Source organism: Myripristis murdjan, chromosome 6 (genome assembly GCF_902150065.1).
Source record: "Myripristis murdjan chromosome 6, fMyrMur1.1, whole genome shotgun sequence".
NCBI classification, from domain to species: Eukaryota; Metazoa; Chordata; class Actinopteri; order Holocentriformes; family Holocentridae; genus Myripristis; species Myripristis murdjan.
Window position 1 is genome coordinate 16,167,293 of NC_043985.1, and position 253,059 is coordinate 16,420,351.

The 253,059-nt window shown below is 41.7% G+C and overlaps 3 protein-coding genes and 1 long non-coding RNA gene across 9 annotated transcripts; all 4 read right to left on the bottom strand.

Annotated features, from left to right (window-relative positions):
• Nucleotides 1–6,699: 6,699 nt before the first annotated feature.
• Nucleotides 6,700–74,213, bottom strand: LOC115361327 (cGMP-inhibited 3',5'-cyclic phosphodiesterase A-like). 2 transcript variants are annotated; one of them, XM_030054747.1, is made up of 14 exons: nucleotides 72,766–74,213; nucleotides 37,624–37,674; nucleotides 28,515–28,775; nucleotides 26,034–26,191; nucleotides 18,643–18,716; nucleotides 17,148–17,296; nucleotides 16,756–16,893; nucleotides 16,208–16,319; nucleotides 15,867–15,980; nucleotides 14,923–15,122; nucleotides 13,993–14,196; nucleotides 11,868–12,029; nucleotides 7,952–8,207; nucleotides 6,700–7,822 (listed from the first exon to the last, which is right to left on the bottom strand). In XM_030054747.1, exons 1-14 carry the CDS (start codon nucleotides 73,678–73,680, stop codon nucleotides 7,500–7,502), a joined length of 3,117 nt encoding a protein of 1,038 aa, XP_029910607.1. In that variant the 5' UTR covers nucleotides 73,681–74,213; the 3' UTR covers nucleotides 6,700–7,499. The 2 variants fall into 2 exon arrangements, with proteins under 2 accessions (XP_029910607.1, XP_029910606.1); XM_030054746.1 differs by having other exon boundaries at nucleotides 17,148–17,299.
• Nucleotides 74,214–85,160: 10,947 nt separating this feature from the next.
• Nucleotides 85,161–86,620, bottom strand: LOC115360976 (uncharacterized). The gene is made up of 2 exons (XR_003928372.1): nucleotides 86,511–86,620; nucleotides 85,161–85,501 (listed from the first exon to the last, which is right to left on the bottom strand). It is a non-coding gene; the product is annotated as an uncharacterized LOC115360976 (long non-coding RNA).
• Nucleotides 86,621–114,458: 27,838 nt separating this feature from the next.
• LOC115360930 (zinc finger protein AEBP2) lies at nucleotides 114,459–146,567 on the bottom strand. Its single transcript, XM_030054115.1, has 9 exons — nucleotides 145,859–146,567; nucleotides 144,850–145,060; nucleotides 144,017–144,124; nucleotides 143,401–143,587; nucleotides 140,363–140,487; nucleotides 127,909–127,976; nucleotides 119,146–119,259; nucleotides 117,312–117,341; nucleotides 114,459–115,632 (listed from the first exon to the last, which is right to left on the bottom strand). The coding sequence occupies exons 1-9, from the start codon at nucleotides 146,392–146,394 to the stop codon at nucleotides 115,626–115,628; spliced, it is 1,386 nt and encodes a 461-aa protein (XP_029909975.1). The 5' UTR covers nucleotides 146,395–146,567; the 3' UTR covers nucleotides 114,459–115,625.
• Nucleotides 146,568–148,178: 1,611 nt separating this feature from the next.
• Nucleotides 148,179–238,365, bottom strand: LOC115360856 (pleckstrin homology domain-containing family A member 5-like). Of its 5 annotated transcripts, XM_030054017.1 has the most exons (30): nucleotides 238,252–238,365; nucleotides 238,084–238,160; nucleotides 237,111–237,168; nucleotides 192,697–192,780; nucleotides 189,225–189,263; nucleotides 180,242–180,362; nucleotides 179,683–179,787; nucleotides 177,470–177,542; nucleotides 174,267–174,367; nucleotides 172,421–172,536; nucleotides 169,178–169,684; nucleotides 165,680–166,160; nucleotides 165,491–165,574; nucleotides 164,645–164,764; nucleotides 163,220–163,273; nucleotides 162,678–162,758; nucleotides 159,803–159,865; nucleotides 159,572–159,652; nucleotides 158,779–158,928; nucleotides 158,591–158,692; nucleotides 157,310–157,468; nucleotides 156,809–156,964; nucleotides 154,817–154,937; nucleotides 154,391–154,506; nucleotides 153,096–153,311; nucleotides 152,735–152,896; nucleotides 151,804–151,937; nucleotides 151,185–151,327; nucleotides 150,781–150,880; nucleotides 148,179–149,556 (listed from the first exon to the last, which is right to left on the bottom strand). In XM_030054017.1, exons 1-29 carry the CDS (start codon nucleotides 238,341–238,343, stop codon nucleotides 150,789–150,791), a joined length of 3,888 nt encoding a protein of 1,295 aa, XP_029909877.1. In that variant the 5' UTR covers nucleotides 238,344–238,365; the 3' UTR covers nucleotides 148,179–149,556; nucleotides 150,781–150,788. The 5 variants fall into 5 exon arrangements, with proteins under 5 accessions (XP_029909877.1, XP_029909874.1, XP_029909873.1 ...); XM_030054014.1 differs by lacking the exons at nucleotides 162,678–162,758; nucleotides 163,220–163,273; nucleotides 164,645–164,764; nucleotides 189,225–189,263 and having other exon boundaries at nucleotides 153,096–153,314; XM_030054013.1 differs by lacking the exons at nucleotides 162,678–162,758; nucleotides 163,220–163,273; nucleotides 164,645–164,764; nucleotides 189,225–189,263 and having other exon boundaries at nucleotides 153,096–153,314; nucleotides 180,218–180,362.
• Between the last annotated feature and the right edge of the window lie 14,694 nt (nucleotides 238,366–253,059).

Below are 253,059 nucleotides of genomic sequence, written 5' to 3' on the forward strand. Positions count from 1 at the left end.
AAAATAGTTCACCAACATTCACCTCTTTCTACAGGATATCGCAAGCAGAAGCTGTAAATGTCTGCAGCTGGAGACATGAAGCTTTTTTTCACCCCAGTCTGAACTTCTGACAGTCAGTAGAGCAAAATCTTGGGACTGTAAACTACTGCCCTCCACATATACATGAGAGCAGCTGTTATTAAATGGACTTATAAATGAAGGCATGCCACACTGACTGAGGCTGTGTATAGATAGAAATTACCATCCAGCCCTGGAATACCATTTATTAATCATGTGGAAGACTTTTACAGGACATTTCTTCGACAGTTTTCAGAGGGCCATGATAAACTTTATCTGACCCTGAGCCAAGTATTCATGCAACAGGTACAAAGAAAAAGAAGAAGCAATCAAAGGTTGAAAAAGATTATGCAAACTCTAAGCAAAGTTATTCTAACCTATTCTAACTATGATAACCTTAGGCTAATCAACTGAAATAATCAAAAAAGTAGAGCTCCCTTGTGCGCCAAGTGCAAAGAGGACAGGTGAGTAAGTCATGGCATGTTGTCAAAATGATTTTAAAAACATATGGCTGATGTTATCATGGTAGAATTCTGTCCATAGGGATTTGCGCACATTGGTCAAATACAAAAAAAAAAAAAAAAAAAAAAAAAAAAAAGGTGTGTGTGTGTGTGGGGGGGGGGGGGGGGGGGGGGGGGGGGTGAATGAGGTGTTGGGGGCAAAAATCATTATAATAATAATAACATAAAGTAATTAAAATAAAATCAAAGTATAAAGGGAGGCTTTGGCACACGCTCTCCATTCCATTTAATCTTCATTTAATTTATTTACAAGTACTCTAGTGAATAAATTATGTGAAACTTGTAACAGAAATGTTACTCTATTGTCAGTCCAGTCTGTCTCCTGGCTTGGCTGTTGGTGCTAAAACTTGCTGTGAAACATCGGATACCTTGTTGCATCTCTGTGGGACAACATTATAGGCCAGCTCAGGAGTAGTGTGTTGAATATAGATGCCAGAAAGTCCAGCTGCAAATACACAAATCCCAAACTTTAACACTCCCACTGGGTATTTTCCACCCAATGTTATATGGAGGATAAAAAATCCATCTATGTGAGCGCCATCTCATTATAAGTTGTTGGGATGATTCACTTTTCTTGTTAAGTTACATGGACAGGACTTTTGATATTAATCCACAAAGTGCTTGACTGCCACTAGGCCAAATGCCCCTTCTGCAGGAAGATGGGTTTATGGCACCTTAAAAATATATTTTTGAAGGGAACAAACGTACTGAAAAATCCCTGACATAGAACAATGAATACTTTCAAATAGTTAATGATGTGAAATAGATGATGTTTGCATTGAAAAAAAAAGGTTAATAACTATATGCACATAAGCTTTTCAATCTTCTGAATTCAAGCAGAAGCCGTGTCTTTGGCCATCAGGATTTTATTCTACTGACCTCCAAGGAGAAAAAAAAAAAAAAAAAAAAACATAGCAACGATCATGTGATCCCTGCTGAAATATTTGTGCTCCCTGACCACATACACTCAGCTTAATTAATCAATGCATATTGAGCCACTAGATGCACATTCACGGGACTGTGCACATGCCCGCAGGCACTGCAGTGTATACAACCTTACACAGTGGTTAAGTGTGTCGTTACAGCAGAGTTAATGCCTGATCGTCACTGGGATATTCTGAATGTATTACTTTAATAAGAGTCAGGTGACTGTGTAATTAAAAACCACGTCGCTGCCAAATCAGTAGGCTATGCTATAGAACAATGAGTCCTTAGAAATGGCATGTCGAGAAAGCAGCATCCAGCTTAATCTTCTTGGATGTAGGTAAATGTACCGCCGATAAACTTCAGCTAGAATAATATCCAGCCGATGATACAGCATATAGGTTACTTACCAGACTCACTGCTAAGCAGATGCAGCCAGCGTCCCCCCTTTGCCTTGACGACGCAAGAAACTTGTAATTTAAATACGGCTAATCACGTTCTAAATTATACTATAAGGCTTTTTGCTGCATATAAATAACCTCTCTTCCTCCCAAGGCACCAACTCCTGTGATCGCCCAGTCGCAGAGAAGAATGAAGAGAGCGTGTATTTGTGGATGTAGGGTACCGAGCACCGTTTGCACAGTGAAAAACACGTGATGCGCCAAAGAGAGCAATGAAAACTACTTGCAATAACATCCCACCTTTCACTCCAACTCCAATAACCCGGATCCAGTATGATCCACAGAGTGAAAATTTTGTAGCAAACCTCTGCAGTGTATCCGTACGGGTGCAGGTTGCCAATAAAAGAGAAGGAACAGCTCCGCAATGAAGAGAAGTGAGCGATTGCGCGCAGACTTGGAGTTGAATGGAACATGGATTTCTCTCACGAGACAAGTCATTTCTTTTTTAGTTTTATCATAGCAAGGACATTGTCAACATGGCGATATTAAAGCAAATCCTACTTTCTGTTTCCTTGCTGAGAATGCAATGCTAGACTTAGACTCCCATGATAATGATAATGATATTAATGATGATAATAATAATAATAATAATAATAATAATAGAAAAAAGAGAAGGCACTAATTCATGTGTTGAGGCTACGGACACAGCGGGTGGTCAAACCTCATTTCTCAAGTTCCTCTGTTGCCATGGGGATAACTGGTACATGTGTACAAGTGAGGGCTCACTTGTTATGAACAGCACTGTATCAACAGCTCTTTCTATATGGCTCCAAGGCCAAGCTTAATCCATTATGTGGCCAAACAAAAGTTGTTGGCTTGACATTGGGAGAGGTGCTTAACTGGTCAGCAGCATTAATCCCTGCTTCTGATTCAAATTGCTGTTTTGTCAGGGGCTATACAACGGCAGGCAGGGGAAGATGGCAGTTCTGTGGTTTGGGTTTGATACAGAAGAGATGGATTATTTCTAGTCCCAGCTGAGAAATTGACAGAGGATGCTACACAATAAAACCTGGAGCACCAAAACAAAGGATCTGTTTGAGATATATTGGAGGTAAATGAGCCCCCCTCCCACCCAACACCCTCATCGCTTGATAGCAGCGTTGCACTGCCATTGCACAGTATAGTTGTATGTAGGAGCATGCCATTAAAAAAAATTTACCCTCCAAAAGCCATCAAATGGAAGCTACATACTGTTACTTCAATTAAGCAGATTCATAATGTATTTTAGACTAGTAATCAAATAAAAAAATACACAGAGACAGGTACTATATACCACAGAAATTAAAGTTTTGTAATTGTATTCACATTACAACATCCACATTGTTCAGCTTGTGACAACTTCTAATGATCTTCAAATATATTCACTGTATGATACATAATACCAATAGGCACTTCCAGTAAGTCTGGCAATATAGTAGCTACAGTATAGTGTCTAAATTACAAAATGGTAAAAATAAATAATGTATATCTAAAAGAGTTTTTGTAGTTTTAATATTTCTTTACTGTACAGCATATATATTGTACAAAATGGAGCATCAACCTGCAAGGAAATGAATCATTTTACTTTCACAAATACTGTGTATTTGGACAATATTCTTTCTTGTGTAAGTATTGCTACATGTGGTAAGTGCAAGGTACTAGTGAGAGGAAAACAATTAATTATTTAATCATGTGTCAACTATATAAAAATACACATCTCATTGTTGTTTACAGAATTGTAAAGCTTGTTTGGTTCTCATGGTTAAAATTATAGTACACGTGTGAATAAGTATGGCAGTCAAATAAAACCAATTAAGACATAAAGGAATTCAATATCAAAACTGACACATTAGCTCAAATGCAAGTACTGACTTGAAACAAATTTGATTGGGGGCAAAATACGTACCTCCATAAAAGAAATAACTGTTGAGCTGTCTTGTGAGTGAAGTTTATCTGTGAATAAAGCAGTCCAATCATCCGAGGCACTCTGATTGTGACAAAAAGTATAGGATTTTTAGTTTTTGTCACAATTGGAGTGTCTCAGATTATCGGACTGTTTTTCACTGAGGAACTTCATTTATAAGAGAGTTTGGCAGTCGTTTTTTTTAATTGTCTTGTATTCTTTACCCTCATCATGGAAGAGCACCTGATTGTGTTTCACATTTCCTTTCATTGCTGTTTGACCCAATGTAGCATTCTCAATCCCTTACTCTCCATACACCTCCTCCTCTCTAAAATAATGTGATCACCAACAAATTACCACAATGGACACAATTCCATTACCTTTACAGATTTATGAGAGGTGTTATATGGCAAATGCTCCACCAATGTCGCCAGTGAGGATCTGAAATTCACCAGCTAAGCAGTATGCAGATCAAAAAGGAAGTCCCATGGCAGAAAAACGCCATGGGACCTTCTGTGAATAACAATTAGGTCATATAATCTGAGAGGCTGTATGACAAGAGTTGAATAATTGCTATGATCACCACCCTTCAATCTACTTGGTAACACCCTTCTCTGAACAGTGAAACCAAACCAAAACATGAGCCAAAAATACTGGAACTCTCCAAAGGGAACTTTTAACAGCATTGGGAAGAAGGGGGGAAAAAAATCCACTTTCACACACACAAACAAACACGTTCACACAAAACCATACATGCATGCATAATCAAGAGCTGGATGGAGTTTTGTGCACAGGGAGATGCAATTATGTAATCTCATAACCTGGAAGCTATAAACAAAAGTTATGTCATCCCAATGAAAAGTCAAAATGAAAAAAAAAAAAAAAGTGTCTCATCTAGTTCTGTTGTCTAAAATGTCTGTGACATGTTGAATGGCTCGCCAACATCACATTATCGTCATTGGTGATTGCGCATCATGTTTTCCAAAAGCTGAATAATCATTTTCCATTGTGTCAGTAATGATGATTACAGCTCATTAGGGACTAACTGGATATAACATGCAGTGCATGGCAGCCATGCTGCGTGTAAGACACAATGGCCGATGCAACACATGAGCACTGATGTCCCAAAGAAAACCAAAGATGGCTGAGCAGTTGTTCTGCTTCAATGGGCTGCAACGATTCTAGTCTGATATAGGGGTTTGGGGTAAATAGTAGACTGTGTCTTATGTTGTTCTAATCACTAGGTCGTCCAATTATCTTCAATTACTCATGTATGCCAGGCTGAGTTCCCTCCACCCCCTCAAGCACACACAGTAGCAGAGTTGAGGCAGCATTAAACAGGCCATTACTGATGTAGTACGCTATTCACCACAGCCAGGAACATTGTGTGGTAACATGTTAATACTGTATCTGCAGGGATAAAGGGACTCAGTGTTCCTTGTCTGTGTCTTACAGGGGAAATGGCATGCTCAGGAGGAAGAAATGTGCTTCTTTCTTTTCCATATCCCATCTACAATTTATTGTTTATACAAGTGAGCTGCTTTGAAATTGGGTTATATGTTCATAGAATAGCAGTTATCATCAAATGTTACAGCATGAAGTGAGATATGAGAGCATAAAGATTCAGATGTGCATGTAGGCTGTGAGAACTGGGCAAGATTACTGATGGATCACTCATTACAGGTTGCCTCAGTGCAATGTATTGTGACAGTACTTGATTCAAGTTAAGACCTAGTAATGGTCTTTTTCTCTCCACTTCTTCGTGTGTGTCTTATCTGGGACATGTCACCAAACACTTTTCCATGGACGGGGAAATGTGAATTGTGGAAAGTGAATGGAATATCAGTGGGAATCAATGGAAGTCATTTAGAGTTACTGTTCCGATGGCTGTGTAATCTGGTTGTGTGATGGCTATCTTTGCGTGCAGAGAAAGAGGTTTATCACGTGCCTTCAAGTCATGCACCAGAACCTTCTTTTCTACCTTCAAGTTGCCTCTAGCCCACTTATCTTTCTCTCTTTTTTTGTAACTTTCTTTTTATGTCCACATGCATTCCCTGCCCCTCTGAGTGTTACGGTGTTACGTAATTTTACTATGTTAAGTGCCATCACATGAACAAGCTACGCTTTAGAAATAAATAGCCTTTTTTCTTCAATTAGAAATTCTGAGAAAATGGTTCTCTCTCAAAGACATGCTAAAATTTAATTTTGTTTTGTTGATTGCATCACTGCTTTTGACATTTAAAGGCTCTAGGCTGCTGAGTGCCCTTACTTAGATATTAAGCCGAAGTCCCTGGAGAGGATTTCAGTGGGATGCTATATGTGTGAATCCACAAAGACATTATCAGAATCAAAGCAGAAAAGCCACAAGCTGTCTTATAAACTGCAGTTTTGCTTTAAGACTTGAATGCACATGGGCTGAGCTGTCATTAATGCACGATTCATATATGACATGTTTGCTCCTTAGGGGTGATGCATCAGCATCATTTGCAGGTAACACCGTATAACACCGCTGTTTCAGCTACAGCCAATCTGACTGTAGCTGTGTATTTTCCGCTCCTTGCCTTGTATTCAACACTGTATCAAACTGCAAATTTGAAACACATCCCCACTATTGGTTGGTCAATGCAGACCTCTGAGAGACAGCGTTTGGGGATAGCAATGACTTTACTGATCACTTCAGTCACCTGAGGAACGGAGAACAGAGATGGCACAGATAACAGCTGATCACTTGACCTTACTTACAGATGAATTATGCATAAGCATATATGCATGTGCACTCTTTCACACACACACACACACACACACACACACACACACACACACACACAAAACCGAATGGTAGGAGTCTCTCTTGGTCCACAAGCCTCCTTCCCTAAACTAAAATCACTACTCTAGGAAATGGTATAAAGTACTTCATTTGGCAACAAAGTTAAATTAGACAAATTGGGAATTGTAGCATCAGATGACAAAACTAAACTGAATCATTTTTATTTGTAAATGTCATGTCTTGCTAGTCTGTAAAGACGGAAGAGTGCAGTGCTTGCCTTTGTACGCTAAAGATCATGGATGGATGATCAATTTTGGCAGAAAAGAAGGGGTAGTAAGATTATCATTTGATCGATTCCCTTTATAATCCATACATAAAAAAGGAAATGATATTGTGGTCCATATCAGACCTCAAAAACCCCACTCTAAAATTTAAACACAAATACAGGTAATTGTGGTCTTTTTATATAATTGCATTTAGAAAATATTTATGTATAAATTGGCAGCAAATTTCTGCAGTCCTGTGTTAACACATTATGTAGAGGTCTCTGTGACCAGTCTTGCTCTTCTCTTGACAGTAGCAAAAGAGTCTGTATCCCAAAGTTAATCAGTAATCCCGTATTGCAATATGGAAAGCTCCTCAAAAGTTTGGTTAAACCGGATATTCAGATAAAACGTGTAAAGCACAATTTTGCCCACCCTGTTTTTTTTTTGTTTTTTTTTCTTTATAGGCACACATTTCCCAAACTTCTACAGTGTTGTGTCTAAGTGATGTGCTGGCAAAAAACAGGAGTCAGTTGGTTGGATTTAAAAAAAAAAAAAAAAAAAAAAAAAAATCACTTCTTCATGTTCTAGCCCTGACAGACACCATATTTCCCATGGGCCATTTCACTGAGGACCCCCCTCTTCTAGTTCCTCTGTGGGTTCAGAGTCTTCCTCCGGAGGGACTGGCCACTCTGTTTCCACTTCGTCCTCTGGTTCCTCCTCTGGATCCTCCCCTTCTATAAGCTCCTCTTTGCTGCCTGACTCCTCTTCCTCCTCATGAATAGCCAGGATTGGCTCAGCTACATTGTTGATACGAACAGACTCCGCCCCTTGACCCTGTTTCTGGGCCTCCTCTGTGATCACCTTCTTCCACATCTCGTGGTTCTCCAGCAGGTGCTGGGTGATTTGGCAGAAGACTTTCCTCCTCTTCTTGGGAGTTGCTTTTTCTGGAAAAAAAAATGAGCAGATACAGTGAGACAGAAATCTTTTTTAATAGAGCAAAGTTTACAAAGGCTTGCTTTGTAAACTAAAATAACACACTATCATAAACACCCGAGTTATATGCCAGTGCTTACGTATTCCCTCTGAGCTGGTGGACGTGTCTTCCTCTGCTGTGTCCTCTTCCTCCTCCTCATTCTCCACTATATCTGGCTCCTCCGCCTCTGGGTTAGGTTCCACCCAGCGACCTGGCATGAGGGCGGCCGAGTCGTACGAGTTGCAGAGTGGTCCCACAATGTGTGTGATGAAAGACTCCTGGAGCTTGGCCAACTGTGGTGCTGAACGGTCCATGAAGGGGCTGATGGGAAGGCCCAAGCTGGACTCCTCGTCACCCTACAGAAGGCATGACCCATGTTAGTGCCCATTCATTACCAGCCCCGCATGGCAGCCAAGAGGTGGCATAATTCACACATCGGCAGTATATTTGAATGGAGTGAATCATTCAGGCCAGTCTGAATTGTTGTGGTTCGGCATATGTTGTACTGTACTGCGTCATGACAAGGGAAATGTTCAAGATATTTGCATTCACTTGAGATGGACACCGTTTACTGCAGCATGGCAACAACTGCAAAAATGTATTGTGGTTTCCTTGGTTTCTGGCAAATCAGTAAGGCATAATGCAAAGTATTTGGTAGGTGGGGAACACCTACAGGGAGGGCAGCACTTTCCACCTGTTAGGGCTTATGTACTGGTAAATGACTAATAGGACTTCTATGACCACAGGTTGCTTAACATATTTAATAAAGAAGAAATAGCAGACTAGCAGAACTAGTCCAAATAATGAATTAAGGTATGCTTCAGGTGGAAAAGGAAGCCTAATGATAATAATATGTAATTGACTTATGGACGAGGGGTGGGACTAGATAAGTTTTACTTCTTCCCACTCCCTTCCGGATAAGTAAAATTAAATCATTATGTGTTGTTTTCATTTCATTTTTATGCTTATTTATTTTATGTCTGTCCATTACTGTGTGATTACTTTTCTTTTCTTTTTTTGTTTGTTTATTTGTTTTACTTACTCGGAATAAAGAACTACTACTACTACTACTACTAAATAAGGACACAGTTCCAGCAGTGCTAGGGAGGCATGTCAAAAACATTTCAAGGTGGTATGTTGTGGCTTGAAAAGAACGCAACAAGATGCAGCAGCAAAGGAAAGACACAGTCGGATGTCCTCAGGAGAGAGAGGTCAAGACTATCAGATGAGTTAAAGCTCTGCAGTGAGAGATGCAATGAGATGCCCGTATCAAAGGCAGGGATGTAAGAGGGTGTTTTAGTAGCAGTAGTAGCTGTAGCACTGTGGCTTTGTATGGAAAACAGACTCTAGAGCTACCCTTATCTGCTAGAACACAAGAACCTAAATTTACAAAGGTAAGACTGAAGATGATGCTGCCGGAATTAGACCGTTGGCACCTACGTAGTGTACTATAGTGTGGCACCAATTGATTCAGTGGGGAAAAAATGGAACCCAAGTACAGTAGTTTAATATGCATGGTCAGTTCTCAGACACTGGGATATTGTCAGGCAAGTGTAACAGGAGAAGTGAGGCTTGGAGCTAGCCACACACCTTCTTCTTTAATCTCCCCATAACCTAATCAGGGCCATGCTCACAAAGAACTATTTGAGGATAAATGTTTAAAAACGATAGAAAGTGCAGGTTTGCCAGATGATATAAAATATTTGAGGCTCTATACCTCAGAAATGCACTCCATCCACACACAGACATATAGTACCTTAACATAATTCAAAGTTCACAGTTTATACATCATTCCCTTGAAATATTACTTTGGTTTCTGTGTAGATACTCAACATGGATTGGATGGCACACAGAACTGTTACACCACATCTGGTATATTGATCAATCACAAACCAACTCATACACAGCAGCATACATGTCATATAACACAATAGCCAGAGGATGATCAGGGACATCTTACATTTAATATCTGGCCTGAGTGAACACCTTCCGTGAAAGTTAATCATACAAAGGCCTACAGAGTATACAGTCATATGGTGGAGGCTGAGAGGCAGCAGCATGTGTGCTGTCTATGACGTCTGGATGGGACATAAATGGATATCAACCACGGTGAGCTTTTCTGGCTGCCATGGCAACTGACCCCAAGTGTCATTCTGTAGACTATATCAGGCCTGTGTTCCTGCAGAGCAGCGAGTTGCTAATGTAAAACAGGCCGAATGAGTGAATGAAGGGATATGGATCCACAATTTGATGGAATTTCTTGCCAGGTGAGGTGATTAAAAAGTTGGAGGGAAAAAACAGAAACAGGAGGAGAGACTCTGAGGTCCAGCTGTCACCATGACTACCTCTATAATACACAGAGCAAGGTTCAGCTTTAGCTTTCCCCAAGAGATGCGTTTGATGTTTGACACCTTTTTAGAAAGACGTTCATGTAATCCTTTCTGCACTAGATTTGCATTTTTACATTTAGTGTGTTTTTATGTGTATTTTACACAATGTTCTTCAAACATATTATTCTTTTTGTATTTGTGTTATTCTCAATGTAATTGCATGCTGCTGCTGTAAAGCCTTTTGTGATCTATGTCTGTGAAAAGTGCTATACAAATAAATTTTATTATTATGATTATGTCTTAGTGATGTGTTTGAGAGTTGTGAGTACAGCATCTGCCCTATAGAACTTCATTCAATAATAATTGGTTTTGAGTTAACCAAACTGCACATGCTTCAGAGTATTATTTAGCCTTATTTAGTGGGTGTCAGAGCCTGTATGCCTCTGTGATTTTGTAAACAGTGCTGATTAATAGCTGCTATCTGTAATGCTAAATCCATTGCACTCTGCTTCTCCCCTATACCCTTGAGAATAGCCTGTAACTTGCTGGTTCTGCCTTCGAGCTCAAGTAGCAGGATACATGAATGGACATGCCACGCTTGTCCCAGAAACAATCAGAAGACAACAGCAGTCATTCAGAGTCATGAGGAGATACTGTAACAAAGGTCACTGAGTCTAACAGTACTTTGAATTCATGATGACATTTTCAAAAGCATCCTGTGTGTAATAGCACTAAATGATAATATGTCTGTTACACTATTACACTGACAGAATACCTCTTTCAAGATGACAAAACATGAATTCAGCATGAAATGTGGGTCACATATCTGATTCTTATCTGAAAACAAAACAAAAAGTTGCAATGACCTTCTCTGCTGTTCCAGCTGTTTACATGTAAATGACATGTAAATTTATAATGTAAATGCCGGTTTGACTACACAATACAATCTTTAGGGAGCTATGGTAAAGATAAATATCTGCAAACTGATTGGTCTCGGTCGAACGGATACATGTGTCTTATCAGTGATCTTATCATATGTCACATGGCTCATCACACACTCGCTCCTGCACAGCTGCAATGACATTCAGTGCCTTATCTCGTGAGCGTAAGCAATCAGAGGGGCCACTGCCATTGCTATCTCAATATGTCAGGGAGATTGAATGAAAAATGAATTAAGGGGAGGATAATTCCACTGCTTGAGACCAGAAATATCTATGGAGGAAAATACGGGTGAGGGAGGGTTGTACTTCAGTTTCTGCATTTGCTTCCCCTGCATTTTTTTTTTAACCGAACAGAGCAGCTTTGTCTGACTCATGCAGCAGGCTACCAGGTGTCATTCTCTCCTATTCCCCAGTTGATTTTCTTTGCTTTAGAGAAACTGTGAGAAAAATGAAAAGGAGCTAAAAGACATTTACCTCTGAAATGCATTTATCTGTTTGCACTTGTGTGCATGTATGCATGTGTGCTTGTGCATGGATGAATACTTATATTCTTGTGCGTGCATTTACACCTGTGTATGTGTATATGTCAAAAAGAGGGGTTAGGCTACACATACCATCCATTTGCATGTATAAGTGCAAACATGACAGCTCACTGATTGTCTCTGCAGGCATGAAAGGGCCCTTATATTTAGTGATACATTTATCTTAAACATTTATCAAGCTTAAACAAAGACAGATCACACACCTGTTCGTAGAATTCATTGACAATGCCCTCCGTCCACTGGAGATGCAGCTCTTTGCACTTTAGAGGCCCGTTGATGTCAGCCAGTTTGATGCACATCTGGCACACCAGCAGCCTGTCATTCTCATTGGACCAATCAATACCCGTGGATGGATCGTCGCCCACCTAGGAGATCAACAAATGAACATGCTGATGTTTACCATATCGAGCAAACATGTTACAGCGTGTGATATGTAAATATCATGTAAATGTGATTACTGTGTACTGACCTGCTGCTGAGAGACTATATTGCTATTCACTAACTCCATCTAAAGTGTTTACTTATCAGAGAAAATACACACAGCGGGACTAAAACCACACTATTTACTAAGAGTAAATGGAACTAAGACTGTAAAACTGTATTAGTTGCTTTGTTTCTGTGATTTAACATAGTTTATATAAAAATGGAAAAAAAAAAAAAAAAACAGCTAATCAGTGAGATATAGAATAACCAATTATGCACTCTTTTGATTTTTTTTCTACTTTATTATGTTGGCTTTAAATGGCAGAATAATGCTGATGCATTCATTAATCTGCTGAAGCTTCTCCTGGCTTGGCCTAATGAGATCAGATAGATAACAAGGCAAACCCAAGACTCCTGGAGTCTTAGGTCATTCTAACCTAATAACCCTGGGAGATGAGTGGACCAAGTGCAAAATTTGTCGGGTTCTGCACAGAAAGCCAATTTGCTTCCAGGAAGAGCAGAGCAGGGTGTACCACAGTGAGAAGCAGTGCTGTTAGTTTTGGTGCCAAGCCAGTAAGCTATATGCTAGCTGACAGGCCTCGGATGCCTAGAACCACCAGTGTACTCCAGCTCACAGTGGAAAAACTCAAGACCGCCCGATCCCAAAGCCAACATTCTGTCCAGACTGAAATGAGTTCCTGAAAAGCTGCGGGAAGCTTTGTATTGTTTTGACTTGAACTGAATATATTTCAGGTCATGCAATGTTCTGGACAAACAAAGCTGTTCTTCGAAAGCCACTGGACATTTCCCTTTCAGCGAGCCTTCCTTGTCAGTATTAAGAGAGTTGTGGTAGGAAAGTATGAGAAAGCATTTCTAAAGCACTCACCTCGGACTGAAAAAGTGAAATAGGATATTATCATTTCAAAAAGGACCAGACAATCTGTTATTCAGCCCATCGAGTTTCCAAAGACAACAGAATGAATGAACTCTGTGCAGACATAAACTTTACACCTCCAACCTGAGGACTCCCATTCACAGCCCAGTGTTGACACTGAGTAAAAACATCCAGCACCTGATTCAAAAGCCCAACAACTGCTGAAACTGCAAAAATGAAATATCAATAAATAATCCACGAAATCTGTAATCATTTAAGATTTAATACTGTCAGAATAATATTTTCAATGCTACGTTTGGGATCTAACTCACTTAGGCACCTCATCCCTAAACTCTTCAAATCTAAAGTAATTTTTTTTTTTTTTTTTTTTTCAAGATTAACCTCTTCAGTCTGGCCATTCCCATCAGCTGTTTCATCGTTGAAATGCATTCTGTGTGGCCAAGCTTTGTTCAAACCCACAAAACTTTATTTCAAATTCCAGTGAAAATCCCAAGATTTCCAAAGATACCAGATATGTTCTGGTGAACAGAAGACATCTAGACATTTTCTATTTGATGTAATGGTGCAGCTATGAAACAATGCGCTTTATAGCATTGCAACCAGCAGATACAGAATATATAGGTGCTATTGTAGTACAATAGAGAAACTAACTCAGGCTACTTAAGGGGAAAATTAAGGGAAAATAGGATTCAGGGGTTAATGATAGTCATCTTGGGGCTCTAGGACATGAAAAAGTTTGAAAAAACCCTGCTTTAGGCCAATGAAAAACAACAAAGATGAAGAGGGTGCAGCTATTGGGTGCGAATATTTCACTATAATATCCTAACTAAATTAAATGTTTCACTACAATTAAGTGTAATGTGGATTCAATGAAGCATTGCAACCTGGCAGATACAGAATCTATACGTGCCATTGTTGTACAAAATGTCTTTTCCAACTTTGAAGCATCTTACAAGGAAATTTAAGGCAAAAGCAAGCTTCAAGTAAAACTGTTATGTTCTGTAAAGTACCTTGGCATTGAACTCAGCAAGGAAATCAAAGTGCTTCTTGAGATCAGTGGCCAGGATGGCCTCGATGACCAGGAAGCGGAAACGCTTGAACTCAACATGGTCCAGGTTGACAAGGAAGTTGTACTCTGGCCGGGACATGAAGAGGTTCCAGGCTGAGGCAGCGTGGTGGTTTTCCAAAACTGAGCGGTCGTTATATAGCACTGCCTGCATACACACATACACACACACACACACAACACAGAGAGAGAGGGAGAGAGAGAGAGAATGAAAACACAAAGACAAAGAATGAGACAGAGGCAGATATATTAGTTATCCAACAAATACAGATGCTATACAGTGCTTAGCTACATTTAGGTGTTTAGTATCAACTGCATAGTAACTGTATTGTGTAAATTATTACACATCATTTACCCAACATACTGTCAGACACAGGCCCAATTTTCTATGCTGCTATGCTCTGACTGTCTTTCAATATCAGAACATAGCACCTTGTTTGCCAAAATGTTTCTTTGGCAATGTTAATGGGTTATTAGTTAATAAATTCAACGCCTAACATGCAAAAGTGCTTTTTAATGCCAATTTTTTAAACAGCGAGATTAGACACTGCATTTGCAAAGCTTGCACACATTAGCGAGACTGTAACACTGGGCGAGAGAGCATCACTCAATACAATTTCAGAGAGCTCTGTTTGATGTTATCAAGTCATCAGATGCCACACACTGACCAGCAATGAGGAGATTCTGTGATTGTGAAACTCATGACTATATTTTCTGTTTAAATGATTTGAACTACTCAAAAAAGAACAACAACAAAAATGTCTTAAATACAGCAAACTGATATTATGGGATATAGTGAGGTTAAGTTTCAGGCTACATATACATATGCATACATATACAGAGGGAGCGACTATAGGCTGGACATTATGGGTACCTGTGGGGCGCTGGTAGCCACCAAGAAAGCGTTGGTCCTCCCTGGGTGGTCATAGTCGTGCATTGCAGCTGCCACATAAAGCGCCATGAGCTCCAGAGCAGGTATGAGGCCTGACAGGCAGCCATAACCGTCCTCTGACACAGTGTAGGTCTTTGAAACCAGGAAGCCCATGTGACTGTGTGTTATGCCACTGTCTGAGTCTGGCCGAGAGGGAACATACAGAGGGTTAGGGGTGAACAGCAGGGCACCATGAATACACATGTATCATGCACACACGTCTGCACATGTATGCTCATACACATGTAGTTTGCATGCACAGACACAGACACAGACATGTATGCACACACACGAGCACACACAAATTCGAATATCCAAATCCACTTACATGTGGATCAAAGGAATGGCCCTAGTAAGGAATACAAATGAGGTTATGGAAATATGGGTGAGGAGGAACTCTAATCTGCCTGCAATTTCATGCTGTTCTAGACTTCAAATGGTGTTTGGTACGAAAATGCAAGCGCCAGAAGCCTCGGTATGATAAGACAAACTGAGAGTAGGATCAGAACACACACTCACGCAGGTTTGAAGGTCTAACATTAATGTGGTGGCTTACATTGAGGCATAAGGCCTGAGGGCAGATAGACAATCTAAAAAAAAATAAATGAAAATTTGACCTACATATACATTTTTTTTTTTTTACAGATAACTTGGTTTAACACAAGTTTAAAAAAATGAATTTGATAGTAGAAAATGATGAGAGTGGGCTGTTATAGTATGGTCCATATGCACACCATGAGCAATGGAAAAATTGCAACTCTTGTGTTCTTGACATGACTGGACTGTAACACCATGAAGCCACACATGCACAGAAATGGGGATGCATGCACACGCAATCACACATAAACACACCGCATGCCTACATACACATGCAGACACAGACACACCTGAGTCACTGGCAGAGCCGTGGTCAGTAATGAGGCTGGGCAGGCCGGGGACAGGCTGTGTGGTGAGGTACCAGACTGCATGTAGAACATCTGTGGCATGGATCCTGTTGTGATCTGGGCCAAGAGAGAGAGAGAGAGGAGTCTTGAGTAGCTGTAACTCTCTCCACCGGGGTGCACTGTTGCATTGCTTAAGTCTTTTAGTGGCCAGTCATATGAGGGTAACAGGAAAAAACTGTACAACATCTCCCTCTACCTGCTGTCTGTTACTATTACATCAATATCTGAGGTAAATAGAACAAATGAAAGAGAAAGAGGGGCTAAGTTGCAAGCTTGATCCTTACATGGTATGTCTCTGTAACCGTTCTCAAGGGAATGGAAGTAGTTCATGAATTCTTTCACGGGGATCTTGAAGGTCTCAAACAGGCCTGTGTCTTCAAAGAGCCTGTAAGCGACCTGACATACAGAAATCAAATTGTCACAGAGCAGGCTAACATCACCCGGGCTGGGAATTAACAGATTACATGTGAGGGGGTTACAGTAATCTGATTATATAAAACCAGTAACTGTAATCCATTATAGATGAGATTAAAGTATTTTAGAAAAATGAGATTATTTGTTGAATGAACAGAATTGTGTTTGAAAGAAAAATGCAACAGTTTGAGGTAGTTTGAGTCTGCAAGTTAGGCAGAGACAAAATAATTTAACATTAAGAGACACTAATAATCTGATGTTACTGGGTCTGAGTGTTCCAGCAGTTTGCATGACTATGTCAATAGCAACTTGTGATGGACTACATTGCAAATGACTGCAATTATTGTCTGTATCATGAATATCATTCATCAAACACTGTGCAGTTTGAGTGACACTGAGCTGAATCAATGGCCCTCACCTGACTGAGGATGCGTCCACATTTCCCGTTGGTCTTCTCCATCAAGCAGAAGATGGGGAAGTTCCAGTTGTTTAGTTGACTCATCAGGGGCTCTAAGTCCTCCATTATCAATGGCTCAGGGGCCAGAATTGGTTTATCCTGCATACGTGGCATGTGAGGAAGTGCGTCATGGATGAGAATGCCAGTAATGGGAAAATATGAATGTGTATGTCTAAACATGACTGTGTGATCGTTGTGTATTTTTGAATGCAGTGTTGTATCCATGTTATTTGTTGATGTATGCTTGTGCTGTCATTATGTTGTAAGTGTGTTTAAATTTGTATTTTTATTACCAAGATACTGTACATTGGAGGCCACTTCTCAAGGCAGTTGGAGTTTGTGCCCCTCCTTACCTCAGGAGGTATTAGTGGGTGGAGGATGACACTCTGGGAGGGGTTTTTGCCTTCTTCTGTGTCTTCCTCTGTATGTGCTACATCGCTGCTGTCACTGTGGTTGGCTTCATGGGTGCTATCATAGTCTGATGACGCTACCACTTGGTCCTCTGCTGTTAGAAGAAGGAACAAAGACATGCCATACTGGGGTTCAGCCCAAAAGCATGTGAACAGCTTATAAAATACTAATAATCGCACCGATTTGTGATATTAAGTCTATTCCAGGACTTATTTTGAAATGAGGTGTTGTAATTTAACTATTTGTTGGTGCATCCACTTTACTTATCCTGCTTGTCTATTTCTACTTCAGATTTATATTTGTTATGTTTGCAAGGATCACTTTTGACACCACAGTGTAGGGCTGGGCAATATTGACAAAATCAGCTATCAAATATTAACAACATACCTTGACAGTTATTGTGATGATAGCGTAGAGATGAGTATTGTTGCTTTCATAATATATTTACACACAACATTTCTGATGAATAATCCTCAGTAATGTTGTGACCAATCACAATCACAATATCACAATATTACAATATCAAAAATTCCATACAACATCTAGTCCCATATTACAATATTCACATAATATCAATACATCACCCAGTCCGACACCAGCTAAGAGACGTGCATGAGTTCATAACCAGTATTCCCTTGCTCAAAATGCAACATGCCTTGTTGGCTACACTGCACTCTGGTCCACTGAGGCTGAAGTCCTGTCCTGTCCTGAGATGAATTGCTACCTCTTCCTCTTCTACAATGGATTTCTCCCTGTTTGAATGCTGAAAACAGCCTTTTGCTCCTTTTACATTCTGAAAGGCTAATGCCAAAACTACTGACGTTAGAGATCACTGAAAAAAAAATGCTTTCAAATCCTACTGTAGCTCCACTGTAAATATCTAGATGTGATATCAGTTCATCTACATTTGGCCAGTTATCTATGGGAGTAAGAAAAATACACTGGCAAACAACAAAATAGGCCGAGGAATGCAAGGTATCCTGCCAATTGCTGTTTTAGCTGTGTTAATGTGTTCAGAGGGGATTTTTCCTTTAGGGCTTATGAAACAGCATGCAGAGTTGTTTTGTGATTCTGAAACTGTCCATTGACACCAAAAGAAAAGCCGTTTGTTTTAGAGAGGACGTAACCATTAGGGTACATGCAGGGGTAAGCACGTTTAATTCTCTGGGTATTTAGAGTTTTGCTACCAATCAGCCTGGTTGCCGTGGAGGATTATAGGATTGTAGGATCATAGTGTACCCACAACTCCTCAGCAGGCTTCTCACCTAAACTTCTGTCACAGCACCGCTGGACACAGTCCTGCTTTGTCATTTTTTTGAGGGAGGGAGAAACACTGTGCTATACACGCCCTCAGATAACCTACACGTGATGCTCGGTGGTAGTCAAATAAGTGTCAGTGATGGAGTAAAAACTGAAACTAGAGATATGAGACCGTACCTGACCGTGGTATCCTGTCCCCTTTGTCTAAAGATCCCTCTCCATGGCTCAGCCTGATGTATGGCCTCCCACAGCTGTGGACAAGAGAGGGATTACAAGGTAAAGACAAGGTATAAAATCATTCTTTCTTCTCTTTTGTGATGCTGCAATGTTTGCACTAAAGTAGTGCTGCACATGAAATTCAGCAGCCTCTTATTCAATCCTTAATACTCAAACGCAACACCATCTTTGTTTTGCAGATTAGAAAATGCAAAAGCTATGTCTTAGACGCTATACACATACAGAAATGGGGTTTAAAAAAAAAATGTTATCCAAAGTGTTCATTTATTCCCTACTCAGGGATTTACATCCAAACCCTTCACTGTACCTCTTATGTAGTTTTTCCTACATCTGAGACAATTTTAATTATTCCTGTGCAAAAACTGGGTTCCTGTCATGATGTTAACAATGTCAAATTCTACATAGTTGGGTATGTTTGGCAGAGCCGATTGTTGAAACCACTGAAACCCCAAATCATCGGAAAAAGATGAAATAAAATGCCCAGTACTAGGGAACAAATACAAATTTTTGCATGTGTGTGCATGAAAAAGCACAATGATGTGCAAGCGTTTGTTGTCTGTAGCTGTGCCAAAGAAATGGGAATAATGCCATTCACTACATCTGTCTTTGATGTTTGACTAGTTGGCAGAAGTTGTCTAAAGCACTTTAATGGGTTTCCTACTGTGCTGTCCACACATTAAACAGACGCTGCATTGATGCCATAAGAAAAATTCTCATTAATGAACTTTATGGATGCACACATTAACACAAAATGCAGTGAGAATAAACAACAACACAACAAATCAGAACCAGTCGCTCGTATTGGTGCTGTAAATGAGTCACTGGAAGCGAGATACTGAGCCCACCCACTTTTAGATTTATGACAGATCAGTGTGAGCAGCAGTAACAGCTTATAGCCATCCACAAACTCCTACACTGTCTACTGAATTGTTTGGAAATTGTTTTGAATATGAGCTGGAGACGGATGAGGACATTTTCATTGACTGGATGATACATCAAACGCCCACCTTCACTTTCCTTTTTTTTTTTTTTCTTTTTTCTTTTCAGCGATAAACAAACATCATCAGCAAATATCATGTTTTGTGGAAAGAAGCTTTTCGCGCGCCCTGTGATGGAAGTTACCTTCAGGACACCTTCGAGAGCCTCCCAGCTTTCCCAGGTTCTCCACTGAGGCCACTGTCAGGCCGTAGGTGGTTCCAATTAAAATACCTCTCCCCAAATGTTGTAGAACCTGCCGTCTCGATGCAGGAAATGCCTGCCGTCAGAGCATGGTGTCACAGGGAGCACAAAGGCCTGTAGTGTGTCTATCTCCTTCTGATAAATTGTTTCTTGTGCACTTTTGAGCCGTAACCACCCTGCTTAATGATCCCGAGGCCCCAACAAAGAGCGTTCTGTTGTGTTTGCGTGGCCAGGTCAGACCACTGTGTGTAATGCCTAGCAGGTGTGGAATATAAAATAGTTTGATAGTTTGGCGGGCAAACAGTTAGTACATTATTGTCAAGGGGGTCCAGGCAGGCAGTGGTGTTTGGCTTAAAATGGTTTACTTTTAATGAAAGTTGAAGAACTGGCAGAAGCTCTTTGTGTTCTGCAAATACAGCAGAATAACCTTAGCTACTGATGCTGAGCCTTCATTACAGGATGTAAATAAGAAGGCCGACCGTTTTCTCTTGACGAATATGTCAGACAGGTACCAAGTGACTGTTATCACAAACTAAAAGGCATCTATAATGTAGCGACAGTATGTCACTGCCCACAGTATCGGTAACTTGCAGTGCACACTTTTATGCACCTCTTACAAGACTAATCTGGATTCAAATAAGCTATAGGTCAAATGCAGTTTCTTGCTCTACACAGCAATTTTAAAGCACAGCCGAGGTGTTGTGCACCTCCGGCTCCAAAGTGGAAAATGACTCTTTTCCTCTTTTAATCTCCCTCTCTCACACACTCTCACGCAAAAGCATCTTGGCATTCTGAAGTATGAACCTTAATCAAGTTAATTACGCTCCAATAGGAAATATAAATTGCTATGTTGTCTGTATTTTCTGAGAACACCCTTGCCCGCCCCCCTCCCCCAATTCTGCTTATCTTAATGTTCTGCTGCATGCAATAAGCTCTGATTGGCCTCTGCCTGCTTGCCTCTCTGCTGCAGTTTACTCCCAGATTTTATACTCAGCCACTCACAGCAGGTTGACAGATTACCATTGGTTCAGAGCCCAAACGAACAGTATCCACGCCACAATAAACACAGCAGCCATTATTCTCCGCTTCCAGTAATCTAACTACTCTTGAGCCAGATGTGAGGAAGATAAGAGTACAGTGGCTGGAGTCGAGGGAAAGAGAAGGGATTCAATCGTCCCCTGACCAGATCTGCCAGATAAAAAGCCTATACTGTAGCTTTGAAGTTGGCACTATTCCTGCTCAACACTCCACTGTACGTCACTGAAAGCTGACATGATGGAAAAAGCAGCGAGAAAAAAAGAAGGCCTAATATCCTAATTAAGATTGTACAGATTGTACAGATTTGATGATGGAGCAGGGAGAAGGCAATGAAAGCCATGTGTTTCTTTTCTTTCCTCTCTCTCCCCCATGCATCCTCCATCTTTCTCTCTCTCGCTCTCTCTCCATCTCTTCCTCTCACTTTTCTGAGATGATGCATTATTTATTAGGAAATGTTTTTGGTGTTTTGTTTGGACTCGGTGTAAATATGCCGCTGCCGTCTTGGCCCGGCCTCAAGAGGAGTAAGACAGACAAATAGGGGTCACGTAAATTTAACGAAAAAAAAAAAACCTCTTCTACTCCCTTTAAAGATGTTGATGAACAAGTTTGGGAGTGTTGTGTTGAAAGCCCAGAAACGACGCTCTTTACACACATTGTGTTGACGGACGGCTTCGTAAGCGCCAACAGAGACTATCACAGCCTTGATCGCCATGTCACAAGACCTGCTGAAGTGCCCTTGAGCTAGAAGATGAACTTCTATCCACTTTCTTATCCGATGTCTCTCTGCATGAGAGCTTAAGGCCTAAAAGGGAAAGTAAATATTTTGGGTGTAAATCTTTGGCTGAAGATAGATTAAATTTGATTCATGATACACTTAGTTGCGACTCAATTTACAGCAACAATGTTTTTTTCTTTTCTGGAAAATTTTAATGCAATTTGAGCTTAAACTGCAATTGCGTTTCTGCAATTCTGTTCTTTTAGCTAAAACTTTATATCCATTAAAAGACGCACAATAATGTAAGACTTCCCTTGTTATTATAAAATTGGGGGGGGGGGGGGGGGGGGGGGGGGGGATACTAACTCAATACACTAGAAATCAAGTTTATAATCAGTACACCAATGCTGTGAATGAAGAGACTGCAGAGCTGCAGTAAATACAACTCAGAGATTCTCTGCTCTGTGTGCGTATGTGTGTGCATGTGTGTGTGTACGCGCGTGCGAGTGCTTCTTGCAGGCTTGTGGCGACTATCGGGAGAGGCCCAGGTGTTTGTTTACCCTCACACCACCACACGTGGCCATGGTGGGTATCTGCTGCTGTGCTGGGCAGGACTGCAGGGATTTGTGTACAGAAGCTGTCCAGTGCGCTTACACTGATGGAACGTGTTGAAGTATCGTACTGTCATCTCACAAACAGAGCCAAACAAACCGGCACCAGACCCGGCCCTCGCCGCTCTCTGAAGGGTGCAAGACTCCAAACAAATCAGTGGGCAGGAAATCCCTCAGAGTGCCGTTCAGTCAGCACAGAGAGCACCAACGTTTGGAACAGAAGTGTGGATGTGTTCGCTGGAGTTAGACTCACGTAACATTTTAAGGTATATCACGTGGATTATTAAATATCAGACAGTCACATCATAAAACCTGAATAGCTGCGTGGGTCACACTGCCTTAAGAAACTGTAACTACAACTAAAACAGTTTTATTAGTATTAGTATCAGTGCAGGTTTAATGTCACTTGATGCTCTAAATGCTATTTCTGAGGCTTTTCAACCAAAGCCAAGAATTAAGTTGTGTGGGAAATGCTGAATACTTGCATGAAATATTGAATATTTGAATGTAGGCTTAAAATATCAGCAAACAGCATCTTCAGAACAAAGATACTGGTATCAGCCCTCATAAACTCATTTTCACCAAACCCTTCCAATCATATCCAATTCACAGTCACATATGAAAAATATGTTTTCCTGCACACCAGTTGGTGTGTGTTGGTGGGCGTTTTGACAGCACCACCTGACTGGCAGACCTTCTCACCTGTACTGCCAAATTGTGCAAGTGCTATACTTGACAAGGGGTCAGGAAAAATTGCTGCACAAAATGTGCTGAGACAAACACACACACGCATTAACACAGAAACATCAAATTTATGTGTCTGCACAAATTCTGCCCAGAAACACAAGAGGTAACTTCCGTTTCAAACTATACATGTACCAACAAACACACGCACAAACACACACAGACACACGCGCACACACACACACACACACACACACACACACACACACACACACACACACACACACACACGTTTAAAAAACACACTTGTACTAGAGACAAGTACAGCATGTCATTCTGTGACCAGTTAATTTTTACAATGTAGATATATGACATCAATACCAATATTTAAGCCAATGGGCTACAAAATGCTTTAAGTCTAAAATGTAACAATACATTAGTCAAAAGTCCCACATAAAATGGTATATGTTATATTTGTGAATTGTTATTGTCCAATGAATTTACATTTTCTACACCGTACTTTTATTTTAACTGTAACTTGGATTCATCTGAATTAAATATGTCATTACATTAGTTAATTAATTAATTAAGTTATCTTTATAGATTAGATGAAGAACTATTCGCAGTTTCTCACAAGACACATTTTGGCGTATTTCTGTCAATCTCTGCACACACACAAACATATGCACCCAAATTGAGCTGAACAACACAAAGGGTAACGTATGTTCAAGCCAGCATTGTCTGAATCCATGCAGGCCATTTTCAGTGCTCTGCATCTCTGAGTCAGACATCAGACATGGCAATCTGAAGCTCTCCTAAGCATCAATAATTAAGCTCCCAGCCTCGATTCAGACATCAGACGCAACATTTAAAAATAAAACTCTGAATAACCACACACACACACACACACACACACACACACACACACACACATCTACTGTGTCTACTAACTTTCCCCGTAGTTTGACACACCACAGGCTTCTCTGCCTGTGACGCTCCTTTGCACCACAGAGTCGGCTTGCCAGGAAGCATCTGTATTTACAGACAAACGCTAGCCTCCATCAGAGAGGGCTTTCGTGTCCATGTCACAAACTCAACCGGGGAAAAAAATGAATAGAGTGGATAAAACATGAAGGGACTCTTTCCTGGCAAGGCGCAGTTAATATTTTAAAGAAAAGGAGCACGTGCTCTCCTGTATGGCGCAAACATCTTAAAAACAACATATGCGCCATAACTCATGTTGTAGAACACACGCAAAAGCGGATGAAATTCGTCAAACTAAAGCTCAACGGCCTGCCCCTTTGAAATTCATTTAAAAAACAACTTTTGCCCCGGAGCTATTCTAACGTACGTCACATTAATCACAAAGTAATTGCAAGGTTAATTCAGCCTCTGCACTGATCACTGTAAATTATGCTGAAATAGTTCACAAAGCTAATTATAACTACTATAACAAATTATGCCATGTGTTTATTCTTGGTTAAATACATCAATTTGATTTACTATGAAAACATATAATAGTTATTTGTTGTGTTTTCTGCAATATGGGACTTGTCTTGACATTTCAACTGATTCACCACAGCCCTATTAGTCCTGTTTTGATACAATGCAAGTCTGGCGAAGTTTCTCAAGACGTCTTGGAAAACAAACTGCATCCGACCACATACACACACATCCATGGATGCAAACATGGAAGAAAAATGTACACACTCCGGCACACACATTCATCAACACTCATGCAAAACCTTTCCCCGTTGCGCTACCCTCTTTCCCCCAAGAAAGCACGAAAGCCCTCAATATGTCGACACGCAAACACACGCTCTCATTGTCCATTGTATCACATGCACACACGGTTTACCTTTGAACCATGATACTTTTATGAAGCCTGACTCTCATGCTATCTTCACCACTAATGTGCTTAGGGTTGATGCATGTCTTAGTTATTCAGGTTAATGCCTTTGCCTGTGGGGCACATTTCCATTCTGGCTCACATTGCACACATGGTCCATTTCCGAACTGCTGGGCCATACTGTTCACTCATGCTGATGTCTTCAAATGTAAGTGCAGCCACAGCACTGGGAATGAACCCCATAACCTTCAGAGTCATGTGTCATACTGTGGAAGTCTTTCCCCATGCATACATCTTGCATTTATGCATTGCTACTGCAGACAGGACTATTTTCAATGTTGTAGACCCAAATCTCTGGAAAAAAAAAAGAAAAAAAAAAGAAAAAAATCAAAACAGATATCTATTGTTTCTCACCCAAGTAGTTACCAGGTTGTTGCTAGAAGCCAAGACAAAACATGTGATTTCCAAATAATTCTCAGAGCAAAACGCCTAGAATTAATTCAGCAAGCATGAAGTAAAAAGTAGAGTTTCTTCATTAGTTATTAGGGGCGTAGTGGTTCGATTAACCCACGACTCGGTTTGTATTGCGGTTTTTGGGTCACAATTTTGGTTCCGGTTCAGTTTGTTTTGTACATTAGTGAGAGAGAGAGAGAGAGAGAGAGAGAGAGAGAGAGAGAGAGAGAGAGAGAGAGAGAGAGAGAGAGCGAGAGAGAGAGAGAGAGAGAGAGAGAGAGAGAGAGAGAGAGATTAAAAAAACACCATTCAATGGAGAGCATTGAATGGTGCCATTTCCTATGTTCTCTGCATTTTGTCTTATTTTCTTATTTGCAAAAAATAATATTTGTCTACAAGGACTACTTAAAATAAACATAAAAATACTTCCGGTTTATTAATTAATGCATCAGCTAATTGTGAGATTGTATGGCTTTCATACAGTGGATGTGTTTGTAGCACTGCACTTTTAATCTCCCAGTTCAAAATATAATGAACACCCTCTTAGCTATATCTCCAACTTGAAACCAATTCAGTAGAAATAGAAATAAATACCAGCAGTGAAGTGTTCCTTTCTGAAGTGAAAAACAGAGTCACTAGCGGAAAGAGGGAGAAAGCGGGAGAAACAAAGAAAGGAAAAAGGGGAACAAAAGTAAAGCCATGAGGATAAGAGAGGTGCAGTGAGGGCTGAGAGCAAAGAGAATAAAGTGAGAATGGAAGACAAGAACAGGGTTGAGGGATCGCTCATCTGTGAAGTGGCTACCTGCAGGTGAGTGTTTCATGGTAGGGTTTGATGCTGGCACTGCGGTCCCTTCGTACGGGACCCGGCTCAATGGTGGGCAGGCCTGTGGCAGAGGTGGTGGTGGTCCATGTTGAAGAGATCCTCCTCAGTAGACCAGGGTGGAGGCTCCGCCTGAGACGCTGCGCACACACACACACACACACACACACACACACACACACAGAACATAGACGTACATACTGTTAAAACTATTTGAGCACTGCCGTCTCATGAATTTCTTATCTAGTCACATTCTTTCGAACAAAAAAGTTGCACAGGAATCATATCATCATCAAAACACATGACTGTGACACGGCTGTTTTTGCACTCTGGAAATCCTAATAATCATCCCCTGCCCTGTTCTCGTAAGTGACATTTAATGTTTATTTGCTTAGCCTTCTGTCAAATGCATCATCTAGATGAGACAGCTGTATTATCTGAACCTGCCCACGATGAAACAACTGATTTAAATGACACAAGCAAGGAAATTTTTCATTACTGAAGCACTTTTTCCTTTATCCTTGCTGGATCATGAGAGAATCAGGGCTGTGGTCATTGCTCAGTGGCAGCTGAACCTAAAAATGTTATTTGTGGCACATTATCAGGCACACCGTCAGTGTCCCTTTCTCTCTTGGTCTCTCTCTCTCTTTCTCTCTCTCTCTCTCTCTCTCTTGCTTTCTCTGGGATTCCCAGTGGCCTGTGCCTGTGTGACGCCTCCATCTGTGCAGTGGCATGCAGCAGCTTGGCAGAGCGGCGCTAAACATGGCAGGCTGTCTCTCTCAGCCTTCTGCAGGGTGACCCAGTAAAGACCTCAGAATCCTGAATGAGCCCATTCACAGCAAGGCCCAGCATCACAGATCAAGGGCTAGCACACACACACACACACACACACACACACACACACAAACCTACATTCACAACACGCTTACACACACAGACAAGCATACATGCGCACAGACATTTATCCTCTAAAAAACATTTATACAATCATGCATACAGACTCACATTTGCAGACACACACACACACACACACACACACACACACACACACACACACACACACACACACACAGAAATGTGCAGGACCATCACCATCAGCAGCAGCAGCAGCATGACTAAACGAGGCCAAGTTCAAAACAGATACGACAACTGATCCTCCTCCTGTCCAGAAGAGTGTTAAATATTACATGTTGCTTAAATGAAATGAATGGTTTATTAATAAACATTTTTTATCTCTATACCTGTGTTTACCTGTGTGAGCAATGTGAGATTAGTGAAAACTCAAACGTTTTGCTGATGGTTACACACGAGAGTGAATTTTGAACAAGTGCTGGGAAGGCATCAGTATGCACCACAGTGGACATCAAACTCCTAGCCAGGAGGAGGAAAAGCAAGCGCAGGGCTTTCCACTCCTCCACTAACTGCCTTCACTCCTTCAATTCCCCCCCCAGGCACTTAGAGGCAGGCAAGGCCTCTCTGGGGAGGAGAAACCTAATGAGGACAGCCTCGCAGGCCAGGCCTGTGTCACTCTGCAGACGCAGCTTGACTTAGCTACTTTTACCAGGTTCCCTGTCTCGCAGACTATCTAAAAATACACCTGTCAGCCAATCAGCTCGGTGGTGCGGTGGCCGTCGACCACACACAGATTTCTGAGACGTTCAGGCTTGGCATCTTAGCTCAGACAATAGCTCAGATAAATCATCTGCGCCAGAACCAGGAGGGTCCAGTTGTGTAGACCCACACTGTCATCCCTCTTTGTATCCTCTGGGAGTTATGTTCACCTTCATGTTGCCCTCATCTCCAGTCTCTCATCTGCTATCCCCTCACATACACACACTGTCTGGCGCTACACATCTGTCATGTTGACACAGCTGTGGCTATGAAAGGGAGAACAGTGCTCCCAGCAGCAGACACGCACTCTATTTTTCTTCACTCAACTCTATGAAAATATAGTCCTTCATTTGATGCTACAAGCTCCGAGAACAGGAAGCACTCATTAGCAGAAACATGGGCTAAAAGATGAACATGTGTGTGGAGCGCCGTGTGATATATAAATCATTTGGACCTGGACCACATTGCCATCTAAGGAATAGTTTCACTGTAGCTACATTTTCCATCTGGCTCTAACGTGCTTTTGATGAACATTTGTGAATTTTGATGTTTCAAAGAATTACACTCACATTCATCTCTACCTCCTAGAGCTCCTAATGTGTCTCTTTTCAAAGAGGTATAAATTAGGAATTGTCGGCGTTAGCCCGGATCAGCTTTAAAAAACAATATTGAATTGGTCTAATATTGTTTTTACTGATGTTATTTGGCTGATTGTTAAGTTGGGACATGTGTGACCTCTTTGTCTAGGAGTGTGTTAATGCAACTGTCAAATTAGCAATAGATTAAATTTAACATGACGCTTTGTGCAGGAAGTATTTAGTAGTAAAGTGAAAATCATGACTCATCGATTACCTTGGGGATGGACGTCTTCTCTCCCTTCTCAGGCCCCTCCTCTGAGTCAGAGCAGGTGTAGGCGTCGCTGAGGTTGAGCAGGGGAGCAGGGCGTGGCCGGTGCAGTGGCTGGAAGGTGAGCTGGGTGGTGAGCAGGTTGCTGACAGCCCGCAGTGAGGTGCAGGTGTTGGGGGGGAGAGACGGGTCTGCCAGCAGGTCTGTGATTAGTCCATGGGCCTCTCCCATCACTGCTATGTCCACCGTCACACTGGTGCCTGATGACTAAAGGGCGACAGGGAGACAGAGGGAGGAGTAATGAACATCAGTGCTACTGTGGCTAATGTGAGGTGTTGCTAATTAAAGGCTGGCTTTGACAGGGGCTATGTGGGGCTTCTCAGTGGCTGGTGTGAAGAGCAGGTGCATCCACTATGGCAGCAGCTCCCGTGTGAGGAGATAAAGTGGTTACCAGTGACATTGGCATTGCTCTAGTTGCCACATTCCACTGAAGTTTGTTTCCTCCTTTGTCTTTGCTCAAAGACAAAATACCCACCTCTCTCACTTGCTTCTGCCACTGCTCACTCATGCTATCACTCTCTGGACTGAATAAGAGAAAAGATCAGTGGCTGATTTGAAGCTGCAGCAGCCTGCATCCAAAATAACGTGGGAGGCCAATAGCACAGCAGCAAAATTAGCATTCGTCACTAGAGAGAATAGAGAGTGCATTATATGAGGACAATATCAGCATACACAGCCATAACCAAATCACATTGCAAAAGTGCACTTAACCCAGGGAAAAACCAACATGGCACAAAATGAAACAAATGATACCCAAAAACAATACCCAAACACAATAATGTGCAAACAAAGGAAACAATAGGCAGGCTATTTTGGACTGCTATTGTAGGAGTCATATTCAGTCATGTTGCTGACCTGAGCACCAGCCAAGTTTAGTAAAGTATATTATGGATTCAGAAAGGGAAAACAAAAGTTTCCACACATACTAATATGAGAGCACACACATACAAAAGCACACAGATATATATGTACACATATACTTACATATCAGACGCGTTATTCTATACCTTATATGGCTCCCTTTAGCTCAGAGCGTAGAAAAACATCAGGAGGAGCAGGGAGTGGTACTTAGCAGCAGTAGGAGTTGACATACTTGCATGACTGTATTTTACGCAGACTTTTAAACATTTGGACAGGTCATGTAAAACATTAAGCTGAAAAACACACTCAGCACAGCTGGACATTACTTGATGCTAAGTGAATAGGCTCATTAGAAATGTCGCACCAAGAATCTGGCCTCTGACCTCCTCACTTGTGACCCCACAGACAGCCAACAGCCCCGGTCTGTTTCTGACCGTCTACCCTGCAGCTTTGAAGACATGGCTGCCGTGTGAGACGGCCTTGTTTTCACCAGGCAAAGTGAAAAGTTCACGACCCTCTCTTAACTGCTGTGCCTAGGGCAGTTGAACAACCACAACTAAACACAGGTCAGTCTTGGCTGCCAGCAAATTTATCTAATAAGCACATGAGAGTTCCCTTTTTCCCCAAAGAATGTTATCAGATTTCTCTCCCCCAAAGTCCCATTCACTTTGACACCAGCTGCCAGGCACCCAGAATTATTCTATTTACGTTGGCTAAATGGCAAGGGGTTGACCCCTCCGCTTGAACAACACATGTGTGGACGTCTTTCATTCGCTTCCACTTGTGGGAACACTCAAGGTTTTGCGTTTTCTTTTCCTAGACACATCAGATCAGTTGCTGGATTTAAACGGTTTTCCATTCGGGGGCTGCAAAAATACAAAAGGTGTGTGTTAGCTGGGTGCGAGTGTACTCCTTAGCACATGTGGCAATCCACACATGATGACAAAGAAAAAGACTTTTATCAGTGCATCTGACACATGAAGAGCACAGGAACCAAGCTAATCTCTCTCAAGAAAGGTGAAACGCCCTGTGGGAGGAATGAGGGAAAATTGCTGGACAGATGCCTGTTTTGCTCCCCTCATCTCCTCATCCTTGCCTTCTCATTTCTCCTTCCTCTTCCTGCTGTCCTGTGCACTCTCCTCTAACGTATGGTGTGAGGATGAGATATAAACACATGTCTCCTGGCTCATCCACAGGCTGATTTATCAGTGTGGTGAAGTGGCTGGTAAAGAACACATGGCTGCTGGAGAACAGCTGGCTGTACAGACACACAGGTCTGAATGATATGATTAAAAAAAAAAAAAAAAAATCCTATTTTCACATTACTCCATTTGCACTATGATTCATGATTTGAGTGGGAATGATCATTTTTGCATCTTAATTTTCATTTTTGCCAGTATAATATTGAAATGATGATGGTATGTTTTGCTGGGTTCTATACCAAACAAACCTTTTTCCTGTCATCTAGAGAATGTGATTTGTAGGCCAGGGCATCTCTGTGGATGTTACACTTGTATGTATGTATTGCTATTTCAATAATATTTCAATTAATTGTTCAGCCTTTGCCACACACACACACACACACACGCACACACCAGCTACTTTAATGAACTTTCCTCTTGGTTATTACCTCCACACCCTTCTCACAAACAATAAAAACAACATGCAAGAGTGACATAGGAATATCATACTGACATGACCATATACACCTGTAAAGGACCTAACACTGAGCACCCAATCCTGGCACAGTGACACACACGTAGAGAGACAGACACACATGCAAACACAAACACACACACACACACACACACACACACATACACACTTCGTATGAGGATGAGCATGACACAAAGCTTGACCGACTCCAAACCTGCATCAGAGTGGCCACAAAAGGGAGAAAATGATGAATGTGTTGTGTTTTATTTTGCACCAGGAACGAGTCACTTAATGGCCAAAGTCTGACATGAAAAATAAAGTGTGGAGAAAGGCTCCAGGTGCATGTGCAGGACTGGAGACATGCTTTTCGGGATTCAGCGGGGAATCTCGCCTCCACCAAATCTTTTTTTTCCTCATTGACCTAAAAAAGTGGTGATACTGTTGCCTGTCTCCTACAGCACACCAGCCATTATCTCACTGTATCATCTGTGCACCATAACTTAAAATAAATATAAGGCTACATAATTACTCATACTTTTTAAAAAACTCTTGCTCAGGACCTATCTATGGGCCGCTTGCTGGATAAGATGTTAGAGCTATTAAACAAAGCTGAGTGGAGGGCAAGATTAAGCATGCTTAAGTCTTGGTCAACCCTGACTTAAACTGCTTTGTATTCATCTACAGCTGCGACTTGGCTGAGGCATTCTGGCAGACACCATCTTATGCTGAGATTCCCCTTATTGTCCAATAATCAGCAACCTGAAACTGAAGCCTCATCAGTGCACAAACGGCAAAATATCAAATCATGAACATACAATATTATAAGGTTATATAAGCATCCCCTGCCAGGTTAGATGGTCCGTTTCATTCATCTGTCACAGCCACTTCTGTGACTGCAGGCTTCTCAGTGACATGAGATCTCACATGTGCCCCACAGAGCAAAACTCGTCCGGAAAAGAGCAGTGTGATCTGTGACCATTACAGGAAAGAGTATTTGGACAGATGTTGTGATGGACTGCTTCAGACTTCTCTTCAATAACTTGCTTAATGGTCTTTTTGAGAGGTGGAGAAGGACGTCCAAGGTGGCGGTTCTGACCTTGGACATGTTTGTAAATCATATTGCTTTCCATGATTTAAGTCAATGTACTTTACTGTCGTCATATATTGTAGGCTTGGGCCATATTCAGAATTTAATATCACAATATTGTCTCAAAAATTTTGGCGCAAATATTGAATATAGCAATATAGTGTGCTATTACGTATTGGCCCAAGGCTAGTATATAGCATTTTTTTTAACCTTTCACTAAGCATGCATGGTGTTTTAGTTTCACCTGGCTTCACATTCTTACAGTTACACACATTTTACACCTGGAAACCCAAAACTGGTGATATATTTGCATCTCTGGAGCGCCACTAGCCCACACTCCTCTGTGTTGTGCTTTTTCTGACCAGACAGGCTGGTTGCCACAGTAGGGTCCGTCAGGGATTTGCCATCTCAGAGAGTTTATGCGGAGTGGGCATTGGAGTTGCTAATTCAAATTACAAAGCAAAAAGAAAACAAAACAAAAATTTGTTTGGTGATGGAAGCTGTTTCTGAGTACGGTGGGCCTAGTTGGCTCATTCTTCAGGTATGATTAATAAATTTCCACAATGGATGAATGGAGAGACTCACCGGCCTATTGAAGTGCCTCTCTGGATTTTTTTTTATTTTTTTTCATGTTACATCTGCTGTTACAAATGCAGGATAGATTTTGAGAAAAGCCTCTACCACTTATGATGGCTCAACAATGAATACAATAAATGCTACAAGGGCCAATTTATATGTTTGTACAGATTTGTTAAATATCATGCACTGGCCTTACGTTCACTTTCAACATTTAGAGCTGATACCTGCTCAGAGGATTCAAAACAGAGGCCACATGCACTTGTGATGAAATTATCACAGACTACAACCGTCAACACGCTGTTTTTGTGACCCCCCATGAAGCCGTGACGTCAATTAAACCATGCATGAACATTCTGTTATGATATCTCACAGTGAAAAACAACAGCGAACATGATCAATGGTCTTAATAGCCTCTGTGAGTAGAGTTTGGAACAGTACGTCAATAGACACACCATAGATTAACGCCCAGGCAACAGTTAATGTAAACCAAGCTGAAGGCCAGTCAAAACACTTTAGCAGTCACTCCTTAAGTCAAAAGTCATTTGTCCCCTCAGCTTCTCTGTATTCCAGTTGTGCGTATGGCTCTAGTTGCTGTAGTGTGCACCAAACATGACTCAGCTAGTATTTTAGTTTTAGTTTCATCTGAATGACGAAAGTCAGTTAATGATTTTCTGTGACAATTCTAAACGATTATATTAAATTAAGCCACATCCATCTGCTGCTTAAAGTATAACAACAACACTGAAGATTGTTCGCAAACATTGGTGTGTGCGCTTGTAGGCAAGCATGTAATATACGTGCGTGTACACAATTCAAATTTCTCTTGTGAATCATCATTTACTACAAACCACAGCATCTACTGTTGCAACAGCACTGAGTAATGGAAATATGATTGTTGCTCTTGCTGCTACAGCCACATGTTTATTTGCCAATAACTCAACAGAAGACAGATGTACTGCATTTGGCGCAAAAAACAAAACACTGATCCTTCTGTCAAATGATGATAATTAATGGGATATAATGACGGAAAGGTCACATATTTGTAATTTCTGAGATGGTCCACTTCATGCACTTCTAACCCCTCAGCTCCTTCATCTAAACATACGATCCTCTAAGCCCCAACTAAAACACCAGTGATATGTGGGCTTCCTAAAATTGTGCAATGGTGAGAACATAATGTACCACAGAGGAGAGTTAAATGCTGTGTCCAGAGACTGGACAAATCCCTCAAGGGCCTATTGCAGAAAGATATTTGATCCTCTGTGCAAACACAGTGCAATAAAACCTCATGTAAGCGACTCTCACTCTCCATGACACTTGACACACACACACGCACACACACACACATATACATTTGCATGTGCGAGTCTGTACATGTCCCCCCACGCACGTACATATAAACACACCCGTAGACGCACACACACCCTCTTTGACAAGCGCAGGAATGTGCTGAGCAAGAAGTTGTGGAAGTACATTTAAAAAACACTTAAATGTGTCTATTGTTTTCCTAAGGGTGATTTAATTTACGCCAAACTTTCGGCATGTTTGAAAAATCATTACTGTGCGGTTTTCTATTTCAGCGGCGGTGCAGTTAGTGTAATGGCCCTGATTGTATCTGTCTGGATGGATTAGATGAAGAGGAGCCTGGGAGATGTGGTGTTCTCCGCTTGCAATAACAGAGAGCGGCGATACAGTGTGAATCACAGCCGAACATGGTAACACTAAACTCCACCGAGACACTCCTCTCGCTGCCTGCCTCGACTCCTACGGCCAAAACTACACCCAGCCCCACACTTCCCACTTCCCAACATCATCCACCAGCCCTCTGTCAGCGAAGTCTGAGGCGGTGCTGAGCCAGACCCTCGGCTGCAGCCAGGATACAATTACACGCTATTCTTTATTAAAAGGGGGAAAAATCAAAACAAAACAAAGGAATAACTGCCTCATTAAAGATTTACTGGGAAAGGTCAGCCTAATTGACCCCTAACATGCAGCCATCCCGTCTCCAAGGGGAGGCTTGTTTTTCCTTCCCCATGTTCAGGGTGTCTGATTCCAGCCAAGGAGCAGCCTGGGACAAGAGACACAAAGATAGATAGACAGATAGACAGACAGATAGATAGACAGATAGATAGATAGACAGAACAAAAAGACGGAATGATGAAGGAGAGAGAAATGGGAGCTACAGAGAAAATAGGCATGAAGAGATACAGGAGGCACAGCAGATGGCTCATTCTGGGTGACGAGTGAGCACTGATTTACGAAATGATACAAATGGTTAAACATATGTCCATCATCAGCACTGCAGCGCTTAAAGCCATGTCTTTCCAAAATGGTGCACACTGGATAGGCATATTATAAGAAAACCCAAATTTGAATTCCGTTCCATTCCTTAATTCGTCTCAGGGACAGAGCGTTTTTCACTGTGTGTCAGCGTCACACGTCATAACATGTTAGACTTCCAAAACTGCTAATGCGCCTATATGGTTTGTGACAGATTCATTTATTTCCAAGACAGAGGACATGATTTAAAGCAAAGGTAGTTAAACATTTTTAGGCCAGGACTCAAATTTTGGCAGATTCAGTCGTGCCACAGGACCCAATTTAATGGAAACACACTCACACTCGTCGTAAGGGACCAAACCAGAAAAAGGCCTGCGACCTTTTTCAACTCCCAAAACCACAGTTTAAGAAATGCTGATCTCAAGTGTTTTAAGTATGCACTGTGATTTTGACAAGTCCTCAACATGACTGCCGTGTCATGGCTCGTCTGCCTCACAGGCCACTCTTCCAGCATTTCTGTAATTTAGGATAACAGTCACAAGATCTGGGCCTACAAGCACCCTTTTCTCCAATAATCTCCGTGGGTAGTGTTCCAAAACCAATGTGTTTTCAAGTCGAATACAAATATTTGAATAGCTCTTTCCATACATAACTTCACTGTCGATTCCTAAGCTAAAACATCCACCGCAAGCTTCGGGAGGGGGGAAAAAAAAAGATGCGGTTTGGAAAATGAGGCTGCTAATGTGTGCATGTTGGCAAATATGACACAGTAGAAATCAATCAACCCCTCTGGTCACCAGCTAAAGAGTGAAGTGTGTGATTTACACATGCTATGAGCTACTACGGCATAGTGAGGCGTTACCGGCCTCTCCGACCAACAACCTGGTCCAAGAAAGAAGAACCGAAGGAAAATAGCCACGAGATGGAAAGAGGTGCCAACACAAGCCTCAGCTTCTTACACGTCTTGTCAGCCTCTGGACCTTAACAAGGTTCCACTGACAAACCCTGACTACCCCTCCCAAAAAAAAAAAAAAAAAACTGAACTTGCTGCTGTGTCTAAATATCAGAGAATGCATCAACCAAAAACAATGTGTTTGCCTGGTAACCTCTCATAACAAAATGGCATGAGCTTTGGACAATATTTTAGGGCTAATACCCTATTTGAAAATTCTCAGCTATACGTGCAGCAGGATAACACTCAAAGCCGATTAGTGGAAATAATATGACGCTACGATATGGTACATTTATGACTAATATTTATGTCAAATCCCTTAATTTTCCCAAGCAGCAACTTTGCAGCATTTATTTAAGCACACATTGTCAGCACAGACACACCATCTCTCCACTTGAAGAGGATATCCTCCTGATAGGGGAACATGCAGTACAGAACACACACACACACACACACACACACACACACGCATACACACGCACACATATGGCCATGCCAATGCCGAGGGCATTGTTTGTTCCTCATGTACTTCAGAGTCCTGCCCTGTGGTTCTATAGCAGCTCAATACATCAAATCCCCGACACACACACACACACACACACACACACACACACACACACACACACACACAAACACACATACAGAAAAAGATGACAAAGGTAATGTCAAGGATGTGGAGGTGTGTGTCTGCCCTCTACAAGCCCTTACCTGTGTCCCTCTTCTAGCTTCATTTCTGGCTTTAATGGCGTTAGCAGTGGCTTACAGCCAAATCACAGACCTGTGTCCTTTAGGAGTCCAGTGGTTCTCAAAGCAAAGTCCAGGGACCCCTCAGTGTCCTTAAGGGCCTCCAAGTGGTCCCCAACAAAATGAGGAATAGTTTAATTTCACTATAATTTAATTCACAAGAAACTGTTACAGTACATCAAATGTTTAAGTAATTATTATCATTTGTCAGTGTCCAAAAAGGACATCCAAGCAATTTCATACTTTCAGTAACACAAACCAACAAATATGTCATCATTATCATATCAGGGTGCTGAGGGAAAACCACTTCATTTGATTGTCCACCGCTTAACCTCTACAACACCACTCTGCCATGGGTGGGTGTGTCTCTGCTGTGCGGCTGAGCTTTGCTCACACCCACAAAACTTTCTTATTTAAGTCTTGTAAAAAGCTGAAGGTTTCCAAAAATATATCCTGCTGCATTACAGGGAAATGTGTATAAAATAGAAATTTTCTATTTGATGTAATGCTGCAACCATAACACAATGGCATTTTGGATTAAAATATTTCACTCTCTCTTTCACTCTTAGTGTAATGTAGCTTCAATGAAGTGTTACAAGCAGAAATGAAAGTCAAAATGAAGCCTTCGTGAGCCTAAACCCCTGCTTTAGGAAGAACAACAGAGACCCCAGTGGGAAGAGACAACTCTAAACAAGCTGTTTTAAGCGTGGCCGAGGAGCCACATTGGTGGTAGAATTATAAGCGTGTGTAGACGAGTGGCACAGTATGGGAATTAGGTTTTTTTGCTACCATGTGTGTGCTCTGTGTGTGCTTGTGCGTCTTGAGTTTTCAATTTATTTGTTTATCATTATTGCTATCATCAGCTGGTCTGCCTCTTCTTTGTGGACAGCACTAACCTGTGACCCTCGGGAGCCTCTCTTGTGGTCCCATTCTGAGTGGGGGAGCATCTGTGGGAAAACAGAGAGAGAACCGTATTAAAACCACAGCCCATCCTGTTCCTGTTAGCATCTTACAGCAGCTATGCCTCCTCACAATGGTAAAACCATAATGGAGACATACTGTGCCATAGTGGAAAAGAGGAGGAGCAGGAGTGGCGACACCGAGTAGTCGAGGAGGCGGGGAGAGGGAAACGCTCATAAATGCTGGAGGGTTTGTCTATTTTTCACTTTCCATTAAGCACAGGCTTCTAATTCAATTTCACAGTCAGGTTTGGTTTACTTTAGTTCCTATTCACTGCCTAATGGACTGGTGGAGGCTGAGGACTTTTATGCTGTCTAATTACCAGCCACTGTGTCCTCCCACAGGCCTCGTAAAGCCGTTTTCCACTTTCCTGGGAGTCACCCAATGCTTCAGTTCAGCGCTGTCACTAATCATGTGCTGTCTGCTTTGGTGAACACGTTGCAGGAGCGCCAAGTAAACATAAATCCCCCCCCACCACCTCTATTAGGGCTTTCTGCCCCAGCACTGAGAAGCCCCTGACCCAACACAGCATGTCACTGTGACAAATTGCAGCTGCACACACTGAGGCAGGGGGCTCAGTATAAGAGCCATATTGATAATTCAGGTGTAATTCACTGCGTCAGGGGAGGTCATTGAGTTGTGTCATGCTGTGAGCAGAAACATTAGGAAAACACTGGGTTGTAGTGATCGGGGCCGTGGGGCTGGCCGGACAGTAGTGCTGTTTTGTGGAGCGTTTTCCCACAGTGCTGCTGAGTTCTAAACAAACACAATAGTGGACTTCCTGTTCCTGTTGCCTTATCTTAAGGTCAGTTTAGTGTAATCAGCTGCAGGACATCAGCATCGCTCCACTGGCTGCTTTGTGCCATAGCTAAACCTCATCCTTCAGCCGAGACTTTGGCAAAAATGAAGCTCCACAAAGTTTGGTGACCTGCGGCTAGCTTCACAAAACCGTCGGAAGAAAGGCAAACTTGTCAAGTGTCATTTTATGTCATTACTTAAGTCTTAAGAGGGAAAACATGGCATTATCAAAAACGGTTCTTATGTATTTCCTGAACATTCTTCTTGTGCTTCTTCCTATGTAAAACTTATAAATAATAATAATAATAATAATAATAAATAAATTGTATTCTTGAGAAGAAAATTCACCAATTTGTCCTTGAAATTTTTTTCTTAAGTATGAAACAACCCTTCACCGGTCTTAAATTCTTTCAGTGAAAAGCTGAGCCTCACATTTAAATTTAAACAAATAAAAAAACAAATTAGTTAATAGTTGAAAGTCCTCACAGGTTTCATTAACAGTTGTTGTAAAGCTCTGTTTGGTGCAGGCCAAAGCAGGCCTATGTCTCATGTCTACTGAAAATAGGCAGGGAAATTTTACAGTTACACATATAGGCTTTAGCCACATTCCAACAACCAGTGTTTAAATATTTTACAGACATACTTGAGTAAATCATATGTTCCCTAAATATTCCTGTGCCAGTTGTTTTGTTTTCAGGATAAAAGTGTTTGACTACCTGATTGATCTCTCCGTGTGGCATTCCATAACATTTATCTTGAGGATACATTCATGAATCCACCCCCTGAACAGTAAACAGTGGCTTCACATTCAAGTCATCTATGGACTGATGAGGATGATTTTTTAAAAAAAATGCAGTATTTGAGGTTTTTCCCTTTGCTAAGAAATGTCTTCTTCCTCTCGTCCTCCATGTTCCAGGTTGTGCTCTGCAGCTATAAAGAGCCAGGCTTCTCTAATCATCAGCATGCTAATGCCTGTGAGTCACTTTAAAGCTCCATCAAGCATATATACCTTCTCATGCATTAAAATGACCATACTTGCAGCCTGTTGGAAAAGAAAGTCAACAAGCACTCAGCTGTGTAAAAGGTTGATGTATGAGATGTAAATTACTGTGAATGATAGTATCAGCCAGCCAGTGAACTGTTTGTCTAGTTCTTTTACTGCTGTGATGACAGGGCTTTGCTTTTACAGTATAGGAGCTGGCAGCGGGCTCCTCCATGGTCGCAGCTGAGTCCTGCTCCATTAGAAGGTCCTAGTATCACTGAGGCTCTCCAGGCGCACACACATAAACAGCCTTTCGGTCTTACGGCCTTACGTAACCCAACCTTTCATCTCCTAGCTCTGAGAGGCAGATCCAGACCACGCAGAATTCTACATGTGCCCTTTGAAGTGCCAAAACAAAAAACCCACACAAAATCAAAGCGAAGCATAAAATTCGAGGGGAACAGATAGCCTCTTGCACAGAGTGACTTTATAGGCCACCATGGAGCTCATTTCCTCTGAGACTGCCTCAAAGGTTTGATCAACAAATGTATGTGGGTGTTGTGCGACCAATGCGACTGTTGTCACTTACCAAGCCAAACAATGGAGGCAGTCTGTGTCTGTGTGCAGTTATTTGGTGCCACTGTTCTCAAACTTTTTTTTTTTTTTTTTTAACCAGTGATACAAAAACACCAGTAAAAATTTAAAAAATATCAGTGTTGCAAAGCAAATTGGTTGGTGGTAGTTTTTTAAAACTTTAATCACCAGTGTTGTAAAATATGTGACAATAGCATAAACATCATCAGCGTTTCAAAGACAAAAACAAAAGAACCAAAATCGAGAGAATCCTAAAAGTCTGCACAAGCAGACAGTGTACTGTTTCACTGCAGAAACAAAGAAATATGGCAACCCAGACAAAATCTAAACCCAAGCTCTCATGCAAAAAAGAAACAACAACAAAAGCCTTATTATTCCAGGCTTATTATCTTTTGACACTTGAGGAGAATGTAAAAGAGAAATCTAAGCTTATACTTAAAACATCTGATATTCCACTGCCTATATAATGTCTGAAGAGGTAAAACCACACATGAATGATTTCTAAGATAACTTAAGGTTTTTCATGGAAACACCCAACCCCCCCATCACTGCAGGCTAGCCGAAGCAGTAAAATTTCCAATAGGATTTGTTTTTGTCCTAAAGCTCCAGTGCACCTACTGGGAAAAATAACAACTTTGCAGAAGTTATGCCCTTTGTTTCACCCTCTGCTAGATTCATTATGTGGCCCCATAATTCAAAATAATCCAGATCAAGCAGTGGCTTTCCATCACTTAGAGCAATACGCTTGATTTATAGGCCCTGAATCCGGTCCTGAGAAGAAAAAAAAAAAAGTTTTGTGTCTTTGAAAATGTAAGTGTGTCTTTCAATCATGGCACTAGCTACCAGAGTAACATGACACACTCAATAAGGTCGAAGGCATTTTTATGGGACTCTGGCTCCATTGTGAACACATTCCACAGATTTACTGTACTTTCATGAGCCAAAGTGATATTCTCAGAATACAAAAGATACTGCAAGAAAAAAAAAGGAATTAGTAAGTTCAGCAGTGTGTCAATGGAGGGTGAGGCCAGGTAAAGGAATCTTTCTGCAGAATCAATTGCAGATGAGTAACAGTAGGATCATACTGGGCCAAGTGAACTTTTGAGGATGCTGGAGCCCTGTGGACCAGGGACGGGGGATCTTCCTGTTTGCAGGACGCGAGGGAGCTGATGTGGAAATGCCAGCAGGATCCAGGATCTGCTCTCAGGGCCACTCGTTACCAGTGACATATCACAATTTTAACTGGTGTCTTGGAACAGGGAGTCTTTGGATGTGTCTCAGACCACATCCTGGTTCAGTGTGTAGTGAATTGGAACTTGGGCACTGGTTATGTGAATGAACACTGAGACTACCGCTAACATCAGGTGGGTCAAGATGTCAGTCGGTACTCTTTTACTTCTTAACATTTGCTAATTTCGGCTAACTGTTACATATTCACACAGGTTTTATGTAATCTAAACTACAGAATGCTGGGAATTCACTACTTTAAAAAAAAAAAAAAAAAAAAAAAGTGAAAACATATGCTGTTATCCCCTAACAATGACTTCACTCAAATTACATTTGTAAATAAAATTTATTGGTATTGTTGGCAAAGTGTAAGTCTGCATATTCATATGACAAATGAGGTAGCCAGTGTTTATGTTGGTTGTTATTTCCGGTAGATGAATATAGTGAGGTTAGATATTAACCTGTTTTTACAGTGCATCATGGTATTTTTATATGACGCTAACTTCCACTTGAATTTGGAACTGGGACACCTGAGAAAATGTCTTCTCATGGTATAGCTTGATGGAGCTTTGTTCAAAAAATATGAGTGGGCATTGACCAAACTTGCAACAATGACCAAGGTATCACTGAGCAGATGAGGGGGAAATGTCACATTCAGTGAAAAACACTAGGAGGTAGCCAGCCAAAATTCTTGCGAATGCCAGCAGCCCTCATTAAATGAGCTGCACTCCTTTGACTCACATAGTGCCAGCAGGGCTAACCCCCAGTCTTCCTCTCACCCAGAGTGTTAAGAGGGCAGCAGTGTGGATGCCAATGGGCAGCCATGCCCTGTACACCATGGCTCTGCGCCACAGCCCGCAGCAAGCTGCCCAGCCTCTGAGGTGCTGGGTAAACACCATGGTGTCAAAACACAAACAAACTACTGGAATATGCTTACTTGTTTAACCTGCCTTCACCAATAACCGGCTGGGGACCACTTCCCTGTGGCGGTGACTTGGTGTGAGCAGCACCCATAGTCTAGTACCCCCTTTCCAGTTGCACAGGACTCACCCTGAAGCGTCACGGTGAGCCTGGCCTCTGTCCTGAAGTAACTCCACATTACTACTAAGCTCTCTTCTACATCTGTGGGACAAGGGGACCGGAGACTTCCTTGTCCTAATATAGCTCGATTCAAGATTACTGCTAGCAATGTTTCTTAATCACTCATTCATGATCAGGCCTTCATTCCCCTCTGCCTCCCTCTCTCTCCGGCTCTCGCACTCAGCCTGCGTCCCATTTTGTCCCTCATTAGTGGCTTCATATCAGTGGGGTTGATGTGTGTCTACTTGGATCTTCGGAAGCTGCGCTAGCTAGTTAGTGTGCTGGATTTACTGGGTGAGGATGAGAGACAAATACAGGGAAATGCTTTTTTCAGCCTCTGTTACAGACTTAGTGAGAGAGAGAGGAGAGAGAGAGAGAGAGGGAGAGGGTGTAGTATAACGGTGCGAATGTTATGCTGACGTTTCAGTATAGTTGGGTTAATTAAGGCCGTGTTGGAGGACTGGGAACTTGCCATCTCTCCGTCCAATTAAACTCACCATGCTCTCACTTATGGTCTACACAGTCACAAATTCACAAATATGCCTGCGTGCACAAGCACACACACACACACACACACACACACACACACACACAGATACACAGGCACACTCAAACATGCACACACACTCCCCTGAGGTATCAGAATATTTTGCTTACTTATTCATCCTTTGTTCTTTTATCACTGTTCACTGTCAAAGATATCCTGACGTCTACAGTGCTTTGTTCAGGCATCCTTCCACTCATATTCACTTCAGCTGTCGAAATGTAGGTCATATCCCACTTACTAGTCGCTGCATTTGGAGGCTTCAAGACACCAATCAAAGATTTTGAAGTTACAGCCACAGCATAGTCTTTTGACTGCAACTTTGAAATGAGGTGTAATCTTGTATTACACCTGCAGGTGGAGGTATTCTCATGATTAGAGCCATATAGCTGTTGTCTCTCAGGGGGCTTACTTGGAAAAACGTCCTCTCTGAATGATTGCATGATCAGTAGAGCAATCATTTTGAAAAGTATGATGAGCAAAACTAAGTTGAAATTATATCCCACTATCCAACTCTATAATGGGAGAAAAAAAAATGAATTTCTTTCTTGTAGTGTGACATAAAAGATTTTGAGAGAATCAGTGTAGTCTGCTCATTTTAAAATTTAAATGAAATTTTCCCTAATTACAGGTTGACATGCATTTGATCATGAGTACAAAATACCCTTTAAAAAATAAGCTCCTTGCTTTTTCCGTAGCTGTTTATCGATCTCTCAACTGTAGACACATTCTATGCAGGATACCTTGGCAGAGCTACATTTGATAACATATAAATTTGAACTATTAGTGTTTTGATTGTGGAGATGGCTTACTGTGTATATTCAGCACCACTAACACCATGGTGGGCATAAAAATAGATTAATAACAACAACAATTTTTTCTACTAACAAATGAATGTATGAATGTAACAGAAATGTATGAGTAGGAGATTTGTATGAATTGCTGTCATTATACTGTGCTGTTCCGCATATAGCAAAAAGCAGACTGTGACCTCCCAATGGATCAAACAGGAAAGACAAGGTACAAGGTGCTGCAATCTTATAAATAGGACATATAATCATACACCTCAAATTCTCCTGGAGGGTGCAAATCTGAGTATTTGATGAAGTGCAATAAAATGCTGTAGGAATTGGAATCTTCTTACCATCCATGGTGTTGTTCTCTTTTCTCTCTCTACTGAAATTTTCCCTGAAATGTAAAATAGCCCATGGAAAATCTCCTCATAAAGTGTCCCGATTTAATCGAATACAAGGCAATAATAATACAAGGTAAAGGGAAACTGATACTAGAGAGGTGCTACACATTGATGGAGGTGTGTGTGTGCGTGTGTGTGTGTGTGTGTGTGTGTGCGTTCTCGGTACATAACAGTAAGACTAGAGCATGGAAAAGCTTGGAGCCAGGCAGACACCAACTCTGACCCAAACTGTCTGGCTCCTGGTCCAGGTGACCATGAAACCCTTGCCCCACCTTTTCCTCTGCGTCTTCCACTGAGCACGGCAGCCGTCCTCTGGGAGGACTCATATAAAGCCTGTCTGCATGCCTGCCTGCCTGCCTGCTGAGGGGAGAGTATGGAGAGTCATTCTTATTCATGCTGGCTAATGTTTTACAGGTTTTACCGTGGGGGTCAGTCAGTGTGGGTCATTTGCGTCATCGCTGGAGGGAACTGTTGAGGTGGGCTGCCAAAGTGAAGGGGCCGTGTGGAGGGAATGAGGAACACACTTGGGTGTATGCATAGATTAGCCTACGCACACCTAAGCTGTTTGGCACACACACATACACTCTCGCATTCTCTCTCTTAAATGCATACACAGGACAAAAAAACGCACTTGCACAAAAAATGCACGTATGCACAGATACAAAGGTGGGATATGCATGTATGTCATACAATACTGATGCATCTGTAACTTAGCTACAGTGCGTTCACCCCTCCTGCTTTCTTCACACTTGTCTTTCTCAGAGTCCTCCAATCTCTGAGGTGTGACCGATGGGATTTGTCGTCTTTAAGTATCCTGTGAGAGTGAGCTCGTCCTAAAAGAGGCCCAGTGCACGGCTCCTGCAGGCCTTTTCTCTACCAGAGATAGATCTGTCAGTCTCTCAGGGTGATGGCACAGGCCGCAAAGACACCACAGCCCAGGGTAAACCTCAGTGGGAGTACCCCACATACTGACCTCAAAAACTGCATCAGGCGTCACAGCATGAAATGTGTCAATGAGAAAGCCAAAAATCTCTTCATGATCCAACCTCTGAAAGCCCATACAGTATAAATATTTTTAGCATCCCGTCCATGAGGCATCATGGTAAAAAAGAAAAAAAAAAATCTTTTTATATTTGTGACATTGTTCTTCTGCACACTATGTTTCCTTGTTATGAGCCCTGGCTGACTCTTGTTCAAGCAGTTAAGGTTCCCAGGCCCGCACGTTCAGCTGGGTGAAAAAGGGGGGATCTGGCTGGGCAGACCTGGCAGCCCACCTCAAAACAGCATGCCAAACCCATTAGTGTATAATGGTCCAGTCAGGATTACTGCTGGGGCCTGGAGAGCTGTGAAGGGAACACAACATTCACTTGTTTGTTTGTTTTACAAGGCTCTGCTCCGTTCAGTCTGCAAGGTGCCAGTGGGCACTGTATGGTTTAATTCACAGTGGAATCAAGCAAGCTATAGTGTGTCAACAATAGTGCCTAGTCTACAGGCAGCACGTACACATTTCAAAGAGTTATGTCAGAATAAACGGGTTATGACACTGAAATTCACTTAACAAATCTGAGCCTGACAACTTTTTGAAATATGGGGACATCCAGCCAATCAAAGGCCAGTGCATTAGCCCAAGGCGACAGCACCTGCTTGTTGATTGGCTGATCAGATACATGAGGAGTACAGCAAAACTCTCTCTAACATCCACTTCATGTACTATTGGCTGGGTTTCATGTTCATCAGATAAAAGATAGTCAGCAGTGAGATAAAGAGTGCATTTCCCCATTATCCATCAACTTGGTGATTCAGACCTTCAGTCTACTTCAGCCACTTGGGTCTTTTCCAGCTGAGCTTTCATTATGAAATGGAAATGGTAATATTGATTTATGTGTCTTCTTAAAGACTTTCTGTAGCATATATGAATTACATTATGAAATGCTAGAGGATGGGAAGCATAGGCAGATAAAGGAAAGGGCCAAGCCACACTTTAAATAACAGATTTCCCCATTTTGCTGCTTGCAGGTCTTATTTAGGCTATGAAATGGACAGATTTCTGCTGTTATAGTGCGTAGTGTGGCTCTCAAACAAAAGGGCTGGGTGTTACAGTTCCACTGTAAAAAGTTTTTATGAAGCCATAAGTCTGACTGGGGCAGCGAGCAATATTTCTTTTGGAGGAGGCGATCTACGTCAAGAAGGCTTTTTAAAGTTAATGAACAGTTGAATAACAGAACAATTTGGACCTGACCTTGAAATGAGAATTGAGGTCTTAAAGCAAATACACTGTACTTTGTAAGTGTTAAACACAGCTTTGGATGAAAAATGAGGTGTGGAACCTTACTCTTTGAAATTCCACTGCTCTGCCTTGACAGCACTGAGAGCATTGCAGGATCCTTGCTTATGCTTGGCCATAAACAATCTACCAAATACAAAATGAGAAACTGAAAATCCCAAATTCAATCAGCGAAAATATTATGAAAGCAATATAAGAATTCACATGTGTATGCTGCCTCCGACGCATATATTATTTCTCTCTGTTTCACATCTTTTATTCACAGGACTGACTCAGCAAGGGCTTCCATACTGGCTATCCTCACCAGACTCCTAGGACCACACACACATCTCTCCCCTTCTTCAGCTGCACACTGAACATTTACAATCCCATCAACATTCCCACAAGAACTACAGTAAACAAACAGATCTGGCCGGTCTGCTCAAGCATATGCCTTTAAATCACCTCCCTACACCCTTTATAAATCACTGATGGAGATATGTAAACGAGCAGTCAGAGCACCATCTATGTCACAGCAGTTGAATAAGTGGGTGTGCTCGCTGGTATATGTGCACACAAGTCTGTGAGTCCCAGCCTCTAATAAACAGCATGTGTACCTGTGTGAGGGCATAAATCTTTGCTTCCTCCTTCTGCAGGTGGACAGATTTGCATTGCGGAGGCTCAGGTCAGCCCCTTGGGCAGGTTTTCCACCATTAGCTTGTAAAATGCTTGCTTTGTCAGTGAGTCCCAGAGGGCTCCAGTACCCCCACCCCCCAACCATGTAGAAGGAATGAGGGGGTCCAACGGGAACAGGAAGGTACGGGGAGCATTAAACATAGTGTGGCCTTCCCTGACACCTGGTGGGCCTCGGTTTGCGAGGTAATGCACAAAAACACAGGGAATGTACCACCACGCTAATAGATAGCCAAGAAAGCAAACTTAGAGCAAAGTAAACAGGGAATATGAGATATAGGAGGTGCTGGAGGTCCATCATCGATGGATGATAGACAGCCCTCTTCCTCTGTCACACACTCTCTGGGGCTCACAATGGCTTAGCGAGCAATAAACAAAATATACTTTCTCAAAGCTCTGCATATCTTTAGCCTACATGATAAAAGATACGATAATAACCAAAGACAGTGTGCTGGCAAGATGCTGTCACCATGTCATGCAGTTAATACCTTAGAAAAGGTACAAAGCCCTGTTAAAAATATAGATATTATAATAAATAGGCTTACAAAGGTTAAAAATACAGAGGTTATAAATATGCTTACAATGTCATTTCATAGTGATGTGATAAATAAGATTAAATAGAATATTATATTTCATATTCGAAAGATATTACAGGATAAATAATGCTGGACAGATAAAAATGTTGGGTTAAAAAACAAAAAACGTTTTATTGTGAAGAGTTCATGATTTCCAGGTGACAACTGGGCCTCTCTGTTCATGAGCGAGATTTGAATTGTGTGTTTTTTGTTACATTGCACTGGGAGTAAAGGTTATTGCACCGATTGCAAAAAGTGAAATTAAGAGTGAATTATTACTGTTGAATTTCACAATGTCCTGAAAGTAAAGGGTAAATAATTATTTATAAAACAAACTCTAGTGTGAAGTCTGGTTATTTATGCTGGAAGTGTTTATTTTAAACTAAAGGTAAATCTGTTAACTCAATTCAGAAGTGGTCCACTTGAAACTGTGTGGTTGCTTAATTCTTTATGGTTACAGTTCCTGTGCAGTGAAGTGTGTTACAGTTAACAGAGATAATAACTGGAGACTCAAGGTAATCATAATAATACTAGTTTCATGTGAGGATAATATTAATGAAGGATTATTTGGAAAGGATTATTGGAAATTAAGAACTCAAGGCCCTTCTCTGAGTGAAGTTAGGGAGAAGTGAGCTACAGGTATATTATGATATTTAGCTTAACTTAAAGCACAACTGTAGTGAAATGCGAGAAGAGCTCTGTGACTGGACCACCCAGTGTGTATTGCTCACAGGCCTGATGAAGATGGTGACGATGATGATGATGACGTATTTCACTCAAAATGTGAATTTATATATGTGTGTATGCATGGTGTTTGTGTGTACGTGAGTGTGATTGCATGTTTGCTTGTCACAGTGAATGCATAAATAATTGCATTTATGCATTCATTTTGTCAAGATACTTTTGTATGTGTATATATGTCTGTATGTGCATCCGCAAATGCAGTGTATGTATGTATATGCATGTTTTTTTGTTTGTGCATGGCTCTGTTTGCATCTGTGCAAAATGGAGCCATAAAAATGGTTGATACTGTGCACGTATGCATATGTGCACAGAATCTGGAGCAGCATAAAGAGAACCACAAGCTAGGAAAACATTGTTAAAGAACTTTGTTAGGCTGCTGTTTAAACATGGAAGGAATCCTAGTAAAAATATACAAAGCATTTGTTTCTTTTTTCACACTCAACAACACAGAGCAAAACGCTCTCGAAGGAACACTTTGCTCCTGGATCCTTTTGATCAGAGCCACTAGTGCCACCCACACACCCAGGGCAAATGGCTACTTGTGTTTACCTAGCCATGTGACTGAAGCTACAGTACCTCCAGTGACGTCAGCATGCATTCCACGCATTCATCAATCTCAGTTCTCACTGATACTGTCTCCCAACATGTAGGAACACAGGGAGTAGGGATCATATAGTTTAAAAATGAGCAATAATTCACAGGCCCTGTACTTGCTATATTTATCTTTCCCTGATAAAATAAATAAGCACTAGCTCGTGTTTGCCATCTGTTTTCATAAGCCGCCGTGTGCTTATGAACAGCTTTTGCCTGAAATAGTCTCCCTGTTCCACTTAAAGACATGGAATCCATAAATAATTTCAAATCTGCTGTCAAGAGATGATTACAACAAAAACACAAACTCACCCAATAAATATGCATGGCTGTGATTTAGTTTTTAACTATGTCTTGTCTTGGAAGTATTGTTTACTTTGTTCCCTATCCTCTGTGACAGAGGACAAAAGGCTCTATCTGTGTTATAAGCATTAATGCATGGTTTCATACTTTGATTCTGTTCTACTCTGCAGTTCCATGTACTTATTTGGCAAATTTTAATATTCTAATAAATCTAGCTCTAGTGCAATAGGAAGAATGATTCATATGTTTGTTCCTATGGTACCGCGAGGACATCATCATGTAATACGGTCCCTGTGGTGGACTAAACTGGCCTGAATTGTCCAAAGTACTTTAGGCGGAGAAGGAAACTAAGATTTTGGTCCACAGGCTACAATGGATGACTTTACCAGACAACAAAGTTTTTAGAATAGACCAGCTCTTCCAACTGAAGGTTGGTTACCATGCACAGTTGCAGGTGGACTAGACAAAATCACTGCCACTGAATGTTCAATGCATATTGTATGTGTGAGTGATATGAATAGTGCACTGGCCACAGTATTTATTGTTTGATCCCTGTCCACTTTGTGTGACATTATGTTATTACTGTACTATGTGTGTCAGTGTGTAGTGTGATATTTTGCGTTGTCAGTAGATCTGTGCACCACATGTCAAAAAAAGCCTTTACACGGGTTCTAAACTGAGCATGAACACAGAAGACAACACCAGGCTGTTACCATAAAGATAAACAAACTGCCCGTCCATAGCTTCCCGCTTCCCACCCAGTTTTTTTTTTCCTTTACAAATTGTTGCATCCTGTAGATGAAAAACCACAAAAACGCTCACAACAAAGAAAGTTTAAGACAACATAATTCTAAAAGGGTTTCTAAATTCTTAGTGTATCCAAAACAGTGCACTCTGCAGCACAGCTGAAGAAACAATTTGCTAAGCCCTTTTGCCTTTTACATTTTGCTCCCCACACCATGATCCAAACACACCACAGAGCAGTGGGGTCATCTAGCTACCATCTCAAGAGTCATTCCTGTGAGAGGCTGTAGCTTACTTCACTCAGTCACTGCACTGTCCAAATCCCTCATTTGTTATTCTCCTAATTGTCCAATCAGTAACAATGGCAGGATAATTAATCAACCAATGAAAGGAGAGATTAATCTTGCATTAGAGATTACTTTCAAGAGAGGTTCACATCCCTGTATTTGTGTGACAAAGAGGCTTTGTAGCCTGAAGGCAGTGTGACTTCTCATTTATAATTGCTGTAATTGCACCTCTGTAGACCATGTAAAAGTAACAATAAATAATGTCTGCTGCAACTCTAAATAAATGATGCCCATCAGCCAGGATTGTTTTCACCCCCTTCCAAAAAAAAAGCCCAATTGGAAAGGATAATCCAGTGTAATGGGAAGTGGTTCAATTAATTAAGGAGGTAGACTGAAAGGTAGGGACCATAAAACTGGGCCATAAACAGCTACAAATGCACAGTTGATAAGGTTGTGCCATGTAGGACCTGTAAACACAAAATGGCCACCCTGGAGTTGAAAACCATGGAAATTTGGGCAAATGGTCATCTTTTTCCATCTGAGAAATCTGCGTGTTTATTACACCATGCACATTAATCTAATGGAAAACAGACCCCAAAACAAATTAGTTCTCCCCATCTAACCTGATTAGTACTGCTGCACCAGGCTGAATCAAATGGATCTGGTGCAGAGAGCCCAGGGGGGATAAAGAGGAGGGGCAGGGGGTATGAATGGAGAACTCATGGATCTGGCAGTCTCTCCCTGTGTCACACTGTAAAACCTTGAAACCAGGGAATGGGCTAAGAAACCACAAACAGACCTCATACCATTCCAGCCCATTCACTGTCAGTGATTACAGCAACATCCCAGAACTCATCACTGTGCCAATAATGAGCTGTCACAAATTGTAAGGCAGCAGCTAAATGATGCCTGTCAGGTCAAAGGGAGATTGTTTTAGTCAAATAGTGCATTTTCCATGTGTCAAATTTCATTTCAGTCGCTCGTACTCTGTGATACCGACTGGTAGATTAACACTGATGGGCTTTAACACTGTAGCACTGCTGATGAGAATTACTCACTTCAGAACGATTCTGCTGAGCAAAATTCCTGCAATAAGTGATATTTAGACCACGCTCCGTGCAGAGTGCAAATCCTCCAAGCTTGAAACTTACTCTCGCCCTATCTTTGTCCTTGAGTGGGGTCGATCCTTATGTTAAGATGGCAGTGCCAGGCTAACCTATAGGCAGGAAGGGGGCCTGTGTATGCAGACTGTGCCCTGCCTCTGGCTATAGAGCCCTGGACCATGGCTCATTGGGTTAGGCCTCGGTAATGCTCTCAATGGCCCAGGGTCTCGGGTCAAAACTCCAGTCACATGCAACAGCACACCAAGTGCTATAATGGGTATGGCTCTGTCCCTGGCCTTCTGAGTGGGCCAAGTCAGCCAGAAACCCTGCCATGACTGGGGGGTTGAGGGGGAAGGCAGCGCTTTTATGGCCATCATCTGGCATGTGTGCTTTTCTGGCACAGCGCACAGAATCACACACAACTGCACTCAAGCACACCCCTTTTTCTCCCTCTTTCCCTTGTCTGTCTGTCTGCCTCGCTCTCTTTCCCACTCTCACACACTCCCACACATGCGTACACATAAACTGCACGCACACAGATATACTGACACACGCACACAGACACACACACATGCACCTGTGTCAGTCGGCTTGTTTTCCACTGCAGTCTAATTGATTGGGAAATGAAGACGGACGCCTGTCTGAGCCGGGCCCAGTTGATTAGCGAGAGACACAGAGTCCATTAGAGTGGCTCTGTTCCTGACCCGAACACGTCATCCAGACAACCAGTCAATCAGTCTCTGTCGCCAGCCAACGATCACACTCCTGACTGGATGGGTGACTGCATGCACAGGACAGAGGAGCAGCGCTGGATCAGACCTGCTCCGCTGTTTGGGAGAAAGCAATACCCCGTACCGTACCAGAGATACACCATTTTCAATTGGGGGAGGAAATGGGTTGGAAATGGCCAGCGTAATGCTTTCAGCCCCGGCCTCTCCGAGCAATGACAACAGACATAACACAGAGCCATTAGCTGCTTCGTTGTGTAACTGTTTGGCTAGCCAGACAGGCCGAGCCGCTGCTAGCTAGAGAGCTAGACTGGCCTGGCTATTGACATTTTGATGCTTTTAAGGCTTTTCAAACAGAAGAGTCAGGCTCTGTGGAACTCTCATGCCTTTGTGCCTATTTTGCTTATACTATGATAGCTACACAAGATATATCAAACATAATCAGTGATTATTCCAACGAAACAACCAAATGGCTCTATCATAATCTAAACTCCACGTCAGACGAACTGATACAGTATCTGTGCATAACAACCATGAAATCGCACGCACGATTTCAACCTCAGATTTTTCTCCAGTGTCCTCCTTAAAATACCTCTCTCACATTTCTCATTTTCAATTTTGCTGTAAACTGAGTGTGAACTTGCTGCATTGTCCCTGAGCACACTGGTGAGGACTGAAAGCGTAATAACTTCATGTGGGCATGGATACATGAAGGGAGCACGTTTCCTTTCATCCGAATATGCCTGAGCCTGTCCTCTCACCGGCGTGAGGAAAGAGAAATAAAATGGGCAAAAAGAACGGCGGAAGATCCTCCAGAAAAGAGAGAGGTCAGTCGTTCAGTGGAATTCAACAGTGCATGAAAGGCAGGGAGAAAAATGAATACATCTGGTGTGGAAATAGGAGAGGTGGTTTGTCAGGAATTGCAGAGTTTGGAGAAGAAAAGAAAGGAGAGAAGAAGAGAGAGGACAGCAAAATGGGGGCTAATCATAAAAGCGAAGGGGCTGGGAGGGAAGAAGAGATAGAGGATGAGTAAAAGAGGGGCAGTGAAATAAGAGAAGGAGAGGCTGAGAGGGAGAGGGATGGAGATAAAGAGAAAAAAAAGGAACGGAAAGTAAAAGAGAGCAAAGTCCAGGGCTCTAATCATGAGAGCACAATGTATTGTCAAACTACAGATTAGAGGGAGGTGATTTTAGCTGGAGGAGTAGCGTCTCCATCCAGACACAGAGCTTTGAGCGCACGGAGGACGAGATGTGGGGGGGTGGGGGGGGACAAAAAAAAATGAATGCACCTCCCTAGAGTGGGGCGCACTGCGTTACCATGGAAACAGCTCTGACGTCAGAGCAGGCATTATGTGATTACTCATAGAGTCTGTTGAGGAGCGGGCCAATAAAACAGGGACCATTACTCACACACAGGGAGATGGCCAGGGCTCAGGTTACACACATACACATGCTTGCAGATGCATGCATGCATGCACAAGCATACGCGTGATCACACACACACACACACACACACACGAAGATATGAACACTCAGTACTAAGGAAACTATTCATTCTAGCACATTCACCTCAAGAAAAAGCAAGTTAACAATTTAGAGATTTATACTTTTTATATATATATTTATATATATATATATCCAGTAACTGTATGAATGAATAACATTTTTACAATCACATTTCAGTAAAATTGTCACCGTTTTACAACAGCCACCGATTTGGGAAGCGAGACGTGCCAAGCACAAAGTTTGCTTCATAAACTTGGTGCTGAGTCAGAAGGCAATAACGTGAGCACTCAGAGCTCCATAAAGGTCTCAGCACCAAACGTCAACACAAGAGTCCCTTCAGCGACTGCTAACCACAGCTCTGCAACTGTGCGTCCTGACCAGGAGGAGCGCAAGCACCACCTCACCCGCGCATCCACGAGCGGGACACCAGTGACAGAATCTGTTCCGCATTCCACACACTCTGACCTATGTCTAACCAAACACACACGCGTACACGTAGACAGATATGCGTCACAACACGCACACAAACACACACACACACACACTTTGTCTCGCCATCTCCTACACACTCATGCTGGACATTCTCCTCTGGGAGTTAAAACACTGTTAGGGCTGATAAGGATTCAAGCAAACAGCGTGGATAAACAGTCAATGTGGTAATTAAGAACCACTGGCCTATCAGAGGGCAGCATGCGGAGACAAACATGTGACCCAGACTCCATTACTAAGACCATATGCATTCCTACCACAAAGACCATTAGGTAAACCCACACAGACGGCAAGAGCTGCCAGAACTCATGCCTAGGCTCCAACAAGCTAACATTGGCTCCGTTACTTTGAACTGTGGTCGAATTACCTGTGTTTTCATTCCAACGGGCTGTATCTCTCAAAGCTGCGGTTTTAACAAAAAAAAAAAAAGATGTTGACAGTTTTTGTGCAAAACAAAATAAAAATCACACACACGTTGATAAAGCGTTGCTATTTTGTAAACAAATGCCGTGAGAGGACCTCAGCGTCGTCCCGTGGTGAGTTTCATTTTGTGAGAGTGCACGTTGTCAAATTTTTCAAACTGATGTCTCATTTTGGAACAACATACTCTTCATTTGTTTTCCCTGGGGAGGAGAGTCTGGTGAGACGGATTAGCTGCAAGCAGGCAGCACAAGACAGATTACTGTGTAACGGCTGCTGAGGGACTTTGGCGGCTCAAGTGAATAGTGAATGTTCAAATCTGTCTCTGTTCGTACAAGGTGTTATGTGTGTAAGCCACATCCAGCGTCACTCTCCTCTCCCACTCTGATATCTGTATCTTCAACCGGCCTTAATGTGCATGACGTCAGTCCTGTTACTGTGTTTAGGACAAGTGCTCCGTGTCACTTCTGCACCACAAATGTGACCGAGCTCTGGCCAAAACTTGATATGCATTATCAATAATTTGGTTACATTGACACCATATCTGAGTTTATCTTGTTAAAACCTTCTGCATCAAATGTCTCTCTGTCTCTCTGTCTCTCTCTCTCTCCTCTCTCCCTCTCTCTCCATCTCTCTCTCTCTTTGTGTGCACATGCAGCTACCATGGTTGGAGATTAGCAGTTTACATGTATAACGGTGTTATGTAATTTAATTACAAAATAATATTGTAACTGTGAAGTGAAATGCAATTAAATTACAGTTACTAGTTACCCATTATGGCTATTTTTTTCTTTTAAGTATATATGTAGAATATAACATTCATTCTATTGCCTATTTTATTTTATCAGTGCCGGCATACCTCGTTTTTTCATAATTTTGGACAGTGCGGGTCAGCAAAGGAGCTAGGGGAAAACATGTCAAGGCTAGCCTGGCAAACACTGTACTGCTTCTGACGCTGTGGAGCCGTCTCTATTTAGTCTGTACAGGCTCCATTAAGTTGCACTATCTGCTCAAATTCTGAGTGTGATTTTTAATTGGTTCTCATGTTTGAATTCAAAACATCCCTCACTTGCCAATCGAATGAATGTGCGTCACCCCACGACCTGTACGTTATCAGAGTCTGGTGTTAGCCAGGCCTCGCAGTCGCTTCATTCCTGGAAATTTAACCGTAGTTTCTTTTTGAAATCAGAAAAAAAGGGTTCTAATATTACTGTGTCATGTAAAACTTGCTTATAAGTGGCGGAAATGCTGTCAACATTGAAATGTCCCATATCAAACCTGAGGAATCAACAGGAATGGTAAATAAATAAATAAATAAATAAATAAATCTGATAAAAAGGATTGTCCCTCCAATTCCTTTATATTATTTGCGTGACTTAGCCCAATATTTGGACTGTTGCCCATTCTGTGCATATTTATGTTTAGTCACCAATGTGAAATGTGTGTTTTTAACAGATTTCTGCTTTATTAACTTGTTTAAAACACTAACCCTTTACTTTAATTACTTTGATGAAGTAATTTAAAAAAAGTTACATTACTTTATTACATTGTTAAAACAGTAGGAATCTGTAACTGATTATATTTTAATTGTAACCTTTCCAACACTGGCAACCACACATGTACACATCCATGTATCTGGCTACAAGCGTATGTGCACCACGAATGTGTGTGGCTAACCGTGTGCATGTGCTTGGGAGTGTGTGTGGCTGAAGCAAGCTGCAGTCCACCTGGCAGGGCAGTGAGCTTAATGAATCTCCAACTCATGCAACCTCCTGCGCAGCCACATCCGCTGCCTGGGGCTCTGACCAGGTGCTCTGACACAACACAATCTTCAAACAACATGAGCAGGAGCCTCCCAGAGGGGCATGCCTCTCGTAATATCTCCATGACCAACTACATACCACCCAGAAGGTACTTTTTCCTTTAAAATGTTGCTCCTAATAATATTACCTGACTATGAGTAACCCACTGCCATGTGGGAGGTTCTCCAAACATTATCTGAACCTAAATTTACTTGGGTTAATTTTAACAAGTAGTCCATTGAAGCAGATTACCTGCTTAAAATATAATTATGTTGGTTTACGCCGCCTTCTGTAATGGAATCTCATTACCGCCTCCAAAACCTGAAGCATATGAAGTTTAATGGACAATCTACTCTAATGACAGTGGTTACAATGGTATTTTAACTACTACTATCTAGAACTGTTACTGACCATTATTCTAAGTTAGGTTAATGCTGTTTGTGTCACTGCTCTCTCGGTAACAAAGCCCTTTTTCCCCCTTAGAGCATGTTTCCGCATTTGTTGAGCTTTTTTTTTTTTAGGATAATTATGTGTAACATGATTACTATGCCTTTTCTCAGTAACAATAAGATATTACCAATACCAGTAAGATTCTCATTACTGTAATCTAACAAGCATGTTCCCCGAATGTCCTCAGTCCAGATAGTGATTTTCAAAACATTGCCTAGATGATAATAAAATTATCACCATAACTAACTACTGCATAGGGAGGAACTTTCAAAACATTAGCGATGCTAAATGCGATAATATAATTTCAATTCGACTACTTCCCTGCCATTGAGGATGTTTTACAATCAAAGCAACAATGACATTGTGTCACCATGACTCTCTACCACCCATGCCAAAGCCCACCATAGATTACTGTGCAAGGCTGATGCTCAGTAAGGGCGGGCTGGTCCTCCTCATATCCTCCAGCTGCATGTGTAGTATGGAAACTGTTGTGATAGGAAACTTGCATCATGTTCATTAGGTGAGAAGCTCAAAATAAATCCTCTGCCAGCCTTGCCTCTCTCAGAGTAGGTATTGCATGATGGCTGTTTGGGTCCATATTTTAGAACATAACATAACATAACATAACATAACATGAGAGAATAGAATCGAATTTTGTCCATGAGAAATGTAATAGGAATTTCGCTTGGCACATTGGCATAAAAACAGCAAGAAAAGTTCAAAGTTAGATATGGGGGCAGAGCAGTTGGCCCAGCAGGGAGTATCCTGGCCTGGCCTCTGTCTGGGTCTGTACTTGGTCCAGTCAACTCAGACCCAGCAACACAAACATACTAATGAAACACAGCTGCCCTCCTCCTCACTTCCAAAAAGCCTTCACAAAACATTCCCTTACTCCCTCACTCTTCTCCCCGCTTCCTCACTCGCTCCTCTTCTAGCTCTCTCCAGGCGAGGGGGTCGACCTACACTCTAGGGACATTTCAGCAACCATTTACAGTAGGGTGGACTTTTCCTGTAATAATAATTGTATTGCTACCGACGAGAGGCCACTGAGACTTCTCCACTCTTGCCGCACCCTTCCTCTTTATTGGGAAACTTCCTTGAAACAAATGAGAAAATTTTTCGAGGGGTATTGCCTCCTTTTTAGTTGACAAGCAGTCGATGTTCAAAAAGCAACAGCTATGATAACAAAATACAAATGCGCTAACAGGGCTTCAGCAAGGAAGGTCTGGGAGGTGCTAGAATGTGTTTGAGCAAGGTGGACGGCTCCAAATGTGTGAGAGTGAAAGTTTATTTGCACCCCACGGGGTAGCTGGCTATTCTGTCCCACAGCCAAGCCCTGCAGATATATAAACGATTTGGCCAGCGCAATGCTACCTGGGCAGTGGTGAAGGGCATTGCAGGATTTGTGGAGTTGGAGTGTGTGTGTGTGTGTGTGTGTGTGTGTGTGTGTGTGTCTGACATGCATCACATCTCTTTGTGTTTTCTCTCAAATGTGACCCCCGGTTCCAGTTCCCTTCCAGCAGCTGACCACCATATGTAAAAGGCTTGCACAAGTCCACTGAATCCCCATCTAATGGGCTGCACAGATGCCACTTTCCTGGAACTAGTCCCTGTGTGTGCGCGTGCATGTGTGAATGTGTGTGTGTGTGCGCCTCTACCGGTCTTTCTCACACAAACAGACTCTAACGTTCCACACATTTCCCTCAATATGTTTCACCGCTGTCTGGAAACAATGAAAGGGTGTCGGGTGAGAAGAGGATCGGATCTGAAGCGAGAAAAGACTGGAAGATTTGTGGAAAACGGTGTGGTGTGAGGAAGGGAAACACACAGGAGGAAAGTTACGCCGCTGTTTGGACAAGCTTTGTTGAGGTAAGTAAAAGGGGAAGTACGTAAACCACCAGTAGGTAGTCGCGCGGGGTAGAGAGAGGGGAGGACAGGGCAGATTATTGACTTAATGGCGGGATCCAGGCTGTCAGAGGCTTCAGAGACAGTGTTTGTGTAGTTTGGCCCGGGTGTGGAAGAGCGTGCAGCGCGATGATGGAAATCTTACACTCTCTCAAAACAAGCCCACTGACCTTTTCATCTACCAGCCCCTGAATCAGTCTTCACATTTTGCCAACTTGGAAATGAATGAGCACTTATTACATCAGCGGTAACATCACAGGCAACTGCCCCCCTTGCACAGGTGTGTGTGTGTTTGTGCATGTGTGTGTATGTGTATGTTATGAAGGTTGTCTGTTTGTGTTTCCCTCGACATCTAAATGCATTCCTGCTGCCAATTCCGACACGTGAAATTCATCAGGAATAATCTTTGTAAGCATGTAATGTCATTGGGAGTGTTTTTGCCACTGCTGTCAGCTACAGTGTATACAAGAGCAAGTGACTTGGCGTGACGAGACATGTAAAGGCCTCAGTCACAGTGAATTGAGTTGCTTCTTGAAGGTGACCAATCTTCATTACCAGTGGCATTTCAGAAATAATGAGCTCATCATAGACAGTGTGAGCAGCCTCTTGGCAGAGAAATCACCATTTTGTTTTCTGGACTTTATCTGCATTCTAAACACACAGAAAAAAGACCAATCTCACATCTGACTGAAAAGATATAGCCATTAACGCTTCCCTGGGGGATAAAATAACAAATGAAGAGGAGACAGCTGCCAAAACGAGAATAGATTAAAAACCAAACAATATCAATAGCAAACAGCCAAGCTTCTGATGGAGATCAATAGACACTGATGTCCCTCTTTTCCATAGATCTAGGTTATTTGGCAGGTTTTCCTCTTAAAACGGGAACCGACTGCCAGCTGCAGCTTGGCAGATAGTACAGTGATGCAGTTTTTTGAAAATGAGAAATGCTCTGACCCTGTTATGGACAGAGCTGCTTATACCCAAGGTAGATGCAATCCAAAATAAACTGATCCACTAGAGGACTAGAGCGGTTCAACTAATCACAAAAATAAAATAAAATAAAATACAAATACAAATACAAATACCAGGAAAATGAGCAGAGATCGGGTGTTTAGATGGAATTTCAGCCAATGCTGCAAGAGGTGCTGTTCATATAAAATCATACAACCCAACTGCATTTCAGTCAGAAAGAAACTATATATACTATTTCATTTCAAGATAGAAATCGCTGGGGAGTCAATTTACAATTTACAAAAAACCTTTGGTGATTAGAACACATCATATTATTATTTTCACAGGGTAATAATCCCTTATAACAGCATGGATAATTTTTTCCAGTCTAGAAATTGGTGGTGGAGAGAGGACTGTGAAGGTAGACTTCCTGCAGGTGACCAGTAAAACCTCATTCGTAAAACTGGAGAGAGATCGACTTGACCGTGAAGTTGGATTGTGCTCTGAGGAGCTGGATATGAGCAACACAGGAGGTGGTAAGGTGGAGGTAAGTTGCAAACAGCAGCACTGAAATGACAGCTCAAGGCAGGCAGGCACAGGGCAGTTTAAATTCTGTCAGCGGCATAACGAGGGGTTCACAGAACGCACAGAATTTTCTCATTTGTTAAATGTGAATACCAGAAGCAGCAGAAGACGGAAGACAGAGTGGAACTTTTACAGTGTGGGAAAATCTCAATCCAAAACTGGAGACAGCATGCATAAGAGAAGTAGACTTACTGACCGAACTTTCACCATATTGTTCTTTTCCTATTATTATTATTATTATTATTATTTCTTTGTGTTTTGCTCCCCTTATACAGGTGTGTTGAGAAATGGCAATAAACAATCCTGAATCTTCAATCTACAGGCTAGATTGCCCTTACTGCTACCTTTTTTGGTTCTCACAGAATTCCTGGCAGCATTGTGAACAAACATATCCGTGACATCATTTATTCAACAAAATGATGTGAAAGGTAAATTAGGATTTTGCAACATCACCTCAAATTATAACGATCATTTACACCACAACTCCTGATGGGATATCAGGTTCAGGGAATGAGATTCGATTAGATGAAACTTTACCAACTCCCTGGGGGAATATGATTCATAGTAGCATGTGAAAACCCATTAACAGACAGTAAGAAAGCACTGCACTATTTAAAAAGAGGAGATGTTTTCATTCAGTCCGTGGTGAAGCGGTGGAAACAGGACAGAAGGCTCTGGTGGGATCCCGTGCTGGTCCAGTGGGGGACACGTGGTTCCAGAAGTGGGTGACTTAACCAGTATCTCTGGGTGCAGAAACTATGACAGGGACTGTGACGTATTTGCTGAAAGTGCGAATAGCAGAGAGCTGAAGAGAGCCTATTGGACTGCACCATGACCAACTGACAGATGCAAAAGAATGGCTTTACGTAATGGCTGGAACCAATGGAGTAATGGCAGACAGGGAGGCTCAGATTTTGCCCCTGGCAAGTGGGTGGGACAGGGCCAGTGGATGAAGCCAGTGGAAGAGAATCTATCGTTCTCTCGGGCCCATCACCATGTCTTCCCTGCATCCACCTTACATAACGGGAGCACTGTAGCCGAAAGACATAGATGCTGCTCCAGGCTCTTTTCCACCCCTCTGAGACCTGTTTAGAAATCCACCAGATGTGGCCTGAATGGCCCACAAACACCCTGCCTTTCCTCTTGCTTTACCTCTTCTACCAGTTCACAAGCCCATGACCACGTCTGTTCACGCCTTTGCATGACCACAAACCCAAATGAGACCAGGCTAAAGTTTTGCTCCGTTGATTCTGTTTCTGTGGCTATTTGAACGGAAAAGAAAGGCTAAGTAGGGTGTGCGTAGGTGCACACGCTTATTTGTGTGTGTGCACGCACGCGCATCTGTGCCACATCTGCTCAACCAGCCCGAGGCTCCACGGCTCTCTAGAAGTGGGTCACGTTTCCTAATGACGTCAGAAGGCCTTCTGCCTCTCCAGTGGAGCTTCGCCAAAACCGCCACATGCCATTCCTCATCCTTACAATGGAAACACTCTCTCCAAGAGGTAAATGGAAGCCTTGATGAATCACCAGCCAAACCTCTCACAATTCTCAAGTTTTTACACTGTAGTGAGTCTGAGCACAATAATGAGACACAGGGTGAAGGGTTACAGTTAATTATGCAGAAAAGACAAACATCATTAAAAATGTTGATGCGCATTCTCACGTTACCTCAGCTGGGGTATCAGTGAGATGCGAGGATAAGACAAGAGGACAAGAGGCAATCAGAGAGAGAAAGAGAGAGAGGGAGAGAGAGAGAGAGAGAGAGAGGGATGTGTGACTCAATATACAGACAAGCAGACTTAGAGACAATATCAGTAATACTTCTCTATACCCAGGGAATCTGCAATGCATTTATCTGTAGTCTCAGAGCCATCATCTGGGATCTGAGGCAGCTATAGCGCTTACAGCCTGAGCCTTGACACTAAACTGTTTTCACTATGAAAGGAAAGGACAGATCAGAGGAAAAGAAACAGAGACCTAAGATAACCTAGGTGAAGAGAAGAGAAGAGAAGAGAAGAGAAGAGAAGGTGTCTGCTGAGTATGGAGATTTCATTTCGGCCTTCCACCTCAGTAGGAGGCAATGCAAGGATCAGTAGAGTCTGAATGGAACAGCAGCTAATGGAAAACATTATAGGGAGAAAGAAGAGAGGGAAAACTGAAGAAGCCCCCAGGTGCATAACCATTAAAGTAAAAGCCAGTTAAGCTTAATCTCACTCCCATCACATTGTTTTCAGTCCCATCTTCAATTTCACTCTCTCGTGTGCGCAGAAAGACTTCTCACAAATGTACAGAGCATGTAGCTATGCATCATTTTGGGGGATGAAGGGCTATGCATGGGGATGGGATTCATTTTTTTTGAAACAATATCCCATGTCTTATCAGCATGGCACACATGTTGCCATGGCATGTTTTGTTTCACTTTGTCTCTCGTTCTTCAGACGAAGTCTTAAGTCAAACCAGTCTCCATGGATAATGGCTGGCTCGTGCTCCTTAAAGCAATTAGTTGGTTGGTTGGCTATCTTGGGCAGCAAAGGGTGTGTGGAACCAACCAAACACTATCTCCACTACACAGGACCTGCCTGGCCACACACACACACACACACACACATGCATGCACACCTGCATAGAAAAGTCTGCCATTCATAAGAATCGACTGAAGCCATTGAAGAGCACACCAGCTTGGCATCGCATAGAGTCTCCAGGTAACGCAGAGCAAAGCAGCAACAAATCAATGGGATGTGGGTCCAGTCAGCTTGTGGAAGCATTGCATTAGCAGGTGATTACAACGCTGGAAAGGAGGTGGAGGTAGTGGTGGTGTGGGGTAGGTCAATACTTTAATCTATGTCTTATCCAAAAAAAAAAAAAAAAAAGCTCAGAGCTGGAGATGATTTTGGGAGAGTGCACTAGAGACAAGCCACAGCTGCCTTGTTCTCACCAAGTCTTGGTGAAAAGAACAGACACATGCACTTTAAAACTGAATAATATGACCTCTTGAAGTGAGGGAATATTTTAGGGCCTTCTGGGCGTCTTGTGCTCACTGATTCTCTAAAAACTGAATGGCAACTTGAGAGGACATGCTTTAAAAAAAAAAAAAAAATCAATAATTTATTGTACTTAGCACATTTAAGAGAAAAAGTTCCCCTTAACTTTTTCAAGTGTCCCACATTAATAAATAAGAACGCAAACGCTTGTATAGTGTTTCTGCACACTTTACACACACTTATCAGATTCTACTCCATTTACAAGGGAACGATGCCAAAAAAAAAAGTCAGCTAAATTGGGAAGGCAGCAGTAGATTCACACAGAGAAAGTTTCTAAAACTTTCTGAGACCAACGGATTTCTTTCTATTTTTAATGAATAAATGTATTTCCTTGAGCTGACCATTAGTGGTTTCTGTCCGCAGAGTGGATTCAAGATGATGACCAAAGTGACACTAAAATGGGAACTAAGCATCCCCTAAGCAACATTTCTACATTTGTTTTTGGCAGGATACAGTATATCCACAAAAATCTAAATCATATAGACACTGTATAACATTATGCAAATTCAGCAAATGACTACAGCTATACATTGGCCTTTTAATATCTGACTAATTGAAAGTGACTGTAAGAAAACAACCCTTGACCCAAAACCTAAAACTTCAGCCCCTGCAAAGAGTGAAATAATCTGACTGACAGACAGATGTACAGACAGATTTCTAGAACATATTTAGAGAGTAAAACATAGCACTGAGCAGGGAACAGCAGAGGCCTTGTTGGCTGCAAGGACAGACAGGCTCACGGCGAGCCAGTGAGGCAGTGGGCTGGATAGATGGGGAGGGCTCACCAGGCAGAGGTTACAATAACACACTTCCTCTCACCACGCTACCGAGTTGGACATGCAGCCCGCTGCCTCAGCTCCACAACATCCACACCTTAACAATTTCATCTCTAACAACTGAAAGCAGTGATTCTGCTCATACCCAGGGATTGTTTCCTCTCTATTGAATAACTATTGAGTAAGATATATCCTCACCAAAAAATTACCTTTACGAGAAAAAATAATTTGTGTCTTTGAAGTAACATGCAATTAATTTGAAGTATTACATATGCAAAGTTTTGAAACAACATTTATTACGTGCATTGAAGAAAATGGGAAGTTTGAGGGAAAAATGCATGCTGGCACAAGCTGAATGCATAAAATACAGTTAGGTCCATAAGAGTTTGGACAGTGAGACAACATTTATAATTTTGCCCTTGTACGCCACCACAGTGGATTTGAAATGGAAAAACATGATTGAAATGCAGCTTTAATTTAAGGGGTCAAACAAAAATATGGCATTAATTGTTTAGGAATTACACCCAGTTTTATACATTGTCACCCCATTTTCAGAGGCTCAAAAGTAATTGGACAAACTACACATAACATACATAACTGTAATTAAAACAATTATATTCAATATTTGGAAGAAATTCCTTTGCAGTGCTTTGCATGGGTTCCCGACTGCCTGAAGTCTGGACCCCATGGACAACATCACCAGTTTCCTCCCTTGAGATGCTCTGCCAAGCCTTCACTGCAGCTGCCTTCAGTTGCCGCTTGTTTGTGGGTCTTTGGGCCTTCAATTAGGTCTTCAGCAAGTGAAAAGCAGCTCAGCTGGGTTGAGGTCTAGGGACTGACTTTGCCATTGAATAATATTCCACTTCTTTGCTTTGAGTAACTCTTGGGTTGTTTTCACAGTATGTTTTGGGCCATTGTTCATCTGTACTGTAAAGTGCCTTCCTATCACTTTTGTGGCATTTGGCTGAATCTGAGCAGACAGTATAGCCCTATAAATATCAGAATTCATCCTGCTACTTCCATTAGCAGTCACATCATCAATAAACACCAGTGACCCGGTTCCATTGGCAGCCATACATGCTTATGCCATAACACTGCCTCCACCATGCTGGACAGATGATGTGCTATGCTTTGGGTCATGAGCTGTTCCTTTCATTCTCCCCTCACTTTTCTCTTCCAATCATTCTGGTACAAGTTAATCTTTGTTTCATCTGTCCAAAGAACCTTGTTCCAGAATTGGGCAGGCTTTTTTAGATGTTTTTTTTTTTTTTTTTTTTTTTTTTTTCAAAGTCTAATCTGACCTTCCTGTTCTTGAGTGACACTAGTCGTTTGCACCTTGCTGTATACCCTCTGTATTTATTTTCTCGCAAACACGTCTTGACTGTACATTTAGACAATGATACACCTCCATGACAGTATTTCTGACTTCCCTAGAAATTGTGAATGGGTTTTTCTTCATCAGGGAAAGAATTCTTTAGTCATCGACTTTAGATGTCTTTTGTGGTCATCCAGGCTTTTTGGTGTGGCTGAGCTTAACAGTGCATTCCTCCTTTTTTAGGATATACCAAACTGTTGATTTGGCTACTCCTAAAGTTGGTGCTGTCTGTCTGATGGATTGTATTTGCTTTTGAGCCTAATGATGGACTCCTTCACCTGCATAGACACCTCTTTGGATCGCATGGATCGCATGGATCGCATGCTACCAAATGCAAATGCAAAACACTTGGAATGAAATCCAGACCTTTTATTTTCTTAATTTGTCATGGAATAATGAGGGAAAGGGCCACACCAGGCCATGAAACTGCTTTTTAGTCAAGAGTCCAATTACTTCTGAGCCTCTGAAAATGAGGTGACAATGCATAAAACTGGCTGTAATTTCTAAGAGGTTAATGCCATATTTTTGTTCAACCCCTTAAATTAAACCTGAAAATCTGCACCTCAATCACATCTTTATTACTCCATTTCAAATACACTGTAGTGGTGTACAAGGGCAAAATTAGGAGTACTGTGTCACTGTCCAAATACTTATGGCCCTAACTGTAGCTGGCCCAATATAGCCGTAACTACCTAACCAGGGACTGGATTACTAAATACAATCTTCCATCACTGAGTAAAGCCTCCCTTGACGCTCGGCTGGATTCGAGCATCATAATCTATCTAAAATCAATTCATCGTTCACCATGTTTAGATTTCTTGGACAACCCCAGTCAGCGAGGTTCAAAATGTTCCTGCTTGTTAAATGAATCATGGCAGCAGATACAGCGACAGTGGCCTGCTCTCTTTCTAGCAGAGACAGAGTGGACAGAATGGACCCGGGGGATTAGCTGAACTTCCTCTCCGAACCTGGACGGCAATCAAAGGCCTTGAGATTGATCTTCGCAACCCTGCCGTCAATGTGCACGTGTGGATTCTGCAAAGGAAATTAACGGTTGCTTCTTCCATTAGTTCTTCACACAATCTAATGACTGCAGCTATTTACATCTGAGACCATCCTCCCTCCGTGCTCTCTCTCCCTCTCTCTCACAAACACACACACACACACACACACACGCACACACACACGCACACACACACACACACACACACACACACACACACACACACACACACACACACAGACTCACACACACACTTCCCGGGGCGATTTGAGAGTGTCCATTCATTCGGCCGAGGCCAGCTGCACACCTGGTGACAGCCCAGGATGGCGGTGTTGGCTCAGGTCAGGGCATGTGGGGAGTGGAAGCCAGGGGGGGAGGGAGGGGGCGGGATGCTAAGCACGGTGCCAGATGAATGGGCCCACTGGCCCGTCCTTCAAGGCCCGCTCAACCTGCACATTCCAGCCCGTTTAGCACCAGGGCGAGCGCAGGAATGTCCCCTCATGTAAGGGATTACTGTCTTAAAGGTGGGCGACTTGACTGATTGAAAAGGCCCTTCAGGAGGATAAATAGAGGTGAAAGACAAATGCATTGCATCCTGTTCTCGTAAGTGATGAGCTGTCGTCCTGGACACGTACTGGCACCTATTAACCTGCCCATCCTTTAAGGTGTCACTGAGAGCCAAAAACATTGCTTGAGTGGGGCATGCATTTGTTTTTCATATACACCTTGCATTTGTGCATATGCAAGTGCACCCAATCCTTCACACACAACTCTCTCTTTCTCTCCGCCTCGGTTCCTCTTTCACACACATACAAACACACACAGACACGAATGTGCAAGCACACACACACGTATGCGTACACACATTTGTGCCAGGAACATTCTGTTCACCTCCATCACTGAAATAGCCGGTCTCTTATGGTAACATAGAAAACTTGAGTGACATAATTGCTTTCGTTTACAGCAGACAGCAGACAAAACTACAGCATGTACACTGCTAGCCCCCCATAAAAAATCTATCCTTTTATTGAAATTATACAGTTCGATTCAAATGGGAGGCTGTTATTAGGATACTGAGGTGTTAATATGTGTGCTATGTGTCAGAAACGGAGGCCTGCGCTTGTCTAGCAGTTCCAGCTGCCTTGGGTTGCGTCTGTGGTTTGAGGCCCTCAGTTTTTCTCCAAGCGGATTCAACCTCTCTGCCTGCAGCAGCTGGCAGCCATCAAGCTGCTGTCTACACACACACACACTCTTTCTCCCTCTTTCTCTCTCTCTCTTTCTCTCCCCTACATGAACACACATGCTCACACACACACACACACCTCCATAATTTCCATGGTAATCAGTAGGGAGCCTGATCAAGGCCCCTGGTTGGGAGGAGACGTTATTTCTGTGCACCAAGTCAACTTTGCCTGGGACCTCTGATATGATTGGCTTAAGTGATCAGAGGCAGGGCAAGAATCAGGATGTGAACCAGTCTTCTTTCTGCAGATGAAGGTGATGAAAGAACTTGACAGAGATTGGTAAGCTGTATAATGCAGACTTTAAACAGGTGGGAACTGGCCAGTGTCTAGCACTGGGCACCAAAGACATTGTGTCCAATACTTGATGGTGTGGTGTGACAATACAATGTGGGCAAAGGATCTCTTCTTTACACTTACCACAGACCAGAAACGAATGGAACGTGGCTCCACATACTGGATAGCTAATAAGACAAAGGTAAAGCACACAAATTTGGAGGAAAATCAAGCTTAAATATTGCTACACTGCATCACTCAAATGCAACACTCTTCCACCATTTAGGGGGTAAGAGTAAGCCTGCTGTTTTGCCTGGCTACTAAACAAAACCTCGAATGACCTACTTTCATTCCTACCCCAATTCCTCCACCCCTTGCATCCTCACACATGCACACAGCCCCAGCTAATACACTGGGACTGAATGGGAATTGGAAGCGTGAAGTGGATCGCACAAACACAAGACACACGACCCCATGCTGATATCGGCTTCCTTTCCAGATGGTAGGAGGAGGTTTTCAATGAGTCCATCCCTAACCCAGAGGCCAGTCCAGTCAAAAAAAAGAGAGAGAGAGAGAGAAAACATCATATCCCACGCGGCTATGTGTTTAGAATACAAACAAGCTGTTTGGGATGACAGTGCGCAGTGGCACAGTGGTAAATCACTGCCCTACAGGCTATCAACAACCTCCCCCATCCAAAACACAATTCAATTATGGATGGTGCAGCAAAAATAGAGTAACTGGAAACATTTACAACAGCAACAGTAATTGTGTTTGGATCCCATTCCACAGGAAGTCATTATCATAGATTTCAAGAATATCTTTATCATCCAAGTTAAGAAAGAATTTCCTCCTCTGGTTGGGATAATATTTGTGTTGGTGTCAAGGAGAGGACAGAGAGCAGAGCGCAGCAGGGATGGGCGGAGTTGCTGACAACAAAGGGAGTGGCCTCCGAAGCCTCATAAAAGAATCATCTAAAAAGCAGAACTACACTCCTAATGTCCAAACTCCATCCATCAACAAAACCCTCCCTGCCCAATCAGCTTCCACTTCCACATTACAGCTTAAAGATACCAGGGCCAATTAAGCTGAGTTAAGGCAATTGCTCTAAACTGCTTTGTGGACCCAGATACTGCCCTGTGAACACCAAGCTTGACTGGGAAAGACAGTAGCTTGCTTTCCTCTGTGGATGCCCTCAGTATTGAGGAGGGAAGCTCTGTGACAGCACCAATGTCTGCAGCAGGAGTGCCCTAGACTCAAATGTCCTTGCAAGCTGTGAAAAGTGATCCAAAGTACACACCTCTTCCTCCGGTTTACTGTCCCCAGCTGAAATACAGAAGACTAGCCTGTCATTTTGCATCAGCCCTAAAAACTAAGCCTATCCCAGAGAGCCCCCCCACCCCTATCAGATCAGCTGATAATGACTTTCTTTTACTGCGCCCATGACGGGGAGGATGACCCCAGATTGTGAAATGCAGCTATCCAGTGAGCTGATAGATGCTGGCAGCATATCTGTGATAATAATATGGGAAATGGCTGTTTATTAAATCTGCACTTGTGCAGAGTGAACCATAGCCTTAGAGCATGACTTTTGCGCAGAGCTCCAGTTGCAGCTGAGGGCAATATGGCAGTTTCGGCCTGTGTGGAAGAAGACACAGAGGGATCGCTCTTCGCTCTATTTATTTTCCGAATAAACTGTTTTTATGCAGTGACTATCAGTTTGAAGGGCTTTATGTAAGACTCTTCAGACTGTAGGAGAGGCTTCCTGAGAAAAACAATGCTAAGTGTCGACTGTGAAGCTCACAGTCCAACGTCAGAGTCATGTTCAGATGCACAGCACTAATGCAAACATTCATCAGGTCAACAAAGTGCAGATGTACTCCTTGTCATAGCTCTCACAGTGGCTCATTAAAACATCATAACTCTACTGAAGACAACCAAAGGATTAAACAGTAAAAACTTCACCAGACCTCTTCAGAACATCTATGCAAGTGAGAAGCACTAACCAGGAAAAAAAAAAATGACCATCTCTGTTTTATAGGGCTGCTATACAGTTATCCTGTATTTCTCCTATACACAGAGTGTCCAAGCAGTCAGTTAAACAGGTAGTGTGTACAATCTGGTGGTATCTCCCCTGCTCCCATCACCATGTGGTGGTTGCATTGCCCCCCCAACCCCAAATCCACCCGTCTGACCCCCCTCAGGGAGGCCAGAGCCCCGTGTGAGTGAGGCGATGACTAGCTTGGGTCAGCATGGGCTTGTTTACACATTACAGACCACACAGACAAGACACGGTCAAGACAGCATATGTACACCATGTGTGTCTCAATTACAAGCAGGCCGTGACTGGTCAACTGCTTACCATCACGACCAAAGATGAGCAGGATGACAGAGCCTTCAGGTTTCATTCCAGAAGATCTACTTTAACCACTCACGGCTTTGACTGTAGCCTGATGGCCTGATGTTAACATGACAGTGTAAACTATGTGTTCCTTAAATTCTACAACAACATGTAGTCAGTGACACTGGTGGGCTCTAACTTGGGCAGCCTGACAAGGCAGAGGTGCATCAATGAAATGTATGCATCCTCTCCATGATGCGGCTTCTTTTGGAAAATTTCCCCCAGAGGATTTTGCAAAGCACACCATGTGTTAATGAGAGCAATTTACAACGACTGTCTTGATTTTAGGAGTGTTTTTATTGTTCTTCAAGTATCTTCATCTTGATTCACTAAAAATAATAGACTCTTAAATCTCAACATAATGGTATCCATCCACAACCATTCTTTATGCATTTGATGTGCTTGAAATGATCTTATTTCTGTATGGATATGGAGTGAAATTGTTAAGGCATAGAACTTGTCACAACAGAAACTACAACAGAAAAAGGAAGTATATATTAGAATTTCTCTTTAAAATCTCTAACAAACTAGTACCCCCCTTTTTAATCTGTGGGTTCGTATACATGGCTGTATGGCATTTAACACAAAGCAATACTGTGCAATGTCATATAATTTATAAAAGCTGAAAAAAAAATTCTGATGATGTTGCCTTCATTTGTGACACTGTTCCTTTACAAAGCAAGTATAAAAAATGATTACATTCAAGCCATCTGCATGCATTTAGTATGTTTGTGGCCATGCCGTAAATGTTCAATGTAAACGACAGCCAGACATTTTCCAGCTCATCACTCATTCAACAACAACGCTACACCCCCTCCCATTCACGTAGCCAGTCATCTATGTATATATGTCTATACCATAAAATGATGACTGACACTACATACTTTCCCTGAGCCATCAAGCTTGAATCAGCATACAGTGTAAGCAATAACACATCTAAACTAAGAGTCTTTTTTCATTTTCTATTGCCATGTTTTGGGGGAGCCTGACCACAAAGAAAAACAAACAAGCTACACTACATCTCTAACTAGCCCTGAGAGCCGAGGGCATCTTTCAAGTGGCCGGGCCGACAGTGCAGCTTCTCATCTCCCAACCCAACTGCACACACAGGTCACAACGAGAGCTTTGATCACTCCAAAAATCTGTTTCCCATTCAGATGCTCAGCATGCTCATTGAGGGCAAAGGAGCTGATATGGGCCCGGTTGAGTGAAGCCCCCCTCTGAACACAGGTATGTATCTATATCAGTATCAGAGGGGGCTTAAGAGCTAAAGCTACTGACTGAACATCCCTGGATTTTAGGGCAGGCTGCCCCAGCAAGTGGCATTAAAAAAAAAAAAAAAAAGTACAGGACAGAGGGATAAAAATGCAATCATCAGTTTTGCATAATATGGCAGTGGAGATCATCTGGAGAAAATGTCTGACATAAATAATAAGGGATGAGATGAATCACTGACATCGTATCCTCAGCTCCCCTTTTTCATCAGCACTTGAAAGCACTGTTGCTAAAATAGGATCCCTTTAGCAACAAAATACCAAATTTGGTACTTTATCTTCAGTGGACAGAAGTGAGCCAGACACGAAACAATAAAGGCCCATGCGAATTTACCAAAAGCAACCATTTCATTGTATGCAGTGTTTTGTAAAGAAAAATATGGAGGATTTCAAGGTCCACCTCCTCGTCCAATATTAGAGAATACATCTAAATTAACATGAAAAATATATTGGTCTTGAGGCAGCCTTTGATTTCTATAAATAATGACAAAAATCAACAGCAATCAAAGCAAGCAGGCAAACTTGCAAAAGCCCAGAAGCAAAAAAGAATAGAATTTGTATTGTTATGATGTGGCTGCAAGTGGCTTCTGAATAGGCTATGACAAGAGATCAAATCAGAGATAATAATCATAGCCATGGGATTTTTCCTGCCTAGATCAAAGCACATCAAAGAAAATCCTAATATCTAAATTGCAACACATTGCAATACATGGTGAAAAATAGAAACCATAGCATAGTAATGCCATTCAGATTTTATTATTATTATTATTATTATTATTATTATTATTATCATTGTTATTATTATCATCATCATTATCATTTCATTATTGTGTTGTTGTTATTTAAGTGGTGTAGCCTTCTACGAAAAAAAAATATTTTGCAGGAAAACTTCAAAAACTTAAAATCCATGACACAATTATAAACACACCAAAACACGCAAAAACACTGAAACCATTAATGGCAATTAGCATACCCCAACAGCCATGATTTTACTGCCATTTAATTACTCCTTCTTCCCTTTGCTTTGCCTCAAACCCAGCGTTCACAGCTACAGAGGTGGAAGAGCCCAAAATGAACTAAAACAAGCCAGAAATAGAAAAAAAAACTCCAACGGGACAGAAACCCCCTACCTGGTCCCTCTGGATGCATGGCAGCGAGGTCCTGCGATGTGACTTGCTGTTGGACTGACTGTGTGCCATGTCTGAGGCTATCACAGAACTGGACCTCCTGCGCCTTTTAAATACAGGGATCTCTTCCCTGGCTCCAGTCACGGGGGTGCAGCCCTCCTTATGTCTCCCTTGGTTGGGAAGGAGCTTGTCAGCATACCTCGCCAGTAGGATGCCCAGCACTCCAACCAGGTACGCTACGTACGGTCTCCAAGTGGCCCGCACTTTGTGCAGTGAGAAGAGTGAGATAGTCCTGACTATACTGATGAAAACGATGACAGAGATGCCCTGATTTAGCCGTGCTACCATGAGTGCGCCGGTGGCAAGGCAGACGAGCACGACCACGGCCGCTGTAGTGAATGAGAACAGCTGCTCATCCGTCCCGTCCAGGAGAGACCACGCCGCTGCTTCGCCCAGGTGGCACAGCGTTAGGAGGAAAAGGGCGGTCTGGATTAGAACTCCACAGCGGATCAGATACAAACCAACCCAAAAGAAGGCACATACAAGGGTAAACACTGGCGAAACCACACTCCAGCAAGTTTGCAGCAGCTCCGCCGCGCAGCCCGAAACGAAGTGAATGGGAGACGCTGAATAAGAGAGTCTGTTGTCAGCGCTGCTGCTGGCCTCAGCTTTCCAGTCTGCACATTTAACCAACAGAGCGAGAAAAACCGAAAGTGACCCCACACACACCGCACACCGGAGTCTCTGGGAACTCCATATTTTTGTGAGCGTTCGCCTCACCCACGATTCATAGTCCTGGTCACGACACAGTGGGATGACACATGTTTTCACATAACTATTGCGATCCGGTGCCCTGAAGATTTTTTCATGAGAGCTGCTTTGCGCACCGCTACTGTTAGATTCTGCGGGCATCGCCATCACTCATGGCAGATTTTAAGGATTTGGAAATCTATAGTACAGCAGATAGCAGCGGGGTCATGGGAGAGGGCATGAGTTAGTGACAGGGCAGACAAGCCCCGTTTATTGTAAGCATAATAAACGCGTACAGCAAATACACAAAAATGCTTCTCCATTTACGCATGGCGACAAGTTGTCACTGAAAGCATTTTCTTTGTTTCCCCAGATGCAGGTTGGAAAGAGTGAACTGCATCGCGAAACAGAATGTAACGAGCCTGCGGATGACAGAACAAGTCAGACGTTACAGATCTAGGGCACAGCTTCCCTGCACACACGCGTCCTGCTTTGCCCTCCTTTGTGGCGCGCCGTCTCTTTGACTTCTTCTGGTGTCATTTTCTTTGCTTTGTGGCTCCACTTCTGCCCATTAAGCGCAGCAGCTGACTTTACGGACCCCCATGTCCCGTTCCAGGAACATTTAACGCCAAAACGCGCTCCCTGTGTCCATTGTTCGGGCACTTCCCGATCCCTCTTGCACTGGTGGAGACTCCCGTTAATTTCGATTATAAGCCATCGCTAAGGAATTTAAACTGCTTTGCTGCGCTTCCGTTAAGTTGTTGCTCGGTGTTGTGGAGGTGAGAATCCGGAGTGTTTGTCACCAGCTCTCTAACCAGCCGTGAGTCTCAGCTCATTCACACCCCCGAGTTCCGACTCAACACAGGGAGCATGATATTGCAGCAGCAGCAGCAGCAGCAGCAGTGAAACCCCCAAATCCTTCCCCAGCCAGCCCAGCAGGCGTTGTCTTCACTAGATCTGACTTCTGTTTGAAAATTTTTATTTGAAAAAATTATATGAAAACGATCCTCACTGTTATAACCAAAGGTCTGCATACCCGACCTTTTGTTATCTCCAGAAATTGTTTCTGAAAATTCCAGCCGAAGCAAAATCTCTTTTTATAAAATGGAGTTGACCTATATTTTCCTAGTGGTTAAATCTCTCTGGATTTAAATGGAATGAATAAACTGTATTGAGGTACAAACGTTTCAGGGAATGTTATATATCAATGGGTGAAGTCTGATTTGTGGGTTTAACATCATCTCAGGATTACCAAGTCAAACTGCAAGCTGAAGCTACACTGACATGAATCCATTTTTAATTGAAGGGGTAAGTGTTTAGATGCTGATGCCTGAGAGGCGCATGCACACGCTTCTGCAGGGTAATTCCCTATATAGATCAGCGATTGCCCCGCAGCTTGACTCTCAACGTCCCACCACCACCGGGGTCATTGAAATATTCATCCCAATTCAAGTGTCACTGATGATGTGTTGAGTCAGTCTGGAAGGTCTCCATCAATGTTTCATCACACATACCTTCCCCGTGCAGAAGTACATGTGCACACAGTTCAGGCGGCACACATGTGTGCCCTCAGATCAGCACTCAGATGTCGACGTAACACTCCCATGGGATCACGCCTTCTCACATATGGAGGGGGTGGATGTGCATTGGAACACACGCACAGGCAAATACACATACATTCATAATTAAACATTTTCACGTGAATACACACAGACACACGCTCTCCCTGCCTCTATCCTTACCTTAGTTGCTCACTCACTCACAAGCACACAAATACACACACTAGTTGACACAGGTAGTCTACACTACACAGAAGCTGACATACAAGTGTGTATGTGCTCAATCTGTTTGTGTCTCACTCCTCTGTCACTTTTCCTATGTCTCTCTCTCTCTCTCTCTCTCTCTCTCTCTTTCTATGTCTCTCACAAACACACACACACACACACACACACACATACACACACACACGCTCAACCCCGGAGCTGTTCAACATCTGGACTTCGCCCAGCATCTCAATGAAGATGGAGCAGTCTAATGGACAGCCCTTTGTCATGCCATGCTCTTGTTTTTACAGTCTTGCGTTCTTCATTTTATGGAATTCCTGCACTCATCAAAAGAGAGACTAGAGAACACAACAGAGAGCAGTCACGACAACGATGCTGACGTTCCTGAAGTGTAGAAATGTTTTCCTCGGACCTCTGTCTGTGCCCTCTCCCTTTCCACCAGGCTGACACAGGTCAGATAAACCGTTTCCATCCCTCGGTGTGGAGAAAGTCCCTTGTCAGTTTTGTTTAGCGGCGAGCAGGGAGGAGTAGGAGCGCTAACAGGGAGAGATAGGAGCAGGAGGAGGTCAGGGCCTGTCCATAACCACTCAGCGCATGTTTGCTGGGTGCCAAGCAGCCTCTCCAGTACAGCGTATCACCCAGGACTGCAGTGTATCACCTGGGACTGCTGCCGACTTAAAAGTGTGAGAAGATTTTTGTGACATCTGTTTTTTGACCTCATCAGAGGCTAGGAAGTATTTCTTTGGGATAGTTCAGACACCACTACTTTATCTGACGTGTTTATTTTGTGACTGACAGGAACGGTAACATTTCCTCTTCCCAAGTGTAAGAGAAGAGCAAGAGAGGAGAGAGAAGTTGAAGTTAGCCAGAAAACTTCAACATATGCAAGCAACCATTTTACTTGCAAGAAACTGTGGTCTTGCCGTATGTTTTTTTTTTTTTTATTTTATTTTCCCATGCATCAATAATGCATGAAACCAAATCTTACTTTGCAGAGGTTAATCCACCATATGAGGGTCAAAAGATTGTATAAAATCTCAATCCCTGTATGCGGTGGTGTAATACATAATGTCATGGTGATGGCATAGATCGTATTATGGGAATGAAAAAAAGAGGCAAACATCTACAGTTGTGCCAGATGCAGAATATCTGGAGCACAAATCATGTCATCGAATATGATGGCCAACAACTGGCCTCATTTTCTATGATTTCAATGGTCATGAAGAATGAAGTTCACCAGGACCTGTTTGCTCTCATGAATAACATCGGTTTCTGGTTCAGATCTAGCTTGTGGGAGATGGGGATGAATCACATAGCCACAGTTCTCAATAGACATTACACACAGCAGCCCAGGACAAGATCATTGTAAAATCTCTTTCAATTGTCCCTACAAATATGTCTAGAGGCCATTCTCAATTACTCATAAGAATTTTAACAACTGGGGATTGCACACGTAACCCTCTTTCCCTATTTGGCAATGGCACGGTCCATTGTAAAAGAGGAATCTTTTATGAGGAGCAATTCATCAGACATCTGGTTTGGATGTTGCACAGGGGGGCAGCCATTTAGTCTGACCTCGCCGGGACCTGTGCTAGCCTCTGGGGCTGTGGCTGACACATCTGATGCATTCTCAGGAAGTGTGAGCGTCCAAGCGCCTGTTTCTTCAACAGATCAGGTATCGCCCCATACACAGTTGTTTACCACTGAACCCCTTTACCCTGCAGCCCCTATGCTCCGCTCATGTCCAATATGAAAATGAACTCTGATGACATACCCTGTGTTAGCTTTACACTTGGCCCTGACTGACCTGCATCTTCAGCATAATCTTACACTGACAAGCAGCTGTGTGTTTCATCACACTTAGGTGGGAATTGTTCTCTGACAACAAAAGGCAGACTAATTTCTCAAGTTTGAATATATTTCACAAGTGAAAGACAAAAGAACACAGAAGAAAGCAAGCGAGTCAATGTGAGATAGGTGTAGGGAGTGATGGAAACACGTTTACATTGTGTTTGACACTTGTGTGCAGAGTGTGTAATCCATAGCAGTGTGTTTACCAGCCCTTGTGGGCACTGGGTGGCTGTTGGCCAAGTTTCCACTGAGGTGCTGTGGACAACTCTACACACACACACACACACACACACACCTAAACACCTGATGAATCAACAAGCCTCCCATCTCTTCTGAAACACATGGACCTGACGTGGCACTGCTAATCTGACTGTAATTAGTTCATGTTATCCTGCATTGTACAATCAGGGCCAAAAAATACAACTGGAACCCAGAGCCAACTGCATAATGTATGACCCTGGGTCAGTGGTTTCATCATCTCATTTGTTGCAAATTTTTTTCTTCTGATGCGATGTGTTAGAAAATCTGCAGTCAGCGATCAAAAAAAAAAAAAAAAGAAAAGAAAAAAAAAAGAAACAAACTCTCTTAAATCACTCCCATCAATATTCTGCATGCATTGGAATTGAACTATAGCATTTACAAGTCTCTCATGCAAAACTGTATGAAGTTTGTAGATAATGATGAATGAAATGTTCATGCCAAAGATCTTGAGGCAAAACCAATACTGCTGATGTGAAACGCAGTTATCCCTTTGGTTTGGAATCCAAGCTCATTAAACATGAAAAAAAAAAAAAAAAATTAATCCACTGTCTGCAGTTTGCAGTCGGCTGTAGAAAAAGGGTATCAACTTTCTGAAGTCCTCTGGTCTCTTCAATTTCCCTCTGTGTTTGATGGTAGGGTGTAGAGAGAACAGTGACTTCACACATGGCAGACCACACTACAATGTGTACCAGAACGGTTATAAAACAGTGCATCAGCATAGGCACCCGTGCAAACGTACATGCACACTCAAACAGACACAGACTCACAAAAACACACACACAGACAGACACACTGAGTTTTCACTAATATGGGTTTATGAAAGATGATGCTGACATCAGTGTATTGAGGCTGCTGAGAGCTGATATGAAGTGCTGATAGTCAGTATCTCTACATTTGACAATTTCCATGGCAAAAAAAGTGCAATTATTCAGTTTTCCACCACAATTCTATCCTTGGCATAGTAGAAAAGGCTCTGAGCAGCTCAGTACACCTATTCATTGGAAGAAAAAATCTGTCATTCTTTAAATAATGAAAGTAAATAAAACAATACTGAATGTGTAAATGAAATGAGTAAAATATGAAGAAAAAAAAAATCAAATTTCATTGCAAGGTTTAGAAACTATGTAGCTGTGGTCAGGGAGGAATCCTAACTGGTGGTGGATGATCTAACTGACTGATATCCGATATAATAAAAGGCCAGAATAGGCCTTTAATTGGCATAACCCATAACATACACGCATGCATGCACGCACACACACACAAAATGTATTCAGTGCACAAATATGAAGTACATTTGTTCATTGCAAAAAAAAAAAAAAAAAAAAAAAAAAAAAAAAAAATCATCTTGACATGTCATTTAGTCTCACAACCAGTGTTGACAATCATGTATTTCTAAAAACAAGAGAAAACATCTGCAGGTGGGATGAGATAATCCCAACTTGTTTCCAATGCGGTTTCACTTGTTTTAAGAATTTTTCTAGGAACAAGTATGAATATGTTGAAATAAGGCAGATCAGCCCACTAGTATCAAGAAAACAACATTTTATTCAAGAAAAGTCTTTTGAGAATTTGATTAGCATTGGAAGCAAATGGGGTTATCTCATCCCACTGGCAGATTTTTTTCCACATCTTTTAAGAAAAATAAGATTTTAAGATGAATGGGAGACGAAATGATTTAGTAAAATGGATTTTTTTTTTTTTTTTTTTTTTTGAGGAGTAGCTATAGTCACTCCTCCTTTTATCACCCGGTCTTGCTCTTTTTAAATGGGCATGTGAGTTCGGTCTCGGATGAGTCACCGGGTAAAACCTTCTCTTCACTAATTGTAATATGATTAGATCTCTCTCCAACATGACAGACAGCATATCTACAGTGAGGAAGGGCCCTGTTTTTGGAGAATGGCTCTATGATGGCTTGAGGGAGAAAACTGGGATTGAATTAGAAGAGGGGTACTTAATTCACTGGTGTGGGTGGGGGAGAGAGAGAGAGAGAGAGAGAGAGAGAGAGAGAGGGAGAGAGAGAGAGAGAGAGAGAGAGAGAGAGAGAGAGAGAGAGAGAGAGAGAGAGAGAGAGTTGAAACACAGCCTCAGATGAATAATGCAATTCCAAGGTTTGAGTGGGAAAGGAGCCACACATTTTATTGCATATATTCAGGAGAGTTAGGAAAGTTGCATGTATGAGTTTTGAATATTTCAGATCAAAGTTTTCAAAGCTGTTCTGCCACCGCAGCCCACTCAGACCATGTGGCAGTTAGCTGGCATGGAGCTTGCATGCTTGTCTTAGACACTAGATACCTGCTCTAGCCCAGGATTTATGCTAACCCAAGGAAACTACAGGAACTTGTATTATATATCTCTGTCTCTCTTGTTCTGGAGAGTACAGATTTACTTCCTAAGCCTTCTCAAATAATGCAAAATAAAACTGTAGATCATGGCTTGACACACCAGGCAGCCCAGTGTAATTGGTCTGTGTTTGTTCAAGCCATGCCAGGAAAAACACTGGCCGTCCACCTTGTATGAGAGCTGTCCAGCACACAAAAGTCAGCTTTCATATGGGCACTTGGGCCGGGGGAGAGAGGCCAAGAGAGCTGACTGCTCACTTTTATTTTTTCGACGTCAGTTTACATGTTTTCCTAAACACAAGGAATGCTGTTGGGCACGCAGGCCCTGAAACAGATCCTTAAACCCTATTCACTTGTCAGGGAAACAGGGGGTCATGGGTAAAGTGCTGCACAGCAAATTTCCAGTGGGGGAAAAAAAAAGCATGAGGGCAGGGTGCAGCCCTTTCCAAAAGCACAATCACTAACAACAATTAAACAAACCCTTATGCTCTGCAGCATATCCTTGCCTTGTTCGCTGTGTTTAAATGATTAATGAACTAGAACAAGCCTCAAAACAAGTCGTCGCTGTGGGGTGAAAACCTTGCAACTGTTGTTGATTTTCATGTTTTCAGCTGAAATGAAAGATCTCATGGTTGTCTGGGATAAGAAAATTCCTTTGGCTGACAAAGTGCTTTCAAAATCAGTTAAAAAACTAAAAAAAAAAAAAATGTGTGACTTGAAGCTAAAACTAGGCTGTTTTCTTACTTCCTGAAAAGCTGACTTTTGGGAAATATTTATTAGGATATTTCAAAACAAAGGGACAAATAGGAGATGACCTGGAACCTGTGGACATTTACTGAGCTCTATAAAACAAGGTGTCCCCAAATTGTATGACCTTCCTTGATGCTATATCCAGTGGTGGAAAGAGTACTTCAAATTAAAGTACAAACATACATACTGTTCCTTTGCTCATGTTTTACTTAAGTAGGAGTAGACATACTGCTGTAAAAATCTATCAAAGTAAAAGAAAAATGTTCATCTTTTGAAACAATGACTGTATTAGCATTTACAAAAGGATGAGAGTACACAGTTCAAACTGTATTGCACAAAATTGCCTTGGCTTGATTAAAGTGAGGACCCTGTAGATTCAACTGACAAAATGTAGAATAAGGACATGATATGATGGTTGAGCCTACATGGTTCTCATCGTCAGGCCAGCTCACTGATATTATACCGCTTTTTTTTCCACATTTATTCCACATTATTGCCCGTTGAGCCTAAGTGGTCCTCGCTTCTGTCAACCATCTGCCATTTTTAATCGAACACTTTTTATTGGAAATCTGTAAATGACAAAAAAGTAGAACCAACAAAGTAGAACCAGATTCCTCGTCTCATCTTGGGTGTTTGACCGTTCATTGTGAAAGGTTCCACAATCTGTCACTGTTCATTTGGATATGATTTAAAATGTGGGGAAGTACAATACTCCAGCAAAAATATACTCAATTAAAAGTAAAATTACTTACTTACTCAAAAATACAAGTACATAACAAAGCTACTAAATCACAGTAACATGAGTAAATGTAATTAGTTATTTCATGCTCTGGCTAAATTCAATCTTAGCCTCCTTCTCAACTAGTAGGGCTTAGGGATATGGTAATGAAAGGCTACACTATGACCCATCTCAACTATATTTTATAGCCTATCTAAGCTGTATGTAATAATTCAGCGACATAGCCCAGACTGTCTACTTTATTCTCTGGGGGTGTAAATATGCTATTGGAGAATGTGTTTGGCTGAATAGGGAGGACTTCATACACAGAGGAATCTGGAGCACATCCTATTGGTCTCTCAAACGCCAGACAAAAATAATCAGCGAGGATGAAAACCTATGGAATGTTTTTAGGGTACCACTCAGAACCAGCCAATAGCTGTGGGCTTTCAGTGAAGCATGCAAGTCAACTTTCCTGTCTTGGGGCCAAATCCCCCAAAACTTCTGAATCTCTTGTTTGATGAATTACTAGAAAACCAGGATTTGGGCCGTGAAAAGGGGAAACATATGATTTGACGCTGATGCAAGCTGGCCTATGGAGACCTGTATCAACCTGAGACAGATAATATTCAGATTAAGAAACGTCCATGTTAACAGGTCAGGTCATAGTCAGAGTAAGCAATACCTGGATTAAGATGTGGACCATTCTTATTTGATTGAAGAAAGAGAAGGGTATTTTAGCCAACAACACACCTTAATCATACAGTGACTTCATGTGGCAACCCAAGTGCTTGGCAATACATGTTATTGCGGTGACCTGTGGCAAAATTCTCATGGTCTACTCTCATATGCACCCCCAGTCGTGTTTTGCGAGATTTGCAAGTTCAGATCTTTATTTCCCCACAAGGAGGTTAATTTGGTTTACAGTCAAGGTTTAGGATAAATACACAAATACTTCAAGTACCACATCAAATATGCCATCTCTAGTCAAGCAATAAGAATAACAGTTGAACAATTTGAGCAACAACAAAAATGTTGCAAGAAAACACAACAGGACTATGCATGTGAACAATTGTGAACAGCTTAATTGGAATATTGTCTTATTTCAAGAGAGAACATAACAATACACAATCACTTAGTGGGTGCTGGACTGAGGCAGGAATCAAGTCTTTGGAAATCAAGACCCCTGACAAAGATCCCAAGTTGGGATCAAAAGGTTGTTCTCATAATAAAAGGGTTTAAGTGGAGCATACTAATGTGTGGACTTCTTCTTGAGACTTATTTAGAGTACGGACAATAATCAGATTATTTCGTACTCGATGATTAACCTGCAAGTCAACTTATTTACCTGGCAAGTAACTAAAGCAAGACAGATAAGGAGGCAGACAAAAACAACAAGCAGGGAAACTGGCACCTAAACAGACAGACAGGGAGGCAGAGAGAAGACAGGACACCCTGGCAGACTTCCTGTCCCCCAGCAGGAGAAGCAGCGGCAGACCCAGTCTCATCCAAAATGTCTGTGCAATCATCTAACATCGCCCATGGCTGGTCTTCATCTCTTGATTCTGACAACCCCTCTCTCCCTCTCTCTCTTTCTCTCTCTCTTTCTCCCTCTGTTTCTCTTTCTTTGTTACTTTTATTTGGGAGAGAGGCTTTTAAGCTGCCATGTCATCCCCCGTTTTCTGCGTTTATCCTGGTTACCATCACAAAGCATGGCGCCGGCAGATGTCAAGGCCGTTCCCAGAGTACAGAGGAGGAGGAAGTGATCCATAAAGCGTGCGGACCCTCAAGAGGAAGCAGGCGGCTTGAGGCATCCATTTACAAACTCTTTCTCTCTCACTCTCTCTCTCTCTCCTTCCTCTATCAATAACATTTTATGAGAAACACCTACATGGTTGATACCCTAAACAGAGACTTTTAAGGCAACATTTTTGGCTCTTAGATTGAGAATATAAAACATCTCCACCCCACCACTTTTCTCCCATCAGTAACTGGAGGGGGGTCTAAAAATACCCCATTAACAGTGCGAGGACAGTTGTGCAGACTGCGACATACTTAAAAAGCCTTATTTAGTCTTCCCGGTGGCCGTTTGACGTCATATAATGGAGGAAAGGCTGTCTTAAGTAAACTGACAAAAAATGAGAAACGTCTCAGAGCTTACACTTGCCATTTGGTTAGGCGCGAGCGTTGTAAACGTCAGGGGAAAAATCACAGAGGATCCCCACAGTTCTGAGGCTGAACAGGAGATGTGCCTTTGCCTCATACAACATGTGCTATAAGTTGGGTTTTAAAACATAACAACATTTTCACAGCCATTAATCATTTACCTCATATTATGATAAAGAATGGGAGTGACATTCTTCTTTCCCCAATATATTAACACCCTGTTAATGATTCAGACATCCAGACAGATACATCAACAATTCAGCATGACATAAAACATTTACATGTCACGGATAAATGATAGCATGACCCCGACAGGAAAAGAAAAACACTACCGTACATAAACTTCTATGCTGTAGTAACCTCTGCCGGAGCTTCTCACTTGGACAGAAAACTGGACAAAACGAGGTAATAGTGCCAAATGTGCTTTTAAGACATAGCTGCTTAATGTTGCACCTGTGCACCTTGCACAGTGTATGAATTGCCTTTGTATTCCAAGTCTTGTTGCTTATTCTATGCAAAGTCATCAAGAAAGGTTTCCTCATCAGGAAACTATGGTTCTTTCGTAACACTTGCTCATTGCGTATTCATATTTTCTGGAATCTAAGCATTTCCAGGCCCAAAACCTACAAGTACCGCACTAGAACTGGAAGACATTAAGAAGTTTTGGCCAAAACACAAGAACTCATGGTGGTGACAATGCAAACACTTTGCCTGCTTGCTGAAACCCTTTCTTCCTCACCACGTTTCCTACACTTGTTTTCCTAATATTCGCATGTCAAGTCCTTGTCTCTCAACTGGCCAAGCACTCGGCCTGAAAATATTTACTATATTGCTATGGAAATTGACACAAATATAATACCATCAGTCAGCTGCAGCTCAGCAAAAGCACTTGACTGGATTAAGTTATAAATCCAGTGCTCTGCTGGTGATAAGGTATAATGTCTCTATGATTGAGTCTGTTTAAACAGAGATTCACAGAAAGCAGAGACAATATTTGCTTTTAGATTACCAGGAAAAGTTTAACATTAATTACACTATTTTATGACATGAAAATTAAAAATAGGATTTCTTAAATCAAAAGCAGCAACATTTGAGTGTCTTCCCGCTAACTGTAATTTCATCTTTGTCTGACTCCCCTTTACTTCAGGCCAAAAAGTTTTCATTCAATTTACAGAGCGCATGTGTGCCTCTGGATACACTGAGCATTTACCCAATGTCAGGGGTGTTTATATGAGCCTGGTACATGCACAGACTCTGTGCACCAACAGATCCGTGTTACCCTTTAAAGGCAAAGCCAGCCGAGATACACGTTATTGTTGAAATAATGATTAAGGGTGAGGGACGCATCTGTTTTGAATTGTGGTCTGACTTGCTCCTGGATATGAACTACAGCAATAAAGCTATCAGCATATTTGAAGCGAGACGTCCAGGGCAACAAAGGTTTTTAAAGGTTACAACTTTGCACCTAAACCACCACGTACTTCTCACTTGATTTGTTGTGTCACACTCAGGAATTTTTTTTTCGCTTGCATCTTTAGATCTAAGGTGAGTCAAGGTAAGGGCCATGGCAAAGGACATACATTAAACGGCTCGCAGTTTCTTTCCTGTGTTAATCTACATTGGCATACCTCCTTATCAGTACCAGCACATTTGGAATCGTATCCACTCAAATGCAGGACTCCTGATGAATAAATCATTAAGTTTTAAGTCAAGGTCATCTTCTCTATTAATTTGCATTTGCTTTGACAACAGAGTCTCTTTGGCTTTATGCCCAAGTCATGTGACGCAACAGCTGACTTTTTTTTTCCTTTCAGAAAAAGAGAATGTGTACTACAGTGAGTGCAGACATGAGCCAAATTCTCCAGAATATATGGTGCTGAAACATTTCTGTGGGTCTGCATTATGCACAAGTTATTCATGGCTCACTGGGAGCTTTCAATAATTAAAGGGCTAAAATGGCATATCTTTAAAAATTTAAACACCCCCCCTTTGCTGGACTTGTGCACTATGCTGTTCCTCTCACTCTCCTACTAGTTACACGTTCAGATGGGGCAAAGCACATACGGCAGGCAGGGTCTTAAGGCGGACACATACAACACTGCCGTCACACACAGAACAACCTGGAAGAGAAGAAAACACAGGGGTGGAGAGATGTAAGACAGATGAAGAAAAAAAAGCAACCACCCTCTCAGATTTTGACATCAGCACCAGTGGGCTTCCTTTCTTTTCTTTTCTTTTCTTTTCTTTTTTCCCCCCAAGTTTCTAGTTTGATCAACATTTGTCAAAACTGCATTGATGCTATTTTTGCTCGAAGCATTTGGTGACAAAATAATTGTTTGGCATGCCGCACTGGATTTTGAAATACTAAAAGATAAAGCACATAAATGGTTGAATAATTTAGTTAACCTTTCATCAAAAATCAAATCAAACAAATACCGTCTCTCTGTGCATCAAATAAAGATTTCAGAATGAAAAATTTACTGGAATGCTTTAAATAAAATATCCAGATGAGAGGGGATGGGAGTTGTGTGTCCTCTCCCTGCAGAACCAAAATGAGGGCTTAATGACTTCCAGAGGCCCAGGTCATTTCCTGTCTATACTTCCTGGTGTTCAGACCGATGTGTGGTGGACTTGGACTTTCCCCGTGGCGCTCCACTCCGCTCAGCCTCGGCTGCACTGCTCCCTGGGGAGAGGGCCTCCACGTATAGTCCAAGTGGTAAAAGCCAAAGACTTGCAGCTCCCAGACAGGCCAAACCAACGGGCCCTGGCCCCCGATCTAATCTGTGCTGGGCCAGGAAACCCAGCAGGCCTTGTTATTACTCTGGTCTAATAGGAAAGTGCTCCTTCCTCTACACATGCACTCTGACTCTGGCCTCAGCAGCCAGATAAGCCTGCAGACTAACTAACCACTCAGGAATCCAAAGATAAAGCCCATTAAGGGAGTGGTGTGCCAGTGGAGGATGGATGTGTGAGTATGTTACCATGGCTCTGTGTGCGTGACAAACTGAGCCAGCACTTACATTTAGGCCACTGAGAGCATGTGTGTACGTGTGAGCATTTTATATTTGTTTGTGTGTGTGTGGCTGAGGGCACATGCGCACCATGTTTGGCTCATAGCAGTATGTATACCTTATGGGAGGGCCACACTTTGCATCTTCATGTTTGCTGGGCAGGATATTTTTCTAAGATGCTTCACAGCGCAGTTATACGGGATTTCCACTGTACTCAGTGGGACAAACACACTTGCTCCGCCAACCTGTGGAAGACATAATATCATGTTTTTTTTTGTTTTTTTTTTCCAACACAAATAAATACATAGTTATAATTAATTTTAAATTATAATAATAAATGTGTCATTTCATGATTTCATTTAATGCCTTCAATAGCTTTCATCCATTCATTTAGGGTTCAAGCCTTTAAAAATCGTACACAACAAATAAAGGAAAATTCCAGCCTAAAACACATTAATACTGTTTAAAAACAAGGACTGGTGACCTACATTGTGTTTCTGGTGCTATTTTGTTGTGTTTAGGGTGTAATTTGTTCCAAATGTTTTTCCAAAGGTTTTTACATTTGGGAAAAATCACCAAACACAATGCACATAGAGAGCAGCTGCAGCTATAATGGAGCGTTATGGGAGAAAGACATTTGTTCTCCCTCTGCTGTGCTGGATTTCTCCCAGTAAGTCTGGTTAACTTGGCTGTGAACTGAGGAATCTGAAGAAGCTCTTGCTATTTGATTTTTAGGGGTTGACACTGAAACTTGACAGCAAATGTTTCTGGTTTAGATTGTTGTGTTTTTTTTTTTTTTTTTTTTTTTTTTTACAGTGTAGCTATGCTAAACATATCCCCCTGTGACGTCAGTGCATTAACTTTTGATTAGTTAGCTACAGAGGAACAAAACATACAATGGCAACAACTAAACAGGACTAGAAATGAAATGTAAACTGACAATCCAAGGCTTTAAACAGAGTTAATGTGATTTAGGCTGGAAGTTTCCTGTACCAGTGATTTTAAATGTTTGGCCCATTTACTACAATTTACCCACATTTTACGTGACAACAAACCATTTCGAAAATCATGTGAGAGTACTTATAATTTCACAGCATATAATCACAATCCCTCAATTTTCAAACTGGAATTTTTGGTTGAAACACCCACCTTGTAATGTTCTGTTTCTGCGGCTAACAAAGTCACTGCCATTCATAAACCACGCAGCCGATCATTTGCTGTGTTTCTCTAAGGACATACACTTTCCCTTTGCCTAATTTCAAATCATCAAAACACAACGGAGCTTTTAGGAAGACAAAAGCGGACATTTTAGGAATACTGGTGAAAAGAAAGTCATGGAATGTAAATTTTCTTATTGCAGTGGAATGAATGGAATCTAATGGCTGGATAAAAGCTAGGAAAAATTAGATTGGAGCTCTAAAATATGACTGCTTGCTTGAATTATACACATTTTGTAGATATTATGCTAAATATGCAAAATCAACGGTTCTTTAAAGCCACAATCTGCAAATAGTGCAACACCCCAGCTGTCACAAAATGGATGAATCAATATGATCCACATTCCCTATAGCCTCCATGCAGTTGAGTCCACATAATCCACATGAGCAAATGCGGACCATGTTGCCATTTTGAGATGGCTGTGGTATTGCGAAGATTGCGGACTGGGGCTTTAATTGAATAATTACAGAATATCACATATCACAGCATAATATACTGGGTTAAAATTATTGCCATGCAGTTGTGCCTTGTGAAATACTGTTGCCATATTGACCAAGACAACACAGAGGCATTTTTTTAATTTAGAGGTCACACGAGTCACAGTTAATAGAGTTCTATCAGGATTACCAAGGCCTAATTAAGATTAATTGTAGCATTTATTCCTCACGGCTTTCTGTATAAATCAAGTGTGACAGCACAGTATTGAGTCGAGCTGTAGTGCTAGGGGGTATTACTACAGTGTGTTGACTTCCATGCACAATGGCTCTCAAGGCAGGTGGTTTTAGGCTACAGGGATTTTGACAAGCTCCATTAGCTAACACTTGACTCTGACACTGAGGAGAGAACGCAGACTGGAACTCCCATACCCCCCAGGGTCCTGTTTACCTTTCAGACCACACTAGACGATAGTGTATCTGACAAGGGAGAGTAAATGAGAGACAGTCATACTAACACTGCAGGACACCCACTGTGTGTCAACCTTATAAAACAATGTCACCCTGACCCTGAAGAAAAAGGCACGCCTAGGTCTTGGAGAAACAAGATACAAACGCTGAACCGACCAGTCTGAGGCTTGTCCGGTTGCCTTTTTTTGCACGATGAAGATGTCTTCAGTTGTTTTTTATAACAGCCGTGATGACCCCACAGTGCAGCCAAGTGGATTAAAGTATGATTTAGTGATCATTAACATAAACGCATTTAACTGAGGCTATTATTTTGAGTGACCTATGGTGGACACATGGTGGCTGTATGACCTTTCACTTACAGGAGGGTATCCCTAAACACGAGGCTACCCTACTGTTTCTGCTTCCTTTTGCCAGTGTAAAAACCCACTCTTCAGGCCTCATGGTCAAATCTAAGAGTAAAATGTTCCAGCTGGACTGTATCTACACAGTAATCAACAAAGGAATCCGTTTGGTTAGCAAAGTGTAATTAGAGGGTTTTTAGAGCAAACGGTTTGTAAAAAAAAAAAAAAAAAAAAAAAACTTGACTGAAGGAATGGCACGGTGTTGAGAAAGGGTCCGGCACTGTAAGTGGAGAAGATTAAGTCAAGGGAATAGTGCGCATCTCCAGGCAACAAATGAAAGCCCAGTTTCCAAAGACCGTCTTAGTTTTACGACGAGGGGACGTTTTATACCTTCAGCTCTGATTTCCTAACTGCTTCAAGGACACAGCAACATATGTGTCCCTGCACCTAAACCTCACTGAAAAAAAAAATCTATGCGTACGAGTCTTGCCTGTGCATTCCTGAGGGGGATATATGAAAAAAGAAGAAAAAAAGAAATGAAAAAAGAATGAATAAATAATCAAATAGCATAACAGATTTAACTTTTCTTATCTTGTATAACATGCCTCAATAAAGTAGCCCTAATCTTCATCTTGGTCACTTTGTTTGAAAAGTGAATTAATCACTTGGAGATATGGTAATGTAGGATTAGTTCCACAATGTGAGACTTCAGAAAATTAATTAAGGCAATCATCTACAGTATCCATACTTCCAAATATTAACTTTGAACCCACTGTTGTGTAAATATTTTCCACAAACAAGTGTTGGAATAATGTAAGGGATGTGGCATCTTGTGAAAGATTGGTTGCTTTATTGTAACTTGTTGATATCTCAGAATTAAACAAGAGCAACAATGTTTACTGATTCAAGTAAAGATCACCAGGGTCTCCGTGTTAATACTATACATGTTTGGTTTATTTTGACGATGAGAGAGACAGATGTGTTTTGGTCAGCGTCCACTGTTTTCAAGAGTCCACTTCATCAATATGTCTGTTCCTGGTCCAAATAACAAAGCTCAGAAATATGAAACAAACACAGTCCATGAGTCCATGTTTTATCCACTGACAGACTTGGATGGAGCTGCAAAGCTGCCGGCATCTGGCTTCAATGTCATCAGCAGCTGAGAAACTGGGCAAATGTGACAAACCAACGCCTGGAGAGAAACAATACCACAGCGCACTGGAGGCCTCGGAGAGAATGATACAGCTGAGCATGAGTAGACTTGGTACTACGTCTCTTCCAGAAGTATGATTAATAAGGGAGCATTCCAGCATCATGAGCTTCTGCAAAAAGGTACTTAATCTGATTTTCTCTTGGATCACTGTGAAATAAACTTCCTTATAAAGTTATTTTTTCACACAACCTTAATGTGCATTTTAGCCAGAATGAAAACAAACCTTGTTACATTGAAAACAATCTGCCTGAAGCCAAGAGACGATTTGCAAGTGGCAAGTAAGTGATGTCAGTAAGTGGCAGGGCACTTTGTTTGAAAATCCATTAAATACTCAAGTGCTATTCATTTTTTAAGGGGAAAAGGAGGGCATCTCGCAAGCCCCTGGGCATGTACAGTACACAAATAAATGCCTCAAGCACAAGCTGAGACTGAGAAAAATTGCAAGGCCTAGTTAAGATGTCAAAACAAATTGCCAGGTAGAACCAATTTGGGTTACTAATGGCACATTTAAGGAGATAAGCTCTGGTTAATGAGAGAGCTTGTCTCTGCGGACACGAGAATCAGACAGAAGAAAGTAATGGTGATTGTAAACATTAGCTTGGCATAATTAATGGTGAATAATGAATGGTTGTGCATTAAAATTTAAAACCTTTAGGCAGAGTAATGCTAGTCTTAGCATGTGATCTCAGAGGTGCATCGTATCTATACTGTAATTATAACCTAAAGTGACACTGAGGTCCTGTAGCATTACACATTGTAGCCTGTCAGGGATGTACTGTACCTTCTTCATGCATTGTGTATGTATGAATCACAGGCTTTTAAGCAGTCCTTGTCAGATTATCATCCACTACAATGATACTACAACACTAACTTCAGTGAGCTCCTCTCTGGCCATAAACTCTAATGCCGTATTAGTTTCAGTGTGCCTCAGTTCACTTCAGATCCGGTCTGTATTAGGGTATTCACTGGAGCTATAGCCTTACAGTTGCTGACTTGGCCTTACTTGACGAAGTTTCACTGAGCTGGCAGAGATGATAGATTCTGTTGGTCATATTGTTTTTCCAACATCCACATTTGGCTGTTCTGACCCTGTCATTTATAATGGCCCTAGTCCATGTTTAATTCATACAAGCCCTGCAGAGCAAGGCTCCATACAGGAAGCTGGCTTTACAGGCGACAGCCATTCCACTTTCCTGCCTCAGATATTTTATCAAGACGGAACCCAGGGCCAAGATTTATGTTCAGCAGGCTGTACATCAAACATGAGGGATATGCCAAGCCTAGTTCGTGCTCCCTGCTAACCTCAAGTCTCAGTCGTGTAATAACAGCTTAACAACTTCTCCTGGCAGCTCTCCAATGTGACCAACAATTACAATTTGAATGTAAATCCATGCCAGGGATATAACTGACACAGTGTAAATAGACTAATGTTTTGGAGGTCTTATCCTCTCAGTGCTGTTGTGGTCACATTAGCTGGGTTCCTTCCCAGGAGCATCACAGAAGCCCTCACAGAGGTACAGTCTCCACAGCCTAATTAGGCACTCCAGTAGCTGCTGTCAACACCACCACCGTGGGCTTCAAAGTAGGGGCTCAGCCTTGTGATCTCTCTAAATCTCTCTTTCATGAAGCCCTCATCATATCAGAAGCTGCTGTGACGAAAAAGACCAGATAGTGAGAGAAGGAGGAGAAGTGCCGGGATCAGGTGGCGAAATGGAGCCAATGGAGGAACGTGTGACCTCCTCAAGGTTTTTGAAGCTACGTTGATTTCATAGCCAGATCAATGGGAACTTCTGTGATGCTTGAAAAAATACCTTTCAACTCTCCTTGTTGAAACTCCTTCATGCTGCATGACGTTGTTCGTGTGCTCACCACTGGCTGGCAGCTTGCTGTTGCCAAGCATGCACACAACATCCCATATACCATGTGTCCTCAGCAGATGTTTACAAGGTGAGAATGATTTGGGGAAAAAAGGCATTCGTTCATGAGGCTTTCAGTTCTTGACTCATCATTCATTCATCATTTGCCCCGGTGGTCACTTTCACAGATCAGATTTGAGTCTCACATTGATTCAGTTTGATAGAAATTGACAAATTTAAACTTTAACGATACCACATATCTTTGACATCTTGGAAAAATGTGGATTTCTTTAATTTTGCTCATATATTTTCATGGCTTCATAGGCAGAGGAGAATCGGAATATAAATATTTGCAGAGGAAAACTTGAGGTACAGTGTATGTGCCACAAAAAAAAAAAAAAAAAAAAAAAAAAAAAAAACTTAAAGAGCAGGCATGGCGGTTTTACAAATAAACTATACAAGCAATCCTACATGACAATCCACATTCTACAGAAGAGAATTGCTCAAGCTGAGGGTGGAAAGATGGTTGAGGGTGAGTGTTACAGACATTCTTGGAGTGTTAATGTCATCATGACAGCCTGACCATGGGTCCGCAAACTGACAGACCATCATCTGCATCTGGCCTGCAGGCACGCTTGTGGTCCCATGTCTCTCAAGTAAGAAGCAGAGAGAAATCTGCAGTTGTTTAAAGGTTATGTAACACAATATTTGGAGGCAATCTATTTCTTAGAAGGACTGTAGCAGCAGTGGTGACGGTAGCGGTGGCCGCGGTCAGGCTAACTGGCTGGAAGATCCTAATCATATACTGGGTCAATGTCCACTGGAACTGAAAGCTTTTATGTTAAATTTACTGAATAAGACAAACATCAAAGCAGAAACAAAAATGCATGAAGAAATTCTGTTCCAACATACATAAAAGACATAATCTATAGCCTGCCTATGCTGCTCACTCACTGTGTCTCCTTCACGATTTCACATATGAGATGAAATGAGACAACATGATAAGATGAAAAATGCCAGTGGCTTTGGAGATTCTCTGGAGACTGAAACATGCATTCAAGCACAAACACTTCACTGCATACAGTATGTACACACACACACACACACACACACACACACACACACACACACACAAATATACACAGACCCATAAGGCGCATGAAGACACGAATGCATACTGAACATTCCTCTCATGCAATGGAGCCAGCGTGCTGCACCAAATCGTGTTGCAGGAACAGACAGTCAACCACACAGTGAGATGTTTTCAGAAAACTGACATAAAAGCCTTATTCAGAGATGCAGATGACAGAATATTATACCCACTCTCTTAATCCTCAGCTTCATTCAGCATTTAGCCAATACCACAAAGTTTAGTAGAGTACGGTAGCCATTCATTAACTAAGGCATATGCATTAAATGTGCGGTATCAAGACAAGGACAGCATGTGCGTCAGCATCCACAAGCGATCAATAGCTCACATTTTACCATAGTAGATAGCTAACAATAGGATTATTGTGTTTAATAATTTATCACCCAATAATTCAGAGAATAAAATAGATGAGGGTGAAAATGAAGTGACAAGCCATAATAACACTTGTAAAATAAGATCAAACAACATGGTGAACGTGGTGTTTGGAATATTTTGAGATGATTTCGCCATAAAGCCATAAAACTCTTGGCGAGTCCAGGAGGCAGTTTTTCCCATACCTCCCTATCAGCAGCCTTGTAAAGTTATCTGCAGTCAAACCACACTGTGCTTTCTCTCATAAATAAGGCGCCATTCAATAATTCTCCCCTCAGAGATGAACCACAATAGCTGCCAGTTGTCTCAAAAATATTTTCTCCTCTGCCTACTCTGATGGGGTGCTTTAGACACTAAAAATGCTAATGCAAATAATACTGACAGTAATAAAGACACTGAATGTGGAGATGGGTGTGCACAGTTAGTGTGAATGCCCCCACCTTTGCTAATGTTGTAAGCAATAGCATTGCACTGTTTTTGTTATAACAATGAATTGAATTGAGTATTGTGTCATCATTCAGTCAAATTATCAAAAGTCACAAATCATTTTTTACACAAATTGTTTAAGTTACCTACAACCGGTTGATTGAGCACCATCATTTGCTTCAACTCTTAAATTGTGTGCTATTGTAATAGCAAAGATGAATCACACATTGATGCATTGTTTGTTTCCAGTGCCTTCTCTACATGAATGTGCTCCAGAGACTTTACCAGTTTAAGATGAACTACAGCGATGTCATCATAATCAGCACAGTCAGGGATATGTCATCAGGAGAGGCCTGACAGCTTGACGTTACAGTATCATTGCTCTGGATGTTTTACTCAACCATTTTCTCTCTATCGCTGTCTCTCTATAGGAGGTGCAACTCCTGCCTCCTGCCTGACTGTGAGCAAACATACCATTTCATCTGCTTCTCCTATCTCTAAATGTCATTCACATATAGAGCAGACCTATAGGCAGCACATTTTGAACAAACATCATGGTGTCCGCTTTAGATTAGCCACAGGCAGAATGCAGAAGTGTCAAAGAGCATTGTCAACAGTCTCCTATAGGCTCAAGAACTTGGACATGAAGAAAAGAATAGCATGGCTATTTTATTTTATGATGTCTTTCTATAAATCCACTACAAACGAAGGCAGTGTGTTTCCTCAATTACCACTATATCTAAATAACTGAGAGACATTGAATTTCAAAGACTGAAGGAAAAGCAGCAACAAAGGAATCATTTGTGACACAGAAAACCCTGCAGCAACACCAGGAATGTGCCACAGGGTGGCATTTACTGTAATATAACGTCAACAAGGCACCTAAAATACTGTGTTCCAAACAGCTCCATGTTTCACCTAGAGGAGAAAATACATAAAGAACACACACACACACACACACACACACACACACACACACACACACACACACACACACAAACAGAGCTATTAAGGAGGTGACAGTGCCATAAGGCATGGAGGATTGCACTCTCAGTGGATACAACACTAGAAGTGGATGCAAGGCACCTATCAGTGTGCCATCACTGTGAGCCAATGGGATGTTGTGAGTACTGAGAATCACAGGTCCTTGGTGGCAACCTACAAATCAGCTAGGTGAATGGGTGAATGTTTTTATGTGGGCCCTGCACTGTATGCTTTTATCTTCACTATTTAACTACTGGGAGCCTGGTGTGTGCAGGCTGTAAAATGGAGGGGGTCTGATAAACAGTGCTGAGGGCACTGGAGTAATCTATCACAGTAACCTCTGGGTTTGGCCTGCTGTGTATATTGTCCTGCTGACAAGAACAGCAGATTATCTACCTGATCACTGGATAACTAGATGGGAGGGAGGTCAAGTAGGCTTTCTTGAGATTTCACAAAAAGAAAAGGAAAACACTATCAGGGCACATCTACAATCTAATTTAATACTCAGATATATCATCTGATTGATCTGACTGACTACTTCAAATGATAATGTGTTTCATATAGTAACTGGTGACACAACAGTTGGTACACACACAAATAAAAAAGCATGCGATGTTCTACTGATAGAAGCACACATCATGGATAGGACTAGGTACCAAAAAAGTTACCATCAGGTACAAACTGAATTATATCAGTGCTACCAAATATCAAAAAATGTAAAGAAAACAGTTCTTAATCCAGTACTTGTCCAATTCCAGTACTTATCATATGATTGCCATTCATACAACCAGTCAGTACTGGCATTACTGTATCCTATGCAGTTTGACAGAACAATAACACATAGCTCTTTTGGTACACACTGTCCGTTTGCCTTTGCTTTGAAGGTGGGTGGAATTCAAACATGCCAATCAGTGCATAGTTGCGGTGCTGATTATTGCTGACTACATGCATCCTAAAGTTTGGCTCCACTTTGTGAAAATAGATACTGATCAAGAGAAATGCAACCATTGGATTATTATAAAATGCAAAACAGGTTACACCTCAAATATGATTAAACAGCTGCTCATGCATCGCATTAAGTAATTTACACTAAACTACTTTAAGCTGCTATCATTTAGTTGCAGATGATTGTGTTGTATTAGCCTTGTACTATGTACTGACATTAGTGTAGCCTTCTAAGCTAGCCATGCGCAAATCATAGTTTGTGGTTTTGACATGATCATAACATTTTTGTCTTGAAATCCCACTGTATGATAATCCTAGTTCATACTAACATTTTCTTTTAAATGCAGCTGCAAGGTTTTCATACTAAGTACTGGAAAGGTTATGATCAGGTATCAGTATCAAATTAAAAGGTATTGGAATTGGCACTGGTATACTCATCCCTCATCATGGAATGAGTAGATTTCAGCCAATGGCAAAGAGCAACTGATGTATACGGAGACATCCCAATAGACAAAGAGATAATAGATTGTCATTTATTTCAATTAAGAGCAGGTAAGCTTTGTTAAATATAGATTTACCTCACGTCAATGTAGCAATAATCTAACAAGCTGCATCTTGGGATGTGCACTAGCCTTTGCATGTTAATAAAGAGACTCCATTTAGACCTGGCTAATAAACAGTGGTGAAACCTCCCAGTCGAAAAGACAAATCTGCATCCCTGTCTTGCAAAGGCAATGCTGATGTTGCTCTACGTCTGATAGTTGTTGCTCAGCGATATCTCCTATCATGGCTGTTATGCTTGCCTCGCTCTGAGCCATTAATCTCTTTCTTTCTCCTTTGATTTTCTGCTGTTTGAGTTGCCAGTGTATTCCTTCTCTGTTCAGCCATGGTAGCTATTGCTCCTAGTACTATGCCATCCTCTTGCATTTACTGTGAACAAACTGCTGGGCTGCTTTCAAAAATGTAAAACAAGATTTCCTGTGTGTCAGAGGATTTTTCCAGGGAAAGACCTACCCGACACCACAACACCAAATGTAAAAAAACAAACAAAAAAAAAAAAACTTTGATGATGTAGGTTGAATCACTCACGTATGGTATCAACTGTGACAGGGAGTAGCACAGCAGACTTTTATTTATATGAAAAAAGTTCCACCTTGTTTCTCTAATATACGCATGAGTTCATCGCCGCCCAAGGAGAAAACATTATTTGAAACCCAAGAAAAGCCCTCTAGGTCCCAGCACCATGGCAGCAGGTGTAGGCATAGGGACATTTCCATGGCAGGTGCAACATCATAGAAAGACCCCAGGCAGTTCTGTGTCCTCTTCCAATCACACAGCCCGATTAATCCTCCCCGGCTGCACAGTGTGGAATAACAGGCTGTTTTCAGAGCATGGCGTTTGTAAAAGCTCTGGATGTAGTACCTATCTATCAGTCAACATGACGTAAACTGGGCTACAAATTTTATCGCCAGGACACTGTAATCAGTGAGAAATAAAATCATAGTGTGAATCATTTGAATCCTCAGAAGTCTTGCACACTCAGTCATGAAAAAGATCCACCATCACTGAAGGGTGACTGATGAAACTGGCTCAGATACGGGGCTGTTTGGCTCCCATAGTTCATTGACCTGTTTGATTTCTCTGGCTCTGTGAGGAAAAGATCTTGCCAAAGCAAACTGAAGACACTAATACCTGTCTCCTATTTTAAATTCCCCACTAATCCCACCCCCGTCCTCTTTACAGCTGTTACATTAGCAGACACCACATTCATTTGATGTCAAGAAAATGAAGAGGTTGTTTCCCAGCTTTGGCACTGTCTATACTGTGATCCTTCTGATCACTGTGAAGAACTGAGTATTGCTCTCATCTTCTCCCTTGCTGGGTAGACACAATCTCCTTTTGAACTGCTAAGAGCTCTCGAGCACATGAGAAGCCACAAAAAAGAGTTGGTCGCTGTCCCTCTCCCTGCTCTGAAAATGCTCTGGCGCCTTGTCTGACAACTCTTTCAATGACTTATAAACCATGATATTCAGGCCTGCAAGAGTGAGGTTTTAATAAGAGAAGAGGGTCCTCAGAGCACACTGACTACTGTGTGATGCCGCACAAAGAGAAGATGTGCTGCCTGGTGTTTTGTTGCATGTGTTGAAGAATTCAGCAAGGAGCCTAGGAATATACGAATATCAAAGGAGCTCTCTTCCGTGACTTTGTCTTTGAAACACTCCGTCTTCACCGCTGATTTATTCACATTGTTAAAATTCCCTGCTCTCATTCAAGTGGGCTACACAGTAAGCACTCATGCACATGTATGAATGTGTGCATTGTAATTAGACACAGTTTACTGTATCATTGATATGTACCCCACGACTCAAACCTGAGATCTAAATCACCTTTCAATAACATTAAGGCATCTCAGGTGCGTTGCACATAATACGATGTGACAGGATGATTGGATGGTCTAAAATCATCAAATTATCATTTAACCGCATGAATTGAAGTTGTGCATTTTCTATTTGGGCAGTGATATTTCAATTAATCATTTGGAACAGCTTCTAATGTCATGGAAGTTCTTGGTTTGACTCTCAAGGTATCACATTAAAAATACAGAGAGAGACAGAGACAGAGAAGCACATAGATATCTACATCTATAGATAGATGGATGGATAGATAGATGTTCATGCAGTGTTTCTCTAACATGTTGAATAGATTATGACAATGAGAGCTCTAATGTAATCAGCGGTGACTGATGTCATTCTCAGGTGATTTCCTCCCATCCATTCTCAGTGTAATCAGTTGACTTTAACTTTCTTCAGCTGTCACATCCATGCATTGTTTATGCAGCACTGTTGATGGATTCTGAATTACTTATGGGTTCCAGTGAATCAGGAATGTCTGGTGACATGAGGCTGTGTGTTGGAGAAGTGTGCTTGAAAACAGAACATCCAGAACAGAAACACTAATGGCTGTGGCAGATTTGGAGTAAGAACTAGACCACATTCGCATCTGCTGCATCTGAATCTTTGAAAAACTATTTCACTCATCCCGAAAATTATGTAAGAATATGGCATGACTACAAGCACATGCTCAGCAAGCCCACAAAACAGAAACAGTTCATAAAAACAAATTCACAGTTCACACTTGGGCCAGTTTATGGAAAGGCTGGCTAACAAGATGAGTCTTTTGAGAATTTGGTAGTTGTGTTTGTATCTGAATGTCCACTATTAGACTTGTATGGCCAGGCCAGAGCGGTGTATGTTGACTGAGGAAGGGATTTAAGAAGGCTGGCAGGTCAGTGCTCTGATATGATTGCTATAGGGTAAGTATAAAAAATGCAGGGGCTGCAGCTGGAGAAGAGGAGCCACGCCAGGGCGTCCCACAGATACCACTTCTGTCACATGAGACACCTGACAAACATGAAGGGTAAAATTCCTTACTCATGCCAAATCTCTCTGGTTTCGGGATTTCTTTATTGCCCACAAGTGTGCCTCTACTCCCCCACTACCACCCACTCAGAAAGCTCAGTTTCCACCAGCTATGAGGGAGCTAAGGGACACGGGAGGAGTAGCAGGGGGTGATCAAATGTTCAGAGCATCATCAGCTCCACGCTCCGGCTTAAAAACAAAAAAACCTGATCTGACTGTTCGTGACAAGCTGCAAATGTCACATCATAATCTCACGCAAAGTTCATGTTCAAAGTGTCTTGCAACAATGTGATATCTGCAGCGAGCCTCTTCCCCTCTGCCATGTTGCATCATGGCTGGCTGATGTAAGCTGGCGAGCACAGAGGAAAACACTGCGGCTTCATCCATCCCAGCTCTCAACAGCTCGACTCTCATGCCAGCTTCATTACCTTGGGGAGGCCTGCCCTGCAGTTCCTATTGTCCTCTGATATTGTCCCTGGCCACACCCAGACACTGCTGCAAACATCTGCCTGTGTCTGGCTGTCCTACTTCTGGCAGGGCTATGGATTCATTTGGCCAAGTGCCAGACTCTTCAAAATGTTAAGCCATGATGATGATGCATCCCAAGGATAGCGGTATGGTACGTGAGAATAACAGAATGAAATTAAGATCGTTCTGCCATTGGTCCTTTTCTGAGGGAACAGTAGGGCATGTTGGGGGTGGTCAAGTTTTCCAGATCTGTGCTTGAGGTGGAGGGCTGCTGGATACAGCTGTCTCTGCCATCACGGGCGATGCCAAATGCTGCGACACATCTAAGAGTTGGCGTCATGTTCTTGATCTGAATTTAATGAAATGGAAAAAAAGCGGGCCGTCCAATTCTATTCATGTGAATCCCACCCAAACCCAGTGAACTTCACCATCGCCTGATTTTCCACTTCAAAGGAATATTGAGAGAGGCACTCTCTTTTCTGTGTTGTGGGTAAAGGTTCCAATCAGTTTGGGATTCTGCAGGGGTTTATGCTAAGACAGACTGCAAATGTGAAATCAGGCATTGAAAAGTTTAAAAAAAAAAAAAAAAAGAACCTTCCGCTTTCCATGCAGATCTCTATGGAGCTAGTGTACTTTCAACAGCACCTCTGGGATACGCGCAGTCACATTAACAATGAACAAAAGAAAAAAAATTGCATGCCGTGTTAGGAGTGTTTGAAACTGGAAATAATCTGAATAAAAGGGGTCGAATCCAAAGTGAGTGTAGTTTGAATAAACAGATTTTGACCCACTACCACCTTTGTATGATCTGTATGATCATGACCATTGATAGTTTTTGTTTTGTTCTGAGAGAATTTAAAATGGCATTAAAGAAAGAAAGAACCAGTATGAATGAAATGCCATAGAACAAGCTTAAGATGGTTTGCGTCTTTAGACATCTGATACACAGTGAACCTAATTCCTGGCTCAGAGTCTTGATGAAACAGCTGTCCAGGGGTTGGTGCCTCACTGTCCATCCATCAAGGACAGTCTGACTTCACTGCCTACCTGTGAAAACACACGGCAGTGCACCTCACCTCTTGGTCTCACTGTAGGATGAGATGGAGCAGCTTAATGGTTCCAATCCAGCCCAAATAATGGCAAGAGAACTTGGACGCCTTTTCATTACATGTCCTTGCTGCATGGCTTTACATGCCAATTTACATGAACTTACCTCAGAGCACTAATGTGTCGCAAACATGCTGAGGATTCATATTTGAGTCATGTTTATTTTGTATATATAGTAGTTTTCAGATCTGAGCAGTTAATAAACAGGTAAACAGGTTTGGACATTATTAATATTAAATATTAAATTGCTTCTCTCTGTTAGTTTTATTTCCATTTCATGCTTTTAAAGGTAGGTTAGGCAGTCGAAATATCTAATTAAAACATTAAAGAACATTAAAACATTAAAAGAAAAAAAAAACATACTGCTACAGCTACCTTTAGTGGAATAACACTGCAGGTTAAAAATTAGTTGTGGCTGTTAAAGTGATTCTCAGTGAGAGTGAGTGGTATGCATGAGTGCATAGGTATGTGCTCTGATAACTGGTTAGGGATTTTCGATGTGTAAAAATTGCCCTGTGGGTGTATATGTAATATACGCACATGCCCTTGGCACACACAGTGGTGTGTGTTTGTGCATAGTGGAATCACATACAATACTGCTGGTGTGTGTGTGTGTGTGTGTGTGCGCGCAGCATTAGCAGCGCAGAGCTGTGCTGAGCTGTGCAGGAGGACAGCATGGAGATAACCTAGTGACGTCACAGCCAGAGTCAGATCTGCTATCTCTCCCTGACAGCAGGGCCGTGCGTCACTCCCTGCATGCCAAGCCAGGGAGAGAGAGCGGGAGGGAGGGAGGGAAGGAGGGAGGGAGAGAAAGCAGAGAAGCAGGGAGGATGGAGTGGAGCATAAGCGCCTGGAGGATGCCTTTGACCATTTAGCGGAGGCAAGTGGGACCTGGGCCAGGGCTTCTCCGAAGTGTGCTAGCTGAGAGAGTTTTTAATAAGAATAAGGAGGGATGGGGGAGGCGGCAGGGGGGGAGATAGCATAGAGAGGGCTCTCTAAGTGGTAATCAGAGAGAGAGAATGAGTGAGAGGTGGGAGGAAGAGGAGACGGCAGGGAGAAGAGCAGGGTAAACATTCTGAGCTGAGGTATAGATAGGCAAAAGAGAGGGAGGAAGAAAAAGGAGAGGGGGAGGCCTGTGTGCTGAGAGAGGAATACACAGAGATGGGTGCAGGCAGAGGGGAAGGTCCAATCTCAGTTCATCATATGATAATGAATGTTTTTACATGAAGGAAAAGCAATGTGATTCATAGAATCTGGAGCAGGGGTTCGTCATTGTGCTGACATGCAGCAGCTTGTACTCATGCTAATTATAGGCATTGTTGTGCGATAATTACATTCACGGCAGTCTCTTTTGAAAAGCAGAATTCCTCCCTATGGATTTCTCTTCTTCACATTACTCAAATTCCAGTATCAACACAACCACACACATGCTCTTCATTACAATGGGGACGGCACAATTTTCGGGGGTACCAGAGAGAGCGGGCTAAGTGTAAATAGAAGACGACCGAAAAGAAGATCCGAAACAGAAGTTAGATGGAGAAATGACCGGTGGGTGAGGGTTGTGTGTGCTGGGCTGCAGCAGAGGAACCTGTGATTGTGTATGTTCATTTGAACACACACACACACACATGCAAGGAGACACACTCAAGCCCATACATACTCCTTAATATACACTCCAACAGTGGTAGAATCAGGGTGTTGCACTGGTCATTAGCACGAGTCTGTGTTTACTCATGCAGAAGTTGCTGCCCTTAGTTCCCCCCGCATATCTCAAGTTGCAATGTGTCACACGTCATCCAAACAGGTGGTGTTTACAGTCAACTTTACTGTCCCTCTGTGAGCACCAATATGAAGCCTGTATTTACCGAGGAAGAACTCCTTCAGCAATCATACTCTCTAAGAGCCATCTGCCAGTGTGTGCCTCATGCTACATGTGAACGATTACATATTTCTGTGCATCTTCGTTCTGACGTTATGTCATTAATTTTGTTTCTCCCCACACTGCTGATGCCACAGCTTCTTGGGCAACAAGAGGCAAACTCAGAAAGACACTTCACACTTTAGAGCACTTGACAAAATCATTTTCTACAAAGCATGTCTGTTGTTTACTGAGCAGTGTAGAGATATATGAAGTAAAAGTTCTATCATTGTGAAAATTGAACTTGAATCTTCCTATCTAAACTTAAACATTTTTTAATTTAGCAACTTATTTATTAGTAATGGCCCAGTCTACTTACTTTGTATAATGTTACTTAAAACAGTGTATGTTAAAGGGTCAGCCCCCTCAACCATTGCCCCACCGTGTGTCCATCTTTACAAATGTATATTGCATGGCCAATCTTTGATCAAACCCACAAAACTTTATTTTAAATTTCTTAGATACTAAATATGTCATTCTGAAATACAATCATTCACAGTCTTTCTCAGCCTTGCTTTGTCAATTTCTCTCTCTCTTTCTTGCCTTTTCACGTTTTCTCCATTATCTCCCACATAAACACACAAGAAGGAGAAAGGAGGGGTTTTCACAGCACTCACAGGTCGAGTGAATAAAAGGAGGCGGTTGAAATCTTGCTACTGCTGGAGTGCATGACAGTCACATGAATTCTGCATGGACAATGCATTTGGATCAGAATTTGGTGTGCGACGTGTGATGAAGGGGGCTGGTTCCGTGGTTGGGTTAAGGTTAGGGTAGACACAACAGCACGACACAGGAGAGACAGGACATTGTTTCCCCTGCATGAGACCAGAGTGATGAATGATGAGGCGATGGAGGAATAAAGAGAGAGAGAGGAAAGACAGGGGAGAGAGAAAGGGAGAAGCAAAAGAGAAATAAAGAGAGCAAGTGTGGAGGACAAATGTGTTTATTTGACTGGGGGTGATTACGATCAGACAAGGTGAACCTAGCACTTTTGTGAAGGGCGTGATCCCTGAAGAGGGAGAAAATCAGAAAGACAGACAATGGGGGGGGCGTGAGTGAGAGAGAGAGAGAGAGAGAGCGAGGGAAGTAAACGCTCCAGCCAGCCGAGTGAGCGGCTGCTTTAAAAAAACATCTGGGAGCCATCAGGGAGCGGAGAGGAAAACGCTGGACTCAGCTGAAACTCCATGCTCACGCTCCCCTCTCACTACACTGCCTGCTTCATATCCAACTAACACCTTCCCCCAAAAGACAGAGAAAAGAGGAGGGAGAGTGCAGTGTATCAGAGAGCAGAGAGAAAGACCTTGAGCTCTGCAAGCTCCTGCTCCCCTCAGATTACAAACGGGGCTGAGTAAAAGTGGGCCATATAGTATATAGTGAACAAACAGGATTTCTCTGAGGTCAACGCATTGCAATATGTTCGCTGTAAATGACATTCAGACACGCAACTTGGCATGTCTGACATTCATTTGAAGCTGTAAAACTGTAATATATAAATGGCTCGCCATGCGATGTTTGGTTCGGCCACACAGTGTCATAGCATATACTCGCCTGCGTTTTCTCCACGCTGTCATCTGCGGTCATTGATCATTTGAAGAATTCAACATATGACGTTAAAGAGGCAGCGCACTTCCATAGATGGCTATAAGAATTTACCTCCACAGGCTTTCACTTGAAAACACAGAGAGACATGGAGTTTCCTGTGTGGTCACAGTGGTGTGAGCACAGGGTGGCATCCGTCCATGCCTTCACTGAAATGGCACGGCTCATGTGATGGCATTAGCAGAAATGTCAGTCACCCAGTCCCAGCGGTTGTGTAAAGGGCAGACTGTCTTTCTCCATGGCACCACCGCAGCCATTCACTAAACCATTGGATTCTCATACCCCATGTCTGACTATTTCGCTTTCAAAAGATGGAACACACACACTGTAATTGTGTGCGTGTTCCATTGTGGGTGATTCACATGAGCACCACTGTCTAACTTGAGTTAAAACAACAACAACAACAACAAAAAGTTCTTTACTTCCAAAAGGACATATGTACCCTTGCAGAAAAGTGTCATCTCAAAATCAAACTTTGTGCAGGATAAGAGGTGATTCAGATGCCTAATAATGTGAGATAGCTCACTCATTCATGTAAGGCAATGCTGTTTTTACATGCCCTCTTGCACAGGGAGGTCAGAGGTCAGAGTAAGTGACAGGACAGCATACTCAAACCGTAGGATTTTGTTCACGGACACATGTTTGTGAATATGTGGAGCCTGAATCCAGTTACACCAGGTGAAAGATCAGGTATTTCACATTACCTACAGTTAGCATGGCTAGCACAGAGAGCACTGTAGAAATAAAGTCCTCATTTGGAGAGCTGTACTGTTTAGTACATGCAAACTCATCCCATTGCATTGCTATGTTGCTTTTTTTAATATTGTTATTGTCTTTTGTTGAAAGTGGATTACAGCATGAGGGGTTCAGGCACCACGTCATCCCCCGCAACATTGTTCTGGTTCGAGACAGACAGCCCATCTGGCACTGATACAAGGAATCGTGACCTTGGATTTGTAAGAGTCCATCTGGCAATTTGGTCAAAATGAGGGTTTTGGATTATGAAGCTCTACAAACAGTTTTTTTGCAAATAAAAAATGGTTTTGGTATTTGTTTTGGAATGCAGAATGCGAGCACTCTAAATATCTCAAAACTACACTCATCACAGCTCAAACCTGATCATACTTAACTCTCTAAATATTAACAGCAACAGTCATTCCCCTCTCCTAGCCAAGTCTATCCATTACGGCAATGTGCTGAAACTGGCCTGTAGCGAGGCTGCATGCAGCTGAGTTACTGTATCTCTGGACACTACAACCAGAACTTAGCATCAGCATTCATGTCAGGCCAGGAGAAAATGCATTCCTTTATAAGCCATTTGTAGAGTGGTTCTTTCCATCAAATCTGTAACAAGTCCAATTTCTGTTGGTAATCCCCTTCTGAAAGAACACATTGATATGTAAATTGTTGTCTCAGGATGGGAGAGTGGTTATTAAAAAGGGGATACAGATTGAAAATGATTCATGGAAGACCCCTGTAATGTATTCATACCAGGGCAGTACACTCCTGTCCTAACATCTCCAATGCCGCCACTAGCATTTGCCTCACAATCGTTTCTTTATTATTCTGCTGGATATATTTTCAACAGCGCGGAATTAAAGGAAAATAACCACTTAAACCTGCAGTCTAAGCGCTCATTAATATCTGAATAAATCCATCTCACACTCCACAGCAGTGGCACGTAAGAGTGAAAATAGATATTTTAAATATGAAAACAAACAGCCATTGAGGCTGTCTCTGGGAAATTTTAGATTGACGTGCTACGAATACACCATTATTATAAGCCTCGACTCACAACGTAATATTTTTAACAGTTTACTGCCGATACAGCAGTCTTCTTGACTGGCCTCAGTGGCTCCATCTCCTGTGAAAACAAGCTCAGAAATAGGTCCGGCTCGTCCTTGGGCGTTGTGAAGCCAGCACCCATTATCTTACTGTCCAACTCTAAAGATGTATTCCATATCAAATCCATGCTGTTCTACCAATTATTACTTTCAGATGTTTTCAGCTTTTCACCGCCATCCACTGCCACATTCTCTACCGCATCTTTAAAGACAGCCCTGCCATCTCATATCCAGACGGTGGCTCCTATTTGACAAGTATGTATTGACATTTTCCCTCTCCCTGCTCCTAACCCGTGTAGATTCACATCAGTTCTCCGACAGAGATCAGCAGAGCGTAGAGGCACAGTAAAGGTCCTGACCCCTGCGGTGTAGTGGAAAAACAATGACCTATACAGGCAGGGAGAGCTCATCTCCCACTGTAATAACTATCCCATCAGACCGTGGGATTTAAAGGCTTAGGGCGAACCAAAGCCTGGTGACCTCACTTGACCTCACCGTGATGGAAGTATTCACGAGGGACAGCCTACCTTCAAACACCTGAGTCCCCTACATTTCTCAACCAATCTGTCGTTATCGTCCTGCTTGTTTCGAGGTAGACGTGAGAGGATATTATAAAGAGGGATGGTTATGATAAAAGATTCTGTTCTGAGTGGGTGAGAAAAGGCTTGTGTGCCAACCTACTACTAAAAGTATCTTGTGTGTATAGCACCAGGCTAAAGTAGTGCTACATACTGCATGTTGTCATCAATTCATATTACATGACATCCTGTCTGTACTGACTCAACTGTTTTGCAACTGAATCCACATTTTGATCTTTTGTTAAGCATTTTTCTCCATACTCTATCTTCCACTCTACTCTCCACTTTCTCTGCCTCTGCTCCTCGACTCTCCTTTCCCAGCACCTCCCTCTGTCTTTGCGTTGCCATCCAGATGAGTTAGCAGTGACGACAGTAATGATGCACGGAACAGGGCAGAGTCCGGGACGGAGCAGAGGAAGGCACTAGCATCATCATCGCCATCACTGTCATCATCAGCCAGATGAGGAGAGCCAAACGTGAGCCCTGTCGGTCCCCATCAGGCTGGCTGACAGTCACAAACTCATCTCTTATTCACTCCACTCATTAATTATATACAGGCCAGAGGAGCCCTGAGAGGCTGGAGGCTGCGCAGGCCCCCGCCACGTGTCGTCTCCAGCTACAACACAAATTCATCTTTGATAGACTGATTGGCTGCTGCTTGGATGAAAAGTGCACAGAACAAACCACAACAGGCCTCACAAGTCAGATACAATGTTCCCCAAATATGGAATTCTGGATCCAATACATTTTTTTTTTCCTATGGGGAAAATGCATAGGGTTGTCACACCATTTTATCTTCATGCTTCTCTTTTGAATGGGTCTGGATCCACTGAATTCTGCTGCTGTTTTCCAACTGAAATTATTATTTGGCTAACATGGCAGCACACAAAATGCATAGCTGGCGGCTCTGTGATCAGCTTTGCCGACTAAATTTACAAATACAAATTATTCTAGCTTGCTGATGAGCCATATCTGGTTGGCAAGCTGCCATGTCCATTTCTTCGGCCAATCTTTTATCTTTCAAAGTACTAAGAGGAGGAGAATCACTACAACTCTGGTTGTGAGTGACAGAACATCATATGAATAACCACGCAGCCTTTAGCAATTTACTTTTTCAGACTACATTAATTGTGTTTAGGCTCTAAAAAAAATTTGCAAGAAACTTTCTCTGTCACTAACAGACATCCAAATGGGGTGAATTATTATTTTCTCCCTTCCATGATCTATTTTTGGATGTGGAAGGTCTTGAAAATGCTAACAAACCAGAGACAAATGACGACACAACTTCTGAGGCCAATGGCCAAACAGTCTTTGTTGGTCTTTAGTAGTCTCTCTGTTCAACAGGAAGTGGACAAGCAAGCCAACATTATCCAGCTTTGGCATTCACACATGACTCCAGTTTTCTGCTCTCATGCCAAACTTTTGTTTCCCCAACTGGAATTTACGAGGCAAATGTAACCAATAGCAAGTGAGAGAGACAATGTATAGTCCTGGAAAACATTGATTTAGGAAGAAAAAAAAACAAAGAAAGAAAGAAAACAACATTTAAGAGTCCAGACAGTCCATTAAAAACTCTGTGTTTTACTTGTATCAGCAACATGTCAGCTAAAAGCATTGTAAAATAGTGTTTTGAATTTACAGTGTTGTCATCGACTTGATATATCCTGGTGTTATCTTCTGGGGAACATCTTAATATAAGAAGAGCTGAGCCTCAAGATGCTATCTGGAGCATTCTGCTGTCAAGTGGTCTCTGCTATTGAGAAGGAACATAGGCTGATGGTTGGATTAGCCATTACCTCTGTACAAACACCACTCATTCTGACAAGTAAAAAGCGCTTGTAGCCGTCCTTGGAAAGCGATGGAGTACTTGGCAACAGACCTGCTCTTACATTGTCAGCGGCCTGATCCTTCCACTACGGCTTAAGTGCCGCAGAGATGACTAGACTAGTTTGATTGTTTAAAAACACACAAACACACACATGCACGTGCATGAATACAGACACACACTCACATGCACAAACATTTTTACAGTCACTAAGTATTTCCATATCAGGCAATGTTGCTGGAGTTGGAGAGCCTGTTCATTCAGAGAGACAGAGGAGGGCTGGCCCTTAGATGAAAGAAGTAGCATCCATGCCAGAGTTAGCGTGACATGCCCACTCCTTGTGTGTGTGTATGTGTGTGTGTGTGAGAGAGAGAGACTGGTCATACACCAGTGCATTAAGTAACTTGACCTAAGCAGGCAGCTTAACACCAACTCACGAGTCAGACAGATCTGACAAGCGAAGCTCAACGATCTATTTTACACTAGATGCACTTGCACTACGTTGTGTCCTCATAAACAAGAAGTGATAATTGTCGCTTTTGTCACTATGGCTGCAGTGCATTTAAAAAGGTAAAGTTGTCAGTTATACAACCAACCAAATGAGCCATCTCAATAAATCGACAGTATATCACCTTCATGCACGATCTGAGACCCATAACACTGCACAACAAAGGATCTTTCCAGCATATCATATGCTTTGTTTATTGGCCAATACATGTGACGTTTGCACGCCACAGTGTACCCAGGGAAACAGGCTCATGAGTAATTCACTGACTCAGTAAATCATACTCGTTACAATCTATTCCCAGTTGGCAGGTCAGTCTAATCCATATGGGATTGATGGACTTTCTTTTTGCTCTCAGATGATGCCTAATGTGAGGAGGCAAAAGAGGAATAAAGCTGTGGCTGTCAAAAAAAACTATCATAAATAGATAATGAAACGAGGAACAGAGGGAAGGATTGCGAGAGATATATGGAGAGACCACACAGAAAGCTGGGCAGCAATTGTGACAAATCACTGAAGCCTGGAAAATGGGAGGCCGCAAGAGGAGAGGCAGCGAGCCAATCAGATTTCAAAGACAAATGTATTTAATCATTAGAGCAAAGGGGTCCCACTCAGTTAAAGGAAGAACCTCAACACAACCAGCAGGCCTCAATTACCATGCTGACACTAATTGCGGCTATTCACAGCAGAGATGTTAGGGAGATGCCAATGACATGAGATGATGCCAATGAGTCCAAGATACACGATACTGTCAACATTAACTATACTTCCCTGTAAGTAATTTCATATGACATTATCTTGATCACCATCAGTCCATCTCTCTCACGTCACATTTCCTAATTCACAGCCATTCTGTCTTAGGTTAAGGATGATCTCAAGGAATTTGACAAGAGGGAATCGCGTTCCATGCCAAGGAGAAGCGTGACATTATTCCCTTGTGGCAAACTGTCACCTTTGACCTATGGGAAATGTAGTTCAGCACAACATGTGAACGATTGAGATACCAGTTTTGACTTATTCCACTGCACATGTGGTGCGAGGCACTCTGACGCTGGGCATGGCTAATGTGCCTTGCCCCCGGGCCAGGGATTAGAACACAGAAAAGAGCCCTATCCATCTTCTGAGGCGTCCATCATTACGACGTGGCTTGCTGCAATCACTGTCATTTGATCTTGTGCCCTTGACCCTCAGCCCATCAACCTGCCGTGGTGAGGGTGTCGTGTCAAAACTGAGACAAGTTACTGGAAGTGCTCCACCTCTGGAAGTAAGTATACTCACGCTGACCAGGAATCAGGGATTCAGTGAGGAGTAACGCCATGTATGTTCAGTTCAACCTCATTTGGATTTAAGCAATAGTGCCTGTAGGCTGACATTTTCATCACAGTTTTTAAACTTCCAAGTGTTCTGAAAATAAGTAATTAAAAAAAAAGAACAAATGGATGAATGAATAAGACTTGAGAAAAAAAAAAGACCAAGAAGTCGATTTGCTTTTGTGTTGATAGTCATTTGCCCTATGCCCGACTGAAGATCGACAGTAGCCAATGCCGTGGAATCCCACTAGAAGCTTCTTGTCTCCCTTACGCTGAAAAAGAGATGTGCTGCAGCTATTAAAACTATTAAATTATATCCACTTTGAAAACAGAAGTTTATTCTTTGCTGAAATGGCTGACACAATGTCACGAGAAATGCGTTTCTCCTCCACTCCCTATTGTTACTCCTTCTCCTGCACCGTTGATGACACACACTGAGGATCTGATGAAATACTACCATCTATAAATAAAAGCTCTTGCTGTTGTTCAGCTCCACAGCCTTATGAGAGAAGGGGGGTGAGGGGTTGGGGTGCTGCGTCCGCTTACATGGCCAAAGGGCCCTCCACTACTGTGGCAGCATTCGTAGAAGAGTGCTAATGTCAAAACAGCAAGCAGGGGTCTTGGGTGAGCACAAAGCACAAAGTCTCACAAAGAGCTTGACATTGTCTCATTCATGCAGGCTTTCTCATCCCTCCCAGGCCAACTGTAATGATGACTTACATAACCTCTATGCATTGACTCCTTGCTCCAGAGGGTCCCATTGTGACGTCTGCATAACTTAGACTACAGTTTAAAGACCCAGTGTGCTGAGGGACCAATCATGTGATTCTCTGAGGTCTGGACAGATGCTGAATGGCATGGTAAATATTACATGAATGTAATGCTAGAAGCATTTGATGAAGGGCAATATGTCAGTATTATACTGACATATTGTGATATGACTCTAGAAGCCAACTATAGGTTAAACAAACACAAGCTTAAGTTGTCTTTATATTTATGTCTGCTAATGTTTAAATTGCGCACCTCTTCAAGTGGCTTTGGTGTCAAGTTTAATGCTGCCAATACATAGACATTACATATTGTCTGGGATTTTGGGTATTATAATATAGTGATATGGCATAATTGTTTTCCTGATTTCAAAGTCTGCATTGCAGTGAAGGGATGCAATATGCCGAACCTATTAGACTCTTCGCTGTTCTGTTATTTACCTACCTGTTTTTGTCATGGTGTCCATATTATCACAAAGCTTGTGTGTAAATATATAATCAAAGCACTGGCAGTCATTCCTACAACACTGTCACATTAACATTGAGGTATTCAATACAGTTATTGTGAATTTTGACATTTGATTTTGTTTATATCGCCCACTTGTAATTTGATGTCCACATTGTGAACCACTACAGCACAGGCTTTTCAATGTTTTGGCAGGTGTCTCTTTTATGACAGAATTCCAGTCACCCACAAAATCTGCATTACACCAAAGGAAGTCAACGCTGCACTACAGCCTCATGACTGGCTTGCTTGGTTCCAAACAAGTGAGGATGACTGACTTCTCCAGGCTCAGTAGCTAGCAGATGTTTAGCCAGGACGAGGTCCTTGTGTTGACAGGAGGGGTCAAGAGTCGGGAGCACTTAAAGACAGATTATTGATCATTCTTCCGGAGCCTGCAGTGATGGAGGGGCCCAAAGCTGTCAAAATATGTTTGTGCCAAATGCTTAAACAAATGAATAATCCATAAGAATGAATAATACAAGGAGATGAAGCTATGGACAGACAGTACTGTCACAACACGCATTTGCAGCATCTCAAAGGGACTTCAAAGAAAAATACGACTGATTGAGATGGAGAGGCTGCTCAATAAAAAGACCATTAAGGACCAGCAGCGGGACGTAAACCCAGTGAAAATGGCATCTACAAAGGAGGAGGGAAAGTGGCTTGAGTTAAGCTGTTTACACATTGTCTTGAAACTCATATACTCCTGTCTCCTCTTCACACGCATGCACCACGCATACACTTGCTCCAGATTCCCCCATAAAACCCTTATATGGGCTCTTGTCACACTCTGGTGCATGTGAAACCACCATGTTTGTGTAATATGATTTCTTTGATTTTGTCATTTTTACATTCACTATTTCCAAAGCCAGATGTTGTTGATGAGGTGTGAAGCCTCGTGAAAGTAATGTGTTTGCCATACTCAGGAGTACTATAGGACCGTCTGGGTCAGTGTAAAATATTTTACCCTAAACTATGAACAGGACGTTGATGCGTGTCTTGACTGTATGTGTAACAGAGCTGAAAATCTGAGCGTTAATGCATTTTATATGTTTTTGTCTCAGAGCGTATTACTTGAACAGTACTCTTCTAAGTACTGTTTGGCCTTTAGCATGCCACAATCATTAATACAGCCTATAAAACAAGACTCCTAGATTGTTCAGGTTTACCGCCAGCATCTCTTATTCATTTCCTAGCATTTTCTTATCAAAAATAGGCAATGCAATGTGGGATAACACAATTCCAGACCAGGATTTAGAGCAGCAGCTCATCGCTTTTGTTCTTGATGCGATGCCTCCATTCTTCATTTAGCTGGTGGCGAACGTAGCCAAAGCAAAGGAAAGACTGTGTGCCCAATGAGAAACTCAGACGGTGGATTCTGAAACCGAGTGTAAGCAGAGCTGCAGGCGGTGGAAGAGATCCAAGTTGGAGCAGTTGGACCACAGAATCAATGGACGAGCCCTACAAACAGACGCACTGTCAGACATGAGAAATGGACCAGCTTAATGAGGCTCACATGTCACAAGAGATCTGACTGTGATTCATTACCGAGGATGTCCTGTTACTATATGAAAACAATATGACATGAGTACATGAATAATATCAGCAGGGACTGATTGCTCCAAAAGGAAACATCTTTGATCTGGGCTTTTCCAGTATAAAATCGGGCTTACGGGAATGGTGAAGTAGTGGGTATTCGGAGGAGGAGGGGATGAAGGAAGAACACCTCACTTCATTTTAGTGGGTGAATGAACAGACGTCACTTGAGGGTTTTCTTACACAGCCAGGGTTAAGGTTTCTGTGAGAACGACTGGCCGCTTTCTCAATCATCTGCCAATCCTTTTGTCCATTTCTGTCCTTTGCTCCAACCGATGTCACCGTGGAACTGATGGCTCCGACAGGCCTTGGCAAAAATGTCCTTGGTTTCACTTAAAACATCCTGCAAATAAAAAAAGCAAAATACTCGCGAGACATGCTGGAGGTACGGGGAGCCAAGAGAGATGTAGACATTACAGAAATGCGTGTGGACGAATGTTCAGAGCAATGGCAATGATTCTTGATGTTTCTCTGTGGAACATCATATGAAAATGCTATAAAGCCATCCCTAACATTATTTATTACCATGAACCAGTCAGGGTTATGGCAAATAAAAAAAATGTTAATAAAAAAATGAAATAAATGTCTGTTTTGAATGGGCACTGATGGATTGCTGGGGAACTTTTGAGCAATATATAAAAAAAGAGGACAGAAAAGAAACCGGTTAGTTGGATTCAAGGCCAGATCAACACACCTGCGCCAGATAAAATTAAACATTTGACATGCGCTGTCAAAAACAGACTGATCCTGAAAGGAGAAGTCTGTAAATAAGCTTTGACCGAAAACGGAGCGACACCTGCAGGCCTCGTTAAATAAAACACTGCACTACAGTCTTAAATCCCCATGACTTTTGTGTGTGTATGCATGTGTGTGTGTGTGTGTGTGTGTGTGTGTGTGTGTGTGTGTGTGTGTGCATGAGATAGTGAAGAGCAGGAGAGCAGTGTTGCAGAAGACCTCTCACTGAACCCAGTTTTCTCTGCAGGCGTATTCGCTAACAGCTGAGGACGGCGGGGCTTCTGCCCTGCTGGCCCAGTCATTAGCTCCTCCACAGCACGCTCCCAAAGCTGTTCTGTTAATGGACGCCAGCTAACCCAGCCAACCCCCTCCAGCGCCGTCAAAGGGAACTCAAATTCACACCACAATGAAGGCATTTTCAAGCAAGGTAATAACATCTTGCATCCTCATCTGCACGGATGACCCGTATGCATCACAGTGTCTGTTGTTTTTCCTCCTCGGTTTATTACAAAGTCAGCATTCCACTTCCAACATAGACAATATACAGTAGAAAACACAAATTATTTGAACAACATGAATTCTTGAGTGCTCAGACAGAGGTACTGTAAATCTATCATTACAACAATGATAATACACAGTTCTTGTTCATTTGCGTGTCCAGAGGTTGGGTGTGGAGGTTTAAATGGCTGTGGTTAACACTGCTTTAGTCAGAGGTCAAAGGTAAAAGTGTGTGGGCTTGAAATGTCACTCATGCTCTGCTGGACCTTTTCCAGATATGCGCTGAGGAAGATGAAGAGTTACATAGGAGCACGCTTAATTGTTTGTTATTTCAATATTTTTATTTAACCTGTACCTAACCAGGAAGGCCTCGCTGAGATTAAAAATCCCTTTTTCAGGAGTGTCCTGGCCAAGAAGGCAGCAAAACAATTAACACATTTTGACAATTCACATGGATGGTAGTGTTATTGCTCCAGTAACAATACACACTGCCATCTTATACAGGTCTGACGCGATTGGCACACCTCAGATGTCATCATTGTCAAAGACATTGTGGACAGCAATGCATTCAGTAAGTATAAATAGGACAACCTGATAACACTTCATTCATTTAAAACACCGTTATGACAGCTAGAAATTCCTAATTCCCCTAAAAGTGACAGTTCACATAGATTATCACAGTAAATGCGGTTCTGGTCAAAAACTTCACAAAAATCCACAGTACACTTGGATTTTATGGTATAAAAATAAGTTACAAATCTGCATAAATATTTACACAAAACATTTATAAAATATGATGTGTTTTTGACAAGATCACACAAAATTGTTTATGTACACCTTTTGAGGATTAAGACTATTTTCAGTTTGCTGCTTGTTATAAAACGCTCACTCGGGTTTGTCAGGGAACAAACCCTTTGTAAATGGTTGATCCAATTCAACACCACACTTGATGACAAAAGCAGTTTCAAATATACAAGATGGAGAGGGGGAAAGTGGAGAACGGCGGCATAACCGAGTCTTGTCCTTTTTTTTTTTCTCCACTTCACTCCTCTCTTTCAGCAGAGACAGAAGAAGAGTGTTCCATCCCGTACAGATAAACCTCCTATGAACAAGGATTTCCCTTTAAGTACCAAGTCCACAGCTGACTCCTTACAGGCTGAGCACAAAGACAGGGGAGAAAAAGAGAGAGGGAGAGTCGGTCTCAGTGTGACATGAGAGAGATTACAGTGTGAGGAATGGGTTTTATCCTGAGTGCACAGACACTGAGCTGACTTGCTTTGCAGACACATTACACTATGTATTACAGTGCCTTTACTGCACTGAGCTGCTAGGGTCAATTAACGGAATAATGAACAAAGTCCAGATATGACCTTTTACTTGAGTGAAACTGTGGAATGCCAAGGGTCATGGATTCAAAATGGCCTGCTTCTCAATTAACTGTCTTTATGGTACATGAGGATCATCTAACTGCGGGCAACAGAGTAATCAGCTACAATGATGTGTCGCCACAGAGGAGACAGCAGCGGGGGCTTTTACTGCTGAGGCGCTGATCTTTACTGTATTATCAGTGCACTAGCTCTGTTGGACCTACATTATAACAAAAAGAATACGGAAATGTTACGGTATCTGGTGCAATAAACATGAGGCCAACCTGCTGAGCTCACTGTCAAGACAAAAGACTAGAGGGGGCTAGACACACATGCATGCACACACACACACACACACACACACACACACACATACACACACACACACACACACACAGGGCTGAAAAAGTGACTCGACTTTGCTCATCTGCACATGGCTACATAAAAAAGCCACTGATGGTCTCTATCAAGCCTGTTGTGCTCAACACACTGATTAATTATGCATCTTTTGCTATTTAGCAACCTAGTTATGGTTTGTGTATCTGTGATTATGCTAATGCTGCTGCCAACTATGCCAGTGCAGCCAACCTTGCTATAATTCCTCTGCTGTAAAAATATACCATGGATAGAGACTACTGAAGGAAAATACTGTATGTTAATGCATATATCTGTTTGCTCTGCTCAAAATTAACTCTTCACTCTCTATCATTTCAAATTTGGTTTTCCATATGGAAACATATTTTTTCTTAATTCAGATTCAGATTCCTGAGACACATATTCAAGCACTAGGGACTGAATTGCCTTTGAATTAATCCAGATTGTTTTTTTTGTTTTTTTTTAATAAAAATTAATCATTTAAATGTGAGTATCCCATATTAACATTTGTGCAATTCCAGCTAGAATTTGTCTCTCCATGCTAGTTAATGCTAGTTTTGTTGTCACAACATATCTTGTCTGCATTAATACAGTATGTGAGGTCCTGTTACTTCTTGTCCAGTATCTAGTGTGTAAATGCAATATTGTGTGAGACTCCCATGTCAGCATCAGATAACCGGGTCAGTTTTAGACTGCACACATTCCACTTGCTGAATTAAATTCTAGTTGTAGGCTGTGAGCTACTCAAGGATTACATTTTCTCCACATTCCAAACACTGGCAACCTTGTCGCCATGCGATCCTATGAGCAGTGTGCAATGTGAGCTAGCTGATCTCTGTAACAGTGTAGCTAAATGACTGCAGTACACGGTTGGCTGCTGTTGGACGGTTTAGCTGTCGGCAACAATTCTTTGACAACAAACATGGAAATGGGGCAACCACAACCTACATCAGCCAATTTGTCTGTAATAGAAAATTATTGGACCTTTTGAAATGCAGTGGCTTCTCAAGCTGGTGTTAACACAGAAGTGAGGTGCCAGCTCACCCTGCGCTTCCCTTCCCAAACCCGCATGCAGACCTCTGCACTGGCTTACCTTCGCTTCAGCCGCTTCTGGGGAAGTGCTCTGGGAAGACAAACGAGAGATCGCTTGTGAAGCTAATAAGCAAAAATGTTGTAGGGTGAGTGTTAGCTAGATGTGTGCATGTTTGACTGTGATTACATGTTTGTGTTGATTTCAGTCCAGTATGGCTGAGCATGTGACAAAGACAGAAAACCTAAAAAAGTAAGTGGGCAGGGAAACACTGTGCATATCACAATCCTGGGCTACTTCTAGCTCAGTCCCTCTCTCTGCAGCTCCACATCAGTCTGAACACCTTGCTATACCTTCCACCATAAGCATCAGCCACCTCATTTGTTTGGGGATTTCATACATTAGGATAACCTTGACATAAATTGGCTGAGTGCTGACGGTTATATTCAACGATGAAACTAGAGTCCAGCAGCAGCAGCCCTTACAGTTACTGAGCCTTCAGGTCCAATTAAAATCAGCCAGCCTGTGTGCTGATCAGCACACTTGTGTGCCATATATCTCCAGAATGATGACCACTTTGTTATTTTAGGCACATTGTTCCTCTTTCAGGATTCATTTTCAGCCTTTTATGGCATGCCATAAAGCTAACCCTATTTTCCCATTGCCTTTCACTGGTAATGGGAGTGGTGAGACTTGGAGAACTGAACAGGAATCAAATCATATCATACCTAATGTGTGCAGGAATGTGTCCATATGAAGACAGAGAGGATGTATGCTGTGGAGCTGCAGTTGCAGAGGTTTTTGCAAGGGTTTTCCCTGTTGTTTTGGATATGTACTGCTGTTGTAATTAAGGGCTGGTGATACAGACTTAGAATCGTATCAATATATATTCAAGATGATAGAAAAAAGGACAACGAATAGTGTCTCACATAGGATGATACTGTTCATCGAGCAAATACATTAGCCTATATCTAGCCTATTTCTTATTTCACCATTTTAACTGTAAGTGTTTTACTCCATTTACTCTGCTCACCTGGCTTTTCCCTTTTTTATGTACATATTTATTCTGGTATTATCATGAACTATATGGCACAGCCCTAGTTGTGATCATTTCCAAAAGAATGATGTGATGCTGATTGTGTCACCTCAGCAAACGCATATATTTTGGTCTCATGCCCATCAGCTGAAAAGCTCACAAAAGTGAGAGGCGACCTGAATGAATCATGAATGTCTTAGTGTCTTCATGAAATGTTCCCTTAGACGACAGGGCAAAAGTACTTCCCTGTTTCTGACCAATCAGGGGAGCAAACTTGACTGCGCTAAGCTGAAATCCCTGATCAGGTGCTGTGGACATTTCTGCCTCCTCACACACACACACACACACACACACACACACACACACACACACACACACACACACACACACACACACACACACACACACACACACACACACACACACACACACACACACACACACACACACACACACACACACACACACACGCACACACACACACACACACAAACTAATTTCAGAGCTCATCCTTTCCAGTCTGGTTGCTGAAGTCAGGGGCTGCCGCCACCTGGTGGAAGAAAGTGTTCAGAATAGCACTACGGGTGCATGCATACACACATACACACACACAGGTGGGTAACACCACTACACAAATGAATGCACACATGAGGTGTAGGACTTAGAGGCAAGAGCTTTTGTGCACTTTTGTGTGGCACCATAATACTTCACTGCATCGATCCTATTTAAAGACTATTTCATATTTAAACACAGGCAGCATGTGTTGGACTGACACTAACTGAACTTTCAGTCGTGTGTACGTCTGCGCGTGTGTATCTGTGTGCACAAAGACGCCACTGCCTCTGTCACATGCACACTCACCTGTAGATGTTGGGGTCTAGAAGCATGGCTGTATCCTGCGGTAGTTGGGATAAGTGCACCACTTTAGTCTTCAGCTGAGACCGCTCTGTTTCGTTCACCCACACGTCGGGCAGTCTGCAGGTCAGGACAAACACACAAGTACACACACACACACACACACACACACACACACACACATACAGAAAGACAGAAGACATGTGGTCAGGTTATGGGATCTCACGAGAGAGAGGGAGAGAAAGGGGAGGATGGAGGAGGAGGAGGAAGAGGAAGAGTGAGTGCAGGGGAGGTGAGAGAGATGGACAAAGAGCCCCATTGAGTCCAGAGCACATGTTAACACCTTCTTCTGAACACTGAGTACATTTCCATAAGTAACATGGCCTTCACCACAGCACTGGGACTTGACACACATGCACGTGAACATGCAGACATGCACACACGCTGACACAGAGAGGACAAAGTGTACTGTCCTCCAATGTAGACAAATATCAAGGTAACCTTTTTATCTCCCTGTTTGGGTAACGCTCACTTGTGGGCATTCAGAGATTAAAGAGGGACATTGGTGTTTGCGAGTGTGTATATGTGTTGTGCAGTGTTCACACTTCTGCATCCCAAATGACTGGATATGAAACTTGAAGCACAGCTACACTGCACCTTCAAATCACAATACTCTCGCAGGCTTTCACCACTTTGAAGGGTGTAAAATGAGAAGAAAGGTGGGGAGATGATGTCTTTGGCATCAGACAGACACACACACACGCACACGGACACGCACACACATGATGTACTGTACTGCACGGTCGCACCTTACTGTACCGGCAGTGGCGTGATCTCCCTGCAACAAAAGGGAGTGTGCGAGAGCTGGCGTGGCTAGCCGAGGTGCAGAGAGGAGAAACAAAGAGCTTAGCGAAATCGACTGCACCCCCCTCCCTCCTGCCGCCCCCCTCCATCTCCACCCCCAGCATTCCCCCCGTCACCATGTGCGTCATCACAGGAGCCCCCAGAGATAGACACACACACACACACACACACACACACACACACACACACAAAGGCGGCAGGCAGGCAGGCAAGCAGGCAGGCAGCCAGCCAAATCACTCACTCACACGCCTAGTCAGCCCATTCAGCGGGACGGTGTGCAGGTAGCATTTCACTCGCTCTACATTCAGCGGTGTATGTGTGTGCAGAACAAAGGAGGACAAAAGAGATAGAGAGGTAAGAAAGAGAAAGACAGACAGAGGGAGAGAGGAGGGAACAATGGGACAAGGAGAGAGGAAAGAAAAAAAAAACTGAATGACAGAAAGACAAAGTAGCTTGATAAAGTTAATAATTCAACAATTTGGGCCAGACCTGGGTTAACGGTAGATGCAAATACTTTCATGGCTTGTACAGTAAGTGCCAGATGGGCAGGGTTCAGTTCATTCAACGAATAGAAAAGTTTAGATAATCACAGTAGTGTACTTGAAATTTACCTAAATTGCAAATGTCCTGATGCGCTAAATCCAATCCATCTGGAAGTCATCAGGCTAACACACAGACGATGAATAATCTGATTTGTACATTACTGTAGAATCAGGTTCACTGCTGGGACTTGTGTGTGTGTGTATTTTGTGCTAGTAAACACACATTCGCACACACACAGCCATAGAGCAGGCTAACGACAATATGCATGTGTACACATACATTTATGCTTCCCATGCTCTTTTCATTTATTAAACAAAATAAAGACATTATAGTGTGCAGTAATAAAATTACAAAACACACATTTATGTGTTGCCACAGTAAAAACACATGCACACACAGAGAAAAAAAAGGTTGTTTTCTCAATAAGTTTCCTGTTGGATGGAAAGAGGGAAAAGAATATGAGTTGTAGAGAGCAGAAAAAAGTAAAATGGAAATAGTAAAACTTAAAAATGAAGTGAATGCCTGTGCTTGTGGAGGAGGACTCATACAGTATAGGGGATATGATGGCAAGAGACTGGCTAATGTCTGTTAAGAAATGACGGGTTGACTGCCGTTTTAACCAATAAAGAGGGCTACTTTGTGTTGTGCTGATGTTTGAGATGTGGAGAGATTAGGTAGAGTTTAAGGACAGCAGAATACGGCTCCGAATTGTTGCATAAATGACGGCGAAAGCTCTAACTGTAGTTCTTTCTAAAACTGTTTCATTCTATATTGTGCACTTGCAGTGTCTCTGTGCCCTTTAATGATGGGAAAAAACGAAAGGGGGGTTGAGAATGAGAGGCAGTGGGAAGACAAGAAACAGTCCCCTTCAAAGCACCATTTAAGTTTGGGTTAGTTTTGAATTAGTGTTCTTGTACAAGGCAAACCTCAAATCACAGAGGAGGACCTGGTGAGCATTAAACATGCAGTAAACGTGTGTGTGTGTGTGTGTGTGTGTGTGTATGCATAAGGAAGCGAAAACCCATCAGAGTGTGCTGTGGTGCTGATCAGTTGCTGATCAGTTGATGGATGGGGGTCGTATAGAACTACAGCTACCCTGGGGTTTTGCATGTCATACAAACACAGATACACGTTGCGTTCACGTACACCCACTCACCTACACGCACATGCACGCACGCACGCACGCACGCACGCACACACACACCTTCTCATTTTTTCAAAGACCAAATCAACCAAGAAAGCAGCACACAAAATGGGCTAACCATCATCCACATCTCCACCCAAACTCCACTCAGTCACACCAAGCCAAATAAAGACAAATGGATTTATTTTATTTTCCACAGGAGACTGTTATTTGGCTGGCTTCTTTATGAGGCAGAAATGTATATTGTGAGTGAGGCCTCTGTGGGGAAAGCTACTGGGGGTGCTTGCCAGAGTGGAGCCCGGTCTTCCAGCCTGGATTGATGGCTGGCTCAGGGCCTTAAAGCTCCCAGTGGTGGCAGGAGCAATAGGTTCATCACAGAATAGCATACTGTATATAAAACATACTTACTGTATTTATTTGGGCCTCAGCAAAAATGAGCACAGGAGAAGTCCAAAGTTCCTATAAACTATATCGTTTTGCAAAGCAGGAGAGGGCAGGCAGCAGTGGAGCTGGTACCTGCCCAACGTACAGCATCCTCAATAAAAACTCAATAAAAGGGGCAGGTGAAGAGAGCTGCTGCTGGGTGGGGTGGAATTAACCGAACAGCTCACCCTGAAAATGCCCAAAAATTTTGGCATTACCTTCTCACTCTCATGTCAGTTAAAACACTGGTTTCTGCCTGTCTGGTCTGCATGTAAATATAAACACACAGGAAGTTAACTGTGAAGTGCATATTATTCCAAGTTTATTCCAAGAGTTTCAAAAGAGGCAAAAAAATGGAGCAGTATAATCCAATTGTTTTTAAGACAAGCGGCAGCATTGTGGGTCCAAAGTCCAATATTCACCTCATAATCTCCTTAATTTTCTGCACTTTCTCCACGCTGTGCTTATAATTTTAGCATGCTTAAACAACCCAGTAGTTGCTACAGGTGTCCACTGACTCCAGTTCTTTGGTATTTTTGTAATTTGAATTTTTAATGTGGGCTGCATCCATCTATTCGCTGCATTGTTGTTTGCTTCCCTCTCCTGTGTCTACTTATTTCCATGCAATTGGAAGCAGACTATGGGTCATATCATATAAACAAAAGTGAAATATCCACTCCGGAGAGCTTGCATTTGACACGGTGTGACAATGTGTATCCTGTCATTGTATTTGCCCATTTTGTCCATGATCTGCAAAATAACCTTGCTATCAGATAAGATTTTATCTTCATGCAACTAGGCTACAGCACAGAGCAAAGCGCTAGGTGTACTGCCAGCTGCCTTTCAGCAGTGCAAGCCCATATGTGCCTTTGTTCCTGCTTGAATTTACTTTAAGATGTGTAAAGAACATTAAAAAAAAAAAAAATGAAACTATGTCAAAGGATAAACAAGGCATCTACAAGAGTTAAGACTTTTATAAAATATTTTTTTTGAAGGCTGATTTTTGGACAAATCTTTTTTTTTCCCCTATTTCCATATTATTGCAGGTAAGTTAAAGTAAGCATTATTTTTTTCTATATAATGGGGAGCGCCCTGCGATGGACTGGCGACCTGTCCAGGGTGTTTCACTGCCTTCGCCCTATGTGCGCTGGGATAGGCTCCAGCACCCCCCCGCGACCCTAGTGAGGATAAGCGGTTTAGAAGATGAATGAATGAATAATGGGGAGCAGATTTTACAGGTATGTATGACAGGTGAGTATAAAGTGAGTTGTGTTAATCATTTAAGTTAAACATTTTCCCAACAGGTTAATGTAAGAGAGAGACTTTGGTGTAAGAGAAATTGATTCATTTTGACAAAAAGAAATGAATGGACAAATTAGACAAAATGTTTGTATAAATAAGACCTTATAAATTAACATTTAAGGCATAAATTTTAATCCCTAAGAGTTCTAAAGCTGAATTTAAGACATTTAAAGACTTTTTAAAGAAATATTTGAAGAGGAATGCTGAACTAAAAAAATATATGTAATAAAAGTTATCAAAAAGAGAGCGTCAGCACATCCAAAACCTGGAAGCTAGATACAGCGCTGACATTTATTTTTGATTGGGGTACACACCGTGGAATGGTAACACTATTTGCTTGAGTTTGCAGGAGACCCAGTACAGTGTAGTAGAATTATGCCTTCTCCACCAAAAAAAATGCTCTGGTTCGGTTCAAGATTTTTGGAAAGAACTTGCCTGCATTTCCACCGTTTTTTGGAGTGAAACCACTGTATCATCGATGGCGGGAAGAGGAAGGCGGCTCTGTGCTATCAACTGCATTACAGAGCCCGACACGTCAATACTTGTTGGAATAATTAGCCTACAATTGAAGCCTGATAGGGTTCAGATTGAGAATAATAAACTCTAAATGGTTTATTCTGTTATGTTTTTGTGCGCGTGTAGACAAGTGTAAGTGAACCTCTGTTAGCCTAAGTGTTGCAAAAACATTTTTAACCACTATTTTTAACCAGGTAGGCATCTCCATCTTCCTTGAACAATAATACACACCCACTTCATTCCCACTTGAAAATTATTGTCTTACTCCAGCTGAAAATGAACTTTTCCAATCTATATGTGGTGGAAATGAAAAGAATGGTTCAATATTTGGAGCGCAAAGCAGCACAGAGCCAGTGATCATTTTACATATGGTAATTTTATGAAATTATTACAAAAGAAAGGCTAATCTTAATTCATTTTTGTCTTATTGAAAAGTAGTCATTTAACTAACTTGACAAAAATAATACACACTACATAAGTGTCCTAGCTCTACTCAGAATGTAAGAGGTTCTCATCCAGGAATAGCTCCCACCCCAATTCTTAATGGGCTGCTGCTGGGTTCATGTTCATGTTCAGAATGTGAATGGGTTGCTCCAGCATTAATAAACATGGTTTCCCACATTCACACTGATAATCAGAGTCAGTGACTGAGAAACACACACACACACACACACACACACAGTCCAGACACTTAATGCGAACCTTGATGGAACTATGCAGCAGCTCAGATTAAATGACCACTGGATTGCCTCTCAGACAACGGACGCGGTGGAGTCAAACATTAAAAAATTAACTTGGCCTGCCAAAACAAATTCATTGTCACACACTCTAAACATGCATACGCACTTGCAAAAAGAGAAGAAACATGAGGATCTCACACAAAAATCGGACCATTAGATGTTCACACATGCAGACGACATGCACTCTTTAACCGCCTGATCTGAACTGATCAGTTATCAGGGGATAACACAGCCACCCTCACACTTAAACCCATCAGCAGGCACTTCTCTTTCCCCACCCATTTATAGATTGGCAGTGTTTATTAATGACCAAAGCACTTGCTAGCTGCCAGGCAAATGTATGAGTCAGTGTTATCGCTGATTTCTCCTGAATGCACCGAGTTCAAAAAGGACTGTTCTCTCATTTTCAATCTTTCTCTCCCATTCTCTATCATTCACTCTCTGTGGTTCCACTCTGTCTCTTCCTCACATTTCTCTGTCTCCTACCCTCTTTCCCAACCATTTTGTTCCCATTCCGGTCTCTCACTCCCCTACCATTCTGCGTCTGCTCCATTCTTTCCCCTCATCCATTCTGCCCCGTCTCTCATCGAGTCTCTCTATCCATCTCCACCTCGGTCTCTCTGATTGGGATTAATCTGAGGAGTTTTTTCCTGGTCACTGCACTTCATCTCTAGTTCTCTTTCTCTGTGCACACGATTCAGCTCCCACGTGTGGGGTGAGGAGGAAATTGCAGAGGTGTAGCAGAGGGGGAGAAAGAGGAGAAGGAGAGGTGGGATGGAGGGATGAAGCAGCGGAAGACGAGGGGGGCGGGGGTGGGGGTTGGCTGCAGTATGTTCATCGGAAGCTGTCAGCTGGAATCTTCTTCATGTTGCATCATCCCCACTCTTTCACTCGGTGCTGTCTTTGCTCCCCCTTTCTCCATGTCCCCTGCCTCCCTCCTTTTCTCTTCCACCTCCTTCCTTCCCTCCTTGATCATGCCTCTTTCCTCTTTTTTTCTGCCCTTCTTTCCCCTCAGCCTCTTTCTCCACTCTCATTCTCTCTCTCTTTCTGCTCTCTGATCATCTTCAGAGAGGGTGCAGGCAATCCCTTTAATGGGAGTGTGGGAGTGTTGAAGTGTGGTGGGAGCTTCCCCTTGGCCAAAGCCCTGCTGAGAATCACACTATCTTCTGAAGCTCGCTGTGTGAGAGAGACCCATCTCATTAGCACAAAGCCAGTTCCGGCTGCCCTACTGCCCAACGGCTTAAACGAGCTGGGGCTCAGTGGTGCCAGGGTTCACCTACACTGGGCTGAGTTCAGCGAGGCTAAGCTGTGAACAGGGAGGTAACGAACACTACTAGATTTACAATGCAATTTGTCCATAACTTGCACAACGTTTCTCTAGGGGATCTGAAATTTGATTATTATTTAAATTGGGACTCAATGAGAAATTTTGTGAAGAGCCACAAAAACAGGCTTGTAACAAATTTTGAATCCTGGTCCATTGTTTTATAGAAACTTCAATGATCCAATTCTTACCTGAGCTAGACCAAGCCAAGCAGATGGTGTCAAACAAGTGCCAGACGCTCGACATGGCAAACCGCAACACCAGCCCAGCCCACTAGCTGAATGCTCCTTACTCCCTTTAAGGAGAGCCCCATTTCAAGCAGAGGAGCTAGGCAGTGGCATGGCTTTAATAAGGGCCGGGCTTCTACTTGCAACTGGGAACAATCCACCATTAATATTAGCTCAGCCAAAGGAGGAACACTGGGGAGATTTATAGCGAGAATGTGTCACAAAAGAAAGTTGGAGGTGATAGAGAGGAGAATTATAAAACCATAAAAGACAGACACACATACAATACACTGCTGATAAGCAAATGTCTATGCACACGTGTTGTGTGAAAAGGAAAATTCTGTATGAGAAACCAAGTTTTTACGTCACTAAAAGGTTACGCAGGAATAGACTATCTATTGCCACGATTCACGGTGCAGTGCAAAAGCAATTCCAAGTACAACTGGTTCCATCTGGGTGAGGTGTTTACTGAAGTAGGGCACACAAATGAGCACAAGCACAGACACAATTAGAGTTAAGACAGTGCAAATGGAAGGGCCGAACAATGTTCACAACAACCCAATTCCTGCAATTTACCCCATGAGATGCAACTTAAAGATGGACAAGTGAAGAGTAAATATCGCCCCAGTTAACGCTAGAAGTATTGCAGTGCAGAAAGCAGAGCACTCTGTTGAAGAGATGTTATGCCAGTGAGCAGAAAGACACTCGGTGACAACATAACAAATTAAATGAATTGGGCACCAGAAGCTAGATTTAATGGAGATAAAAAAGCACTGGTATGAGATGAGGAAGCCAGCCAAAACTAAGCTAGCCATAAATAAAACCTCTGTACGAGATACTGATTGTGGAAGAATCTCCCTGACTGAGATGTAGTTAAGTTGTCCTTTATTGATCCCCTGCCTTTAACCCATCCCAGCTATTATCAGCAGGGCAGCCGCAGTGCAGCGTTCAAGGACTAAAACCCGTTCTAAGCCAGTGTCTTGGTCAAGGGCACTAACAGGAGCATTAACTTCACATCTATGTTTTTTAGGTAACAGGTGTGGGTTGGATGGATATTTTGGAGGACATGGCTAAATGATTGGACAAACTCCACACACCTTATCATTGCTGTGATGGTTATTACACACAAATGTTTTGAACACAGTTTTTCATCAAGGTAATGCGGCTGAAACTGCAGTGCATAAGAAGTGTCAGCAAATTGAGAGGGGAGCATGCCATTTTTCCTTTTTGTAAATTTTGTTATTCATATGCATATTGAGTGCACTTTGTGCTGCTCTGACAGTGAAGCTTAAATGGTGCACTTTTTAGTTAAAATTTAAACACAATTGTAATTGTAATGAGATGTAGTCGAACTGGTGCATTTTATGTTCTGGAGACAAATATGCCACCTGGATCTTGGAGCCAGGTGTGGTCAGAACGATCCGGCATGCAAAACAAACATGTTTTTACTAGACTTTGAATACTGCAAGCTATCAACAGATGATAGAGAGTGACCAGCTTGTGATAAATAATGTCTGCTGTGAATATCGGTTATTACCTTCTTTTACTTTGTCACAGCCCTGGAACACCCAGAAATGCATAAGGAATTATGCCAAAATGCAACAAACAGCACCCCCATCCCAACCCTTGAAGCGCAAATCCCCTGTGTGCTGCAATTTGTAATAGCTTTACTCAAGCATTACTCACATGTCTTCAGGTGTCCAGTGTAGGAGGACCTTCACCTTGCCAGTGCCTTCTTTCCTCCTGGCCAGCACCTGCACAGAGAACACAGACGGAAAAGCATAAGCCATGCTATAAAAAAAACGTACACTGAATACATAAATCAAACAGACTATTTTTGTGTTCTCCACTATAGCTTGTCCCTGTTACACTGCTGTCATTTTGGTGTTACACAGGCTAAATACCTGTAATGAGCCCCACTTCAGAAGTAAAATTAGTGTCCTCTGTTAATTTGGTCACATTCCTATCATGCAGGGTAGCAGATACGGCCTACTGTGGCATGTGCTCAAACAGCCACATGTGCACTTCAACAGGTCAGGCATCATGGGACTAGTTTCGTGCTCTGGTGTATTTTGCTGTCACTGACACTTTCAGGAAATTAGCGGGTGCATTACGATGATGGAAGTGGATCACTAATGTGCTGAAGGCTCCCATCAGACGACTCATACTTGCGGCCTTATATCCGTCAAGTGTCAATCCCAGCTGAATGGGCTGAATGGGCCTCCATCACAATAGTTGTTGTAGAATACAATTGAATTCACAGATTATAATTCAATTTAAAAAAAAGAACATGCCAGTTTATGCATTTACAAGCAACTGCATTAATTTGTTTGGTCTGGTACCAGTCTCTCAAGTTTGGCCTCAAAGACATGCTACCATCCTGACCCCTCTCTCTCTCACTTTGACACCAAATGATACAGGGGCTTATCATTTCACTAACAACCAATGTGAGCATTCTTAGTAATGCATGCAAGGGCTCTGTGCAATTTCTATTTACAATGTGATCTATCCCTCCCTTGCAACATATAGTAAGAAAAAGGAATTCCAATCCAGATAAAGGCCAAATATCTCAAAAATTATCTAATCTCAATTGAGAGACACTCATCACATAGCTGACATTCCTGAGAGCCGGGAACATATACATCAGGCTAGAGAATCAGCAGCGATTGCTAGAAACAAGTCACAACTCTCTTTGCAGATCATGTCAGGGCTAGAGACCGTACTTTAGACAAGGTGGGTCTGATGGAGTGTAATGTGCAGAAAACAATGGTGTTTCTAGTATTTTCCTCATGCAAAGTGCAACTGACTTTTGTTGCCTGGATTAACTACTGTCTCAGAAGGATAAAGATTTGATCTGTCTGCAAAGCCCCCAAAGTCTAGTCCTTCCTACTTGTAAAAATACAGTAGAGACAATAACAGATTGGCTGGATAGCGGGCCCATTTTTCTGCATAACATTTGGTCTATCATGCTGTGTTGGTTTATAGTAAAACTGGTCTGGAATTTGCACAAATATTGTCAGTGGGGAAAAGACAAGCTAGAAAAAATAACCAGGATCGTCAAAAATAGCCACAGATACAACCTCTTGCGTCAATTGGCTCTTTTTTGTTAGGACTGTCTATTTTTAGGGTCGTGAATGAGCTCACACGTGAAGAACTTCTCTTACGCACAGGAATATCTGAAATGATTTTTGTGACTCTAGGGACTGGCGGAGGCATTGATGGAAACTGGTTTGAGGACAGGAGGGAGGAGGCTCCACTGAGAAAAGAGAAAGACAGAGACCTAGAACCTCTCCTCCTCCCCCCTCAGCTTTTCCTGCCTGCTCACTATATGCCAAACACACATTAAATTACATCCTCTATTGTGAACCTCAATCTCTTATTTATCTTGCTTGTGAGACAATTTTTCATGTTTCATCCTCACATTCGGGTTTTTCTTTTCTTGCCAGCAGGAGGAGGCTACTTATTTGCATACCATTATTCCCCTCTCTGCAATTTCTTTAGTGAATATCTGTAAACTCCTCTGGGGAATCAATCCGAGGCTCCACTGTCTTCTGAATCATTTATTCATATCACACAGGTAACCAGCACTTGTGACTCTGAGCAAATGCCATCAGTTTTCCTGGTAGTGACAGAATGCTATCCAGGTGAGAGATGTCCATGGTGGTAGAGATCTGCTCCTTCGTTAGGCATGAATGCAGAGAGGTACAGTGACACACAGACGTCAGGCACCATTGACTGACAGGGGTCATACATGGCAACTTGGGCTGGGCAACATACAGAAAGTATATCAATGTTGTTATACAAGACTAAATATGGTCTGGAATTTTAGATATTGTATTATTGTAAGTGTCATTGTTTCATGGTTTTGAAACCTGCATTTCAGCACTGGTTTGAAGCTCTTCCTTTATTTGCCTCTACTTACTTGGTCATCATATTAACATTAGTAATAGGAAGCCTTGACCACATAAAGTGCTGTAAAAAGAGGCTGGTCAAAAACACATTCTAACAAAATGCCTTTATTTATTCATTTATTTTAGTAGTAGTATGCTTTCAGTATATCTTATTCAATCCTTTTGCATAAAGGCTGTTATGTGACCGTGTAATGCATTACAGCACTGCCTCTGGCATGTGCAAGCCAAATTTGAAAATAAAAGTGATATATGACCTTGCATTCTGGATTTGACAATGCCGAACTGAAAAAAGTAAATAACAAAACAGAAGAAGGGCCTCACAAAAAGGGATGCCCCCTCAAAGACGGTCAAGCACATTAATTGGTGCCAAGATTGGGCAAACACAGAACAAATGGGCTACAGATTGATTGATTTGCTATATATATATATATATATATATATTTTTTTTTTTTTTTTTTTTTTTTTTTTTTTTTTTCACAAGTACATATTTTACAAGCCAGTTGCTGGTAAAATGATACAAGACAGCTAGAAGTACCTGGGGATTCACATGGGTCCCACAATATGGAGGTAAGAAAGAAAACAGAGTCCAAGTGCCTCCATTGAACAAGTCCTTAAGTGGAAATGGAAAGAACAAGAACCAAGTTGCCCTAATGGTCATCAGGTACCCAGCTGGTATGGTGAGCTGGACAAGAGTGGACACAGAAGCTGCTGATATCAAGACCAAGTTACTCCTCACATGCAATGGTGGATTCCACCAAAATCCATTGCTAAGACTGTACATCAGAAAAAGTGGCGGCAGGGCTGCAGAGACCAAAGCTAAGATCCAAAGCATGTTACAAGAACAACTGAGTCATGCATGACAACCATTACTTCTCATTACTCTGACAAATATAAACTGAAAATCTCCCTCCTGTAAACCCAAAGTTTAAAAGAATAACAGACCGCACAAAACACAGCTGAACATCTCACTAATGATGCACGGGGCTTGCGAAACACAATGCCGCCATGTTCTCAATATAATGCCAGTAATACTGTTTCAGCAAATGCTTTGTTGTGTGAGTCTATGCTTTGTTTCACCCGCATAATCCAGTTTCATATTAATGGCGGGTATAAGGCCGCAAGTATTTGTTGCCTGATGGGAGCCCTCAGCAGCAATGTAACTACTAATTCACCGAAACAGATAGTGACAGCAAAATCACAACACAAACTAGTCCCATGTTGCCAGACCTGCTGAATCCCATATATGGCTGTTTGAGAGCATGCACATGCAGTGGTGGGCCATACCTGCTACCTGATAGGAATGTGACCAAATCAATGGAGGCCAGAATGTTGGAGCTAACTGATAACAACTGATGACAACTGGCAGACCATGGTGGACATGCTACTTGTGCTGCACAAACCTAAACATGTCACTACTTTGTGCAGCAAGACCAGCATCTGCAAAATCCATGATTTATCTACTATCAACATGCATTTTCCTAAATAGGCACGTAGAAATGAAAGATGGATAATCTGTCAAAGTGACAGAGTTGGTGAGTGCAGTGACAGAGTCACTTCACAGATGGATAGCCCCAGCTGATTTTGGTTATATTTTATATTCTAATCCATTGTTACATTTGTCAAATATATCAGGGACATAGCCCACAGCATGCAGTCCTATGTCATCCAGTCCATACATTTTCATACACTGCCATGGGAAATACGTTATTAATTCATGAGACATTTCAAACTGAAAAGAAAAAAAAAAAAAAGATCCCTACAAATACTCAACTATCAAAATCTGACACGCCCATTTCAGACAGCAGCAGATAGGGAAGCTGAATGAGGAGCAAGTAGAGGAAGTGCCATGGAAAGTCCCTCCATGACACGTGCCACCAGCAGATAGTGGCTGGCCTCGGGAAACCCTACCAGTGGTTGCAAAAAGTTGGACGAGAGCAGGATCTCTGCATCAGGTCAGCAGAGGCAGAGGTCAACGACAGGCGGTCTAGCACAAAAAAGCAGGGTGTCACTTGCAAGCAGGAACAGCATACACTGAGCGGCACAACCAGCTTGCGGGGATCACAGACAGGAACATCTGGCCTTGACTCTTTTATGTCCAGAAGAGAAACAGCACAAAGGGTGGTTGAGGATGACAGAGCAAAGCCTGTGAGAGTCCAGGTCCAGACAGATAAAAAGGTACTGGCCAACCAACAGGAAATTGTGTAATGGACAAGCAACAGAAAACAGCAGTGATGATAGCTGTAGAAATTCCCAGTGACAGCAAGATCAGGAAGGGAGAATATGAGAAGCTGGAGAACTACCAGGGACTGCAACTGGAGAGGATATGCAAAGTAAAGGCAAAAGCAGTCCCAGTGGTGACAGGAGATTCAGGGCTGTGACCCCCAAGCTGGGAGGATGGCTCCAACATCTTCCAGGAACAACAATTGAGATCTCAATCCAGGAGAGAGCAGAGCTTGGAACAGCTAAGATACTGCACACAGCCCTCAAACTCACAGGTCTCTGATAGGGGACAGGAGATTGAGTGTGTGTCCACTTTAACATACACACAGTGGGCCAACATACATACATGGAGCTCATTCGGACAAACCTGTTTATGGGTACACCCTGACCCTTGTCTGACTAAATTGTGGCATATATTAACTGGTTTTATTTGGTTGCTACAGCAGCTGTGCAGTTGTAATACTAACTTGTCCAGTAGACAATCAGGCCTGTTAGAAAAATTCTGAATGAACCTGTCTGGAGGAAACAGACATTATGAGATATGCTTGTATTTTCTAGAAAGTTAGTATTAGAAACCTGTCAGGAAGATAAAGATAGGGGATATTACTTGCTGTTGGTAGGACATTGTTTGCTTTTGGTAGACTGTTATCCATCCAGTTGTCTGGCAGCAAGTTTACAAGGTAACTCATTGGGATAATATAAAAATGTATTAAGCAACAGCTTGATCAGCTTGTTCCGGGAAACCAACAAATATGTAAGAGAACCAAGTCTTTTGTCACCAATACAAAAGGGGATTTGTCAAAGAAAAACAGGTGTGTGAGATTTATGTTTTGACAGGCTGCTAGTTCTACAGTGGTTTAGCAGAGTTTTAACTGCTGCAAACCAGCTTGTTTGTCTGCAGTTTGAGCAACTTTCTGGAACAAATACTTGGTCAGGATATATGAAATTGGCTGTTGCTGCTGAGCTGGTGCCTTTGTACTTGTCTCGAAGAAGGTTTGCAAATACCAACCATTACCTTACAACATGTTTATGCATTCCTCTAGGCTGCAGGGAAAGAGGGGAAAGAAACAGCCATAATGGCTTGAGCAATGAAATTGAAAAATTGATTTCAGCACCACTGATACAGAATTAAGAAGTTATTTAGTTGCATCTATAGAGATACCTTTTGCTGATATCAAATCTAAATCCTAGTCATGAACTTTGACCTATAAAACACAAAGATGAGTGACTGCAGGGTGACTTTGTACAAAAGATTAGTGGACACTTGTGCTGCTGTTTCTCTGGCAGTGTAACAGACACAGGATGGAGAGATAGAGCAGACACTGTGCTGCAGACAGCCACAATCAAAATATACATCTCTTGCCTTATACTGTTTGTGGAAAATTAACTAACAATTATCATTCCAGAGGAGAAGTCCCCCATTTTCACATTTCAGAAGCAACCTTCAAAAAAGATTTAAAAGTTCCCTCCCAGAGTTTCCTGACTCTAAGTCCCAGTGCAGCTGATAAATTCACACTGTATGTCACATTATTCTCTTATCTGCCTCCTCTGTATTTTGATCATGCTGTGATGAGTGTTTGATTTGGGTAGAAGCCTTTCAGAGGCCTGCAGTGGACTAGCGCCTGTCTCCCGAGAGGCCTTGCACAAGGGCTTGGTGCTCTACTGTAGCAGTGCACAGCCCCATTCACACAAAGGGATGGAAAAAGAGGTGAATTATTCCCAGTCCAATCTAACAACAGTGTGCCGTGCTGCAACACTGAGGTTAATTCCGCACTGGTGGCTATGGGCCCCGCCATCTCTGTCCCAAGCCCTGCAGCTGAGACTGAGTACACCAGCAGCTGCTTTATTGCCCTTTTAATTAAAGATGCATGGGAGTTAACCTGTGGCCTTGGGCTCCTCACAGCGTCAGGTTAATGTTCATTAGTCCAGGCCACACTTAAAGGGGCCGCAACCATGTACGAAAAGACAGTTGGTTGAGACGGTGACCTGTTTTTAAGAAGCATGAAATTAGTTATGTGTGAGCTAAATGGTTTGATCACGTCAGGTCTGTGTCTTAGGGACACAAAGCACTGACAAACTGATAAACACAATTTAATCTTCTGTAGACACGGACTCAAGAGTGAGAGGGTAAGCTAGACGGGAGGGGGGGCAGAACAAAAGAGAGAGAGGAAAAAAGGAGTAGAGTAGGGAGTGAAGACTGGATATTAGTGTGGCTCTAAAACAAGGCAGTGAAAAATGCAGGGCCAGAATCAGGGGAGGACAGGCCTGCTAAATCTGGGTGCCTGTCTAGAGTCACGGGGTCAAGCTGTGGATGACGCAGATTAGTGCAATAACAAAAATATCCCATCGTAAACATGGCTCAGGAGCTCCAGCGTGTCAGCAGGCCCACAAGCCAAACTCCACAGGATCCACACGGCCCTGCTCCTTTTCCCCAGGGTTGGGAGGGTCTAGCGGGGCCTGGGGTCTGACGCAGCACCCCTGTTCTTCTCAACCACAGTCCTCCAAGGGTCACAGAGAAGAAGAATGGATCCTCAACCGCCAAGATCTCCTTCCGATTCCACGACCATGACCTTCGCTTCACCCTTTTTCCTTGTTCTCTCTAAGTCTCTATCTTTCACTCTCCCTCCCCTGGCTCCTTTTCCCTCCTTCTCAGTCTGTGTCCAAATATGCGGTTACCTCTCTTAACCTCTTCCCAAGCTTTATCTTCATGATTTTTCTCTTTCTTTTTTTCCTGAGCACCTCTTTTAAAATTCTTGGCCGGTGGTAAGCAGTTGAGGTTTCCAGGACCAGAGCAGAGCAGAAGAAAGACAGACTGAGCTGAGAGTGGAGCAGCGATAGCACTGATGTTAACACCCTCATCACTTTTTTTTGCATGCTTTAGCCCATTTGCAACAATTCACCTATATTTTACATGACTACTTCACATTCCAAGCATAGCCTACCATATGTTTTTAGATCTCTGAAAGTGTTTTTCCTACCTTCCAGGCAGACATTTGTTTCCATTTATTTCAGTAAAGGAAGGAAAATCCACTTGTGGAGACTTAAAACTTGCTTGAGATAGATAATGCATCACAGTCAACTTCCTGCCTGAACTTGTTTTTGTCAAAGCTACTTTATCACCAAAGTAATTTAGTATAATGCCCCATATTGATTTGAAAGTCTACACATGCTCTATTGTGTTCACATACTAGTGTGGCGCTCCAACATCCAGCACATCAAAGTCAGCTGTTCAACAACATTGCATTTAGGGGCTACTAGAATTGGAAAATAAACCCCGAAGATAATCACTAAGGAAGATATCACAAAAAGACTAGCAGTGATGTTGAAGGGTTTTCAATGTAGTGAGTCCCTGGGACCCACAGGTGGTCCTTTAAATGGGTCCAAGGGGAAATTAAGTGGGTCCACAATAAAAATGGTCTTTTTTGAAAAATGTAGTGTTAAACTAAAAAAAAAAAAATGCTGAAAATTAAAGAAATAAAATCCCAAATCAGATTTTTTTTTCTTTACAAAACAATGTCACATCATCATGACATAGCCTAGAAGTTTACAAAATTCAAATACACAAAACAGACACCAAGGTTTGTTGTCTGTCTGTTGTTATGTTGTGTGAGAAACCTACACAACAGAATGTGAATATCTGTCAGAACAGTGTCTGAATAAAAGACTGTTATGAACTCCATCTATGACTCCCACACCTAGGCACAGATGTCAACTTGAGCAGCAGAATATTTAAAGTTAGATTTATCCCCTGAATGTCTGAAAAACTGTGTCAATTGGATTAATATTCAAATCTAAAACAAAGTTTGAGAAACTGTCGGTAGTAATGCAAAGTGTGCATGCAGATTAGTAAATTGAGCATGTAAAGCAAAAACACCAGTACCGTCCTCTCACGATAGGAATTACGTGATATTAGCAGTGAGGTTGATTAAAAGCGAATTCCTTTCTACGTGCAAAACTTCCACATGTTCATCAACCTCTACTTACCGATATACATTTCCCATGCATTACATAGATTTTTTCAATACTTTTCCATGCTCATAAGTATCTACAAACTCAAAAGCATTACATATTACATATTACATAGTTATTTTTTAGCCAACCGGGAGGCTGAGATTGCTAGGGCTGGCTAGCCTGTCTGCCCAACTAGGGGGACTATAGTCAAAAACCGAACAAAACATGAAACACATAAGACATTAGGATACACAGACACATTGTTTTAAGCCTTTACACCTAACAATTTGATCTCTATTGCATATTTTTCAGTACAGTCGAGCGACCCTACCTGTAAGTAAACAAATATGTGTGTGCAAGTGTGGATTTCTTCATTCATCCACTCACTAATTGTCTCTGCTAGATTTTGCAGCAGTGGACTGCCACAGCAGAAAGGCACATCCTTTCTATATGTTCTGCATGCAGTCAAAACCACCACCACTAAATGGCACTGTCATTGCAAACTTACAGACTGACAGATTTCAACAAGCTATAGATTGCTGCCTATTGCACAGAGGTGCCCATTACTACAGATTCACTGAAGACTTAACTGCCTGAGGGGTGAGCCACTATAAGAAAATGATGGGACACTGTGGTGAGAAACAAGCGAGTGGGAGTGTGTGTGTTTATGTGTGTATGTCAAAAAGAGAGACGAGTTATGCAGCAGATGATGACCTTTAGTTTTTTTCTGCTTTTAAAGGAAAAAATAACACTGTCCCACAATTTTAAGCTTCTTCAACAGGAGACACAGTGCCCCCTGGTGGAACTGCACAAGAATAGCAGACATTCAGAAATGTGCCGTTCACCCTCTGCATGCAAAATGCCATAATAATTAAACTCCCTAAACGTTGAAAATACATTCACCAGCTCGGCTTTGAAGACTCTGTCAGAGGGAGAGCTGCAGAAGATTTTACTGCAAAAAAAGAAAGAAAAATATCTCTTTCTGTATGAGCTCTGTGCTCTGCGTAGCACACTGGCTTTCAAATAGAGCAAATGCACTTTAGAGTTAATTAATAATGCATCGCACGCTAGGCTCAGAATGAACCGAGTAACATACACAAAAACAAACCAATTGTCTTTTCTGTGAGGCTTGATTCACAGAAAAACACGGGAGCCTCGGGGCGATTCACAAGGTTCACTTCAAGTGCACTGAAAGAATCTGCAGTGATTGGAGGACAGTTTTCAAAAAGTGATTCTCTATCGCCCCCTGCTGTCTGAAAAGATCATTTCAAAAAGGTTCATATCAAGGTCTGTCAAAGAGAACAACTATCAGGGGCATTAAAGACTTCAAAGGCAATTATTTATGTGATGAGAACTTGGACAGAACAATAAATTAATAGTGACTGTTATTTCCTGCATGTTTCTGTATGTTAATTATGTTTTTCCAGCAGTTTGCGTGGTGTTCTGAGTGCTAAGTGTGTTGTGTGTTCTATCACTAGCAGTGTTTCAGGGAAAAAAGGAATTTCCCACTGTGGCATCAGTTCAAAATTACTACCACTACTACTACATTGCTATAACCTATAAATCATGAACTCTCAACCTTTGATAGGTCAAGTTTGAGAAGGAAGAAGGTAAATATTTCTCAATCAAGAAAGTGGACAATCCTGGACAGTTATTAGCTTTATCCTTATATATTCTTGATTTTCACTGGAGTTGTCTAATATACAGAGACAAATACAATAAAAGTGAGTAATGTAAACTTTGGACAACCTTGATTTCTCATTGAAAGTATTAATTTCAACAATATCATCTTAATCACAGATTCATGCAAGATGAAGTCCAACAGGGGGTGTGGGGAGATTACTGTCAAGTGCAATTATTTGAAAAAAAAAAAAAAAAAAAAAAAATAGCCTATAGATCATTTGCTATATTTAATTCTACTTAATTCTCCACCTTATTTTACTTTTATTCAAACTATTTTAACCTGCTCACCTTGCTTTTCCCTTCAGTTCTCCCTCCCCCACACACAAACACACACCTACACTTTTCAGCTTCTCATAGCACACACACCAGCTGGCCCCAGCCCTCCTCTTTCTGTCTCTCTCCTTGTGTGTATCTGCTAAGCTGACTTTCTTTCGCCAGCAGTGTGTTTTATAAACTCGCCCAAAAAACACAAGTCGCGTCTCGGATTTTTTCACCAGCAACTCACCTGAGAAGTGAGGTAGTAGTGAATAGTGAGGCGTAAGATGCCATCAAGATACCGAATTTTGATACCCAGCCCTACTAATAACATGTTTGAGAGAACTCTATTGTGAAGTTCGCGGATGACACCACCATCATCGGCCGGATTTCCAACAATGATGAGTTCTCATATCGGGAGGAAATCAACCATCTTGCAGAATGGTGCACAGAAAACAACCTACTGCTCAACGTCAGCAAAACCAAAGAGCTGATAGTTGATTTTAGAAAAAAAGAGGCAAAGACACACAACCCTGTCTACATTAATGGAGCTGAGGTGGAGCAAGTGAGCAGTTTTAAGTTCCTGGGAATCAACATAACAGAGAACCTAACATGGACTTCACATATCTCTGCCCTGGTTAAAAAAGCCCAGAAACGGCTGTATTTCTTAAGGAAACTTAAGAAAGCAAAATTCCCACGCCAAGTTCTTGTCAGCTTCTACAAAGGAGCGATTGAAAGCATCCTGACTGGAAACATCACAAACTGGCATGGGATGTGCACGGCCCAGGACAGGAAGACTCTGCAACGAGTGATTAAAACTGCCCAAAACATCATTGGCACCCATCTACCAAGCATCAGTGATATCGGGGAGGTGAGGTGCCTGCGCAGAGCCAAAAGGATCCTAAAAGACAACAGCCACCCCAGCCACAGCCTGTTCACCCTGCTGCCATCAGGCAAAAGATACAGAAGTATTCGCTGCCGTACCACCAGACTACAGAGCAGCTTCTTCCCTCAGGCTGTGAGACTACTAAATGCACCATCTGCACTCCTCCATGTTTAATAATTTTATTTTCTATACAATCAATTAATCAATCAAGAGGGAACCACAATTTAATTTCATTATTCAACCTGTTGTATAATGACAAATAAACTTCCTTGTATCCTTGTATCCTTGTATGTTTAAGACAGTGCATGTCTGTGTCTCAGCAAATGAAAGTGATGGTTACATGGTGACTGACAGAGAACACAAACTGATGTCAAACTGTGGCGCTAATAGGAAACCTTTAAGAAGTCGAATTATACTTGGGCGGCCGCTAATCTACCTGAGCCGCCCAAGTAAAACATATGAGATAAACACTGGGTTGATCACAGACTGGATTTGATCTGAACAACAGATCATGAGAACGGTAGCCATTTTTCTTTGACACCGGAGGTACCGTAGCTACCAGATGTATTTATTTAGAATTAATATTTATTTAGATTTAGCCTTCAGTGGGCGATAACACTTTCTTCTGGAAATTGTGGGGGCAGTATACATACAATTTACGCTTATTCAAGATGACTCCACACACAGCTGGAGAGGAAACACTTCCTTCCTCCTTTTAACTTAGTGAAGCATGTTGCAGACAGGCATGTCATGTTAAATAGTTATTTCTTTTTCTAATTATGTATAAACCTATTTATTATTTCCCTATTTTTCTCATGTCTCTGCTGGATACTGCAATTGAAAATCTGTAATGCAATCTAAAAAGTTGTTATTTAAGCACAGTTGACTTATTATTAGTTTTAAATACTTCAAGGTGTAAATACTTGAATGCTCCACATATTTTAATAAAGGAGTGTATGCTGAAGTAAATGGGATTACTTGTTTTTTTGTTTTTTTTACCGTGCTATTGAAACAGGCATCAAGAATTGTGGAAATTCAGTGGTATTGGTATGGACTACTGAATTTCTGCTATCGTGACAACCCTAATGTCAACGGTTGCTTTACCAAATGCTGTTCCTCTTTAACACCCATCTCACAAATTTTCGCCCACTAATGGTGAGCTCCAAAACCATTACAACCTGAGGTGAGAGGGAAATACTTGTTCAAAAACGAGTGAAACTGCCGACAGACTCACCGTGCTGTGGAAGACCACGCTGTGGCCGTTGCCCACGCTCTCGATGTGGGTGGCCAGGTTGAGGCAGATGGCCCTGTGGCGGATGGCGTCCATGGTCTGAGCGTCGAAGAAGTCATGAGGCCTCGCTGGAGGGAGAAGACAGACTGGGATCAGGGCAGAGACCCACAAACACAACATCATGCTTCCCGCTGTGGCCCTCATGCAAAATTCCATTATGTTTTTCCATGACAGTCCACAACTAAGCCAAAGTGCTGTCCTGACCTAAAAAATGTTATTCCTTTGAGGTTTGTTAATATTTCAGCTCAGAAAACTCCTTAGCGGTTCTGAAGTAAGGTTCAAGCACTATGGGTTTTTGACAGCCCAATATGGAGGAAAGTCTAGATGGTCCCTACAAAATAAGTAAATAATTAAATAGAAATAAGTGAGTAAAAATTTGTTTAAGTACTGAGGTAAAGACAGCTTCCCATCATGACGAAGGTGACCACCAGGATGCAGGATAACCAGTGTTTGTCCATGTTAAAGTAGATTTCAAATCTGAGAATTAGAGTTCTTTATTGAGATAACGTGTCTGTGGTTTATTTTATGAGGACCGGATTCTCCACAAGCCAAAACCTTACGGGTAAAGGTGCTCTATTTTCCACGGATTACAATGCTTTCCATAACGGCAGTTTTGAGTTGTTTTGATGGAATTGTGAAATTCTGTAAAGTTCATCTATGAACACTGCATTTTTCCACATTCACACTGGACAATGAGTGAGCATTAATTTACAGTGGCAGCATATGGTACCAATTACAGACAGATAGTTTCATGCTGTATATACTTCATTTTTTTCTGTTTAAATGAAAAACCCCACAATAGTTTTATCTGTATAGGTCTAAGGATGGCCTTTAGTGTTTTTTCTGTTCATAGTATGTGGGTATAATTAGCAGGGTTTACTCTGAGGTAATTTTAGTTTTAGTTTGAGTGATCTCTTGAAATAATTTTCTGTTTTAGTAAGATTTTAGTCATTAATTTTGCATTAGTCTTATTCAGGTTTTCATAAGAAGCAGTGACTAATAAATGCTTCGACCCCTAATAATTTTGATCATGACTTTCAAATTAAAACTATCAAAGGAAAGCGAAACTTCTGCCCCTTAATGGCTGCATCAATTGAAAGAACACACAACTCATATAACAACCTGCTGATATCCTGAACTGTATGGACCCTAAAAAACAACTTAATAATAGGTTCCCGTCACAGCTGCAAGAATGACTTCATTTGGGGTGACGACTTGCCATGGAGTGGTGGTGGGTTGGAGTCAATTGGGAATGGGTCACAAATTCCCAGACCAGTGATCTGTGGTCTGGGAATCTGAGGCCGAGTCTGTGTCGACATGAAAAAGATTTATGTCCGTGCAGTTGTTGAGCATTCTGACACGCAATGTAGCCAAAAGCAAGGGTCCCATCATGCACAACTGCCTGGATTACTTAGCCTATACAATGACACTGCAAGCAAACTTCAATACCTAGAATCCCCTGTGAACTTAGTGAACTAATTAAACTACTAGCCACTGACTACTAGGAATTTCATACCTATCCAGCAAAACAGGGGGCTCTGGGGTTTACTCTCACTTGAATCCCAAATTGTTGTAAGGCATAAACACAGAAACACAAAAAAACAGGCACACATACACACACACGAGAACATCTTAACAAAAACAATGATGATGCACCAGCTAATTAAGATATAGAGTAAAAGCTTGTGTGTGTAAAGGTATGAGAGAGCTCTGCCACAACAGAGAGTGATAAAGCTGCATCTGTAAAGGGAGGAATGAAAATAAACTACCAAGACGTTACACTGATGTCAGTGTAGCCTTGAAATTACACCTATGGTTTGATAAATCTCCCCCAACCTATAGAGGAACATGTAAATCTTCGACTAACATCATGAAATTAATAAAAATGGGAATTATTTGTTTTCTGACAACGGCACTTAACTGTAAAAGCATACTCGCCAGTAACATAAGAGGTGTAGATGTAGATTTGCTCTTTTGCACTCAAAGGTTTACACATCAGTTACCACTTCATGGGCATTTCCTGGAAGCCTCTTCTAATGCCATACCAAACCAAATGAGAGGAATACAAACAAAAAAAACAAAACAAAAAAAACAAAAACAAAGATGAGCTAGTGTCCGTGACAGGCAAAATCACTGGAGGCTGAGCTTGCCACCAGGTTACAGACTGGCTACCTGAACAATGACACCCCAACTGGGAGAGAAAGCTCCAGCGGTAAGTTCACAGTTGTTCTGTGAAATGCCAAAACACCCCCTCCAGATTGCCCTGGGGAAATTCTGCCAGACCGGCTTTTCATGAGGCAGATACATCTGTTCTTGTGTGTGTCTGCGTGTGTGCGTGTGTGCGCATTTTTGCTCAAGCTCCAGCTTCTCCACCAAAGAGGGATGTGGGAGGTCAGCAGCTGAAATCATCTCTTTAGACACACTACACATAGCCTCCACTCACAAGAGCAGTGAAAAGCGTCACACAGCAAAACACCATTTAGAGAGGCGTTACAATTGATCCAACACTACCCGAAAATCATGTTGTAATCCTCCACAAAAAAAGAAGTCACAAAGAAAGACACCGACAAACTGGGTAGACAGAAGTTAGTTCTCGTTAGGGCTGGGCAATATAACAATATTGTATTGATACTACGATATCATATGAGACTATCATATTAGATTATGGATATTATAATATCGTTGATCTGTCATAAGTGTTGTCTTTCATGATTTTAAAGGCTGCATTACAATAAAAGGATGCAATTTTCTTAACGTAACAGACTGTGTGCTATCATTTACTTCTACTTGCTTGGAAATCAAATCCACATTACTAATAACTGTTTAGCAAAAATTTATAGTGTATTAATGTGTAAAGCACTAACAGTCGTCCCTTTAATATCACCAGAATATCGATATCAGGGTACTCAGTCAAAAATATTGTGATATTTGATTTTGTCCATATCGCACAGCCCTACTTCTCGTGCCATTGAGGTACGTACGTAGAGAGCGCCTGCGTTTGTTCTTGAGCTTCTTCCTCTTGTTGACTCCGGCCTTGGAGGGCGATTCCTCCTTGAGTTTGGCCTGGCTGGACATTCTGGAGGAGCTCTGCTGGCTGAAGTGGCTGGGTACATGCCGCGCCAGACCTCCCTGGGAGGCAAAGCTGGCATTGCAGCCCCCAACTACACACTGCAGCAAATCAGAGAGAACACAGCAGATTAGGGCTGGGTATCCTGAAACGTCTATCATGGGTATATTTTACTGTTACTGGGATAAAGACGATAAACATTCCTGTTTGCAATCAACACCTTTTTCTTTCAAATAATGATGTCGGGTAGTATTATTCCAAGGAAAGGAGGGTTACTAAAACTCACTAAATCACTTTTCGCTTCTGCAGTACATGCATGAGTCAAACTCCATGAGTCAAACTGCTAAAATGACTTGGGCAAACAGTCTGGCTTGATCCACATTACTAATATCAGTATGTTTATTAGCATGTTAACTTGAAAAAGACTATTAGCAGATATCATCATAGTTAACCACATCTGCAGATGAAAGCCTAGAGTAGAGGAGACAAAATAGAGGATGTACATCATGTGAGCGTTTTCAGGGTCACACCTTGAATGGCTTGTCCCCGCTGTGGGTCAGCATGTGTCTCTGGAGCCAACTCTGACTGGTGGACGGTGTGTTGTACACCTTACAACCCTTCCACAGACACACAAATACCTGACAGACACACACACACAAAGAAAGACACAGAAACAAGGTCATCCACTTCCACAGGATAAAGATGTGTGAGAGCAGGGAATTAAGACAAAGAGAAGCAAGTCACAACAGAGTAAGGATAAGAGAAAAGGAGCAGGTAGCAAAGTAATAGAAGAGAGGAGGTAGGTACAGGCAGTGGTGTTAGAGAGAAAGCAAGAGAAAGAGATTTCTCACACGGAGGGTCCCTGAGCTTGCCTGGTCCTAACCAGACCCCTACACTTTCTGACCCACGGAGTCTGAGGAATTACTTTGATGCGGCTTACTGATGCTGCTTCTGATTGGTCTTGGCTTTGTCCGGTGAGAGAGAAAATGTCAACAGGAGCAAACGTCAAAGCCGATAATTCAGTTTGTAAACCTTTATGTAGACTATGCAGACAGACTCTGAAAATGAAGGCCACATCACAACATGTAGGCAATGACCTGTTCAGCTTTCAAATCACGGTGAAGCTTGCTTACAGCTCCATCCACTACTTGGTGACTGACATCAACATTTACACTGGCCACACTGTTGTGCATCAGCAAAATCCAGGGTTCTTGTCAACTTAATGAGCTTAATACACTGATTTAATTGTTCTGAGCTTTCCATACCATCATCTTCCAGCTACAGTTGGATGAGAGCTACAGCCTGTGAGGCAGAATAAAGGCAGAACTCAACAAGACGTTTGACTAAAGTCCAACATACTGACCCCTCCTCTTTGCCCATCCACGTGAATACCCCTGATGTGTTCAGCCAGGTCGGGGCTGGAGTTGAAGCACTCTGGGCAGAGGTCCCAACAGCAGGGGTAGGCCACCGCCTTGGTCCCGGAGGAGCTGGCACTGCCCTGCCCGTTCATCATAGCAGGCGTGGACCGCCCGCTTGACACTGTGCTCTCCATTTCCATCAGAGTACTGCTGATACTGAGAGTGGGAGGGATAGAGAGAGCCAGGAAAGGAGGGGGAGTGTGAGAGAGAGACAGAATACAAGTCCATAGTTTTAAAACATGAGCAATCAGGCCATCAACACCATTTTAATATTCTCAGTTTGGCTTGCCATGGCTTTGAGGGACAGGTGCAAATGATATTAACCACACTGAGCAGCAAGTAAGCGTGAAAGCCTCCCTATTTTCCACGCATGCCACTTTTATCCCTCACGTCAAACCAAATACACTCCCTTGTCAATGCCACTTCGATCATCCCAGCACTGGTGCGAGTCTGCTGCGCCTTGCAGTGCTGTGCTTTCATAAAAGCAATATTTTTTTCATCAGTCTATTCAACATTAATGTTCCCACTTCACTTATCACACCATGGGAGCAGCAATTAGTTGTACTACTCGTTCCATTACTTTTTCATCACCATTTGCATTCCAATGCTCCTGTCCTCCGTTTCAGCAGCAAAATCAGAGGCGTGGGAATACGTGCAGAAAAGTGCACCTTTCCACCATTTTTTTTTTTTTTTAAATCCAAATTAGCTTTCTATACGAGAACGCAGAGGACTTGTTAACAGAGAAAAGATTCAGGGGTGTGGGTTTGGATAACTCAACGGAGGGTGACAGAAGAAACGACCTGACTGTTAAGTGTGGTTGCTGCCTACATTTGTGTTACTCTCCTCGTTATTGTGGGCAAGTATTAGCGTTACTGTGGTGTGCTACCCCCCAGTACCACCACCTCGCACCCTGGCCAACATGGACATTTAACCATGCCTGTTGCCCAACCCAACCTGTCCTCGGAGTCCATCCGGCTCAGCGGCTCTCCGTCTGAGGATGACATTTCGACACTGGGCCGCCTCTTGTCGCCGAGCTCCCCGCCTCCTCCGCTGGGCTTCTCCCCGTCTTCACAAATCGTTTTGCTCTTTTCGCAGTCAATCCCCGGAGACCCGCTCTCTTCTCTTTGTTCCTCCTTAATTTCTTTAACTGTGGTGTCGCAGGCAGCTTCATTGCAGTCTCCTGGACTTTGCAGCGGCTCTGACTTCTGCTCTGACTCTTCATTAGCGGCTGTCGTGTCTTGGTTGACCGCTTCGGCGGCGTCTGTCACCGCCTCGGCCGCGGCCTCTCCTGGCTCTGCAGCGGGCTTATCGTCGCTAGCCTCGCTGTCCGCCTCTTCCATTTTCGGCTCTACGCCACCTCCCGGCTCCTCTGATTTCGGCTCTGGGAGGCCTTTCTCTTTCTCTTGGCCCTCGTCCCCGGTTTTCTCCGCGAGAGGTTCATCGTCCTTTGCACCCAGCGCGGATGTTTCCTCCGTAGTGGCAGTAGCCATTTCAACAGTAGGCCTGTACCCCGTGATACTTTCGGTATTAAAATTTCCCCGTAAGAACGTCAAATGCCCTGGTGCAGAAGGAAGGCTGGAGCAAGTCGCTCTGTCAGCTCTCTGGTTGGACCGAGGCAGCAGGGGGCGGGACAACACTGACGTCGGTATTTGGGCTTTCCACGTGTTTCCGAAATCACACAGCTTGTTTTTTTCCCTTTCTTTTCCCTTTTTCAGGTGTTTTACGAGAACGGCAAGGGTTTACCGGGGCAAAAATGTCCAAACTGGGGTACGGGCTCCCCTTAGGTTCTCCAGCAAAATGAAGATTGGCTAAATTCCGTGTGTGCGCTTAATTTACCTGTCAGCTCCTCCTCTAGAGTAGCTTACAAGACAAAGTAAGGGAACCCTTCTGCAGAGGTCGTTCACTAGATTGATGTCAGTTTAGTTCGAAACAATTAATTCACAAAATCATGCGTGCATACATGGTTTTACCATTTTGTCGTTCTTTACTGAATTATAATGCATATGGCGTGCCACCGCATTATTATAACAATGCTTCAAAATATAATGTTCGGTGGTCAACTGTAAATTGCATCAGTAGAAGAATGACCACAAGGGGGAGCCGTAACTCTAGTTTTAAATAAGTTGTCAACTACCGAGGGCCTAGTAACAAGTCCAACCATATACCTATACATGTACAAATATTTTACGTTATAAAATGTCTTAATCTGAACTTCGCTCACCATGGGTTACTTGGTGTACCTGTGATGTGCATCTGTGATGTGCTCTCATGTCCAAGTGAATTATTTCCCTTCGTGGACAATTAAGTGCAGACTATCTTAATGGTGATCCACCGAGATTGATTTGATAATTCATTTTTCAAATCTAAGATATGAATGTAAACTTAAAGGGCACAGGAAGAGCAAAACAATGTCTGTTTTTTGTCAACATAGATCACAATGAATATATCCTGCTTTTTCTTTGAATATAAATCCTCCACATTAGCCATACTGTAAGACAGATGAGCTGACGTGAATATGGTTGAAATACCTATATAATGTAGAATATTTTTAGCTCACTCATTCGCTGGATCACGGTTAGCTATAGGTGCGCTGCATTTGGATGTGCCTAAATGGCGCACAGCAGTGAGTGTGGAGCAAAGCGTTTAAAAGGAGTGTTGGCGAAGCTATAGGGTATTATGTGAAATATCTCTGAAGCCACTGTAATAAACCAGTTATTAAATTTTATTTAGTTTTTGACCGTTTTTAATGCAAAACGCACTTCTTGCTCCTTATCCAATGATGTTTTTCCACAGGTGATAAGCGGCGGCATTTTATTGTGGGTTTCAGTTTGGTTTCATGCAAGAAGAGAAGAAAAAAAAAAAATGCGCTGGACCTTCAGGTGGAACTTGATGCTTGTAAATCCGCCACCAGTCCGCATATCCCAGCAGATCAGCACCAGTCTGTCCCGTTAAATGTATGCCTCTCCGTAATTAAAATGTATAATGTGTGATGAATCTAAATGTAATGGAATTCATTGTGTTTTTTAAGCCAACCAAGCCTATCTGACAATTTGATTAATTTTAAGGTCTGCATGGCCACTGAATTTTAAATCGAGGATATTAGTTTCATTTCAGAAGGCTCATGGCAATGTCCAAGCATACATCAGCAGCACTACTGTAGTGCAATGGAGTAGTAGCTGTACAATAGAAACTGTGCCTGCCTGCATATATGACATTGTTGTTGTTCCCCCGAATACACCAAACAAAACATACACATGCAAGCGAACCATTTAGTAAGAACAGCAACATTTATTTAACATGATAGAAAACAGATGGGATATGAACATTTGCATATCAAGTCTACTATGTAGCCATATATTGGATACATGCTCCCATCCTGCTGTATACCATGTAAAATATATACACAATGAACCTCTGGTAATTACATTTTGTACACACACGCACACACAAAAAAAAACTATTCATCCTGGATCCACAAATTTCCTTATTGCTTTTTACATGTGCTATTCCTTTTATCAGTTCCAGGACCTTGAACCAACAAGTCATAAAAGAGAATCAAACCCTGAAAAAGTCCGTTCAGTTTAAATATATCTCTCAGAAATAGAAAAAAATAGTATAGCATGTCTTAAGCCAAACATTCACATGTGTGTCGGCAACAATGCGACAGGGGACTGCAGAGGATTTGATGTTTAAATAATTACAACTCAAAAAAAAGAAAACTTACAAAACTTATTAATCTGCAGCAATAAAGTGGCACCTCCTTGTATTATAAATGAATTATAATGCATATACTCTCATCTTTCCCTTAAACAAATGTTATTTAGAGTAAATGGCTAAGTATGAATTCGGGTGATGCTAATGACTGATGTCTGAAAGAAACTGAACTTGAATTAATTAGTGAATAACAAAGGATTCAGCTGAACTGAAATTATGTAAAAACATGTTAAAACCTTATTGAATAGGCATTGAAATATGAACAGAACATTTGGCATGACCTGTTACAATGACAAAGGAAACATCAGAGGATCATATGTACAGGCCTGTAGCGCACATTTGAGTTCAGTCCATAAACTCTCACACACATACACACACATACGTGTGCGCGCACACGCACACGCACGCACACACACACACACACACACACACACACACACACACACAACTTAAAAACCTTATAAATAATGAAAATGAACTTAAAAACCTTGTAAATCATGAAAACAGAACTGCAATGACAACAGTATCAAAGCCGTCTTGTCTCTCTGCTGCCAAGTTGAGGAGAATGATAAGAGTAAGGTGTCCCACAGTGGGTGAGGTGTACCTAAACGTAGCGTAATTGATTGTGTTTTCTATACCAACCTAGCGTACCTGACAGTTTCACTAATTTGAATGGTAAGAGTGAGGTGTCCCAGAGGGCGGCGAACCAGGGGGAAAGTGACAAAGGAATTGTCCTTGGTGACACAGGAGCATAAGACGTCACAGTGAGGCATACAGAAGGCGGAGGTAAGGCCCCACAGCGCGGTCTGGTTGGTCTCTCTGTATGCCTTGGCTTTGTGCTGATGTCCTTGGGGGAAATCTTCATGGCTGCTTGGCATCGTTATACCTCCACTGTTGTTTCCTTCATGTGTAGGTTTTCACTGAGGCCAGAGCCTGGGCTGCAGAGAGGCAGAGATTCAGTCATGAGGGCAAAGATTAAACAGCACCCCAAAACTAACAGTAAAGATATGAGACAGGACACAAGACCCCTTCACAGTTACTGAACACTTGCTATTTCAAAAGTCCCATACTTAACCCAGACATTAAAGCTGCACTATGCTATTTCAGAACCTATTAACAATCTTGAAACTGTTTTGTCAACAATTTTTGAGACATAATGGAATAAACCAAAACCAACTCCGCTGGACCTGCCATGTTGATGTTTTCAGCCTTTTTCTCCTCCTCCCCATAATTTCTTGCCAAAATCAGTACCGGCCCCTACTGTTTAAAAGAAGTGCTCTTCCCCTCCCATTCCTGATAACTCACTATAGTCACATCCATGAGGCAAGCGAGCGCAACAACTGAGGCAAGTACTGGCACTGAGTCGAAAAGGTCACGTTCTGCGTCAAAAAGATAACATGATGGGAAACGTAATGAAATATGGCACAGTTGGTTTATCTTAGTTATTAGCCTGCAGGCCCAGAGCTTAGCAAAGTTTGTCCTCGACTGGCCTCCATACTGCCATGGTGTATACTTTTTGGGGATTGTGATGGGAGGGTGGGATTTGTGAAAAGTTTATTTCCAAAGACAAAAGTCAATTACCGCACACACTATTTCACCCCTGCATTGATTTAATTCAGGAAGTTTCAGGTAAGGTCAGGTAAAACCATGTAGTGCCTGTGTAACTTGACACCTGGATTTCAAGATTTCTCAAGATAAATAGGATATGCTTATATGATTGGGCAATATTACTGTCATCTAGGTCAAAACACTTTATAGCTTATTCTTCACAACAAATATCACAAAACGGGAAATTATGGTGAGTGCATAGCAGAATGCATACTTGTGTACAAAGCAGGCCAGTTTTACCTATAATGTGTCATTACTTTTCCTTTTTGTCAAATTCCAGTTTTTTCGAGACTTGGAAATGATCAATTTCCATTTCTTCCAGGCTTTTCACAGAAACAGTCGTATCAGACACAAGTACTTAAATGGCCTCAAATATATCAATATGTCAGTACTGATATATTTCTTCATAAAAAGAGTTCATGGGGAAAATGTATATCTGAATTAAGAGACTTCATTCTGATATACATTTTCCCCATGCAGAAACTAAAAATCATAACACTGAGAACACTTGAGCATTGTGAGTACAGACAAAACAGGTTGATGAAGGCTCTTACTGGTGCTACTACACACACATGAAGTGAGACCCGTCAGTGAGCTGATGGGGGGTGTTAGGAGATTGTGGATGGGGTGGGGATGAGGACGACAGGCTTTTCACTGCAACGATACAGAGCAACATGTTGGATACACACACAGACACATGTGAATGCAAAGACAATATGGCAAAACAAATTATGTCAGTAACTACTGACTAAATAAGCAGACTACAGAAAAAATAATTATTGAAACTAATGGAACTGCAGAGACTACAGTGAGTAGGATCATGATGAATGACTGACCACATACACATCAATGGGAGCAGCAGCAGTTTGATGACGCTATTGTTAAGCAGAGCTGACACCACAATAGAGAGTAGTTCTCAAGTATTCCTCCAGTTTTTGTCATCTCGCTAAAAGTGTACCTGCTACCAGCTTGCTGCGTTTGGAGGCCTCTGCTGCCAGCTCATATGAGATATTAATCATCTTCTCCTTCTCTTGTACTGTTGCCTCCTCCTCTGCCTCCTCCTCTGGGCTTAGAGCCACACTAGGAAGCACATTCTGCATACTGGGATGCAAGCAAACACACACACACACAAGCACAAAATTTGGTCTGAGAGTTAGAAAAAAAAACAACAATTTTGAGCACAGCTTCAGCACCAACGCAATTACCCAAAGACAGACAGTATTTCCTTTCAATCAAGTCCAGGAGGCTGACATTTAGAGGGAAATGTCACTGTAGTGGGGAGACATGAACATGGACTTTACTGCACATCTAAGGCACTGATCTGCATCGAAAGACCAGGCAAGCACTGACTGTGGCTTCTTTGAGCTGTGAGCTTTGAGCTGTCTCTGGTGATGACTTGCTGTAACCTACAATTCATCTGTTTCCCTACAAAGTAGTTATGGAAAGCATGTCACACATTCTGTCTGCTGGGAAATATCAATACGGTCCACCCATGATGAATTCCCTGGTCCTAATCAAAGATCAGGGGCTGACACTGTCTGTGATAAGGAGCCAAAAGGTCCTGGGTATGTGTTTACCTGTTTTTGGCTATGAGGGCTTTGATGCGGTCCACTTTCCTCTGCTTGTCAGCCTCCTGCTCAGGGCTCAGCATCTCCTCGGGGTCTGACTCCACGTAACGCTCAGGAATCAGCACTTTGTCAGGCACAGACAGCTACATAAAAACAGATAGAGAGAGACACAGGCTGTCAAAGGCAAAGAGGCTCACCGAAATATGGTGAGGTGTTTCATCTGGCTATAAACCAAGAAGAATAACATGCATTTGGAAGTTCATTCACTAAATCTAACTGTGAAATGGCAGACAAATGAATGTTATTCTCCCATACTGTTCAGTCTAGTCGATTCCCCAGCCAGCCCTCAGCAACCTCTCCAACAAGTACGTGAGACATCCCGGCAGCTCTACTTTACATTATATATTATATATTTGCATTTGTCAATACTTTTGTCAAGGGTGTTACACTGTATCAATACTGATAAAGCACCTTAATAATTTCATTTGAGAACCATGAACAAATTTAGATATTTGAGTTCACCACCTGTATATTTCAGAACATTGTCCAACACAGTGTTTTGCATAATCTTTTCTAGATTTCAGTTGAATTAAAGTGTGTTCAATTATTCTGCTTCAGCCTTGATACACAAAAAAGTTTTGCCGTGGTGTTAAGAGCCAGATGACACTTGCTATAATGTTGGTAAAAGTACATAATAGCTCCAGGGGCTTTCTTTGCAGGGCCTCAAGCAAGACAAAATTCTGAGCATGAAAAGCTGTCCAAGAGGAAATATGTAAATTTATTAGTATTAGTACAAATATTTTATGAATCTGCATTTCAATGTATTTCTAGTGCAATGACAGTAATGTTGAATCTAATAAAAAAAAAAATTATGCCTGAAATCAGGCACAGTGCCTGAAAACTTTAAACCCTGTCTTTGGCCGATGTGTAAGAGCTCTACCTCTCGGTCCATATTGAAGTGGTCTTCCTGCGAAGCTTCTTTGAGTCGGGCAATCTCTTCGGCTGGCGTCTCCTGCTCCCTCACCACCTCCTGCTGCCTCAGAGAGGCCTCCAGCTCCTGGATGTCACTGCTCATCAACTCATCTCTGCGCCTCATTTGGGACTACAAAACAAACAGAACACACACACACACACACACACACACACACACACACACACACACACACACACACACACACACAGATAGGATAAGACACAGGATTCCAGAATATAATTTTAACCTGTTGCATGCTTTATTGCTGCCTTAAGGGTGTGATTACGAGATGTGATGCAGTCCGTCTATATGTGTCACTGATTCATACCTGCATACTGCGGAAGGGGTTTTCTTTAGTGAACGAGGGGCTGCGGGAGGGTGTGCTGTCCTGGCTGCTGCCCAAGATGTTAAGGCATTTCTTCTTCTCCCTGAGCGCTCCCTGCTGGTGGCGGCGGATCCTCTCCAGCTGCTCCTCCACGCTCATCCTGGGTCGACTGCTCTCCGCAGCACACAGCTGCTGTTCCACTGCGCTGCGTGGACGCTCCTGCTAGCCAGAGAGGACAGCCATATGCACACATGCAGAGCACACAGGGGCACAGAAACACAGACAAACACGCATGGATGGAGTGAATGTTCACTATCTCCGAACCAAAATGAGCACACACACACACACACACATGCACATATGGAAACAACCTGACTTCTGTGCGCTTACACGCTCTTGCCGGCACACATGGGTGCACTGAGAGAGACTGAGGGCCTGTTAAGGCCTGAGAAGGAGAGGCTAATGATGTGAACTGAACTGGGGAGAAGTTGTTCACTCTCAGGTCTGTGCAATGCTGCAGGGGCTGGCAGATCTGGATGCTATCCAGAGCCTGAGGAAAGGCAGCCCCCTCTGTTCTGATTGTTCAGGAGGATGGTATCCTAGGGCCTGAGCTGAACTCTACAGGCCTGTAACACACTCCCCTACAACCTCAGGCTATGTGGCACTGCCTCCAGGGAGGACTGTGCGTGTCTGTGTTCATCATGGGGCAGCAGCTCAAGTTTAATAAGTTTATGCTGGTCCACTTAAATATCCATTTTTATCAGACTCTGTCTTTCCATCTCTTTAGCGGCAGCGGCACACCCCACAGTTTGGACCCCTAATAATATGGTTGGTAGATTAAAGCTGAGAGTGTTGGGGCTGGAAACTGTATATAAATCAGGCTTGAAGTTTATTTGACTGCAACTCTTTTGGGAGAGTATGAGTCACACCCTGGCCACAGTATAAGTGGCTTCCACTGCCACATGTCAGCTTTCAACGAACAGCCTGATAAACAAAACAACCCATTAAAGGGTGGAGGGAATGCTTCTGCCACTTTAGACACTCAAGTGGTGGCCACTTTACTGCTGCTCACATTGTGCTCTGCACTGATGGTAACAAGATGACAAGCAGGGCACAGCAGAGCAGACTTGAGTTTAAAAATATTTATAAAGTATTGTTAACAGTTGTTCTTTCCGCTTGATGTACAAACTACATAGTTTAGCTAGTTTAGTCTATTTAAAGGGCTAATCTACAATTTTGCAGTTGCTATTACACCAAGGGTTACACCAGAGAAGCCAGGATTTAATGTTGAGACTCACCATTCTGGGGTCAGGCTTCCTGCCCTTCCTGAGGGTAACATATGAAGCTATGGAAGAGGACTCAGGCATCGGGGACTTGGTCCTGGGTGGGACGATGCCCACTGGGTGGGACATACCTGAGGAGGCAAGAGGGACAAGAGATCAGCTCCTTGATAGAGTGCCTGCATTTGTACTTCACATAGCAGAGTCATGTATCTGCTTAGGAAATACACTGTTGTGTGTGCCAAGGTTGCAAAATGGTAAACTACTACCAAATTATCAACACAGAAAACCCTTAGCCTACCTCTGATACCAAGTATTCAGAGGCATTATGGTATTGTTAGAATCAACATTTTGGTAATTGTAGAACAGTTTTTTCAGTACTCTTTTGTATGGTCTCCTGATGCATCTTGGCATCATGATACTTGGTGTTGTTTAGTACTGTACCTTTGTTTCCGGAGGGGTCTCTCTCAGAAGTGTATTCAGATCTGTCCTCGCCGTTGCCCTCATCCACTTCGGCAACAGTGGTGAGTTCTGGTTCACTTTTATACAGCCTATAGTCTGGGCCCTGAAGAGAAGGACATAGTTCAGCACACATACAGTATGACACTGCTTTATGGTTATGACTGAGGTGTTTGGTTACAAACTGAGATATCCACTATTGAGAAAAAGTGAAACTTCTCAAAAAGAATGACTGGTGGCATAAATACTTCAACTTTTTAAAAGATAATAGCAATCAAAGGGTAATTAATTATTTTCCTGATGTCCATCACCATGCCAACTGATTATGTTTAGAATTTCAACACTTACTTCACTGCAGAGCTTTAAATATATAGATATGGACTGAAACTCAACCATGAACAAACATTTCTTATAAACATATTAAACATATTTCTTACTTTTTGAGTAAGTCTGATTATATTAATGCAGAAGTGACTGTGATTTTTCATACATTGGACCACCAACATAAGTGGATTTGCTGCTGTGTGTTGGCACTCACAAACACAATTTGTGTACATGTGTCAACTGCCGACCAGCGTTTCCATATATCCTACCTCTACCGCTACAAGGTTGATATTAACACCTTGGGGAGTAGGCAGTTTGTATTTCCCAGAATGCCATGTTAGTTTTTTTGTTGTTGATTTTTTAACAGAGCCAGTATAAATAAACACACATATACGCCTTTGTGTCTTCTTTGCAATTGAGTCCAAATCTTTCTATTACAATTCCCTGCTCTCCTGTGTGAGTAAGGGTTTTGAATGGATACAATCATAGAAGACTTTTAGCCTAAATGTTACTGACTAAACAATGTCCCTATCGAAAATAAGCTATGATTATTACTTGATTCACACAACTGATGACAAACATAATTACTCCAAGTCTGAGCCGAGTGGGGGCTTGCATAGAGACTGGTTGAGTGACACCAGAGAAGAGTCACAGCTTCTTTTGAGCAGAGAATTTGTGAATTTGTGCACCTCACTCTGCTCACATGCTCTTGTATTCATAGAGCATCTCATGGTTAACAGCCATTGCCCATCTAGTTGCCATAAAACTGGATATTCAGAAATTGGCTTGGACTTTGCAGTGTCGATGGTATTATTTTTAAAAAAACATGTTTTTGTGTATTGCAGAGCAACCAGGATGTACTAAAGCTCTACCGTGATGAAGTTTTAAACACAATCAATCAGTCCCAATGGCGTATACAGTAACTTGGAAATGAAGTCAAGGATGATAATAGGCAGAATTATCCTTTAAGTAACTCCATTTACAGCTGACAATCTGACAGATAAATGGATATACAAAAGCTATACAAGATATACAAAAAGTTTATTTATTTGGGTACTGTAGAGACATATAAGTCCCCTTTTTTAAAAGCAAGGCACAAGGAAGAGGCCTGGGAACAGAACGTGAATACACAGAAGACTAAGAGAAGACTAAAACGTTTGTCAGAAAGGCTTTTTCAAGTATAGTGATAAATGGATATAGCAGTTTGTACGACAAGTGTTATGTGTCAGTTAAAATCACACAGCATTACAGCCAAACAAAAAACTCACCAGCAAACAGACACATTTGATTTAAAATTCGTCTTTGTAAGTGATGACAGGACACAACAAAAGCTACTAGGAAATGCAATCAACTTACAAAAAACAACAACAACAACAACAAAAAACAATACCTTTCAATACAAAAAGGAAACAAAATGTCCCTAAAATAAAATAAAAGAATGTGGATGGTGCTTCATTCAACTAGTGGTTGAATAAAACTGATGATGGAGATGGCACATCAATCAAATGGAAAGATAAAATCCAACCAAATACAACCCAACAGACATGAGATGGCCATCAAAATGAAAGTGAAAACCACTGCAGGGGGTGATGACGAATGATGACAGAGCTGAAGACAGAGTTGACCTGGAGGTCAGCAGGTCAACAAGCTTACACTGTGTGCGCCATTCCTTTGATTTGCCTTTCTGTCGTCTGGCCTGTGGAGTGTTGAAGGGCGCACGCCAGCATGGAGGGGCAGTGGGGGCACGGTTGGGGGGTTAGGCTCATAAGACTGAGGTAGGGGTGGCCGTGGGGGCACCAAGTCCTCCTCCTGGGGATCACACAGGGCATGACAGGACAGGAGGCAAGGTGACACATGGCACCACCATGCCCGCTCAGGGCAACAGCCATCTGGTACAGGGCAGTTTTGTCCCACAGGCTGAGCACAGCCGATTAGCCAGAGACAGCTTCACAGTCTGTTACAAGGTGACTGACACATTCATTCAGATCCCACGCCACACGCTGCACATGCAGGGCTGACAGCAGTGTCATTTCGCAATACAAATAACGCTGAACACGATCAAGACAACTAAAAGAGGCCTGGGTAAAGAGAACTGTATGACCAACTGCATATATACATTTTTTTTTTGTTGTTGTTCTGTGAGTGAAGTCTCACCTCATTCTTGTGCTTGTTGGAGAAGGACCTGGATCCATAGAAGCTCGTACCATCAAAAGCATTCCTTTGGGCTTTGTGTTTACTAAGGGCCTCCATCACATCCTGGATCCTCCACAGCTCTTTTTGGATGTGGACATGCTGCTGACTGGGAGGCTCCGTCTAGGTGCACACAAATAAATAGACATATGCACATATCCACAGCTGAACTCACATAGACTACTGAACATTTACTGTTGAGCTCCAAGGATAACATCCACAAGGGGCAAGCAAAAGGCAGAACAAAGAAAATGAAAGACAACTAAGTGTGATGTTGATGTTGTTGTGGTTGTTGTTGTTGTGGTTGTGGTTGTTGTTATTGGGGGAGGGGAGTAATGGATCTATTGAGGTGTGAAGTCATGCTCGGACCTTGAAAAGCTGCTGTGTGCGAGAGCAATTACGGCCCAGGCAGCAAGAGGAGAGAGATGAAGAGAGGGAGAGATGAGAGAGACAAAGGGAGAGCCAGAGAAAGGGCCAGGTAATTATACCCTGCCTCCTGATGACAGGTTTGTCTGTGTGTGAAGGGCACTCAGGTTGAGGCTGCTCAGGCTCCCTGCTGGCCCTCTCACTTCCATCTCAGCATGGAAAGCCTAGGCTCTGACTCAGTCTCCTCCAGGAATAAAAGTTAGAACACTGTCTCTCTCTGTCTCTACACCTGTCTCATGTTGAATTGCAAGATAAAAGACAGATTTAATTAAGACCTGCCCTACCATAGCTACAGTCATCAATCACCCCCCATGTTGCACTGAGCTCTGTTACATAACTCAGCAATACAGCTGAAGTGCCTAGAAACGGTCTCAGGTTTTCTGCTAAAGTCAAACAGAGCATGCTGACCAAAAGGATGACTGAATGTTGAGGTGAATCTTTTTATTGGTCCAATTTTATTTTTATCATCAGAATCTGGCTGATTGTGAAACTGACATTTGTGTGACCCTTTTTTCTGAAGGAGTGTGTCACAAACTAACATGGTCTTTTGTTTAAAAAGACTGTTTAACTTAACCTAAGTTTGTACCTGTGCTTTTAACATGAGTCTTACAAAAATGCATATCAGTATCGACATTATGGGTGGGAAGGTACTGAATATTGGAGCATATGTAGTTACTGTATGCTCTATATGAGCTGTAGTTTGCTTGATATGCAATTTGACACATTGTGAGGTCAGACTGTGATACCTTGGTCAATGTAAGACAGCAGAAGCAGTGCAGGATGAAACTAGTGCAGCTTCAGTTTGAAGACTAATCCTACCTGAGGGCTTCCCAGGGCTTCTAGCTGCTCCAGCAGGTTGTTCTTGGCCAGAGTCACATCTCCTTCCAGCTTGTCATACTCACTCCATGACCGCTCTAACTCCTGGTGAGGAACAAAGAAACACTTTGTCAACTGTACTCTGATAAAACAAGAAAGAGACCTTGAGTGTGTGTGTATGTGTGACTTACAGCAGCAACTCTGCTGAGCTCTCTGCAGGTGCTGAGGAGGCCACTCTGCAGTACATCTCTCTGCTGGATGACACTCTGCATGGCAGCCGGGTTATCAGAGCCCATCTCTATCTCCTGACTGGCTGATAGCAGGGCCGTCTCAAGGGTGTGCTGGAGAAACATGCATTAAACACATTAAACACACAAGGACACACACAGTATCAATGTGTAATATACATGTCACTGTATCAGCTAGATAAGTTCACTTTAGTGACCTCATTGATAGATTATGCTACACAAAAAAACAAAAAAACAAAAAACAAAAAAAAAAAACACAGGCCATCCATGTAGCTCCTGAGATGTTCAAACATGCTCGCAGTGCATTCTTTTTACTGTGTGCCTGTCAGCACTGTGAAGTTGGTGAAGCAGTCTCACACTCGGTGGAGACAGTTGAGTATGTTAAAGATCAGGTGGCTAAGCACAACTGGCAAATAAGACTATGACATACAGCACATACAGTACAAAACTGTAGATGTTCATTTTTTATTTGTGCTTCTTCCCTCTCTTCCTTTGTGGTGTTTTTTTTTTTTTTTCTTCATTTTGCCAATAAACAAAGCTTGGGCTATATTTGGTCTACCGACAATTTAAAGGGAAGTGGTTTGGACGGGAATCTACAAGCACAGAGAAGTACATACCACACAGTGCATCATTCATGGATGTTTTTTCCCCACTGGTCCCACCTCTTTGTGTGCATGTATGACAGTATTTTTTTAATCAAGTGCTGATTATGTGATAATCAGTAGTGTTTAGTTACCTTTTCTCTGTGCAGCTGCTGGAGTTTGTCCTCCTGTGTCCGCACAACCTTGTCCTGCTCACACAACCTGCTAAGTTTGGTCTGAAGAGAACAAAATATTCATGACCCTGTTTTATCTGGCACGCCAGTCTCTTCAGTTTCCTTGTAAAGGGATTACAACTAAAGGAGTAGTGTAAAGCATACAGATGAATAGCGCTTGATGTCATGAAAACAGTGAGTAACAGGACTTACATCAATGTCCACCTCTTCCGGTCTGAACATGTAGGCATGTTCTCTGTAGTCCTCTGGACTTAACTGTGGGGAGGGACAGACAATGTCAGAAGGACAGACACACCAAATATGGACATACACATTAGAATCAGGAGATCTAATGCAGTGTCACAACAGGGCTATCTGCAAGCCGGGGGATTTGTCCTTGGGTTGGAACTCTTATTTCCACTGAATCAGACAAACTAAATTAGCAAACCAACAGTCGGACAGCAGCCAGTCTAAACATAGCCTCTATTCTGATGATTCTGGTGCCTCACATTTCAACATTCACAACCATTTGTCTCCATCAGCACAATGTAGTGTTTTTTCTGGCAGTGCAAGGGGAAGGCATGTAAAACAATCTTGCTTACTAAACTCAGTATTGGGGCATTGGCTGTGCCGAGTGGCTGTGCTGTTCTCCACCAAATGCTTTGCACAGCTAAGTGCTCCAAGGAATCTGCCTGTCTGGTAGATGTGGTCAACTTCAGGATATGTGTTTGTGTCTAACAAAACTACACTGTTATTACTGAAAGATCCAGTGTAATGGCTATAACTCAGTCAGGCAAAGTATGATACTGATTTCTAACACAAGCAGCATGTTTTTTCTGGTCTTTGATGACTGATGATCTTAGATGGTACAAAGGAGTTTGTAGGAGTGAAAGTCTAACTTTACCTATAATTATACCGTCAATATTTCAGTATTACCAATACCAATATTTCTATCTTTGGGAAACAAACATCATTTTGGGGTTGGGTGTGGTTTATGAATCCAAAAACATACATTGGGTTCCACACTGTTGTTGTTGCTGGGTGCAACAATGGAGGCATGATTTTGGCTAGTTTGGCAAGTAACTGTTTGGCTATTCTCAAACAGATTGTAGAATACTGTTTTTTAAAATTATATCATGAAATTTTAAAAAGGAATTCTGATTGCACTGGACCAGTAAAAATTATCCCCCATTGACAAACTAACCACAGACCTCTCTTATGACTGTCAACATACTTTATAATGTTCAGAAGAATGTTGATAAACAGGTCTTAGTTTAGTTACTTTAATCCAGGCCAAAATGTTGACCTAAATAACACAGGCAGCCCTAATGACTGTTTTAGCATGGTGCTAATGTCAGACTGCATTGCAGCTGCATTTGAGAAACAACCTAGACCGCAGTCTAAACAAGTCTATATTCCTTTAGGCTTGCATAACTATAGCTTCAGGAAAAAGACCAAAAATACAACCTTATTTACTCATATATTAATGACATTCTTCAATTTCTTTTAAAGAAATAAAAAGCCACACTACTCAAAGCAGGGGAACTTATTTCAACTGCATTGGATTCCATGTTTCAAGACAACTTCATCATTCATCCATGTTCATGAATCCAAAAACATACAGTGGGTTCCACACCCAAACCTGGACACATACTGTACACATATATTATCTTGTGAACACCTTTTTTTTTCTCAGTTGAATCACAGAGCACAGTTAAAGCAGGTGGAACCTGTGAACCAGGTGGCATTCCACACAGAACATGCAGGCTCTCCCACAGCTCATGGAGCTTCAGTGAGGTATGACATGGTGTGGACTACAGTGCTGAGGGGCAGGAGGGAGACAGACTTCTGGCAGCTGAACAGGTGGGAATGAAGCTATTGCTAGACTGGTTTGCTGGTGGGGTGGAGGAGTAGTGGTGGGTGGTGGAAGTCAGCGACACTTTTACACCTCCAGAGGTGGTCACAAAAGTGGCAGAATAATGTCACAGCAATCATCACACACAAGCTGGCCCTCTTTATCCCATCCATCAGCACAGACACTAGAGTTGTGGAGAGGTTGACAGGTAAGAGCTACAGAGAGTAAACCTAAATAACAGCTGTCTGTGTGGTGAAACAAACCTCCTTGACATACTTACCAGAACAGTCTACACAACAGAGTATGCTCAGATCTGTTTTCTTTAAACCCATAAATCACACTATCTCAGCATCACAAATTCTGACTGACTGGTAAAGCATGCAAATAAACAAGGCGCCACTGCACAGCTGCAACTAAACTGCAGCTGGAGTCTGCATTATGAGGTGACACTGGTATATGCTTAAGGATGGTGGAATATTTAGGCCTCCCAATACTAAAACGGGGATGTCTAAATTGATAATCAGCCCAATCTACTCTCATTATACCATTCCACACAAAGCCCCTCTGGCTTTGCTTTAGGCATTCCTTTTACTACAGGAAAAAAAAAATTACTTGGATAATGAGCTAAGCTGTGTTGTGCAAAAGAAGTGACAAGTCTGGCAACACAGAATTAAATCACACCAATTAGAGTCCTCCTGGCAACTCCAAGTGGCTTTCCTAATGAGAATGAAGGAATTCTGCAAAGGGTTATGAAAACTCACACACTCCAATCTCCACTAGTTAAGGCACCAGACAAAACACGAGAGGCTTCACCTACTTCAACAATCTGGGTAGTTTTAGATTTGCTTGTGCTATTAATTTGGGCGAGTCCCAAGGCTAGCTGGGTTACCTCCAAAGCTTGCAAGTATTTTCTAAAAAAGCAGTAACTAGGGGAATAAAGTGTATCCAGCCCACACACACAAACCTGACAGTGAGGAAAGGATTTAACTGAATAGTGAAGCATACACATCATACTACTCTTTACAAGCCATGCCCACATTGGTATGACTTCCCACAAGAAGACAAGTCAAAAGCAATGGATGAAGTGGCATTGGCAATACAAACAATACAGGGGGACTGATCTTGAGATGCCATGAGGACTTGGACACCAGAGAAGGAGCATTGCAGAACGGACCAAAAAAACAACAGGAGCTGAAGAAGATGAGGAGGAGCAAAGCCTTCGGCTGGCCTTACTTGCTGGTAAAGTTGAGGCCTTGGGGCAGAGTTCTCAATCAAAGTGTGAGTCATGACGATTAATGGATCATTTTCCTTCATCTAGTTCAGTGTGGAGAGGAGCAATATGGCATGTGTCAGTTTACAGCAGTGCTTCATTTCAGAGACAAGACTGTCAGTTTTGTTACAATTTGCTCTGTTGCTCATAAAGCAGAGTCAAATATCAACACTAGCTTCCAGAGGGGACTAGGATGGATACAGCAACAATGCACTGTTTATGGAAAGGATCTAGTTGGTGGACAATTCTCAACTCTACTTTGCTGTTAATACTGATGACTAGTTTACAGGATAAGGTACTATTAGGTTGCTAACAGTTGGTGCAGCTGATAAACTGAGTTTCATGGCTAAATTCAAACTAACGAATGATAAACTTGTTAAAGATCAAATAGAAAAACAAATGAGCTTTCAATGGACAGTCCTGACCTCCAGAAGTCAGAAAGCAAAGAAAACCTGGAAGTGATTCAGTTAGAGACAGGAAGACACAGGGCCATGCATTACCCCACCTGGTTGTCCAAATACATGAGGTTCCTTTGGAGGTGATGGGACAGAATGTCGTTCTAGCATCAGAAGCATAGATCAGGAGAGAAAAGGCAAGAGAAGAGTGAGGCAAAGGAGAAGGAGTAGTTCTTTTTATCTCTCTCTCTCTCTCTCTCTCTCTCTCTCTCTCTCTCTCTCATACAGACACACATACACACACACACTCACACGTCATGCATTAAAAAGAATAAGCAAGGTAGGACCAGTCAAGGTGCCGCAAACACTTCAGGTCCCAGACATGCTGTATAAGAGGATGAGTGGATTGTTGGACCTGGAAGGTGAGCTCCAGAATGGCCATTTTTGTGTGTGCGCAGACAAAATTCTGACCAGCAAGAAAGCAAAACAATGAAACGAAAAAAAAAAAAAAAAAAAATCGGTTCCCAGATACAGGATTTAAGGGATACTTCACATTACTACTCAAATATACAACTGATACAAAATGCATGGTTTTTGCCTCAAGTATGCCTTTAATGCTAGTGGTATATTCAGCCATGTTTTGACCACATATGAGGGTATACCTGAAGAACGGAGTTTGAACCGCGGCTAAATAAACTGCTTAAGAATCTTTAATCCAGTGTGGGAGTATCTTCATACTATTCCACTGGAGAACATAGCTCAAGGCAATCATCTTTGGTTGCAATGCACTGGCTGCTGGTGCATGAAGACTTCATGGGCTATCGTTGATATTAAAATTTAAATTGTAGGGAAGTAAAAAAAAAAAAAAAATGTGAAAGTGCTTACATGCTGTCGGTTAATGTTAATGTTGTAACACTATAAATCCATCAAACCTCTCCACCTCAAGTCAAGTTGACCTACATGAGTAATGCTCAAGTCTGCAGTGTCACATCTTAGGAGACTTAAAAGGCAAAAATCCTGAATTAACATTTACGTACGCCAGTGGGCTAAGCCTCCTTAGCTGGTCACTCTTTAAGATCTCCAATGGATTGAAGTTGGACATTTCATTTCTGGCAAACATCTGTCTGGATTTCTCAGAGTAGGAAGATTTCTCGATCAACTGATTGCCCGACTGTCATCGCAGAAAAAACAGCTCAAATACAATGAGCGACTGACTTCATTTAAGTCTGATGCAAGTTATGAAACATGGCTACTTGTGTCATCAGAAATGTAAAGTGTTTTGGGAAAAGTTCATACTTGACGTAGCTGATCCTCAAGCATGATGAACAGACAACTTCAAGCAAAGCTCTGTCCTAGATGAAAATGCCGTCAGCATAAAGTAACTACTGTATTCCCTTTCCTCCTGAAATCAGCCATGTGTGAAAATGACCCTACAGACATCCTCTGGACCGAGATGGATGACTGAAGCAGGTACACATGACACACACAACACATAAAAACACACACGCCTGCAGGAAGACCTCTGAGGGCCTGACCTTTGGGTTGTCGTCATCGATGTTGAGTTGCATAAGTTGTGCTACAGTGTGCTCCCGGATACTGTTTAGCTCTGCCTGCTGCCGCCGCAGCTTTATCAGCAGCAGAGTCAGCTCCTCCGGCTGAATGGGAGGGAGGGGAGGAGGGAGAGACAAACCACCACAAGGAAACAGGGACGTGCCGCAGGGAAAAGTGGGAGGGGAAGGGAGAGAACACACCAGGACAGGAGATTTAGTGGTACTGGGTTCCCTATGGGTGAGGTTTTTCTGGATTCTGGCATTGAGTTCTCATGCAGCTCAGCGACCATCTGAGGTATTATCATTATCACCAGCATGCACTTTCTACATATTTCAATTATCGTTTAACCTACCATTTATAACAGGAACCAGTTCACACATTCCCAGCTCCATGAGAACATAGCGCTGTGCATGGCTGTGGCAGAACAGCCTGATCTGGCTTACTGAGCTTTGACTGACAGGGTTTTTAAGCCTCCACCGATATGGAGCAAGTCTAAGGAGCTCCTGAAGTGAGCATATCCTAAATCCTACCACTTGGAACATATATTTGAGTACTGTCTCTAAATCTGCCTCCACAGATTCTACAACAATATCCTCTTGGAAGGAATTGAAGGACATAAGAGAGTGCGGAAAGGGGGAGGGGAGGAGGTGTTATTGTGAAAGTTGCCTGGTCTTTCAAAGGAGTCCAATTAGACCCAACCAGAAAAGTGTGAGTAACACACAGATGAAATTACAATGTGTTGTATTACAGAAATTAATACAAGCATCTAGATCAAGGTATACAGCACAGTGGGCCAGCTACAGAGAATGAGGGGGATCGGGGGGTCTTACCGTTTTGCCTTGTAGAGACTGGACAGTGATAGTCTGGACAGGAATCCCTGCAGGCATAGACCTCCTGTCAGGTGGGTAGGCATACTGCAGGACAAAGATACACTGTCACATACACTATAGATTGATTTAATTTATCATTGTAGGTCAGTTTAAAAATAAATTACTATTAATTAATTTGTCTTAACTCACCTTGGTAGGGTGAGGCCTGTGTCGCCTGTCTATGCTCATGTCGCCACGGTAAATGGGTGAAGATACCTCAGAGCGGGCGCTGTTCATGTTGTAGGATCTGAGTGGAGAATAGCCGCCATACATGGACAGGGAACCATGGGAGGGTGAGGGGGGGATTGAGTGGCCAGGTGCAGCATGCTCTGACAGGTTGATCATGGTTTTAGGGCTGGGCATGTTGCCGTAGAGACCTGGTTGCCTGCTGTAAGCCTGCCTCTGCTGCCACTCATACAGCTGCCACATGGTGTCGTCTCGCATGGAGCGTCGCTTATCAGCCGGTGAAGGGCCCAGGGCCTGGTCGTACATCGAGGGGGACATGCTGCAGATGCTGTCACGCTGTGCCATGCTATTCCTGGGCATCGTGCGGTAAGTATCACTATAATGAGGCATGAAAGGTGCCCTGTGGCTCGGCATGTTCCTGGGCAATGTCTGGTATGACATGATGCTGAGGAAGAGAAAAAAGCATAAAGCTTTATGATTAATATTTAAGAGATAATTCATATTCTCCTCGTTCACCCAGAAAACCTCTTTTACCAGTGTTGAGTAAATGTCAATATAAATTTCATTATTTATGGCCATTAAATGCAAAGTAACCAGCATTCATTAGAGCAAAAAGATAATCTGTATCCAAGGACTGGGAACGGAACAGAGCAGATCAATGGGCAACTGGGCAATGCTTATTTGCATTGCTTGTCAGCTGCCAAAATTGGTGAGTTGGTGTAACAGATTATATCTAATTAACCACACATTCGCACTTCGCAATATGACAAACAAGTCAGGCATTCATTTCCTATAGGAGCTGAATGACTAAGAAAAGTCAGCTAATGTGTGCATGATCTTCAAGCTGGTCAGACAAGAAAAACTGTCCAAAACTGAACTTTTCATAGTCAAAGCCTGGTAACAGCCAATTAGATTTCCACAATCTCTTGTTTCCCCAAAGATGTCATTTTATTTGATTAACCATAACTCTGCCTGGTAAGTGAACAATTGCGATTTTTTTATTATTATAGTCAATGACTGCTTCCCAGTTCTCCATTGCTGGGGGTCAGTGGTAAGCTCTTAAGTAATTTTATTTGTGTTCAGTTTTGATTTATGATTTCTCATTAGCACTTGTTGGCTAGCTATGTTAACTAATCAAAACAAGGTAATCTTGTGAAAGATCATCCCAAAGCTACAAATAATCCATCATTTGCCTCTTGAAAACTTAGTGGCTGTATTTATGTGTGTGTGTGTGTGTGTGTGTGAGTGTGTGTGTATATGTGTGTATGTGTGTCTGTATACATACATACATACATACATACATAAATACATAAAGAGCTTCACTTCCATAGTGGGTTCAAACTCAGTGCAGCTGGCAACAAGAGAGCATCTATTAAGACTTACAGACACTGGCCAGAATACTCATCGGCCTGAAAAACCCAGCAGCGTTTAAAAAAAAAAAGGCATGTAACCCCATGGAAATTGAGGATCACGCTAGAGGACATGCATGTAATGTGACCATGACAGGGAATTGGGGTTGGAGCGTTGGAGTAATGACAAACAGAGCTGCCTGACAGCTGAAAGGAGGGAGGGAAAGAGAAAGAGAGAGAGAGAGCGATAGAGAGAGCGAGAGAGAGAGAGAGAGAGAGAGAGAGAGAGAGAGAGAGAGAGAGAGAGAGAACAAGGCAAACAGGGAAGAAACAGTGCATCAGCAGATATATTTGATTGATTCAACCAAAGAGAAAGAGAGAGAGAGAAAGAGAGAGAGAGGGAGAGAGAGGGAGAGAGAACAATGGAGAGCAAGTTTATTCTGACCTAGTTAAAGTTGCGAGTCTCCTATCTTCAGCAGGGTCAGCAACTCTTGCTCATTGCACTGCCAAGCTATTGTTTACCTTCAGTTCTGTTTACCACTGTACACGTTAATGATGATGATAAGATTTGAGTAATAAGGTAACTTTAGCAAACACTGTCACTGCATATGACAACAGATTTGCTCTTGGGTCTACTCCCTGGTCTATTCCTCTCTTGTCTTGCTATTCAAAATAATATATGAAAATTGTCAGTGGACAAAGTCAACACTAATGGCTGTGTCAATCTTAACTGCACAGTTTAAGGCCAGAAAATGGGGTTATTTAAGTTTTTAAGCTTAAGTTTAGAGAGTCTGCATGTGAATTTGGCTTTCTTAAAACACTGGGATGCTTAAAGAGAATCCCAGCTTTCTCAAGATACAGGTGAATCAGCATTTCCAAATGCCAAGTTTAAGTTCCAATTTATTGCTGTTGGGGGCTACAGGCTTTAAAGTGGGACAAGACTGGATTGTTCTGGAATAACCTCAAGACGACTAGCGCTGGCCCCTGTGGAGCAGACTGACTGTCAGCCATTTGGCATGACTCGTACTCTGGTCAGAGTGACTGGAATTCAAACAAGTTAAAGAACCACAGGGGACCTCCCGGTTTCTATGAACACTTGGATCAGTGATCACTCATATAATATTCTGTAGATCTGAAAGGGTCTGCAATACGTGCTGAAGCCCCTGAATCTGCTTGTAGTGCATCCAAGAGGCACATATACAGTATGATAACAGCCAGTATGATAATAGCCAAATCTAATAAGTGGGATTCTATTTGTTTGTTATTCTCAAATGTATGATTTTTCAAACTTGCTCAGTCTCTTTTTGTTAAAGCCAAGGTGTCTGCAATTTTTGGCAATGTAAATTCAAGACAGATTGACAGATCTGGAAATAAAACCAGTTTCACAGCTGAAATAAATGTGTTAAATGTGTTAGAATACAGGTTAGTGTGACTGGACTGTTTTCTCACAAAAAAACATTTTTGAAGACCTGGAACAGTTGTTGGGAAGTTGTGAGCCATTTCTGTCTGTTTTCCAGAAGTCATATGGATCTCGACAGAAATAAATTAAAGGACACAAATTAAAATAGCACAATTAAAATCATTAGTAATGTGTCTCCCTCTCTATTCAATTCAATTCAATGGCTTTATTAACATGAAAGTTAGAACATTTTTGCCAAATAATTGGAGACAATAACAGCTCACGATAAGCTACATGTGCAGGTGGCTTAATGTTAATGAGGTGTATCTAAATTTGGCACCAAATGACACTTTTTCAATACTCAGTAGTAGTGAGGCATTTCAGTTGGTAAAACGTAACATAATTAGACATAATTAGATGCTTAGTCCTACTAACAACATGTTTAAGGCTGTGTATGTGTGGGTGTTTGCAAAAGCAAGTGCGGGGTACATGGTGATGAGGGGGTGAGGGTTATGGCTCCTCAGGGAAAAAAAAAAAAATACCAGATGAAAAGAAAAAATGGCTCTTCAGGGGTAAAAGGATCCTGAGCCCTGACCTAGACGATTGAACATCTTAGATTTCACTACATTCAAATGTTGAGTACACATAATAAACTGCACAAAATTTTAAGAGTTTCTCACATCCTGCCAAAAAAGGCTTCTTCTTGAAACCTACCTCCTGGTGTCATCATCCTGGCTGCGTCCTCTTTGTGTGCGGACCCACTGCTCCAACTGCTGCATGGAGTTGGTCCTACTCATTGTGCGGTCTGGCTCCTGGGTGGGGGTTCTCTGAGGGGGGACCCCGGTCACGTCAGCTGGACTCTGCTCCCCAGATCCATTGACCTGGGGGCTGCGGTGTGGAACGTCCGTCTCTGCTGGATTCCGTGGTGAGTTGATGTTGGCGGTGAGAGCTGCAGCCTGGGCTGGCTGTAGTTTGATGCTGTTGATTTTGGTGAGTGGACGCTCACGCTCTGCTCCATCTTTCTGGAAGCCGTAACGCTCAGCATCATGCTGCTTCCTTTCCTCCTCTGCCGTTTTGGTGGTGGTTGTAGTGGTACATTCTCGGTCTGTCTCACGGTTGCGTTCGTTGTTCTGGATTTCAGGCTGCGTCAGTGACGGCTTGTGATTGGCTACATGGTTGACCTCCTGCGGCCCACACTGTTCCACTTTCAGCCTGTCCAACCTGGACCAAGGTCCAGAGAAAGAGAGAGTTAAGGCGTGTCAGTAAAGGTATCAAAACATATCACCTGTGGAGTGAGGAGAGCGAGAGGCATAATAACTACATTAGATAGGGCTTATATAAGGCAGCTGTGATACTAATTTGTGTCTACACCATAAACCATGTGTAAAACATCTTTTCCAGACATTATATCACGTATGAATAAGACACATAGCCAATGTGCTAGCTGGAGTGTAACAGGCTTTGTGAGCTTTGAGACAAAAGGAAACTGGAGGGAAAATGAGGAGGTGTACAATGTTTCTTCCAGCTGCCAGAGCAAGCCATGGTGTGTAAAACGAAACCAGATATCTCCAATAAAACACTGAGTCTGTCGAGGGATGTCTCGACAAGGTGGTGCTGAGACCTGGCAACCTCTTTGTAGGCAATCCTTGCCTCCCTTCTAGCAGACCTGTCCACAGCTCTGTATTCCTGAGGGAGCTTTCTGGAGGTAACAGACACCGCTGCTGCTTGGCCTTGGATGGGCTCAAGGTCACAGCTTAAAAGATCAGCCGGTTTCCCTGAATGGCAGGGCTCCCTAGGTTAACAATAAGAAACCAACTGGAAAGGCTTGCCTTCCCAGTTTCCACTCAGCCTTTTAAATAGCAGTGCTAGCAATGTGTAATGTCTTCTCCAGCCTGCTGTGGCTCCTCCAGCCCAATATAACACACATTTAGCCCCCATAAAAAGCCTGGGTGATTTACCTCATGCTTGTTTGGACAGATTATACAAACAGTTGATTATATTTAGAGGGAGAGGTCCATAATGTTTTTTTTTTTTGTTTGTTTGTTTGTTTTTGTTCAAGGCTATCTTGCTCATCTTTAAAGCTATCTAAATATCTATCTATCTAAATAGATACTGAGGATAGTGGATGGATAAAACAGCAGACTAAATAGTGCCAGAGATTTAAAGAGGCACAATATTGTCTGATCTAATAGTTCTCTCTCTCCAGTGGTTTCCAGACACTACTGCCCTGAGTAATTAAAAAGCACTTTGCCGTTATGCCTGCTCACCCATGTAAGAGGGCCATTAGACAGTCGGGTTCCCAGGTGACATTTTATAAGAAAATAAGGAAAGAAAGAAAGAACTAAAAACAGCCTCCATCTTGATGACTCATCCCATTGCCACTGTTAAAATCTTTTATACCACCTGTACCACTCACTCAGAGGGTATATGCACACTGCACATGGCATTTTTGTATATGTTAAAGTGTGATAAGAGTTTGACAATGAGTGTGGTTATGGAAACATAAATAAAGACATAGGCTTCTTCAACACTCCTGCGACCAGAAATGTCAGGCGCAGTTGTTGAACTCTTGCCAAACAACTTAACAGGCTTATAACTAAGGGATTTATAAACCTCTTTCTTTTAAGCACAAGAGAAAAAAAGGCTCAACAAGGAGAAATGAAACAAGGAATGCCAAGTCATTACTGCTTGTTTTAAGAACTTTTATCCAGTGCAACTGAAGCCTTGCTCTCCATTCAAAAGCTAAAAAAATCTGCTTTAGTCTCCCAACTTCAAATAAATACAGAATTACTGAGTCCTTGTAACTCTGTGAAATCCCTTAGTTCTTCAAAACAAGGGCTGCTGACAATTCCATGGATTAGGTTACATCTGAAAGGCAGTAGTGCCTTCTCTGCTGTTGCCTTTAAGCTGTGAAGCAGCCTCCCAAGTGTTGGAACAGCTGACTCAATTAACAACCTCTGAAAACTCGCTTTTAACCTCTCACATGTAATTGAACTTGATATTATTTTTGCTGTTTTAAGATACTCATATTTTATTATTTGCTTTTATTTACTTGCTTTATGTCTTTTATGTTTTTTTTCTCTCTCTCTCTCACAGTATCTTCAGTTGCTTTAATTGCTTTGAATCCCTTGAACAGGTTCTCTGATACAGCCCTACCTACACTTTAAAGGCTTGCATTACCATAGGATTCCCGCTGGACGTATTTGGAAGGTTGCAGGAGAGAACAGACAGCCAAGCAGCCAGTGCAGGTGGGACAAAAACTAATACAGAAGTACCATAAAATAGACTGATAATAATAACTGAATAGAATAATTGACATAATTAGTGTTCTCCTTTTAGCCTTCAGGCAAGGGTGTATATAGAGTGTATCTATGTGTATGCATATTTGTATCATGATAGTTATGTGAATACATGCATAAATACACAGTGGCAGTTTCCTTCTGTTTATATATATACATACATATATATATATATATATATATATATATATATCTCAGGAATCCATATACTCTTTGGTCTATGTATTTTTAATGTAAGCAATGATTTATTAGGCCCTGTTTCTTGGTTTCTTATATATAACATAAAATATGCTGAGACAGTGTACTGATTGTTACTGTTGGACATTTTGTACAATACATTTCTTCTTTTGATTTAAAAGTGTATGGATTATGTTCCTACGGGATTCTCTAGGTGGAAGTGGGACACACAAGATCTGCGTTGTGTGGGAGCAAACTGGTGTCTTGCGGGAGCAGGATCAAAAAATTTATCAAGCACAGATGTCTACTATTATTCCAATGTATGGTCTTTCACTGCTCTATTATCTCCTGTAAAGCACTTTGTAACCTTGTTTTAGAAAGGTGCTGCATAAACCAAGAAAGGAAACAAGGACGGTAGGTAGGCTGACTGATTTACTGAAATTCAGTCAAATAAAATATCATTACTCATGCTGATACAAACCTTTTGACTGGCTCTGAGTGCACAAGTGCAGCATCCGTCATAACTTTCATCCATGACTCCATCTCTTTGGCTGTATCTGTGCAAAAGTAGTATGTCCGCATGTTGGGGTGTGTTGCCTGCATTGACAGTGAACAGGATCAGGGACAGGAACAGAGACAGAGAAGTTACCTGGAAAAGAGAGGAGACAGCATTGAGTCAACTAAGATTTCTAACACTTCAGCTCTGAGTGGTAAATCAAGGTTGTCTGCATTTGAAGCATCCTGTGTGTCATATTTCGAAGCAAAAAAAAAAAAAAATCATGAGAAATACCAGGTATCAGCCTGTGAAATGCAGCTTGCTATAGGTGTCTGCAACATCCATGTAAGTATGGGTCATCAGAATTGCATACATAATACTAAATTTGGATAGTAAATCTCAAACAATACTGCAGGACTTACCATGCAAGGCCATGTATGGTAAACACATTGCTCCACAGTTGATGCTCTCTTGCAGTGCACAGATGTTTGAATTGTCAGAGCGTGTAAGTAAGAGACAAAGAGAGAAAGAAAATGTTCAGTGCGCAATCTCAATATCCTGTTTACAAAAGTCTGAAAACAACAGTGCCATTATTGCTCCAACTGCCTTAGAATAATAGAGTAAGGAAAAAGGAACTTTATAACGCTGCCATTTTGGCCACAGAACAAGAAACAGACGAGTGAAGAATGAAAAGTATGCAGCCTAAAAGTCATCCTGTGTGTGAATCACTATAAGCTGAACGGGTCGTGCTCTGCTCTCTTGTTTATCTCTTCACCTCCATCAGCCTGGATTCAAGTTGGAAATGGAGTGGGTTGTGTGGTCGGAGAGACCTTGGGCAGACTCCTGGGCGTCTGTCTTTGGCTGTGCTTGGCAGGGCAGTACTGTTGTCCCTCACGGTTTATAAAAGAGCCACAGTCAAAGAAAGAGCACTGAGATCCCATAAATATAGTTGTTGCACTGTAGCTTGGGGTTTCCGAGTCAACTTAGACTACTGCAGCCCTCTAATACTAAACCACTGGCCGTAGACAACATAGACATAAGCCTTTTGGACCATGCTTTTGCTTGGCCTCCCTGACTCATTTGCTTTAGCAACATACAGTGGGCAGTTTAACTTTAAGAGATAGTTTGCACCATTTCATTATCAACTGCTTGGAACCTATTGTCAAGCAAACACAGAAAGCTCAAAACATCAATTTAAAGCAAAGAAATAATAATAATAATAAAAATAGAATACAATAGAATAGAATACAATAGAAACAGTGGAAATAAAGACCACTACAGTGAAGCGGTTACTTTCTAACTTCAAACTGTGTCCAAGAGACTCAATTTCCCAATTTTCAGTTTAGTGGGGCTTTGTTCATCCAGTACATGAAATAATGAATATAATTTCACCTGAAAAAACAAATAACATCACTATCATATTCTATGCCGTAAATTCATTCAATAAAGATACATAGGACTGCACAATTATGGCCCAAAAAAAAAAAAAAATCTTGATTTTTTTCAAACATTTCACAATTTTAATCTAGATTTTCTGGTTTTCATTAACTATTACAAACTTATGGGAATCTTTACAGGTATGACCATAGGACTGGTGATTTGTGCATGATATTCTGGGCATGCACGCTCTGTGTAGACCTACATCAGTGAATTAGGGCTTGTTTGAAAGACTGCTCACTGGCTGTTATAACATTACACATCATTGCCAACATATACAAAATCAGTCATTTTTTGTGTTGATTTAAAAATAAATGTAAATTAATTGATTTATCACCCTACCCTAAAGCTACAATGTTATAAAAGTTTGACAAGAATGAAAACATGCACTGACCTTGAAGGCATATTTTCTGTTTATGTGATCATCCACAGATAACATGGATATATGAAAGCTTGGTAGGAGGATGCTGCCAAGTATCCCCTCTTCTTTTTCATCTGCAGAAAAAAAAAATGTGCAGTGTCACACAATGAGTTAGGAGCTATTTTTGTCAGTCATCTTCAAATGGTCTGTGATGCTGTACTCCAATGTGGAATACTAATGTGTGAACATACCAAAGGCTCGGGAATAACCCAATGGATTGTGAGATAAAACAGACAGGGGACAGTGCTGGACAGACAAACAGGGTACACAGTCCGATCAGCGAAAAAGATGAGCACTGATGCAGCCTTCTGCAAAGCTAGACTGCTCTAATCCTCATTAAGTTAGCTGACAGAGCTCCACATTGACAATGGAGGACTGCACCAGCACTCTCCACAGGGGGGATTAGATTGGGTCCAAGTCTTATGCAGAGAATTGCTTAACCTCCCAGTTTGATACGAGCCATCTGCATAGCTCACACAAAACAGTGCAGGAAAACAAACAATGTCAGGGACGTGACTGCTGCAGTCCCATATGAGCATTTGCTTTGTTTGCTTAGTGTATGCTCACGTTGTGTGTATGTGAGTGTGTGTTTGTGTGTGCCTCATTTGGGCTAGTAGAAGTCAAGCTGCTCACCCACATCCATGTTTCTGGCCCTGTAGGCTTCTATACTGAATAATTAAACCCAAACATAACTCAAACTGGGGCTGTTATGCAAAAGTCAACACAAGCTTCTTGATTCATGGTGGTTGCTAAACTGAATAATGTCTAAAGTGAATAATGAATAATCTTTGGGGGGAGTAAGAGTATAATAGCTGAACTCTTGGGTTGGCCTCAGGTAGTTTAGAAGAAGTTGAGCAGTTTGCCATGCAGCCCTGTGGTGCCCTGGCTCCACGATCAAAGGATTGGGGGATTGATGGATTGATCTGTCCGCCAGCCTCAGCCTACATTCATCCCTCCCAGCCATACACTTATTTTTTCATCAAGTCTCTGTGTCTCTGCCCACAGCTTATCAACAGCCTCTTAACATAAGCTGGAAATGAGGGAGATAAGTGTGACAGTTAGTAGTCGCGTGTTTAGATGGCGGGCAGGAAGTTCATGACCCCTCTACCCACTCTCTGCTGATGGGTACAATTTCTCCACATATCTGTCTGGATGCAGCCTTTGGATCTATTGCTGTCTGTGGCTTATGTCATTCAGTGGGTGGAAAGAGGGCGACAGGAGTGGCAGACAACAGAAACAACACAGACTTGCTGTCATCCTGCTCAGCAGAAATGATGTACCAGTATGCACACAAAGTGAGCAGGGGCTATCGAGCTGGCCTTGTGCCAAGCAACAATTACAGTTTCTCTGCAGCCGCAGCTTAGCAGCAGGCCTAGGCTACAGTTAGCTGACGGCCTCACTGATTCACAGCCGTCATTGGATTTTTTTCAGTTGGGGAGTTCTGAAAAGCTCTCCGAACACAGCTGTGTCAATATTTAATATGACTGTTTGAACTGCATGGGAGAGGGAGGAAAGCTGTCAATAGCAACTCAGTCGATAGCAGCTTAAACAAAAAATATCACTAAAGCTTGCAAGTCTTGTGATGATTTCCTACAGCATAATGATAGCAGAGAGGAAGATTCATAGGGAAATTCCCTTTTAATTATGGAATGGAAAGCCCTCAAGCTGGCTTGGAATCCCACAGTGAGACCATCAATGAAAGGACAAGATTGATGGAGATGATAGTGGTCACTGGTAGATCAATCACACAACTCATCCAAGTTTCCATTTAAATCAAAAATTACATTTGAATTATTTGGTTATGTAAGTATGCCCTGTCTTTAATGAATTATAGAGCCATCTGAGTAGCACTCAAGTTCATGTTCAAGTTTATTTAAAGCCCAATATCACTATTTACAGTCTTAAATGGCTTTTCATACCCATAAGTTTACAACAAACAAAACCAGACAACCCTCCCTGGGTAAATTCTCATACTGGTTAAGAAAACACAAAAAACCTAGGTGCAACTGGGGGGGAAAAATGGAAGAAATCTTGCATTAATGCATCTTTTTGTTTCTAATATGGGAGTAGGTTAGCCTGCAGCAATTAATAGCATGCAACCACTTTATAAAAAGAGCTACACCTTTGAAAACATGTTTTATGACTTACCATTAGAGTGTGAAATCTAATTTGCTGCAAAGCTTTATCTTTCTGAAGCTGCTTCAAAGCCTTGTTTCAACTCCTGGCCTTACTTAGAGAAGAAAATGATGTCTCAAATGCCAATATGAAGGGCGTGACAGCCATTCCAATTAAGACATCTCCTCAGTTGGCCCTAACAGACTGCAGCAACTCACAGCAGTTCAGACACAGACTTGGATCTGGATGAATATCACAATCTCAAATACCCCCTCCACCAACACAAACACAGTTCTAGATCAGGGCTGGTGCTAGTGCCACTTCACAGTTGGTTCAACATGCAAACCATTTAAGAACCAGGAACTTTTCGACAGGCTTGACAGCCATGTCATTGTGTCACTGTATATGTCTCTGCTGTTCCAGCAATGCATAACAGACACATGAATTTGCTGCCGCTGTCCCAGTGCACCATATAGAAGGGGACAGAAAAACAGGCTCCTCACAGTAGCTACACCTCAGTAGTAGCAGCCGCCAGCCAGGGGAGACTGCACTTCTCCCACAGGAGAATCACTTGCTGTGCTCTCAGGGGAAAAACACTGTAAAAAGTATCAGAGGCTGATATAATCTTTCAAAATGACGGGGTTTTAATAGGTTACCTGAACAGCCTGATGCTTCACGACTGTTTTGGTGCAACTGACACTGCTTTTTATTGACATTTTACAATATTCAACAGGGTCTTGACTCAGCTGTTAGAAACACTGATTTGATCTATAGTCCTGCCCCCAGCTCCAGACATAAGTGCCTCTTTCTGCTAGCCCAGCAAAGAGCTGGTGACACACCAGTTTTCCTGGCAAAGAGCCGGTTCTTTGGCTGTCGGAGCACAAAGAAATGGTTTGAGATTAGGCATTTGCTCCGAACCAGCCATCAAACTGCTTTGGTACAAAAGGGGCATAAGAGTTTCCAGTTCTGAAGGTCATAAAAGCCCTCTCAACCACTAACTGACAAAAAAAAAAAAAAAAAAAAAAAAGACAGGTGCTCTTATTGGACAAGACATAACTCACCTCTGTAGTAGAAGAGGCACAGGTCAGATAGTACAAACCACCTCTTCTTCCACAGCTTCATCCCTGTACTGTCCTGCAGGGACCGCAGAGAAACAGGGAATGGTTACACCACAAACCAACATATCTTACATAAAACCATGAAGTAGTGGGACTGGTTTAACTGCAAAATGAGAAGGATGGCTATTCTGTCCTACCCAGAGTTTGCCATCTGAGTCACAGTTCAGTGAGCTACTTTGATATAAGTAGTATGAGTCCTGTTGTGCTACTGACTGTTTGCTCTGTGCATGTTATTAGACTACGTCATGCCCATTGAGAGACACTGATCAATCTATAATTTATATTGTAATGCATGACAAAATGCTGGAATCCTACAGTCAGATTAGTTGTCTGCTTTATGCCCAATTCAAAACACAGATAAGGGATGTTAACTTCAAGCTCTTACTCCAGTCCACTGTACACAAATGTGAAACCAAACGTGAAACAACCTTCATTTTATCAATAACAGCAGGTCTGCTTCTCACAAGTTAAGCATCAATACAAATTTTTAACAAACACAAATGAGGTAAGGTAATTGTTTCTTAATATATACTTGAGGTTTTACTCATCAGCAACATTTTACAGATCATTCGAGCAGGATAGCCTGCGAATATCCGGTAAATATCAAACACTAATCACTTTGACTCAGTTAAATGCCAATGGGAAAGCCTTCATTATCATCAAATCTGTAGGGACTGAAAGATGTAAGTTGACAGGAAAAACAAATGAATCGATTTTTTATGTGAACTGATTTTTTCCCCCCACCCCTATCGGCGAGTGTTGGAAATAAAGGTAATCACTTATTTGTTAATTTGAAATCAAGACAATAACAAAAGAACTCCAAGTTCAACTTCAAAACACTGTAAAAAGAATGTTCCACTGTTTCATGTATGTGATTATAACCCAAAACAACAGCCTCCCCTTAAGTTGGAGGATATCGTTTAGTCTGTACTAAAAAAAATAATGTTCCTTAACTGAAGTTGTTCTTCAATATCACTCTGTGCTGCTTTCAGAAGGCTGAGTGATGGACAGAGTATTAAATACCAGTTTGCTTTATTGGAAAACTTGAGCAGAGTCTTTAATCTTGGATTTTACCCAAAGACAATAGAGGGAGGGATCTCAACAACTCTGTCATTATGGTCAAACGGCATGTAGAGCGAAGTTTATTTCAAATGGAAATTCAATTCCACAGAGTAGAATGTTTAACATATTAATATCAAAAAGATTTGCAATACCAGATGGAATTCAGTATGTTCAGTTTTGATGCAATTTCAACAATTAATGCAACAATTAATTAAGAAATGTATTGCTTCCATTATGTCATCAGTTTTCCTTCTGCAATCTTTGCCTGAAAACTGTCTTGGCCAATTATTTTCAGATGTGTTCATATATGTTGTACCATTTAACAACACGTATGTAAAATCTCACGCTGTTTGGGAGGGAAGAGAAAAATTAGGCTTTCACCATCAATCACTGTAGTTTTGTTCTCTCAAAGGATACAACGAAGCGTTGCATCTTTTTCCTCGGCCAATTACTTTACTAGATTCCAGGTTTGAATAAGGGAGAAAAAAAAAAAAGTACGACTCCAGGTTTTCTTCATGGTGGCAGATTTGTCTTTCATTTTAACTACATCACCTTGATTTATGTTCCCAAAGAAATAGCAGCTGGCAGCTGTACGAAGGGAAGCCTACTTGTGTTAACAACTGTGCCAGGAGGCTGCAATCAAAACTAAATGAGAGTCTCCTTCTGAAGAAGCATAAGTGAGCCCTGTCTGGGTAAGAGCTGCTTCGAGCACACCCATTTCACCCCTGCTGTAAGCAACCAGGGAACCATGATGAGATATTGCTATTTAAACACTGCCCAAGCTGGCTGACTCGCTTAGCAGAAAATATGGACAAAGTAACACTCAGACCTTTGAAAGATATGAAAAAAAAAAAAAAAAAAATTCATTTGTGCTTATCTTGTTGAGCACACTCTCTGACTGGAAGGAGAATGCATTTTATATGTAGAGAGGAGGGAAGCTGTAGAACAGAAATGCTGTGTATACAGTTTTTGCATCTGTTGTTTCATAAGACAAGGATATTTTACCATTTTTTTTACTAAATAGCAATTTAACGTACTCCCAAATAAATAACACAAAAAGCTGCTGTATCTCCAGCTCCTGTGAACTCACTCACCTGTTTATAAAGCCAGTTGCTCTTCACTACTGGTGCACCGGGATTCCTCCTGATAGAGTTGGATCTCTTCCCAAAATTGTGGACTTTTTTGGATGGTCTTGAGGGCTACAAATATAATAGTAATAATAAGTAAATAAAAAGGTGAAATATATGCATACAAATTTTACTTTCGGATTACGTAACAGTTACATATTTGTGGATAGAAAACACTATAAATCTTGGAAATGACTGTTTACAGCTATTCTCCAGTTCACAATTCAACTCGACATTTACTTTCCTGGATTTTGAAGATTACCTTTTCCTTACACCATTCTGAGTTTAAAGGCAATGCTACAGTCAACCAGACCATAACTACAGAGGTAAAAATGTCACTTCAAAATGTAAGTCTTATGTATCCTGGAATTGAAAATAATTTTTCAATACTTATCCAAACATTTTATTAATTCTGAAACTTTTCAAGGCTTGCAAATTATCATATTATTATTCCATTCATTTCTAGATCTTACTTTGTATAAGGTTTTAGATAGGTACAAACCCTCTGTTCATGCACGTCACTCACTCTTCCTGCTGGACTACTGGGCTGTGCCGCGCAGTCTGAGCTGCCTGTGTAGTTGGACGCCTCACTCATAGTGCTCAGTGGCCGTTCCTTCTTGTCATTCGCTGGAGCTTTGGGAACAGATCTAAACAGGAGACACAGAGGATGCCAAGAGCAACCCATCAGTCAGAAACGTAGACTACTTTCTGCTTAATGACCCCAGTAAAGGACAATAGGAGCGGGCAACCTGTATTGTCTGTGCTTCTATTCAGTCCAATTTTGTCAATTTGCCCTATCAGTCTTCTGAAGTCCACGACCTAAGTGTTGTAATGATCTCAACATGGGCCTATGAATCAAACCAATTACACCCACCATGTCACTGCAGATAACATTTCCTTTCTCTAACAGATTTAAATGATCTGCAAAGTCTGCTTGACATATTGAGCTGCAGCAGATTATGCAGCAGTGAGTCAGACCAAGAATGCCTCTTAGCAGGCAGAAAAGTTTTAAAAGCAAAAGCTGAATGTAAAGTAAGTTCAATACATTTGCCATGGATCCTTTTGGATAGAACAGCTTGTGAAATAAGTCATCTCCAGCTCATGAAGATGTCCTACATTCTTTAGGAATGGTACAGTCAGTGTAGTCTAGAGGGAACAAGACAGGAAAAGAAGAGTAGAACAAAAATACTGCAGCACTGGAAGAAGTGTCATCTCTCAGATATATTGAGTTTCAGGTCACTGAACAAGGACAGATACTCCCCCCACACCCCACCCCCAGGCCCTGACTGCAACTGCACTATGAAACTCCCACACCTAACCTGCTCATTTTACAGGTGCACAAGTAGCCCAATATACACAATATGGACAAAAGTATTGGGACACACCTCTTAATCATTGAACTTTGTGTTTCATTCAGTCCTATAGCCTTAAGTGAATAAAATCAAGCACCATGTCATGCAGCCCTGCCTTTACAAACATTTGTGAATGAATGGGTCATTCTGAAGAGCTCACTGAATTGGAGTGTGGAACTGTAATAGTAATGTGTTAGGATGCCACCATTGCAACAAGTCAGTTTGTGAATTTTCTTCCTGGATATTCCATGATCAGCTGTAAGTGGTATTATTTCAAAGTGGAAACGTTTAGGAACCACAGCAACTCAGCCACCAAGTGGCAGACCACGTAAAGTTACAGAGCGGGGCTGCCGAGTGCTGAGGCACATAGTGCGTAAAAGTGGCCAACGCTCTGCTGATTCAATAACTGCAGAGCTCCAAACCTCCTCTGGCATTAACATCAGCACAAAAACTGTGCACTGGGAGCTTCATGGCAGGGGTTTCCATGGCTGAGCAGCCACATGCAAGCCTTGCATCACCAAGCACAACGCCAAGCATCGGATGGAGCAGTGTAAAGCACGTCGCCACTGGACTCTGGAGTGGTGGAAACGTGTTCTGTGGAATCACACGTCTCTATCTGGCGGTCTGATGAACGTGTCTGGGTTTGGTGAATGCCAGGAGAACGTTACCTGCCTGACTGCACTGTGGCAACTATAAAGTTTGGTGGAGGAGGGATAATGTTACAGGCTTGTTTTTTCTGGGGTTGGCCTCAGGCCCTTAGTTCCAGTGAAGGAAAATCTTAATGCTTCAGCTTACCAAGACAATTCTGACAATTCTGTACTTCCAATTTTGTGGAAACAGTTTAGGGAAGGCCCTTTTCTGTTCCAACATGACTGTGTCCCAGTGAACAAAGCAAGCTCCATAAAGGCATGGTTGGATGAGTCTGGCATGGAAAAATTTGACTAGCCCACACAGAGCCCTGAGCTCAACCCCCATCCAACACCTTTGGGATGAACTAGAACAAAAATTGCAAGCCAGGCCCTCTCATCCAACATCAGTGTCTGACCTCACAAATGCTCTTCTAGCTGAATGGGCAAAAATTCCCACAGACACACACCAAAATCTTGCAGAAAGCCTTCCCAGAAGACTGGAAGCTGTTATAGATGCAAAGGGGGAACCAACTCCATATTAATGCCTATGGATTTTGAATGGGATGTCATACAAGTTCCTGTAGGTTTAATGTCAAGGTGGAACAATACTTTTATCCATATAATGTAGTACATCCTTCCATGGACTTCAGATTGTATGGTATCATTTCAGTTCTCTCATTCATCCATCCATCCATCCATCCTTCCCTCCCTTCTACCAAGTGAAATCTCTTATTCCATTCATTAGATGTAACCATTTCAGACTGAATGCTCTTTTGCTTAAGGTGCACAAACACAGAAAGGGGTCAAACAATCAGCTATCAGCACAGCAGGCAACAGATACAGGATGCTCATTCCCGTGCAGGACAGGGTCAGAAATCACAGGTTTGATACTACATACAGACCCATCACACAATGACAAAAACACAAAACAAGGACAACAACAGATATGTTTTACCTTTATTTAGGAGGAAAGGAGTATGGCTGGATACAAGGTATTGCTCATCACATTGATTTGCAAGATGAGTGCACTACAAAAGCAATTCCATGACATCAAGAGCACAATCAGGGGATTTGACAGAAGCAATAGCATGATTCCAATTAAAGTTCATAAACATGTCTAAAAATGACTACATAAGGGTTCCTGTGTAGAGGTGACATATCTCTGCAGACACCATGAGGGGAAGTCACAGGGAGGCCAAGGGAGTGATTAATGCTCTCTAAAGCTCAAGTGCACACAGTTTTCAGCTGGCTCTCTCTGGACTTTTCTCAAATATCTCCTCTTGTGGAGAGTGACGACAGCCACCGAGATATGCCCTCTTCTCTGTCTAATGAGCTAGCCCCGGAAATTTCCAGCACTTTCAATGACAGGCCAAATCCTGAGTGAACCATAATCAATTGTGTGTCAAAGAGCCACTATAACACTCTGTCTGCTGGAAGTGAGACATTGCTCTATTTAGCTAATAGCCCACTTCCATACTCTGAGCGGTGGAGTGAGAATGTGTGTGTGTGTGTGTGTGTGTGTGTGTGTGTGTGTGTGCGTGCGTGCGTGCGTGCGTGCGTGCGTGCGTGCGTGCGTGCGTGCGTGCGTGCGTGCGTGCGTGCGCGCGCGTGTGTGTGTGTGTGTGTGTCTGTGTGTGTGGGTTTTTTTTTTTGAAAATTATCCTGTGTGATAATCAATCTCCTGGAAACAAAATTAAAAAGTAGTGAGTGCATCAAATTGGCTGTTTTGGCATAGGAGCTGGGCCTCTGCCAACAGGAAGATATAAACAACAGTGGTAAGAGTGAGTACTTGAGTGAGTGCTTTATTACAGCTCTAAAAAACAAAGTTACAACACTTGTACAGATAGTGAAGCATAAAAATTGACTTTTCAGAAGCAATTTTTGCCTAAGGAGATCTTCATGAGTTCCATGAAGACAGAAGTTTTAAAGTCTAGGCTGCTGGCTGTTGATGTAGCATGACAATAAAATATGGGATGTGGAGGCCTGGAGGCCATATAAACCTGATGATGATCAAGCAGTGATGAGAATTCAAAAAGGCAAACACTCACTTATGCAGCATTCATCACCTCGTTCTCCCCAGCATTTCTCTACCACTTAAAAACAATGGAGACCACTATATCCTTCACAACTATAGTGCGTATTGTCAGGAAACAGTGTTCTAGTGGGCTTGTTCTAAAAAGTCAGACAAAAACACACACCCCACATGGTGTATGTCACTATCCACACCATGTTGTCTTGAGAATGTGACTGCTTTCAGTTGCTATTTTCTTGAGTAGGCTGATAATAATTTAATGACCGCATAAATCCACTATGGATCTGATTGGCTCTGACTGACAGTATACTCAATTGCAAAAACAGTTGCAGAAACCTACCAGACCTGGGTAACAACCGCCACCGTGTTTAACACAACTCTTTGTCATCAAGTATGCCACTCATTGTAAGCAACAAATATGTTCTTCCTGCAAAACAGGTACACTGAGAATGATTTACTTTTGTAGATTCTGAGCAATAAATCTTGTCTTTGATCTGTATGCTTTCAGTTGTATTCACTTATGTTGAGCCTTTTAAGTTGGATTTTTGTCATATGTGTTAAATAACAACCAAAACCTAGGACTGTAGCATGTTCATATAGAACCGCTGTTAAACTGTGCTGCCCTGCTGTAGAGGATTAAACTGGGAATGTTGCACAATCTGACAAAGACCTTGTATCAATTCCACACACAAAGACTAGCCCGGATGTGCGGAAGTGCCCCACCACTGCTTGGTCCCTCAGTGGAATGATTTTGTGCGTGTGGGTGTGTGTGCGTGTGTGTAAGTAAAAAGGGTGCAGAGGGATTACGCTGCCACTGAAGCTTGGCCCTCTGAGCGCACTGTGAGAGAACACTGAACTGAGCAGCTGAGGGTGCATTTTAAAACGACCACACAGCATTTCTGATGAAATAAGGGTGCTTTGGGACACATTTGTTTGGTGGTGAACCTGACTTTACCCTTTAAAAAAAAAAAAAAAAAAAAAAGAGACTAAGAGATGAGGCAAACAAACAAAAATCACAATATAGACAGTATTTTGAGTAATGTTAGACATAAATATTTATCCTTGCTTAAAGGATCGGTTGGAGTGTTTTGAAGTGTATTCCCTTCATTTCAGTCATTTCAGTCATAGAGCAACGGATGTTACATTTTCGCCTTGAACCATCCTGTGTCCCATACCGGAGGTGCAGCAAGAGCTCCGGAACTACAGCTCAATTCAAGTCCATGGGCTCAAAACTCATCAATCATCTTTCAGTGCAAAAAACCACTATACTTTGCAGGCAAAGATAATATGGTGCTATAGAAGACTGATTTTACAAAATTAAGCAGTAGTTAGTCACTGCTGTTAAATTCCCTCTTTGTTAGGATCCCTCAAAAGAAATAGGTGGAACTGCTGCGGTGACCAGGAGCAATTTTGTTCCTACATCCAGGAAAGGCACAAACGCAAACCAATTTCTTTGATCTCTTACCAATTTATCTTCTGTCTTCTACATACTGTTGCTATTACGACACTACAGTAACTTCCACAACAACAAGCCGGCAGGCCTAACCAGGGCTTACGTAGAGGTAGGCTATGCCTCCACCAATTATCCTAACAAAGACAGTGACAGTGACAATCAACTACCACTCAATTTTGGGAATAGACTTCAAAAAACCCAAGCCTATCCTTTAAGCTAGGGGACGGCAGTTAATAAAAATTTACCAGAACCAAAAAGCTAGGTAAAAACTTTCCCTCGGTGCTGTCCAGTGTACTTATTTGTTATCTTAAACCTACTTATAGGGCCAAACGCTATCTATATTATATTATATTGATATCATGATAGGAGATTAGATATTAGCTGGGTTTTTGCATATGGTAATATGGCATGAGAGTCCTTTCCTGGTTGTAAACGCTAAATTATAGAAAAGGGATGATATTTTCTGAACTTAATAGACTGTTCTAGCTACACTAGAAAATCATCACAGTATTGACAGAGGTATCCGGTCAAAGATATTACGATATGTGATGTCGCCAATCGTCTAGCCCTAGCTGCTAACAGTATAATTTGCAATTGATGGCTTTGGTGACCTCTTGAGTCCCTTAGTGTTAATGTTAATGTTGCCGTCTTAAACATGACTTGTTCTAGCCTGGGAACTAGATGAATCTGTGAGCTAGGGCTGCACGATTATGGCCAAAACGGGGGGGGGGGCATTTTTGCTTTAGTATGATACGCAGCAAATGGCCCTATGTAAGCAGGCCCTGAGGAGCCTCTCTGACGGGGAACTTGTTGCAGGAACTGCCGTAGCCTACTTTCTTCTCCCGACATGACTCGCTCTCATCAGTCCACCGAGTAACTTGAGGCTGCCGCTGCAGGGCACGCTCGCTTGTTATTTAGGCAGCTTAAAGGGGCTTTCACATAGGACGCGGTTTGGGCGGCGCGCAGCGCTGGGTGCCGCGCTGGGTGCCGCGCTGGGTGCCGCGCTGGGTGCCGCGCTGGGTGCCGCGCTGGGTGCCGCGCAGACTGGCGCAGAGTGGGCGCTGAGTACGGCGCTGAGTAGGGCGCACGCATGCGCGTTGTGCACGTATTTGGCGATGGTTGCTATGCAACCGATACAGACGCTGAGAAGTAGTTTTCCGTTCCGGCACACTTTTCTCTGGCGGTCAGCACAGCAGCTTCGGATACACCATGTACCTGTCACCAAGTCAAAGATCAGCTCTGGCAGCAGTTCTTCTGAGGAGGACGAGGTGGAGGAGAAGACGAGCAGCAGCAAGAAGAGTTACCTGTTGTGTGTGTGACTTCACATGGGATTTTATAATAAATATATGACTATACTGGATTGTCTTTTCAAGAGTAGTGCATATCGCATGATGTCAATCATCTAGATTTCTAAATACATACACCTCCTGTCCGTTTAGAAAATAATTTGCTTCAGTTTACAACAGTATTGGTGTTTAATTGCAGAAAAAAGAAAAAAAAAATCGGCTATTGTGGAAAGGAAAAACATCATATCACTGACAATTTTTAAACACACCTGGTACTCCTAAACTGTGGGATATTTCTCTCCATGCCTGGGCTTTTTTGACAATATCACGGTATGCCTGCAGTCTATTGTCCCACAGCTCTGGACGCAGAGAGACAGCCACGATGATGCTCTCCTCCATTTTTCTTGTGCCTTTCTGCCAAAATCCACCAATTTTTTCCGATTCCACTATTCTCTCCTATTGGGTGCGCCGAGGTGACCGGAAGCGCGGCAGCGCCCTGACCCGCGGTACCGCCCTGTCCAGCGGCAGCGCCAGCATCGCGCTGCGCCCTCCTCGGCGCAGAGCAGAGCGCCGTGCCGCCCAGCGACCACATACACAATGAATGGCTACGCCGCCGAGGTCGGCGCTGAGCGCCCGCTATGTGAAAGCCCCTTAATGAAGCCCTAACCATGCGTTCGCTCCCTGGTGGTTGGCTGACTACTGGCTGAGAAAGTGCTTGATTAGATATGCAGCAAAGTCCGCATTTTTAATGTAAATATCGCCAACGATCAGGCTCATTTAATCGTGGCAGTCAAAATCGTGATCACGATTAAAATTCGATTAATTGTGCAGCCCTACTGTGAGCTCATGTTGTATTTTCTCTGGCAGATTGGTCCCCCACTTTTCAGATAGAATTCCACCACACGTGAACCAGGTCGGGCCAATCACAGATGTTTATGGGGCAGGTTTGATACGAAGACTGACTGCAAAGCACCATCACATTTTCATAAACAACCAAGATGGCTGCCACTGATGTGGAGAGGTCTGTTGAATCCGCTCATGACAGTATTACACAAACTGGAGGGCATATTTTCTCTAAAAGAAGAACAACTAACTGCACTCTAAGCTTTTTTTTCTGTCACCCTGAGCTACATCACACGTTTCATTGCTCTCATTGGATGTCTGTCCAACTGCATCCAGAGGCATTTTGGTCCGTGACTGTTAACAATGTCCGTTGGAAATCAAAATTAACTGAAAGGTCTGACGATACCAGGCTTATTCCACTGCACTCTGTGAGCTACAGACAGAAGACAAATACATACACAGAAAAAGCGATATGATAGTCAGAATGCAAACTGAATAATGGAGCTGAAATAAAGTTATGCAGGAAGAAAAGCTGTTTTTCTCGCCGAGTCACAGCATGTGCTCATCAGGACATGAATTCAGGTCAGTCAATCAGTCAGTAAAAAAGTGATCTCTCTCCTCACATACTGTAGAGTGACATTCCCTCACTCTAAACTCAGCTTTGCAACTGCAGTGGCTCATCCATGTGTGATAAAATTATTTTCTGCTGGCAAATATCTGAGATCTTGCAACTACACTGAGCTAGCAAAGCGGTTTTACATAGCCACTGTGCTGAGAAAATGGCATTCTCTCACCTTGTATGTTGCCACAACAGTATGCCTATCATAATGTGTGTCTGTAACTTCAGTGGCTAATTTACACCTGACAAAAATATTTTTGTTGGTTAATATTTTGCTACATCTAGATTAAGCTAGCAAGACATTTCTTGCATAACAGGTGTGGAATTTCTGTTTTGGCAATGCTAATGAAACATTTCAAGTAACAGGCTTCAATATTATGATAATGGAAAAACAGCCAGAGAAGCAGAAATGCTTATCACTCCTCTTCAGTTGCTGGATAGTCCTGCACTACTCATCAATCCATTCATGTATAACTCATCATTGTGGAGTAGATCCATTCCTCTTGACTGGTCAATGATGTGTTTATCCTTATTCTCATGCTGTAGTTTGCAGAGGGCGAAAATCGCTTAATTATTTGCTTCATTTATCAATAGAGGGAATGTGACAAATATATCATAAAATGGATTTAGGTCAGGGTTTATGGGCCAAACTTACTGCAGAGTCACAGTGGCAGTACAGAGCAGGGAACAGAGTCAGGACTCTTACTTGTGCAGCCTGTGCATCCAAAAAGGGAAAGAGCATAAAGAGATGTTCACTTAATCATGCTTTTTGACAGGCTATCAGAAAAAAAAGACTCTGTGTCATGATGCGCTAAATGATTAGGCTTTCTGACACCTCTTAGTCTGATGTGGAGTCAGCTTGTTAATTAGTAAGGACCCTGGAGTTATACAAGAGAGCAGGTCGAATGCTTCCTTGAAATTTGGTGTGGGCTGCCACACCAATCTGCAAACTGCCAGCAGAATGAGCTTAAGGGAAGGGCCTTCTCCAAAATTTCAACTTGCATTCAGAATGCACAGCTTGAGGTTGAGGTTGAGACTATGTGGGTTACAAGAGTTGCTGTTTTTCTTTGCTGGTGGAACACAGCACATGATTCAGACAGTAATATGTACCTTGAAGGAGTTTGGAATGTAAATGCATAAGAGGACATCAGGCAAAACACCATTCATAACACATACAGTCTGTTGTTAGTGTGCAGTGACACAGATCACAAACAGACAGACGTGCGAGGGTTTTACATAAAAACAAATGCAGAGGGGAACACAAATGCATCCATTAGCACCTAATAGTATATTACCTGCTAAACGCTGGGTGAACCAATTTTCCACAATTCACGCTACAAAACAGAGGAAAGACACATTTGTTCAGAGTACAAATATTAGGCTGAACATGTGAAGGCTAATATTGATATTTTTGGACTGAAGCTGCATTCTGTGTTGAAATTAATAGGACCCTAAAATGCCACCATGAAACTCCCAAATAATTAAAATAATGATCAGAATGTATTACTGAATAATCAATTCGAATAATCAACCGGTTCACACTGAAAACCAAACTAGCACTAATCATTATACAATAATCATAAAACAGAACCATTGAATGTGGTAACCACTGACTCTCTGATATCCAGCTTTTAATAAAATGCCATTATAGTACTGATAGATCCAAAACTAATATCAGTGTAACTGTAGCAAATATAACTCGAGGCCATAAGGGCGTCCAGTAAATTGGGCAGAAAAAGATGAGGGTTTGAAAGTAGCCTCTTTTTCTTGTGAATTTTAAGACAAACTGGAAACTACATCCCTATCTCCATCAAACACTGGTGAGTAAAGCCTGGCCATCAACATTGTAAGTGAGCACTTACAGATGATAATTGATACTCCTCCAACTGATTGAAATTGCCAAGCCATGTCCCACATGCATGTCAAACTGCAAATTGCTCAAGGTTACACCAATTATCTCACAATCTAAAACACTGACTGTCAATAACACCATCACAAACATGTTTAAAATCTGTATTTACTGTAGGTACCATTCCCCTTCATCGTAGTGATGGGCATTTCAGCTAAAACTGCTATTTGATTATTACAAGGAACTACTCAACAATTCATCTATGCATGATTAAAGACCAAATTATACTTCTGCATCAAAGTCCTGCTGAGGCTGAACAGTAGGTGTCCTTGCGTAGTCCACAGAGGCTGCCACCATCGCTTATATACTCCTCTCCAAAAATGTAAGTTGCAGTCTTACATTACTTGTCACTTTATACTACGTCCGCCACACTACAGGTAGATTTCCAGTACAGTAATGACAACATGGAGATGTCTGATGAAAGATGAGCTGAGGAGATCACAAATGTTCATTTGACACCTCATCCGCAAACTATGAAGACTGCCAAATCTACCTAAATTCCTGGTGAAAGATATCTCAAAACATCTGTTAGATACAACCAGTGTAAACACAGTGCCTTATGTTTTTATCAGTGCTTTGTTAACACAAATTTTTATCTAAAAAAAAGACATTTCAGTCTTGCATTAAAGTGGTCTATGCACAGACCCTCTACACAAAACTAAATACTTTCACTGTGATAAACAATTACAACATAGCAACGGCGACACTTCAACACAAATGTAAAGCAGTCTTTAGGCACATGTGACTCACATATCCCAATAGAGCTGGAGGGAGATGTTTAGAACATTATGAGTAACCAAAAATCATTAAACTGTAAAACAGCATCTTTTACATCTCATACTCAATATTATAGCAGAACAGGCAGGCAGAACAAACATCAGTAATAGCTAATATATATCATTTAATGGCAGTGTGAAAGTGTGAAAAACTCTGTTAACAAGGATAATTAAAATTCATTTGCATTGTATTTTATGAGATATGTACAAAATAAACCAAGACAATCAATGCAATATTCCCAGGATAAAAAATTAAGTACGGTAATCTCTTTGCCTTTATTTTCCTTGAAGTCCAGAGCCGATTACACAGTGATTTCCAGCCTATCCTCTTTATCTATGGGGTGAGAGGGGGCTGCTTAAATCTGTTTTTTTTTTCTTATTGGTCCAGGGTTCAGATTTTCTCCTTTATTACTTTTGTTCAAGCATAACCAACTGCTAAATAAAACACACCAACTTATTGACAGTAAGTCAAGCATTAGGTTTATCTGTGTATTGTTGCTACATTCCCAAAGCTGACCTCTAATGCATGTGACACGGGTGCATTTTCCAGACTGACTAACAAGGATATTAGATAATAGCTGGCACTGGCATGTTGTGCCTCACAGCATAAAAACAGCAGTGATGTGAGAGTCACCGAGAGGGAAGGAATGTGTCAGTGGGGTGCAGTGTGACAGCCTTGGCACAACAAGCTTCATCAAAAGTATTTTCTGTTTATTCCATCACTGTGGAACAAAAGGCAAAACATAGGAATATGGTGACTCAAATGAGCTTCCCATCTTAGATCTTAGTGAGAGACCATGATTTTTATTTCTTACTTAAACAACTGAGAAAATCATAAAAACCACCAGTTATTCAACAGTGGCCATGGGCTTCCCAAAACAGATGGAAATTTTATAGTTTGAAAGAGCACATACAGTCACCATACATTTGTTAAACAGTAACACCAGTTGTAATGACACGAGTTGAGTGCAACAAGGCCAATCTGTTACGCAGGAACTGCTGAGGGAAGTGAGACTTAAAGTGCTCCTAAATGTTGTGCAATATTAAGCTGTGATTGTTATGTGGGCGATGCGACTTTGAGACCAGGATTTTGTATGGGTGTGTAATGCAAACGGGTACTAGCAGGGCAGGAAAAGACCGGGGAATGGCAGAAAATGTGAGTAGGGAGCTGTGAGGGAGAACAGATCTATATTAAATGCTCTTTCTTCCTCGGTGCACTGTTAGAATAATCTGTCACCATGCAAACCTTTTGACAGAGAATCTCTCATGGTCCACACCTCAAGCTGAGGCGGAGGCAGGAAGTGAAGACTGAGTGGCAGGGTATCTTTCATGAGTTCATCACATGATGTTTCCTCAGGTGGTGAGAAGTTTACTTGGGTTATTGAGACAGATTCAGAAAGTGAGTCATGAGGGAAAGTCATGTGATGACTTGTGAAAGTAGTGTATATGACAGTGTTTCCCCTAAAAGAATCAGTATTAGTAGTGGGGGGTTGGATTAGTGGGTGGCCACCTACTAACTTCTATTGTAGGGGAGGAATATGATCACATGGACCCAAGACTACGAAGGAGTATGCACTGAAAAGATCATGAACTCTTGTCAAGGTCAAAGGTGAAATAAAGGGACTGACTGTGTGATACAAACAAAGCATGTACATGCATCATCTCACTCTCACTGGTTGATGTGTAATTGATAGAATGTTGTTTTCCTTATTTTGTTTGTTTTTTTAAAATCATGAGAAGAGCAGTTCTTAGCAGCAAGACGTTTCATGCTGTAGAAAATGTAGAAAACAGCAGTCCATTAACACAAGAACTTATTCATACTTTAATTATAATACCATTAAAAAATGATGTTTACATAAAGTCAACTACAAGCAATGGTGAGTTTGTTTATGAAGATGGAGAACTGGAGGAGCAATGAATGGCTCTGAACCCACAGGGCACTGGGGCAGAACTGCAAACAGCAGGTGCCGCGGCTAAGAAATGTGTCGTCTTGTCTGCACACATTGGGAGTTTGAGAAGCATTACTGCAGTGCTCAAAAATGCTGTCCCGTGGCATTCTACCAGCGAAAAGACTAGACTTACTGTTCGTTGACGACAAAGATGCAGTTGTCTTGAGAGGGTAAGCCTGAGACAGGATGTTTGCAGGTCACCTTCCGCTCATTGTGACTAGTGAGAAGAAGGGAGGAGAGAGAAAAGGAGGAAAATTGTGAGCAGAGTCAGGGAACATGACAGGCATTTTAGGTTCATGTTTATTTTACTTTACACCTGTCAGTTACAATTGTCTCTCCACTCATACATGTTTCTTCTGCAAAGACAGTAGGTGAATAGGATGCTTGTTGCCTTGAAAAGCCCACCACTTTTTTTAAACTCAAGCTCTGAGATGGTGAGACCATTCTTTACCAGCAGAATCACGACAATAGCTTTGAGAAAGAAATAAAAGAAAAAGAAAAAAAGAAAAAAACAACTTTGCATTGGTTGAGTTAGAACCAAAAATAAGAATACTAGTGTAGATAGCACAACTACATACATTAGTCTACATTATTCTGACACCAAACCAAGGAATCATAACACTAACATCCAGGAAAACCAAAAGTTTGTCCAGATGTTTGTGTGTCTTGAATGAGAACTTAGCACAAGGGGGAGCAAAGCACAAAACAACAGCAAAGCTTTTTGTTGTCAAACTTAAGCACAAAATGAAAGCAAAGCCCATGGCTTTTTAGACTTGATACAAAGAAAACAGCACAGCAATGGATCATTGCAAAATTGGCATGAAAATCATGTCTCTTTGAGTATGTTTTTCTATGATATTAACCACCTGTTTTGGCTTTTACAGCCACCTAAAACAAGAGGGATGCATATCATAGCAGTAAAGAGCAATACAGACCTGGAGCAGTGTGTGGTAGTGAACTTCAGCATTGTGAAGCTCTTTATTCCAGCTTTAAAAACACCTAAACAAATCTGCAGCTGTCCACTATTTTACATATTCCAATGTTTCAGCTTTATGAATATTAGAAGGAACTAAATCTGTCCCAAACCTACAGGCTTTAGTAGCCTGCTTTGCTGTCCTACACTCATCTAATGACAGAGGTACAGAGGATGCCACCCATCCAGACGCTGGTCCAATTACAGCCTCCTAAAGCCACTTCCACCCAAATGTGATTACAGCACCAGCGAGCAGACCACACAGTCTTGAGAGAGGAGGAGCACAAGCCAGTCTTGGACCTCTACAACAATAGCAGCTTTTCCAGTAATGCAGAGCCTGGTCGGTGCTCTGTGTGATCTGGATGTCCTCTGGGCTGAAGGATTCAATCGATTGTCGGGGTTGGGGGGGGCAGTGAGCAGCTTTTCTGCAGCTCACTGTCATTAGCAATCCACAATCAAGTGCTTTGTTCAACAACGCCATTTGATTTGTGGGCAGCCTGGGAGTCGGTAGAATGTTTTCAAGATCGAGACCCTGTTAAGCAGCTTCCCATCTCATGATCTACACATTGGAAAGGCAAATCCATGGTTATTTGATTACACTGTTGGTGACTTGCAGTATTGGGAATATCAGAATCTATATTAAGTATACTGTCGGTGTATTTATCAAAACAGAATGAGTAGCGGAGTAGTGCTGCAATGATACTGAAAAAACTGACGACATAATTTTTCTTTTTTTTGTGATATACACTCGGTGGACACTTTATTAGGTACACCTGTACTATCTAGTTCAACGCAACAGTTCTGCCATAAATTCTATGTTTTAAGAAATTTTATAAAATTCATTTTTGTTGACATTGTGGAGAATGTGTAAATTTAATTACATGTTTATTACTGAGGTTGTAGTTCAGAGAGGTCTTGTGCTGGCCTACATTATACAAAGAGGTGTTTAAACATAAAATTGAATGAACACCTCTATTGCTGTGACAAAAATAAAACCTGTGTATTATAGGCATCATAAAAGTAGGCTACACTTGGCAGAACATTTGTATTGGATTGTATTAGATTGTGCAGGTGGACCTAATCAAGTGGCCACTGAGCATATATTTTGCAATATGGGGGAAAAAAATTTAAAATTAACAGGAAATTTTTACCAGACACAGGCCATGTGTTATTCATGTACAATTAACAATCATGACTTTCATCATTTGGGTATTTTAAAAGCTTCTCCATTTCTGGTTTCATGTATGTGACACTGGAATGGACAAGTGGAGTTTCTTATAAACTTTAAAAATGGACTTTTGTGTAGTTGGAGCAGCTGAGGATGGTACAACTCCAAAACACAAGCAGCAAACAGATGTATCTATATGCCAGCAAGATGTAAGCACTGATATATCTGGATATCAAGGTTTTGCGTGCATATCTTAATTACATTAGAGCATGGACCAGCCCTGTGACAGTAACTTTTTAAACTTTTAATCATCACCAGGACAAGGTGATAATGAGGTGAGAGATAACAGGAATACACACTCAAAAGCCGCTCCACATAACTGAATGCCTGTTTCTGGGATCCAGACTCTGAATGTACAGTCATCAGTATGCTGTCTGCTCTGGTGAGGGGAGGCACTTGATCAGATTATCAAACAACCAAAACAGGCAGCCTGCCTTCTCAACGTGTAGTCGGCAGCTGGTGGGGCATTCTTTGTTGTTTTATAAACTGATCAAGTGTACCCATTCACCAGAGTTCACAGCAAACTGATCCCTGTGCATCCAAGAACCAATAAACCGGACAAAATTATGTCATGTCAGACAGACTTTTCTTGTGGATTAGTCTTGGAAAATGAGAATCTTACAGGTTTTCCTTTTGTATCAAACGGCTTGAGTTAATTTCACATTGTGCATCCTGCAATGTGTCTGTTGCACGAGCACATTGCCTGCAGATGCTGAAATGATATATATTCTGCTACCCTACAGTGGAGACTACATCAGCCTTCAAACAATCTGAGTAGAGGAAAGAGCTATTGTATAAATCAAAGTCTTCAAAGTTACTATTCCATTTACATGCTGGACAGAGTTATTCTACATTTCAGCTCACTTGGCCTGCACCATAAACAGAATAGATCCAAAGTACGGCCCAAAAATAACACTGCTTTTAAACATGGGCTGCTCATGTACTGAAAAGAGCAAATAGCAAGTATGAAATAGGGGGTTTAGTTTTAGTTTAGCCTGGAGAGCAGCAGTCTCCATAGCTCTGGTCTATAATTACTGGAGGCACTGTTGGCAGCAGAGCACTCTGTGCGGTCTTGGGGCAGACCAACGGCACCATTTGTCTTTGGTATCCCTTCACACAAGCTTATACTGCTCTGCACAGACTTGGCTTCAGCTATAAGTGAAGCTAGACGTAAAGTCTGTATGAATGTGTATGCACACAGCAGTGGGATGAGAGACTGATGCGAATGAGTGACCAAGTGAGTGAGAAAATCCATCACTTTTGTGCACTAGCTGTGGTTGACTTGGCAGTCTGTCACAGGCCAAGAAAAGTTTCCTCCTGACTTGTTGACTGCTACGATATTCTGAGTCTAATATGCCTGGGGAACATTGCTCCCGTCTATCCTCTCAGATATATAAAGACAGTAACTTGTAACATGTTTGTGATGTATATGTAAATCACAGACTGCAATCACCCCTCCATGCCTCCACTGCAATAACTCAAAGTGCTCCCACATTCCCTGGAGTGCAAAAAAATGCAAACCAAGAACTAAGGATGCACTAATCTGTCGAAGAAAACAAAAGGTAGGCCACATAATGGGATTCTGGTGATTTATACAGAAAAAGGAAAGAACAACAACACAAGATTTTGGTCAGCGTTTGATCAGGGTGAGAGAGCAAGTGAGGAGATCCGGATGTTGGCAAGCATACTTAGCTGAAATGTCTTTGAACAAGCCACTGAACTCCTACGCACTAATCCAGACCCTGCACTCTGACCTCCCGATAGAGATGGCAAGCATAAAGACAATTTGTCTGCAAGGATCAATAAAATATCTTATTACATTATTCTAGGAAAATTTGATGTTTTTTTCTTCAAGCCATTCAGTGAATACACATCTACGCAGCAGATCTAAGCTGCAGCAACATCTACTGTTAGTCAACCTGAAATGGAATGGATATGTACAACAGATTGGCAGGATAACTGTAAAGCAGTTAAGACACCACCTCTGTAATAAAACGTCTGCAATGGTTCTTTGGATCTTTGGTGACATCCATAAAACCACAAGGCCCTCCTGATGTTTAGTAAGTTCTTGCAGATGTGATGATTGACACGTGTGTCAGGTCAGTGTTTTTAAGAGGCAACTGCGTGAAAGTACATCAAAGGGCTGAGTCCCCATAACTAAATGGACGGAAGCTATTTGAGCAAGTCCTACACATTCCCAGTGTGATCCATGTGACATCAGAGGACAGTCAGTCCTTAAACCCAAATTGAAAACATGGGGAAACATGGGGAACTGAGGGCTGTGGTTTTGTGTTGTCTATAAGGATGATTAACAGCAACAGACATTTTTCTGTTTACCATAAGAAGCTCCCTTTGTACATCCATTCTGATTTTGTTAAAACATACCAACTGTACTATGATGACAATCAGCATGCATTCCACTTACCACAGGGGTGGTAAGACTTAGCAATACTAACTAAAGACTGGAAGACCACATCACAGACTTTCAGATAATATTTGATATAGACTGGTAGAAAATTTGAGATAGAAAATGTCGGCTGGTCAGAAATGGCCTTGCCCCACCCCTTAAGGGTCTTCTGGAGAACATCATAAGAATCATAAGAATAATCAAAACTGATAACAATAGCCATTATAACATGAAAATGCATTATTACAGAACAGCTGCTAGCTCAAAATTAGATATCCATGTTTTCAACATTCCTCTAACAACTAATTTTAGCATACAACACTATTTAAAATGGTCACACATGCACTGAAGGGTGTGGTCTGTGGTCACTGTAGTAAAAATTAAGTTAGCATAAAGCTGTACAGCTGTACAGTAGGGGAAACATCTGGTAACACTTTTGCCTTAATAGAGGGCAGAAACATTGTTAGCTCTTTCTCTAGGGTTAGCAACTCTTGCTGCTTTTTTAAGTCAGAGGGAGATGTTGGGTGACCTCAGATGTGTAAGTGGGGAGCTTAGGGCAGCAGTTGGAGCTGTTAGTGAGGCTGACAACCCTGCAGTGAGGAGGGCTGGACAGTCTTCTGGGTTCCGGACTATCCTGTCCACCATTATTAGCAGTGAGCTGCAGTAACGAAGCGCTCATGGCCTGGGGGTCAACACACCAAATGCTTGTATTTTATTGTTCTGAGTGGGTCTTTGGCATCCAACTCCCTGTCTGCTTAAATTTAACCAATGAAAACTGAGATGCTACACACAAAAAAAGTTACATTAGCGAGAGGGAAAAGGGCCGCTTGACCTCTAAGGTCACATCCCTGGATTTGAAAACCAGAGATCAGGGGATCCAAGAGGAGACTTCTTTGTGTAATTATTTTACTTCAAAAGCAAAGCCAAGCCTAAAATCTGGATGTCCTCTGAAATGCTTTTAAAGGGTGGGGTTGTGGCAAACATGCACCTTCCATCTTACTGATTTCATGTGTGAGACCAAAACTAGAGTTGGGACCGATCCGATTCAATACCAGTATCTGGTGCTGATACTAACATAATTCACTTGTTGGATATCTAACTGACATTACTGATCCATGTTGTAAAGTGTGATATTTTTATGAATTATAAGTATTTAATAATGCAATTTTAAGCCCATAACCAAAAATGTTTCAGCACATAATTAGTAATTAAACAGTTCTACAATGATATCTAATAGTCCCCACATTTTTCGTCTCTCCCCTGAGTTAGATGTTCAGGCAGAGCATGCACTGAACCTTGACTTACTGGCTTTTAAGAGGGGTAACAAAAATCACATGGGGCTCTGCGCTGCTGCTCTGCCCACCCGCATCGCCCACATTGCCCACTCTGCATTGCTACTCTACTCGCCTCTCACTGAAAATGAATTTTGACCAGGCCATTTTTGTGGCCCATGAAAAAAGCCCTTGCGCTGGACCATTAATCTACAACTGATTGAGCTGGTAACAGTTTGATAAGAAGTGCTGTGTGGTTTACAACAATCTCATGTATCATTATCAGTGCATAAACAAAATCATATGTCAAAATTAGATCAGAACTGAGAAAAATCTGTATCAGTGCATCTCTAACCAAAAGGGGTCACTTTATTTTTTGTCATTTTCCCAGATATAATTACTTCTTCAAATATACCATGAATATCCATCATTTTACTATTGCTCCTCATAACAACAGTTCTGTATTTGCAACAGGTTTTCAACTCCACGATAACTGTTCATTAAAAACAAAAACATAGGTATTAGAATTAACTGGGGTTTTGAAGCCATTGTCAAAAAATTCATAATTAAAAACAAGCACTCATTCAAACCATCCATTAATATGAAAACAAAGAGGAAAGTGGCAGGGCAAATGAATAATAAAGATGGGAAATAATCATGTGTGACACTGACATGCCATTTGTCCAATTATGTAAAATCATCTTAGATGATAACACTTTTACTAACCTTAGCTTTTACATGACAAGGGAGAGGGCAGAAAAGAAATGAAAACATTACTTTCATATTTTTGTCAAACATACAAAATGGAGTGACTGACAGTGGAAGGGGATGTGGGGGGGTATACAAGTCTCTAGCGTGCAGAAAAACTAGAATCTATCTAACCATGCAAGTTGACAAAGATCATATGCTTACTGTATGTGCAAAGTGGCACAAACAAGTTGGATGATTGGGGACACTTAAGACACACCCTTCAATAATAAGCACATGAAAGATACCTAAAATGGTTCTTGGGAAATGAAGAAATGAAAATGTATGGGAAATGTTTAAGATTCATGAAGTCTAATTTGTGTTTAAACTATTTGTAAGATATGGTACAAAAAGCTCAGTGCAACTCCTTTTTCAACCTACGACTGGCTTTGCTTTAAGTGAAGACTTTGCGGAAGATCTTGTGTGTAAACATCTAGTGCTAAACAAATATATTTTGTATTTTCAGTTTGGGTAAAATGTGCAGTCTGCAAAAATAATTGTTCTAACAGGGAATGTTGGCTATTTTCAATGGTAACATACGTCTCTCTCTACCCTTAAGTACTGTTATCATAGGCAAAATGTTTTATTTGGTTCCAGAGCCAGAACTGCTAGGTGGATCAGTTCACATACTGTAAGCTCCTTACATACCTAGAAGGCTAATTTTGCAGGTCCCCTTTTCAGTATGATGAAATGTCATTGGGAGTTAGGATTTCAGACAAGAGCAATTATTTGAATGTTCCCTGCTTTGTAAAAGAAAAGGTTTCACTGCCGCACTGTATGGATGAGGATGTTAATGAGTGGGTATGCACTACATCAAGCATGATGAAAACAAGGGAGGAAGAGGAAGAGCAAGCTGGTGCTCTATACCAACTGCCAACCAATGACCAACTCTGTTCAGACCATCAAAAGACTAAGGCAACATTCCAATTTCAGACACTGGAAGAAGTGAGAAGTGGCTGGATGTCATTCATCACATCTAATATGATGTAAACACTCTGCTTGCCTCAGACCACAGTCTTGCTACCATAAGATTCATGCCCTTTTCACTCCTGCTATTCACTTTGGAACAACTCAAGCATGGAAAACCAGGCCTCTCTCTGCCTTGGTCCTCACAACTTCTATAAATACATACTGCTTCACCACAGCAAACTGATCTTCATTTTTTTAACTGAATGCCTTTCAAGCTGTTTCAAGGTCTCTACTAACTGTTGTTTTGCTATGCAATAATGAACTGTGTAGCAAGTCAAAAGTCATCCAAAATTACTAGGACCCAATTTTTCAAAAATGTGATTTAATGACACATATTCCACATAGTGGATGCTTTTATCCATGCACCTTTCAGTTCCATCTGTACGTACATTTTTAGCATGTTTGCCCTGGTACGATTGCATGCCAACCCTGGCAGTGTTAGAGCCATCATGTGTTCCCACTCATACCAGGGGTGCATGGTACCACACTCCAGCACTACCTCTTCAACTCACATCCAAGTTTTGGATGTGAGCTGAGGAGGTTTTGGACATTTTGGGCGCTAAAGTCTCGGCATTCCAGCATTGGACCCAATTCTTTATTCTGTAGATGATATTAATATAGTTTAAGACTTTTTCTTAATAAACAAGGGAACTATAGACTGAGTAAGTCCAGAGGAATTCACCGGAAACTCCTGAAACCACCAAAAAAAAAAAAAAAAAAAAAAAACCCTTAAAGTTACAAATCTCTGAACAGCCTTTCACAGGGAATTAATTCTCTTGTCAATGCTCATGAATTTAATCCTATTACACAGGAGGAAGCTTGGACACAACTTAAGCAAGGCTTGTGAGTACTGGGCAATACTTGAATATTATCAAGAGTAGTAGTCTAGCTGGCACTAAAAGCAGAATGGGGCTGCAGTGGAACTCCTCACTACTACATGGATATTGACTGGGGGTTTGAATAGACCTCCTCACAATAATGGAGCTGAATAGGCAGAATGCAGTGTGTAAAGGGGCATGTGGGGGGCAGCAGGAGAAAAGACCAAAAAAGGGAAACACAAAAGAGGGTTTGTGGTGGCTGAGAGGTCAAAGAAAATGCTGTGCGGTGGTATAAAGTAATGTGGTGTCACAAAATGGCATTAAATGGTCTACAGTAATAATCTGGACTTACTGAAATGAGGTGGCAAACCTACAGCACAGTCATGACACAAAAAAAGGCTTTGAGTGTAGGTCTCAGCTGCAGGCCTGTCAAATTTCGACTGTCACCATAGACCTTTCTACTTAATTCGTGCAAGAAGCTTCTTATTCATTCTACAAATCAAATTTTACACAAACAATTCAATTAGCGTCCATCTTGATGCAGCTGTGACAATCTACAAAGGGTGTGAAGGTCATGCAGCTGAACAAGCAATTCAAAAGATTTCAAAGCCATAGAAACAACATGCACCCTCAAGGAAAAATAATACACTGATTCAAGGGAGTGTCATCTAGTATTGATGGAGGGAATCAAGTGTGCAGCTGGGGAAAAACTGTGGTGCACTGGTGAGCCTGTAGCACCTATCTTCATTCTGACATCTGCCACCCTGACAGAAGACAGCCATCTTAAAATAGTTGCTCATCACAACTTAAGCAATGGTTCCTTAAAAGGCTATTTATGTAACAGTGCTAAAGCCGGTCAGCATTATATTAGCCAGACATCTCAAATTACAATCTCCACTTTCATTCTCTGTAAAATGTCCCCTTGTTAACCATTCACTGTTCAATTTCAAGCCTCATTTAAGGCAATGGCAGTCTTGCATTCAATGTGGCTTTAATGGCAGATGTATGGAAGAAGCCCAAGGACAGTCTGACTCCAAAGACAGCATTATCTGATGGTCTGCATGTATGTACTTCCTGAAAGTGAGGTAGGAGTCACAAAAACATGCTGCATGCTGTAGCTACCTACAAACATTATGTCAGTTTTCTGACAGGACAAAGAACAGAAGTGTGGCCACCCAAGAAAGCATCATTGAAGCCCAGTCAAGTTCATCTAGCTAGATGTGAGGCTGGAGTGGCACAGGCAATAGAAAGATAGAAGCAAATGACATATAGCCTAGTTATAGTACAGCTTGGGTTTTATAAAAAAAAAAAAAAAGCCTGAAAATTTGATTAGATTAGCTGAATCGGTAATGAAATTAAGATGGTCTTATGTATGCAGGGAAGGACACTCCACTTTACACCAGACGCTGGAAGAAAACAACAAAAGGCAATTTGTTTTTTTTTATGAAAATTTTCATGCAGACATGAGCTAGTGCAATGTGCTTCTCTATAGATGATCAAATCCTGATTAAAATCCAGTGTACACAAACACATTGTCCTTACCATCATATAAAATGAACTCGCCCTCACCTCCACAAATCAATGGCATGAAACCGAGTTAAGAAAGTGATGTGCTGGAACCCACTTGCTCCAAAATTAAAACTTTCAATCAAAGCTGTTGTGGAAAGCACGTACAGGGACGCTACATCCAACAACCCTTTTTTCAGTATCTCTGCACCTTAGTAAAAATTGAACATGTGACAGCAGGCCTGAATAGCTCACAAATCAAGGATAGGCAGAATATGGAGGTGGACACTTCTCGGCAATTGTGCCATTTTGTTGGCTGATTTCTTAGAACTCTGCTGTCTGAAACAAAAAATCCAGCCCCCATGCCCCCTATCAGTTCAAAGAAAGTTGAGCCCTTCAGCAGCCAATCCAAAGAGAACAATTCTGTTTCTACTGAACTCTAATCCAAAGAGTACAAAACTCCAGAGGGAATACAGGTTAAAAGTTTTGAATGGGAAATAGTAAATTTCACTACCTGGTAAGGAACAATGAGGCACAATGCTTACTGAATGTGCTCACCATGGAAATGGATGAGTAATGAGGAAAGCATAGTTCTTAATATTTCTCCTCATAGGTTTGATGTGGGCTCTGTATAGCATTGCTACCATGATGGTCTACTGTGTAATATGACGATACAATAAGTTAGCTTCAAACAATGCACACAGCTGTATGTACACACCCATTCAGTGCTCTGCAGCTCAGCATGGTCCAACAATCTTTGAACCTCACAGCAAGGCTTTGACCACCAGCTCCATAGAGACACTTGAAGCTGAGAGAACTAAAATGAAGGATCAAAATGGTCTTCCCATGTTTGTACCCTATGTTTACATACAGGCACAATGAATAGTCATGGTCAGCTGTGTGGATTATGGTATGTTCTGGTCTAAGGCCTGTACTATTGTGGCATTAAAACTAACTAACAAAACAGGGTACACAGCACATAAAAACATATCCTACATGACCACAAGCAACTGGATTGCAAACTACTTCATAACCATAGGCATATGTTTGAGGAAAGGACAAGATTAAGACAGCAAAGACAGTAAAAGCATATGCTGCTTAGCAGACGTACGAAAGAAGTGGGATGGTTAGACAGGCTATTAGGGAGAGGGCCTTGTCTGGGTCACCTGCTCTGATGTATGCAGGAGAGTGGGTGGGCAATGCTGCAAATTATGGCTTACTTGACTGTGACTAACAGACAAAAGCTTCTACAGAATCTTGAATCACCCTGAAAGTGACTCACAGTTAGGATAATAAAGCTCCACTGGCGTAAAGTTATTGAGTGTGGTTTAGAGGGGAGAAGTGTAAGGACAGCTGTCAGTTACAATGCCTTCAGAGCTAATATTCAAGTAATACACAATACCTCATGAAAGTAGATTCAGACATGTTGTGCTGCAAAGTGTGTTAAAACTGGCATGATGTAGCTAACACTCCCCCATTTGACTGAGAATGAGTTTTGCATCAAACTCACACAAGGTTAATTTTTTAAATATTAGAGAAAGAAGACACAAACTCTGCAAGAAAGTCAAACATCTTCCCCCTCCAGGTGTTTACTTTACACTGTTGTCTACCCTCCCTTGAAACTCCTAGGGTTCAGGCGTTTCAGTAGCTTTATTGACCAAAGGAGTATGAGTTGATAAAACTGAAGATCTGATTTTATTCCTTTCCGTATTGTATACCAATTTTAAAGAGAAATACTTATAAACCATACACAAACAATAGATTATCTGGTACTGAGGATAAACAAACCTAATTAGACAAGAGTAAACATCACAGAAATATAAATGAATGGTTTAAACAAAACTGTTAAAGAGCATGTAATGAAGCTTTGTTATCTGCCTGAGTATATCAACTCAAACTCCGTTAACGTCTGCAAACACGGATATGCCCCGACAAAATCCAAGCGTGGAAAACAATGAGGACAATTGCAAGGAATGGCATACAAACAAATAAAAATAAAAATAAAAAATATAACAACGTCAAAATTTGGTTATGATCAATTCGCAGATGTTTTACGAGCAGGCTGTGGCACATACGAGGAAAAAAAACCCACAGCTCTGACTGGGTATGAAAAATCAAACACTGGAAGATGGTCACAAACGAACCCGAATAGCATTTTGCTAGAATCAGTAAACACCTTCAACGTAATTAAACACTGCGACACGGGCACTTTATCACGGGCAAACCCCTCAAAACGCTGCACACATGAACCGCACTGCACAAGGCTTTTAACGTTACTTACAATGCAAAGCTTCCACAAATGTCCAAGCGATCAATCTACTGCGGTGGAGTCAAATGCCGTGGAAAAGGAACGTAAGCAGATTATCCAGATGTGAACGTCAGATGTGAGTGAGGGTGTAGAGAGTTTGTGAATGCGAGCCTGTTTGCTACTTTGAAGCGTGTCTTGAGAAGTGCGCCTCGTCCGCCCAGCTCTCGAGGTTTAGCATCCCAGCTGGCTCCCGCGCGCTGAGTGAGCGTGTGCCCGGAGTAGAGAGGCTGAAACCCGAGAGGCAGTGATGTCACGGTCCGGATGTGAAGCAGAGTGGCCAGTGGCGCGCTATTGTCTCCCAGCGCAATTGCAAATCAAGCACACTTAATGAGAAAATGGGAGACTGGGCGTCTGTGGCGTGCTGGTGCTACTAAACCAGATAAACGACCTGGTTTTGTAGCGGCCGCACCAGGTTTTCTGTTTGTTTTTGACACGTGGTTTACCGTGACCACCTTTACCACCTCCTCCACACGTGGCTAAATTTGTGGTCACAAGATTAATTTTTGGAAAACCTATTTGGGATAGAAAAAATGATAGTCACAACCACCCAGTGACAGAGGAGAGAAATCAAGCGATGTCCACAATTGTGTAATTCAATGTAACCGAGGTAGGTCAATAATAAGGCACCTAAATACAGTGGAGCTGTATCTCCTTGATGAGCTGTGCTATTTCTGGCATTTGCTGCCTCAACTATGAATGTCAGTGGCTGCACCTCCTAACCTCATTCCTCAGCAAGCCCTTACAAAGTGGCATGTTGAAATAACTTAGCTGCATCCAGCCTTTATAAGCTCATCATGACAGTGTTCTTATCCGTCCTGATAAAGTTGTGCTGAACTTCTTTCAGAATACTGAGGCCACAGCTGGAGGAATACCTTGGGCCTGGTTTCAATTCACGTCCACACCCGCTATCAGCTCTATCTTTTCTGTATGAGGCATGTTTGCTTCTAGGGAGTGTAGCCGGGAGAAAGAACTGAATATCAAGTAGGCTGAGCAGGGGTGGGGGGGACTGTGGCTATTGAAGACATGAAAGCCTGGACAATGACCTCAGCCCCAATTTGGAAGCCAAACAGCTCCTCCACTCCTCAACCTGATAATTGTAGTCAGTGTCCCAGGAAGACACCCAGAGACAGTCAATAGGCACTCACTGGCTGCTTTTCTCTTCTCGTTCCATGTGGGCAGTGGTGGTGAAGCCCCTTCTTTTATGACAGTTGAGTACTTCAAAAGTCTGTAACTGTCCTCACACTCTAAACGACAAAGCTAGCAACACTAAACACATTTTCTACGGGTTGAAACAACAGCAAACAAGCATCACATATATTAACACCTTTAGAATTATGTGAACTACCTAGACCAGCTCCACACACTTCTAAATAATGCATTGTGAATCCATTATAGAGAGGGTGTGTACTAACACATGCTGCCCCACAGCTATGGTTAGTCCCCCAGGGAGGGCCTCTCATCCTGGAGATTAGAGCCAAGAGATATGGCCATCACCTGGGGCACAGAATGGACAATCCCGCCCCAAGAGAAGGCAGAGGGAGGAATAGTAAGGAGCTGGAGAACATGTGATATGATATTTAGTGACCCGGTCCATGAAAAATGAATCCATGGCGAGTAAGGAGCTTGTACTCCAACGCCCACAAGAAAGGTGTCAGAGGGGAAAGTCAAAGCAAGCTGTTCAGCCATCTGCACATGTGTGTTGCCAGTGGAAAAACATGTTTTTATCCAGGATTATTGATGTGATTTTCGTACTCAGTGTCCAAATTAGACAAACACCTCTTGGTCTAAAGAGAACTCCTTCAAAAACCAAATCTTTGGGGATGGCCTTATGGCCCACCTGGTAGACTGTGTACCATATCGAGGCTAACTCCTTACCACAGTGGCCAAGGTTTGAATCCAAGACACGCCCCTTGCTGCATGTTATCCCCTCTCTCTAACCTGACTTTTCTGTCCCTCTTCTGTCACTATCAGATAAAGCAGAAATGCCTGAAAAATCTTAATAAAACAAAAACAAAACAAATAAACCTAAGCCCTAATAGTTCTATTGTGATTAAATAGAGAGACCAGTCACTTTCCTGACAGTGCTGTTAGAGACACAATCCCACATGAAAGGTAATAGGTCTCCTAAATAGCTGCGTCCTGTCAAAGTGTCCTTATGGAAGACACTGTGGTCCTCCTTCACTGAAAGTCATGTCTCTGATGTCTCTGATCAGCTATTGAGGCTTAAAATGTAAATCTCACCACCAGAAACACTAAACCGCCTCACCCAATCACAAATCTTCAGCTTGGCTTCAATACTAAATACCTGATGCAATGATTTCAGTTGCTCAAGGTTTATACTTTTTGCTGAATCAAGCCTCAACATGTCATATGGAAAGACAAAGAATCTTGTGAAATCATTGCTGAGACATGCTGTTCTGTGCCATCATCTTCCCTGCAATATTGTGCATTTGTTTTGATGTCAGCTGTATTTGTTGCAATTCTCTGTGAATTAGGTCAGACTCATGCTTTTTTTCCTCAAAAAAACAAGACTAAATAGAGATTATTTTTACACTATTTTTGCCATGCTAAGAAATCTGTTATTTATACAAAAAGAAAACACACAGTCTCAGTTGTTATTATGCACAGGTTTAAAAATTAGTTGCATGGGCATGCTGAGACATTGTGTTTGTATTTGTATGGTCTTACACTGTATAAGCTATGAGCAGGAATAATGCATTCAAGTAAAATAAACCTATAGATTGTGGGGTAGGTCAGAGAGGAGAGGAGTGGAAAAATCCAAAGTAAAACCCTTTATCAGGTCATCAGACAATCTGTGGGAGAGGGAGGCCTAAATGCTTTTCCAAAAATGCCTTTAACAGGAGGGAAGTTCAGTGCAGGCTACCACACCAAGATCAAACAAACTCTGTGTCATCTTAACCCTAGAACATAACCCCAACATAACTCCATTTTATGGCTACACACCATTAGGCTTTATGACAGAGCAGGAAAAACAGGGAGGGTAAACTAAGATATTTGCATTAAGGCTCCACAACTGGCAGGCTGCTGAAGTCAAAGAAATGAAGCACATTGTGTACAGGTAGGTAAGTGAGTGGGAAGCCATGCACTCAGTGTCTGACAATAGTACCTCATCTAAAAAAAAAAACACACACATTTTGGTTTAAGTTGGCTGTTGTACACTTTAAATTTTTATTGCCAGACAAAATGAAATATGTTCCAAACTGAAGTGGTAATTTGTAAAATATCAAAATCACGCAGTTCTGGACAGAGAAGAAGATGCAAATGCAATATTTAGTGCATATTGGCAATGAAGCTTTCTGGATCCAAAACTGAAATAGCTGAAGTGTGTCCAACATGCTGTGCTAATGGATTTTCATGGTGTTGTTTCCAATTGAGAATCCATCATTCTGTCAAATAATTACCTTGGAATAGGGAGAGGAGTTGCATATTACATTCAGAAAGCACTGTCATGAAAAAAAGATTACAATACACTGAAATGGATAATCAATTTGTGCATTTAAATACAAATTTCCATGAACAGTATAGTCGAGGACAAAAAAGACCTAGAGTAACCAATGTATATATCTTAACAGCTATTCCCAGAGTCCCAATGCAATAAGCAAAAGGGGAAAAAAAAACAACTCCCATACATTAAACCAATCATCAATGAGTAACCGAGTGCTGCTTTTCATCTGCAGCTTACAGTACATTAGAGGCTTCATCCGGTTCTTAGCTGACAGATGCAGAGGAGAGGCCATCAGACTCATTAACTGCCCACACAGAGTTGGACAGATATGGAAAGGGAGAGGGAATCTCTAAGTGTTCACATGTTTATCCACTCTCAGAGGATCCTCTTCTGTCTGCCCACTCACTCTCCTCTCTAGCTCTCTCCTCTTCCACTTCCCCTCCCCCATTCTCTCCTCTGAGTCAGTGAACTGCAGGTTGTTACCTGCTGCTCTGGTGAATAAGATGCAGGTGCAGTGGCAGCAAGCAGCCCAGTAGCAGCAGCAGAGTACCCTGAAGTGGCTGGTGAAGACAGCCCTAATCAGTGTGTTTGCCAGCGCTCGCTCTGCAGGCACCCCTGTTCCAACTGAGTGATAGTGAAAGAATACCGCATGCATAAAGAGTCCCATTATCAGGCTGTCTTCAGGAAGCCACTGAGAGGATGGCAACCTTATTGAGGGGGTGTGGGGGTGTCTCCTCCTCTAACAGTCCACTGTGTGTGTGTCAAATGGAGCTGAAAAACAAAAAGGGATTCCTGGGCTGCCTTAGCACTCACGTGCAGAGACACCAGATGCAGAACCCAGGCCATTCAGACATGGCACCCAATGATGAGGATACAGCAATGCCTGATACTGTCTAATATGATTTCTGGAGGAAGAGAGAGAAGCCTCTTGAGCTATTTCTACCTCTGTTATGGAGGCAAGGTTGACAGGTTCTGAGTAATCACAGAGAAAGCCTTTTTTTTTTTTTTTTTTTTTTTTACAAACCTATTTCCTAGTAAATGCATGGTAACGGCCTGTTATGACAATATTTTATTATCATCTACTTCCCAAGTAAGTCTCTAAATACTTACTGAGAATTTACCTAGTACTTACAATCCAGCTTCTAGATATTTTCCCAGTAAATAGTTTTTGTTCCCAAACTCCTGGAAAATACCTGGTAATTAACAGACTGTCAAATAAAGCATTCACCTATAGTGTAATGGAGAATAGGCCAGGCTTGTTCACTGTTGCTTACTAGTTTAGTCTGTTGTTATGTTGCTGTCAAAACAGAGAAAATCCTTGATGCTGCATGCAAAATAAAGACATATCTCACACAGATTATGTAACTACAGCTTACAGCTCTGCTTGTCTCTTTTCAATGCCTTTTGCGGAGGATATAATGAAAGACAAACAGGTGTTTACAGTAGCACAGTAAAGAAAAGACTAATTGGAAAAAGATCAAAAGAAACAGGAGAGCCAATTCTGCACAGGCTTACAAAATGGGCCAATCAATGAGGAAGTCAAGCTCAGTCCCGCAGGCAGGCAGGAAGTTGAGATGAGCTGAACCCTCTCATGAATCCTGATGCCTCACTGATCATAATTACAAGCTCTGGCCAAAAATGACTTGCTTTACTAATGAGACATTGAAAATCAATAGGCTGTATCTAGGATTTGTTTAATGCAAGAGCAGACATGTTAATTGGAGGCACAGACATCCAATATGCAGTCCTACAACTGAACTAAACTCTTATGGGATGAAACTTTTGAGGGTAGCAAGTGGTGTTGATGGTCAAGTTACAACAGTGATGAGGCAGGTGGGGAAAAAGTGGAAGGGGTCGGGGTTGCAGATCAGTGAACCCAGAGTTTCTGAGGCTTTTCAAGCACAATGGCTGCACTGAGGGGTGACATCGGGGAAGGTCAACATGAAAACAGAGGGGTTGGGCAGACTCAATCCACTGCTCAAAGCTTTGTAAGCTTTGGCAAACCATGACATCTACAAATTCCAATGTTTGCAAGTTAAAACAACAGCACTGATGTGCTCTAGCATGAGCCCTCAACCAGCCTCCTTCACCACATCTCATCAAACCCCTGCCTGCCTGCTGACAAGGGTTGCCTTGCCTCCCAGGTTCTTTTAAATTCAGTGCATCAGCAAAGAAAAGACACAGGTATGACATATTCATAGTTTCTTTACATCTCTGATCATATGGCTCACAGCATGAGCCTAGTATTTATAGCACTGAGAAAGCCAAACAGTGAGAGAATGATTATTTGGCTATGAATAATATACAGTTTAACTATTTGAGGGTAAATATAAAAACTTTGTGGCTTGAATTTCCCAGTGTGATTATGATGCGTCTCCCTTTAAAAAAAACAAACAAAAAAAAGAAGTTGCAGGAGTTTGATTAAGTTATGCAAATGGTCAGGATGTCGCTGTGGGTCTAGCAGGAGGGGATGCAATTTCCTCTAACTGAACACATGAATACAGGATGAGAGGCTCCTGTGCATACATTACAACACTAATACTGCAATTAGAAGGGAATTAGGTCTCTATCCACACCATTAACCCTAACCTGGCCCTTGTACACAACCCTGAAAATGGCAATATATTCTGTTGAACCTGTTTTCTTCCAAGTATCAGTCAGTGACTTGACAAGGACTTGCTGGTTCACCTTCTCAAGACCCACTAGACACAATCCACTTAAATGTATAGTCACATCAAGGCATCTAATGAGGATGATCAAATACATAGCCTAGGTAGCACAATGTCAGCACCTCACAGTGTCAGGAACATATTACTGTGGCACAACACAAGCACATAATTGACAGAAGACACAAAATGCATCTGACAAGGAGGAGCATGACATGCTATTGTACCTGTCTTAAAAGAGGGATTATCCTCCAGCCATGGACTAATTATGAATCCACTAAGGTGGCTACATGGATATTGTCATATGCATTTGCCCATCCACACACATAAAGGTAGAGTCTTGCCAAGGAGAGTCATCAGTCAGTTCTTCCTCGTTTTGAGTTAGTGCACAGCACAGATGAAAAGATGCAGACAGGTCATTGCAAGCCTAATGAATCTAACACTTCATGTCTGGGGTAATAATGTGCCTGGTGGGAGTGGATAATGTAGGCTAGAGTGTTTATTTGATGAAGCCATTAACAACCTCAGCCATGTTCACGGGGAGCCCAAAGGACCCACCACCAAACTGATGATTAAACACCTATGGAGACACAGAGTACAGCTAGTAACAGCATCTCTTTCCAACACATAATAAAGAGTTAGACCTCATTCCATCACCTCATTTTCCTCCGGAGATTGCTTTTCTTGTTTTAAATTGATTACAGAGAAGCTCTGGGATACAGGAGATGCTTTCTTCCCTTAATAACCACCACAGCAATTTCTACAGCATGAAGATAGAGAGAAATCAAACCTAAACCTGGGGCAAGGTGTGAGTCTGAGTGCAATAAAGGACTGGTTATATAATCATTCACACACTAGCATTCAGCTACTTACCAAACTATCATGGTTTTAATTTCTCAGTTTGTAGCCTCAAATACATCATCAGACTTCCATCCATCACAGGCAGAACAAAAATGATTGGATCCAGAGGCTCTACTCCCTTTTATGATTAATACCTTGATTACTGATGAATCGACTAAACATGTTCAACTAAATTATTAAAGGACCTCAAAACCTGGTCAAATGTTTTATGACAGTATATCTCACTTATCTGGAGACCAAGATAACTGCCTTAAAAATCAGTTTTTGCCAGCAGAAAAAAATGTATGTATAAAAATGACAGCAAATGCTTACCAATAAAAAAAAAAAAAAAAAATCAGCAAATTAGTCACAGTTCCAGAGTGTTTTCAGAAGGTGCTACTACAGGCTTGGCAAACTGTATGGTGGACAGGACAGAGACTAGAAATTAATAAATGGTAGTGGGGAGAGAGAGAGAGAGAGGGAGGGGGGAGAGCGAGAGAGAGAGGGAGAGAGAGGGAGAGAAGCATGGTGATACAAGGCTTGGTTCTGCTGCCTTGCCTTTAGCAGTGGAGAGCATGCTCTGTACACCAGCCATAAGGCCAGGCTCCTGCTGTGGCCTATTTCTGATAAAACCAATAATGACGTGGAAGGCATCACTGTGGTGTGAGAGTATGTTTGTGCAAGTATGTGAATGAGAATGTGAGTGAGTGACAGAGAGAGAGAGAGAGAGAGAGAGAGAGAGAGAGAGCAAGGGTGTGTGTGTGTGTGTGTGTGTGTGTGTATGTGTGTGTGTGTGTGCCCTGAATATGAGACAAGAATCTAATCTCATCTCATAAGCTGCAGCCATAAGCAAATATTCTACCCCAGGTGATGGGCGTTATTGATCCGCCGGTCGTCCAGCGCTTGTGCAGGCAAAGAGACAGCCGTGGTTGGAGAAATAACCACAAGTGCAGTTAGAGGACCCAGAGAAGGAGAAAATTATGGGATAGGCCTTCCACTGACAGTGTAATCAAAACAGTGCAGTGGCTGTTAGGCTCTTTTTACTGTAGCCCCCATGCAAAGCCCCTAGCATGAGCAGAAAGAGAGGGCAGCACTGCCACACTCTGACATTGGCCTGACTGATGATAGCAATAATGACCGATAAAACTGGGTCACCCATGAGAGGAAAGAGACCAATATAGAGAGGGAGGTGGAGAGACAAGAGACATAGAATGAGAAGCAAAAGAAGATCGTGTAAATGTGAAGCTAAGTGAGTATGTGTTATGAAAATTGGGTGTGTGGAAAGTAAGGAGAGGTTAGTGGATGTGGGTGTTTGTTTGCATGTACAGTAAAAGACAATGTCAGTCTTCCCTGCAGGCCAGAATTAATTCCAACAGGAGTGTTAATGTTCAATTACCTATGAATTAGTTGATCAGGCTCATGATTTATCTTGTGTCATTGTTTACCAGAGGGGTATCTCCCAGATCTGGCAGCCAAGTAAGCCAAGCATCGATCATGAATAAATATGTGATGTGGATCTTTGAGCAAAATCATCTTCAGGCTTAATGGAGGCAAACAACAGCTAAACTAAACAAACAATGAAGGGAGCTTGCCATCGCGTTCTTACTGAGCGTTTCGGTCATGTAAATTACCAAACGTAATTTGAATATTTTTGTAACAGTACCTTAAGGAACAGTATAGGAACCTGGCTGATCAGGTCTACAGCACTCTGGTTTTGTCCTATTAGGCTATGGAGAGTGCTGAACATTTATCTGCAGAGCATCTGTCTTAGGTCAGCAAGGTCTTAGATGCAAAATGCACCTATACTTATAGTACGAATCCTGCGGTTTAGGGCTGAGCATTAAATGGAAAAATGGATGGAAAAATGGAAAATGATCAAAATCACAATATGGCCAGGTGCAATATCCAAATCGCAAGAACTGCAATTTTTTTGGTAAAATGTGCGACAAAACATGTTTTAAATAAAGTATAACTGTACTGCAGAGGTGTCCTGGCCTACAAATTATATTTTCCTCGTTTGGTGCAGACTCCAACAGAAATCACACCATCATCATTTTAACAACTTTTTCAGAGAAAATGAAAATTATAATGCAAATATTTTAATTTCTGCTAAAATCAGAAATCATATCTCAATATCTATGAATATTGCAGTATCTATGAAATTAATAACAATTTTTTTTTTCACCATATCATTCAGCTCTATTGCAGTATATGTTAAATTAAATAAAAAAAAATGGCAGACAACATACAGAGCCTCACAGACTACAGCAATCCTGCATCCAGATTTGATCTTGTATTCTGACATGCTGTTAATCCATATCGGAAATGGGGGCAATCAATGCCGCTCTACAACAAAGACCAGGCGGGTGAAGAGGAGGGCACAAATGACAAAATGAGGGCAGCTTGCAGAGCTGGCCAGACAACTGAGACAGTGACTCAATCCAATAGGAACTTGGTATGTTCATGTGACTTTCCTCTTGTCATTTACCATCATATTCCATGGTCAGATCAACAATGTCAGTTTTAACAGTACAGTGTATGGTATGGCTTTGTTCAACTTTAAAACAAAAGCGATTTAACAAGATAAACAATAGTAGTCAAATCCAGTTTTCTCATGATAACTAACAGAGAGATGACAGTGACTCTTAAAAAGATGCTCCATGAAACTTTTTGGGCAAATTCATGGGTTAAAGGACCGTACTGATTGCATTTGTTTTACCAACAGCTGCATGTGTCAGGTCTAGAGTTATGGGGAGGTCAAAGTCCATGTCCAAACATGCACTGAGATAAACACAGAGAAACTGTGAGAAGAGAGGAAAGCACAGAATAGAAAAGATGTACTGAGGGTTAACTGGAAAAAATGGCTCAACCCAGCTATAAAAAAAAACTGCACTATGCAAAATATAGATAGATAAAACACTACTCACCTTGTCTCTTAATTTGACAACATCAAACTGAGAGAGGACTATAGAAAATTATGGATTACCCAAAGCTGTGATGAATTTCAATAGAAGCTTGGCCATGGCCACAGGCACTGCAGCCTCAAAGCTTACCAAGGCTAGTACAGAGGAACATTGAGTTAGCTGGCATGTTAGAGACAACTTCATTGGAAGAACTGTTCCCCCTGACATAACACTCGCCTGTAAACATCTCAAGGTTAAAACCACCAAATAATCCTCCTACATTTGGCAGAGGCAAGGCTTTTTATTTTCAAAGTGAAACATGCACTTAAGTGCCACTTGCCTGAATTGACGGTGCATCAAGAAAGCAAAGAGGGCGCAAAGAGAGAGAAAAAGGAAAACAGAAAATGTGCTGCTGTAAAGAGTCATCTCTTGACTACCTCTTGGACATACTGCTCTCCCTGTGTCTGTCTCTCTTTCTCTTTTCTTACACACACACACACACACACACACACACACACACACACACACACACACACACACACACACACACCGTGAATGAAGGTTCAACTGAATATGAGGTTATGATTTTTTTCATGAAGAAAAATGTCCTTTTATTCACATTGCTTGAAGTAATCATAGTGTCGATAATAAGGACAGGTATAATCCAACACTGCCCTCTCATGGCTCATTAAAGTAGTTACATTGTGCCTTAATTACAAATCACTGGGGAGTGAAACAAATGGCAAAAAAGTCATTACATTTAATTAGTTAATTTACAGCTAAAACCTGGCTAAAATGCTATATCAGTGTCAGAGATTTTACCTATGACCAATATCCAATCCCAAAAGCCCTGAGTAATAAGCTACATTAAAAATAAAAGCAGTCAGTCTTGATTTTCTCCATTGTCGGGACACAAAACATTGTATTTCTCAAATATTTTTTTTCCCCCAAATTTAATAGCAGTTATTTTGACCAATGACCCCAGACTAATGATCCAAACCTACAGTGGTCAGTGAAAGTAATAGATCAAATCTATGATCTGTATCAGTCAATACTCAAAGTTTCATTTTCAGTATCAGTATTGGCAATGAAGAAGTGGTACCAGTATGTTAAATTCTATAGGAATTTGTTGGTAATAAATAACAGTACTGCTGAAAAAGATGAACGTGTTATTGCACACCCATGGGGAAAAGGGGTGCAAAAGTTGCTAGCAAATATTAATTTCTCAGAATGAAAACTATTAACTGGAATGTCTCATCAAGGACACTGGTTAGTGATGATCCATAGGACACACTTCTATGTTTTCAAACAATCCTAAGCATAAATCCTAAACAATCCTGGCATATGTGACAGTATATGAAATGTCAATAAAGAAAAGACAGGACCATATTGAGTGACACTAATCTTCTTCATCAGGCTCATTACACAGACATGATAAATGCTCTATAGAACTTCTATAACACTGATATTGTTATAATTTAACACCAAAGTTACTTTATGAGGGGTGTGATGCAGCTTTGATGCCCTCTGCTGGGTTAAATTTGTCACCACACTTGGTAAGCATGATAACAGATGAGGTCTGGTTTTAATCATGCTTATTTCTCACATTCAGCAATAGAAGTATCCCTACAGTTGGATTTGTTTCAGCATGCAACAAGAGAGAAGTGATTTATGAAAATGTAAACAACCGGCCCACATCACAGAAGGACCCAGGATGATCTCAATAAATAAATCTGTGCATAGTTATAAATACAGAGAAGGGGCACTGTGAGAGCAGATGCTTGAGCGCAGGAACTGCCTTGTGTCTGGCAGAAAACACACAAACACACACACACACACACATACACACACACACACACACACAGACATTCACACTTTTCAAATGAGATTACAGTCACAGCTGCACACAGTTGAATTCACAGATCAGAGTTCAGCTTATGCACTGTAAGGAGAGGTGAGATGGTGTGCTTCACTAATCACTAATAATTACACTGCACAACTATCACCGACACACACACACACACACACACACACACACATGCACACACAGAAGCCTAAAACAGAATACAAACATAGGTAGATTGTTTATGTGTCAACTATTTGTTTTCCATTCCATTAACTTACAAAACTATGCAAACATTCAGCACCAGTTTCTCACCTATTTGGATAAATCTCACAGTGCCCACTCTTATTCAGATATTAGGCTAAATGCAAAAAAATCTCATGGTGTCAAGGTCTTTTTGGTCAAATCTGAAGACAAATCTGTAGCACATTTCATTTATGTCTCTTGTTCAACTTCTTAAATTCAGATAGTGAATTCTACACTACACCTGCATATGAGCCAATCTTGTGGTTTGTCTTTTTGACTGGATGAAGGAAGGCCAATCCATTCAGTCAGCGTAAGACTGAATGATATTGTGGCATGAGCTGACAGTACACAACGACCCTCCAGGGTTCTTGGCAGAGGTTGTGAGAAATTTGAAGCCTTATTTTATTTTTCTCAAACTCATAAACTTTCAAGCATGTTCAAGGCCAATAGGAGCACTGAGATTATTAGGATCAAAGAATAGGCCAATGTTTAAAAACTCAATCAGAGAATGTCAGAAACTAAACCTTGATCAAAGAACAGCCCATATTTAATTTTTGAAAATAACTTCAATCAAATGAGGAAACCTCAAAATAATTCAGATCAAAGCATCTTTCATCCCTCTACTGCAAAGTGATGATGTGATAGTGATGCTGATGCTGCTAACCACATGCAGGAAGAAAATAGAACAAAAACACGTCACACAAACACAAACGTCACATACAATACAGACTCACACAGCTTAGACAACGTTCAGTGAATGTGCCCTCACATGGACCTCCATAATCTATCCATCAGTCCCTACATCATCATCCTGCACTCCCAGCTGTGAGATTTTAGTCCCTCCAGCAAACCACAGGTCTGCCCTAGGCACTCCAACCAGTCAGCTGTAGAATGACTCAGCTGACATAAAGGAAGGAACCCAAAGGGCATTCAGACCGGATGCCTAAACTACCTCCGCTGGCTCTTAGTAGCAAAGTGTCAAACTAATTTCAAAAGGGAAGTTTTTCTTGAAACTCACTTTTAAACTATTTCTAGAGATGTGTGGCTTGCAATCAACTCCTGGATTATAATACAGTAAATAAAGTTCTTATAATCTGTCTTATAATCTTATCTTAACATTTTTTTGTTTCTATCCAAGCACAATCACAATCTAGAGACTACAGCTTTCCAGACTCCCGCTCTCCAACCCTATTAGCACAACTGAACTGTTTGCTAACTAGCAAGCTAATTCATCTTGTAACCCTTTATAGCAATATCCTTGATTTTTAAGGATGACATGAGAAGTTCTCAGTGGGGCAAACATCATTACAGGCCACGACAGGTGGAGGAATTTAGCTTTTTTGAGGATCTGATCACCGTTTAGTCAGATGTGCAATTGAGTAACCTGTACAGTATCTGTTTCCTCCCAGTGACCCTCACAGTCCTAAAAGGGACATGTATGACATGAAAAAGAACTACAACAGAACTACAAATCTTAAAACATTCATTTTGGAAAACACAGAACATGTAATGAGTCCAGACTGATTCGCACATCACACAGGCAAATCCAGGAGCGATTCCACTCAAGAAATATAACAGACTTCAAGTTATGATAAACTGTGTCTGAAACCCAGCGCAGTGCAGCATATTTTCTCAATGGACTTTACTGCCAAAACTGCCAGCTAAAGAGTACCTGCTATATACAGAGGAGATGATGCTTGACTTCAAGGTCCTGCAGGGTCACTGAACTCCTCACCCTGTTACAGAGAGTGATCACCTTGTTGAGAAACCTCATTTTAGCTGCTTGTAGCCACAGTCTGATTCTGACCTTAAGTGATGGGCAGAACAAAGACTGGCCAGTAAATCAAGAGCTTTTATTTATGGCTCAGTTCTCTGTTTATCACCACAGTCCAATACAATGCCAGTATTATTGCACCTTCAGGCGGTCAATCTCCCAATCCCTTTTACCCTCACTTTTGAATGAGACCCCAAGATACCTGAACCCCTTTACCTGGGGCAGCTACTTACTTCGTATATAGCCTAAATGGAATACACCACCTTTAACAGAGAGAGGACAATAGTCTCTGAATTAGAAGTGCTCACTCTCATACGGACCACATCACACTCTGCAGAAAACCACTCCAATGCACTCAAGCGATGACAGGCTATGGAAAAATAAAGGATCATCATCTGTAAATAAAGGAGATGTCATGCTATGTCAAGAAAATAAACACCCTCAGGCCTCAGCTGTAACTTGGATAACCAATACGTTAATATCACAAACAGGAGAAAGGACATGCTCTCTCCTGTTCAAGGGCCAAATGACTTGAAGCAGTAGACCCGGTACCTAATATATCTACAACACCCACTAGATATTAAGATGGGGTCACGTGGTTGAAACTGGATTTCCAGGAGGGTTTGTTTCAATATCAACATATATTGCAATATGACCCATGTACATTGCATATTAAAGAATCAAATCAATATTATCCCCTTGAACCAAATGATAGGCTAATGTTAGCTATAATGTCAAACAATACTTCAAACAATTTTCTTTTAAACATTTGATGCCTAATTTTGTCTGTTTTTTAAAATTTGCTCATTGCCAGTTTAGACAGCTAGACAGAGTGTCACATTATCTCATTATCATTATATGATCACAATATGATTCTACTGAAAGATGATAAATAACAACACTGAATTATTATCCGGCCCTACTGAATGCCTTAGGCAACATTTTCATAGGCCTTTTAATCCACAAATTACATGAAGCCTGAATTAGCCAACTCTCATGACTCACAGGTGATCAGAAAATATCCTCCACCCTTCAGATAACATCTTCAGGGTAAAATGTATAAGCAGCATTCAGCTAATATAAACACTGGTAGGCCTAAATGGAAGTGTCTCACTGAGCAGGTCCCACATCAATCAGAAAATTAGGCTGTCCTTGAAGAGAGTAAGATGGAAAAGGGACGAATGCTGAAACTGCCCCAGTAACTTGTTCCAAATAGAGCATGCTTGATTTCCTATACTGTGTCTACAAGCGTAATTGTTCAACAATGTGGACAAATGAGACCTGCTCAAATGCCTTCAAGGACAGAGGAATTTGCCCACAGATCTGTTTGTTTAAAAGCTATTTGATACAAGAAAGCCATTTTACAAGACTAAAGCTCAACACTAAGCTCACCAGAAACAAATCAAAGTGTCTCCAAACATCATATCTTGGTTATTAACACAGACAACAGACATTAAAAATGTTAAATCAAATGCTATGTACAGCATGCTGATACACAGTAGCATTACACAAAAAGGCTATATAAGACAGGCTCAGCCATTCAAAAATAAAAATAAAAAAACAGCCATGTTTGATCTGAGCACTGTCGCCAACTCATCTCTACTGTGATAAGACGTGATGAGTTTTCAAAGGACTGATAAATCTGTAAACAAAGCTCTGATGTTAGCTGTATAACTCAAAGACTGTTTGGATGTATTCTACACCATAATATGTGGTCTGACTGTCCACCACAGACTGTACACATACACACAGACAGGACCTTGAGAGGACAGTATGATTTGATACTAGGGCTGACCTGAAAGCTTGGAAGCTTCACTCGTTTCCAGTGGAAATCAGTGGCAAAATCAGTATTGGAATCATTTTTCAGATCTGAAGAAAACACCAAAGCCAATTATTTTGCACAAATACATCGGCACTAAAATGTACGTAAAAGTGCTCTTAAGAGTGCATAGATTCTGTTCTTGCCTAAGAACAAATCCCAAATAAAAAAGCATTGGTGACTGCCAGAATCATCTTAAAAACTGTATACATGTTTTTTTATTGACTTAACACAAATTGTAACTCATCATTGACGCAAGGTCCCCAATTAACTATAAACATCACACAGCCCCATCAAACACCATGATTATTGTCACTGCCAAAAAATAAAGATAAGACACTGCACATATATTCTTCAAATCATATTCACCTAAATAAATGAAGTCTCTCGCAAACAATATTTGAGTGCCGGCCTCCGTGTCTTCATTCAAGGTAATTACATGGAAACCACAGAAATACCACAAGAGCAATAGGGCTGCTCCAGTTTTGATGTAGGCTAGCACTTTGCTGATTCTCAAATCTTGGCTGAACTTTCGCCAGACTCCAAACTCCTTTCCTTACATGGAGTATGGACTTTTTTCATATTTGTAAGTGACGGTCTGTTCTCCATATAGATAACATATTATTCCCTGTGCCTGTTCCACTGTTGCTCCTCTGGCTTTATCCCTGACCCTGACTAAACAACAACAGGCCAACATGGGCAACTAGGACTCCTCTTCACCCAGACGCAGAAATGTCACCAACTTTTACCCATTATCAGTGATGTCACCTCAGGCCACCCACAGTCAGTGTATTCCAGGATGATGAACCCTTGTATAAACTAATGTAGCCCCTTAGGCTGTTGTTAGTGTTTTATCTGGAGGGAGGAATAAGTTTGTGCTGGAACATATCTGGGGCAAAGATTCACAAAGTTTTTGGGGTGATTTCTTCCCCCAGGGCAGACATACAGACACACTGCATGGATGATGATTTATAATGAATGTGATGTGCAATTTGTAACACTGAGCAATACTGACCTTTGCAATACGTGTCAGAGCCCAAAAGCTTATTAAACTGGGAAGCAGCTTTACACTGTCACTTTTGAAACCTGTGTGCAGTGTTGCAATGACAGGTGGGAGTATGAGAATGAACAGCCGGTCAAATTCACACATGCCTCCCTCTCACCTCCCCCTGGAGAGTTCTATGGAAGAGTCCATTAGTAGCTCATTACAGTGGTAGAATGACTCTGTTAACACTGCTGGAGCCTAGCCAAGAACCTTCTGGCCCAATATGGTCACTGGGCTGATGCTAAGAAACCAGCATGGGGCCTCAACAGGTTCTATTGAGGGAAAAGTACACAGTGAAGGAGGAGCAAAACCTTACCTCCCTGAGCCTCTCTAGGTGGATGCGGACATGTAGCCTGGAGGCAAACACACATTCAGGCAATACTTGCAGAATTTACCCTCATTTCAGTAGTGAATGCTGATATTCTTACAGTTGTCTCGCCCCAGGAGATTTTTTTTTTTGTCATAAAATAATTTTAGTAAATCAGCATATTCACTTAAGAACAATTAAACTACAATTGCAGGATTGTTTTAGTGTGAATGACCTAAATGATTTTTGTAAAAGTAGGACTGCAAATCAGTTTCTCATTCAAATCATGAATACATTTCTATGTTCATATAGCTGAACATTAAGTAGTATGAACATTAAGTAGTATGGTTCTAAGTATGGTCCTAAGTTTATGCATACCAGTATAATATACCTAATGCATAATTAGCTAGACCTAACAGCTAGACCTAATAATCTCTGCAGACAGCAGGCTACTAGAAGACACCTAGAGCATCCTACTGCTGCCATATCTATTTAACACTTGTCTATTATGGAGCATCACTTTAGCTAGCTACTGTGGCTAAATCACACCTTTAATATCATGAAATGACAAGGAGGGATATCATGATATCATGTCAAATGGTGTCATTGATATAATTTGCTGCACCATCAGTTTTAATATCAAAGCAAACACCTGATTACTAGCAAGGAGTTTTCTGACTTTGCAACAAGTTAAATACCAGCAAATAATGTATCTCTCGTAATCATTTGCCACCATGAATTCAGGTCAGGCGTGCTATTCACGCCTGTTGACAGGGATCCTTATTAAGAAAAACAAATCAGGTGCAATAACGCCATAGCTGCTGTGGATTAAATCATAGCAGCACCTAAAATACCCCTAATACACTCAGGCTAGCCTTAATCCAGCACAGTAAACAGCAGAAAAACAGATTTCTGTCTTATGAAAAGATGGTAAAATGGGTAAGACTGCTGTCTGGCTGTTGATTACAATGCCTGTCAAGCTGACTGGCATTAAAAAAAAAAACACTGTAGTCTTGAGAATCCCATCATTTTTGCTGTAGGTAAGGTAACGGCAATTTCAAGCTTGGCAGTGATTCAGCTTCAACTGTGCTGTGGTTCTAGCCAAAGAGCAAACTCCTTGTGTACACATTTACAAAGTCACACTGAATGACTAATGAGTCTGCCTCCTCCATAAATAAACAATAAGAGGCAAATCTAAAAGCTCAGAACATCTTACAGTCCACTTGCTGTTTGCTCTGAGTCACCACACACAAACTAGCTATGAATTTGGAGAAGAAGCCAGTCTTCAGACAAACAGATGCAGATTTGGACATCAAAGGCCAAACTTATAAGTTACATTTTAGAATAAATGATGAATATCTAATGAAGCGGATCAGTTGGCCTTAAACCATAACAGACAAAAATTACCCAAGATAAGAACTGAAACACACATACACACATAAACAAACACACACATATAAACCCACTTACCCCAACAAACTGTGGGATCAACTGCAGGCCAAGCCAGTAATAGAGCCCTCACACAGGGCAGAATGTATTGAGCCCTGTTCTTCTAAATATCATAAACAGGAAGCAGGCAGTAACATAGCAATTATATCATCATCACAATCAAAGCTGAGGGTGTATTTATTAGAACCACCAGCAGAGGTCTTACAGTGAAACTCGATGGAGTCCCTGCCATCCAGAGAGGAGGAATGCCTCCACACATCACCCTGAATAGCAGCACAAGGGTGGGAAGGCTACATTTATCCCTAAGCAAGTACCCCCAACATTTGAAGTAAGCTCTCAAATTTGCGAGACATTCATCCATACCACCACAGAAACATACTTCGGAGGGCTGACAGCTGATTAGACTGAAGGATCACCAAGTGGTGCAACTATTGCCACCATTATGAAGACCCTGTCAGCTCACCTGCCACTGTGCTCATTTCTCACTTTCACTCACCCTCTACAAAACAGAGAGCAAGCTGCAGACAGCTGATATGCAGAGTGAAAGGAGGCTTTGATTGATTTCATTATAATAGGCCCTTAACAAATACAGCAGGACAAGCGGATTCTGACAGGGGTGTGAGTATACAAAGGTCCAACTTGCTACCCCGTCATCCCCAAGATCTGTTCTGCAGCAGAATGCACCAGGAGGCTATCTCACACTCATACAACCATCAGACTCCAGAACAGAAGCATGAGAGTTTTGGGCAAGGTTGAGTGCCCCTCCTACTTATCTGTGAGTCAGCTGACCCCAAACAGACGGTCTGAGCTCCAGGGAGCAGGAAGCGCTAAGGGAGGACAAAAGCACCAATTTAGATCTACGGAGGTGCTATTTTCAGGTTGTTGTGTTCCAGGTAGGGCTGTCATGATATCAGATTTCTGCTCCATGATTATCATGTCCAAAAGAATTCACAATAATTATCACAATATTTATAGAAAATTTGTCATAACAACAACAACAATAATAATAAAGCTATCAGTCAAGTTTCTACTTTGTTTATTGTGCATTTTGTCCCTTTTTTGGCAAATGAATTACACTCAAAATAAGTGTATGGAAGTGGAGAGACAGTCTGTAACCATGTCAGGTGTGTGCACTCTGTGTGTGTGTGCGTGTGTGTGTTGCATTAGAGGAGGAAGCAAGAAACGGACCTGTTTTGTTTTGTTTTTTTCTGTCATATGTGCGCTGTATCTTTCATGGTGACACAACAAGAGGCATGGTTGCTGCCCACTGTCCACGTCTTTCTGACAATGCAGACGCACAGAGCAAAGTTTGTCATTATGTCGCCTACATAGCTGACTGTCAGCGCAAGCCCACGGACACCACAAAGGCAAGTTTTAAACTCCGGCAGACCAAAGGAGCCAACACGACCAACTTGGCATCTCGCCGACAGACATGCCAACCTGTTCAAGGAATTGAACAACAGGTTAGCAAATGTGACAGAAAACATAATTATATGCCCATGAATAAAGAGGCATGCAAGTGTGATTCATTCATTCAATCAAGAAAACCTCTCTCTCAATCAGAGAGAGAGAGAGATGTGCCTATGTTATGTTTTAGAGCTGTGATGTCTGATGAGCAGGCTTGTGTTCATATTTGGTCTGGACAAGACACGAATGGAGGTGTGTTACATTTGTTCTTTCGCACTCATTATGTTATTGCTCTTTTCTGTTATATTTTGTAGAGTCTTCTAAGCCCATGTAGGCTGGGCACCTTTAGTGCATGACACTGAAAAACAAGTGACTCACTTACTACTTACTCTAAGGGGACACAACATTTAATTACATGTTCTGTGTCTCCAACTACATGGCTTCTAGACTGCTTTTGCTAAAATGAGTGGTGCCATGAGGCTTATAGGATACACAAGTGAACGCTGTCAATCACGGCAGGTATAGACTGTTCTTTCGGAGACTTGGCATTGACATCAAATATTGGCTCACGAAAGCACAGCCAGACTTATGTCTGAGGACAGACTGTGAATACCCCACTCTCAAACAATACATGCTACGCTCTCTCTCTCTCTCTCTCTCTCTCTCCATCTCTGTGTCTCTGTGTCTCTGTGTCTCTGTGTCTCTGTGTCTCTCTCTCTCTCTCTCTCTCTCTCTCTCTCTCTCTCTCTCTCTCTCTCTCTCTCTCTCTCTCTCTCTCTCTCTCTCTCTCTCTCTCTCAACCCAATTCTCTTACATATATTGTTTCATGATGTAACTTTATTTTCATATATCAAGTGTCCCATCTAGTTGGAGTGCTTAAGAACACTTAAGGCATGCTGAGAGGTGCACCACGCAGCATGCAGACTGATACTGAAGACGGCCAATGTGCTTGCAAAAAGCACTTTCACTTTGGGATAATGTTGCTGGAGGATGACTATATAAGCCATGATATTGCGTACGTTTTTAGATGAATGGATTCTTCAGGTACTTGCACCGGATATAGACTATAGAGCCATGATATAAAATGAGCTTATCAGTGCAGCGAAACTCTCACTGGGTTATTCAGCATTTAGGCTAAGGTTAGCATATCTACTTACAGTACAGTCAACCACACTATTCCACATTATTGAGACTCACTTTGGTTCTCTGAGCAAGAAAACATCAAAGGCCTAAGCATAAGGAGCTAAATGCTCTTGTGCTGTCACTGAGCTCAGGAGATACAGAAGAGGATTGTGAAAGGATTAAAAACTTAGAGGGGAGTTATATGATATAGACAGAAACAAAGTCTTGATGATAGCATACGTTCTGTCAAGCCTGAAACACCTGCACCTTGGAGAAACAATTGTGGGCTGTGTGAGGTCTGCAGGGGGAGCGGGGTAGCCCAACTGTTGCCAGGAGAAAGGATGGAGTGAAAAAAAACAAAGCCACAGGACCAGGAGGCAGGGATATTAATCCCCCTACTGCTGCTGCTAAATTGAAAACTTGGCAGCAACCACCACATCAATATAGGACTATCCACTTTATTCAGTTCAGAGGAAGAGGCTAAACAAGGAGGCACACTGCATTCCTTCAGCAGGCAACCCCAATAAAGCTGTGACCACTGTGGAAACAGAGGTTTGGTTTCTCTTTCAAGGTAGCTGTTGAGGCAACACAAACAAGCCTGCTCAATGCCTATTTGGATATGGATGAAGACAAATGGAGAGGCTGAATTAGTAACAATTTGTTTCAGGAAACAGTGCCCTGTTCCAAAAGCCCTCTGTGGACATTTTAACATGGTGCTCCAAGAACTCACAGCTGTAGCACATTTGAGCAGAGTGATGGCTTCCAAAAGCCCCTAATCATCACAGACCATCTGGAGAACAACTGAGCCATGCTCTGTCCACTGGGCTGAGGTAAAGACAGACAGAGAAACAGAAATTTGAGAGAAGAAGACAGAATATGCAGGTGCTGGCTTCATCAGGGCACAATATGGCCTCTACCATTTTAACACCTCGTTCAGAGGGGTGACAGAACAGGTTCAATGCTATGCAACTAAAGTAGCAGGGTTTCATAAGCAATCCTAATGAACAAGTGTACAGAATAGATCTAGCTTTAGTGTCCCATCATATGGCATTGACGCATTTCATTACTCCTGACTGGCTATTCTTTAACACAGGATACCTGGGGCAACGCCTGCAAATTTAAACATCAAGCAATATTGAGTTTCTAAATTAAACCAGCTCTGTATAAGTATTCAGTCATACAGATTGAATGTGTATGTCGAACACTTGAGGTCAGAAGTGATCAGAGAAGCAATCAGATAGGAGTTCAGATGGAAGGTCATCACCACTGACCTTACACACATGCCTCCTCTAGCCTACAATCAAATCCTGCCAAATCATTCACTCCTGTGCCTATCTACTTGTCTTCCTTTCTGTATCACAAAGTATATTAATAAACAGTGAGTAGACTAAATGGAAGATAAAAAAAGATCAAGACTCTGGCACCTCATATCTCTCCATCCAGGGAAAAGCAAGCAAATTCTCTGTGAAATTATAAGCATATAGAATGGGCAAGTCCCATTCTATTCTAATTCCCTCTGAAAGGCTGTTGTGATACTGACACAACTTCATTATGTTCTCAGAGGTAGATCCAAGCGTGTTGAAAAACAGTGGACCAACAACATTACTCTGCCTTAACAGCCATGACCCCCACATAGGCAGCTGTCCCTAGATTCAAGCTGGCACAACATCAGCAATAGACCGCTCATTGCAGATTACTAGTGGGGATTACTATTGACTTCACCAGCTCTCTCAAAGACATCATAAAACTAAGAGGCTTTAAAACTAAAGAATTACTGTAGGCTACCCTTCCCAACAAAACCTGAGAGCGGGAAGGCCTACATTCAATCCGAAAAATCTACAATACTGGGCACTGGTCCCATTTCACAGTTCCAATTTCAGAGTGAGTACATTTTTCCAGAAATGGCACAATGATTTACTAAGAAAGCAACTTGTGAAATGGCAAGAGAGTCTGATTGTCAGCCAGGGTTGTGCGTACTCTGCCAGATCCAGGCTGGAACTGTAAACGGACAGTGAGAGAATCTGTCATCATACTAGGACAACCACTGAAGGCTACTGGGACCACTACAGACAAAGAGCCTCCTGATGCAAAGGCAGTCATGCCTTCACCCTCCATATATCAATAGTCCTGGATAAAAGAGAGAGAGAGAGAGAAAAAAAACATACAAATATTGGTGCACACAATTTATAAACAAATAATTCATTAAAATAACTCTTAGACGAGTGGCCAAGAGTACACAATTAAAAACAGCAGTGGATAAAACTTGGTCTGATCTGGAGAAACTCCCTCAACCAGCACCTGGGGCAGCCGCTGACTTTGGAAGATCTTTTACACACATATTCACACACAAAGCATACAAACACCAAAACATACACATCGTGTTTCCAGCACTAGCCAGATGGCAGGGACCCCATAGAGACTTGAATGTGTGAGAGCTGTCTGAGCAGCTCAAAGCTGTCTGCCTAGCTGCCTGTCTGTCTCCCCATCAGCATTCAGCCTGAGAAAGAAGAGTTATTGAGCCACAGACAGGGATGATGAACAGCAGATCCAGATCCACTGGTTTCCCTCTTAAATCACATTACACACACAAGTGAGCCATGCGAGTATCGAGGACTGACAGAGTTAGTGAGTCAGCAGCCACAGTCATCAGAATCTCCCTGTGCCAAGAGGATGAGTAAACACTCCTTTTGCACTTTGCAGTTTGAATAAGGCATTGTCACTGACATGCCATTCGTTAATGTTTATCAGTGCGTATGGGAGCCCCAATTAGAGCAGCACATGCTAACAGATGTGCCTGCTTTACATACATAAATACAGCTATTCCAAATACTTGTGATTTCTTCTTCCTCGTAGACTCACTAAACATCGTCCCTCCAATTCAGTGACTGGATTTTCCTGGTTACGTAATCAGGCCTGATACAAGGCTTTACTCAGACAGACAGAGGTTTAGCTTATTCCTTAGAGAATAGGGAGAGCTTTTAAAACTCTGTCACTGACACAGCTGTGCAAGGCTCCACAGGGGCTAGACTAGTAGCACTTACCCTGGACCATCAAGACCTCAACTCTGCTTTCTTAAGAGACTCCACATAAACATAAAGATGGAGCCCCTGTAAACCCCCTTAGACTGAAATGAGAGGCAGTGTAAGCTCATTCTACAGGTTGGGGATTTTTCATTCAGTATAGCTGGTGTCACTCATCAAAATGAAACACAAATCCCCCGCTGCTTGCAGCCTGTGACATGCTACTCCATGCCTGAGATGTCTGATAAGATGCCTCATTTTACTGACGCCCTGAAAAAGCCCCAGTCTCACATGTGAGACTGCGGGGATGCACCTTAGAAAGAGAGAAGAGATACAAACAGAAACACTGATTTGAACAAAAGAATGTTTTCAAAAAATTATATTAAAATAGCTCAGTTTTTTTAAAGTAAACCAAACTGTGCTTTAATATCATGACAATATTAGAGCCAGATATCATTAGGATTAGGACTGCCATTCATAATTTCCTTACTATCAATCTGATTCCTGACCCCTTCTCCAGTTGATTCCTATCGTATGAATTGTCATGGCTAATGGCCGCTTTAGTGGAGCTGACTTTGTTTTATTAATCAAGAAAGACAGAAGAGTTACTTTTCACGTCAGCCAATGCACATTTGCCATAAAGCCTTACTGGCAAGAACACAATGGAAGAACAAGTGAAATATTCTTAATTAGTCTCATATTTACCAACGGAGTCACTCGATTCACAGCTCTACGTAAAGGCTGATTCATATTTCTGTGTCAAAGTGTTGCCATAGATACGTTGCATTTATCCACAGCAATGACAAGATTTCTATTTCTACCAAGTGGGCCTGTGCGTAGATCGCTGAAATGTTAGACCAAACTGTCATTTTTTTTAATTCTGTACTATTAAATCGCAAATAAAACTGAAGCTATTGTGTTTATTCATTTGTGGTGAACAAACCTATGTTTTGTGACATTTCTCACCATGAATTGAAAGGTGTACAAACATATTTGTAAAACTCTTCAGCTCCTCCATCTTCAGCAGGGTCTATGTTATCATGTGGCAATCCACAGAAACACGGAGTAGGAAGTACAAAGCGGCCAATCAGACCAATCACAGCTCTTGTTGTCTTGCATCACCCTACACACAGTAGAATTTATGAGGAGGTGCATGTGAGCTCTAATGGGATCTACTGCAAGTTATGCAGAAGCCACCATGACCTAGGCTACTGTTTAGCACTGTATAAACTGGCCTTAAGACACCATAGTGAGGCAACTGAGGTATAAACATCAGATATGAATGGAATCTATTAGTGGCTTCATCAAAACAATGTTACTGTGAATCTGACAGTCTCCATCAAAAACCAATACAATCAGAAAAATTAAGACAATGGAACTGAGAGGGTTAACAAATAAATTTTTTTAGGTGTAATTTTAGACTCTAAACTAAAATTTGTCAAACATATCCAAGCAATTTTGAAGACAAAGAAAAGAAATTATATTGCTTCTAACTAATTAGGCACTCCATACAAAGTAAAGCAGCACAACAATGCATGCAATATTTTCACATTTATCACGATGTATTTTTTCTAAGATTTTCTAAGTTTTTTTTGGCATTTCTGCATTATATGACCGTCACAGACTAGAGAGACAGGAAAGGCAGTAGAGAGAGGGGGGCTGACATGCAGAAAATGGCCTGAGGTTGGTTTCAAACCCAGGATGCTGCGATCAGGACTCAGGACTTAACAAGTGGTGTGCACTCTTATCCAGTGCGCTACAGGGGAACGCCACACAATCATAATGTTTAACAGTACAGAACCAAACCTGGGTCTTTTATTATGCCTATTATATCCTTGTAAAAGCAAGTTCTAAAAAAATGAATAAAAAACATATATATGTTGAAGTGGTACAACCTGCTCTGTTTTGTTCCATTTTCAGGACCATCAGGGTCTCAGCAGACCACAACTGTAAAATTGGACACTGTACAACTTCCTTGGAGCAGACAGCTTTTTTTGAACATCCAAGATATTGCAGCTTTTAATAAATGTTAATTGCTGGCTGACAAATGGTAAATGCACTGCATTTCTATAGTGCTTTTCCAGTCTATCAACCACTCAAAGCACTTGTCTGCTTCACATTCACCCATTCACACACACACTCACACACTGACGGCAGAAGCTACCATACAAGCTGTCCATCAGGAGGGGTTCAGTGTCTTGCTCAAGAACACTTCGACACACTCTCTGGGAGAGCCGGGGATCGAACCAGGAGCCTTCCATTCACCAGACAACCTCTCTACCATGTCACCCCCTGACAAAATCAGAGCTATACGCATTTTTTACATTTTAATGACTTTCTTATTCATTTGTTTGTCTTTCAATGTGTCCTTTAAATTGTTTTGTAAAAATATGTAACTTTGATATGTTGTTTTCTCCTTCTCGTGTATGTAAATTTGCATTGCCCCAATTAAATGAAGTAGTAAATATACAATTGGTCTTTTAAACCCACACTGTAATCATATTGCTCTATAACACCGATTATGCTGCACATCCTGATTGAGGAAATTTTATGGTCGGTTTTTTCTCTTTTTTTCCACTAAAGAAACCGTCTGAAACATTTTTTTGAAGAGGGCTGCCATTGAACTATTCAAGCAAATTCACTCTATGTTAACTGGACGTACTAACTTCCCTGGTGTATCAACCCTCATGAGGGTACACACATCAAATTACATCATTGTCTGTAACAGACAGGATGCCAGAAGGGTCAAAAAGGCAGCTATTTGAGAAGCATCCAGCTGTTCAACACTCTTAATGATCAATAAGGGGTATCATTAACATGGTGGCTTATCAGTTCCAATGAATTAAGCAATTTGGAACCAGGATTAAATTGGAACAGGTTGTTGATACCCAGTGCTTGTCAATTAGCATTTTGTCAGAATGGGAGTAAAGTTTTAGGTATCTCATTTTAGAATTACACTATTCAAATGCACACAGTAGTTAATCATGCTGGTTTGAATTATGGAAGAGTCTCTCAAAAACAAATGCTTTTAATGGCATGATGTTATTTTTAAAAGTGCATTTAGAGGTAAAATACCTCCAATATGGTAATAAACAAAAGTCCGGTATGACAAGCCACAAGCTGGAATAAGTGTTTTTGTGTGTGGGGAGAGTGGTATGCAAATACCTCTTTTTCATTCTTCACTCCTGAGATTTTTCTGATGGCCAAGGTGGATATTTTGTTTAATAACAAGTTAAAGAAAAGGGAACACATTCATTTTTTAGCACTTCAGTATACCACATATTCAAATTCATGTATTTTGTTTACAGTGCAAGCATTTGTCACAGCATGGTTCCAGAGATGAGAGATGGTGATATGAGGGCTATCTCTGATAGCAAGCATCATGGAATTGCCTCATCTTGCTTGAGATATATATGTCTCATTCAAATGCGAGCTTTGATGTGAGGCATGACGCCACATGCCAGTCGCACAAAGCTTAGGCCTAAAGCTTGCTAAGTAGTTTAATCAGTTTTATATACAAAAGTGCTAGTCATTCTTACAATTGCAAACAGATTATCAATAAAAGAAGACAGCTAACAGTCGTCAAAAAGCAAGATTCAATTATTCATCTTTGAATGACAATTAGTAGAACTGAACACTTATCCACCTGAGAGTAAACAATGAGTCCTACTTTACATTTGCAGTAAGCCAGTGTGTGGGCCTTCAAAGCACAGTATGAGGTAGCAGCCAAACACAGATCCACTGGAGAGACTTTTGTCAAAATTGGCCAAATTTCAATTGACATGCTTTCCTCTGTTCTGTGCAATGAATAATGCAACAGTAGAAATGAAGCAGCCTAATGAAAGCAGTGGTTGCAGAGAAGGATAGTAAAATATTTATGTTTCATGTTGCACTTTACAGTGAGGAGCACTCAGGAGAAGCAAAATACCCTCAAAGGACACAGTTAGAATGTCATCAAATGCAGCATCAACTGTTGGACAGCAAATCTAAGTAATCTCTATAGCGACACGTGGGTCAGATAGTGGAGCCTCCAACTCATTACTCACAGGTGGTTAGTCTTCATAACAAGATGTCAACCATCTTATGCAACCTACAGCAATTAGCTCTCACTTCAGTTGTTGCTTGTTATTCTTTCCCTCCTTTCCCAAACAAAAGAATAAAATGAGATGAGGAGAGTGAGAACAAAGAGAGGGAGCAGGGAGGAGGAGATGTACATCTGTCTATTCATAAGCATAATTGCTATAAACACCCAACTCATGATCAGGGTCATCACTCTTCTACTACATTATACATCTATTTTTTTCTGTTCAATGGCTAGTCACTTCACAGGTCACCAAAGAGTTCTCATTAGCGACATTTACAGACAAACGTTTTGACGAGACATTATTCAAGTTGCTCAAATCATCTCCTCCGTCTCATTAAAAAAATGAGGCTTAAATTGAAACGTAGGATTATGTACCCCAGAGATTAACTGGGAAACACAAATCTGTCAGATGGCACAGTGTCTGCCAACACTGTTTACATCACACACACACACACACACACACACACACACACACACACACACACAAAAACTGAGTGGATGCAGTGCTTAGTCTGGCTGTAGAGTTCAGCAGTAAACCTATGAGAAAATCCTAAAAAATTAAAATGTCCACTTTTAACTCTACATAAATACCATACTAAGGCCACTCAGTTGATTTTGCACATCATTCAAGAAAAAGTGCAGAACATCTTCAGCCTCAGAAAGCCTAGTTCTGGATCCCTGGATTATGGATATAAAGAGACTTCTGGGTGGCATTCGATAAGAGATTAGTCTCCCAGCTTCCAACTCTGGATGGAGTATGCAAAGCAGGAGACAGGTTAATCTTACGGAGAAAGTGTCTGCTGCTCTGATGTGTGGGTAATTGTATCAGGTCTCAGAGCACCACAGCAGCAGAGTGGCTGGACAGAGTTCGGTGTTTAAGCGCCTCACTAAGTTCCGCAGTCTGGCAGGAACATGGCCAAAAGCCACTACTTTAAAAGCTTGAATGTGTTATGACTAATGGGCTCTATTGACCAGCTCCTCTCTCTCCGATGAGCCACAGCAGATGTGATGATATTGAGACATCTGTGGGTGTGTCTGTGATGGGGAGCATGGTATTCTTTTGACAGAAAAAATGACCCCAGTTTAAAAAACAAAAACACACAAACTTAACAAACTTCCCTTTGAACCGATAGTCCAGACTGAGAGATAATCAGTGCACATCCATGCTTCATCTGAGGAAGTCTGTTTATATCTGCAGTATACTTAACAGCAGGTAAGCTTGCACTTCTTTGCCTGCAATCCTGTCTGATTTGGAAACAAAGCAGACGCAACACGCTGCCTCTAATTACACACGTCTGCCTGTGGATGAAATTAACAAGCTCATATCTAGCATATTTACACCTCCTCATGATCTCAGTCTCTTCCCGCTGGTGGAAATCAAGCACTGGCAGTTGACACAAAGCTCTCCCACTTTGGCATTCAGCCACGTGCAAATGACCTGGAAACTCAGGAGCGGACGGCTCAGTCTGAGGAGAGCAGTGAGTCGTAACTGATTCGATTAACATCTGCACCAACCTTCATTCATTCAGAGTTCACAACATCATAAAAAAAATCAAATCTCCACGCCTCCAGTGCTTACTATCACACCAACAACATGCACCCCACCCTGCCCAAAATGCCCTTTCAGAGGACAGTCTACGTCACTATAATCTGCTTCTTGATGTTCACACTGTGTAACCTGATGGTGACAGCCAGCCATCACAGCTAGCCTCTGCATAGGCCAAATCCCTCTGCAGACTGGGCTTTTAAATGAAAAGCTTGATTCACATCTAATTGAATTCCTCTTGATGATCTACACTCTTTTTCATATGCCTGAAAAGAAGAGGCAGAGTGGGCTAAAAGTTCAAAAGGTCTGCACTTTGTTTGTGTTCATATAGGCTAAAATACTGAATCGTAAGCTAAACGTCAACACACTGAACTGATGATTAGGCAAGCATATTGTAAAATATACCGCAAAGACTTAGTTGGCTGTTGTTAGGATTTTGAATTTGGACTTTTTTTTTTAGGCTTTTTGTTGGAAACCTAACACAAAGCCTCAAAATGTCCCAAGCATTAGCCAAAGCACTTATCACATAAACTTGTCAACAGTTGCTATGTCAAAACAATAGGACAAATTTTAATTTACAAGCACAGCTACAGATGGCCAAATACTCTGGCTTAAGGATATCACAGGGACATCTTCATGACAAATGACTGACTAATCTGGGGAATTTATTTGACCACTGACTTAGAGTCATTTGGCACCAAAGTGCAGATAACGCTGGTCACCACCTAACTACAATTCTAATGAAAAGCTCCTGCATAGTAGCACAATAAAGACAAACCTTCTTGCATGTCTGAACAGTGCAAAGAAGCTAAGCCACAGTCACACCTAACCCATCTCTGCCCACCAAACTGATGGTAATCTCACATCAAGTTGTAAGCTCCTACATTACTAGGGGCAAAACAAGGTCAGCCTCTGCACCTCACTGATTTTCTTCCATAGTATGTGAGTAGCATGAAAGAGTCTCTCTCTCTCTCTGGTACCTGTTTACACTGGTTAAACATGTGGTCCCCTGTGATGAAATCAGAGTAGGACTTTGGATCAGTACCAGTCCATCTGTCTGTCACATGCAATTTGATTGGCTTTGGATTAAACTTCGGAGAATATACATGACCTTGCTCTGTTCAGGCATTTTCAAAATTAGATGGACTGGCCTGAGGGAGCATGACAATGTTTGCTTAGACTAGCTGACTGTATGTCATGCACAACATCTCAATTACTGCTGATCAAATTTTCACAAAAGTTAAGAGAATAATGCTTCTCACTGTTCTGTTCTTGCATTGTTAGAATTGCACAGATTGGCCTAAGGGGGCACAATGAGTGTTTACTTGCTTGTCCATGTGTCACCAGCATCTCAGATACAAGATGCACTCACCACGGCGTTTCAGTCTTCTCAAACACTAATTAGCCCGTAGGGATGGTAACAGGTCATACCAGGGAGACATATTGCTTCCTGACAGCATTCTTCCTCAAAAATGACATGTTTACTATTGCCTTGTTTGTAACTTGTTTTATAGACAAAGGTAGCATGTTATGGGGCTGTGGCAGAAACAGTGTTGAGTTAATGAATGTGGTTGCTTGAGTCTGTTTGGCACTGGAGGAGTTAGTGATTTAGTACTAGAATATCAAATTACTGCCTTTCAGTTGTACAGCCTGTCAACCTGCCACATGAAGCTCCTCAAATTCATGACAAAGTCAAAGAGAGAGAGGGGATTCAGTGAGGATAATAAGGCATAATATTCTAAATTCTTAGCCTGCATATTGCAATGTCTTCAATCATACTTGAGAAGCATTCATGCATTTGGCAGAGAAGTGCATCTGAGGCTAAAAAAAAAAAAAAAAAAAAAAAAAGCCTATACCTGCTGTGCAAGAAAAATATTTCATTGGGACATACAAAATAACAAAATATTTCATGTCATTTCCTAGGATTTAACACATTCTAAGCAGAAGATGATGAATCAGTGCCGGCTGAATGACAGTCCTCATGATTGCTTTTGATTAGACCCATGTATCAGGCTACCATCGAAGGGAGAGACGAAAAATATGAAATATGGTTAAAAGACTATGCAACATACTACGGATGGAGTTCATGTAAATCCTGGTCTGCTTCAAACAAAGAGACAAGAGGGGAAAATCCAAGAAACCAAAGTTTCTTGGACTGTTCACAGAAAATATGTCACAGGGTTTAACACAGCCACAACAAGTGAGCACATAGAGGATATAATGCTCAAATAAAGATTGACAAGTTACATGAAACTTCACAAATATCTAATCAAACCTCAGTTCAAACTATGTGTACACCATATAACTTAAACGGTAAGAATAACTGTCAGAAAAAAAGAACATGTCATACTTGGGTTCAGCTCTGCAAGCAGGCTCAGCTACAAACAGAGCAATTCTGAACAAATAAAACAGCCTGCAAGAAGACAGCAGCCACACTTGGCCCACTGTCTATTTGCACAAAGTCCCCATGTAATCATTAACTTCCGTGATATACTGTATGCAAAGAAGGAGTAAAGGTTTCAACTTAACAGCCATGCACATTTAGGTCCATCAATACTGCAGGAATACCCTGGCAGTCGAATAGTCATTTTTATGTGCGTAAGTGTGTGTGTGAAGGGGGGTATGAATAAAATTCCTCTGTACAATATATCAAGATGAGCTCTAGTAGCGTTGGTATTCAAGGAGGGTGTTTTGAATTCATATGGCATGCTTGCATGTTACCTTATCATATTCATGGTCTAAAGTTCTGACTGGGGGTGGGGTTGAGGGCTTTTCAGACTCACTTGATAAAGCACCGCGCTCCTTCGAAAGTATATCCTTCCTCCCATCCAGTCGGTAGGTCTGTGTAGAGGGTTGGACAAAAACACATAAACACAGAGCGGTGGAGCAAACAGATGGAGTGTGTGTTAAATGAACTAACGTGATGCCTTGCCAGCTGGCGGCTTGCATGCTGAGATGCAGCGGCCAGTGAAAAAAAAAAAAAATCAAACAGTGGGTATGCTCTGCAGTGACTTTTGGTGATCGAGGAGGCTGGTGACATTAGTTACATCGTAACGTCGTCAGAATTGAATGCGTCGCGCGGCATGCCCGTGCGCTGATTTGACAACAGATCCAAGAGGTAGTACAATCCAAATTGAGATTCCTAAATAATCTCATGCAGGAGTGAGGCAGCGATAGCTAATTTTGTAGATTTACTGCTAACGTTTACTGGCGCTTTAATCCACAGCAGCTGTTGCTGAGTACCTGTCAAATCACCGTGCCCTTATGACGAGCCGGGTTAAGGTGCCTGGTAAGCGCTAGTCAGGTTGACGAGCTCTCTGGTGAACCAGGTGCCGTTCGTTTGTTGCAAGGGAAATAACAATACCTTTGAATTACATGTTTACGTTTGTGGCTGCTCGTAGACCATACACGGAGACTCGCTCGACTGTCGACTCATGTTAAAGTTAACAAGACAGCGACGTCCACTGACTGACCAACTTCACCAACTGACCCCTTTCAAGAGGTACACTCGGAAGTGGCACGAGCCGGGCAGGGGTGGGCACGAGAGGACTTTTCACAGCACGAGCGCCAAAGCCCACTCATGCATCAACTATCACAGCGTGATTTGCAGAATCAGCCAGTCTTTTTATGTGTGCTAAGTATGTGGTTTGAAATAAGGACAGTTTAACTGGTGCGGTGTTGACATGCAAAAGGTTAAACAACGGTCGAGACAAACGATAATCGACAAACGTGACTACCATGTCACCTTAACGTTACCTGGAGTTTTCCTGTGCCCAGTTATTACTGCTTCGCCACTTACTGGATGCAACCAGGTTGTACTCTTGGCTTCTTCGCTGTTAAGAAAGGGAAATGCACAACACGGTGAGTTTGCTCGAATTGTAAACGGATATAAATGCCCAAAACTGTCTGTCAATAGATAATTACTTTACGAAGAAGACACGTCCATCCCGAGTAACCCCATAACTCCAGGAAGAAGGGAGACAAGAAATCCACTCGGGTTGTAGGTCCGCCGCCATGTCTGGCAATACTGTATGGCAATCGCGCGTCTCCGCTCTCACAGCGCGTACACGGAAACCTTGGCAACGGCGGATGGTTGAGAGTAGGGCACAAGCACAGGGGGAGTCCAGGTACAGTATTTAATTTTGTCTGATTGACTGGTCAATTAATCAGACACTGTCATCAAAATTATTTAATTTTGTTGGAATTAAATTCAGATCAATGCTCATTTTTTCAAACGACTTTGTTAAAACGAGAAGGTAAACCTTTTGGCGATATTTGAGAACCAGTGTTTGTTTATTCATTGATTGTGGCTCTGTTACTGGTGTCTTTTGTGTAATGCAATGTTGGTGGATGCATATTGTTTATAAACCAAGACGCCACTCAGTGTGTAAACAAACACGCACGAGCACACCTACGCATGCGCACACACACACACACACACACACACACACACACACACATTCACTTCTCCACCCCCTGTCATTGTGCAGTAAAACTGTTGTGTCAGCCTTTCACACCATACAAAGACAAGTCATCCAACACCTCTGTGCCTGGCCTGTTTGTGTGCTGCATTGTGCTCTAGACACATGGTAGGCCACTGCTTTTGAGGGGGCTGCTGGTGGTGGGAGGCTATCTCTATCTGCCAACTGCCAGGTCATCCGCCTTGGAGGATGATTTCAGAGGGGAAGCTTGTCCAGCCACTGATGCCTGGCCGGTTTATATGTAAAACAATGAGTTATTGTATCACACTCACCTGGGGCAGAATGGCACAGCATTCTGGCAAACAGGCTGACCAAAGATTTACTTCTTTTCTTTCTAGTGTATGTCAGGGACAATCATCAGCAAAGCAGAGCTTGGCCTGCCCTACTGACTGACCTTGCACTTATGTTAGAGGGAATGATGAAAATGCTGCAAAATGCACAAGAGGACACAAATAAGGTCCCTATCCCGAATCCTTTGCTAGATTTAGAAAATTCCTGATTATCTTCGAGCAGGTAAGAGTACCGTTTCATTCCTTGCTCCCCCAGCTTTAATCCCATGCAGAATTTACATGACCAAGGTCACTGAGGGTGGAAGTGGTTGGATCAAAGCCTGACTCTATCCATATGCCCTGATATATCCATGGGATGTGAAGGTGCGGTAGTGTTTGAGAACCAAAGTCTCTACTTCTCATTTTCCCACTGCAAGACTTAGTTTCTCCTTACAGAGCGTGCATAGCCTTCAAAAAAGACAGGTTTGTACTGTCTTGTACTGTGTTTGTAAAAAAAACTTTTTTTTTTTTTTTTTTTTTACACACAGAATCCTAACTGGTTCCTGGGTTACATGGATGTTTGAAAACTTCACAACAGCACTGGTCAATATTAGAGTATGGAAGGGCTTATATTGCAGGGTCTGACAGTATTGACATTACTGAAAGTCCAGCACTCTGGGTCTATTCATCAGTGATTCTTCTTTTGGCAGCAGCAGACATTTCTCAAGGGCAGTTCACAGTTGCTTGGATCCTGTTTTGGGCAAAAACTGTATGCTTCTTTCTTTAAGCGACTGGATATCCTGAAAAGCGCTATACAAATGTCATGTATTATTATTATTTATTATTATTATTTCTTCTACACAGTCAACACTGAAGTAATCCTTTCTGACTGAATACCATTTTTTAAGTGAAAGCCTAAATGACAAAAAATACATAGGACACAGATATGGCCCCGTATGTGATACTCATAAGCTATCCCCCACAGCATGTTGTGAAATAATAGGAAATGGAAATAGATGGAGAACAAACCAAATACAGTGTTGAAGCTGATCTGGAGCCAATAAGGCCTCAACCCCTGCAGATATATTCCAGCTGTTTATTCATTTTGCGAGGCACTGATTTCTTTGGGTTTCACAAAACATTACACTTTCCATAACTACATTTTTGGTGATAACATGGCAGGCCTACGTGAAGTAGTTTGATCCAATACAAAAGTGACTCAATGGAATCTTTAAAGGAACACATACCTTTTGAATTAGGTATTATAAGATTAGTTTACTGTATACCCAATACATATGTTATAGCTGGAAGAATAATAGAAATGAGAATAATTGGATAACAGAATTGAAGCAGCTACAATAAAGTCTGATTAACCAACAAACTCAACAAAATATATATGTATGTGTCAGCATAGTATAAGTACATGTCCTTATTTGAATACAATTAAAGAAGACTCAGGGTCTGAATAAGTTCAAGAGTGAGACAGTATAATTATTAAGTGCTTGCAGTGTTGTGTCTGCACTCTTAATATTGTCAAATGTCAGCTCAGAAAGAAGATGGCTCTGTTCAGTGACACAAGGTGGACTTGAGGCATCAGAGTGCAATTAATGGTTGCATATTACCAAACAGCTGTTGGAGTGCTTTCTTCTGCTGCCAGCTCAGCAGAGCCCCTATGCTTGTCTGTGCTAGGTAAAAGGGAGGACTCTCCTTTAAGACTGGAGCCACTCTGCATCTGTGCAGACCTATCATCCGCAGGAATCAAAGGACTGCACAGATGCAGCCATCTTACCGCTGAGCACAATGCTTTGAAATTAGTTAAGATTGTGAGTGTGGGAACTTTTATTCCGCTGCCACCTAACTAATGAGGGGTAGTTGCTTATTCTATAATTAGACTGGAAACCTGTGCCTGATGCAGCCTTAGGTGGGTAATTTTCATAATCATTGTACAGTGTGTAACAGTTCAGAAAAAAACATACTGGGCACAGTGACCTTCTATGGTATATCCCTTCCGTTACACATTGTTCAATGATGTGAACATCATTTAGTCTCTTGTGCTTCTCCAGTTTCAACACACAGTATCATTTGACTGGCATGCGTAACCCACAAACCAGCACAGCTATTAAGGTCAGGCCAGTCAGCAGGCAAGGGTAATAAGCAACATAGGAAAAACAGTATCACACTTAATTCAGCTATAGCAGCAGAAGTATGTTGTATGTATGTAGAAGCACTAAAGATGATGGGTCTATGGGTCACTGGGTTTTGAAAGACAGTGGAAAAAACCTGTGAAGCAGACCCCTGGTGGAGAGCATAATTCAGTTTAGTCCTCGCAAGTCACCTCTGAATCATTAGACCTGCTTTCTTGAGTCATTGTTAGTCACAGCCTGACAAAAAGCCAACCCACAAATGGCTCTATACTCCACACAATGATGACCTTTTTCGATCCATAGCTTTTTGGGTACAATCCAAATACTTTTTCTCCAGGTCTTATTCGATTTCCACCAATGATATGCGTCATTACTACTAAGAGTGAAGTATTGGCTATCCGTGCACTATTTTGTAATTAGAAATCTTATAAGTGGTTTGAGTATGTTATAACTGAAATGGGAGAGAGGAAATTAGACATACTAGATTTGCATTACAGCTCTGCTGTGGCAAAATTTTCAGGCAAAGCTTATTTCCCCAGACCTATTTGGTTTCATTTTACTGCGGAAAATTTTAAAAGAGCTGAAATTATATTCAGTGTGATAGTTTATTCATATTTCAAAACTGAAATGGTAGACTGAGCTACCTCTGACATCTAGTTGAGTCCCACTCACAGGATAGGAAATATAGAGGAAAGATCCCAGCCAGAAGACAAACAGCAAAGGTCATGTTACATGGGACCATACAGCAGCATAGGCCTGTAGATGAAGGGCAAAATGCAATAGGTCTCCCAAAATTCATGTGCAGTATTTGTTAAACATCGAATCAATAAAGTCAGAAATGTGTTTTTATTTGCCGTGTGTTGTCTTTAGGGAATATTGGTCATTAAATTCAAACAAGAAATTTTATGTATGCATTATGAACAAACCTACTTTACTGCAACTCATTGTGCTTCATAAACTGCATTAGTAATTGCCATCTAGACTCCTTAGTAAGCACCACACAGTGCTACTGTAAATGCACTGGACTTTGACTCACCCGTTATTGATTGCACTCTGACATCATTACTTAAAGATCCCTCTGTGGCACTTAAGTAATGGAGTAGATGATTAATTAAAACGTAGGGCTGCTTAACATTGATCTGGGCCTTTAGCTCTTATTTGTTATAAGGCATAAATAACCTGTCACGGGTGTAACATCCTTGCATGCTGTGCCCATTTGAGGTCATCTCATGTGCTGACATCACAAATCATGGCATTTAGATCCTCCTGGCTTGATTATCATGAGTGTAAATCTATGTCCTCGCCCCATAGTGTATTTATGCTTAAGTAGCAGATTCTGCTCTACATCAGTACCAGGAGAACTACTTTAGGCCAAGTGCTAGTATGTTCCAATGGCAGTAACTCAAGCCCCTCTGTTGTCGGCCTGGGTTATGTACAATGTTAGAGTGTGAATGTGAAAGCAACATTTCCTATAAACTATCAGCTTTTTACACAGAAGCCGATGATGTGTATTATGTTGCAACAACACAGTATCTTTCTGGTTGTGCAATATTAAGGATGTCTCAGCATGCAGTCCTCCCCTGTTGACACACATATCCTGTGTCTGATGGGAAAGCAGAGCAGTGTGACAAACAGGTCATGACTGTCCTCCCAGGGCAGCTAGGGTCATGTGAGCGAGGACAGCAAGAAAGGCTTGGGTCCAGAAGTATCCCTATAGGACAGACAGCAAGAAGTCCTCATGGACAGCCCTGAAATTCCCACATGAGCCTAGAGTTTTGAACAAACAAAGTGACTTTTCTGATTATTATATCAACAAACTGTTCTCACTCGGTTTACTAACTGCTAACATATTCATGGATGACTTTCTACCACAACATTTGCTTATGAGAGTCTTGATAGCTGAATCGGATGAGATCTACTCTGGAAATCAAAAGGACGTGCATACTGTAAAACAGATGTGATACAGTGCTCATTCACCATAGTACAAGCAAAGCCATGTACAGAGAATGTAGAGTTTAGATGTGTAGGAAATGCATGACAAGAAACACAAAAGTAATTTTGCATGCTGAATCAGCACAATAGGAAAGGAGATTTGTGTTTGGGAAGAGCTTTACTTCACCCTCAACTGGTGGCCTTGAAAAATGTAAACAAGTGCAAGAGTGCTGCAATGAAGTCATTTCCAATTTAATTAATTATATTAAAAAAAACTTGGAGTCCAAAATTAAACATTCCAGAAACTGCAGGCAACATATGACCTAGCCTTTGACGTAGCAGTACACATATTTATGTATGAACATCTGCACTGCTGAGGTCTATTTGTGCCCTGGAGTTTTTAATATTCAAGGTCATGCAAAAACTGAAAGATCTGTAGAACACATGATCAAAGTAGCATTATATTTTGAATCAGTTCCTTATTGGTTTTGAATGAAAAGTTATTTTGCTCAATGTCTTTTCCTTGTGGGGCATTTCTTTATTGTCATTCTGAAGTCCTAAAAGACACCATGAAACAGTTATTGTGAAAGCTGGATTTCATCATAAAATAAGTAACCCCCTTAGTCTTCATATATGATTCCTGACTGTTAGTTCTTATGAAATTCTCTCTGTGTGTACAGTCATGCTCTTCAAATGAGTGTGCGTGTACATGTGGACGTTACAGAGTCCATTCCAAGAAACTGTGTGGGTTACATCCACTCAGTGGTGCCTGTTTCACAGCCCAAGCCACATTGTTCAACAATGAGTAAAGGAGCTTTTTACTGAGAGAGAAATCTGAATGGAAGAGGTTCTGCTTTATTTATTCATTTTTTTATTTTTTATTTTTTCTGAGGCCTCTTAACTCTCAGTAGCTCCCTATAGGACAGAGCTGGCTATAATAACTGAAGTATACAGTTAGGAACTGTCGCAGAATACAGCCTACTGTCATGTTGACTTGAGCAAGCATTAAATGTTCTGATGAAAATGATCTCTCCTTAGAGACCTCGTAAGGCTTTCAATACACTGTATGTTAATAGAAACAGCCCAAGCAAAACAAGGTCTTTTCAGTCAAGTCATAGCTAAAAATAAACATGGGTCACAGGTTCAAATGGGAAATGTAAGAGTTTAACAGAGCAATGCAGCGCCAAATAGACATTTGCATGAGGCATGAGCACATATGTATCTGATATAAATAGTATTTCTCACCACAGTTATGGACAAAGAGCTCCACATTTAACATAAATTATCATCCTGTCACTCATACAATGGTATCATGCCACCATGTTTCTCTGGCATATGGCATTGAAATAATAATATCTAAGATGTGCTGTTATAGTAATTACCATTGTGTGTGAAAAGTGGAGGCATGTGCTGAATTAGGAATCTTGACACCCCGCTTAATGCCAGACAGAAACAAATTTCAACCTTTCAACCCTCTCACAGAAAAACAATATAAATGTCTGCACTCAGGAGCATATATCTGCATATCCTTTACCTGAAAGATAAGATAGATCTAAAAGATAATTGGTGGTTCATTTTGCACATATCGTAGATCACTCATTGTGCTGAGTCACTGACACAGCTTATGGCTATAGCCAACTCTGCACCTGTTCAGGTGGAGTGAGTTCTTTGGATTCCATCTGCATATTGAATACAAAGCTGTCTTCCTAACCAAGAACACACAAACAAAATAAAACAGTTGTCTACAGTAGAGCCATGTGGCAAGCTGACCACTGTCAGCAACAGAAGAAGGGCAGGGGTAGTAAATTTGACTCGATGACTGGGAGTGATGGGTTGTGGCAGAGCAGAGCTCATTTCTTCCCTAGTCATGGTTTGGTAAGTGTAAGGTAATACAGCAACATTCGGACTGACATTCAGGCATTTCCTGTACACAGCACACAGAACATTTAAGCCACAGTTTGTGTTCACCATAATGGGATGTCTCTTGATGTAAAATAAAAATATGAACAGTGCAGTAATAGTTCAATCATTTAAATGGGATTGTCATCTCTTATCCATAAGAGAGTATTGCAAAATTGTGTGTCTGCATAAGTGACTGTTTCCATCTGTATTATTCTGTACTGTGGTTAGAGAGGCAGCAGGACACAGCTGAGTCCTGTGGAGGGGTTGTGTGTGGGCCACTAAACATGTCCTGTGTGATGAGCACCGTTGGGCACACCTGGCCATCTGCTTTCCGTACCAGGAGGCTGAGTGATAGCAGGCAGGGGAAAAAAGGGCAGAGCTTCTTGTGACAGCTTCCCTAATCAATGAGTATTGATTCCCCATGTATTTTAAATGCAGTCCGGCTGGTGGGATGTCACACATCCTCCCTCCTGCAATGAGATAGAGAGGGAGAGATGTCAGCCAGGTATACTGTGATGGGAAGGCATTGCATCACATACACACAAGCCCAAACACACACACGCACACATTTCATTGTGTTGTGCAGGCACAAACCTATAGGCAGACTGGCAGATAGGAAGACAGATACACAAGTAGATGGGCATATGCGTACATGCACACAAAATAGGACATACAACCACAATGACCTCAGCCTGTACAGAATGCTGTCTTAAACATTGCTGAGTATAATCTTCTCAGATTTGACTTGTCAAAGCTTGCACGAACAGTTATCGTGTTGCTATCCAGTCCCCCCCATCTCTAAACCACCTCCCTCTGTTTCTCTCACTCTCTCTCATTGCAGACAGACAATTAATCAGTGCTTTGTCGGCTCAACCGCACACGTTCACTGCAGCTGCTGTGCTCAGCAGAAAGATAAAATAAATAAAAGGAGCGCTAGCCCTCTAAACTAAGGGCCACACGGACAGATGGATGGTCACCAGACTGCTTTGATGACTACCGCTTTGGTGACAGTGACCCTTTTCAAAGCTTTGTGGGGTGTCACAAAGGCTGATTTTAATGGACCAACAGACAGGTAACAGAAAAGGTAAATGTCACACGGGGACAGTCTATAGGGGGAATGGCAACCATTATAGAAGGGTTGGGGAGTTGTATCGTGGAACTGACAGCATATGCTTCCATGCTGTGAATACCAAACATCTGCCTATATATCATTTGTCCCTTCTCCTGCTCTGTCATTTGCATATGGATCAAATCACAATTCCTCTGACCAAGGATGTCTTTTGATCCTTTGATGAGTCAGGGGATCAAATTAGTGATCTGTGAGTAAGTGGATCACTAATTTCTCTTGAGCCTATAAATAATTTGACCTTTACACCACATAGAATATATGGTGTAATGGTTCTTATGAACCAGTACTAATTTGCTTAGACCAGCCATGTTGCTGCTTTCAGTGATCTTGTCCTCCTCTCCAAAGTTTGTTGCCAACATCCATGCCAGACTCAAGCTCCTCCCACTCCTTATTCTACTGTTAAAAAGAAGTGCCAACCAAATGGCAAGGGACTGCTCATTACATACACCAGCACCACATGGCAAAGGAAATTAGAGTATCTAATTGGGCAGTAAAAAATTGTCTGCTCAGAGCAAACACACCTGATCATGGGTGATTGATGTAGACAAACTAATAGTGCTTTATGCCTGGTATGGGGGACTGGCCATAGTTCCTTACCTGTGTCAAACACTGTCTTTGATGGCCAGATGCTCTGTTTTGTTTTGAAGAAAATCCCCCCTACCCCCCAACACACACACATAACCAGGCTCATGTTGCCTCAGTGGGGCAGTGCTTGTCTGAGGAGTCTGTTGTTAGCTGGCAAACACACAAACATTTCAAGCTGTTGAATGGCCAGACGTGTTCAGTCAGTATGGAATAATGTTATCCTAGAAAACTAACTGTACCCATTCAACTAATGATTGGCTGTTACATTTGTTGTTCATATAAACAACATATGCTGGTGGAGCTAAGTTACCCTTAGCCACTGCTTTCGATTTCACTATCAACCTACATTTTTATGGCAATAGCAGACCATTATAACTTGTTACATATAAAGTATGTAGTCTAAAATGTATGTTTGCCTTGTTTCCTATAGATGTTGCTTGACTTGATATTTTTGCAGCCTTTTTATAAATTTCTAACTTTATGTGCTTTATGTAATTGAGACTGTATACAGATGTTGACAGAAATGACTGCCAGGGGACAACATGGCTCAGGATGTAGAACAGTCATCTGATAAGCGGAAGGTTCCTGGTTCGATCCTCTGCTACTCCAAAGAACATGTCAAAGGCACTAAACCCCTAACTGGTCCTGATTGGCAGCTTAGCAGCTTGTATGGCAGCCTTTGCCATCAGTGTGTAAGTGTGTATGTGAATATGAGATTGTAAAGTACATTGTACATAAAATACATTGTAAAGACCTTTAAGTGGTCAATAGAAAAGTGCTATAGAAATGCAGTCTGTTTACCTTTCCATTTAGATGGCACTAAAATAATATTTAAAAAATAGCTGGTGAGTGCTGTACCAATCAAACATTAATTATAAATGACACATATTTTTATCCTCTGTTTTGTTAGAACCTCATGTGAACTTCTGAATTAGATTTTTTTTTTTTTTTACTCATTTGTGAGGAGTGCCACAAAAATACCTCATATCTGGTAGAATGGTAATCAAACCAGGAAGAAAGTCAAATGGGCAAAGAATCAGGGCTGAAACGATTGGAATAATTGCATTTGTGACTGCCATGCAATTACAGTGGTGTCTGCAAAATGAGCTCCTAGGATCCTAATTTGCAGATCATGACTGCTGTGAAATGCAGTTAATGTGTGCAATGCAATTAATGGATTCCTGATTTAATTAGGGAGCTGTGATGAACCAGTTCCTTGCAGCTCACTAAGACAGGCCACAGTTCACAACACTCTGTCCTGGCTCAACAGAAGGTTTTCTGTCAGGAAGTAAAGTTATTTTCTTTGTGAGAAAGAAGAGCACAAAAGTGATATCTCCTCAAAGAAATGCTGTAAATGTATGCATAAAGGAAAGAAAAATATCACCATTTCAATGTAAACGCATACTAATACCAGCTATTTTTGTGTTTAAACACTGGAAAAATAAATGTCGTAAGCTTACTGGGACAAGCCAGGGATCACCTGACAGATTCAGTGTAATGTCACTCTGAGATCTCACGGATGTCAGAACAGAGGGTGAGGAGCCTGTTGTTTGGAATGAGTCAGGCAGAGTGCTATGCACAGGGCACAGTATATATTTGTTTTTGTAAACAGATAGATGTCAAGGGAACAGAGTAAAAAAAATGTGAGACAGCACAATTCCCTGGATATCTGCCATGTCCTTGCAGATGCGAGCAAGATTTACCAGAATTTTTGCGAAAACAGAAACTGATTTGGTAAAAAAAAAAAAAAAAAAAATGTTATTCCTTCTAGAAATCTGTGCTTTGCAACCTGTTGTATAATGACCAATAAACTTCCCTGTATCCTTGTATTATCTTTGCTCAAAGATGATGTGAGGGATTTTTGAGGACGTGAGCAAACCATTTATAAACCTATAAATCCTCTTTTCATCTCTGCTGTAGTTACACAATGCACTTGACTTAACCACAGTGGGCATGCACTGTGTGATCTGATGAAGTAATTCTGGGTGAAAATGTAAATAAGGCTAAGTTGGAACATCCTTGAGGTTATTGTGTTCTTTTATAACACAAATCCAATCAGCTGCTCTCGTCCCGGGGCAGTGAGGCCTAAATATGTAAATGCTCCAGTCAAACTCTGATATTTAAGAGGGGCCTGTCGGACTGCACAATGACTCGTTGCTCTTGACTCCCACCCATTCTGCCTCAGCAGGTGTGTAGATTGTTTGCATTAAATCATTTCCCTGCCAGATGTTGCCAAGCAACTGATTAATTAGTGCAGCCTCCCGAGTGTGCAATGGGACAGCCAGAATGGGAGAGCTTATTTTCCTCCCATCTCTCAAGGGAGCCCACTACCTCTCTACCACTTCAGTTAAACAGAATAATGTCTAGACTAAATGCACAAGGACATTTAAGACAGCACAGAACTTGTACCTAGAACTGATGGGAGATGGTGGCCCTATCTGCATGCACATCACGTAGTTATCTAGGTAAGTTGGTTTTGGGTTGGCACATTCAAATGTCATTGGTTGGTTGGTTAAAACTTGGTTAAAATTGCCTGGGTAAACTCACACTCCAATCATGAGGCACATGGTCAAGATACCGATCAATTATTAAACAAGTTAGTGTGGCGTGCAAACATCTTACTCACTTCACTTTTTGTTTTCAATGCTTGCACAAACTCACAAATGTATAATACAAAAATGGAAGTGAAATACACAATTACTACTGCAATCACAATTTCTGTCCTTTGTACGGGAAGCAACTTAATATTGTTCAATGAAGGAATGAAGTGGTAGCTTGAGGCTTCACCTTTTCATTCTTAATTATCGGTGGACCATTTTCTCTGTGGGTGGCACACCACAGATAGACAGGAATATTCTGCTCACTGTTTATCAGTGACAGCAGACACCAGTGTAATCATGTCCAGCATGGTAAACAAATTTTTCTTTTTATCTTTCTATCAAATTTCCTCTGAATTCTGAACTGTTAGGGTGTAATCCTGGCAAAACATTGTGTTGGACCTAAAACAGCAGTGAAAATGGATTACAATTAGCTTAATTAAAATAATGGGTTATAAAACAGGGTTGCAGACATACAGTGGATTATACAGCTGTTATACTCTAATTAGCCACTTGACACTAGTCATTAAATTGAAGACAGGCTCAGTGAAGCTACACTGCATACATAATGAAGCAGGTGTACAACTAACAGTGGCTATGGCTTTCCATAAACATAATTTTTACCTTCATATTCTTGTCACAGGGTTGAGTTGTATCACATACAGGGCTGGATTAGCCTTTCTGGAGTCCCAGGCAAGATCCAGAGAAGGAGTGCCTATAGCCTACTCTGATCCCAAAAATGAGATAACAGCAACAGCCAACCCCATGTTTAGTTTAGTTTAGTTCATTAATTTAAAAGTTTAGTTTAGACTCACTGGTTCTCAATGTCGCCTCACAGCAAGAAGCAAGACGATCCCAAGTTCAAATCATGTTGGGAGCAGGGCCTTTCTGTGTGGAGTTTGCATCTTTTCCCAGTCTTGTTGTGGATTTCCTCTACCTGATCTGGGGCCGGTGTTGTGCCAAGGTACGTATCTCCAATAAAAATTGTGTCCCCTGTCCGCGGGAGCCGACAGGAGCGCGCATACATTCAAGGAGGGCGGAACTTTGATGTTTTAGTGGTCAAGTTTTATCCACGAGCTTTTGCAGAGGGTTAAGGTTAGGGTTAGGATTAGGTTTAGGGTTAGTGTTAGCAAATTTAAGCAGTTGCTCTTATTGAAAACCCATGTTTTAATCGGCAAAACCGGACAGGGGACACAATAATCTCAAACATTCATGACCTGAAAAAAAATTGTGTTCCCTGTCCAGTTGCCAAGGTACAGTACCTTGGCATAACACCGGTACCATAAAGATGGATTAACATACCCGGAGTTTCTCTTAGTTATCTGGCTTCACTTAACCAGACATCCGCAATCCTGATTTTCGGTACCGCGAAGCCGGTTATCAACTTGCTAATTGAACCCAGACTTTTCCAATCTAGATCTGTGCGCACTCACATAAAAAGGACGGTGTTTGCTGCATATGACCAATCGCAGACATAGAAAAATCCACCCGAGCCGAATACTTTATGACGGAGGAGCAGACATTAAGCTGGCAAAAAATCAACGACTGTATCAATGCGTAAATTAGTGGGATTATAATATTACTTCCCCACCATGACAGCACGAGTAGATCTGACTATAGTAACATTTGTGTGTTCCATAAATTAATGTGTTTATGAAATTTGTCGTTATGGTATGTGATTTTAGCCTTATTATTTCAGATGCAACTCCAGTGGAGCAAAAAGAATGTGTAATGGGGCGGCATAGCTAAACTATCGTTCATTTTGTGATAAAAGCAACAAATTTGGTACACTCATTGCTGAATGAATCTGGATTTTGGGCCACTGCAAATTTTTATTCTGATGACTGTGGCAGCCATTTTCAAAACTGGCCGCCAGTGGTTACTGGAATGGAATGCTTTGCCTACCCTTCAGCTGCTGTTTCATGTTTTCAGCACCAATATGTAACAGAACAGAACATAAACTTTAATAGGCTCTCACATTCCCCTTCACAGTCTACTAATCTTATATTTTAAAAATTCTACAAGGGCAAAATCCTTGTCCTGAGGTGTGTGACAGTGATGGAGTGATAAAATAAATACATAAAAAAAAAACACATGGGTAAAGGAGACATTTAAGTTCTAAAAAAGCATAATGAAAGTAAATTAAGTTTCTTGCTTTAAGGAAGTGTTTTTTTTTGTTTTTTTTTTAATATTTGTTTTTAGCTCAAACAGTCACAAAACTACATTAAAATAATAAATATGGCTTGTTTGCTGTCACTAATGACATGGCTTTTTTTTTTTTTTTTTTTTTTTAGCATTATCAGAACAGCATTTCAAAGAATATCAATATTTTCTTACACCCCTACTATCTATCAAAATGTAATTTTGTTGAAATGTCTACATTCTACAATACATAATTTTTCAGTGTCTTACTCTCCCACACTCAGCTTTGCTACATACTTGCTACATTCCAAGCTAGCTACATGCTCCAAGCTAACTACCTAGCTTAACTACCTAGTTTTGCTAGCTTGAAAATTTACCTCTCCACTGTTCCCCACAATAATTATTTTTCTCTTTAGCCTTTATCTATGATGTTCAAAGTGTATACATCCAAAAACTAACATATTTTATTCATAATTATTATGGCTGAAATAAAGTGTTTAGGCCTACCTTGATGGACTGTCCACTGCACTGCTTGTCACAGGAAGCATATGCTAGCTAGCTCGTTGGCTAGCTGGCTTGCAGCGGTGGTTGTGGTGGTGGGGCAGAAAGTGTTTGAGAAACTGAGTGTGTATAACTGTATTTTCTCTTAATTTAATGTGTATTTACATTTTTTAAATATTTTAATGAATAATTGTAATATTTTTTTATTCATTTTAACAAATCAAATGCCTGCTATGGCCACTAGGGGGCGATTTTGTGATGGCCCAATATCCAGATTTGTTTGAAATATAGCCACCAACACATCTACCAAATTTTATGCTTTTATCACAAAATGTACGATTGTTGTGATATATTGAGCTAAGCCGCCCCACTAGTGGGAGCAAATAAAAAATAAGTATAAAAACATACTTCAAAGTGGTCAGTATGCTTACTATATCTTCATATCAACATGTAGTACATGTTGTAGACTATATCGCCTACAACATGTACAAGGCTTTACTTCACACTCATCAAATGGGCAGGCCATTTTCCAAGAGAATTGATTGAGAATTGAACTCTTATCCTGAACTTAACCTGCTCCGGAGCAGGTTAGGTGTTCAGCGTATGTTACCACGGCAACGTTCCCCGGTAAAAAGTAAACCACCTTCGTGGTACAGAAAACCCTGGGTTAACCCTGAAGTTACCTCGCTTAACCGAAATCCAGCTTTATGGTTCAGGCCCCTGGTTTTGCCCACTATCAAAACATGTATGTTGGGTTCATTTTCCTCCCACTGGGGATCCATATGCCAGTGTAACTTGATTTGGCTGATCCTTGAAGACATTTCACATGTCCCTTAGGCTTCTTCATAATATCATAACCATATTTATTCAAAAAAGGAAACTTAAAAACACCGGCTTTGGTACCCATACTAGTATTGTCCACAGTTACTTGGCTATCATTATATTTTGTCAGTCTGCATTTTGTTTTTACTTAAATCTCACACTACAAAGGGAGCTAGTAAAACCTTTTTTCCTCCTATCTGCATTGTCTGACAGGCTGTCAGAGAGCAT

Coding starts and splice junctions, on each gene's coding strand:
- LOC115361327 (XM_030054746.1), bottom strand. CDS start 73,680: ATGGCGATGCCCGCAGAATCTAACAGTAGCGGTGCGCAAAGCAGCTCT. Junction 37,675..72,765: donor CATGCATCCAGAGGGACCAG/GTAGGGGGTTTC, acceptor GTTTTCCCACAG/ATGCTCCCCCACTCAGAATG. Junction 12,030..13,992: donor TTGCTGAGTTCAATGCCAAG/GTACTTTACAGA, acceptor TTGATCTCCTAG/GTGGGCGACGATCCATCCAC.
- LOC115360930 (XM_030054115.1), bottom strand. CDS start 146,394: ATGGCTACTGCCACTACGGAGGAAACATCCGCGCTGGGTGCAAAGGAC. Junction 145,061..145,858: donor CGGATGGACTCCGAGGACAG/GTTGGGTTGGGC, acceptor TCCCACTCTCAG/TATCAGCAGTACTCTGATGG. Junction 140,488..143,400: donor CAAACGCAGGCGCTCTCTAC/GTACGTACCTCA, acceptor TTCTCCCTCCAG/CGAGGCCTCATGACTTCTTC.
- LOC115360856 (XM_030054017.1), bottom strand. CDS start 238,343: ATGGCGGCGGACCTACAACCCGAGTGGATTTCTTGTCTCCCTTCTTCC. Junction 179,788..180,241: donor CCAGTAGTCCAGCAGGAAGA/GTGAGTGACGTG, acceptor TTATATTTGTAG/CCCTCAAGACCATCCAAAAA. Junction 151,938..152,734: donor ACTTCAATATGGACCGAGAG/GTAGAGCTCTTA, acceptor GTTTTTATGTAG/CTGTCTGTGCCTGACAAAGT.